Raw genomic sequence first — 284,940 nt, 5'->3', positions numbered from 1 at the left:
CAGATTTCTGCGTCTGAGCAGCTCTAGCTCCTCCTGTTCTCTCTGATTCCAGAACACGCTAGGACAGTCGGACCAGCTCTGTACCCGGCTCTCGCCGCTTGCTTCTCAGAGCTTTCCCTGACCTACTTCCCTGCCAGCTAGACAGTCTCCTCAAACCCGAGGGGAGGGGGTTGCTGGGAATCCCTCCTAATATTTTGATCACACAACATAGTGAGCTGAGAGCTGCACGCACGGACTCAAAACCCGCCAGCTCGTGGCGCCTGGCTAACGTCCCCCCAAGCCCTGATCTCGGCTTTTATTTATTTATTTATTTTTAATTTTAATTTTTCCTGATCTCAGCTTTTAGACCTCCGAATAACCTATATGCACTGGACTGCCTCTCAGAGGCCACACCTCACTTAAAGGAACATGTTTCTGAGAGGCCCCTAATATCTGATCCACTTCTCTGTGTCTCTCAGGTCAACATAGAGGAAAAGATATTGCCCCAAAGGCGAGCCAGGTGACATCTGACTCCCCTAGATAGCAGTGTGACCTTGGGCGTGGTAACTCCCTTTGGTGGGTCTCAGGTGTCTGGGGAGATCAGGCCAGCTGGCCCTCAGCCGTACCCAGCTCCTGCCTTCTTGAATAGGCAAAAAAAAAAAAAAAAAAAAAAAGGCACTAAACAGCTGCCAGTTCTCATTCTTTCTGTTCTTTCCTGCCTGGCTGAGCGTGGGCCAGCTAATGCTAAGGCTTTGCAGGGATCACCCAGGAGGTAGCTTCTAACATCAGCCTCTTTTATCAGTGAAGAAACAGCCCAAAAGAGGTGGGCGCCTTGCCTAAGGCCACTGCGAATGAGCCTGGAAGGGCCCAGCAGTCTGACCAGGCACAACCTTGCTGCTTTACCAGGAGGACCGCAGGCAGGAGCTACTGTTCTCAGGTGCCTGGCTTGACAGTAGAGACGTGGAAGGCTGGGGAACGGAAGTAGAGGTGGTATTGGCTTATGTGGGTGACCCAGGGCCAGAATTTTCATGCCAGGGTCCAATTCTCTTAGGAGCTGATTGCAGGACCTGGGGCGTGAGGGTGGGGGAGTATAGAGTCAGTCCTGGAACTTTTTTTTTTGTAAAGATTTTATTTATTTATTCTTAAGGGACATAGAAAGAGGGAGAAGCAGCTCCATGCAGGGAGCCTGATGTGGGACTTGATCCCAAGATTCCAGGATCACACCCTGGGCCCAAGGTAGGCTCTAAACCGCTGAGCCACCCCGGGATCCCCAGCCCTGGAACTTTTTAATTGCGTGACAATTCCCTTGGTTTAGGGTGGGTGGGCGAGGGGAAGCCAATCTAATCTTCCCCACAGGGATCCTCCTGCTGAGGGGCTGGGGTGGCGCCCAGGGATTGCAGTTTTACAAGCACCCCAAGTGTGTTTGGTGGAGGTGGCTCAAGTCCCCACGGGAGACACACTGGGGTCGAGTCTACAGTAGACAAGATCAGGGGCTTCCTTTCCCTGACACCCTGGTCCGAAGGAAATGAGTGCGTGTGTGTTGGGGTGGGAATTGCTAAAAGGGTCTCAACAGAGAGCTGTCCTTCACAGGAGCTAAGCCCGGTGGTTCTCACCTAGGGGCAGCTCTGCTCCCCAGGAGACATTTGGCAACATTGGAAGACATACTTTAAAGTCAATCGGCAAAGGGGGGGGGGGGGGGGTTGCTGGCATTAAGTGAGTAGAGGCCAGAGAGGCTGCTAAGCATCCTACAAAGCACAGCTCAGCTTCCCCTCCCCCTCGGCGCCCTCCCGTCCAACAAAGAATTATCCTGCCCCAGATTTGAAACGCGTAGAGGTTGACAACTATTGGTTGCTGAGCCCATTCCCCATCTCTATCCCCTTCCTAGGAGTCTTGAACAAGGACTTGCTCTGCATCACATCTGCGCTATAACCACGTTACGTTGGGAAATGCGAAAATCAGTCGTTCGGATCCTGTGAAAAGCTAAGCACCGCCAGGTGGGCCTTTGCAGTTCTTTCCACGCCCACCCCATCCTCCTCCGTGGGGTCGGGGCCGGCGGAGGCGGAGGCGGCTGCGGCGCGCTTCACGGGAGAATGGTGCCCCCTAGCGGTAGCAGAGCTAACTGCATCGGCAGGAACCGCTCCCCGACCTGGTGAGCGGGCTTAGCCGTGAAGAAACTTTGGGGGGGGGAGGGGTGGTGATAAAAAAGGGAGACCATCCAAATGAGAACAAATAGAGGTTATTTATTCAGAGATTTTAAAAAAGATTATTTATTTATTCATGAGAGACATACAGAGAGAGGCAGAGAAACAGGCAGAGGGAGAAGCAGGCTCCCTGCAGGGGAGCCCGATGCGGGACTCGATCCCCCAGATCCCCCAGATCCCCCAGACTCGGGGGTCACACCCTGAGCCGAAAGCACTCGCTCAACGCAGAGCCACCCAGGCGTCCCGGATTCAGAGATTTCTATAGCAGGGAAGGCAGCCACCATCACCTGCACGCGGCAGAGACTCAAATACAAGTGGAGACTCAAAAAAAAACAAAAACAAACAAACAAACTAACAAACAAAAAACAAAAAAACAAATGGAGACTCAAATGTTAGTGGGACAGGGTTTTTTTTTTTTTTTTTTTTTTTAAGATTTTATTTATTTATTGACAGAGAGGCAGAGACACAGGCAGAGGAAGAGGGAGAGAAGCAGGCTCCATGCACCGGGAGCCCCACGTGGGACTCAATCCCGGGTCTACCAGGATCACACCCCAGGGTGCAGGCAGCGCCAAACTGCTGCGCCACTGGGGCTGCCCCTTGGACAAGTTTATAGAAGACAAAAAGGCTTCAGCTGTGCCCTAGTTGGAGGTTGCTGGCACAGCGTAGCTGAGGCCTGGGCATCTTCTGTGATCAGGTTTTTTTTTTTTTTCTTCATGTGATCAGTTTGGAGAGGATATTTGGCTTTCCCTGTTTGGTCCTGAGATGGACGTTGGGGATGAAAATTAGAAAAGCTCGCAGGCATTGACCAAGCCCTGACTGTCCAGGGCCCTTTACTGCCGAGGCTGCGGGTTAGAGTTCTAATGTCACCTACCTGGCCAGGGTCTGTTTGTAGATTTAGTCTCTTAATTCAGTAATCATCCCAAATACATTTCCTGCTGTTACTAATCCTGAACCAGATTACATAAAATGATCTATGTGTGAGAAGCTGCTTGCTTACAAATCAACATAAGCGATTTTTATTTTTTAATTTTTTTTTTAAGATTTTATTTATTTATTCATGAGAGACACACAGAGAGAGAGGCAGAGACACAGGCAGAGGGAGAAGCAGGCTCCCTGCAGGGAGCTGTTCGTGGGATTCAATACAGGGTCTCCAGGATCACCCCCTGGGCTGAAGTCAGCGCTAAACCACCGCTGGGCCACCCGGGCTGCCCCAACATCTGTGATTTTTAAAGGCTGCCCTCACAAATTCTGATTTAGAGTTCATATTTGATAGAATTGTGTGATTTGGGGGCCCATGAGCCTTAATATGGATGACATCATAGAATTGTGTGATTTGGGGGCCCATGAGCCTTAATATGGATGACATCATTCTCCTCATTGACATTCACATGGGCCCCAGGAATCCCTCAACTTCATCTGCTTGGGTGACTGTAGCTCCTTGAGAAATTGCACCTTCACCACCACCATCAGTACCCCCTCTACCTCCACCACTACCTCTAGCACCATCACCACCATCACCTCTACCATCTCTACCACCACCATCAACAGCACCAGCACCTCTACCTGCATTACTACCTTTAACATCATGACTGCCGCTACCAATACCAACACCACTTCTGCTACCACCAATGCCACCCACCTCTACCTCTACCACCACAACCACCACCACCACTTCTACTACCACCAGTACCACCATCACTGTCACTACCTCTACTTCTACCACCACCACCACTACCAACACCAATACCATCATCACCAGCTCTACCACCATTAGGGACCCCATTACCCCCGCCATCACTGTGTTTCTCTCTACCTTGCTGTCTAGAGCCATATGACCTTCCTTTGCTTCTTCCAGGTTAAACACACCCCTCCCTCAAGTCCTCACACTTAACTCCTTCCTCTTGAGGGCTTTATTCTTTACATGTCTGAACTGTTGTGCCCAAGATTGCGGATCCACCAAGGAGCCGACACCGATGCAAGTGCACTAGGGTTTATTAGCAAGCTCGAACTTGGGTCCAAGTATACCCGACACAGCAGAGCAGGGATTTGGACCCCAAGTGGGTTACAGCTGGGTTTTTTATAGGCTGGTCTAGGGGATTTTCAGAAGGGATGGAAGAATTTCTCAAGTTCTGTTTACATTTTGATATGGGGCTTTTAAGGGCATTGAGCTCTGTTCTCATTCTAATATGGGACTTTCTACCACAGATGTGGGCTCTGTTGTCTTTCTGATACAGGATTCTCTGCCAAGGGCAATTCTGAGCTCTGTTGTCTTTCTGATATGGGATTACCTGCTGAGGACCTTGAGGACATTCTGCAGTTTTTCCTATAAAGTTCAGCTCTTATTCACAGGGGCCTAAGATGGCTGTACTTGTGCTAATGCTAAACTTGAGGTGGAATGGCCTTGATTTTTCTCGGCCTCCACATGAACACCCTCCCACCCTTCCTCTCCAAAGTAGCCACCATCCTTTGGGTTCTCCCAATTCTCCATTTCTTTCATGCTCTTGCCACACTTTGAAGTTGCACATTATGGGTTCCTCTGTCCCTCATCAGCAGTCAGCTGGTAAGGGTAGGATGTGTCTCCATGTCCCGGGGCCTAGCATGATACCTAGCTCAATACATATTATGGAGCCTTGATAATATTAGGTTCTGCTTAAGAAATAACTATTGGGGGAAGCCCGGGTGGCTCAGCGGTTTAGCGCCTGACTTCAGCCCAGGGCGTGATCCTGGAGTCCCCGGATCGAGTCCTACGTCAGGCTCTCGGCATGGAGCCTGCTTCTCCCTCTGCCTGTGTCTCTGCTTCTCTCTCTCTCTCTCATTAATAATAAATAAATAAAATCTTAAAAACAAAGAAATATCTATTGGGCTCAAAAACTATTGGTTGCATGAATAAGCATGGTCTTTCAGGAGCCACTCCTCAAGGTCCAAACACATTCCCCAAATCACTGCAGCCTGGTGCTCTAGGTCCTGGGATGACCTCCCCCCATCCCACCCCCCGTCCTGCTTAGCTGAAACCCCAACCAGTGTGCAGAACGGGCTCTCCAGTCACGGCGCGTCTCGGCGTTTCCACGCTATTTGGAAGGAAAGCTACGAAGACGTCGGTGGAGACACAGGCACGGGGGGGGGAGGGCACACAGGGCGCCTCTGCGTTTTGCGTTAAATCTGCTTATGGAACCCGGGACCTGAGGGCCAGGCGGGCTGCGGGCGTCCCCGCGGCTTCCGCTTTAAGGGGCGGGGCGGGGCGGGCGGGGGGGGCGGGGCGCGGGCGGCGGGGGGGGCGGGGCGCGGGCGGCGGGCGGGGCGGGGCGCGGGCGGCGGGGGGGGCGGGGCGCTCCCGGAAGACGCGGGCGCGGCGTCCTCGGCGCCGGATCCCGGCCTCCGCGTGCCCTCCGCGGCCTCCGGACGGCACCCCTGCCCGCTCCGCTCGCCCCTCCCCGGCCCCTCCCCCGCCCTCCCGTCCCGGTCGCCGGCTCTCCGCGCCCCTCCCCCCGGCCCCGCTCCTCCCCACCCCGTACCCCGCGCGGTCTTGGGCGGTGCGCGCTGCCCCCGGCCCCCCACCCTCTGTCCCGGCTGGGCCTCCCTCCCTCCCTCCCTCCTTTCACCTCCGGCCCCTCCAGCCCCGCCCCTCCCGCTCTGGCCCGGGCGGGTGATCTGCCCTGCAGGTCGCGTCCCCGCCCCGGGCCTGGCCCGGCGTCTGGCTCGGCCCCTCCCGCTCGGCCCCTCCCGCTCCACGGTCGCTGCGGCCCTGAAAGCCCCCGAAGGCGCAGCCGGCCTGGGCCTGGGTGGGGCGAGGTGCCCGGAGGGAGTGGGGTGTGGACCCGGGACGCCGGGCGGGCTGCGCGGCCTCGGGGGCGCACCCTGCAGGGCAGGACTGGGAGCCGACTGCGCGGAGCCTGCACGCGGGTCGGAGCCTGCACGCGGGGTCGGAGGCTGCACGCGGGTCGGAGCCTGCACGCGGGTCGGAGGCTGCACGCGGGGTCGGAGGCTGCACGCGGGTCGGAGCCTGCACGCGGGTTGGAGCCTGCACGCGGGGTCGGAGGCTGCACGCGGGTCGGAGCCTGCACGCGGGGTCGGAGGCTGCACGCGGGTCGGAGCCAGCACGCGGGTCGGAAGCTGCACGCGGGTCGGAAGCTGCACGCAGGTCGGAAGCTGCACGCGGGTCGGAGCCAGCACGCTGGGTCGGAGCCTGAACGCGGGTCGGAGCCTGCACGCGGCGTCGGAGCCTGCACGCTGGGTCGGAGCCAGTGCGCAGGGTCTGAACGCGGCCGGATTCGGCTACGACCGCAGGTGTGGCATCCTCATCAGTGGCCTTCGACTCGGGTCAGCCTTGCCTGACGGGTGAACGTAGATGGGTGCCCATTAAGACGAGAGCAGGCAGCCTAGGCCGGAGACCCCTGGGAGATGATGGTGACTCCCTGGCGCTTGTCCATCAGGGTCTGCTTGTCGCACCTAAGGGGTTTTGAGCTCAGAAAAGAACTCGGCCTTTTAAGATCATCTGGGAGCTCCCGTAATACCAGACTCTGTTGGCTTCTGCTTGGCACTTTACCCAAACTCATCTCAGCCTCTGGGGACACGGGTGAAGGGGCCCCTGAGGGCGGGCGCCATCGAAGAGTTGACTGGAGTGACCTGGCCGAAAATGGGCCACTGCACAGCGTCTCCCAAGAGGGGCGGCTGGGATGCCTCTTTCTGCACCTTCGTATGTGGCTCCGGGCTGGGGCTCTCTTGATGAAATTTTTCCCACTCCTTCTCTTCTACCCCCTCACCTACCTGGCTCCCAGCGTCTCCGGCCTCTGGCTCCACCTGCTTCTGAAAGCCACCGAGACCTCAGGCCCAACATACATCAAACTGGGCCAGTGGGCCAGCACCCGGCGTGATCTCTTCTCTGAGGCCTTCTGTGCCCAGTTCTCCAAGCTGCACGTCCGGGTGACCCCACACTCTTGGACTCACACCGAGCACTTCCTGCGCCAGGCATTTGGGGAGGATTGGGGGAGGGTCCTCCACTTTGAGAAGAAGGAGCCTGTGGGTTCGGGCTGTGTGGCCCAGGTGTATAAAGCGCGTGCCAATCCTGCCTTCCTGGAGGATGACAGCGTCCAGAGACTTGCGAAGGCCTCCTGCCTGCAGCCTTCTTCAGAAGCTGGGGCAGTCGGGAGGCTGGGGGAGCTCTTCGGACACCTGGGGAAGGGGTGGAGGTTTCAAGGAAGTCTTGCCGACCAGTCACTTCTAGAAAGGCTGCTCCTTCCTAAATCTGACCCACTTGGATCAAATGCAGTCATGTCTCAGGCTTCAGTGCCTGCCGACCAACCTAAGCCAGATCACCTCATCCCCGTGGCAGTGAAGGTAAGTGCTCTGATGTCTCAGCTGGCCCTTCCTGTCTCTAGAATGTCACTGACCCCACAGCGCTGTCTCCGCTCAGGAACCCCCATTTGCAGATCACTCCACTTCACCTGGGACTCCAGAATTGCAGCCTGGGCCAAAGGCGGGCACCAAACCGCTGAGCCACCCAGGGATCCCCATGGGCTCCATCATTTTTGTCTCCACACTTGTCCCTCCCCATTCAGCATGATCCCATGACCCCTGAAGCAGGTACCTCTGATGCTCTCTCATACCTCGGAAACAACCCTCAGTTCACACCTACTGAATCATACTTTGCAAGGGAGGAGCCTGAGGCCTGCGTTTTTATAAATGCTTCAAGTGATTCCCATGATCAGGCGTGTTTGGGGAACACTGGACCAAAATATCCTCTGCTCTGTGGAAGGCAAAAGGAGTAAATGCCAGCTGTGTACCAGTCATGGTAGGTGCATTTAGTCTGTACTAGCTGCCTTTGAGGTAGGCATTTGCTTAACTTGTGTCTATTTATTTTTATTTATTTTAAATATTTATTTATTCATGAGAGACCCACACAGAGAGAGGCAGAGACACAGGCAGAGGGAGAAGCAGGCTCCGTGCAGGGAGCCCTACGTGGGACTCGATCCCAGGTCTCCAGGATCAAGCCCTGGACCAAAGGTGGTGCTAATCCGCTGAGCCACCTGGGCTGCCCTATTTTTATTTATTTATATTCCTGAAAGGATGCGCGGGGCAAGGACTATTATCTTCATGGGATTTTTTTGTTGCTCTTGTTTTTAGATTTTATTTATTTGAGAGAGAGAGAGAGCCTGAGGGGTGTGGAGGGGTAAAGGGAGAGGGAGAAGTAGGCTCCCCATAGAGCAGGGAGCCCGATGAGGGGCTGGATCCCAGGACCCCAAGATCATGATTTGAGCTGAAGGCAGACCCTTAACTGGTCGAGCCCCCCAGGCGCCCCTATCTCCATGTTTTAAAAAGTGGAAGAGGAGGCTGAGAAGTTGAGTAGCTTGGCCAGTTTCAGACTGAGAATGAGTTGTAGGAGGAAAAAGCATTTGAAAGCAGACTCTTTCCATCCCACCTCAGTGCATCCTTGCTGGGATGCTGTGACTCTAGATCCTTCTCTGACTCAGGCTTTGGATTACCTGACTCAGTTACCTGGGGTGTTCAGTGAAATGCAGATTCCTGTTTCCAACCCCACAATCAGTGATTCAATAGGTCTTGGTGGAGGCCTGGCCGACCACATCTTCACCAGGCACTCGATGGTCACTTTGATGCACGCTAGTGTTTGGGAACCACTGACCTAAACTCACTGTATTTTTTTTTTTAAGGATTTATTTATTTATTCATGGGAGACACAGGCAGGAGAAGCAGGCTCCATGCCGGGAGCCGGACATGGGACTCGATCCTGGGTCTCCAGGATCACGCCCTGGGCTGAAGGCGGTGCTAAACCGCTGAGCCACCCGGGCTGCCCTAAACTCTGTATTTGAAAGGAAAAGCCCACTTCTTCCCAGCAAAGCTAAGTGCAGCGCAGAGACGCTGGCCCTGGCATTTCCTCAGCAATGAGGGAGCAGGAGCAGAGCATTCTGTTCTGCTGAGGAGCTGGCTTGGGCGGCAGTCCTGTCGGGGTGAACGTGCCCTCCTGATCGCTCCCTGTCTCACTGTGCCTCCTCCTGGCAGGTGCTGCACCCCGGCTTGCTGTCCCAGGTGCAGATGGACCTGCTGCTGATGAAGATGGGCAGCCGAGTCCTTGCGCTTTTGCCAGGAATCAAGTGGCTTAGCTTGCCTGAGATTGTGGAGGAGTTTGAGAAGCTCATGGTCCATCAGGTAAAGTCCTCTTCCTTCAGTTGCAAACTGTGTCTTACATAGTTCTTGCTGTTAGCTGTTTAGCAAATGCCGGACCAAGGAGTAGTTTCCTAGTAGGTCGTGGCTAGTGTGGCATGGTAGTCAGGGTTAGGTGATCTCAGAGGCTGAATGCCATCAGGTTGTTTCTTGCTTATATCAAAGTTCCCTGCAGGTGATCCAAAGAAGAGGGAGGGAGCTCTACTCCATAGTGATTCAGGGACCCAGTTTCCTCCCAAGTTAGGCACTGAAATCTTCAACATGTGTCATCTAGGGTCAGTGTGGCTTGGGGAGGAGACTGTGGACAATCTCCTAAGAGATCTCGAGCCTTCTTAATCTACAGGCCAGAGCTTAACCTACAGGCTCTGGGCTCAATGTAACTGCAGGTGTGCTTGGGAAATTGCCTTCCTTAGTACCTGGCAGGGAAGTGCTGAGACTGTGCTGGGGCCTGCAGCATTACCTGTGCCACACGCAGGAGCCGCCCAACTCCAGAGTCAGGAGAATTAGCGAAGTTGCACACTGTGCCTTTGCTTCGTTTCCAGGGCTTTTTTTTTTTTTTTTTTTTTAAGATTTTATTTATTCATGAGAGAGAGGCAGAGACACAGGCAGAGGGAGAAGCAGGCTCCATGCAGGGAGCCCAATGTGGGACTCGATCCTACGTCCCCAGGATCATGCCCTGGGCTGAAGGCAGGCACTAAACCGCTGAGCCACCCAGGGATCCCCATTTCCAGGGCTTTTGAGTAGACAAGGACCTCCTCCCTGTCCAGGACCCTTGGAACACTTGTCGAAGTAGCCAGACTTGGTGAGCACACTTGGGCCAGTCACAGCTCCAAGAAGACAAACCCCGATGGCTTACTGTGCAGAAATTACACTGTATTGGGACAGGCAGAAATTGGCTGTCTTTCAGAAGCAATGTGCTAAGTTCTCATTTATGTCCTCTGATGTAAGGTTTTAGGTCCCAGAGATGCATTTTAATGTTTAGAAAGTTTTGCTGGATGCTATTCAGTAATGTTTCGATAACAAAGGATTAAAAGTGAGATAAGAGATTCTATTCCCACAACCATCTCTGCATTACTCAAGTCCTACCCATCTGAGCTTCAATTCCCCTTCTAGAAGTCTGATAGACATCATGGGGTGATGAACGAGATTTTCTCATCCATAAGGAAGGTGTAGTGGGCAGAGGGGGACTGACGCGTAAACATTTGCAGTGTATCCTGGAGATACTCCTGGAGGAGTCTCTGCAGGTTCAGTTGGGTTCAGCTGGGGCCCAAGACAGGAAGAGGTCATCTATCCTGAGGGCCAAGGCTCCCCAAGCTCACGCTGAGTCTTGGAAGGTGTGTGGTGTTGGACCAAGTAGGGGAAAAACATTCCCATCAGAGGGAATAAGGAAGGCCAAGGACAGGGGGAGGGTCGGGCAGGCTGGGATGTTCAGCACTATGCAGACTGGGTGAAGCTAGAGTTCTGGGCCATGGAAGATACGGGAGGCACAAGAGATGGATCTGAGAGAGAGCCACCGTGGATGTCACCCCCATGAATTTAGACTTCATGCTGCAGGTAGTAGGGGGGCACCAGCAGATGGCTTAGAGGGAAGATGGGGGTCAGGGAGCCCCAGTCAGGTGCCTCTGGGAGGGTCCGGGGGACTGGTGGTGAGTCACCGTGGGAGTCCAGTGGGGTGGAGTGGGGAAAGGATCTGAGAGTGGGGAGGCTGCAGCCCTGGTGGTCCAGTGTGGAGGCCAAGAGACAAGAAGTAATCTGCAGTGACTCCCAGGGCACTGGCTGCAAGGGTTGGGGGCGGGGTGCATTCTGTTTAGACTCGGAGTTTAGGGGGCTCTGGGCTGCTGTGAAGTGACAGCTTGAAGAGAAGTGTGGAGCTGGTAGCGGGGTCTGGCCATGGTTCTTTCACGAGGTCCTATGATGAGGAGATGCTAGCTGAGGACAGGAGGGCATGGGGGGGAAGCGCAGGCTGGCGAAGGCCAGCAGCATCAGCACGAGTGGGGCACACAGGAGGAAGGCCCAGAGACCAGACCAAGACGGAGTGGTTGGAGGCAGGGGAGGATCATGGGGGGAAGTGAATGGCAGGTGCTGGGAGAAGAGCTGTTGGGGAAGAAGGGGTTCTCCATGGCACCAGTACCAGAGGTCATTAGGATAAAGACGGGAGTGGTCCCTTGAGTCTGGCAAGCAGAGGGCTTGGTGGGTTTATTTTTTTTTTTTTTTTTTTTTTTTTTTTTTTTTTTTTTTTTTTTTTTTTTTTTTTTTTTTAAATTTTTTATTTATTTTTGATAGTCACAGAGAGAGAGAGAGAGAGAGAGAGGCAGAGACACAGGCAGAGGGAGAAGCAGGCTCCATGCACCGGGAGCCCGACGTGGGATTCGATCCCGGGTCTCCAGGATCGCGCCCTGGGCCAAAGGCAGGCGCCAAACCGCTGCGCCACCCAGGGATCCCGGCTTGGTGGGTTTAGAGGGCAGGGGCCACTGCAGAGCACTGGAGCAAAGCCCCTGGGCCGGAGTGGGGGTGAGTGGAGAGGGAATAGGGGGAGGCAGCTCGGCCCAGGTGCCACCAGGGGGTCTGCAGCTGTAGCTTCCAGGAGTTGACTTAGGCAGCACCTCGCCCGGGTCTCCTGAGGCCTTCTGCAGGGAGGCGGGGGGAAGGCGCGTGGACATGGCAGTCCCGATGCTGCCATCCCTGGGCCCCCATCATTACCCGGCATCCTTTCTCCCCACATCCCTCTAGATCGACCTGCGTTATGAAGCTCGGAATCTAGAACACTTCCAGTGCAACTTCCTGAATGTGAATTCCGTCAAATTCCCCACCCCTCTGCGTCCCTTTGTCACCAGGGATGTCTTGGTGGAAACGTACGAGGTGAGTGAGGGCTTCCTCCGGCCGTGCCCTTCGCTCACAGCTGGGCCATCTGCACCTGAAGGCTTCCATCTGAAAAGACAAGAGCCAGGGGAGCATGGGATTACTGTCTATACAGTGGAGGGGAGTTGGGATATGACTCCAGGTGGGCAGGTAGTGTAGGGAGGTGCCCAGCAGCCTGGATGTGGCCTCAGACTTCCTGGACTTGGAAGTCTTTCCATTTTACTTGCTGGCGACTTCAGTTCCCTCATGTACAACAGCGGGCGCCTGTCCCTGTCTCACAGGGTTGTCCCAGGAGTCAGTGACATTGGATGGAAAAATGCCTTCAGTAGAGTTTGCACAGAGAAAGTGTCTGACAAGTGTTGGTGTCACATCACTGGCCTTAGCTGTTGCCTGGTCCGGCCTCTTATAAAACTGGTAATGTGAGATCCAGGGAAGTGACATGAATGACCCAACGTTACTGGCGGTGACCTTGAGCAAGTTATCTAAACTCTCTGGGCTTTAGTTCTTCTATTTGCTGCTGAGGAATAACAAGATCTATTGCAATGGGCGCTCTGCCTAATAACTGACCTGTACGAAATGTTTACTTACTTTCCTCTTTCTCCTTTTTCTCCCCTTTTTTTCCTTTCCATTTTCCTGTTCGAGGTCACAGAGCTCATTCGTGTCCTTGTTGGCTGATTCTTGATCAGAAACTAGCTCTCCTGGGGCCTGCTCCCATTTTCTCTCATGACGTTAGAACATCTCTTACCTGTGGGTGGCAGAGGCACAGGTTTCCTCTGTAATAAACCTATAGGACTTGTTTTCATTCGAGAAGTGTTACAGAAGGGAGAAGCAAATAGGTTAAAAGTAACTTGTGGGTGACAGATTCACAGGGATTATAAGGAAGGAAAACCTCTTTGGGAAGAGTAGGGATGGGAAGGCAGCACCAGTGTGTCACGGGGGGATGAGGAGCAGAGCATTGGGCCGGCCACCCGGGGTAAAGCTGTCTCTTCCCTAACCTTCCTTAAAGGAAAGTGTGCCTGTGTCCAGTTACCAGCAGGCGGGGATTCCTGTTGACTTGAAGAAGAAGATTGCCCGGCTGGGGATCAACATGCTCCTGAAGATGGTGAGCTCATGGGCTTGGAGAGGGTGCTCTGGCCCCGTGTGTGGTTGAATTTGCATGTGGGGAGATGCAGAGATGCTGGTCAGCTGCCATGGGTGGGAGGGTAAGCAAAGCAGCCAGCCACCACGTTGAGAATCTGGTTCAGGGACGCCTGGGTGGCTCAGTGTCTGCCTTTGTTTTTTTGTTTTGTTTTGTTTTAAGATTTTATTTATTTATTCATGAGAGACACAGAGAGAAAGAGAGAGAAAAGCAGAGACACAACAGAGGGAGAAGCAGGATCCATGCAGGGAGCCCGACGTGGGACTGGATCCCAGGACTCCAGGATCACGCCCTGGGCCAAAGGCAGGTGCTCAACCACTGAGCCACCCAGGCGTCCCTGAGTGTCTGCCTTTGGCTGAAGTCGTGATCCTGGGATCCGGGATCGAGTCTCGCATTGGGCTCTCCTCGAGGAGTCTGCTTCTCCCTCTGCCTAGGTCTCTGCCATTCTCTCTCTATGTCTCTCAAGAATAAATAAGTAAAATCTTAAAAGAAAAGAGATTCTGCTCCAGAAATAGCCAAACCTACCAAAACGCCCCTTCATTCTGTAGCTTTCTGTTAAACCCTGTCTTGGTGGCATGCCCTCTGTCACTGTGCCAGGTGCTGTGGGAAGAGTGGGGGGCAAGACTCAGGCCGTGCCCACGTTGCCCAAAGTTTAGACAAAGAGCCAAAGATATCGCATGTTCAGTGGTACTTGATTCATTCATTCAGCAGTGTTTATTGAGTACCTGTTCTGTGCCAGGCACTCTATTAAGTGTTAGATTTGCGGTAGTGAGCAATGAAAATGACACTCGTAAAAGGACATAGTGAGGGGATCCCTGGGTGACTCAGCGGTTTAGTGCTGCCTTCAGCCCAGGGCATGGTCTTGGAGTCCTGGGATCGAGTCCCATGCTTCTCCCTCTGCCTGTGTCTCTGTCTCTCTCTCTCTCTCTCTCTCTCTCTGTGTGTCTCTCATGAATAAATAAATAAAATCTTAAAAAAAAAAAAAGGGGCAGCCCGGATGGCTCAGTGGTTTAGCGCTGCCTTCAGCCCAGGCGTGATCCTGGAGTCCCGGGATCGAGTCCCACATCAGGCTCCCTGCATGGAGCCTGCTTATCCCTCTGCCTGTGTCTCTGCCTCTCTCTCTTCTTTGTCTCTCATGAATAAATAAATAAAATCTTAAAAAAAAATAAACTTTAAATAAAAAAAAAAGGACATAGTGAACTCTTGGCAGTGTTAGCTTTCGCTATCATCACTGGTGGTAATAGTAGCAACCCAGCATTGATAGCAGCTCCCGTGTAGGCGTAAAGAAAGAAGATAGGGAGGTTGTGTGGGGATGGATGGCACATTGTAGGCAGGAGAGAGCATGAGTGTGCAAAATCTGGGTAAGAAGGAACCGGGTGTGTGGTAAGAGTGGGAGGAAAGAACCCACGTGACTGACATGGAGCTGTGGGGGCCGAGGCTGGTGGCCAGAGCGGGGCAGAGGTGAGAGTAGGGGCTCCTGGAGCAGTGGGATTGTCTGAGGAGAGCTGGGTGTTCACTTGGTCAGTACAGTGGGAATTCAGTGGGGAAAAGATTTTGTCCCCAGCCCCAGGGCTCCGAGGGCACCCTGGGCCAGAGAGGAGACTGCAGCCAGGGCAGCTAGTGGAGAAGCAGCATCCAGGACTGAGGAGATGATGACGGTTTCCAGCTCACAGGATCACGGATGAGGGGGCACACAGCCACGTGCCAGGATGTTTGGCCCTGGAGCCAGCGGTCAGCCAGCCTTGCGTACCCACATCCTGCGGGTGTGCCAGCCCTGACTTCTCTAGTTGTCAGCATTTTCACCAGAGCAGCAGCCTCTCTTACCTCCTTCGGAGCCAGAACCTGGACCAGGAGGGTCCCTCTGGCCTGGTCTGCGGCCTGCACCAGTAGGAGGAGTCCCCAGCGAGCCTCCGTTCCAGCAGCTCTCTGCCTTACCCCTGGGGCTCTTCTCCTTCCCCTTTAGAAGGACTGCTGGTGCTTTCTTTAAGATTTTATTTATTTATTCATGAGAGACACAGAGAGAGAGAGAGGCAGAGACACAGGCAGAGGCAGAAGCAGGCTCCATGCAGGGAGCCCCACGTGGGACTCGATCACGGGACTCCAGGATCACGCTCTGGGCTGAAGGCAGGCGCTTAAACCGCTGAGCCACCTGGGCTGCCCTGTAGATAATTATTCTTAATTAGAATATTAATTGCTCAAATCACAGAATAAAAATAAGTCCTTTGTGGGGCACTTGGGTGGCTCAGTTGGTTAAGCATCTAACTCTTGGTTTTGGCTCAGGTCATGGTCTCAGGGTTGTGAGATCAGGCCCCACAATAGGCTCCATACTCAGCACAGAGTCTGCTTGACTCTCTCCCACCCCCTGTGTTTCTCCCCCTACTCACACTCTCTCACTCTCTTTCGCTCTAAAATAAATAAAATCTTTAAAAAAAGTAAGTCCTTTGAAATGCGGTTTGGCCTTCGATTTTTCATGTTCCCTTATAATCGTTTAAAAATGTTCTTTACTTCGAAATTAACTTTTCTCTTAAAAATGTTAACCTGGCCTGTCCCAGTACAAATTCTGAGTGGCTCACATAAGCAGTGAGGCTTTATGAAATGTGCACCTCTCTGCCATAGTACTCAATCACTGGGAACTTACTGTCACCTTGGAAGTTTTTTTGCGTATGGCCTGGTGGTGGCGATGGCCTGGCGAGGGTTGACTCTGCCTTGAATAGCACTGTTCTCCTTCCAGATATTTGTGGACAACTTCGTCCATGCAGACCTCCACCCTGGGAACATCCTGGTCCAGGGTGCTGACGGTCTTTCCAGGAGTCAGGAGGCACAGCTGCAGCAGATGGATGTCTGTGACACGCTGGTGGCAACCATGGCACCTGCCCGCTGCCCACTGCGCCTGGTGCTGCTGGATGCCGGCATCGTGGCTGAGCTGCAGGCCACTGACCTGAGCAACTTCCGGGCCGTTTTCTTGGCTGTGGCAATGGGGCAGGTGAGACCCGCTGGGCCTGCAGGAGTTGGGGATGATCTTTTAGGCCCTTGGAAACCATGGGGCTCCTCGGCCCTTGTCAGCCTTGTAAGTGCCCATGTTTGCCATGGGTGCTCCTGATGGACACGAGTGGGGTGGAGTGAGAGGGGAAGGATTGGGAAGGAGGTGGGGAGAGGAAATGAAGCCACCCAGGGCATCCTCAGTCAGAAGGTGCCGAGATGCCCATGTGTGACACCTGTTCTGAGCAGCTCATGGTTTGGGACTAGGGGAGGAAATGGCTCTACCCTAAATGCTGTTTCCTACTTGTAGCTTCTCTTCCCTCACCAGTAGGTATATGGGTGGACACTGGGAACACTAGTTTCTTGTCTAGATAATGGCTGGCCTGGCCCGTGCCATTTGCTGCAAGACAGCAGGCTAATGAGAAGCAGCAGCCCAGAGGACTTCCTCTCCAAGTATGGGAAGATCCCTTGGAATCTGGAGTGGGTTTTTTGGTTGTTTTTATTTTTACTTTTTTTTATTTTTAAAGATTTTAATTATTTAATCATGAGAGACACACAGAGAAAGAGAGAGGCAGACACACAGGCAGAGGGAGAAGCAGGCTCCACGCAGGGAACCCGACATGGGACCTGATCCCAGGTCTCCAGGATCATGCCCTGGGCTGAAGGCGGTGTTAAACTCCTAAGCCACCCAGGCTGCCTTATTTTTATTTTTGTAAGATTATATTTATTTATTCATGAGAGACACAGAGAGAGAGGCAGAGACACAGGCAGAAGGAGAAGCAGGCTCCTCCCAGGGAGCCCGATGTAGGACTCGATCCTGGGACCACAGGATCATGCCCTGAGCCAAAGGCAGACGCCCAACTGCTGAGCCACTCAGGTGTCCCTGTGGAGTGGTTTTTAACTCCTGACCCTGTGGCTACGAGGGGCTCAAGTGGTTAGGAATTACTACTTACGGAAAGGGGTGGAGCCCAATCTGTACCAGGTCAACTTAAAGTACTATATCTAGAGTGACAATGAAGAAACCCTCTCACCAACCGGTGTGGAAATTTCCAGCAAGAAAGACCCTGGCAAGGGGAGAACTTTTTTTTTTTTTTTTAAAGGCAGAATTCAAAAAATAAAAAATAAAAATAAAGGCAGAATTCAGGGGAGCCCTTGTTTATCTGGGAGCCTTCTGAGGGGACAAACCAAAGGCTTGAGCCTGAGACAGTATGAAAGTGTCCTGTGAGCTGAGGTTAAACACGGAGGCGCAGTGGAGGGTGGGGGGATGTTCCCCTGTGCAGGGTTGGGTGAAGGAAGGTCACAGCCAGAGAGAAAGAGCTTGGCTTCTGGGGTAGCGCTGCAGGAGGTGAAAGGCTCTGGCAGGGACCGCTTGGGTGTTTGGGGGCATTGGGAGGATCTGGTCAGAGGGCACCCTGGGGGGGAAGGGTTGGAGGGTAGGGGCACAGAAACTGGGTCATCTCAGCCAGAAAGAGAGCCCACAAGGAGAGTGGCTGGTCCAGTCCAGTGGCAGGTCCTGGTGACTCTGGGGACAGGCTGGTCAGCAGTGCCTCGTGGAGCATGTGCGGCAGGACACCAGCTTTGCCACCATGCCCTGTGTGGCCGTTTAAGGTGAAGATGAGCACAGCTCTTTGTCCTGGTGCATTAGCACAGGTAGGCTCCCATCCACCAACAGAAACTTTTTTTTTTTTTTTTTTTTTTTTTTTTTTTTATGATAGTCACAGAGAGAGAGAGAGAGAGAGGCAGAGACACAGGCAGAGGGAGAAGCAGGCTCCATGCATCGGGAGCCCGACATGGGATTCAATCCTGGGTCTCCAGGATCATGCCCTGGGCCAAAGGCAGGCGCCAAACTGCTGCGCCACCCAGGGATCCCCCAACAGAGACTTTGAAAGTCCTTTTGAAAGGCTCCAGCTGTTCTGGAGGGGGACAATTAAGCAAGGACGGGTGGTCAAATGCAGGATGGTAGAAAACTTGGGTGGAAGCAACTAGGATACGAAGAAATCCAGGCAGAGCGTCTAGGTTTTGGGCTTCTTGACTCTACCAAGTTCCTTTCTCTCACATCTTGTAGGGCCAGAGAGTGGCTGAGCTCATCCTGCATCATGCCCGGGCCAGCGAGTGCAGGGACGTGGAGGGCTTCAAGGCTGAGATGGCCACGCTGGTGACCCAGGCCAGGAAGGACACCATCACCCTGGAAAAGGTGAGCAGGCCGCTCGAGGGGCAGAGGCTGCGGGGTGTCCACTGCCCTGGCCCTTGGACAGAGTGACAGTCGAAGGGAGACCTCTTGACGGGGAGAGGTCTCGAGGGGGGTTGAGTTTTAAGGCAGATAAAGAGCAAACCTTTCCTCTGCCGGCATCTTCCAGGTGTGAGGCACCTCCCTGGAATCCCTGGCTCCTGGGCCTGGTTCTCCTGGGTGGCTGCCGGGGCAGTGACATTTATAGTGCCAGAGCCCCTCTCTGTCTGGGGTGTAGCCATTCTGCTGCTTCACCTGTATCTGGAGCTCAACTGAGCATGGAGGGAGGGAGGATTAAGGCCCCTGAGCAGCCAAAGGACACAGCTAATGTCCATGTCCTTTATTTACACCTGAGCCAAAGCCAGCTTTGTGTTTTATTTTTTTAAAGATTTTATTTATTTATTTATTCATGAGAGAGAGAGAGACAGGCTCCATGCAGGGAGCATGATGTGGGACTTGATCTCAGGTCTCCAGGATCACACGCTGGGTCGAAGGCAGGCGCTAAACCGCTGAGCCACCCAGGGATCCCCTTCTTTGTGTTTTAGACACAGTGCTAACTTGTTTTCTCAACGAGTTCATGGTCTACACTAGCAGGAGTGAGTCAGAAAGAGGAATAGCCCCCTGGTAGTGAGGAGCGGCAGCTGGCACCCCGCCCTCCCCATCCGATGGATTCAGATGTGATTGCTGTGTGGACTGGGAGTAGACAAGCCTCGAGGCTTGACTCCGGCAGGGGTCTCTGAACTCACTTGTGCGATGGGAGTCGCGCTTGTGTGTATGCGGTCCTTTCTGGAATTTGTCTGACAGCCCCCTTTCCTGACAGCGTGTGTGTGTGTGTGTGTGTGTGTGTGTGGCGATGGTATGGTGGTGGAGAGTGTGGATGTGAGTGTATGTTGGGGGAGGGTGGGTGTGGGCAGTAGGCCAGGCCGGCCTGGAGGCCTGGGAGGGAGGGGGGCGGTTGAGGGGGCTCTGCAGTCGGTTTTCTTCTGTTTTCCAGCTTCAAGTTGCCAGCCTCCTGTCGAATGTCTTTAAGTTACTGATGACTCACAAGGTGAGGCCCCTGGTGGAGCGGAGCCTCTGCTGGGCCAGGCGGGTCGGGCGGCATCTGGGAAGCGGGTAGGCGGCCACCGGGCGCAGAGAGGTACTTCTACACGGGATCTCAGGCTTGCAAACATTTTCGTCCCAGTCTGTTTGTGTGAGGAGTGGTGCTTCCGTGTCCTGACACAGTCGTGGGGGGATCTCTTCCTCACCAGGGCCAGTCTGAGAGTCTGTCCGTCCAGCATTCTACTACTTAGTCTCTCTCGCTCTTTTTTTTTTTTTTTTAAGATTTTATTTATTCATTCATGAGGGACACACAGAGAGGCAGAGACATAGGCAGAGGGAGAAGCAGACTCCCTGCAGGAAGCCCGATGTGGGACTCGATCCTGGGACCCCGGGATCACGCCCTGAGCCAAAGGTAGATGTTCAACCACTGAGCCACCCAGGCATCCCTTTATTTTTTATTTTCATTTTTAAAGATTTTATTTATTTATGGGTCTGGTGTTCTTGACCTTTTTTTTAACCTCCAACATCCCTTTGTCTAGATGTTGGGATTTAATCTTTGTACCTGCTTATTGATAGGGCTCAAGGTGCTGGCGCTGGCTGAACTGTTTTGATTTTAAGGACCACTCAGCTGTTTATGTCTAGGAGTGTCCTTAACAGTAATCCCTTCTCAATGGCCATCCCACAGAGGGGCATCCGTTTGTACACCCTCCCACCATGTCTGAGGGTACCTGTTTGTTCACTCTCTCACACTATTTATAAAATGTACTCATTAATAATTGATTAGTTCATGAAGTAAGCTCTGCACCCAGTGTGGGGCTTGAACTCATGACCTTGAAATCCCCGGGACCCCGGGATCATGACCTGAGCTAAAGCCAGATGCTCAACCATGGAGCCATCCAGACGTCCCTAATGATGCTTAGTCTTCATGGAAGTCATACTTAGTTCTTTCCTGGGGCCAGAGGCGGCCCAGGAGGAGGTGCTTCTTGTCCCGGTGTGTTTGGAGGCCCCAGCAGGGCTGTCCTGGCCTTCGCTGCCTGCCCTGGCTCCAAGGCGGGAGGGGGCTTCACGGCTCTTCACTTTGGCCTTTCCCTTGGGCTTCATTGCCATGTGATGGAGTGTGGTCTTGGGCCAGTCTTCAGAGTCAAGCTGCCAGCCAGGGGTGTCAGGTGTTGAGGGCAGCGACGGGAAGGTTCTCCTTTGAGGATGGCCTTTCCCATTGTTTTTCTTGAGTTCTGCAATCTGGATAATGAAACACACCATGGGAAAGGCAGCTATTTGACGAGGATCGTTAACACAACTGAGAGTCAGAAAGTTGTCTGGCCTAGCGCCTTCGTCTTACAGACGGTGCCATGACACAGGGTGGCCTCCTTGGGCCTCATGGGCAGAGCACGAGACATGCATGGAAAGGTTAGGTGACTCCCCACGTCCCGTCCGTCGGCTTTGCGTGGGCAGAGCCACTGTCTGCATCCGTCTTGGACTCTATAGAGTTGGCTCTGTTGGTGAGGTTTTGGGGAAAAGCTTTATGCTTTCCAGAATTCTTGACAAGTTCTGTTTAAAAAACAACTTAAATATCATCGTGGGATTGGGCAAAGCTTTAATCTTTGCTAGGGAGTTGGGCTGGAGAGGAGCAGGAATGAACATAGACTCCTGGGGGCTCAGGTGCACACATTGTGGAGCAGGTCTCCGAGGCTCACAGTCTGCAACCCTGATCTGCTAATGCCTGAGCCCACAGGGCCACCGCAAGGACCGGCTGGGCGGTCAGGGCAGTGTCCGGGGAGCGTGGCCTCTGCACCCTGTAGCACCTCATTTCGCTGTGTCAGCGAAATGTTTTCAGTATCCCACTTAGACCACTCAACATTCCTCAAGGCCAGGCACCTATGCCAAGAGGCCTGGCAACAGACCCACGGCCACATGGCCTGTGGCAGTGCCAGGACCCTGCTGCCGGCAGTCTGACCACAGAGCCCGACTCTCATTGCTTCGTCCTCCTGCCTCCTGTGTTCTGCCTGGAGAGATGGCCTTCCATACCCCCTGCATGGGACACAGTGGGCTAAAGCTCCTGAGATGTTTGCTGTTAGGGCTACCATTCCCAGGATGGAAGGGCAGAGAGTGTCTAGTACAAGTACTGCATTCTAGGTTCTTCTCTAAGTATTTAATTTTTATTTATTTATTTATTTTAAAGATTTTATTTATTCATGAGAGACACACAGAGAGAGGCAGAGACACAGGCAGAGGGAGAAGCAGGCTTCCCGCTGGGAAGCAGATGCTCAACCACTGAGCCACCTAGGTATCCCTAAGTGTTTAATTAAAAAAAAACACCTCAAAGCTTAAAAATGTTTAATTATAGTTAAAAATACACATATGAAATATACCCTAACCATTTCCAGTGGATAGTTCTGCACTGTCAACCATATTCATGTTGTTGTGTAACAAATCTCTAGAACTTTCTCAAATTGGAAAACGGAAACTATATCCATTGAACAGCTCCCAATTAATTTCCCCCTCCTCTCAGCCCCTGGCAACCACCATATTCCACTTTCTATTTCCATGATTTGGGAATAGTTATCTCATATAAGTGGAATTGTGCAGTATTTGCCCTTTTGTGACTGGCTAATTTCACTCAACACACTGCCCTCGGGTTCATCCATATTATAGCATGTCATAGGATTTCTTTTTCAAGACTGAGTAATATTCCATTTTGGTATATACCATATTTTCTCTATTTGTTCATCCATCAGTGGACATTTGGGCTGGGTCCACTAGGCTCTTAGGAATAATGATGCTGCAGTGAACATGGATGTGCAAATATTTCTTTGAGGTCCTACTTTCAGTTCTTTTGTATATTTACCCTTAGGTGGGACTGTGAAATCAGATGGTATTTTTTTTTCATTTTTGAGGAAGCACAATACCACTTTCCCACACATGACTTTACGTTCGTTCCCACCACCAGTATACAGAGGATCCAGTTTTCTTTCTTTTCTTAAGATTTTATTTATTTATTCATGAGAGACACAGACACAGGCAGAGGATCATGCCCTGGGTTGAAGGCGGTGCTAAACTGCTGAGCCACCTGGGCTGCCCAAGGATTCAGTTTTCCACAGCCTCACCAACACTTGTTATTCTGTTTTTTGATCATGGCCATCCCTAATGGGTGTGAGGTGGTATCTTATATGGTTTTGGTTGCATTTTTCTAATGATTGGTGATGTTCAGCATCTACTCATATACTTGTTAGCCACTTGGATGTCTTCTGTGGAGAAATGTCTATTCATGTGGCACTTAATTTTTTAATAAAATATTTGCCAGAAACATAGAGGTAGAAAGAATACAATAAATACTGAAGAATTCACCACACAGCTTCCAAATGAAAGCATTCTTGGCGATGTTAAAGCACCATCTGACTCCCCAGACTACTTTCAGGGCTTAACTGAGACACACACCCTTTACTTTTAACAAAGATTATATCCCCCAAGTCAGCCTTCAATTTCCTGACTTTTCTGTCCACTTGAGAAACAGATTTTTGTTCTTCTAGGTTTAAATCCTGGCTCTACTCTACCTTACACAGTGGCCTTGAGCAAGTCACTTGACCACCCTGTGCCTGAGCTTCCTTTCTCTACAACAAGGATAATAGTACTTTGGAGGATTAGTGGAGTAATTCACTTAAATTGCTATTACTATTAACCTGGCTCCAAAGGGGAAGAAGCTCTGCTATGTTTGAGCAGAAGCCTCTTGTGTGTGGTCTCAGAAAGCCTACTGCAGATCTTAAAGAATGACTTTTGTGTAGATTTAGTTTGTGGTAAAGCCATGGAATATTCAGTGTATTATTTTTTTAAAAAGATTTTATTTACTTATTCATAAGAGACACAGAAAGAGAGAGAGAGAGAGGCAGAGACACAGACAGAGGGAGAAGCAGGCTCCATGCAGGGAGCCCGACATGAGACTCGATCCCGGATCTCCAGGATCACACCCTGGGCTGAAGGCGGCACTAAACCACTGGGCCACCGGGGCTGCCCAGTGTGTTTTATTTTTAAGTCATTCAAACACAGGCACAGGCACACACATACCCTCCCTTAGAGAAGTACATGTGGCATCCCTCAGACTTTCTGTTCATATTTCTAGTAAATGGGAGGTTGGGTGAGTAGATGAGATGGAGGGGAAAATGATGGGGTAGGGGAAAGAGTGTTAGGTAGACGGTAGAAATCCCAGTAGGCCTGAGTGGACAGTTATATGGATACTCTCTAGATCACTGGGCGTTGGAAAGAACCACTGTTTTTCTGTTTCAGGTAAAGCTAGAGAGCAACTTTGCCTCCATTGTGTTTGCCATCATGGTGTTGGAGGGGCTTGGCCGCTCACTGGACCCCAAACTGGACATCCTGGAGGCAGCAAAGCCTTTCCTTCTGAAAGGACCAGGTCTCTCCCGCTGACTGCAGCAGTGGGCATGCAGCGGGTGTTCATCTCAGAACTGAAGGCCAATCCCGACAGCCTCTGCTGTGGCAGCTTGAACATTGTTAAAATTGGGATGCATGGAAGACATACCAATATTTTTCACTCTGACTTGGTTTCAGGCATCTGTTTGAAAAGCTTTGGGTTATTTGGGGAAGTAAAGGGAGGGAAAAGTCCTCTATCCATTCACTTGTGGAAGCTAGACCTAGTGTCGGGGAGACTATTTCAGAGGAAATGTTCTGTGGAGGAGGACAAATAAATTTATTATTTTGTTTTCTCGTTTTTCTCTCCTCTTTTTAACCCTCTCTACTTCCTGATCAGGTGGGTCCTGCCAGGTATTCTAGGACTCTGAGATTTAAGTTGGAAGATGTTACAGAATCCTGTAGACCCACGGCTTCCAAAGGTTTTGATGTATTATATTGATGGAATAGATCTACTTACATATATGCATGCACATGTATAACTTATTTATAGGTTTTATAGAAGGGCTACCACCACTCACAAATCTCTGGAGGCACAACGTATACCTCGGGAAAACTTTGCTGTACTTCTAATTAACTTCTTGGTAATTTTTAATGTTTTTTGATGAACTCCTGCTCAATTTTATTAGAAGGTAACATGATTAATGCAGATGGGAGCAGAATCAACTCTGCCATTTTCTTGATGCTCTCCTCTGCTCATGTTAGCATTCAGACTACACTTTCCTTTTTTTTTTTTTTTTTAGAAAATATTTTTTTTTAAGATTTATTTATTTATTCAGAGAGAGAGAGGCAGAGACACAGGCTGAGGAAGAAGCAGGCTCCATGCAGGGAGCCTGACATGGGACTCGATCCCGGGTCTCCAGGATCACACCCCAGGCTGCAGGCGGCACTAAACCGCTGCGCCACCAAACCACTGCGCCACCAGGGCTGCCGCCTTTTTTTTTATTTTTTCATTTATTTATTTATTTATTTATTTTTTTAATTTTTAATTATTTATTTATTTTTAAATCCATTCTCTTTCTCTCTCTTTTTTTTTAAGATTTTACTTATTGGGATGCCTGGGTGGCTCAGTGGTTGAGCGTCTGCCTTTGGCCCAGGGCATGATCCTGGAGTCCAGGGATTGAGTCTCGCATCAGGCTCCCTGCATGGAGCCTGCTTCTTCCTCTGCCTGTGTCTCTGCCTCTCTCTTGGTGTCTCTCATGAATAAATAAATAAAATCTTAAAAAAAAAAAAGTTAAGGATAATTTTTTTTCCCCTCCTGGGGATCCCTGGGTGGCTCAGTGGTTTAGCGCCTGCCTTTGGCCCAGGGTGCAATCCTGGAGACCCCAGATCAAGACCTGTATCGGGCTCCCTGCATGGAGCCTGCTTCTCCCTCTGCCTGTGTCTCTGCCTCTCTCTCTCTCTCTCTCTCTCCCTGTGTCTCATGAATAAATAAAATCTTTTTTTTTTTTTAATAAATAAAATCTTAAAAAAAAATTCCTCCTTTATTTATTTATTTTAAAGACTCTTTATTCGAGAAAGAGCACAAGCAGGGGGGAACAGCAGAGGGAGAAGTGGACTCCCCACTGAGCAGGGAGCCCGATGCAGACTCTGCAGACTCGATCCCAGGACCCCAGGATCATGACCTGAGGCGAAGGCAGACACTTCATTGATGGAGCCACCCAGGTGCCCCGCCTTTCTGTCTTTTGGTAAGGCATTAAGGTTTAGTCGGACAGAGGTTCATTGGGGACAGTTTTTTCTAAGAGAGAGATGTTATTTCTACTTACCAAGTCCTGAGGGGAGGCCGTTCTAGTCCGGCACTGAGGGGCTGGGGTGGCTCTAGGTAGCTGGGAAGGGGTGGTGGCACCGTTGGCTCTCCTCACGGGCACTCCGGCCAGACACAGGGCTGTCGTGTCAGGTGCACACACACTAAGGTAAGGGAGGTACAAGCACAGAGCAGGGGCTGCCCTGAGCCCACACCAGCACTACTGACCTTTGCCTGCAAGCCCATTGGTTGAATCTAACCATTTGTGGAATGTATTAGTGATGAACCCAAAACAACAAAACTTAGTAGCTCACAGTGTCTGCAAGTCAGAAATCTGGGTGCTGCTTCCCAGGGTTCCCTGCTCAGGGTTTTGCAAGGGCTGTAGGCATCTTGAAGCTCCATAGGGTGGGTCTGATCCCAAGCTCATTCACATGGTGGTTGGCACGATTCAGTTCTTCATGGACTGCTGGACTGAGGGCCTCGGGTCCTCAGGAAATTTTACAGCAGCAACAGAAAATGAACACTATTGAAGAGGAGAAAAATGGCAACAGATACACTTTACTATGGGTTGTTTGCTGATTTTTTTTTTTAATTTTTATTTATTTATGATAGTCACACAGAGAGAGAGAGTGGCAGAGACACAGGCAGAGGGAGAAGCAGGCTCCATGCACTGGGAGCCCGATGTGGGATTCGATCCCGGGTCTCCAGGATCGTGCCCTGGGCCAAAGGCAGGCGCCAAACCGCTGCGCCACCCAGGGATCCCGTTTGCTGATTTTTAAATTAAGCATCTTAAAAAGGTGAAACTGGATTTATAAAGTCATTTTCTTAAGTAGAAAAGGCTATGGCTACTTATTTGGATATAAGTTAAAGATTTTGTTTATTTATTCATGACAGAGAGAGAGGCAAAGACAGGCAGAGGGAGAGGCAGGCTCCATGCTGGGAGCCTAGTGTGGGACTCAATCCCGGGTCTCTGGGATCACACCCTGGATCGAAGGTGGCACTAAATCGCTGAGCCACCAGGGCTGCCCTCTTAATTCCTTTTGAAGTAGAAAGTACAAGTTCACTTCTGTGTCACTACAACTACTGGAGAAATGAATTCCTTTCTTCTTTCTAAGACTCATAGAGAAAGGGAGAGCAAGCAAGCCCTGAAAAGTAGGAAATTAAATGAACATGAAGTAAACAAAAGTTGTCCTCCTGCCCCTCACCTCCTTGCTTTGTTTTCTATTTCCAGCTGTGGAATAGGTGTTTGATTTGGGGTTAGATGCTATATGTAAAATCATGTAAAGTCTGTTCACAATTTGTTAACACTTGACTGGGAATTTATCATGTAGCAGCTGAGAGCTCAGGGTCAGGGCTTGGCATCCTTCCTCTCACCTTCTAAAATGCATTCTCTCAAGGGACACCTGGGTGGCTCAGCGGTTGGGCGTCTGCCTTTGGCTCAGGTCGTGATCCCAGGATCCAGGATTGAGTCCTGCATCAGGCTCCCTGCGAGAAGCCTGCTTCTCCCTCTGCCCGTGTCTCTGCCTCTCTCTGTCTCCTGAATAAGTAAATAAAATCTTTTTTAAAAAATGAAATGGATCATTTGCTAAACCCTGAACACTTGACACTCAAAGTCATAAGCATGAAAATTTATAGGATACTTAATGGACAGAAACGTAGACCTAGGGTGCCTGGGTAGCTCAGTCGGTTAAGCGTCTGCCTTCAGGTCCGTGGTGATCCTGGAATTCTGGGATCCAGCCCCACATCAGGCTCTCTGCTCAGTGGGGAGGCTGCTTCTCCCTCTCCCTTTGCTCCTCCCCCTGCTCTCAACTAAATGAATCTTAAAAAAAGAAGAAAAGAAATGTAGACCTAAATACAGGGATTTGAGTGCCTTGAGTATAGCTGACACCCATCCTTCTGTGCCAAGATATATGGTTCTCCATGTGCCCTGTAGCCTTTTTTTTTTTTTAAAGATTTTATTTATTTACTTATTTTATTCATAAGAGAGAGGCAGAGACACAGGGAGCCCGACGTGGAACTCGATCCCAGGACCCCGGGTTCATGCCCTGGGCTGAAAGCGGTGCTAAACCGCTGAGCCACCCGGGCTGCCCATCCCTGTACCTTCTGAATAGCCTATATCTCGAGTTGAAACCTCAGTACTGCCAGTTAATAACTCTATGAACTTGGACAAGTCACTTTACTTCTCTTGAGCATCAGTGGCCCCATCTGAGTGGGAGTCCTCCAAAAGAATACCTGGCCCACAGCACATGCTCAGGAAATATTTACTGTAATTCCTTTCCTTCCTAGCAGCAAAAACCTGTTCCGGTGAATTACAATTCATCCACTCTCCCCATGTTTCTTGCTGAATTACAAAACAAGTTTTAACTTCAGTGCTTTCTTGTACTTAAGCAGTATTGTTTTTATTTTTTATTTATTTATTTATTTTTAGTATTGTTTTTATAGACCATTTGTCAGGTCCTTAGCTTTGTCTTGCACGATAAATTGAATTTTTTTTTTTTTTTACTATAGAAAATTTAGGGTCCCAATCAGTAAACTATTTTGACTGTGTAGCAGTGATATGTATTTTTTTGGCAGACATGCTTTAGGAATTCCAAGGGCAAACATCCCTTACTGCTTTTTGCAGGTTGCATGTTGGCACTGAAGGGCTGGGATAACTCCTTTTGGGTTCCGAGATGAGTGCCCTATTTGAGAGGATGCATTTTACTTTTTTTAAATATATATATTTTTAATTTATTCACGAGACACACACGGGGAGGGGGGGGGGCAGAGACTCAGGCAGAGGGAGAAGCAGGCTCCATGTACGGGGCCCAATGCAGGACTCGATCCCCGGTCTCTAGGGTCATGCCCTGAGCTGAAGGCGGCGCTAAACCGTTGGGCCACTGGGGCTGCCCCAAATGATCCATTTCAAACCGAAATCTCCAAGGTGTGAGGCTGGCAGGCTAACTCTATAATTTAACCAAACAGAGAACTTTTTAGGAAAACTCTAAAGCCCTAAGTGAAGACGCTAAGAATCTGCGGGAGTGGGGCTTGCGAGGGTGTCCAGAGCAGCTCCGGGCCCATCCGGGATCTCGCAGGAGGGAATACTACGAGACAAAAGCCGAGGAGCCAGCGCTTGGCTCAGGACCAGGGGATGGCAGCGCCGCAGAACCCGGAGGCCACGCCAACAGGCAGCTTCCCGGGCTCCACCTCGGCCTGAAGAGCCTGGGGCTCGGGTCCTCGGGTGGGTGTGCCGCCCCCAGCCCACCTACTGATACTCGGGAACCACTGGCGCAGGCTCGTGTTCGAGTTTGCAGAACAACAAACAACGAAGACCTGAAAGAAGCCGTCGGGAGGTTGTCGCAGGAGCGGAGGGAGGCGGCAGGCGAGGCGGGAGAACACCGCCCCCATACGTCACCGGCGGGGCGACGCCGTGACGTCACGGGCCGGGGCGCCGGCGGAAGTGACGCGGAAGGCGGGGCGGCCTGAGAGGGGCTCTCCGGACGCCGGCTGGCATGTCGGCTCTGACGCGCTTGGCGCCTTTCGTTCGCGTTGGAGGCCAGCTGTTCAGAGGCCCCGGCCCGCGGGCGGCTGGAGGCGGTGGAGTCCGTCAGTGAGTGTTGGCCGGGGGGAGGGGCCTCGCCTGCGTCTAACGGGAAACGCCGGTCTTCGGGACGCCCTCACCTTGACGCCGGGCACCCGGGCCGGCCCGGCAGCGACCTCCGCCCCGCGGCATGCTGGGACTTGGAGTCCGGCTCCGCGACGCGGGGGCGGGGGCGGGGCGGGGGCGCCGGGGCGGAGTTGTCTTGGCGGGTGTTAAACCGTGTGTCGGGCCGCTCCGGCCGCAGGGGAGCCTGCCCTCGGGAAATTCCGTTGAACGTGGAGGCTAGCTGGAGCTAATCCGGGAGCGAGAGCGGAAGTCGGGGAGGAGAGGGCGTGCTCGACGGAGGAAACCACCTGTACCGTGTGTCTCCAAGCGCCGGCTGGGAGGCAAGGAGAGGCACAGAGCTGCCCCGGAAGACCTAGGTGTTATTTTTTATTTTGTTTATTTTTTTAAAGATTTTATTTTTTTATTCATGAGAGAAACAAAGAGAGGGGCAGAGACCTAGGCAGACAGAGAAGCAGGCTCCCTGCGGGGGGCCTGATGGGGGACTCGATCCCGGGACCCCGGGGTCACGACCTGAGCCGAAGGCAGACGCCCAACCGCAGAGCCACCCAGGTGCCCCCGGCCTAGATGTTATTTTTTAGAGCAGTGTTAGGTTCACAGCACAATTGACCGGAAGGTACAGAGATTTCCCACAAGTGCATAGCCTTCCCCATAATCACATTCCCCGTGAGAGTGTTCCATTTGGTAGAAGTGATGGACACGTTGTCACCCAAATGCCATAACTTGTATCAGGGTTCACGTTCGCGTGAACAAGAACTGAGAGTGAGCAAAAGAGGAGTGACCTGTGAAGTAGCCCAAAAATTCTACTGGAGAGCATAGCGCTGGGATGCCAAGGGTCAAATCTGCCAAAACCAAATTGGTAGTGCAGAGAGAGTCAGTAAGAGCAGGATAGAAAATAGAACATTTGATTTTTACAGGTGATGTTGCAGCCCCTTAGATCAGGATCTACGTATTCCCCAAGAGGCAGTGCAAGGTAGTGGTTAAAAGCAGGATTCTGGCCCCAAACTGCCTCATTTCAAGTCTCACCTTTGCTACAGTTGAGCTATTTGCCCTTGAAACAGTTTCTTTCTCACTTTCTTTTTTTTAAAGATTTAATTTATTTATTCATGAGAAACAGAGAGAGAGGCAGAGACACGGGCAAAAGGAGAAGCAGGCACCAAGCAGGGAGCCTGACGTGGGACTTAATCCGGTGTCTCCAGGGCCACAACCTGGGCGGAAGGTGGCACTAAGCCACCCAGCTGCCCCCCACCCTTTTTTTTTTGAAGATTCCGTTTCTTGGGGCAGCCCCAGTGTCGCAGCGGTTTAGCATGGCCTGCGGCCTGATCCTGGAGACCCGGGATCGAGTCCCACGTCGGGCTCGAGCCCGCTTCTCCCTCTGCCTATGTCTCTGTCTCTCTCTGTGTCTCTATGAATAAATAAATTTTAAAAATCTTAAAAAAAAAGATTCTGTTTCTTGATTGCCTTCATTTTCTCACTCATATGATGGAGATCATAATTTCAGTTTCCAGGGAACTGAGTGAATAACAATTCTGTGAAGTACCTTAAGACAGTTGCTGCTGCCTAGTAAGGACTTTATGAGTATTGCTTAACTGTTACCAGACGACTGGGATTTGGGGAAATTAGAGTGACTTGCCTAAAGTTACATATCTGTTAAGCCTATGGAGCTGGGACAGGTGTGGGGTGAAAAGAAGGAAAAGGCCTGAGTGACCCAAACAAGGACAGTGATGGAGAGCCTCCAGCTGTTGCCCTTGACCCTGCATGGGAAAACTGGGAGCACTGCTCTTCACCAGGGCTTTAGAACTTCTGTAACACTTTTTATCTCACAGACTATGTGATAATAAAGTGAATAAGTATGGAGACTCTTCCAGATGCCAGGATACTTTCTAGGTTGTAGGGATAGAGCAGAATACAAGAAAGATAAGGGAGCTTACGTCGAGAGGACACAAGTAGGAGAGAGCATGTTTAGATACTGCTAAGTTAAATGAAGAATTAGAGCAGGGGATTAATCTAGAGAGCACCTGGGCTGGGGCTAGATGGGATGTTGTGCATAGGATGATGTGGCAATGCAGGCCTGATGGTGCTTTGAACTAGGAGCTGAGTGATAAGTCAGGCAAGCAAAGATGCCCGACAGGGCCTCTGATGAGATAGCAAGTGTCGAGGCTCTGAGTGCTGATGATGGACAAGCAAGCCCAGGACGCTGGAATGGGCTGAGCGGAGGGGAGAGTGGTAGAGGTGAGGTCAGGGAGGGGTGGGGGCAGGCTAGTGATGGCCCTGTTAGGATTTTACTTTAAGAATCATGGGATGTGGGATCCCTGGGTGGCACAGCGGTTTAGCGCCTGCCTTTGGCCCAGGGCGCGATCCTGGAGACCCGGGATCGAATCCCACGTCGGGCTCCCAGTGCATGGAGCCTGCTTCTCCCTCTGCCTATGTCTTTGCCTCTCTCTCTCTCTCTCTGTGTGACTATCATAAATAAATAAAAATTAAAAAAAAAAAAGAATCATGGGATGCCATTGGAGACTTTGAAGCAGGAAAGTGGTATGATCTGGTTTCATTTTTTTTTTAAGTTTATGAAATTTTTTTAGTAATCTCTGTACCCAGCGTGGGGCTTGAACCCATGACTCAGAGATCAAGAGTCACATGCTTTTTTTTTTTTTTTTAAGATTTTATTTATTTATTCATGAGAGAGAGAGAGAGAGAGACACAGGCAGAGAAGCAGGCTCCGACGCGGGACTAGACACAGGCAAAGGGAGAAGCAGGCCCCATGCAGGGAGCCTGACGTGGGACTCGATAACCCGGTCTCCAGGATCATGCCCTGGACTGAAGGCGGCGCTAAATTCCTGAGCCACCAGGGCTGCCCTGGTTTATGTTTTAAAAGTGTAACTTTCATAGAGAGTTATAATGCATTTTTGTGTTTAAACTTGACACTTGTGAATCCTGGGTTGGAATAGCCATTATTTCTTGGGATATTGTTTCTTCCCCATTCTATTTTCTTCTTCTGGCACATGAATTGGGCATATGTCAGGTTTTCTCATGTTCCTAACCTCAACTGCATTTTTTATTTCTAGAAATTGTTTGCTTTTTTTTTTTTAAGATTTTATTTATTTATTCATGAGACACACACAGAGAGAGAGAGAGAGAGGCAGAGACACAGGCAGAGGGAGAAGCAGGCATCATACAGAGAGCCTGACTTGGGACTCGAGGATCCAGGGTCTCCAGGATCACGCCCTGGGCTGCAGGTGGTGCTAAACCGCTGTGCCACCGGGGCTGCCCTCCAAGATCATTTTAAATTAAATTGTTGGCTTGAGGGTGTTTTGAACCTTAGAGGTCCAGCTCAGGTAGTGTGAATTTGGGTGCAAACCCACCTGAGGATTAGCTCCTGGTAACAAATGTCTGCCTGTTCCTTTCTTCGTAACGGGTTTATCTCTCATTCTCTGTAATACTGTGGGGCTGCAGCTTTATTCAGGGGTCTCATAATTAATAGATTCCTTATCTTGCATGGGCCTGAGGCTTCTTCCCCTGCTTCTTACACCCATGTAGTTGTCCCATGTAGAGGTTCAAGGACCCCAGGAATAGCAGAAATTGGGGGATCCCTGGGTGGCTCAGCGGTTTAGCATAGTTTTCCAGGCTGTGTGTTTACTTGGATTTTACCCTTGATAGATTCTTTCTTTACTTTTGTGCCTGGTCAGTTACGTATTAAAAAGGTTTTTTTTTTTTTTTTTTTTAATTCCATCTAACATTGTAGTTGTTTCAATTTGGTGGGTTGTTCAGTATATTTAGTTTGCCATTGTGCTGTAGTAACCTAGTTAGGAACATGACATAGTCAATTAGATACTTGTGGAATCTTTATATTCCTTAATCATGGCAATTCTTATGTCATCCATTCCTTTCTATAACTGCAGCATTTCAAATCTTTGTTAAAAAATTAAGGTTTCCACCTTGGGGTGCCTGGGTGGCTCAGTTGGTTAAGGGTCGACTCTTGATTTCAACTCAGGTCATGATCTCCTCAGGGTCCTGGGATTGAGCATTGTTGGGCCCCCTGCTCTATGGGCTTAGGATTGCTTAGGATTCCCTTCCCCCTTCTCCTCCTGCTTGTGTGCTCCCTGTCTCTAAAATAAATAAAATCTTAAAAAGATTCTCTCTCTGCTCCTCCCCTTTCTAAAAAGATTTTATTTTTATTTTTTTTTTAAGATTTTATTTTGTTTATTCATAAGAGACACACAGGGAGAGAGGCAGAGACACAGACAGAGGGAGATGCAGGCTCCATGTGGGGACTGGATCCCAGGACCCTGGATCATGACCTGAGCAGAAGGCAGATGCTCAACCACGGAGCCACCCAGGTGCCCCTCTAAAAATCTTTTTAAAAATAATCTACCTTGCAGTCAATGACCCACTTCTTTCTTTTCTTTATTTAGAGAGAGAAAGAGTACAGGAGGAGGGGCAGAGGAAGAGAGGGAGAGAGACTCTCAGGTGGACTCCATGTTGAGTGTGGAGCCCGATGTGGTGCTCTGTGCTACAATCCGGAGATCATGACCTGAGCCAAAATCAAGAGTCAGTTGTTTAACCTATTGAGCCACCCAGGTGTCCCTCTTTTTTTTTTTTTTTTTTTTTAAGATTTTATTTATTTATTTATTTATTTATTTATTTATTTATTTATTTATTTTTAATACAATTCAACTTTTTTTTTCTTTTTTTTTTTTTTAAATTTTTATTTATTTATGATAGTCACACAGAGAGAGAGAGAGAGGGGCAGAGACACAGGCAGAAGGAGAAACAGGCTCCATGCACCAGGAGCCTGACATGGGATTCGATCCAGGGTCTCCCAGATCGCGCCCTGGGCCAAAGGCAGGCGCCAAACCACTGCGCCACCCAGGGATCCCAGATTTTATTTATTTATTCATGAGAGACACACAGAGCGAGAGAGAGGCAGAGACACAGGCAGAGGGAGAAGCCGGCTCCATGCAGGGAGCCTGATGCGGGACTCAGTCCTGGGGCTCCAGGATCACACCTTGAGCCAAAGGCAGGCACCAAACTGCTGAGCCACCCAGGGATGCCTCCCCCCCCCCCCCTTTTAAAGTAATTTATCTACCCAACATGGGGCTGGAACTCAAAACCTGGAGACCAAGAGTTGCATGCTCTACCAACTGAGCCAGCCAGGTGTCCAATGACCCATTTGTTTCAAGGAATAGTTAATACAACATGTCACTCTAACAATAATGAGATGTGTAGAGTTCCTGGTAGTGGGTTTGAACTAGAATTCTCAAATATTATTTTAATGAATTTAACTGATAGGCCCTTATAATTAGATTATACTAAAACCTACTAAAGAGGAGGAAGCCTCTTGTTACAGTGTATTGAATTACCATCCCCATGGTTTGTTTGTATAATGCAATATCTATATGCACAGATAGATCCTGAATAAATACTGTTAAATAAAATTGGCATATGATGGCATTACAGAAACAGTGTGATATATTCTTCAGGTTGTAAAGCAATAATTCTTGAGGGAGCCTTTTAAAGTAATACATGGCCAGGGACACCTGGGTGGTTCACTTGGTTAAGCATCTGACTTTGGCTCAGGTCATGACCTCAAGGTCCTGGGATTGAGCCCCACATTGGGCTCTCCACTCAGCGGGGAGTCTGCTTGTCCCTCTGCCCTCCCCTTCACCATGCTTAAAGAAAGATACATAATACTCAGCTATAAAAAAGAATCAGGGGATCCCTGGGTGGCTCAGCGGTTTGGCACCTGCCTTTGGCCCAGGGCGCGATCCTGGAGTCCCGGGATCGAGTCCCGTGTCAGGCTCCCAGCATGAAGTCTGCTTTTCCCTCCTCCTGTGTCTCTGCCTCTCTCTCTCTCGGTCTATCATGAATGAATGAATGAATGAATGAATGAATGAAGAAAGAAAGAAAGAAAGAAAGAAAGAAAGAAAGAAAGAAAGAAAGAATCAAATCTTGCAACCACATGGATGGAGCTAGACAGTATTATGCTAAACAAAGTAAGCCAGAGGAAAACATGATTTCACTTATATGTGGAATTTAAGAAAACAAACGAATAAAGGGGGAAAAAAGGCAAATGAAGAAACAGACTTCTAGCTACAAAGAACAAACTGATGGTCACCAGAGGGGAGGTGTGGGGGAATGGAGGAAATAGATGATTGGCATTAAGGAGGGCATTTGCTGTGATGAGCACTGGGTGTGTATGTAAGTGATGAATCACTAAATTCTACTACTGGAACTAATATTACACTGTATTGTAACTAACTGGAATTTATATAAAAACTTAAAAAAATACATAGAGAAAACCCCACGTTCATACCTATGGAAAAATAAAAACCATCTCATACCACTCATAGCTAATTATCAATATTTCATGTAGAGTTTTCCAGATAAAAGTGTTAATATATTGGATAAATACTTACATAAAAATGAAACTATCACTTCAATATGGTATCATGCTGATGGGAATTCTAGTTAACTGTGTCTTCAGTTCATAAAATGAGAAAATTATTAATATTGTTTGTTTATAGGCAGCATATAAGAACTTAGGCTTTGCCTTCAAATACCCCAGTGTTTTCATTTGCAAACATTAATAACCATACAATCTATCTCATAGGGTTATGAAAATAAATGATTGCATTTAAAATGGTTCAGGCGGTGTCTGGCACATGGAAGACAGTAAATGATAACTGTTAATAACCTTTTTTTTTTTTTTTAAAGATTTTATTTATTTATTCCTGAGAGACAGAGAGAGAGAGGCAGAGAAACAGGCTCCATGCAGGGAGCCCGATGCGGGACTCGATCCCGGGTCTCCAGGATCAGGCCCTGGGCTGAAGGCGGCGCTAAACCGCTGAACTACCAGGGCTGCCTGTTAATAACCTTTAAGAACGGGACAGGATACTACAAAGGGGAGTAGGTAATACGTATTAGGGACCCATAGATTTTTTAATGTTCACAAATCTACAGCGCATTTTGAAGAAAGTGCAGTTTTGGTAGTTTTTGCTGGATTGAAGAGCATGTTGTTTTCTTTCTTTTTTTTTTTTTTTTTAAAGATTTTATTTATTTATTTGTGAGAGAGACAGAGAGAGGGAGGCAGAGACACAGGCAGAGGGAGAAGCAGGCTCCACACAGGGAGCCCGACGCGGGACTCGATCCCAGGTCCCCAGGATCACGCCCCTGGACGAAGACAGTGCTAAACTGCTGAGCCACCCGGGCTGCCTGAGCATGTTGTTTTCCAAGCTGGTTCTTACCTGAAATGAAATTTGTGAATACATTTTATATAGAAATTCTCTTTAAATTCTATATCCCATTTTTGTATAGTAGAATATGTATAGCTGCTAAATGGAACTTGACAGTAACATCATGAAGTACAAATTTTATTATTTGAGTTAGATTCAGGGATCCCTGGGTGGCTCAGCGGTTGAGTTGTCTGCCTTTGGCTCAGGGCATGATCCCGGGGTCTAGGGACTGGGGATTGAGTCCCACATTGGGGTCCCCCCAGGGAGCCTGCTTCTCCCCCTGTCTATGTCTCTGCTTCTCTGTGTCTCTCATGAATAAATAAATAAATCTTTAAACAAACAAAGTTAGATTCAACCAATAATAATTATAATCTAAGTGAACAAAATGCCTGCAGACCTTATGGATTGTGTCCCACAATTTGTCAACAGAATCTAAATGAAAAAAAAAAAATCCCAAAAGTTGTTCATACTTACTGTTTGAGGCTCTTTGCTTTGTTCAGAACTATTAGCTTTTTTTTTTTTTTTTTTTTTTTTCAGAACTATTAGCTTATTAAAAAGGATTTGCTGATGTGCATGGCTGGCTCAGTCCATAGAGCATGTGACTCTTGATCTCAGGGTCATGAGTTTGAGCCCCACATTGGGTGTAGAGATAACTGAAAAAAAAATAAAAATAAAAATAAAAAAATAAAAAAAAAGATTTGCTGAGTCCTTTTTCCCATATAGTGTTCTTTATTAGCAAAGACTGTAATAGAGCAGAAGGCATAATTTGCCTTGGAAATAGATGGCTAAACAGAACAAGATTACTTTGCTGATGTGTTTTTTCGGATAAGCTAAGTGACCTACTACTGTAGGTTCACATTTCTTGACTAAAACTTTGGGGCCAGCACCCTGTTATTAACACGTTCCTATTTCTGCTGTAAAATCCCTGTATAATCAGTAAAGGGAAACAGTCTTTCATCAGTGCAGGCCAGTTTTTGTTGCCAAACAAGTTTAAAAGCAAGCTTATGAAAAATGAGTTTTGAGGCATTATGGAGCTCTGTCAACCTGTATTTCATGGAGGAGATGAGAACTGTTAGATTTTGTTTCTAGATGTAACTCAAAGTTTTAGATGACTTCATGCTTTGAAGGGGTACCAAGTTGCATGACATTTTGTTTCGTCCTGTAGTGCTGGTGGCGATGTGCATATTGAGCCCCGGTATAGACAGTTTCCCCAGCTGACCAGGTCCCAGGTGATCCAGGCCGAGTTCTTCAGTGGCACTATGTGGTTCTGGATTCTCTGGCGTTTTTGGCATGATTCAGATGCTGTGCTGGTAAGTGCAGGAGAATAATTCTAATATATTAATAGAATATTATAATTTAATTAGATTATTATTACTAATATATTAATAGCTCTGCTTTTTTTTTTTTCCTCCCTCCTTCCTGTATGTAGACCGTTTTCCTACCTGGTTATATCCCTTTACCATGTTGTCTTTGTGTATGCAGGAATCCTGTTATTTACAGAAATACATTCTCTCTGACCTTTCCTCCTCACAGGTGTACATGTGGGTAGTCCATCTCTTACGGTTTCTGTTAGGTTGTCATATTTGGAAGGAAGACTTGAAACTAATTCTGAACCAGGGTTCCTAAGTGGGGTTAAGTTTCACACCAAATGTCTTTAAATGCTGACTCATCTCGTCTGTCTAGAGGCCCCGGGCAGCCAGATCGGGGTGGGAGAGATGTGGGCTAATTTGTCTTAAGGGAAGAAGTTAGATCATGGTAACTTTCTGACATGCCATTAGCCTTGGCTAAGCTTTTATCACTTTTACACAGACCCTGTTCCCTGGGAAATTATACCTTGAAGCCATTGAAATCTGCGCTCGGTGATCCAAACAGGATGGGAAAAAAATCTTCAGTGTACAAAGTCTCAGGCGCTTCAGATTGATTCATGTCCTATTCTCTTTGAGTTTATCTGTGCCCGTGTCACCCAGGAGGGAGCTGCTTAGTGTCTGAGTTGGCAGCACAGAGTCACCCCTAACTCACTGTAGGTCAGCTGTCAGGAGTCTGTGTGGCTGCTTGGCCTGATCCAACGATGCCACCACAGACTAGGACTGAAGACGCATGAGGCTCCCAGGTTTCTCCCAGGTCGGCAGTAATGACAGGACACTTTGAGATGTTACGTTTCACCGCAGCTTCAACACATTGTCAAGATGCAGGATATCTTTGCAATCTGTTGTCTCCCTTCTGCCTACCGTCCATCACAGACACACTGAAATGCTGGCTCAGACTGTGGCTCCAGAATGGGTCGGCTTTTACAGTTCGGGCCATAGCCCATCTTGAACAGATTGAAGAACAGTTGGATCATCAGATAGTTAAAGTAGTAATTTGTTCATGTGGCTTTTCAAGGGCTGTGCATATGACAGCCTTACCATATTTGTTTATCTTTTGAATTTAATTCATCATATGGAATATAGAGTCTTTACTTTTTTTTTTTTTTTAATGGTTGTCACCAGGGTCACTTTCCATATCCGGATCCTTCCCAGTGGACAGATGAGGAACTAGGTATCCTTCCTGATGATGAAGACTGAAAATAAAAGATTGAACTCTTTGCAAGCAGGTATGCCCCTGGTTCCTTTTTAAAGTTGTTTATAGGGCAGCCCCGGTGGCTTAGCAGTTTAGCCCTGCCTTCAGCCTGGGGCATGGTCCTGGAGTCCCCAGATTGAGTCCCACGTCAGGCTCCCTGCATGGAGCCTGCTTCTCCCTCTGCCTGTGTCTTTGCCTCTCTCTCTCTCTCTCTCATGAATAAATAAATAAAATCTTTAAAAATAAATAAATAAATTCATGAGATACACACAGGGAGAGAGAGAGGCGGAGACACAGGCAGACAGAGAAGCAGGCTCCATGCAGGAAGCCTGATGGGGGACTCGATCCCGGGACTCCAGGACCACGCCCTGGGCCAAGCAGCCTCTAAATGGCTGAGCCACCAGGAATCCCCCTGAGACTTTTTTTTTTAAAGTACCAACTGTGCACAGAGATTGCAGTGCTAGATAAGATAGGTACGGAGCTTACAGTTAGGTTGTAGGAATACTGTGTTCCACCCTGAGTGATTGAATGGAAAGTACCAGCATATGGGAATGTTATGATATGGACTTATGTGGAAATTAACCCTAAAAAGTAAAAGGTAATGGCCCTTTCATTTTTCCAAATTATGAATCAGAGTTTTTCTTCTTTCAAAAGGAAAGGTACACTGGGAGTAGGTACTAGGAAGAGGAGTCTTTTCTCCCACAGACCCATTAGGAGTTAAGACATTCTCAAAAAAAAAAAAAAAAAAAATCTCATGTAATGTGTTTTTAAATTAGTCCTTGCACATAAATAATTGCCATCACTCAAAATGCCTTGAAAATTATTTATTTTTGTGAATTGTTTGAAAGGCTAGGAAGCATTAAAATGAAAAAAATGGGGAATCCCTGGGTGGTGCAGTGGTTTAGTGCCGCCTGCAGCGCAGGGTGTGATCCTGGAGACCCGGGATTCAGTCTCGCATCGGGCTCCCTGCATGGAGCCTGCTTCTTCCTCTGCCTGTGTCTCTGCCTCTCTCTCTCTGTCTCATGAATAAATAAAATCTTAAAAAAAAAAGTAGCTTATTAACATGAAAATTACAGTTTTGGGGTATGTAAGGGAGAAAGGGAATAGGAAAACCTGTCACCAAAGGGCAGGCAGGTCAGCTGTCTCACAGCCGTGTCCTGTGTCTGGATTTACTCTGGGTAAGTCAGAGGTCCTAGTCCTTACCAGCATCCTGCTTCCCTGTGGTAATGTGCCTGCCAGCACTAACCTCCTCTTCTTTTCTGTGGATTTATTAAGATTTTATTTATTCATGAGACACAGAGAGAGACAGAGGCAGAGACTCAGGCAGAGGGAGAAGTGGGCTCCCTGCGCGGAGCCCGATGTGGGACTCGATCCCAGGACCCCAGGATCATGCCCTGGGCCGAAGGCAGATGCTCAACTGCTGAACCACCCAGGCGTCCTAACATTTTATTTTATTTTTTAATATTTTATTTATTTATTCATGAGAGACACAGAGAGAGAGAGAGGCAGAGACACAGGCAGAGAGAGAAGCAGGCTCCATGCAGGGAACCGGATGTGGGACTCGATCCTGGGACTCCAGGATCACGCCCTGGGCCAAAGGCAGGCGCTAAACTGCTGAGCCACCCAGGGATCCCATGTCCCAACATTTTAAAGATGAGACTGTAAACCTCTGAGAAAGCAAGGTGACTTTGCTTCTCTATAAGACTAACTACTCACGTAATTGATGTTCAGTGAATGCTTGAATAATTGAATGAGTCAAAATTATGAATTTGAATTATTGAAAATAAAAGTACTTAAAGCTTTCTACTTTTGTTTCCCTGCAGGAGCCAGGTGAGAATTTCAAGCAATTACGGACTTCATATTGTACATGAAAGTTGTAAAATTAAAGTGTTTTGGTCAACAGTGAGGAACTGGGTCATGGATGTTTCTGATAATGACAACTACCCCTCTGGATTATTTCCTGTGTTCCCAGCTGCTGTCCTGACAGGTTCCAGGCCCTTTCAGTGGATCCTCTGGGGTACCCCACGGTGTAGACAGACATTAGCTCCACTTCTCAGGCAGTTCAGGCTCAAGGAGATGAAGTAGCTTTGCCTGAGGGTCACACGTTGATGGGCAGCGACGTTAGGAGTTGTTACCAGCACTTACCTGCAGTGCCGTGCAGCCTTCTCCCGGTGGATGTCTTAGTCACATGTATGTGGACAGCATGAAAACTCTTGCTGTTTCTCTGCTGCTGGTGTTGTCTTGCCCTGATACACAGAGGTTAAGAGGTCCGTGTGGTCCATTTCTTGTATTTATGTATCTCTTGTGGGCTGGGTGTTGTGCTCCATGGCCATTTGTGGACCTAAGACACGTGTCCAACTAGTAATTCTTAGGGCTGGAGGAATGGGAGATATGGGGGAAATAGGATATTCCACTTTCTCTAAAATGTCTTTCAAAGTACTTTTGAACTTTCTGTAGCGTAGCAGTTCTGAGTAGGTAGGACGGAATTTTCTGTTATCCATAGATAAAAATCTGCAGTGTAGAGTGGCTTAAGGACTTGCCCAGAAGAACTATTCATATTTTTATTTTTTTATTTTATTTATTTTTTATTCATATTTTTAATTTAGGTTTTTGACCACTGAAGTGTTGGGAATATAATGCTAAATATGGCAGATGAGAGGATTCAGTTATTTTTTTAAAGATATTATTCACAAGAGACCAAGAGAGAGGCAGAGACACAGGCAGAGGGAGAAGCAGACTCCGTGCAGGGAGCCAGATGTGGGACTCGATTCTGGACCCCCAGTATCACACCCTGGGCCAAAAGCAGACGCTCAACCACTGAGCCACCCAGGAGTCCCAAGGATTCAGTTCTTAAGGAACCTAGAGTTTAGGAAGGGGAGACAGACAGTAAGATTTACTAAGTGCCCTGAAGGAAGTAACGGGTGATGTGCTAGAGAGAGGCGGGTACTGATCTTTTGGGTGGGTGGGACCTGAACAAGTGGGAGGAACCAGTTGTGTGAGAGTCTAAGGGGAAGGGAGAGTGCTTCGGGGACAGGGAACAGTGAGAACCAAGGTCTAGGTTGGGACCAGGGTCACTGAGGAACACAAAGTCCAGTGGGGTTCTAGCAGGTGAGGCGATGGGGACTAGATGAGGTTGGTAGGTCATAGCCACAGGTTTAGGTTTTATGTCAAGTGAGAAGCCTCTGGCAGGCTCTGAACAGGGCTTCCTGATCCTTGGGTTCCCAGGCCCCCACTGGTTCTCCTCAGGTGTCAATGGACACAGTGACAGCAAGGTTGATGCACCGTGAACAGGTCCTCCCACTCCACTGCCAGCTCAGCAGTCGGGCCCCGTGCAGCGGTGCGGAGACACTTCTCTGTTTTGTGTTCACTCACGTGGGTAAGAGTAAGCGCGCTCAGCTCAGCTGAAAATAGGGCAGATCTTTAAAAGGCCATCTCTTTCCTGTACTTTTTAGGTCTAAGTTTTGTTGTCTCCTTCCCGCCAACAAAGCGTTTTACTCATGTGTACTCACTGCAACTGTGAACTCAGGTAGGATAATCCCGCTAGCTCTTTTCCTTAGAAACCTTTCAGAGTTGCTTGATTTGAATTAAAGGTAACTTTAAAAACCGCAGTCTTTTTTAAACTCAGCCAGTGTGGTCTCCACATACTGGATCCTCCTTTTCATATTTGAGCTGATGCGGGAGTCGTCTCCAGCCTTCTCTCCAGGTGACGACCTCCATCCTGTCACATTTGACTTGAAGCACCAGAGTTTGGGGTGCCAGCCCCGAGCAGTCGCAAGTCCAGATACCACTTTTGGCTCCCCCCCAAAACCTTACAGCTTACTGCTGACTGGAAGCCTTATTGAGAACATACACAGAGACTCAACCTGTTTTGTACATTATATGTATTATATACTTAGTTCTCTTAAAGCCAGAGAACAATTCGTAAGGAACAGGAAATACATCTACAGGACTGTACTACATTTATCAAAAACAGTCATGTATAAGTGGACCGGCACAGCTCAAACCCATGGTCGAGGGTCCGCTGTACAGCTTATGGGAAAATAAAGTGGGAGAGGGCCCCAAAAAGATGTTAAGTATATTTGATTGACGGTTATATATAGTCGAATAGAGAAAACTCTGGGCTTACATGGGCCTGGTACTGTGGTAAACACTTTGCATGTGTTAATTCTAATTAAGTGTACATTCTTCCCACTTTTTTATTTTAAAGATTGTATTTGACAGCACAAGCAGAGGGAGAGGGAGAAGCAGGCTCCCTGCTCTGCAGGGAGCCTGATTTGGGGCTTGATCCCAGGACCCCGGGATCATGACCTGAGCTGAAGGCAGGTGCTTAACCAACTGAGCCCCCCAGGCGCCCCTCTTCCCCTTCGATAGATAAGGATGCTGAGCTGTAGATGGATGCCTTGCCCAACCAAGTCATACAGGTAGGGTTGAGGTTCAGAGCTGATCTGGTTGGCTGGCTCTGGGCAAGTCAGATTATCCGAGTCCGTACAGCGTATGTAAACCTCTGATCATGACCTACTCACAAATAATTTTACATTTTGACCTAGAGTCCATGCCTTTGTGTATGTATATAATCCAAAAGTTTCATGAAACAGTATTTAGCTGTGATACACACTGATACTTTCTCTTACTCTGGTCTACTTACAAAATGCCTGAGACGGATTCTACTACCCACTAATAGGACTCAACCTGCAGTTTGAAAATCTGGCACAGTGCTTAAAGAATCCAGGCTCTGGAGTCTGACTTGCTGGATCTGACTCATTGCTTTACCATTTACTTGGTGGGACTTCTCGGGCAGATTACTTACTTGATCTCTTCAACTTCCTGATTTGTAAAAGGGATTAGATTAAATGCTTTATTAGCCTGTAAAGCCCTCAGAACCACACCTGCTACGAAGGAAATACTCTAAATGGAAGCAACCGTTACTTCGTTGCTAGACCACTTAAAAGCTAAGTTTATAGTGACCCTTGAATCTGTGGCTGATTTTTACGGAAAAGCCCCAGACTAAGCACGTGAACATACTCCAGCAGATGCAGTGCTGCCCGTCTCCACTGCCAAACAACACACTTAGAATGTCTCGTGCTCCAGTAAATAAATGCTAGGTGTGGCCTGACAGATGGCGAGCAGAGCCCTACCCTCTCAAATGGAAAGGCAGGTGGTGAAGAAATTACCCATGGCAACAGAGCTCAAACCTCACATTTTAACACTTAAAACTTTGTTTCCTATGGAACCTTGAGTGCAAATAACAGGGGAGGCACGATATAAGGAACACCTGGTTGTGTGCGTGTTCCAGGAAGGTACAGAAGTCATCGTGGCTCTGCTTGCCCCCAGGACTGTTCTGTGGAAGAGGGTGACCTGGTTGCCCACTGCCACCACCTCGGAAGCGTCAGTGGGACCAGTGTAGGTAGCGGAGGACACCAGAGCAGCCTGGGCTGGAACGCACCTGCCTCAGCAGCTAGGCCCTTGCCTTTTGTCACTTACCTGCGCAGGGGCGAGTGGAGAATGCCTGGCACCACATTCGTTTCCAGCTATGGACTCAGTGCCATGGAGTCAACTCATTTCTATCCATATTTTGTTATAGCCACTACAACCATAACAATTATAAATAGGTATATTTCATATACACTTTGCTTATGTATGGTAAATCCATAGCGCATACAACTGATGTTGAAAACAGCAGTCCTGAGTCTTGGCTACATGAGCTAGGAAGTCATCCCTGGGGATTCCCAGTCAGTGACTGACAGTGAGGGGACTTGGACCAGAATGTCCTTAAGGATTCCTTCTGCACACACATTTTATGAGCCTAGGACTGTAGAACCCAGGGAGCAGATTTTATCACAGCTCCTGACAAAATTTCAGAATAAATAATGTGCTGTCCTGAAGACTTTTCTGTCCTTCCTGTTCTTGGACGTATGGTTTCCAGATGAAGTTTTAAAATGATTTACTCCTGGGGCGCCTGGGTGGCTCAGTGGTTGAGCATCTGCCTTTGGTTCAGGGTATGATCCCGGAGTCCCGGGATCGAGTCCCACATCAGGCTCCCTGGAGGGAGCCTGCTTCTCCCTCTGCCTGTGTCTGCCTGTCTCTCATGAATGAAAATAAATAAAATAGGGGTTTACTCCTCTTCTAGAAACTGCCCGGTTATCTGACATAGCTTGAAGTTATTCTAGGGCTCTTTCAAACTTCAGAAATCACACAGACACAACTCATTGGGATAACTAGCATTTTTAAAAAAGTGTAAAATACAAGTGCACAGTTTCAAATATTTACGTCTGTGAACATTCTGTGTTCCTACAGCAAATGTATTAGAAATTGTGTCAAAAAAGCGTGGAAAGATACAATTTTAAGGGTAACTTCAGACAAGACTCCTTCAGTGACTCAATTAGGGCAAACACTTGAGCTGAGCCCCCTGCAGGGGTGCAGTCAGGTCACAGCAGGAGAGAGAATTTGAAGGGCGTCACCAACACTGGAAAGAAGGCTGTCCCCACCACAGGAGTGCATACAACATAGCAGGCTCTCATCTCGACAACTTCAAAGAATATTTAAAAAAAAAAATTTTTTTTTTCCATACAAGTAACTTCTACCCAAAAAGCAGTAAGTGACATATATGAAACAGATTTCTCGTCTCCACGTTGCCTGGAAGAACTGTCAGGATCCTGACTACTGACACTGTTGAATGTGATGGTGCTAGAAGAAGAATCTTAATAAAGCCTTCTCCATGCAGTCAATCTTTATTATAGCAGTATTCGCATATTCACATCAAGTACATAGAACTTTTTGCCTTTTATATAATACAGAGTTTTTAAATAACTTTACACAGAAATAAATCTCTTCAATCTGAATTTCAGCTATCTTTTTTTAATTCTCCATGCTTTCTATCCAAACTGAACAATATTTTCCATTGTACAAATTTACATGAGAAAAACTCCAAAGTACAAATGAAGGGACCTGAGCAGGAAAGAACCAAAGTATCAAGAAGTGGGTAGGGGGAGGAATTAAGGGGAAAAAAAAAAAAGATTCAAGCAAACATTGAGGGTTAAGAAAGGGACAACAGGGAGACATCATCCATTTGACTGAAAATAAATGTCTTTTTTTTATGAATTGAAAAATAAGCTTTAAAAATAGTTACTCCATTGTAATTTTTGCAAAGCAGGTATAAAGAGGTCTGTGGACAATTTAAAAGTCCCCATTTTTTTTTCACTGGGCACACCCCAGACTCCATGAGAATCTTTTCAATGCTCGAGTGGAACTGAAGTGAACTAAACCCAAACCTTTGGCAGCGAGAGAGAGAGAGGAATGTATATATGTGAATTGCCATTAGGTTTGGAGTGGGAAACCAGGAGACATTAATTCACTGTGGTTAAAACATGAAGGATTTCCCTTTCCTCTCCCTTACAGAAGAATTGTCCTCAAACCAAGAAGTAAATGAAAATGGGGGGAGGGTGTTTTCCTTTTTTCTTGGTTTAAACCAAAGAGCAATCCTAAGTACTGAACTAGAATTCAAAGGGACCTATATTGAGGAATGGTCAGAGTTGAGCCCCTGATCAGCTGTGGGCTCCTAAGGCGGCAACCGCTGAGTGAGGAAGGGTCCGAGTGTACAACCAACAGAGGAGATCACCACAAAAACGTATCACTGTGATAAGAGTCCTTGAAATCAGGCAGGATCATGAAGGCCAAGTCAAGACCATAATCTGTGGCACGGCCAAAGGAAGAACAAGAGGACCCATTGAATTCATTTCCAGATGAAGGAGGGAAAGGGTACAGCGCACGCGCGCACACACACACACACGTGGACAGACATGCACGCACGCACACTCCCGTATGTAAACTAATGTAACATGAAGATAAATAAGACATAAAGTTTAGCCACTCATGTTGGTAATTAACAAGAATAAAAAGGGATTCTATGTTTACATAGCTGGTTTTAATCAGCTATGGAACATACACAAATGTATTAGGAAGGAATGTTCGTTTTTTAAACTGTTCACAGCTTAGAATAAAAAGCACACTTATTGCACTCTTACATTTATTTCAGGTAATTATAGTTTATTTCCCACCATCACATCAGTTCTTCCCTAGCCCCAGACTTACTCCCACACCCCCCACCCCAGCCCATTTTGGTCCACTTTCTCTACATTTGTGCCTACTCTGTAAGCTTTGCTGTTTATGCTAATCTGAAGTTTATTCCACCAAGATACATGTGGGTTAAAAAAGGCTTAACACACAAATGCAACACAGAATAATTTTCAACACAAAGCTGGTACTAATAAGCAACTTAGAACCCCCATCCACAACGCACCCCTGTAAATGAAGCCCTTCCCCTGCTGCATCTCTTCAGCCAACTTCCTGCCCAATTCCCTACAGCCTGTGACGAGAGCCAGCTGCTCGGGAGTGCTGGACAAGACGCTCAGCCTGCCGGAGAGGCAGATGGTTTGCACAAATCTTGTTTTTGATACTAACACAAATAAACATTTCAGTTGTTTGCCAAGAGTACTTCAATCTACAAAATTCTTAGAAAACAAACTCATCACACACACACACACACACACACACACACACACACACCCCAGATACATTGGCTGTGTCCTCATGCATAACTGGTTACATCACTGTAATTAGTCAAAACAGAATTTTGTTAAATAAAATTATACATTTTAATAAAATTAAACATTTTAATAAAACTAATTTAGTAATTACTAAAACTAAACAGTTGGGTAAAGGGAGTCAAAGGGTAAAAAAAATTTAAATAAAAAAGGATTAAAATATTAACAGCTTGAGAGTTGTGGATGTTGAAATAAAAGATCTACTTAATCACTTTGAGGTGAGGATGAACCATCCCTGTGCACGTTGAGGCAGTGTTATCTTAAATATTTTAAGACTTCATGTTTCTGTCCTCGTCTACCTTAAAAATCCCGATAGAAACTGTTAATTACCCTTTCTGCCACTGGCAAAATTTAGGACTAAATTTCAGTTTCAATGTCTTTGCTTGAAGAGAAGTGAAAATAAGTTATCTGAAAAGATATGAGCCTAGGAGAACTAAGACAAAACAAAGCTTACTCTCTAGTGTGCTGATGAAACAAAAACCTTACCAGTATTTTCAATTTTACCAGACCTAGCAATACTGGCCACTTCATTCTCCCCTGGCCAATATACAAATCAGGCAGAGATGCTACTGCACTCCTTGGGTGCTCAACAACCTATGGCCATCAGTAATACAACTTAGTAAAACATCCGGGAACTTGCTGGACAGTGCACTACCTTTACCTGGGGGTGGCAAGAAATGCAAGGTACAAAAAGCACACCATGATGTGTGTCTAATTCACGCCCACCAGCCATGTCATTAACTATTCCAATGCCCCCCTGAAAAGGGGTCCCCCCACCCACCTGGTTCCTACAGCACCCTGAACACCAGCAGGACAGTTCCACATAATTTGCAAACATGTCCTGGGAGGCAAGTTTACATTTTAAAATCTGAAAAATCACTGTTTGGGTTGGCAGCAGTACTCTGGAAACTGATAAATTCAATTCCTGTCCTCTATGTTAGCTTCCTCCTTCTTACGCTTGAGAAGTGTTTGCTGCCCAGCATATAGCACTTCTGACGCCCAAACTACACCAATTCCTTAAAATGTCTGTCCAACATTTCTGTTATATAAAAGTTCCATGCTTTGAAGAACCTATGGAGTAGAAAAAGTTTCTCTAGAAATGTCACTGAACTATAATTTTCAACCTAGTTGCTCTATGTGATAAATATATCTGACTCTACTAGGGATTATGTGCTTTAAAAAAATAATTTTGTTCACTGAAAATTTACCTGTGTTTTCTCATTTTTTAAATGATTTTGGCTATAAACCCTTTAGTGCATGTCTCTGCAGTCTAAATTGCGCTCTAAAAAATATTAACACAGCTGAGTTGGACTAGAGTGGCTGCTCTCTTCACAAATCACTGATTTCTGCTAAAATTTTAGCTTTTTTTAAAAAATTTTTTATTGCATCGTGAAGGCACAGTAAAGATCATTTGGCAAATTGTCAAGGTATTTTTCTAGAGCCTCACCTACACCATGTCAACGTATGACCTGTAAGCTATTTGCTGTTTATACTCAGTAAACTTTCCATGTATGGTTACTTTTTTTTTTTTTTTTAATAGCCTATTGGTTGAAATCTGCTAGTCCCAAGGTACTGATTTTCTAGTGCTAAAACTGCCAACCTTAGACAAAGAAGAGAATCATGGGGAATCATCTATCTTTTTAGCTGGGCAGTCTCTCAATAGAAGTATCTGTACATGTGATGAAGTTGTGGCTAACTCATCATGAAGATGTATTATCTTGCCAAGCCTACTGAAAATTAAAATTGTACCACTGTTAGTGAACTGTTACTGTAACTACTTAATTTCATGCAACTGACTTAAGGTGAAGATTCTGAAACATACCCCGAAACAGATGCTGGCACCACTTGCAACAACATTCAGAAACTCAGAGCTCCATTTTTCAGTTATTACTGCCGAAACGCACAATGCCCTTTAGGACCGAATGAGAGTGCTCAAATAACAAGGACACGCCAAAGTTAAAATCTTAAATCATCTTCATGTTCTAGAGCTCCTGACTTTTCATATTTTAAAATAAATAACTATTCATTACCTCATCCTGAGGAGGTAGTTTTTTGAAGAGGTCACCCGAACCCTGCAGTGTGCTTCAAGCTGACGCCAGATGGGGTGGACCCTAGGCTGGGGAGAGGTGCCTGGGGGGTCCTGTGCAGCACTCCCAGCTGACTGGAGGAGAGCCTTGTGTGCTCAGAGAGCTGGAACTGCACCAAAGGAGAATTGAGGAAATATTTACAGTTTCCAGTGGACACTGCTCAAGTCTCCATCACCTCTTTATAACTATGTCATGCTCTTTCTCTTCTAACAGCAACAAAAATATAATATTTATGTATCATACGGCATTTTATCTCCTAGGATGCCCCAGCATATCCTACAAGATCGTAAGTGCAACCAGGGACTGGATGTTCAGGAACCAGAATTTGACAGATAGAATCTTCTTTAAAGGTGCAGTGAAGTACAGATGATCACACCAGATTTTCTATTCACAAATCCCTTTTATAAACTACTTTTTGGTCAATGTTATTTCAGCGGCAAAAGTCTAGACCCTAGACTCTAGTTTGATGACAAAAAAGTCCATCAGGGGGATCCCTGGGTGGCGCAGCGGTTTGGCGCCTGCCTTTGGCCCAGGGCGCGATCCTGGAGACCCGGGATCGAATCCCACGTCGGGCTCCTGGTGCATGGAGCCTGCTTCTCCCTCTGCCTGTGTCTCTGCCTCTCTCTCTCTCTCTCTCTGTGACTATCATAAATAAATAAAAATTTATAAAAAAAAAAAAAAAAAAGTCCATCAGGAATACTACATATTCTGAAACAATCTTCTGTGTTTGCTCTCAAATTCTTCAGAAGGCTTCACCTCTTCTTACCCAAAATAAAATACACCATAGAAGGCACTGCAGCCACTTTACGGAAAAGACAGGCAACTACAATCTTTCAGGACAGTCAGTGATCCAGCCACACTCTATCTATACAAATGACTCATAAAGTGCTTTGCACAAACAAGGAGTTCTTCCTTGTATCTTCTTAGGAGCTCAACAAGTCTATCTGTAGTCTAAACATCAAAAAAATAAGAGGAAACCCCTTTATCATGTCATTTGTAAACTAGAGAAAAAACTACTTGATGGAAAAAAGGGGATAAGAAATACTAAAATTTTATTTTTATTTTTTAAGGGCTCTATAAAAATCTCCCAAGAATACCCTGAGCCTGGCTTCTGGCTGGACACAGCTTCATTTGAGACCAAGTCTGTTCCCTGCTTTCAAGGGAGAGCAATCTCTTCTAAAGAGGATGGAAGAAAACAACGTGTCACCTTTCCAATGCTATGCTCCCCTCCGTCATCCTCTACCCCTGCCTGTGCTGGCCTCTGCCCCTTGGGTGGGGGTGGAGGTGTCCTGCAGCCAAGCGGCCAGCTGCTCCCCAGGACACGCTGCTTTTCAAACCGAGCTCTCTCCAATCTTGGTAAAGGGAACAAAACCACCAGTTTAAAAGCATGTATGGGGACATATGTAAAAAGATGCTTTTAAAAGAGAAGCAGCATTATGCACACAAGATGCTCTTCCAATCAGCATGAATCTTTGCAATTTCTGAATTGTCTCTGCTCATGTAGGACTTAAGAACACACTGCTTTTCAAACTCTAACAACTTTAGGATGTTTTCCATTTTACTAGGATAATCTTTCACAAGCCTGTAGAATTTTCAGTAGGCTTTCCTCTGGATACAGTTATTTTAGCAAAAAGCATCAAACAGCAGTGAGCTTAATGGCTAAAAGATAGTGGGGTCAGTTACAATTTGAGATTTTTAAAAAACAACTTCTAATTCCCTGATTTATTTTATAGGTTCTGTCTAGTATCTTTAAGGTCCTTGGCTACATTGCTTGGTTGGGGTAAGTACATTTGATTTGATTTACATTCCTAAATCCTGGCAAGAGATTCTATAGACTCATGATGAGGGAGGTATTTGTCATTAATTTGCCATTAATACATCCAGAGTCACTTTCTTTGTGACTACTGCAATTTATGCCACCCTTTAGTAAAGGCCAATGAAGCTATAACTGGGTTCTAATTTCCACTTATGCAAAGAAAAAGAATGACGTTTTTAATACCTGCACAGCAGCTCTTTCTATAAAAACAACTGATGTTAGGTTCTAAACACCCTTCCTCAGACCCAATACACTAAAATTGCGCTATTCTAAAAAATAAAAATAAAAATAAAATTGCACTATTCTCTACCCGGGGAACTCAGCTGCCACATTACTCAACCTTTTGAAGACCAGGCTTGGGGGAAAAAGGAAGAAGGAGAATGAATGGAGACACCACCATTTTTATTTTAGGTTGCATATTCTAGATAAAAGACTGGAAAGAGGATGTAGGATGTAGTGTAGGAGTAAGTTGGAGGAAAACATGAGATATTAGCAAAGATGTTAGTGTGGATCCAGCAAGTACCATTAATTTAAAAATTATAAATATCTGTCATTATGCTAAGACTCCCCATATTTAGGTAGAGAAAAGGATAATGATCTTTCTTTAAAAGTTGTTTATATAACAAAAATACAATTTTCCAGGATATATAATTCTGGTGGGAAGTATTATTTTATTCCAATTCAATTAAATCTGAAAATTATTTTCTTTTTAATAAAAATATAATAGAGAAACTCAGAAATTAAAACTTGTACCTTACATTTAAATTACATAAATGTCTCACACATTCAAAACTGTTATCAAGCAGTTTTGTAGGCTTTTAATTGGATACCGCCATGGCATTTTGTGCCCTGGACAAAGTAGCCACATAAGTACTTGATGACTGGAAGAGCTTAGGAGGAAGATATTAACTGTATTTTCCTGAGAACTTGCTACATTGTGGAGGGCAAAAAAAAAATCCCCAACACTTGTCTTCATTGCTGGACCCAGTGAGAAGAGAAGGCAATGTGTGCCAGCACTTTCCAGCCTGCGTGGTTATAGGCAGACACCCTCAGTGAGCAAGGAAACAAAGGCCAGAAACCCAGTGGGTCAGGAAAAAGATGCAGCATTCCCTTTGCCCCTACACCAAAACGTGATCCCCCCCCCTCGCCTCTCATTCTCCATTTAAATACAAGAGCTTCACTTGATAAAAATTTGTCAAAGACCGGACATGCACCACACAGAAAGGCCATGCTGCATTTTTGTTCCATCCCTCAGAAATGAACCGGTGGTGACTAGGGGGAAAGAGCTCCACGACAAAATCCCAGGACAGGAAAGAGAACGATGCTTGGCGATTGCAGCTGCCCTGTCAGGTGACCAGCCACACACTCATCTGGCGGTTAGAAGGGCAGAGCTGACGGGCAGGCTCTCCACAGCCAATCTCCCAAGCTGTAGCAGCAGTTTCTTTCCATCATGCCTGACCATCAAAAGGTCAGAACTCAGGCTCTCCTCTTCCTTCCTGGGAGTGGGCAGACTTGTATGCACGTGGTATTTGTGTTGAAGAAGAAACACTGGCAGCAGAGAATTCTGGTTCCTAAAACATTCTTCCCTCTTTTGTTGGATGGGAAATTCCATTCTGTTCCACACCAGCTTATGCATTGAAAATTCTGTATCTTTAAAAAAAGATTTGAGGAACAGAACTGTGTTTTGATGTTAACAAATTGTACGAACACAAGACTTAAGAAATAAGAGTAGTTGTTGCCATGATGGTGTGGCTACTTGAAGGCTGCAAATTCTCCTGTAGAGGGAGGACAAGAGCTAATTTTAAAAAAGTTATCTCAAATAACCAAGAGATCTAGAAAAGCCTCACTGAAACCTCACTGAAAGGGGACTCGCTAACTATTACAAAGCTAGCAACATCATCACTGATTTAAAAGCAAAAATGGCCGAAATCCATAAAAGAAGGTAATTTATAGTATATAGACTATGCTTCAGTTTTGCCAATTAAATATTGAGTCTACAGGTAATTTCCCATTTGGATTTGACATGCTATGGTTCTAATCAAGCTGAAAAACCATTCCAATGAACAAAATTTCTCAGATATGGATTGTAAAATAGTAAGGTTGATTTGTTGAAGACTTTCCCCCAATTATCAACTCATTTCCATTATTATAATGATGCAAGTCCAAGCAGTCACTGACACCAACACAGGATTTCATCTAGGAGTGACCTGTCCACTCTCTGACTGCCAACTGGCTACTACAGGACACTGGTATGTCCTCCCCCAACAACAACAGATTGCTAATGACTGGCTGACTGAACCCCCAGATCACAGGCTGATAATATTAGCAACCATCTGAGTACCTGTTATACGCCAGGTGCCTCACTGAATGCTTTATATATATTTGCATCTAAGCCTCATAATCACTATAAGGCAAGTGCTATTACTTCTCTAAACTTACAAAGGAGCAAGCGTGGGTTTAGAATGGTGGAGTAATTTGCCTGATATCTCACAGCTAGAAAATGGCACTGTTACGATGCAAGTCTGGGGGTGGGGGTGGTCTTAACAATGAATATACCCTGAAATAATTTTCAATAATAATTTATTTTCCCACTCTGAGTATTAATACTAATTGGATTGCAGATGGTGATACTATCTCTTTTCTATTTAAGGATTCCTTTCACCAAGCAAGTAACCACAGTATTGTGAGTCAAAAGATCAAGGAAGGATAAAAGAATCATTACCTCATATTTAAAGTTAAGACTAGGGAGGGAGTATGGCATTGATTAAAAAAAAAAAAAAAAAAAAAAAAGCCAAGTCACTAAGACCACAGAGAGCCAAGTATGAAGAATATAACCACAGAAGACTATTTTGTGAACAGAGACTAGAAATCTATAAACATTCACACTACCTTTGCTTATGGTTTAAGTACACTGTGGCTTGAAGGTTGCTATTTTTTCTAGTATTTTCATATATTTCTTTAAGGTAATTTTCAACATTCTAATTAGTAGTCTCTGTATCCTGCAGAATCTGAATCTCATTAAAGGAAGTCAATGTGAAAATAGGATTTACTTGCAAATCTTTATTTTTAAAAAAAAATCTTCCAGTTTTTAAAATATGGCTAGACTTTAATCTATTAAGTGAGAATATCAAAAGTGATAAAATTCTATGTCAGATCTTATATACCACATTAAAAAATAACTTTAAAAAATCATCATGTGCTTCCAATTATGATAATTAGACATCCCACTTTGAACAGTGTTCTACTCTACAAACTTAAAAGGTTAGCCTTTAAAAAAAAAAAATCACAAAACAGTCTCCCAAAGTACAAACTCGTACCAACAAACTCCAAATCAGATACTAATAAAGCAAACACTGAAGACCATCTTACCATTGTCTACTGCTTCTAACGGAATGCAGTTATTATTTCATAAGCAGACTTTAGATCCAGGAATAAAAAAAGACAAAAAGAACTCAAGAGTTTATGGATCAATAAAATAAAACTCTTTCTATATATGTCCTGAAATCACGGAGAAATTTAAGGAAAGATGGGCATAACAGGCAATGGATCTGCTTTTGGGGAAAAAGGCATACTCCTTCTTGCATATCCAGAAATCTCTATCATTCCACTTCCTATCCTATTTTATTTGAGGTAAGAATTACTTGAAGTGAAATATCCAGGATACTACATGACTTTTTGAAAATTTTGGTATGTTAATTATTGCCTGAAAAATCAGAGGCCAAAATGAAAAAAAAAATTTTTTTTAACCTTTCTGGTTGAGAATAACCTAAGTTCTGTTTTCCATTTGACTTTATTTAAGATTAAGGTAGAGAACATTTGGGAAGGCCCTGTGATTTAGAATAACTCAAATATTAAGATTCGTTTATTTGAAATCTAAGGATTTTACTAACTAGTTTTAAGATATTACATAATTACCTTTTATTCCTGAATTGAATGTATTTCAGTGGCTATTATACATGTAATTTGCTATATACTTCTTCAAGATAAAATATGCTGTGAAAAATCAATTTGCACAGAAATCGATCACTGTTTTAGATGTAGGGGGGCATTCATTTGAAACCAGAGTAATTCTCATTCTTTCTTTGTGGTGACCTTTTACGAAGTTTCAAAAATATGACAAACATTCTGGCTCAGACACACTGGACTTCTTAAATTTTAAGAGAAATTACCACAGGAGCGATGAAATATGGAGTAAAATAAAAAGTACTCTAGAAATGCTTAATAATTCTCAATCTAATAGGACTGTAACTGACAGTGTTTTAGTCTGAAGTACCCATTTCATAATATTAAAAAAAAAAAAGCAGCTCATTTCCTTAAATTGAGGGACTCACTTGAGAGAGGCCATTTAAGCTGGTGTGTTAGTCACTATTTAAAGAGAATGATTTTAACTAATGCTTAGAATGTAAATGGCTAATACAACATTTAATACCTGAAAATAACCTAAAGCATTTATGTGCTGTGATCCCTAAACTACTTAAAATCAAGAAGAAAAATCTTAGTTCCCGTCACTGACCAGTAAAACTTCTAAACTATAAAACAAATTTTACAAAAAAGGGTGCCTGCTGAAAAAGGAAATCAACTTTAATAAAAAAAAATCTGTGGGCTGAGGTTTTAGGAATAAAAGCAATCAGTCATAAGAGAATGAACGTCTTTCTGTTTCAATTACGTAGTCAGAAAGGTTAACTCTACATATGGTTAGGAAAATGATATTTTTATTTGGAGAATATATCTAAAATGCAGTATAAAACAAACAACAGAAACGGAGACTACCGTATGTCTAGAATATGCTCCCTACTTCTCTGCATCCATGTTACTTAATGAACATCTTGCCCTACCAGACTGCTCATGTCCTTCCACCAACACTCCTAGTGAGCTCAGTTTGGAAAGAAAACTGCTAGGTGGCATAAAGGAATTTCTGAGCTGTTCTAAGATTCTAAGAGCCCAGCAATGCCTTCTGCAAAGGAGACTGAAAAGAGTCAAATGCAGAGAGTGGGGGGTTGGCAGTGGTCCGTGTGGGGAATTGTAGGGGCAGAAAAAAGGAGTGAGCAAAGAAAGGACAATACGAGTGAAGTATACTGAGGAACTATAGAAAGAGTTCGATCAGTAAAAAGATCCTTTGACTCTTGTGCCTTAGAATGTCCAAACCTTTGTGCATTCCAGTGACCAATGTAAAAACTTTGTTAGCTACATGCTTGCTATTCAATTCGTAATGGACAAAACTCTATTTAGTAATTACTATCATATCTTTAATATCACTAGAGGATTTAGAAATCCTGCACTAATTTAGAATCTTTTTTCCAACAGGTTCCATTCTTTCATGCCTTTCTCTTTCTTATTTTTGAAAACACGAGAGAGGTTCTTTTCCACTATTCTTGCCTAATTGAAAGGCATGAATCAATTTTGAGCAACATGAATGGCATTACTTATTTCAAACTACCCAAATGAGAGGCAAAAGGTATGCCATGCTTCTTCTCACTGACTAGTTTTCCTGTATGAAATCTCATCCATTCAAATTAATAAAGTATTTTAAAAACTTATTTGTGATATTTAAAAACTAAATTATCACTAAAGTCTTCCCAATTTTCTTATTGGCTTCAAAGGATGATATTAAACACAGATGTTGTCTATGTGCCTGTATAGCCCCGAACCACCAGTTATATTTAAAAATCACCACAGTTCTAAATTAAATAAATGAAAATGTATTTAAGTGGCTGGCTTTTGGTGCTGACTCTGAAGTAGACATGATAATTTCTTTGGTAAGATGACAGTGATACTGCTCCTTTCACTTTTGATTCCCAGTAAGATTCTGGCTCATAGTAAGAGTATACTGACTGCCACAGTACAGTCATTTTCTACACAAGAAAAGGTAAATATTAGCACTAATAAATACTTCACACAGTAGGCTACATAGGCTACAGAAAAAAAAAAAAAAGAATAGCATTCATTCATAAGAACCCTGCTGGGCAAAGAATATAAGGAGCACAAGAATTTTATGACACATGGATAAGGTGATTGTTAAAACAGGTATCATGAGAGGTATGTACAATCTAAAGTAATAATAATTTTTAAGAAGTCCACTACTTGGTTGTTTGGTAACTAAAGGTATCTAAACAAACAAACCCCAAACTTCTCACAGAATTCTATGAAGCTTTTCTGGGGGAGGAGGAAACAATGCATCTGTAAAGAAATTCAACTTCTATGTGTATAAGACATCCTTAATGTATGGGAAAATATTATTTAAAAAGAACTCCAATTTTTAACATTCGTCACTAAAAATCCAAAGTTCAACCATATTACTCATGTCAAATATGTCATTCCTAAGCAATATCTTTGGTTACCTGCACTTGTAATTTGTAAAAAGAAATTCAGTCTACTGCTTTGAGGAATAAAGGACATCCATATTTTCCAAATTATAATAAAAAGTTATAGAAAATAATATTAAGAATAAAAATAACTTATTCAACTCTCATAAGTTTTTAATTAGATCTGTTTGGATTGCCTTGCCTAACACAGGCTAATCTACTGTCACCGTCCACCTGCAAATCCATGCACAGGAGTGGTGCTGTTCTTGGGACTCCCTTGGACATGTGATAGCCAACAACAAAAGGTGCATGAGAAAAGTTTAAATGAAGTTTAATAATTAGAATAAGCCCATAAACAGATGTGGAACAGGAAGTAAAGCCTCTGAAAGAGGTACTACAAATGTTCAGCCATGTCTTGTGCATTTTATAAAATGCTTGGATGCTGAAAATCCAATGCTAAATTTACATTTTAGATTTGGAAATAATGATACCTAGTCTTTAAAAACCTATTCATTCTTTGGCTCATCGTTTTTAAAAAAGATCTTATTCAATTTAGCAAATATATAAACAAACATATTTTTATTCCATGGTCCCTATGCCCTATACTCGCACACTCTAATTTGTTTCAGTGGACAGGAAACGCACCGTATCCCCCTGCCTGGATGGGTGTTTTTGGAGAAGCGCAAGCATAGAGACTAAAATCCTCTGTTTGGAAGCCAGCCCGATTCAAGGAGGGTTCTGATGCACTGCGGTGAATTTTTGGCAATGAGCGGGCCAGCAGCTCAATAGAGGCGAGAATCTAAAAAAGGAAAAGGAAAAAAAGAAAAAAGGTAGAATGAAAATCTAGGTGTTATTAATCTTTAAAATCCCCATCATACTTTACAAGAAAGCACCTGAAATCTTACATTGTTTTTGGTTTATCCTAAATGCCTGAAAAAATACTTAAGAAACTGGTATTTTTCCTTACAAAGAAAAGAGAACGACCAAACTCCTATAATTTTAATCTTGTAAAATGAATGGGGAAAATAACCTATAGTTAGCTTTTATTTACATTTTAGATCATTTGCCAGCCTTGGAACAGTAAATAATAATAAGTTTTTTTTTTTTTAATATTTTTTATTTATTTATTCATAGAGACACAGCTAGAGAGAGAGGCAGAGACACAGGCAGAGGGAGCAGCAGGCACCATGCAGGGAGCCCGACGTGGGACTCGATCCTGGGTCTCCAGGATCACGCCCTGGGCTGCAGGCGGCGCTAAACCGCTGCGCCACGGGGGCTGCCCTGAGTTTTAAACCGATTATATACCTATTTCTCCCAGACCGCAGTCCCTTTTGGGAAGAAGATGAAGCATCAATCAGTAAAGCAGTGGGTGACTTCACAAACACAATCATCAGAGCAACTCATTCTTTAAGAAACTTAGTAATGGGGGAATGTCTTCCACAACATAATTAAAAGTAGGACCTGATGACCCACACTGCTAGTGGCATAGGAGTGAGAAGTGACAGGTGACAATCCAAGAGTGGAAAAGACAGGCAAACGACAAATAGACACCAACACACAAAACGTAGAAACTCCACATAGTTTAAGGTACAGAGAAACGGGTTATGACTCTTGAAGGCAGACAGTAAAATGGATGTTCATAATCATGAGACATACGTGTAGGCTTGGCACAATGCCTGGCATATAGTAAGAACTCAATAAAACTTTAGCAGCCATTACTATTATTATGTTTCTGAGCTACCAAAACTTTTTAAAAAGTTAAACTGTAATCTCTATGATTAGTATAAGGCAAAGAAGCAATGTTACAAAACATCTTCAATTACAAGCATAACACACAAATAAAAATTCAAATAATACAGAAAAAGTATAAGTCCTACCTTCCAGGGGTAACCACTGTTAAAGAGTCTATACTTTCTTCTGGACCTTTCCTATGCATAAACATGCACATATGAAAACAGAGCCCATCCCCACCCTCACCACCATCCAAGTGGTATCATACTACACATATTTTTCTGTGTTGCTTTTCTTTCCCCTCGCTAACTTCCATGCCATCTAGAGAGCTACCTTGATCTCTATGTCTTTAATTTTTCCTATTATGGTAAGCATTCTCGTATGTATCTGAGCACTTGTGGAAGCAGGTTCTGTAGTATACGTTTTTAAGAGTGGAATTACCAGAGCAAAATGTATATATATTTGGAGTTTATGAATTGTACCAAGTCCTTTGAAGAGACCAAACCAATTTACAATCCCAACAATACTGTTAAAAAATTTATAAGGAGGGCCCGGCCCTTCTTACTTCCCAACACGGTTCCCAATGCTGGATACTGCCAATCTGAGAGAGAAAATCAAAACGTGTTTCACTGTTACTCTGCATTTTATTGACTGTCTCAGAACTTTTAACATCCTAAGCTCATTCACCGTTTGTATTTCTGTGTGAATCACCAGTTCATATGCTTTGCTCATTTTCTGTTATCTTTTTTACTTATTGATTTGTAGGAGGCCTTTACATAATACCAGTATTTATGCTTTGTTATACATGCTATAATTATTTTTTGTGTTTACTTTTCAATAGTATTTTTATTACACAGAATTTTAAAAACTTTTAAGGTGGTCAGACTTGCTGATCTTTCCTTTATCATTTCTGGATTTTCGCTTCTTGCTTATTATTATTAGGAAAGCCTTTCCTACCTGAAGGTCAATAAAAATGACTTCTTATAGTTATGTTTTTCACATATATAAATCTTTAGCCATCTGAAATTTGTGTTTCTGTGTAGTGTGAAAAGAGATCTTGTAATGAAAAGTTAAAAATAATACTTAAAACGAGCATCCTCAGCAATCTGAAAAATTCAGATATCCATTTCATTTTCAGATACCACACAAAGAATTTATATTTAGAAGTATAAACATTTTGTCCCCTTTAATACCACTTAAAAAGAAGGACTATAAGGGCTGCCTGGCTGGCTCAGTTGATAGGGTGTGCAACTCTTATCTTGGGGTTGTAAGTTTGAGCCCAAATCTGGGTGTAGAGATTACTTAAAAAAATAAAATCTTAAAATAAAAAAGTGGGCCTGTGGATATAATTTACATTATTAATATACATCAAGCATGTTAAACAGGAAACTCTAGTACCTGGACTATGAAAACAGAATGTGATACCAGAGTCCTGCTGATATTGGCCAACAACACTGGTCCTTTTACTTTGATAGTTTTAAACAACCAGCAGTTTTCTGGGTTGAAAAAAAAAAACAAAAAAACAACTCTTCCTCGAAGAAATAGTAACTTAGAATTCTAATATGTAAAACATGTATCTACCCACTCTGAGATAGCCCCTTAGAGACTTGTTAAAACACAAATTCAATCTTTAATGTGTTAGATGGGAATAACAGATTCATGTATTCCTGTAACAGTGACTTTTGTCTTAGGAGATTCAGCTAGGAGTGGGTATTTAAAAGCATAATAAGGTTCAAGAAAGACCAACTCAGTAATTATGGTAGCTAGTAATTACAGAGTCAGTCCTACCCCTCTGAAAATTGTACTGATTTATCAAGACTTGTTTATACAGCGCTATCAGAACTTCCTGAGCATCACAAAAAACTGAATTTATATTACAATATCTTCCATATCGAAACTTTCTCAGCTTCTTCATGTACTTAGTTGCAGTTTGTGAGGCTTATTAAAGATTGTTAACGTAAGGGCTTTAGCCTTATGCCATGAAAAGATAAAAAGCGATGGTAATTTTCCAAGAATCAGAGAAAGGCAGACAGTGCCAATAGGTGGCACTTTTTGCCCTATTTGAAAATGCTCCTCCAACAGACTCAGTGTTTTTTTGTTTTGTTTTTTTTTCAGACTCAGTATTAAAGGGAAGCTGGGAATGTTTTACCACCAGGAGGAACTGAAGCAGCAGTTCTCAAAGTGTAATATGTAGAAAAACTATGTTCATAATAACAGCAAGGTATTATTGCCTTTTTACTGTCATTATTTTGCAAGTGTAAGTGGAGTTTTCAGAGGCTACATCATGCAAAATATTGCAACATCACAAATGCAGAGAATCCAGATGTCTTTTTTTTGCAGAGATTTGCAAAAAAGGTAAAACGATGCCATTCTTTTCATTAATTCTGTTGTCTGGGAAAATACAGTTGTTTTACAAAAGTGTTATTTAACATGTAATGGTTTTATTATGTTTAATTAAACTTATAAATATTTTTAAAACTTAGTTTCAATTTCTAAAATGGCAATTATTACTTATATAAACAAAAGTTCTTTGGGGGTTTTCAATAATTTTTAAGTGTGTAAATGGATTGTGAGACCAAAAAAGTCTGAGAACTGCTAGACAAAATCAAAGTCTTTCTTAATATTTTGTACTGAGATTCCAAATTTCTAGACGTACCACCATTCAAATTCATAAAATCATCTTTATGTGATTACTTATCTGCTGCCTGCACATAATCACATGGAATCCAAATTCACAAAATACAAACTGTATGCTCTAGAAACTATTTAAAAATCTACATCTGAGTATTAGCCTATCCTCTTAGGTAACATAAAGCTTCTTACTTGGGGAAAGAGTGGCCTCTCATCTCTTTTCTTTTTTAGGCACTCTGCCATCAATCTCTTCATGGCTTTTGGACAGTTACTCCGTACCTTACTGAGATCTGGAGAAAGATATCCTCGTCCCACCATAAAAATTATCTGGGCAAGGGAAAAAAAAAACAATAAATCATACAACCTTGTTGATGAACTGAAAAATACATAAACATAGAAAATTCAACAAGCAGCGCATTTTTGTGTACTCTTCTGCATGTACACTGTACTTCAATAAAAAGAAACACAATGCATCCCCTAAATCATATTGTGGGCTGTAAGCTGAAATCTTCAGGACCTCTAGACTACTGTAAAGTTCTTATTGCTCTCCAGGCTTCCAGTCTGTCCTTATCCATTTCCCACTGCCAGGGTAATCAGATTGGACTGTGCCTCTATTCTACTTAAAGTAATTTATTGAGTATTTATTGAGTACTTGTTGGGCATCACAAGTCCTCTCTATATATATGTAGCAAGAACCAAAAAAGCTAAGCTTTTTAGCAGTTGTTTTGGCAACAAATTCGTTTGTTGAGGAAATGTTAGAAATGGGGCATGTAGTAATGTAGGTCTGAGAATCAGAGCCTCCTCCGAAGAAAAAGAAGATAAACCACCTTGGGAATTAAGTTTTCTCTTTAATAAAGTAAAAAGTCTTGTCTTCCCTAGGTGCAGAGATGAACACTGTTTCTGATTTAATTTTCTCATTTTTGCCTGTTTTGAGAACGGACAGAAACAGACATCAGGCGTCTTGGGACTCTGTGAAGAGAGGGGATTTTGATCTTAGAGGGAACAGGTCATACAGGCACAGACTAGAGGGTAGGTGGAGAGAGCCTGTAAGAAATCCTGTTATACACACACACACACACACACACACACACACACACACAAAAGAAATCCTGTTACATACAGGGCAGAGTTTATAAACTTTAGAAACAGTCAAGTCTGATACCCTAACTTTATATTATTTCCTGTTTGGTGCAAACTTTTAACTATAAGCTGATTTGCCCAAGAGCCACTAAAGTGGAGGTATATATCCTCCTTTCCCATCTCCCCTCTATAACTGCCCTTTTCCTACTTTATAAAAGGCACACCTTTTTTACCCAACATAAAATTTAACTATAGTACACATTGTTCCAAGAGGTAAAACTGCTGGGTACCAAGCGGACACTTAACGGATACTGGTATTTTACTAGGCTCTAATGAATGGGTAACAAATCCCTTTGCAAGACAGCCGGTTTCCAATTCTTTGCTTGCAGCAAGATTAATTGAATTGTCAGCTAATTATAAAATTTACTGACAAATTATTATGTAATTTTGGGTACATTGTAGAAGTGAGTTCAAATAACTGAGTGATATACTTTATAGTAAAGAATTAATCTTGCCCAGAGGGAGGGCTGGCTTTTGCCTTTGGCTCCTGGGAAGTAATCCCTATACTTCTGGAATGCCCTGCCTGATAAGAGTCCTTTTGTTTACCTGGAGGCCTTTGGCTATGCTGGATGGTCTATGCCATAAATGTGATTTATAGAAGGGACATTGAGCTTGACCTCCAGAGGGGCTAAAAACTAAGGTCAGCCACAGAGGTGGTCAACCATATTTACCTGACCCCGAGCCCTGGTGATAACTCTGGACTTTCAAGTTTCTGTGTTTGGCAATACTCTACACGTTGTCACACAATGCTGCCAGAAGAATTCAGATGCTGTCCACAATTACGTTGAGAGAAGAACACTAGGACCTACACACATGGAATGTTCTTCAATTCTGTCCTATGTGCCTCTTCCCTTGACTGTTATAATAAACAGTAACTTTAAGTACTAACAACTTGGAGGGAGTTCTGAGACTTACTGAATGGCTGAATCTGAGTATGGTCTTGGGGACCACTGAACTGTGCATGTGGGTACAACAAACGCCTGAATTTCTCATCTTTGTATCTAATTGAACAGGAGTTTTCAGTGCTTACTTCCTTAAAAATAAAACAAGGAAAGGAACTGATGCTAAGTCCTACCTCACTTTAGCAAAACCCTATTTACCCACAAATATATAACTGAACTGATGAGAAAAACCCATGTTGTTCATTAAGAAATATTTTCTTTTTTAAAAAATTTGTAAATGTAACTATTTTTTTTTAAAGATTTTATTTATTTATTCATGAGAGACAGAGAGAGGGAGACAGAGACACAGGCAGAGGGAGAAGCAAGCTCCCTGTTGGGGAGCCCGATGCAGGACTCGATCCTGGGACTTCGCGATCATGCCCTGAGACAAAGGCAGATGCTCAACCACTGAGCCACCTAGGAGTCCCAGGAAATATATATATTTTTTAATTCTAAATTTAAATCCTTATTTTTGTTGCAGAGATATAAATAACTTGAGTGATCAATAAAAGCCTTGAAAGCATAAAAATGTTTCTTCAAAGAGAAAAACTTCCAAAAGTTATCGAATCTGTTTTTTTACACAGATGGTAGGTATCAAGTCAGGATGGCTTTTAGATTTCATTGGATACATTTAAAAGAAGCTTTAACAGCTTTATTTTGAAATGTTAATAAAATATAAAGGAAATCACAATCTTTACAATTACTTAAAGGGAAGACTTACCCTGATAATTCATGTATACTAGACTTAAGTAGCATGGACATGATAAAATCAGCAGCTCAATTTGAAATTCTGGGACTGACTGGCTAATTTCATGCTCAACCCACATTTAGCCCTCTTGGCATCTCTGCACCTTCATTCACTCCTGTCTTACCAGGACACAGTGTCTGCTCATCCTCAATATCGCCCCCTATACTGCCTCAGTAGACTGGTGAATTCCAGTGACAGCACGGCCTGTGTTTTTATTCGTCTTTGTCACCCTCGATATCACATAGTGCTTTAAAAATTTTTTATTAAAATAATTTGCGTGTTGATAAAACACTGGTACTTTCATTTCCTATCGCTTATCTCTTGAGATCTTATGTTTTAGAACCAGCCACCAGGGGAAGAAAAAGAACCCAGCCACCAGCCTGTAACCAAGTCCACGCTTTCTTTGAACAAAATCTCCACAGAAAGGCCCATGTGGAGAACTGAAGCCCCCTGCCCTTGGCCCTGGACAGCTAGCACCACACCTTGTAGAATGTGTGGATGAGCCATTTTGGAAGTGGAGCCTTTAACACCCAATTAATGTATCTTAGGCAATACCATATGACACAGAAAATAAACCTTCCTTACTGACAGCAGCTTGAACTGCAGATTCATAATCTGCTTAAGCCACTATGTTTAGGGTGGTTTATTATACAACAATACTAACTGAAATATACTTAAAATGAGACAGAAGTTTCTGTTATTTTCTTCAAGATGACATAGCACTTCTGCTCTAAGGAAAGAAAATCATGATGATAGAGTGTCAATATACCTAGTTCATATGAATGCATTATTAATCCCAACTTAGCAAAACTGCACTGGAAGAGGGAAGAACAGGGTGATTATTATTATTTTTTTTTTAAATTTTATTTATTTATTCACGAGAGACACAGAGAGGCAGAGACACAGGCAGAGGGAGAAGCAGGCTCCATGCAGGGAGCCCAATGTGGGACTCGATCCCTGGTCTCCAGGATCATGCCCTGGGCTGAAGGCAGCGCTAAATCGCTGAGCCACCTGGGCTGCCCAGAACAGGGTGATTAGAGAGCGAAATGGAAGGATAAAGAGGGGGAAAAAATGACACCAATTTCTTAGACCTCAGCATCGGGTAAGGTAAACAAAAGGCATACTGTTCTGCAAAGTAACAAGGATGTCCATCCCCTGAAGAGCTAAGAGATGTGCTTTAGTAAAGAATATGATCTTTGTAAACACAAGGAATTCTTTAGTCTGATTTGTTTTCTTTTTTTAAGATTTTATTTATTTGAGAAAGAGAGAGCGCGCACACACGCACAAGCTGGGGAAGCAGACTCCTTGCTGAGCCTGGAGCGGGATGTGGGGCTGGATCCCAGGAGGCTAGGATCATGACCTGAGCAGAAGGCAGATGCTTAACTGACTGAACCACCCTGGTGTCCCTCTTTAGTATAATTTCTTATTTTTATAAATGAAAGGGAAGAAAATACAGACACTTGAGGAAGTAAAGTGACCAGGTCATGCAGGTCACAAGTCCAAGGTTGGCCTTTATACCGAGCTGCTTAACCAGAGTCCTGCTTTAAGTTTATAGGCAAAAGCTACCATTTCAGAATATGGGGGTGAGAGCGCACAGGAGTGGTTCCTATAGTGCAGAGTAAAAAAGTAGTCCTATCTCCCATGAATAAGAGTACTCCTAAATTTTCAAACAGAAGTCCAATCTGAGAGCCATGGAGATCAAAGTAAAAGAGGAAAAGAAAAATCAAATCAAGGGGGTAGATGGAGCAAAGCCTGGGATTACTTCATTGAACATAACTAGAGTTACTGATTCCCAAGAGGGAGTTCCGTGGAAAGTGCCATTTGAGGAAAGCAGACTAAGAAGTAATGAATTAGACTAGGGGTGATAGGAAGAGTGTATCATTCTTCTACCTTCTTTTTCTTCATCAAACACAATTCAGATTGGCAAATTCCAGAAGGCTCTCACTATACTACCAGAAATAATTAACTAGTAAAGCCCTTACCCTTCTGTTGGTCACTCACTTATTTCTCTTATGGAGAGAAAGCCCTTGCCACGTTATTTATTATATTCGCATGGAAGATAAAGCACCTAAAATGCTAAGACGTGGATGAGTATAGAACTCTGGGATGTTTTTATCTGTATTTTGGAGATAATAATACCCATTTCCATAACAGAATTTTATTATTTTATTAAAACAAAGATATTCACTGGATTTCATCCAGATCTTTGATTCATATTTATGGTGTCTCTGATAAATCAACTAAAACTATACTAAAATTCTCTTGTAATTCCTATAGAAAAGAAATATGCAGGGTGCCTAAGCAGCTCAGTTGGTTAAGTGTCTGCCCTGATTCTGGCTCAGGTCATGATCTCAGGGTCGTAGGGTCGAACCAAGTGTTGGGCTCCGAACCAAGTGTTGGGCTCCGTGCTGAGCGAGAGTATGCTTGAGACGCTCCCTCTCCCTCCCCTTACCCCCATTCATGCTCTCATTCCCTCTAAAAATAAATTTAAAAATCTTAAAAAAAAAAGTAATATGCAAAGGAAAAGTGAACATGGCACAGAGTATTATGTCATATAGTCTAGTTAATGAGACTATAAAAGGCAGAGTACAGGAAGCTTGCAAATTAGAAACAATCCTGCTCTTCAGACTGCCATCATCAAATCTATCATCTCAGTTACCCAGGATCTGTCACAAGTCCAGTTAATTGCAATGTTTCTACTATGTTCCTTAGTAGTAGCTTGGTCTATCCTGAATCTAAATTTCATGCAGGCTTAAAATATCAGGTAATTAGGAACCAGGTCACAGATTTTTTTTTTTAACACTCAAAAGTAGGATTCAACATTCTAAAGCTGTGTAGTGATTAGGAAGACCAAACAGAAACCAACCAATTAGCTCTGTACTGACTTGGATAGAAGCAGTCTTTTTTTTTTTTTTTTAAGATTTTATTTATTAATGAGAGAGAGAGAGAGAGAGAGAGAGAGAGAGAGAGGCAGAGACACGGGCAGAGGAAGAAGCAGGCTCTGTGGGGAGCTTGATGCGAGACTTGATTCCAGGACCCCAGGAGCAGGACCTGAGCCAAAGGTAGACGCTCAACCCCTGAGCCACTCAGGTGCCCCGAAACACAGTCATTTAGGAAAAATTCTTTAACTACAAAATTAGGACCACTCTGGGTAAGGGACCATATGGTGATTCAGTAAGTATATATGATGTACATGACAACTGAGATTATTTCTCTGAAACCATATGATAGCTGATGTTCTTAGTAAGAAAGATACTTAGAGCTTATTTCCAAAAAGACTGAGATTTGAGCTGATGACCAAAACACACACACTACTTAAATGAAGTAACATATTCATACATTAAAAACTATAATTTCATTAGTTTATGATAAAACACAAAACATTTACAGTTTTTTTAAAGATTTTTATTTATTTACCTCATGAGAGACACAGAGACAGAGAGAGAAGCAGAGACACAGGCAGAGAGAGAAGCAGGCTCCACGTAGGGAGTCTGATGCGGGCCGGGATTCCAGGATCAGGCCCCGGGCCAAAGGCAGGCACTAAACTGACGAGCCACCCAGGGATCCCTACTGTATTTTTTTTTTTTTTAAGATTTTATTTATTAATTCATGAGAGACACACACAGAGAGGCAGAGACACAGGCAGAGGGAGAAGCAGACTCCCTGCAGGGAGCCTGACATTTGAGACTTGATCCCAGGAACCCAGGACCACCACCTGAGCCCAAGGCAGACACTCAACCAATGAGCCACCCAGGTGCCCCATTTATAGTTTTTTTTAATTCCTTGGTGATTTTTAACTTTGGTATATACCAAAATCACCTGGGAAACTTATTAAAAATGTAAATGCTTGGATCTCACTCCATGGAATCAAAATCTACTCTAGGATATATATATATATACACAGACACACACACATATATATATGTATATACACACACACTTATTTATTTATTTATTTATTTATTTATTTATTTATTTATTTATTTGAGAGAGGGAGAGAGATCCTAAGCAGATTCCACTCTCAGCATGGAGCCTGATGTGGGGCTTGATCTCATGACACCGTGATCATGATCTGAGCTGAAATCAAGAGTCAGATGCTTAACAGACTGAGCCACCTAGGCACCTCTCTTTTAGTTTTAGACAAAATCTCCAGTTTTAAGCAAATTCCCCAGGTAAAACTGATGCAAGCCACAGTATAAAATATAAATATTATTTAACCACAGTTTATATGGTTGATCATTGTTTTCTAATATATGAAGAATGGAACTGCTGCAATGTCTCTATAACCCCCACCCCCACCCCACCCTACACTTTTAAAATCTTGAGGTATACAATATAATGTCAGTAAAGACAATTCCTTTTTCTTAGTCAGTGTTAAGGTCCTGGTGAACTCAACGTGGATGGGATAGAAAAGGCAAAATGCTGCATGAGGCTCTGTCAGGAACTTTGGGGAAGGACAGAGAACAGGAATTTAGAAAGAAGGAAGTAAAAAAAATTCCCTCCTATTGAAAGCCTTAGTATAGAAAAGTGAAAGCATGATACAATGGTCTTTCCATTTACCTAGTTTTAAAAATGGAGAAAGCTTACTAATACTTTCCAAAGAAATGGATATAAAGAAGCACATAGCTGAGTGCCTGCTCAGCACAACCTATGACAGAATAAAAGGCACAAAAGCTCAGATGCCATGGCAGCAGAGCTCCTTCTGGTTGTGTGTGGTCAGGAAACATGGGCGCTCTCCACTGTGGCAGCTCTGGTTTCTAGTCAGACCATCAGCAACTGCATTCCGTGACAACACTGACATTTCAAGGAAAGGCCTTACATGCTGCTATCACTGCCAACAGTCCACCAAAGGTTTCCAAAACTGGTAACAAAGATTAAGATATCCATCCTTTATGCCTACTCTGGACTCAATACTTTTCTACAACAAACTGGAGTCTTTATACAAACAGTAAAATAAACCCCAAGAGATGGTAAATATTTACCTGGTCCCTGTTGTTGATGTTTGAATAAGGTAACTGCCCTGTCATCAATTCATATAGAACAATCCCAAATGCGTATACATCTGACTGGAAGCTATATGGGTTTTTGTCTTGCATTCGGATCACTTCTGGTGCCTATTAGAACACAAAAAGAAAAATATTCTTGTTTATTCTTCAACTAAAAAGACTGAAAAGCAAATGATTACAATTCCCAGAACAATGCTTTCGTCATTAAATAATCCATCTAATTAATATGCAATCAATTCTCTTATTAAGGGGCAAAGAAATAAAACTGATTAATAAGAAAAAAAAATGCTCAGTAAGCCCTGAAAGAGGCAGTATTACCTGAGATTCCACATGTATTATGAAGATTTTATAATTTTATCAGCCATCCTCTTTCTGTACAAAATACTGCCATTGCTATTTGAATCCTTCCCAGGATTAGCTCTATCAAGAATCAATTCCAATTTCCATTCCTGATTCAGTAAAGAAATAAAAGACCTGCAGTCCTAAAATGTTTGGAAGTAGCATAACCACTACGCTAATAATTGCCTTAGAGTTTAAGTTTTCCCATTAGTACAATGATTCTCGCCTCAGGGCACCTTAGACAATACTGGTAAAACATCGACACTGACAAACTCAAACCCCTTTCCTGCCTCCAAAAGCATTATCAATATGCCATGGGTGCTTTATTAACAGAACCAAGAGATAGGAGGTCAATTTAGAAGATGGCATAAAGAATGCTGGCTGTTTGCTTCCTGGGCAAAGATACAGACCAAATCATATTTGCTACATTTTTTACACATTTTACTCATTGTACTCTACCACTTAATTTCTTAATTGGCTGTGTTCATGAAATACAATAAATGGTTGGTTAAATATACGCTTAAAAGAGTTCTTTCCCTTGCATCTTCTGTACTGTTTCATTTGGAAGAATTGTTTCTAAAGACACTGCAGAGTGTAAATAAAAGTTCCATGAAAGCATTATTTTGATACCAAAACCTGAACTAACTGCATAAATGGCTGGAGGACCTGGGACAGGATTCCTGGTCACTGGTCTATCTCAAAAAGCAGGCAATGGCACTAAGCCTTACTTGCAAATCACAATCAACTGTGTAGACTTTTTAACCTCTCAATGTCCAGACTACATACCAGGCCAATAATATAACAACAGAATCTGGGGATGGGATCCAAACATTGCTGGTTTTTACAGCTCCCCAGATGATTTTAATGTCCAATTAAGGTTGAGAACCACTGACAGAAGACGTATGGGAGATCCTGATGAAGGATGGGAGGTGAAGGAGAAGATGGGGTCTGCTTACTTTTTTTGTCAAACATTTTATTGCTAGCTGCTTTTAGTAATACAGTACAAAATAAACCACATACAACTGTGATGTGATGAACAAGCTAGAATACTGAGAGGCTGGTTATGATATAGGCATAATTTTAAAAGCCAGAATACAATTTTGCGAGGGACAGAATAATAAATCAGTTGAGGAACTAACCATCTTTTTAAAACTTAGTTTTACCTCTACTGTTGTTGGAGATGGCTTGATGAAATTTATTTGGACAAGAAATGCATGATTGATCCTCAACTAATTTAGTGATTTAATCTGTAAAAATTTTCACAAAGGTTTCTTTCCCCTCTAAGATAAATAGAACAAGGTTGAGAAGAATTCAGAGAATTACATAATCTTAGTTCTGACCAAACTCTTCTCTACTAGTACACAGATGCTCCGCATTTGTTTCTGAAGGCAATTATCAACCCAAAAGGATTTTTTCAACACGTAAGTGTACTACTAGCTAATCTCTTATATGAAAGCTCAGCTTGATAGAATAAAGGATGAACCAATCTACCTATGTATCAACAAAAAATAAATTAGAATATAAAACTTTGGGTATAATAATCTAGGTTTTAGAAAAAGGACAAACCTGGAGTTTAACTGAGCATCTCCCCCACACTAGTTAAAATAGATACACCTTTAAAACATGTATTGTTTCTTTTTAATTTGAGGTTTTACAGTCTCACACTTAGTGTGTGCTAGCCTGCTGCATCCTAGAATCCACTGCTATCTTATAGCAAGGTGTGTGCCTTAAAGGTGCATGAGATCCCAATTACAATGACTAATAAGCCTCCTATTTATAAAATGATTTATTAAAACAATTAAAATATATTAAAGAAACAAACCTAGTTAGCTCTAATTACTGAATCTTAGGAACAAAAAAGGTGTTAGAAATCCACTAGTCCGACCAACATTAAAGATGGAGAGACATGGAGGTTAGGAAATGTGCAGGTTGAGAGTTAAACAGAGGACTATAGAGTACAGATCTCCTAGGTCCATTGTACCCCTTCCACCTTACCACTTGTCTTTACTCCAGTTATTTTTATAAGAAAGCATAGCTGAATTTAACCCTAAGTTTATTTGACTAATTCACATCTATCCTGGAATTCCCCTCTTGGAGGCTCTTACAGATAGTTCAGGGAATTTATGCAAACATGGCTTCAAGAGCCCCTGCAGCTTCTCTGTTTCCAGCAGAGTGTCCCAAAGCCTTAGTGCAGATTCAATTATTTAAAGCTTCAAATTGCACTACTGGTTAGGGACATCCGGCATTCAGCTGAGAGCAGCGGTTCTCAAACTTTTTGATCTCAAAACTCTTTTAGTCTTGAAAATTACTGAAGACCCCAAGGAACTTTTATGTGGATTATATCTATGGGTATTTCTCATATTTAAACATAACTGGGAAACTGTTAAAATATTTAGTAATTTCATAAGTAATAGCCATTAGATGTTAACAAAGATTACCCATTTTTAATGAAAAGTGTATTTTCAAATCCAAAAAAAAGTTCAGTGAGAAGAGTACTGCAATTCTTTTTGACTGGTTTAAGAGCAGCCAGCTATAGTCACATATTTTGGTTCTGGCATTCGATCTGTTGTGATGTGTTGTTCTGGTTCAAGACTATAAAGAAACATCTGGTCTCATACAGGGATGACCTTGGGGACTTCCAAAAGGGTATTAGGGCCCCTTTTGAGAACTGCTAGCTTAGAGGATGATTCCTATACCTGCCCTTTTCACAGCCTGCTGAAAGTAATGGCACAGAAGTTTTCATTCCCTTCTTTTACACAAAGCAGAAATAGGAATAAAGAAAAAGCAACAAAGAGCTATGCAGGGCAGCACATGGCTATGTTAAAATTCTTTTTTTTTTTTTTATGTCTTTTCTTTCCCAGCTGCCCCATAATTATGGGTTCTTTCTAGTCTAAAGGAAGTAACTTTCCAATTTAGGCTTAAATAACATCATGAAACAGCCTCTCTTAAAAGGAGTAGTTCTTTTAGTAAAACCTTAAGAAATACTGCAGATCGTACCTGCTGAAACTGCACACTTGTTTTTTTCTTTTTGAAACCGGGCACACAGAACATTTTGAACACAAAATATTTTAAAGAGACAATTCTGGATAAAATTTCAACAGTTGTTTATAAAATACTATTTTTTTGTTTGAAGTATACTGAAACTGATTTCATAATACTCTTTTTAAGGATAAAGAAAAAAGTTAAATTTTATTTACATAAAAAATAAGATCAACATTGATTTTTGTGAATACTGGGAATTATGAAAATACTAGTCGAAACCTTCAAAGATTTTCTAGTCACTCAGTAGCACCTCAGGGTCCAAAAATTTAATTAATGGAGAAATGGCCTCAATTCTTACCATCCACAAAATGGATCCAGACAACTGTTCAAACTGATGGGACCCACTCCATCGAGATTTCACTGTGGCTAGACCAAAATCACCTATTTTTACTGTGAGGTCTTCATGAAGAAAAATATCTGAGGTGTAGTAAGTAAAGGAAAACAATAGATCTCATTTTCCTAGCAAAGCAAGCATTACAAAAATGTTAGGTAAGAGATCTAATTTCTGTAATTCTATAATATGATTTTTTTGGTAAAATTGATATTTCTTTAAAAAGTATAGTACTTCATATTTCCTCTTAAAGTTAATGAATATGTTTTTAAAAATATGGTTCTATTTGGCATATGTGACCTGCTTCTAAGATTTTGGGGGCTTGAAATATGATGGGATGAGGTGAGATGCTTTCCAACCTATGTTTATGGGAAACCCTGAAATGTTCCCGTTAGATTTTAGTAACATGGACCCAGATATGCTTTAGCATTTAGGAAAGCTACAAAGGTTCTTCATTGGAATGAAGTTGGTTGACGGCTAGGATCTTGATCTGGGTTTATGGAAGAAGAAAAATTTTGTTTTTTCTCACCTCCTTGTTATGCAAGTTAGAACCTTCAGTTACATTTCAACTACTGCAGAGTAGCATCAGAGCACTGAAAGAAATGGGTAGATAGCTACCTGTTTTATGGGTGTTGACAGAATGTAAGCACACAATCATAAAAGAGTCCTACTATTATAAAGACTTGGTGGATTTTTTTTTTTATAACACTCAAATGTTCAGAAACCAAAAGCATGTTGCAGCACCCTGCTTTATACTATGCTCTCATGCAAACCCATTTATTAATTCTCTTTACATTTTTTGAACTTAGCATGAAAACTGTTTTTACATAATGTGAAGACAAAATGCAGAAGAAAAAGTCAGGATGTTTTCAAACTTCGCAGACAAATTTCAGGAAGGATACTATTACTCTTGAGGTCTCTGTGGATGATTGACTTGGCGTGTAAGTAACTGAAAAACAAAACATCATTTCAACCTGAGTAGGGGTAAAGACTCTGGCCTCAAAATCTATAGAACATATTTAGGGATGTAAATAAAGACTTATTCAAAATCATGACACAATTGCAAACTGTACATTGTGATAACCTCTTTATGTAAGAAATCTTAAACTGTAAATGAATTTAGGATTATAGAAACATATTACTATTATGGTAGAGCCCAAATCTTGTATTCTATTAAAAGACTTTGCTTTATACTTTACTATTTACCAATACAAACCTTTCATTCCAGTCAAACCTATTTATCCATGTCCTTTAAATACACCCTGATATTTAATCCCACCTGTGATCAATACTTCCCTTCCAAACCCATCCCCAAATTAACTTTCATTCTATTCTCCACCTATTCATACCTATCCTTTAAGATTGAATATACATTCTATCTTCTGAATAAAGCTTTGCTATGACTAACTCAACCAAAAGTAATCTTTCACTGTTGAGTTATATCGTAATTACTGTAATAGCTTGATTCATGTATTCTTTTTCCTGTGCCTATGGTTCCCTTTTCAGAATGTAAACTCCACTAGAATATAAAATCTGATTGATAATTTTAAAAATTTTTTAAAAGATTTTTATTTATTTATTCATGAGAGACAGAGAGAGAGAGGCAGAGTCACAAGCCGAGGGAGAAGCAGGCTCCATGCAGGGAGCCCGACATGGGACTCGATCCCAGGCCCCCAGGATCAGGCCCCGGGTTGAAGGCGGCGCTAAACCGCTGAGCCATCCGGGCTGCCCCTGATTGTTAATTTTAAAGGTAGTATTATACATTCTTAAAATAACTTCTTAAAAATACGGAGCTTTATCACACATGTTAATCATTTAGTCTTAAAATTAGTTAATAATGGCCACAGTGAATAACTCCATTGTTGATTAGTTTAAAATAGCATATAAGAGAAAATAATGCAGAATAAAATAAAATTTCTAAACAAAAATAGTGAGGAGCAAACCTGCTACATAATATCCACAGTGCATCTATCTTATAGTCAATGGTAAGTTTAAATTACCTATGTGAGCCCTAAAAACTGGTTTAGTTGGGTTCACTGAGGGTAAGGGCTGTGCCTCCTTTATTTCTGTTTCAATCTCCAGTGCCTAGCACAGAGCCTGGCATGTGGTAAGTGTTCAACATGTCTGTTGAATCAACTACAACGAAATGCATATAATATCCTAGTCAAAGCTATTTTTCTTCATTTAAAACTGGAAAGAATAGATATATGAGACTTCTAAAATTTGACAATGACCATTAATTAGGAAGTAAATTTTGCTTTAAAGTGACACTTTCAAAGTCCAAATAGTATATAATCAAAATTATGTAATAAACACTGTTAAAAATTGAAGATTCATAACAATTAAACTTTATTTATGCTTTCTCTTCTTCATTTATACTTCCTCATTCTCCCAGAGATCAAGATTTTGAAGCTTTCTTCTCAGATAAAATTTTCATTTCAAATGATTTATACAAAGGAACCCCTTCTCCTCCAATTACTCTTACTTCTATGTTTATTTCCTCCATAGTATTTACCACACTCTTGTCCCACTACATCACATGGTCTCTCTTACATTGGAAGAAAATGTGATGTCTGTTATAGGTGTCATTTGCTTAAAAATTTTTCTGCAATGACACAGAATGATACAGATGGAGAACAGGAGCCTCAACCACAAGCTTTTTCAAGATAGGGAGACCTTGTCTCCACTAGAGAGGAAGGGTAACAAATGGTGATGCTGTTCAGTGGTGGAGCTTGGTGCTTTGGTCTGAGACCTGGTACTTAGTGCACATAATAGGTGTTAGTCTTTGACAAAAGATTCTGTCTCCTTTGAAATTAAAAACAACAAATAGGTGGTAGATATGAATATGTGGAGGCATGATGAAGTTATAAGGGAAGATAAAGGTGTTCTTGATGGTATCAATCTTTTCAACAAATCTGATACAAAGAAATATATCAAGAATAAGGTAGACAGAAATCAACTAGAGGGTGAGGAGAAAAAATTTCTCACCAGGAAAGTACTAGATAATTAGCAAGATATGAGTACAATTACTGAGCTAGTGATAGAACCCTACTGGAAGGTAGATAGCATAAATTTATTATAGGCTAAAGTTGTATACAGCTGCAACTTGAAATAGCACCACCTTATCCTTGTGTAATCTTATCTTTTATTGTTTACAAGCTGCTTTCTTAACTTCTATCTCATGTAATAATTCTCTTTCTGTAACATCTCTGCCACAAAACCAGTGAAAAGGCAGAAATCCAGGTCTATATAATGGATGGTTTGAAAAAAAAAAAAAAAGGTACTCAAATTCCCCAGATGGAAAAATGGAATGAGTATTATACCCCATATCTCTACATGATATAATGTTCCAGAGTAATTACTACTCTATATAATTCTACATAGGCTGACACTAAAACATAATTTCTAAGCAACAATGAGTTATAATCAAAGATGCCAAAAGACACATAACTGAGGGTATGGAAGGAAGGGAACAATAAGAAATTAACTCATATGATACAGAAGTATACCCATTATTTAAGGAAATTAAATAGGACCCCTTTCTTAACTTTTCTAAGATGTTAAAGAGAACCTTATAGATTTATAAAAGTAGCAGTAAGAAAAAACATGCTATAGGGATGCCTGGGTGGCTCAGCGGTTTGGCACCTGCCTTGGTCCCAAGGCATGACCCCAGAGTCCCGGGATCAAGTCACACGTCGGGCTCTCTGCATGGAGCCTGCTTCTCCCTCTGCCTATGTCTCTGTCTGTCTTTCCTGAATAAATAAATAAAATCTAAAAAAAAAAAAGAGAGAGAAAACATGCTATAAACCAAATGAATATATCCTCTCGATAGGTTTATCTTAGGAGTGTCTTTCCTTGAAAAACAAAAAAAAAAAAGTATCCACCTAGAGAATCATTTAATCTGAAAGCTGGGCAATCATCTAGTAAAATCTGTTCTCTCTGCTTCTTTCAAGGTATTATCCAATATTTAGCTTTCTTTTTTTTTAATATTTTATTTATTCACTTGACAAGGGAGATGGTGTGCGCACAAGCAAATGGAGTGGCAGGCAGAGGGTGCCTCACATGGAGGTTGATCCCAGGACCCTGGGATCATGACCTGAGTGGAAAGCAGAACCGCTTAATCCTCTGAACCAACTAGATGCCCCCAAGATTCAGCTTTTTAACATTCTTTTAAGAGCTTAATATGATGTCCCAAGAGTGAAGATAATACTCTAGATCTGATCTGATCAACATAAACTAGAGTAACTCTCATCTTAATTTTCTCCTTGAACACCTGAAACCATAAAACTCCTAGAAAAAAAAAAAACAGGGGTAGCAAGATCTTTTTTTTTTTTTTAAGATTTTATTTATTCATGAGAGACAGACAGAGAGAGAGAGAGAGAGAGAGAGAGACAGAGACAGAGACAGAGAGAGACAGAGAGAGGCAGTGACATAGGCAGGGGGAAAAGCAGGCTCCCTGTGGGAAGCCTGATGCGGGACTCAAGACCAAGACCCCAAGACCCTGAAGCCAAAGGCACTGAACACCCCAGGTGTCCAGGTAGCAAGCTCTTTGACACTGGTCTTGGTAATGATTTTTTTTTTTTTTTGATACCAAAAGCAAAGGCAACAAAAGAAAAATAAACAAGTAGGATTACATCAAACTAAAAAGCTTCTGCACAGCAAAGGACACGAACCACCAACAAAATGAAAAGGCAACCTATCAAATGGGAGAAAATATTTGCACATCATATATCTAATAAGAGGATATCCAAAAAATATAAAAAACTTGTCCAATTCACTATCAAAACCCCCAAACAATCTGATTAAAAAACAGACATTTTCCCAAGGAACGCATACAGATGGCCAAAAGGTGTCCAGCATCACTCACTACCTATCACAGAAATGCAAATCAAAACCACAATGAGATACTGCTTAACACCTGTTAGCATGGCTCTTATCAAAAAGACAAGAAATAGCAAATGGTGGCAAGAATGTAGAGAAAAGGGAACTCCGTGCACTGTTGAAGGGAACATAAATTAGTACAACCATTATGGAAAATAATTCCTCAAGAAACTTAAAAAACAGGATTACAATATGATCCAGCAATCCCATTCTGGGTATATATCCAAAAGAATTTAAATCAGGATCTAAAGAGACATCTGCGCTTCACATTTATTGCAGCATTATTCACAATAGCAAAGACATGGCAACAACCTAGTGCCCATGAATGAATAAAGAAAATGTCATTCACACACTCACACACACAAATATCAGGCAGCCATAAAATAGGATATTTTGCTACTTGCAACAACACGGATGGACCCTGAGAGCATTATACATAATGAAATAAGCCAGAGAAATGCAAATACCATATGATCACACTTACATGTGGAGTCCAAAAACAAGACAAAAATAAAATTTATCTTCATCTTCCTCATGGTGGGTTAAAAAAATTTTTATCGCCCATTATTGTGATTATCATGGCAGCCACAGTCACTCTACTAACTCCTACTAAAATTACATTCAGTTACAACCCTACTGAGTTGTTCTTGCATTACTCTTACAAAACAGTTTCCCCATCCTCTATTTGTATTTCTCTCTTTTTTGGACTTGGATGTCCTATTTTGTAGACATGGCCTATAGCTCCAGCTTATTAAAAGTTTAGTTCTCACTAAAAAATGTTTTAAAAGACCAGTGTACTAATGAAGCCCTTATCTATTTGTAAATATGCTAGTCTTACTCAAGAGAATGAAACAAAAATCTCCTAGCTTAACAACTTCAGATATGATCAATATACAGTTATAAATCCAGTTGAATTCTCCATGCATGTTGTATCTCTTGATCTTATCCTCACCAATATCATGAGAAGTATCAAATGCCTTGCTATAACTCAAATATTATGGCTACATTTGCCATAGTCAAATGTTTATCAGTCTTGTCTATTTACAACAGTTCCAAGTGTCTCGCACTTAAGTTTACTGTTATTTTCTTGTATTTTCAACTATTTTTAAAAGCAGAGAACTGGTTCACATAGACACTAGTATTTCAGTCCTCTTTCACTAATACTACACAATTTCAAAAAGTTTATCAGACTTCACACAGAAAGTTCAATCTCTCCTCAGACACTACAGAGAATATAACAGCCAACTGGACTGATATGCATGATGGTAGTGACAAGATGATATTTGATCCAAACAGTTTCAATTACAGTCTCCCTTCTACTTTGATGCCCTCCACTCCCCTCATAATCGCAATGTAGAAAGTGAGGAAGATTGAAGGGAATGATATTCTGCTATGCCTCTGCTGTCAATATAATTTAAAATGGTTAAAATCCCTAAGACATGAAGTACACACATTTTCCAGTTGTGTTCCAAAGTGGCCCAAATTCTATTTTTACTTAAAGTTTTCAGTTTCTTTTACTTTAAAAAACAAACTAATTTATTGAGGTATAACATGTATATAACATAAAATGCACCCAATTTTATGTATAGTTTTGAGTTTTGACAAACATACACAGTAATGAGCAGCCACAACCAACAAGAAGAATATCTATCACCCACAAAATTTTTTTCACGTATTTCTGCAATTACTAACACCCTCCTTGGTTCAGGCAACCATGGATAATAAAGTTCTGTTACTATACATTAGTTTTGTCTTTTCTAGAATTTCATATAAACAAAAATCCATGGCTTCTTTTGCTCAGCCTGATGATTCTTTTTTTTTTTTTTTTTTTTTTAATTCATGATAGACATATAGAGAGAGAGACAGAGAGGCAGAGACACAGGCAGAGGGAGAGGCAGCCCACATGTCGGGAGCCTGATGCGGGACTTGATCCAGGGACTCCAGGACTTGGAGTTCAAAGGCAGGCGCGAAACCACTGAGCCACCCACGGATCCCCAGGCCTAATGATTCTAAGATTCACACACTGGCTGCATGTGGTATTACAGGGTATGGATATACCACAATTTAACCACTGACCTGTTGGACATTTGGGTTGTTCCTTGCTTCTGGCAATTATAGTAAGATACCACAAACATTCAAGTATAAGTCTCTTTTGTTGATGTATGTTTTCATTTCTTTTGGGTAAATAAATAAGATTAGAATTGCTCACGTGATAATTTTAACTTTAAAAGAAACTGCCAAAGTGTTTGTCTCATTTAAGATCCTACTAGTAATGTGTAAGAGTTCTTGTCGCCCTGCATCCTTGCCAATACTTGGTATACTTGGTTTTGATTAAAAGCATTCTAGTGGGTGTGTTGTGGTGTCTTGTAGTTTTAATTTGCCTTTCCCTAATGTCTAATGATGGTGAACATCTTTGCATGTGCTCATTTGCCATTCTTATGCCTTTTCAATAAAGTACTCCAATCTTCTGTCCATTTTCTTGTTGGGTAGTTTTTATTACTGAGTTGTACAAGTTCTTATATAGTTCAGATATAAGTCTTTTAAACAGATAATGTATCTTGCAAACATTTTCTTCAAATCTGTGGTTTGTCCTTTATTCTTTTTTTTATTTTTTTTTTAACAGTGTCTTTCAAAAAGCAACTAAATTTTGATGAAGTCCAACTTACCTTACCTTTTGTGTCCTAAGAAATCTTTGCCTTTCTTTAGGGTACAAAGATTTTCTCATATGTTTCTTCTAGAAGTTTTAGATTTTCAGCTTTTAATCTTCAACCCATCTCAAGGTAATACTAATGTCTTGTGTTGGCTAAGGGCAAATTGTTTGCTTATTTATTCTATATGTATGTCCAGTTGTTGTAGTAATATGCGTCAAAAGGACTACCTTTTCTGTGTGAATTGTGCCTTGGTATCTTGTAAAAAAAAAAAAAAAAAAAGAAAAACCAACTGACCGTAGATCTAATGGATATATTTCTAGGCTTTCTATTCTGTTTTTTGATTTATATGCCTATTCTTATGCCAATATCACATGGTCTTGATTACAGTAGCTTCATACAAAGTTTTGAATTCTAAGACTAGAAGTCCTTCAATTTTTAAAAAATTGTCTTGACTACTCTAGCCATTGCATTTCCATATACATTTTATGATCAACTTGTCAATTTCTACAAAAAAGCCTGCTAAAATTTTGACTGGACTCAACAATAAGTCTATAGATCAATTTGGGAAGGATGACATCCTAACAATATTGAATCTTCTAATTAACAAATATGATATTTCTATGTATTTTTTTGTTTCCTAGCTGGGACCTGCATTATAGAGGGTATAATCCCTCTTTGGAAAATTAGACCTTCTAAAGTAAAATAGTGACCTAAAAAAATAAAAGAAAATGTATTTTAAACATGAAATATCAAAAACCATGTAATTAATTTTTAAAAATTCATCTCAAACATTCACAAGTCCAAAACCAGAAGCATAATATTTATTTATTTATAAGAGCAAGATAGCTCTATGGAGGAAAGAATAGTCATTTCAATGAATATCATTGGGATATTCACATGGGGAAAAAATCTTCAGCCCTTACCTCACACCACACACAAAAACCAATCTGAAGTGGATTTAAGATCTTAAACTAAAAGCAAAAATTATGAAACTTCTAAAAGAAAAAAATTTCCACCACCCTCATGTACACATACAGCATTTTAAAGTTTTTAGGATATTTTTGCATTAGTAAGTTTCTTAACTTTCATGTTTCTTTGTGAGGCAAGCAAAAAGGTAATAATGCTACTTATGCTGATGGGAAAACCAGAGCCCAGAAGACTTAAGTGACATAACAAAGAGGCGTAGTGGAAAGGGCATGGGTTTTGAGCACAGGAGACTGGGATTCGAATTCCAACTGTTATCACTTACTAGCCATATGATCTTGGGTACAATATTACATAATCCTTCTTAGCTTTAGATTCCTAACCTAAAAAATGGAGGTAATAATGATCTTGAAGGGATACTTTCTTTTAACACATGTTTAGTGAAAGTCCACTGTGTACTAAGCAACAACTGTTCTAAGTTTTGGAGATAAAGCAGAAAATCCCTACCTCGAGGTCCTTACATTTCAGGATAGAAGAGAGAAAAGAAAAAGATGTATCAGTAGAATATATAGTATTCTGTAAGTAGGGGACAAGAAATACTGAGTTGCAGGGGGCTATAATTTTAGGATAGGGAGGGCCTCTTTTCAAAGGATCTTTTGATTAAAGACAGGAGAGAGGGGAGTCATGCCTATATGGGATAAGACCATAGCAGGCAAAGGAAGTAGCAATGGCAAGGCCCTAAGGCAGGGCCCATATTCTAATAATGGTAAGAGGCCAAACTGGTTTGGAAGAGAGGAAGCAAGAGGGAAAAGAGAAGGAAATGAATTGGGAGAGGTAATAAGAAAGGAGGGAGGGTCGTGGTGGTGGTTACTTTGAGGAAGTGCTATTGTAAGGACTCTTTCTTTCTGAGTGAAATGTGAAACACTGGAAGGGGAGAGGAGTAACATAATGTAAGTCCCCAAACATTCTGGGTGCTATGTAAGGATGGAACCAGGGCACTAATCCAGGCAAGAAATAATGATGGCTTCCATCAGGGTGAATAGCACAATAGGTGATGAAAACTTGTAAGATTCTGATATACTTTAAAAGATGGAGTGGATAGGAGTTGATATTAGATTGGTTGTATGGTATAAGAAAGAGAGGACCCAAAGAAAACTACAAAATGTAGATATAAGCAGCTGACAGAACAGAGTTGCTAGCGACTGAGATAAAAGGAATATACGAAGATCTAGCTTGAGGAAAAGGTCAGGTCCTCAGTAGGAGACATACTAAAATTGAGATATCCATTAGACAATCAAGTAATCTGGAGGAGACAGTTGGATATGACAGCTTGGAGGTCAAAGGAAATGATGTGGCTGGAGATTGGCATATAAATGGCAATTGAATGGTATTTCAAGCCATGAAACTGGATGAGATCACCAAGGCAATGGAGATTCCGGATGTTTCCAACATTTAGAGAGGTTAAAAGCTGAGGAAGAATTAGCCGAGAAAGAGCAGTGAGTAGAAGGAAAATCAGGAGAATACATACTAAAGCAGTGCTTCTCAACTTTTAATATGCATACAAACCATTTAGGGATTTTGTTAAAATATAGTTTCCAATTCAGTAGATCTGGGGTGGTACCTAAAACTCAGCATTTCTAAAAGTATCCCAGGTGGTACAGATGCTATACCAGATTCTGAGTAGCAAAGGATTAAGGATGGGTTTCACTGGAGAAGGATGTGATCAACTGCCATACAAACAGATGGAGGACTGTGAATCCAACCACTGGATCTACTAAGAGGTTTCGGTGGAGTATCGGGGCAAAAGCCTGACTGGAATAGGCTTGTAAAAGGGGAGAGAAGAGAAGAGAAATTAGAGTGAATATCAACAACTATTCTGAAAAGTTTTTTTTTAAGATCTTATTTATCTTATTTATTTATTTATATTTATTATATATTCATTTATATTTATCATTTATTTATATATCCTGGAGCCAAAGTGTCAGGGGCAAGTTATGTGATCTAAACCCTAGTTTCTAAAACAACAACAACAAAACAACAAAAAACAAACAAAAGACAAACAAACAAAAAAACACCCTAGTTTCTTCTTAAGTAAATGGGAATAATAATGGGATGTACCTCATAGGGCTGCTGAGGATTACATAAGGTAGGATACATAAAGGACAATGCCTGGCAAATAGTAAGTACCTGCTACATTCATTACCGCGTTATATTAAAAACACCAGTGTCTTCTGGTGGTATAAAAAACAGAGGAAGAGTGTGTTACTAGTATGTATGTAGCAGAGGTGCGGGATCACAATATATTTATTGACCAATAAAGATATTTAAATAAGAGTGAAAAAGGTAAAACCAATGAATTCCATACTTAAAGCAGTAATAACCCACTGTGAATGTATTAAAATACAGAATTCTGAAAGGATACACACTATGTATCAGAATATTAATGGTGATTCTCTCTGCAGATTACTGGTACTTATTTATGTTTACATTTTGAGTGTTCTATGATGACCATATATTTTTCTATAACAACTTTTATTTTGAAATTAAGAAAAACTGTATCAAAGACAATCACTGTAGCCATCTCTGATATTTCTCACCATAATCAATCCTGTTAAAATTTTTACGCATTGGCCTGTCTTTTTTCAAAATTTATACTTATGAAAAAGTTTTGAAAGTAAAATACAGCTGTGAAGTCTTGTTTATTAAAAGATGGAAACAAACAGAATGTTATAGGTAAAACTAAAGGCCTTCTCTCCTTGATAGCGGACTCCATCCTGACCCCTTCTGCCATTCTGGCAGACAACCACTACTGAATTTGGTGTGTGTCTGCTAACCCTTATTTTGATACCTTTGCATACATATGTATATCACTCCTAAAAAAAAATGCAACCAAATATACAAATTTGTTTTTAAAAATTTAAGTGGTCTCATGTTGTAGCTTGCTTTTCTCACTTGATACCATATTTTAAAGCTGATATTGATACATATGTAATTATTTTTGATATATTTTCTTTCAAGTCCTCTGATGGACATTTAGGTTTCCAATTTTTCACTACTGTATATTTTCCTGTGATACATCTCTTCCTATACACATCATTTTAGAACAAAAGCTGGTGTTTCTTGGGGGTAAGTCAGGTATTTTCCATTTTAACAGATACTTTTTTAAAAAAATATTTTATTTATTTAAGAGAGACACACACAGAGAGAGAGAAAAGCAGGTTCCATGCAGGGAGCCTGACGTGGGACTCGATCCTCGGTCTCCAGGATCACACCCTGGGCTGAAGTTGGCGCTAAACCGCTGAGCCACCCCCGGGGCTGCCCTTTTTTGTTTTTTTTTTAAAGATTTTATTTATTTAGCAGGGAGCCCGACGTGGGACTCAATCCTGGGTCTCCAGGATCACGCCCTGGGCTGAAGATGGCACTGAACCACTAAGCCATCCAGGCTGCCCCTTAACAGATACTTCTGAAATGCCATCAGCATGGTTGTCTGCATCAAGTATGTACCAGTAAACAATTCCCCAATCTTTACCAACACATGATTTTGTCAGAATTTAGGTATTTTGCCCATTTAAGTGGTACTTCTTTTAGTTTGTATTTTTCTGATTATCAGTATCCCCTCTTTTCTGTTACTGTTCTTATCCACTGGAAAATAATGTTCACTATAATTATTCTTTGGTCAATTGAAATTGTTTTCAATCATTAGTACATGTTCACCATCTTTTCAGCTTTAATCTATCCTTTCTTTCAATTAGGTTTATTTTTAATTAAGGAAGGCATACTCTTTCATTATTTAAAAGAAGTAAATCATGAGGACTTATCTCCATTTTTTATTCTCTTTCTTCAGATTATAACCCCTGTCTGTAACAGATCACAACTTTGTCTTGATTTGAGATTTAGTATATTTTCTGACAAAGCTAAATTAAAAATTATACAATATTATACTGAAATTAAAAGTTCTGCAAAAAAAATGGCATGACAAGTTGATCATTACTGAAATATGTTTTTTTGAAATTTCTTTAGTTGATCATTACTGAAATATGTTTTTTTGAAATTTCTTTAGTATTTCTTTATTCTATTCTTAGAATACCTTGGCCCTTAGGCTGAATCAATGACTGTCAGGTAAGAAGATGATAAACATACCATACTGACCCTGATTCCTAAAGAGTGGGGCTCTCATTATCTACCATGAGAATAGTTCTGCTCTCTACAGGGAAACCGAGGAATCAGAAATGATCCTTCATTGAGTAAAGACAACAAAACCACAACGAAAAGATGTCACCCATCTCCCTATATTCTGTAATCCAATATAAAAGACACATTTCAAGTCCTAATGATTCAACTTTCCTAATTACTGAAGGTATTACACCTATGAATGACTGTAACCCCAGCACCTTATACAATGAGTTATATGCTCTTATTCTGACTTCAAAATATAGTTTATTTTTTTCTTTTTTCAAAATATATTTTAGAAAGGAGTCAGAAAAGATCAAGAACATCTGGAAAACATGCAAGGGGCAGGCTATTTTGAATGAGGGCTTCATAAAAAAGTACATTATTAGGAAGCTATTTAGATAGTCTAAGGACTTAGTGGTTAGGTACCTCTCACTTGCTCTGTCTTCTGTGAAATGATGGTGGAGGACAAGGAAGGAGGGATCAGACATTTAGAATTAAATAGCTGCAAAGCACATAATTTGCACTGGATTACAATTTCAACATTTTAACACTGTTGATGTTGTTATTATCCAAATGTTCCTTATAAACCATTTGTTCTTGCTTCATGAATAAAAACTCTTATCTCTGAGCAAACGGACAGGTTTTTGGGGGAGAGGGCATCCCCTCTCCTTGCACTGTTTGTTTATTGCTAGTTACCTTTTTTTTTAAATTTTTATTTATTTATGATAGTCACACAGAGGGGGGGCAGGCAGAGACACAGGCAGAGGGAGAAGCAGGCTCCATGCACCGGGAGCCCGACGTGGGATTCGATCCCGGGTCTCCAGGATCGCGCCCTGGGCCAAAGGCAGGCGCCAAACCGCTGCGCCACCCAGGGATCCCCCTAGTTACCTTTTTAACTCCCATTTGTTTTGGTCTCTGTCACTGGCATTTGAGATTTTACATCTAAGGTTTGATGATCCAGAGACAATTTGTCTTACTCAGACTAAGTGAAGGTTCAACAAAGTGCCTGAAAGGTTTGAGTGTATAGATGGGCTTCTTGTTTTTCAACTTCCCTGTACAGTGATCTAGGTGGAATCCCTGATGTTGCAACCTCTGGGTCTTTCCCCTCGGCTGGTAAATTTCCTCAGAGAAGGCTTTCCCAATCTCCTGCCTGAAAGGGAAGGTCTGACTGCCAGCATTCTGGGAATTATTGAAAAGAGAGTGCTTGAGTAACTCTCCATGCATCCTTTAGGAAGGAGTCACTCAATCCTGTTTCTGGTAAAATATCCATGTCTGTGTCCCCCATTTGGACATAACTGGTTTTCCTCTCTCTAAAAGAGTATCAGTCTACTGCCAGGGAAGGGATGAAGCAGTCATCCAGTCAAAGAGAGCAGCAGACATGATTCAGAGATTTTCAGATATGCTTTCTCACTTATGTACCTTCCCTCTTCTGAAGATACCTGGCACTGCCAATTTCTGAGACTTTTGAGGAATTTGTGGTATAAATCAGGTTGATTTTCATTTCTCCATTGCTAACTAAGAATTTAGCTTTTTTAGGTATATTAAGTTCATTACCACTTCTCCATCTGCTTTCTGGCTTTCAAAATGTTGTTTGTGTCTCCTTCCTCTCTGTTGTCTCTGTCCTTATATGTTCATGCTTAAAAAAATTCCTTGATTATAGTTTTAGTGGAATTTTAAAGATAGCAAAAATCTGTCACCTTAACTGAAAACCCACATCTGCCAAAGCCCTTTGGAAACTAAAAATGTGTTAGTTTATTTAACCACTGCATTGTATGTTATTGTCTTATTATGAACAGAAAGGAAAAGTAGGAACTGTATCTTCTTTGGTTAAGACTGGTAATATAAGAACTCTTGCTAGAAGGCTTAAAATTTACAATTAATACTTTTTTTAGCTATTAAAATCTAGGATAAGCTGATAGGATGATCTGCATTCATAACAAGGTATACTCATTATATAGTCAGTTACCGAAAAATGTGAGCCAAGTTAAAAAAAAAAAGTGAGCCAAGTATTTTGGAATAGATAGACATCAAGGTCATGCTTACAGAATTAACACTGTAAAGCAATAGGAACATACTGCCTCTTAACTGACTATTCCCCAGACTATAGAACTACTCCAATTTGATAATGTTCTCTCTATGGTCACTTCTTGTCTTTATCAATACTGGCACTTCACTGCCTCATCACTGTTTCTTTTTTTAAGATTTTATTTATTTATTTCACGGGGTGGGGGGCACGGAGAGAGAAACACAAGCAGGGGAACAGGAGAGGGAAAGCAGGCTCCCCACTGAGCAGGGAGGCCGGCTAAATCCCAGAACCTTGGGATCATGACCTGAGTGGAAGGCAGATGCTTAACCAACTAAGCCACCCAGTCACCCCTCCATCACTGTTTCTGGTGTTTTTTTTTTTTTTTAAGATTTTATTTATTTATTCATGAGAGACACACAGAGAGAGGCAGAGACACAAGCAGAGGGAGAAGCAGGCTCCCTGTGGGAAGCATGATGTGGCACTGCATCCCAGGACCCCAGGATCATGACCTAAGCCAAAGGCAGACCCTCAACCACTGAGCCACCCAGGTGCTTCCCCCTCCATCACTGTTTCTAAAAACAGTTTTTTTTTTTTAAAGATTTTATTTATTTATTCATGATAGACTTAGAGAGAGAGAGAGAGAGAGAGAGAGAGAGAGAGGCAGAGACACAGGCAGAGGGAGAAGCAGGCTCCATGCCGGGAGCCCAACGCGGGACTTGATCCTGGGACTCCAGGATTGCGTCCTGGGCCAAAGGCAGGCTCTAAACAGCTAAGCCATCCAGGGATCCCCCTAAAAACAATTTCTAATACTGTCTTTTGTTCTTGCCTCTATTTATAGCCAAAGCTTTTCCCCTTTCATTATTCTTTTATTATTCTTTGACTATTTTTCCTTTCCTTACTGTTTGTTTTTGATTTTAAAGATTTTACTTAATTATTTGATATCTGACACACAGAGAGATATAGAGCATTAAGTGGGGGAAGGAGCAAAGGGAGAAAAAGACTTCCCACTGAGCAAGGAGCCCAACATGGGACTTGATCCCAGGACCCTGAGATCATGACCTGAGACAAAAGCAGACGCTTAACCAACTGAGCCACCTAGGTGCCTCAACATTTCAGTTTTTGTTTTTTTTAAAGATTTTATTTATTTATTCATGAGACACAGAGATAGAGAGAGAGAGGGAGAGAGAGAGAGAGAGAGGGAGAGAGAGAGAAGCAGAGACACAGGCAGAGGGAGAAGCAGGCTCCATGCAGGGAGCCTGACATGGGACTTGATCCCAGGTCTCCAGGATCAGGCCCTGAGCCAAAGGTGGCGCTGAACCGCTGAGCCACCCAGGCTACCCATCATTTCAGTTTTGATGAGAAAGATTTGGCTTCTCTCTCTTCCAGAATGTAAACCTACCAATATATATTACTATGTGTAATCATTCTTTCATTTTTTGCATTTAATAGATATGTATTGAGTACCTATTATAGGCCAGGCCCTGTTCTAACCATTAGGGATAAAACAATGAACAAACAAAGCCCCTCATCTCATATAAACTGTATGCCAGTGGGGGTGACAGACAATAAACAACTATATCACAAAGAGCTGGGTCTTAAAAAAAAAAAAAAAAAAAAAAGGAGAGGGATGTGGAAAATGACATAGGTAGGGTAGGAACATTAGTTATATAAGTGATGACAGAAGGCTTCTTTTATTTTTTCAAGCCCCACCGTGGGGCTTGAGTTCATGACTCTGAGGTTAAGACCTGAGCTGAGATCAAAAGCCAGACACTTAACCAACTGAGCCACCCAGATGCCTTGAGAAGGCTTGTTTTAAAATGTGCCATTTGAACAGAGACATAAGGAAGATGCTCTATGGATAGTTCTGAACTAAGTATCTCAAAGAAAAAAAGAACAGTACAAAGGCTATGAGGAGGGAGCAGGCTTGACTTGGTGAAGAAACAGCAAAGAGGGATCCCTGGGTGGCGCAGCGGTTTGGCGCCTGCCTTTGGCCCGGGGCGCGATCCTGGAGATCCGGGATCGAATCCCACGTCAGGCTCCCGGTGCATGGAGCCTGCTTCTCCCTCTGCCTGTGTCTCTGCCTCTCTCTCTCTCTCTGTGTGCCTATCATAAATAAATAAAAATTTAAAAAATAAAAAAAAGAAACAGCAAAGAAACTGGTGGGATGGGAGCAGAATAAGCTTTTTCCCTATTAATGTTTACTATTTTTGCCATAGTTTATTTTCTATAAGAGTTTACTATACCTTTCAGATTTGAACAGATTCAGATTCTAACTTATATTAAAGGCTGAGATTGTTTTAAGTCTAGTGGATAAATGGAAATGTTACTGAATAGGTATCATTTGCTGCAATAAGCATTTTTGGCTGAACACAGGCTTGTAAACAATCTAAATTACACATATACTGTCCTGTTTGGAGACAGAGAGGGTGATAGTTTAGTGGGAAGATACAAGAGCCAGATTTTATTTTGAGTCCTGGTTCTATGCTTACTTGCTTTAACTGATCTTAAGTCAGAGCTCTAGGTGTCAAATACATAGGTATACTTTTACCCTTTTATTCTTTTTATTTTTTAATTCTAATTTTAAAATGTAAGAGTAGCATAGTGAATATGGGGAAAGAATAATGCCTTGGACTCACATTCTGAGTTTGATACTTTTGCTGTGCTTATTAAATGTGCAATCTTAGTCATTTAAAATTCTGTTTCCTTATCTATAAAAGCAAATAAAAATATGTACTTTATAAATGACATAATTATTTATGCATGTAAGCAACGTGTATACTATAAAATGTAAATGTAATATACATTCATATTTTTAAACTACCCATAGAGCTTTCAAACTTGTATTTCACTCACTTAAAATTTTTCATCTAAGTGCTTTCAAAATTTATTAAGTTTTACTTCTTGGTTCATTTCTGCATTTGTACTTAAGAGTTGTATGCAAAATTTATCCTTCCCAATTAGTTCCCTATTTTGACTGACAATAAATTCTACTCAAGTAATCTTTGAGCTTTTTAATTATATAGCAAAATTCAATGGCTATGAAAAACTCAGCTTGAAACCCACCAAAAAGATCAGAATGCAGATTTTCCATTTAACTTTATTTCATTCAGATGACCATTTTGTAATAAAAAATATGGGTACATGGAGAAAATAATCTGAAAGGATAACTTAACAATCATTTTGTACACTTCAGTAACTGTTAATGACTTTTCTTTTTTTTTTTTGTTAATGACTTTTCAATAGGTTTTTTTTTTTTTTGCCTGTTTTGTTTTCTGAACCTTCACTGTTAAATCACTGCATGCTAAAAAAATTTGTAGTCACGCATTTGCAATTAAGTACTTGATATATGTTTTTGAAGACTATACTAGAGAGATATTATTTCCTAATATCATACTGCTAGCCATTAGTTAAAATGTGTCCTTATGTTACTAGACAAGTAATTTTAAAAAGCAACCCAAAAGAATATTAGCTAAAACCTTTAAAATACCATCAGTGGTCTTCAAAAATAATTTATAAGAGATTTAACAGAATGGAACTTACTCCATGCCCTGTGCAGTCTGCCGTGCAATATCTATAAGCTTTATCATCTCAAATTTGGTCTCAATGATGTGGAGATGGTGATATAAGCTGGAGCCCTCACACCACTGGGTAACAATAGCCAGTTGGGGCTTTGTTGAATAGCCCATAAAGAGTAGGATATTCACATGTCGAGTTTTCCTGTAAAAAGAAGAATATCGGTAAATAGTAAAGGTCAATAAACTTCAGCACATCTTTAAAAAGTGGGCCAAAGCTAACTAATTATCAGTAAGACATTGTTAGAAAAAAGTATTTTAAAAAAGACAATGGAGGGGCGCGTGGGTGGCTCAGTTGGTTAAGTGACCTACTCTTGGTTTTAGCTCACATGACCTCAAGGTGTTGAGATGGAGCCTTGTCTCCCACTCTGTGCTCAGTGGGCTCCATGCCCAGCAGGGAGTCTGTTTGAGATTCTCACCCTCTGCCTTTCCTCCCACTCATGTCTGCATGTTTGTGTACTCCCTCTCCCTCTAAAATAAATAAATAAGTAAATCATAAAAAAAAAAAAAGACAATGGAAAGATAAATTTAGAAATGATTTTAGGAATTGTATGGTCTAACATCCTACCCCTTTCAGAAAGGTCTTACATTTTAATACACCTCACAGATAGGCAACTGGAAGTTGCTTAAATACCTTCAATTACACGAAGCTCATCACTGAGATGTAGCTTATTTCCCTCACTCCACCTCCACCCCCCACACTCTTTTTTTTTGTCTCTTAAGTAGTTCTAGTCTTAGAAAGTGCTTTGGGGTTGAGAAAAAAATCATTTCCCCTCCACTTCCACCACTGGCTTTCCTGCTCTGCTTTCTGGAATAAAACAAAGTTTGTATACCCTCTTGAACATAATGGCCTTCAATGGGCCCAAATATCCTCGGTTCTGTTGACTTTTATCCTCCTAAGTTATAGTTCCAGAATTCTCCTCATCTAAGTTGTCCAAGCCTGGATATACTCTAGTTTGTTAATATTCCTCAACTTTCAGGGTGTGATGCAGTCTTTAAATGTGTTCTGGTAAGGTTAGAATTTTGAGAGTATTATTTTACTAAGTGGTGGTATGATTTCCCATGATCAGAATACTATATTTCTATTAATTCATTCTAGGATTAATTTTGCCATCAGTTATACCAATATATATGTGTATATACACTATATATATACACACACACTATATGCACACACACACTACAGTATTGCATACCACTTACAGAATATGGTTAAAGACAAAATATACTCATACAAGCTTTGTTTTATCCATTTTTAGTAAATCTGTAAAGCCACCAGCAGCTATCATTGGGAAAAAGAAGATAATTTCTCTGAAAAACAGTAATTCACACAGGCTCACCTGAGTACTCCTACTTCATTTTTGAAGGCCTGTAACTGCTGAGGTGTGGGTGCTGTCACATTCAACATTTTCACTGCCACGTCACCTAAAAAAAATTGTCATTCCAAATGTCATTTCAATATTTTAAACTTTAAAGTACAAATAAATGATATCTTAACTTCCTAAACTGCATTAATTTTCTAAGGATAAAAACTAAATAATGATACTCCTATACTAGTATTTCAAAACACCAATTCAAAAAAATACCCAGCATTGTTTTTCCTGTGGAAATTTAGTTTAGCCAATTACATTCCCATGGTATTTTCTTGGTTATTTAACAATATTAAACTAGATGATTTTACTAACTGAATGTTAAATTTACCAATGACAGACCCAGTGAAACTTGGCTGAAAGAGAAAACTGCAAAATTTCTTCATCAGAGAAAGAAAAAATATGTTAAGTGAGTACTTAACATATTTTTCAAATCCATGGATCACCTGCTTTTGCTTAGGAAAATTATTATTAATTTTAAAGATTTTATTTATTTATTCATGAGAGACACAGGGAGAGAGAGAGAGGCAGAGACACAGGCAGAGGGAGAAGCAGGCTCCATGCAGGGAGCCTGATGTGGGACTCGATCCCTGGACTCCAGGATCATGCGCTGGGCTGAAGGCAGGCACTAAACTGCTGAGCCACTCAGGGATCCCCTGGAAAATTACTTAAATTATAATTTAAAACCCCCACAATTTTCATGTGAAACAGGCAGAACTCTTCTACATAGCTAGTAGATGTGTAAAATGGTACAACCAGTTGAAACACTTGGCAGCAATTACTAAAACTGAACATATGTAAATCCAGTGGTCCCACAATTCTTTCCCTGACACACACCCAGCAAAAATGAAACATATGTTCACCAAACAACATGTACTAAGAATATTCATAGCAGCAGTATTCATAATAGCTCCAAAGTGGAAACTATTCAAATGCTCATCATACAGTAGAGATCGAAAACTAAATCATATTATAATCACACAATGAATATTACATAGAGAATGACCTACAACCACACACAATAATACAGAAGAATCTCGCACTTTTTTGCAGGTATGTTATACTCTGATATAAATACAGATTTTTCCTGATTATCAAAGTAATAAATACAGAGCTCCTAGTGAAAAACATTTTAAAAGTATAAAGAAAAAAATTAAAATCTCTTATAATCATGTCACTCAGAAATGATCAGTTAACATACTGATACACATCCTATTAGGCTTTTGTATGTATACAATGTGAATACTTACAAATACATATGAAAGATAACCTAAAAGATACATACTAAAATACTGACAGTCATTTTAAATTTTATGTTATATATTTATTTTTAGGTACCATAATATGAAATATTACACATGCTGCTTTGTAAAATTTAAAAACCACGGACACCTTTCTATATCAATAAGTATAGATCTACACTATTTCATGTCTATATAATCATATATGGAGGTTATCAATTTATCCTGCCTTCTGTTAATGAACATTTTTCATTAAGTCTCTAATGAATGTACTTGCATACACGTCTGTTTGCTTCTGTCCCATTAGTTGGTAGTTCTACAAATCGACTTGTTGGCTTAACATACATATTGATAAATTGCCCTCCAGAAAATTTGTAACTATTTTCCTACCAGCAGTATTACAAACACAGCTATAAACACCATCAATTAAAAAAAAAAAATCTGTCCACTTGAGAGACAAATGATTTCTAGTTTTTTATTTTGTAATTCTTTGATATCTAATGAGACTAGACATTGTAAGTTTCCTGGCTATTTCCTCCTTTGGTAAGTACATTTTTAATGTTTACTTGTGGTTTATAATACAAATAAAATCACAAAAAGACTTCTTAGGGAAAAAAATCTTGGAGTATAGCTCGCTTAGAAAATTGTCATCTTTAAAAATTATTACACTAATGATAAGAGTCCTCGTTGCTGTGAATCCAGTTTTTATTTCCCATGATTTTTGTTAGAAACCCTTTGGAAGACTCTTGAATCTGATCAAAATAGCTTAATGATGCAAATAGGGAATATTCCCTTTGATATTTTTTTTTTAATAGAAGTTGTTAAACATGCCCTGGTTTTTTTTTTTTTTTTAAGATTTTATTCATTTATTCATGAGAGAGAGAGAGGCAGAGACACAGGCAGAGGGAGAAGCAGGCTCCATGCAGGGAGCCCAATGTGGGACTCGATCCTGGGACTCCAGGATCACGCCCTGGGCCGAAGGCAGGCGCCAAACCGCTGAGCCACCCAGGGATCCGCTACATAGGGGATCCTGTGTATCACTGTATTACATACATACCATGCCACTTTCCCTTGTAGACTGTCCCAAATGACCCGGATCCAATTCTCTGTCCCACTGTGATCTGCCCATCAGGTATCTCCCAATCATCACTTGAATCCCGTCTACCAAGTGTTTTCTTGAGAATAATTGTGTAAAAGTCAAGCCAAAGCAAAAAAAGAAGAGAGGAAAAAAAAATCAGTATGTGGGAATGTTTTAAGCAAAAAACTATCAGCTCTTATATTTATTTCATTAAGTGAATACTGTGTCACATACTGACAAATTATATATATCATACAATCTAAAAGGTGACATTACATATAGCTATGATATGTAAAACAAAAGAACTCAAGAAGAAAAAAGATATTATATACCCTTACCATTCGATTCCTATCTTCTGAGGATGAAGATGATTTTCTTTCCCGCTGAGGTCCTGGAGATTTCTGTAATGCTTTTACATTAGTGAGTGAGCCAGGCAATGAGGCAGGGGGGGTGGCAGACAAACCTGTGGTTGATCCTAAATTAGTGAAATGAAAAATATATCTTTTAAAGGAGGATCAAGTATATTAATTTATTGGGGCAGAGGGTGGGGAGAAATTTAAGACTTCTTTAAAAATGCAGTGTATGTTTAAATATACAGCGTTTAGAAATGAAAGGCCGAAATCGGCCTCATTTGGTGATTTGCACTATAATTTCTTTTAGTTTTCTGGTCAACTTAATGACTTTTAAAATATCAAGTTACAGATACAAACTTTACTGATTAGTACAGAGTCCAGAATAAAAATAATGCTTCTAAACTAAGAGAGGAATACTGAAACAATACTCCCAAGTTTTTGTTTCTTTGATTAAAAAAAGTGAAATCAATTTAAAAGCTTATATGTATTTAAAAAAAGCGTATAACTATTTTGTGTCACCTAAACAGCCAATCGACATAAAAACAGATGGAAACTCCCAAAAGTAAACATATAATAAAAATGGCCTTAATGTTAAAAATATCTGGCTCTATCATTTTAGCCACTAAAACTTTAAAAATCCTATTACTATTTAACTATATACTATTTAACAAATAGTTAGAAATATTGCTCAGTTCACTGGTTCCTGGTTTCCTATCCCACTAAACAAAAATTATTTATTACTTGTATAACAAAGTTAAAGTAAACAAAGCCAAGCAGGTTTCTCAAGACTTTCTGAAAAACTGCTACTCATATAAAGGAAGAGCAAAGTGCGTGTGCGTGTTATGGCCTCCTGTCAAGTTACTACAAATGGAAATATCCTATCAGCCAAGTGAGCCCATAGGATACACTGAAAGTAGACTCAGCTGGCCGGGCTGCATACTTTTCCAAATGCTGACTAAGCAGAAATCCTAAATTCATTTACCTGATTTAGAGGGGTTCAAGCTAAGGACTCCTAGTATGGCCTGAGTATAGATAGCTAAGTAGAACTGAGATATCCAGTAATATCTGCATATACAACAAAAAGACCTCCAGAGAATCTTTGTTTTTTGGAAAGAAGATTACTATTTGGGGGTAGCTATCACTAATCTTTCAAAGAATAAGGATACAACTGTCTACATTTCAATGTTAAAACTGTATAGAATTGGGATCCCTGGGTGGCGCAGCAGTTTGGCCCCTGCCTTTGGCCCAGGGTGCGATCCTGGAGACCCGGGATCGAATCCCACATCGGGCTCCCGGTGCATGGAGCCTGCTTCTCCCTCTGCCTGTGTCTCTGCCTCTCTCTCTCTCTCTGTGACTATCATAAATTAAAAAAAAAAAAAAAAAACTGTATAGAATTTTATCATTAGTATATTACATGTGTCATCATGTAGAATTTCCATGATCCAACATGCAATTTTCGAAAAGAAAATGGTATCTGGAATGTTTGTAACTAGAGCATAATCCATTTCTGATGATAACTTTCAACATTCTAAAGCCTAAACTGCTTGCTCAGGCTTCATAATCCTCAGGACTGTACTGTACTACTTACTTCAGTTATACTACTCAGCACCATAGGACTTCTAGCCCATTCTATGGATTTTATGAGAAACAGCCTGGCTGAGAGCAAAAATCTGAAACACCACCACTACATTCACTACAGTCACTAGCAAAACCCAGTAAATCCAATTCTTTAAATCTTTAAAAATCAGTTTAACTACTAATTAAAGTAAGGCAAGATAAAACAGGAGGGTGAAATTATACTGTTAGCTTTCCACTTGTATTAGGGCATAATTGAGAGTGTCAACCCTCAAATTTTCTAAAGTGTGCTGAAGGACCCCAAATATATTACAAACCTTTTTTAAGGCTCCCTAATTTTGATATAATATAAAATGTACATGTCCTACATTTAAAAAAACAACACTGCTATTACAGAAAAATAAAGCCAAAAGTCTAGCAAAATCTCATAATTGTGATTTCCATTTTTAGTTTTTTAAAACCACACAAATTGGTAATAAATATTAATAGTCAAGAAGGCTACCACCTAAATGGATTAAAATAAAAGTAATGCAGATTGAAGGACAACTCCCTCCATATATATATATAAAATTTATTGCCACCCACTGAGTTTAAGAAGTTATCAAGACCAAAAAGTAAGTCACATAACAAAAAACAAGATGGGACATCTTAGCTCGGAATTTTCTTGCTTTTAAAAATTTACAACAGGATAGCATACAGAAAGCTTGTGGTAGTATGTGTGAGAAGCACATTCAGAGCATTCCAGCCAGGCCAAGCAGAAATTTAGTACTGAAAACTCTCACACTTACAAACACACACTGTGAGGGTGAGGCACAAACAGTATCTATAGTTTATATTTAGTTTGCTTTGGGTAAAAACAAGAAAGAAGAGCCCAACTACCTCTGAACACTGGGCCAGGCTCAAAATCAAACACTATTTCACTGGGGACAGAATGTAGGAGGGGACTGGGAGTCCGGGATTGGCATTTCCGAAGACAGCGCATCAGGTGGTTCAAAGGGGCTGTTAGAAGAGAAAGAGAGGGGCAGGCAAACACAGGAAGACAGACACACAGAAGAACTGAAAGAAATCATGGGAGTAAATGAGCTGAAGCCTGCTTCACAAAATCATTCTGGATGTCTAAAAAATTCTGCTTGTTTTCATAAAATCCAAATGAGTTTTATAAAGTGACTCATAAAAAGGACAAGAAATGCCATTTGATTTTTGGTACTAAGCAGGCAGTTTTTATGACTAAGTTAACTCTGTGATGCTAACATGACGGCAACATTTAAATGCTGGATGTACTGGGCAAAATCATCAAAAGCCACAGTTATTAAGACATATGAAAGTCAAACTGGCAGCAACATTAATTGGCAGGTTTATGGAATAACAAATGGAAAAAACCCACAACTTTTTAAACTACATGCTACTGTGAATACTAAATCCAATATATAAGGTAGGGTTATCATTCTGGCAGGTTCACAAGTATACAGAAACATAACAAAAGACAGTTTTTACAATGTTTTTCAATATAAAATATCTTTAAGTCTGGGCTTAGATATTTTGAAGATAAAGCAGGTCACAGTGAAGAGACTAACTCTCAATAAGATAAATGGGTTTTGCAGGTCTTCCTTATTAGAAGACAGCTTAAAAAGTAAGCATGGAAGACCATCTGGACGGAATATTCAAGATAGATTCAAATATCATTTCTGGGAAAACATTATATAGGGGTAATCTTACTTTAAAAGTACTTTCTTAAGCAATGCTTTATGTCCCCAATTTTCACAGAGTGCTAGAGTGAATATCTGATAAAAATTCTGTAAGAAATTTCAACCCAATTTTTCATTTACTTATTTAATTTACTGGACTATTAAGAGGACATAAAAGCTTTCTATTAGGGTCCATTCCAAATCCTTCTAGAAAGCCAATTCTAACAAACTGAAAATTTGTGACAGGCAATCTAAGGGATTCTCCCTAAGAATGATTTAGGAAAATCAGGATTTAACTGATTCTAAGCACAATCGTTAAATATTACTGGTACTGTGAAGACTCCTGGATTTAGCGTCTTGAGTTATGAAGACAGGAATCCATAAAGCATGTAAAATAATTCAGGCTCTCTCTTTGATGATAACAGCATTTTAAAATTATATAGTACAGGTAAGACTCCCTTTTATATCCTTTTTCTCTATTCATCTTATAAATCAGTTAAAATTATATTAGACATAAATGATAAATAATAAGAAAACCAAAAAATATTTGGGGCTTTTCTCTACGCATTTTTCTCTGTGTCTGTGTTTCATGAAAGAAGCAAATATAAAGGAGACAAGCAGCAAAGCAAATGCATTTTTCTGAGGTTTTTTTAAAATTGAAATCACTACTTACCTCCATCACTACGAAACCCTTGGTCTCTAATCAAGTCCTACAAACAAACAGGAATGGATGTTTATTCAAAGCATATGGTAAGAAAGTAATAACAACACTCAACTTTTCACTAGACATTAACAGAAAGGTTAATTCAAAATACCTATCTAGGGCAGCCAGGGTGGTTCAGCGGTTTAGTGCTGCCTTCAGCCCAGGGCCTGATTCTGGAGACCCGGGATCTAGTCCCACACTGGGCTCCCTGCATGGAGCCTGCTTCTCCCTCTGCCTGTGTCTCTGCCTCTCTCTCTGTCTCTCATGAATAAATAAAAAAAATCTTAAAACAAAAAACAAAATACCTGTCTAATGATGATTTCACAAAACAGAAAGAATGTGAAGTTAGCTGGTAAACATGATAAAATAAACATTTTGAAGCACTTGCCAACCTAATCCTATATTGAAGAGATTATTAGTCCTGATCAAATATTGAAATTCCTATCAGCCCATTCAAAACCAATGGCTGCACCAATTCTTAAAAAAAAAATTCTGGCACATATTAAGAGCCATAAAATGTTCATACCCTTCGATCCTATAATTCCACTTCTGGGAATTATTCCTAAGGAAATAATTCAGAAGAAAAAATGATATGCACAAAGATGTCCAGTGCAGCATTATCCATCATACTAACAATTATTTCCCTATTATAGACCTATTGACATTTGGGTTAAGTAAATTATGGTGCATCAATATAATAAGTATTGTTCAGCTACTGAAATAGCTAGGAAGCTTGTATTGGGAAACATATTTACAGTATGATAAAAAATAAAATTAAATGTACATTGATTGCAATTATAAAAATACAGATGTATAAGGAATCACTAGAAGCAAAATCAAAATGGCTCAAACAAGAGTTTTGTTAAAATCTACCTTTATGATTCTTTTTACAATAGATAATATTGGGGAGTGGGGAGGGAAAAGTCTACTGGCAATAAGGCAATTTGGACCTTAATAGGTAGAACTTAGGTTTTTATCCAGTTTAACTTAAATATAAGGGACTGAATGGCCACAAATGTCTCTAAACAGACTCAAAGGCTCTTTCTAAATATGTAACTTTTCTTTTATAGGCTAAGACCCAGAGTAAATTTTTTACAGATGATTTCTATCATGTTTAATGTATTATATAAAGCCTTCAACAGAATAACCAATAAATACTCTTAATATCTAGCAAACAACGTGCTAGGTATTAGGGGTTGTGTGACTACCAATAAATATAAAATCCTGGTGGTATCACTAACTTTCTGTATTCTTGAGAGTTTTTTTTTTTTTTTTTTTAAGATTTTATTTATTTATTCATGAGAAACACACACAGAGAGAGAGGCAGAAACACAGACAGAGGGAGAAGCAGGCTCCATGCAGGGAGCCTGACGCAGAACTAAATCCCGGGTCTCTAGAACCACGCCCTGGGCAGAAGGCAGTGCCAAACCACTGAGCCACCGGGGCTGCCCAAAAGCTTTTAATCTAAGTGGAAGAGATGCACATACGGAAATAAATGATACAAGAAAAATAGCTTAAGAAAACAATAAAAGAGGTACCAAAGATGCTTAGTTAACTGCCAAATAAATAGTATGTGTGAAAAGATTCTTAGTGCTACACAAGTTCAAAGGATAAATAACTTTAAGACCTGATCATAGGTAAAGCATTTCAAGAGATGAGCTATGAGTTGGGGCTTAAGGGATAGATAGGAATGCAGGGGGAAGAGGGAAGCAAAGGACCTTTTGAACAGAAAGAACAAGACAAAGGCAGAAAGGCCACATCCCTTTCCTTTTTGCTGCACCAAACTTGTGACTCCCCATAACCAGGGATCAGCCAATTTTGGCTTTCTCCACTCTTATTTGGCTTTCTCCACTCTTACTGCACCACATACTTCCAGTTTTGAATCTGTTCTTTTTTTTTTTTTTTTTTTAAGATTTTTTATTTATTCATGAGAGACATAGAGAGAGAGGCAGAGACACAGGCAGAGGAAGAAGCAGGATCCATGCAGGAAGCCTGATGTGAGACTCGATCCCAGAACTCAAGGATCACGCCCTGAGCCGAAGGCAGATGCTCAACCACTGAGTCACCCAGGCGTCCCTCAATCCATTCTTAAAGCTCTTTGACATTCTTCTTATTTATTCTAGGTTAAAGAAGATCTTCTATTATTCTAATACTAGCTACTTCAAACTCTTCCTCATCTCCTGTAGTTCCTTTCTTACTTGTATCTCTTCCATTTAGCATGAAAGAGAAAACAGAAGCCATCAAAAAAATTCTGTTCTGTCCTTATACCTATATTTGCACAGTCATGTTAACTATAAATTCTAAATTCTTACTATGTGCAAGGCATAATAATCATTCTTAATCCACTGTAAGAGGTAGACACTACTAGCTTCAAGGTTAAGTTATGTGTCCTAGATTATAGAGCCTGTAAAGAGCTGCAGAGCTCTAGCTATGTCCACTTTTAATATAGCCTCTGAGGAACATTGTTTCCACGATAAGGGAACTTTACTATATCACTTATTGCCTATCTTGCCTATTTTCAACCTCTCTCTTCAACTTGTTTTTTTCCCTCAAGTTACAAATATGCTGAAGACTCTCACATTAAAAACTGTCCCTCAACTCTGCTTTAATCTACAGCACCTTCATTATTCCTTTACAGCCAAGCTTCTCAAAACTGACACTTAACCCACATCTTCACCTGCCTTGCTCTCCTCCACCAGCCCTCTAAAACAGGTCTTAATGAAGTTACAATGACAAAATGACATAGTCCAATAGTCATTTTCAGTCCTTATCATTGGAATCTCACTGGCAACTGACATCAACTACTTGAGCATTCCTGAAGTCCCTTTTCTCCTGTTGGCTTCTGCAACACTACTTTCTCTTACTTAGCTGAAATTAGACTTAGGAAGAGGAGACCACAAAAGAGACAGAACAACAGTCTCTGTCTCAATATTAATAATATTCAATGGGGCTGCATATTCTACCCTCTCAGCAATTTACACAAACTCTTTGAGTAGTATCATTTACATTCATATTTTAACTGACAAATATGATAATTACTCCAAAAGCTGTATGTCTATTCAAGGTTATATAAGATATTCAACTGCTACTGGACCTCTAAACCAGTAAAGTCCCTCAGATATCTTAATGTCAGTATCGTCAAAATAATAGTTACCAGTTTCATTTTTATAAGTACTGTTCTTCCATCGGTACTTCCTATCCTAACGACTGGAATGGATACTATCTATACATCCAAGCCAGAGAAATCTGGGCATTATATTCTACCCCTCATCTCTTTCACCTCTTTCATCTATGACTCTACAGAACATAGAAGAAATAAGCAAGAAAGGGCGGATTTTACACCCCGTTTCAATCATTTATCAGTAGTGTGATCTCGGAAAGTTTCTTAACCTCCTCAAAATCTAATTTTTTCAATAGTAAAATAAGAATAAAAATAGTACTAACCCATGACTGTTTATGGGGACAGAGTAAGAAAATTTATGTAAAGCTCTTAGTACAGTACTTCTCATAGAGTAAGCATTCATAAACAGTAGCCATTTTCGGTATCATTCCTAACAGTCTTGCCTACAAATATCTCATTAATTCAAAAGATTCTTCCAGAACATAGAGCTGACCACTTTATCTACCACTTAAAAATTTTCAAACTCCCGACTACCAGGTCCTACAGAGACCTTAAAGCAGATACAGGTAGGGTGTATGCGGGCAGAGTATGGACTCTACCCATCTAGTTTTGTCTTCTACCATTTCCTACCCTTCTCCTGAGCCCTAAACTCCTACAATATCAACTATTAATTACATCCAATGTAAAGGTACTTCCATACTTCTGCATATACTATTTCCTTAACAAATGTCTTTTCTTCCTAAAACCCTCACCAAGTGTGCTCAATCAACTCCTACACATTCATCTTTTACAATATGACTTAAATATTGTCCTTTCTCTATTAAGTATTCCTATATAGAACAAGGTAAAAGTTTTTTACCCTCTTTTATAAATTACCACTATATATTTTTGTGTCTATTTATTTATATGTCTGATTCATCCATTAAACTCTGACCTCTTTTAGGCCAAAGATCATATACTAATTTACCCTTAATTTCCAATTATGTCATAATGCCTATTCCAGTGTCAATATTGTCATGTCAAAAAAAAAAAAAGTAAAAAAAAAATCTTGTTTACTAAAATAATAAATGATAAGTAATTATTGGAGGGAGCTGAATGAAATGACTGAAATTGAATGAATATGCTGAAGAATTTATATATTATCTTATAATCAGTGGGAAGTCCATGAAATTTTTGGAACAAGGAACAGATGATGACAGAGGACAGTACCATAAAGAATGGAAATGGAGGGCAGCCCCGGTGGCGCAGCGGTTTAGCGCCGCCTGCAGCCCAGGGCGTGATCCTGGAGTCCCGGGATCGAGTCCCACGTCAGGCTCCCTGCATGGAGCCTGCTTCTCCCTCTGCCTGTGTCTCTGCCTCTCCCCCCCTCCCCTGCATCTCTATGAATAAATAAAATCTTAAAAAAAAAAAAGAATGGATAGAAATGGATAGAGAAACCAATGGCAGGAAATCTATTTAGGAAATTAATGTAATAAGTAATTCAAGGGAAGAAATATGGGCCCAGAGGGTAGAAATAATAAGGACAAATTGGAGATGAGTTATCAAAAGGAAGAACTGATACCCTTTGACTATCTGGTTAAAAAACGAGGACAAAAAGGCAAAATATAAAAATGACACCGGGATCCCTGGGTGGCGCAGCGGTTTGGCGCCTGTCTTTGGCCCAGGGCGCGATCCTGGAGACCCGGGATCGAATCCCACATCGGGCTCCCGGTGCATGGAGCCTGCTTCTCCCTCTGCCTGTGTCTCTGCCTCTCTCTCTCTGTGACTATCATAAATAAATAAATAATTAAAAAAATAAATAAATAAAAATGACACCGACATATTCAAGCCTCATAAAACAAGAGAACATTGGTAACACTGAGAGGAAAAGTCTAGAGGGAAATAGTCTAACAGGATGTTAATATTGAAAGTAACACAGCTATAATTTTGAACATAATGAGAATAGATCTAACTCAGAAGTAAGATTTGATTTCTTATTTCACAATCTCATTATTCCCATATTTCCCTCTTCTACTTTTTTCTTCCTTTGTATTCAGATCTGTTAGCTAGAGGAAAAACTAGTTTCAAGCCCCTCAGCAGAGTTTCCCTCTGTCTCTGCCCAGTTCCCTGCCCATCCTCTCCCCCTTTCTCTAAAATAAATAAATAAATAAATAAATAAATCTATCTTTATAAAAATTTTAGAGGGCTTCATCAGTTCCCTGAAGGTACTCTATCAATCCTTTAATACTCAAGTTATTTTCATTTGGAGAGCCTATTATATTGTCATCTCTGTGGATCTTTTCTATTGTTAATTAGACTAATTTAATTCTGTATTCCTTTTTTTCAATGGCTTTTTACAATTTTAGTAGTTCTCCAAAGTCCCTTTTCGTCTTCATAAAACCCTTAAAATCTCTTCTTTCTTTCTTCTTTTTGCCAGACTTGCAATCAATCTGCATTGTTTTCATTGAAATGTTGGATAATGATGTATGGAGATTGGAATGCAAACTGGCATTAGATGGGGAAGAATGTTTGTATGGGGACTAACATTAGTCTGTTAATAAGTGAACATTTTCCTTTTAGTACAATTTTTGCTTCTCTAACTCAACCTTATAACTATGAGGACTCACATAAGGAATGCTCATATAATGAGAAGAATTCCTATCTTCTAACACACAAAAAACCACCTCACTAATTCTAGTACCCTGCTTATTTGGGGAAACAGTTCGAACTTCCATTTTATTTTTACTTTATTTTAATTAATTAATTGATTGATTTTAACTCCTTCTTAATATAATTACTTTCCAAGGCAAACAAGCTTGGTGAGTTTCCTGTTTTGTTGCTTATTACAGAGATTAAAGATAACCTATACTCTTTATTTGAAAGCACAAATTCTGGGAGTAGGACACCTAATTCTAGATAGGGATTCCTAGCCCACCACAGCTCAGGTAGCAGAGCACATTATTCTCTTCTGTAGTTCAATTACCAGATTATTTTGTAAATAAAGTTTTACGGGAAAAAAAAAAAAAAGTTTTACGGAAATAAAGCCACATCCATTTGTTTATACTGTGTTCTCTCTGGCTGCCTTCACACTACAATGACAAAATTCAATAGCTGTCATTAGAGGTCATATGACCCATAAGTCTAAAATATCCTATCTGGCCCTTCAAGTTTGTGATCTTTGGTCTATAATATGGGAAATTTCCTGTTTCTTCTTCTAACCTGTTTACTGAAACAAATATTTTTTGATGACCAACTATGTATTTCATTCTAAGATAGGTATCAAGTGAACTAATGTTAGGAATGGTTTCTGCTGGGGATCCCTGGGTGGTTCAGTTTAGTGCCTGCCTTTGGCCAAGGCCGTGATCTTAGAGTCCCGGGATTGAGTCCCACATCAGGCTCCCTGCATGGAGCCTGCTTCTCCCTCTGCCTGTGTCTCTGCCTCTCTCTGTCTCTCATGAATAAATAAATAAAATCTTAAAAAAAAAAAAAAAAAGGAATGGTTTCTGCTGCCAAGAAGATCTAATTGAAGAAGCAACACTAAGGTACATAATTAAGTTACAGTGTGCAAAATAAACTGAAAAAGTAAAAACATCAAGAGTGACCAGCCAGGAGGTGCCTAAATTAATTGAAGAGATGAGATTACAATACAGGATGATTATATTATATAAGATACATTTTTTTAAATGAATAAAACTTAATGAGAAACTTTACAAAAAAGAATATACAAAAATTCACGATATGTAGAAAGATGGAATACAGTGTTATAGTCGAAAAAGTAAGGAAGGTAAAAGGTAGTTTTGCATGTCTTGTACATAAAGTAATGGCTGGTTGTTAAGAGTTATTTAGCTCAAAGTTCTACTTTTAGAAATCTAGATAAAGATTGAAAATCTTCTACTTTTTGAAATCTAGATAAAGACTTAAAATCTTTAAAGATAAAGATTGAAAACCTGCAACTGTATTCTTATTTACTATAAAATGGCCAAGGGATTATCTGTTAAATAAATGAACATAAGACTTTTGCAGAAAAAATGTAAGGAAAAATATCAGAACAACTTCACAATTTGGCACCAGTTAAGTATTTAATACCAGAAGAGAAGATGACCAGGCTTTTCTGATCAGTAATTCAGGAAAAGTCTATCACTAATAATAGCTACGATACACAATTCTCATCTGTATTACAGATGTAGCAGAAAAATAAATACACCCAATTTTTTTTTTTTTAGTTCTAATAATGCTGGATGCTTACATCAATGTTGACGGGTTCTATTGTGTTTATATGCACATTTGGAGCTGATGAGGACCGGTCTCGTTGTCCAAACTGATTTCGATGATCTTCATCTGCTGGTCGGAAAGGCTGTGGAATTGGAATGGATTTTGAAGGAGACGGACTGGTCAGAATTGGGGGCCTGGAAAAATCAAGTCATTGAAAGATAAGATTCAGGGCAACTTTATATAGATAATAACATTTTAAAAAGGATGATATAAAGATTTCCTTATAAAACATTAAAAACCCAGGAGTAACTGCGCTTAACAAATACTTAGTTTTTTAAGCGTTCCAAAAAATCTTTATAGTGTCAATCTCTCATATTCAAAAATGTTTACCATGTCCAATAACTAAGCAACACAAGACAATCATATATTAAGCATTAAAGTAAATCTTTTAAAAGATTGCTTTTTGAGGGATGCCTGGGTAGCTCAGCAGTTGAGTGTCTGCCTTCGGCTTAGGTCATGATCCCAGAGTCCTGGGATCAAGTCCTGCATCAGGCACCCTGCAGGGAGCCTGCTTCTCCCTCTGCCTATGTCTCTGCCTCTCTGTGTGTCTCTCATGAATAAATAAATAAATAAAAATTAAAAAAATATATATTGCTTTTTGATAAGATCATCAAAATAGGTGACAGAATGATCTATTTTGGTACTGTAGGTAAATAACAAATTCTATGATGTCTCGCTGCACTGAAATAAACCGAGAACTCACAGAATACAATAAAGTTCTGTGAAAAGATTGTAAACCTCTGTGAGGAGTCTAATGCCCTCAGAAAGGATATCCAAGGGAAGTGGGAAGGGAGTATCACGTAATAGAGGAAGTATGGTTGTCTTGGTGAGCTCCATCAAGACCAATGAATGACACAGTGCTAACAGCCTCTCTAAAGAGATAGGTTATCATTCTATTCCATTTTATGCAAACTCTGTAATAATCTGTATTATTTAGTGGCTATTAAGACACACCCAGAAAGACAATTGTGGAGGGAGTAAAAAGATATTTTGGGAGGGGACAGAGTTTAGAAAGGAATGGGAAGTAAATATAGTACAAAAAGGAATAGAAGGAGGTTTGAAGAGCCAAAGAAGCCAAATAGTGACAAAAGGCTTTTTTTTTTTTTTTTTTTAAAGGTTCTGCATAAAGCATGTTAACAAAATCTGAACCAGACCGGTTTATAGTTTTACTCTTTGAAGCATGCTCTAAACGGTAGGGAAAGAAATTTTGAGCTCATTTGTTCATATTAATGGAGTCCACTTAGAACTGAAATAAAAATAATACTATGTACTTTAAATACTTAGTATCATACAATGAGAATTACAGGCTAAAACTGATGGACCTGGCCTTTAGAAAAATTACCACACTCCACTTGTTCTTTTTATTCTATTAATTATTGAAAAAATTTTAGTTTGTGAAAGAGCTATCTTTATTTTTGCTTTAGGCAGCCAACATATGCCTTTTGCTAAGGGATTTTGGGAACAGGTAAAAGAATGAAAAAATTACCAAAAAAAATTGTTTTAAAGATTTTATTTATTCATGAGAGAAACAGAGAAGGGGGGGCAGAGACACAGAAAGAGGGAAAAGCAGGCTCCATGCAGGAAGCCCGATGTGGGACTCGATCCCGGGTCTCCAGAATCACGCCCTGGGCTGAAGACAGGTTGTAAACCACTGAGCCACCTGGGCTGCCTGACAAAATTGGTTTTTAAAAAAAGTTTTGGAAAATACATCTACTTTTAAAAAACTATAGGCTGATTTAAAGTCTCAAGTCAATAGCGTGATTTGAGTTAGGACTTAGAAGTGGAAAAAGCTTGAATTAACTACAGTTGTATAGGGCAGTCTAATAAACATAATCGGTCTAGTACAGGCATAAGAGAGAGCAAGTCATTTTTGAAAGTTACTGAATTGGACTATGATCGCAAAATGTAGTTTATAACAAAGCAGAACGTATATTCAAAGAGCATTGGTCTAGAAGGAGGAAAAACAAAAACTGGGATTTGATATGATAAATTTTATTACCTAAAGAAATGAATGGATATTTAAGAAGTGAGGTTACACAAAATCAGAAAGACTATATTTGGCAGTTGGTATCTACCATTACCCAGTAGAAGGCATCTGTTGGCCCATAAAGTCAATTTACCTAGACTTGACAGCAAGTATGTAACTTTGGAGAAAACTTTAAGTAATTATATCCTGGTGTCATAAAACATCTGAGTAATGTCCTAATCCCATGCTTAACAAAAGCAATCTTTAGATTATAATTTGGTTTCTCATAAATATCTTCTACAAGTAGACTGAGTGCTGGCCCATCCAACATAAGAACTTTGGTCTACAATAACAGCTCTATTTCTCTTGGAAATTAATTACCTGGAGTTCTGATTCAGTCTTTTCTAATTCTGGTCACTGTAAATCAGTGTATTTCTAATAACTCATCATTTCTAGGGATTGATAAAATTCAGTTTCCATACTGGGATGTATTTACCTGGACCAAGGCAGTTTATACCCTGTGAAGTATGTTGGTAGCCAGCAAACTGGGTTTCTCCTGATGATACCTTTACTTATCTTGCTGCAAACCTCTTTAAAACAGTATTAGATTAAAAATAAAAAGAATTTTACCTCTAAAACCCTTTGGCAAATTACTAGTTAGTTTAGATCTAATTTTTAACTAGAATACTAAAAGGTTTTTTTTTTTTTTCTAATTTATTCATGAGAGACACATAGAGAGAGGCAGAGACATAGGCAGAGAAAGAAATAGGCTCTCTGCAGGGAGCCTGATGTGGGACTTGATCCCAGGACCCTGGGATCACGCCCTGGGCCAAAGGCACATGCTCAATCATTGAGACATCCAGGTGCCTCTAGAATATTAAAAGTTTTTTTTAAAGAATATTGAGTTTGAAGCCAAGTGACTACTTCTGTTCAGCAGTATGGAAATTTTAAAATGTTGACTTTTCAGACATTCATACATTCCACAGCATTTTTAAAAAGCAGAAAAGGAGGTACCTCTAACTTTTGTTTGAAAATTAGTCAATGTATCACTTCCCCAATATGTCTTGGTTACATTCATTATTATATGCATTTTATGACCACTGTAATTGTCATAAGGACTATTAACAAAATGCAAAGAAACAGCAGTATAGAATAAGACTGGCTTCTATCTTTTCATAGGCACATATAGACACATGACATAAAAGCATAAGGAAAACAAAAGTTTGAACATCTTTCTTAACATTTGCTCAAGACCAGAATGTACACTTCAGTTTAGTTATAAATAAAATACTCATGGCATAGGCAAATGGTTTTGTAATTTTAAGACAGCATCCCTTCAGTGGAAGGTAACTGTCCTGGATCATTACCATTATAAACCTTCAGAGAGACCAAGTTAATTTCATTGTGGTGTTCTGTAACTCTGCTCACAGAATTGGGACCTGCCATTAGAAAGGCATCATGGTCTTACAGAACCTGTCAGGAGTAAATGCCATAGCCAAAAGATTAATTAAAAATCAAAACAAACAATTACAAGACTTTGAGCGCCTGCCTAAGAACGACCTAGGTGCATAAAACTAACAATAAAGACAGCAGGAATAAAAGGATTCCACCAGAGCAGATAACTATTACAACCTGACCACTGCAGCCCCCACCCCAAATTTAATGGTTCCATTTTCTAGTGTTCCAAAGTAGATAGAAACATCTAGTCCTTAATACAAATCTTTTCTAGATTTTGTAGCCTATGAGACCTCTAGAAAGGTTGGTTTTGTAAAATTCGACGTCTTGGAATTATCCATTTTTTTTTTGTCTCTAGGTGGAAAAGATAACATTACATTGTGAAGAGAGGAAGGAAGTAGAGTTCAAACTGACAATAAATATTTCTGATCTTAACTAATTATCTCTGGAATATTATAGAACAGAATGCCATGTGAGGACTTTTTTTAAACCACATGCTTCCAAATACAGCTTAATTTATTCTGCCTCAAATCCAAAAGGGAAAGAGTATGTAGACCTATGTAAGAAATTCTCCACAACACTAATATCTGTTAAATTCATCATCTTTTTTTCCCTACTATGAAGCTTGAATATATGATGCCTTTGGATCATCTTTTTTTTTTTTTTAATTTTTATTTTTTATTTTTTAAATTTATTTATGATAGTCACACGGAGAGAGAGAGAGAGGCAGAGACACAGGCAGAGGGAGAAGCAGGCTCCATGCACCGGGAGCCCGACATGGGATTCGATCCCGGGTCTCCAGGATCGCGCCCTGGGCCAAAGGCAGGCGCTAAACCGCTGCACCACCCAGGGATCCCTGGATCATCTTTAAAGTCAGTTTTCTCCTTTATCCTCCACAACTAATAAACACTATAAATATTTTCTTTACACTTTATATATACCCATCCCTTCTCCACACTGCTACCATCCCAGTTCAAGTCTTTATTGCCTCTCATGGTCTTCACTGTGAACAACATCTGAATTAGCCTTCTTCACTCTAGATATTTGTCCATTAATCTATCTGTATATCACCGGTAGTGCTTCTTTCTTCAAAACCATTTTCACCAGATTAGTCCTCTGCTCAAAAACTTTTACTCCCCCCACCTCTATTAAGTCTAAATTCCAACTTGAAACCCAACACTTTTCATAATCTGGTCTCATACATGCTACGTCTCAACTTAAGATTAGCCTCTGTTCACCACCTCTCAACTCTACCATTCCATTCCCTTTGTTTATGCTATTTCCCCCCTACCATCCCATCATTCATCACCATGCTTTTTATTCCCTGGGCTCATTAAAATTCTGAATTCTTGAAGGTCCAGTTCAAATCTTCATTAAATGTTATTAACTACTCTCACTATTCCCCGTCTATAGTATACATGATACTATTTATGTCCTCACATTGTTTAAAATACCATGTCAGAATTTGCAAACTAATTATACACTATTTTTAAAATGTTTGCCATTGTCTCATGGGTCAATGCTACTTTTCTAAATAGGAATCATAAACTTTTATATTTGATATTACCTAATACAGTGATGAGCACAAGCCAGGGACTCTAAATGATATTACTTGATTTTTTTAAGACTGGTCCAGAAGCAGTCTATGTTAGTTTTAATCTTAGGTATCTTACCAAATGGATGTACATATTTGCCTATGGGATAAGTTACCCAAAGAAAAATCCTTAATTCAATAATCCAAGTGTTGGAAAGGTTTATAATTAACCAACAAATCCAAAAGAAACCAGCTCAAATAGCATTGTCATTGAACAGCAGGAGTCAAATCATACCCAGGAGAATCGGAGGGGGGAGCAGAAGGGGATGATCCAGACGTAAGGGCAGTCTCTGCTATGGAGGCCTCCTCCTGTGGTATTGGGTGGTGTTCAAAGAACTTGGAGACAAACAGCAAACTGTGAGGCAAAAACAAAAACAAAACAAAACAAACCTAACTTGTGCAAAACCCAGAAGCTGCATACACCAGAATACATATAGAGTTAAAAGAAATATTTGAGATCAAATTCCACTTTCAGAAATGATTGTTAAATTCAATTAGTTGTATTTTTGCCTAAAGGCTTATTTTTTAAAAATTACATTGTACTTTTAGAGGCAAGCTCATAATCTAAAACTAATTCTCTATACAGCAAATTTCTACATATTAGAGGGGGTAAATCATGCTTTATGGTTACGGAATTAGAAGAAAATTTATCTACCATCTCAGTTAGATGATGTCATTATAATATACTTCATAGAGTTAAATTCTCTTTGCTCAAGTGATTAAGAAAAGTTTTAAGACCTTAATAGCAGCAGCAGCAGCAGCAACAACAAAAGATTACAACAGACTCAGTCTTAACTCTTAGAGAAACTCTGGCATAAAGCAAATAGAAATTTTAGAAAGAGATACATTGGGCACAAAGATTTTATATCTTACTTTTAAATAAACTGGGCAGGGAAGGTTGAAGGAGAGAGAAAGAGAGAGAGAATATATATAATTTATAAAATAGTGACAGAACCAGAATCCCTGATCTGTGATCCAAAAATATAACGGTTAACTTAATTAAAATCACACCCATTCTCCTCCCAAAACCATCTAAAAATGATGTCTATGGGCAAGGGATCTTTATTAATTAAAAGAAGATATAAGACATAAATGAAATGTATAGCTGAATCAGAATTACAGTTTGGGAGAGTAGTACTGGCTATACTACACAGTATTCTCTAGCCATCCTTTCTAAATTCTCTGTAATTCTACTGCACAGAAAATTCCCACACCCTAAGATAAGTTAGTTTTACATCAAGAAAAGTAAAATGTAGACAGAAAAGAGATTTTTTTTTTGATTACTTACTCAAGTTGGTCATAATTAACACACATCAGTGGAACCTCTGTACTACAACGCTGGTGAAATTTATAACCACATGTTTGACAGCGAAAACCCTGGAAAAGCAGCTTTCGACAAAAGTCACAAAATGCTAAGGTGAAAAAAGTTTTCCGTACCTGCAAAGTAGAAAACATCATAGAGAATTTCAAAAACTTGTAAGAATCTTTTTAGAAATCAACTTATTTACTCTCCTGGTTAAAATAACAAATCTTTAATTATGTTCATATCACAAGAACCGTTTTACACACTAAGATACTAATATGAAAACCAGGGGGTTCAAGACAATAGACTATATGTTTTTACCTCCCACCTAATATACGATTTAAAAAGAAGCAAAAAAGATGGGAAGTTAATAAAAAACTAGAAACTATTTTCAAGCTTGACTCCATGAAAGTTAAAGAGATGATAAACAGAAGGAGGGAGTAGGAGTGAACGGAAGGTAAGGGCACACTTTAACAACTGCACAAGGAAAGGAGTTAAGAAATGCTTACTGGTGTTGACAGAATAAGAAACAATGGTATATTATTTAAAGTTACAAAGGTATCCAATACAGGAACCTGCCCAAAAAACAAACCAACAACAACAACAACAACAACAAAAAAACCCAAAAATCACCTGAAGGAGGGGAAGGAGGAAGAAGAAAGATTGTAAAGCTACAAATGAGCTAATTTCCTTTGGTAACAGAAGTTACCAAATGGTAAATGGTAACAGCAGTTGATAAAGTAAGGAACTGTAGCTTAAAGTTACCATTTGGTAATAATGAGATAATCACCAAAGAGCTTTAAAACAGAAATTAACTAGGATAAGGGACAGGAAAATCAATATGAACACCTTTTACAAATTATCAGTTTGTTAGAGGATCCAAACATCTAAATTTGTGAACATTGCTCTACAAGAAACTTAAAAGGCACCATGAAAGAACCCTAGGTCAGAAGGCAAATGATCTACTCAGGGGTTACACTGGGGAAAAAAAAAAACCAAAAACATGTTAGGGAGGCTCCATCCTGGTAACTACTGAAGCCAGAAATTATTTTTAGAGTATTTGTTTTGAATAAGCAGAAAACATAAGAAAAATACCAAAATGTTAACAGTGGCTATTTCAGAGTGGTTAGGGCACAGGTGACTCTATTTTGTCCTTTGTCTTTGTTGTGTATATTCTCAATTCATTTCTGTTTCCCAGACAGTTTAAATCATGAACAATAGTAAGAAATACACGTTATATTATGACCGAGAACATACCTATATTCATTTAACAGTACCCCGACTATAATGTACACCAGGACTTTCTATTATATGTCTTTGCTCTCATGATTCGTTAGGTTGATTTCAATAGCCACAACTTACCAAACTCTTTACAATAAACATGCATTTAACAGGATAAAAAGTTATTTAAAAATAATGTCTCATCAAGAAAATGGTATCTTGGCAATTCATGCTTTCTAGCTTTTTGAGAACATTCAGGTAATTTTTAAAAGTGGCTCTTGTTTTCTTCACCTTTTGGTTTATGTATCACTTTCTAGAGGACATAAAAGCCAAATTCCTTGTTTTTTTAGCTTTGTGGCTTTTCCGTTTGTCTTTGGACATACAAGATAGTAGAGTAATTTAACATTTATGTGGCTGGTATTTGCCAAAGCAAGCGTTTTTTACATTTCTCAGAGAATCTCAGAAAATAGAGCACAGAAAAATACAAAACATGTTCACAAGAATCAGCATTTATCATCACTTGATTCTCTTTGCTAACTAACCCTTTCTCACTCACCTAATAATCTGCTGAGTTTCATGAAGCTCTAATTTCTCTTTTCATTCATCTACTCATTTGCAGTCTTTCTTCCTGCTACTGACTTCTAAAACTCTACGTACCAGACTGTTTGTGTATGTAAAGGAGGAAAAAAACAAACAAATAAAACCCAGACAGTGCAGGAGGGGAAGAGAGAAGAAAACAGAGAGGAGTGGAAATGAGGAGAAGCAAATGTGGGAATGTATTTGAGAATAAATTGTGACATATAATTGTTTCTGGGAATATATCTTTGTCAATACAAGTGAGTACAGGAAGGTATACTTTCTTATTTTTCTGCTTTTCCTGCTGCCTTCACCCTGCCAGTTCCCAGGGACTCCTGGAATGTAGGCAAATATCTAAGGAACTGCTTTTAATAATGGACTCTAGGAAACTGGGAGACATAAGCAGCATTTCTGAAGTAGCCACCAAACCCAGCACAGAGAAAGAGAGAAGTTCTCTCCCTTTCTTAAGCAGAACACATGCATTTACTCTTGCCTCAACATGACACTCAGAGCAACTGTTCTAAGACACAAATCCAATCACGTCTCTCCTGCTTACAATTAATTTCCAATTTTTTAAAGAGAAGTCCAAATCTTTAACAAGCCTTACAAGGACTTCTAGGAGCTGGATTCTTCTTATTCTAACCATAATTCTTGCTACACTATAACAATCTCCTCTACAACTTTATACCATCCCCCCTGACATTCTTTCAAAACTGAAAAGTAGTCTGTGCTTTCTGTTTCCTCTCTTCTCTTCACTCCATCTGCTATTCCCTCATCCATCAGGCCTTAGCTTAGAGAGTTCTTCCTTTGGGAAAACTTCCTGACTCCTCCAAGCCCAGGTTAGGAGTTTCTACTCTGTGCATCTACTGTACTTTATCCATACACAGTAATTAAGAGTGTTTATGAAATGTTCTTATCAAAACATCTCTCTCTCTACTCTAAGGCAGGGATATTGTTTTTCTTATTCATTGTTATAGTCCCAGATCAGACACAGTGTTGGCAAATGGAAAGTTCTTAATAAATATTTACTGGCAGGTCTCCAACTGTGTTGTGAGGATTTCCATACTCTGGAACTAGGCTGCAGCTTGTTTTCATTATCCTCTTGTGGCAAGGACCTTCCTGAGGCACTACTCTAACACCATTTTATGGTTAACAACTTAGGTTTTCTTACCTCCTTTTAACTACTTTTTAGCCAAGAAAAATAGTAATCTTCATGAAATGTAAGCTCTACCATTTTTGGATTTCTAAAAACTTAAAATTATCTTCAGATTTATCCACTTGAAATTCTACAAATTAAAAAATCTATAGTAATGAACTTGCTGGGTCATTATTTCAAAACTATCTGCTACATAGTAAATCTGATTGACAACACTCACTGAAAAGATGCCTTACTGAAGCACAAATTATTCACCATTATTCACCACTAATGGAGCACTGAAAGCACAAACCCCCAAGGAAATCAGCTCATTATTCATCTGCTTTAGGAGTCCAGCTGTACTGATCACCAAAACACACGGGAGAGCACCTGATACCAAAGGGGTAGCAATAACTATCCATCTAGAAAAAATAAACTATGCTCAAAATTCCATATATGATAGAAAGTAAGAAATGCATTCCTGTCTTCTAGATCATTCTACTCCTGGCTTCTGCAGGTTCTCAAGCTCTGGGCACTATACTCTCATCACTGAGGTAAAGATGACCCTTGTTCCAGTTATCATGCTGGTGACACTTAGCCTAGGCTAGGTTCCAGCAAATGCAAAAACCAGATGAAGGGAGAGGTCCTCGTGGAGAGTTATTTCACTTCCATTAACTCATCCTTCAGAAACACACAAGTGTATTATGATGAATGCAAGATTCTGTATAGTCCTTCGTACAAGAGAGATTTTTTAAAAACTTAGATGTCTATATTAGTAGAGGATGGTTAAGTATATTGAATTTATGTTCTTATGGACTATTATGCAATCTCTGTAAATATGAAACCAGGTGTACTGATGTGGAAAGATGTCCATGATACACTGTTCATTTTTTTTCTTTTTTAAAAGATGAAGACTATCACACAGAACAGGAATGTTCTTTTTTGGTTTAAGGAAAGAAATGGAAATTAAAGGAAGGGAGGAAAAAGAGAATGGAGAGAGCTCTTGGCTCCCGGGTATAAGCACACATTTGTATAAGTAGAAGGAGTTTGGAAGACTACACTTGATATACTTTTGTACTATTCAGATTATCTTTTCAGTTCCTTTTATTGAAAAACATATATTGTTTTTTCCAAATTAAGAAGAAAATAAAACTCTTTATTTAAATATAAGCTTTTTTTTTTTTTTTTTTTAATTTATGATAGTCACACACACACACAGAGAGAGAGAGAGAGAGAGAGAGGCAGAGGCACAGGCAGAGGGAGAAGCAGGCTCCATGCACTGGGAGCCCGACATGGGATTCGATCCTGGGTCTCCAGGATCACGCCCTGGGCCAAAGGCAGGCGCTAAACCGCTACACCACCCAGGGATCCCTAAATATAAGCTTTTTAAAGAACAGAATGGATTTTCAACTTAGGTAAAATACCAACCCCAAAATTATTCATCCATATTTCATATTCCCTAAGTAAAAATTCATGTGCAAGAACTTGTACATTTTTGACATTTGGAAAAAATGTAAAAGTACATACAAAGTTGTGTGTGGTAAGCGGAACATTTTCCAACACTTCTACATGCAATTCCTCTCCAGTGAGCCAGGAAATATCAGTGTCCCAGCCAATCGGTTTCTTCTCTCTGAAAAGTGTAGACACAGCCTTTCTTGGTTATCACACCTAAAAATCTTCATATACCTCATGCTGAAGACATGAAAATTGGTTATTGAGGGGCTAGTAATGGTGAGGGAGGTTTGGCTCCCTAGTCTTCCATCGTTAGAAATTTAAATGGCAATAAATTAATTTTTAAGTTTACCCCAAATAAATGTATCACTCTTGGACAAACAGCAGGGTAAAGAGATGTACTCTTTTCTTCAAGCCAGCTCCAGAAAAGACCTACAACAGCAGAAAATTGATTGTTCCTAAGGTCCCCCCTCCAAAAAAAAAAAAAAAAAAAAGAATCACAGCTACGGATTTATCTATCCATTAAAAAAAAAAAAAAAAAAAAAGAGTACTCAAGGGACAACAATATCCAAAAGGATATTTTTTTTAAAAACAGGATTCAAAATTTGGGGGGTCCTGGCACAATTTTAGATACTTTTCTGAAAGAAAAATAGCTTAAAATATTAATTTTGATAAGCCTTTTGTGAAACTATGAGTTTATATTAAAAATATGGGCATGGGGGAAGAGTCCATTATTCAAATAAGCCACATTTTAAATGGTTCAAAAATTATAAGAATCTCAGACTCCAAATAGTCATTTCATCAGAATAACACTATCATCACACAAAATACCTAATGTTCACTCCTCAAAGGGCCTACAAGGTTTTCTTTAGGCTAACTTAATATATTTTTCTAAAGTTAAATTTCAATACCTTGGGTTTGGGTAAAGATGCTACAGAAAACCCAAAGTTTAAGGTCTGAGGGTTTTTTTTTTCCTTTTTAAACAAAATTTCACATCACATACAAACCATACCCATCCTGAATTCTGTAAACAGCACAGCACTCTGGGATTAGACCTCTCATCATCAGAGCTTTCTTTAGACTGTCCCGGACTGTAACTCCACATCTTGCGGGTACCTATGGTATCATATATATATATATCCATATATATATATATATATATATATAATATGAGATAAAGGGAATAAATTATATATTTTTCCACAACATTTAAAAAAGGTCAATACTTTACAATACCTTTAAAATGTCATATGATCACTCTGTCAGATAATAACATCATTTGTAAAGCTAACTTGATACTAAAGGAAAATTATGACTGAAGTATCTATTATTCACCAACTTAAAGCAAAATTGATTTTGCTTATTAAAATTATGAAATATTTTAACATATAAAAAGACAACCGGTTCCTATATACCCACCATTAAGAATTAGCATGTCAACATTTAAAGCAAAATCAATTTAAAAATTTTTTTAAATTTGAATATAGTTGACACACATCGTATCAGTTTCAGGTATACCACATGATACAACTTCTCTATACAATACTCTATGCTCACAAGTATAGCTAGTATCTGTCACCATATAACATTATAATAATATCACTGATTACACTCCCTTTGCCTTTCATCCTTATGACTTATTAATTCCAAAACTGGAAGCCCACGTCTACTACTTCCCTTCATCCATTTTGCCTATCCCTCTATTCTCTTCCCTTCTGGGGAATAGAATATCCCTAGTTTGATCTCTGTAGCTGTAGGTCGGATTCTGTTTTTTGTTTGTTTTTCTATTTTTATTTTTCTGAGGAAGTTCCATACTGTTTTCCAGTGACTGTGCCAATTTGTAGTCTCATCAATAGCATATGGTAACTCTTTTTTCTCTACATTCTACATCCTCGCTGACACTTTTGATTTTAGCAATTCTGACCAGCATAGGTGTTATCTCATTGTTTTTCTTTTTTTTTTTAATAGGTTTTATTTTTAAGTTACAATCCCAAGATCAAGAGTTGCATACCCAGGGCACCTGGGTGGCTCAGTGGTTGAGCATTTACTTTCAGCTCAGGTCATGATCCCAGGGTCCTGGGACCGAGCCTCGCACTGGGCTCCCCACGGGGAGTCCTGCTTCTCCCTCTGCCTGTGTCTCTGCCTCTCTGTGTCTCCCATGAATAAATGAATTTTAAAAATCTTAAAAAAAAAAAAAAAAGTCACATACTCTACTGACTGAGCCAGCCAGGCAACCCTCACTGTGGTTTTGATTTGCATTTTCCTAACGATTAGCAATGTTGAACATCTTTTCCTGTGTCTGTTGGCCATCTGTAGGTCTACTTTGGAAAAATATCTATTCAGGTCCTCTGCCTAATTTTTAATTAGATTATTTGGAATTTTTGGTGTTGAGCTGTATGTTCTTTATGTATTGTGAATATTAACCCCTTATCAGACATAGCATTTGCAAATATCTTCTCTTACTTCAGTAGGTTGCCTTGTTCCTTTTGTTGTGTAAAAGCCTTTTATTTTGGTATAGTCCCAATAATTTTTGCTTTTGTTTTTCTTGAGGAGGAAGAACTAGATCAGCTAAGGAGATATCAAATATGTTTGATGAAATGATGATATGAAAACTATGTTTCTTCTAGGAGTTTTATGGTTTCAGGCATTATACTTAGGTCTTTAATCCATTTTGAATTTATTTTTGTATATGGTATAAGAAAGTGGTCCAGTTTCATTGTTTTGCATATAGCTGTTCAGTTTTCCCAACACCATTTATTAAAGAGACTATCTTTTCCCCATTGTTCGTGCTTGCATCCTTTGTCATAGGTTAATTTACCATATAAACATGGGCTTATAGCTAGGCTCTCTATTCTGTTCCATTGATCTACATGTCTATTTTTTTTTTTAAAGATTTCATTTATTTATTCATGAGACACATGGAGACAGAGAGAGAGAGAGAGAGAGAGGCAGAGACACAGGCAGAGGGAGAAGCAGGCTCTATGCAGGGAGTCCGATGTGGGACTCAATCCCGGGTCTCCAGGATCACACCCTGGGCTGAAGGTGTTGCTAATCCACTAAGCCACCGGGGCTGCCCTACGTGTCTATTTTTGTGCCAGTACTACATACATGGTATGATTACTATAGCTTTACAGTACATCTTGAATTCTAGAATTTGATATCTTCAGCTTTGTTCTTCCTTCTCAAGATTCCTTTAGCTATTTGGGGATCTTCCATGGTTTCATACAAATTTTAGGATTATTTGTTCCACTTCTGTCAAAAATGTTGTTTGTATTTTGATAGGCTCTGCTACTTATATTTTGCATACTTTATGCAAAAACTTCTTGATTAGCAACCCTATATTTATTTATTTTTTTAAAGATTTTATTTATTTATGATAGTCACAGAGAGAGAGAGAGAGAGAGAGAGAGGCAGAGACACAGGCAGAGGGAGAAGCAGGCTCCATGCAGGGAGCCCGACGTGGGACTCGATCCCGGGTCTCCAAGATCGCGCCCTGGGCCAAAGGCAGGCGCCAAACCGCTGCGCCACCCAGGGATCCCAGCAACCCTATCTTTAGTTTTAAACCCTATTCCATGTAACCAGAGGAATCTTTCTAAAAAAGGTATTTTTAACTTGTGTGTGTATGTCAAAGACTTCTGAGAATTTGGAGTGCCTGGGAGGGCTCAGTCAGTTAAGCTTCTGACTCTTTTGACTCAGGTCATGATCTCAAGGTCGTAAGACTGAGCCCTGAACACTGGGCTCCACACTGGGCATGGAGCCTGCTTAAAAGTCTCTCCTGACATGATACTCTATGTGGAAAACCCAAAAGACTCTACCCTAAAATTGCTAGAACTTGCACAGGAATTCAGCAAAGTGGCAGGATATAAAGCCAATGCCCAGAAGTTACCTGCATTTCTATACACTAACAATGAGATGGAAAAAAAGAAAATAAGCAATCAATCCCATTTACAATTGCACCAAAACCCATTAGATACCTGGGAATAAACCTAACCAAAGAGGCAAATGAATTGTACTGAAAACTATAGGACACCTAGAAATAGAGGATTGCACAAAGAAACAGAAAAACGTTCCATGCTCATGGACGTCGGGGTGGCTCAGCGGTTGAGTGTCTGTCTGCCTTTGGCTCAGGGAATGATCCCGGTGTCCCAAGATTGAGTCCCACAGCAGGCTCTATGCATGAAGCCTGCTTCTTCTTCTGCCTGTGTCTCTGCTTCTCTCTCTGCATGTGTCTCTCATGAATAAATAAAATCTTTCAAAAAAGTTAATTTCATTTAAATAAAAAAATTTAAAAAGATTCTCTCTCCTCCCTCTGCCCCTCCCCCACCTAAAAAAAGACTTCTGAGATTCTGGTCTTAGATGCTCTGACACATAAAATTTCAGGGGTCCATAGAACCTGAAGCTCATGTATAGACTGTTGAGAAGCCCACTGAATTCAGATTTAGAACTTCATTCTAAAATGTAATTTTAGGGGATCCCCGGGTGGCTCAGCAGTTTAACGCCTGCCTTCAGCCCAGGGTGTGATCCTGGAGTTCCAGGATCGAGTCCCACATCAGGCTCCCTGCATGGAGCCTGCTTCCTCCTCTGCCTATGTCTCTGCCTCTCTCTCTCTCTCATGAATAAATAAAATCTTTAAAAAAAATGTAATTTTATATTTCATTAGTCTGCTCCAATTTTTCATAATTTATGGGGCAAAATTCAAGTTCCTACAATTTTCCAGTTCTTATAGGGGAAATTTCAAATACCATAACAAGGCATATAAGGTTACAAGTGAACCATGGCTATCTACTACCCCTTAGTTCCTTTGGTAACTTCCCTTATGCAATCCTATTTTAGTATATGTGCTGCCGAAGCGAGCACTCCCTTATGCAATCCTGTCATGTATCTTCTAATTACGCTTAATTCCAAAGTATATGTCTATTTCATCAGCAGGCAAAAATATGCCTTTCCACTCTTAGCAATAAGGGAAAGTGATAAGTCTTTCATTTCACTACTGTAGGCTGATTTTTTGTAACTATTTGCTCCTTAATTGATAGAGCCAGTTCAACAGGCTGACAGACTAATGGAACAGAATAAAAAGACAAAAACAGACTCTAATACATAAAGGAAATTAGAATAAAATTAAGGCAGCATCTGAAATAGGGTAAAGATGTCCATACTGAGACAACTGGAACCAATCTAGTTAAAAAGTTCATCCGTATTTCATACTGTAGACTAGGGAAAACTCCAAATAAGTAAAAAATTTAAATGTTGAAAAAAAGGAAGGAAAAGACAAACCATAAAATACTGGAAGAAAACATGGCAAAATCCTTTATAACCTCTAGTTAAGAAGGCCTTTATAACTATGATGCAAAATCTGCCATAAAAGAAACTGCAAAAAACTAAAAATCTTTTAGATGGCAAAACAAATTATAAGCAGTCTAAAGACATATACAAACTATGAAAAATATATTTGTAACTTATGAGCATAGTCAAAAGACAAAAGCAAACTGATAAAAAATATCTGCAACTCCTATAACATGCATGTAATCTTCCTAATATATAAAGAGCTAAAAATATGAGATAAAGACCAACAACCCAATAGAAAAATGGGAAAGGACGTGAAAGTTCAAACATGAAAAGATGTTCAGTATCACTAGGAGTAAACTCAAACTTGCCAAAATATTTTTGTTTAATTATCAGACTGGCAAAAACCCAAAAGCTTGACAACATGTTCTATCATATTAGGCTATGGTAAACAGGTATCTCATATATTGCAGGTAGCAATGCAAAATTAAGCAAGACCTATAAAGCAAAAAAAAAATTTTTTTAAGATTTATTTATTCATGAGAAAGACACACACACACACACACACACACACACACAGAGAGAGAGAGGCAGAGACATAGGCAGAGGAAGAAGCAGGCTTCCCACAGGGAGACTGATGTGGAATTTGATCCTGGATCCCAGGACTACGCCCTGAGCCAGCCAAAGGCAGATGCTCAACTGCAGAGCCACCCAGGCATCCCTCAAAATTTCAAAGTATCTATTATCAAAATTACATATATAAATTTCCTTTTGATCCAGGCAAGCACACTTTTTGGTATAACTATAGTATTCTGATAAACATCTATACACTGAAATCTATAGCTGTAAAAAAAAATAATACTTAAAATTTCTCTGTATATGGCAACGGAGCATTTCCAGGGTCTATGTAAATATTAAAAACAAAATACAGAATGATATATATAATATGATAGCTTGTGTATACAAAGAGAAGTGGAAAAATAAGAATACATCTTTGTATTTGCTTGTAGCTACATTAAAAAGCAACCGCAAAGGGACGCCTGGGTGGCTCAGCTGTTGAGTGTCTGCCTTTGGCTCAGGCGTGATCCAGACAGGAGTACCAGGATCGAGTCCCACATCAGGCTCCCACATGGAGCCTGCTTCTCTCTCTGCCTGTGTCTCTGCCTCTCTCTCTCCATGTCTCTCATGAATAAATAAATTCTTTAAAGAAAAACAAAAACCCATAACATCCCAGAAAATACACATATACCTCCCAAATAAAAATAGTTACCTAAAAGTTTCAGAGGAAACTGGATGTATAGAAAGATTATAGAAACATGGGAGGGCACAAGATTTCTTTATATAATTACCACAGGAAAGAATTATATGATCGAAAATGGGAGGAGTGATTTGTCTCATATTTAAAGGCTGACAGGACTGAAAAGATACTTTCAAAAGAATCAGGTTTATGCATGGAATTCTTCAAATTCCAAAATTAAATGTCCTTGATTAGGCTATCAAAGGAGAAATAATTTTTTTCTACAATAATTTTTAAAACAAGCATCCCATCTTAATAAAGAGCTAGAGTCAATGTAACTGCCTGAATATTTTTGCAAAGGATAATTTGGACCAGAACAAAATGTATTAGTCTAAACTTTCACATATTAGTTTTTATTTTATTTTATTTTATTTATTTAATTTATGATAGGCACACAGTGAGAGAGAGAGAGAGAGAGAGAGAGGCAGAGACATAGGCAGAGGGAGAAGCAGGCTCCATGCACCGGGAGCCCGACGTGGGATTCGATCCCGGGTCTCCAGGATTGCGCCCTGGGCCAAAGGCAGGTGCTAAACCACTGCGCCACCCAGGGATCCCCACATATTAGTTTTTAAAGTGAATATAAACCATCTTTTATCAATGGGTTCATGATGGCTCACTACACTACTCCTTTTGTGTACACTTAAAAATTTCCATAATGAAATGTTTTCTTAAAACTTAAAAGACCTTCCTAAAGTAATGGCCATCAAATTGTAACATATTATTTGAGCTAGCAGATTAATTTGGTAGTTTAAATTCTTTGCAATGCAGTCTTCACTATATACTTTAAATAAACTGCATGATACCCTGAGATCTCCTTGCATAAACTGGCACAAAATATACATGCCAATGTATGGGTTTTGAATATAAATCTAAATTTGTGGCTTCCTGATTTTATGATAATGTATCCTGATGTCAAGTCCTTTTTCAGGACTGTTATAATGATTAGGTTTTGAAAGAAAAACTTCATGTAATCTGCTTACAACATGGTCTTACTAAAGTAAAAAGAGGCTGACTACGCTACAAAAACTTCATAATGTAAAAGCAATTTTAGAATTAAGTAGTATGTCTTTAGGTCAAGATAGACAGATATATAGATATAGGTATTTTTTAAAGTAGGTCTCACGCCCAGTGTGGAGCCCAACTCAGGGCTTGAACTCATGACCCTGAAATCGAGACCTGAGCTGAGATCGAGAGTCAGACACTTAACTGACTGAGCCACCCAGACATCCTGGTCAAATTGTATTTAACAAAGAACCAGTGGTCACAGGACTTACAAACATCCTAAGTTTTTACCAGTAAAATGCTATAAAAGTAAATCAAATCAAAGATCAAAACTAAAGTTAATCAGTTACTTCATTAATTAGTACTGCACAGGGAGGTACTTAACTAGTAACAGAAAAAGAAGTCCTTTCACTGTTGGTGAAAGCTAACAGAATTTACCAGGATTCAAGAATGTCCTAGGTTCCACAGCCACATAATATTATTAATATCAAACTGTAACTGAAATATCAACATAATCTAATACTGCTCTCTACAGTATTTTGCTTCACAAACCGTGAGAGGATGTGAGTGCATTTTCACAAACTGTAAACCACTATGCCATGGGTACTATTATTCCTTCTGTCTATAAAGAAATAGAACCTAACACCCTCCCCACTCTCTTTCCTCACTTGTGTAGATCTTAGGTTTCTGCTTTTGCTAAAAATAGAGGGATGGGTATTCTGTGGGGGTACTACCACTTACTCCTATCTAGTGATGACCCTTGACTCAATCTATTTCATTAAAACTACTTATTTGTGCTATTAAGAAAGTTAAAAGTTTTGCTGTTGTTTTTTTCTTTTTCATTTTTCTTAAAGTGTTTTTATGTATTCTTCATGTTTCCTCCCAAACTGGCTAAAGCAAGAACATAGCTTCTCCTTATCCCTTCCATTCCACAAATATTTCCTGCTTTAATTACAGCACAATGAAGGAATACTTTTGAAACATCCAGTGTCTGCTTTCAGCCCAGGTCATTATCCTAGGGTCCTGGGATCGAGTCCAGCTTCGGCTCGTGGTTCCCTGATCAACGGGGAGTCTGCTTTTCCCTTTGCCCCTCCCCCTGCTCATGCTTTGCTCTCTTTCTCTGAAATAAATAAAATCTTTAAACACCCCCCCCAAAGACTCATCCCTTCTAAAATATTTACAGACCACCTACTAAATGTTAGTCACTGATAAGCTGCTCTCAGAACTTCCATTCCACAGATGCTAAAATTAACTTAGTAGCTTTAGATATTTTTCCAGATTCCTTGTTCTTTTACAACCTTTGAATCAAATCTGCCTATCCCGTGCCCCAGGAATCTACTTCCACTTTTACAACTTAGAAATACCTTGTTACTTGTATACAAAGAATCCTGTATAAGATGTTCGTATTTTAGGCTTTAATAATAACAAAAAAAATTAAACATAATCTACATGTCCATCATAGGGAAATGGATAAACTGTGGTATATTCAGAAGCTGGAAGTCTCCATAGTAGTTAAATTCGAAGAATAAGACCTATATGTATCAACATATACATACGTATACCTTGAAATTATAATTTTAAATCTAAAAGGCAAGGTACTGAATATTGTATATAGTATCATACTATCATAAATTTAAAAAATACTTATAGATACATATATTTAGTAAAGTATAAAATTTTGGAATTAATTTTATTTATCAGAGTGGCTGCTTCTTGGGAAACAGTGGGACAGCAGATTTTCAGGAGAGTAATGGGACGGGTAAAGGGAACCACATTTGGGGCAGCCTGGGTGGCTCAGCGGTTTAGCGCCACCTTCAGCTCAGGGCATGATCCTGGAGACCTGGGATCGAGTCCTGTGTCAGGCTCCTTGCATGGAGCCTGTTTCTCCTTCTGCCTGTGTCTCTGCCTCTCTCCCTCTCTGATCTCTTATGAATAAATAAATAAAATCTTATAAAAAAAAAAAAAAGGGAACCACATTTGCATATGTGTGTAGTATAAAGGAAAAATGACAAAAATTCCTATTTGTTCATTGGAAGTGACTAAACAAACAGATTTTAATATACTGTCCATTATAATTTTCTATATAAACACATTTTCTAAATAAAAAGGTTTTAAAAAACCTTATGAACATTCTTTTCTAAATGCTAAATTGGTAAAAAAAAAATAAATAAAAATAAATAAATGCTAAATTGGTGACTCAAAGTCATCAATTAAATACCTTGCTTTGCAAAATGATATAAAATTTTCAAGCATGGTTTTTTGTTTAGTACTGGTTTTAGAGTCATAAAAAAACACTTCTAGGGGCTAGCTACTATCATATTCCTAGAATTATAATGCTTTCATTTAGTCTACCTTACTTTTACTTTCTAATCTCAGGCTTATTCGTCTTCTACAATTCTTTTTGGATCTAAAACACATTAAGTTTTATTCCTATAATCTCTATTCTTTCTCCTTCTGAAATATATATAGTCTTAGAACTTGTACCTTTTGCCATCTGTAGAAGAAATAATCCTAGCCATTTACATCCCATTTCTATTATTAGAGCAGTGCTCATCAGTTCTTATAATTTTTCTTATCTCAGACCTATGGTATTTTATTTTTGTCTATGCATGCCATAGAAAACTATTTATATAAAAGGAAATTCTTTCTCCAAAACAGATATATGAAAGCCAATAAGCACATGAAAGGATGCTTAATATCATCAGCCTATCAGGGAAATGCAAATCAAAGCCATAATGAAACACCACTTCAAACACACTAGGATGGCTGTAATCAAAAAGACAATAAATACCCTGGCGAGGAGATGGAAAAACTAAAACCCTCACACAGTACTGGTGAGAAAGTAAAATGCTACAGCTGTTTTGGAATACATTCTGGCTGTTCCTCAAAAGATTACTAGAGACATTTATCCAATAAAAAACGAAAACATATGTCCACACAAAAAAACTTGTACATGGAATGCTCATAGCAGCATTATTCACAATAGCCAAAAAGTGGAAACAACACTCAGGATGGATAAATACAATGGAGTATATACAAACAATAGGATATGAGTCAACCATAAAATAAGGCATGAAGGACTGAATCACACTGTAACATGGAAGAACACTGGAAACTCACTAAATCAAAGAAGCCAGTCACAAAAGACCACACACTCCAAGATTCCATTTATATGGTATGTCCAGGAATAGGCAAATCTATAGAGATAAAAGGAAGTAAGTAGTTGCCTAGGGCTGGGAAGGTTGGGGAGAAATGATAAGTGACTACTAATGCATATAGGGTTTCTTTTTTGGAATACTGAGAAAGTTTTTTTTTTTTTTTTAAAGATTTTATTTATTTATTCATGAGAGAGAGAGGGAAGGAGAGAGAGAGAGGGAGGGAGGGGGGGAGAGAGAGAGAGAGTGTGAGAGAGATAGAGAGAGGCAGAGACACAGGCAGAAGGAGAAGCAGGCTCCATGCAAGGAGCCTGACGTGGGACTTGATCCCAGGCCTCTGGGATCAGGCCCTGGGCTGAAGGCGGCGCTAAACCACTGAGCCACCGGGGCTGCCCTGGAATGTTGAGAAAATTCTTAAATTGATTGTGGTAACATCTGTATAACTGTGAACAGACTAAAAATCACTGGAGTGCACCCTTTGAGTGAACTGTACGTGAGTTAAGTCTTAATCTATAAAAAATTCTTTTAAATTATGAATTCAAAAAGACAGGCTTAGGACAAGTTGTGTTTCGGGATACTTGGATGAGTCTAATACTTTCCTTAACTTTTTGTTGTTGTATGACTTATGTATTGAAAAGTATACATGAATGAGTGTATCTTAGGCCTGAAATACTTTAAATTTTAGTAGATCAATAATATCTTCTAAATTTTAACATTCCGTATTGGCCAGGGTCTCACGGTAAAAGTAAGCCTCATACACTATTAAGAGTGTATACCTTACCCAGTAATTATTTGTAGATATCTAACATAAAAATATTCCCACAATGTTTCAGGATATATGTATTTAAATGTATATTATAATATTACTTAACTATCCATCATGAAAAATAGCTAAATAAAATAGATATAATCACTCTAAGCAATAATTTTAAGCATCACAAAGAAACAGCTCTGTGGAAGAAGGGTTTAAGTATAAAGTAAAAGGTAATCCTTTTCTCCTGCCAGAGCATGACCCTCATCCTTAACACTTCTTTCTCTTCTTAAAGTATATTTCATGTAATAGATAAATAACACTACCAATTTTCTTTTCATTACTAACAACTCGTCATTACTTTTTATTCTTTTTAAGTTTTATTTAAGTAATCTCTATACCCAACATGGGGCTCAAACTCATAACCCTGAGTCACATATTCTTCCAACTAAAGCCAGGTAGATGTCCCTTTTCATTCCTTTTTTTAAAAAAACAGATTTGAGGTTTAACTGATCTACAATAAACTACATTAATTTAGGTATATTGTCTGATACATTTTGACATTATGTATATACTAATGAATTATCACCACATTCAAGATAATTAATGTACTCTATTACACCTCAAAGTTTCCTTGAGCTCCTATGTAATTCCTCCCCCTCCAGTCCAGGCCCACACAAATACGGATCTAAAACTGTCACTAGGCGTGTCTGAGTGGCTCAGTCAGTGAAGTGTCTACTTTTAGCTCAGGTCATGATCCCAGGATCCTGGGATGGAGCCCTGCCTTGGGCTCCCTGCTTGGCAGAGGGCCTGCTTCTCCTTCTCCCTCTGTTGCTCCCCGTGCTTTTACACTTGCTCGATCAGATAAACACAATCTTAAAAAAACAAAAACCTGTCAGTAGAGAACAGTTTGCATGTTCTAGAATTTTATATAACTAGAGGTGTAAAATACATTTTCATTTTTGTCTGGCTACTTTCACTTAGCATGATTATTTTGAGATTGACTATGTTGTTGTGTCTACCAGTAATGCACTCTTTGTCCACATGGTATTCCATTTTATGGATATACCACAGCCTGCTTAACCATCTGTTGATGAACATTTGGCTTGTACTCAGCTTGAGGGTATTACAAATAAAGCAACTAAGAACAATTGTGTATAAATCTTTGTATGGACATATGCTTTCTCTTTGGTAAATATCTAGAAGTAGAATGAATGGCTGGATCATATACTAGGTGTATGCTTAACTTTTTACAAAATTGCCAAACTATTTTTTTTTAATTGTGGCAAAATACATATAACATAAAATTTAACATCTTAAGTGCTTTAAAGTATACAGTTAGCTATGTTAAATACATGGACACTGTTTCATAACCAGTCTCCATGACAGTTTTCATTTTGAAAAAAATGAAACTCTATAACCATTAAAGAACAATTCTCCACCCCCTTATAACCACTATCCTATTTTCTGTTTTTATGAAATTGACTATTCTAGGTACCTCATATATGTGGAATAATACAGTATGTCTTCCTGTGACTGGCTCGAGATTCATCAATGCTGTAGAATGTGTCAGAATTTCCTTTTGAGGGTTGAATAATATTCCACTGTATGCATATATCACATTTCGTTTATTCATGCATCTGTCGATGGACACTTGGGTTGACTACACATTTTTGGTTATTGTGAATAATGCTGCTATAATTATGGGTGTATAAATAACCTCTTTGAAGCCCTTTCAATTCATTTGTGTATATATCCAGAAGCAGAAATGCAGGATAATATAATTCTTTTCTTAGTTTTTGAGGAATCCTCAAACATTTTCTATAGTGGTCACACCATTGTATATCCCCACTAGCAATGCACAAGGGTTCCAATTTCTCCATATCCTTGCCAACATGCTATTCATTCTTTTTTTAAAAAATATTTTATTTACTTATTCATGAGAGAGACAGACAGAGACAGAGAGAGAGAGAGAGAGAGAGAGAGGCAAAGACACAGGCAGAGGGAGAAGCAGGCTCCATGCAGGGAGCCTGACGTGGGAATTGATCCTGGGTCTCCAGGATCTTGCCCTGGGCTGAAGGCGGCGCTAAACCACCGAGCCACCAGGGCTGGTTCATTTTTTTTTTTTTTTCTTTTTGATAGTAGCCATTCTAATGGGTGTGAGGTGGTAGCTCATTGTGGCTTTGATTTGCATATTCCTAATGATTACTCTTGAGCATCTTTTCATGTGTTTGTTGGCCATTTGTAAATCTCTTTGGAGAAATGTCTACTCACCTCCCCTCTCCTTTCTTAATTGGGTTGTTTAAGGTGTTCTTTTTTTATTGAGTTGTAGGAGTTTTCAAAAATACATTCTGAGTATTAACCCTTTATCACATATATCATTTGCAAATATTTATTCTGCATTGTCTTTTCACTCAGATGATTGTGTTCTTTGATTCAGTGTTTCTAATTTTGTGAGGTATAACAAAATACTTCTCTATTTTTACCTATGTTGCCTGTGCTTTGGTGTCAGAGCTAAGAAACTACTGCCAAATCCAGCGTTGTGAGGCTTTTCCTCTATGTTTCATTCTAAGGGTTTTATAGTTTCAGCTCTTACATTTATGTCTTTGATCCATTCTGAGAGGACTTTGTATGTGGTGTAAGGCAAGGGTCCAACTTCATTGTTTTGCATGTGCACATCCAGTTTTGCCAGCATCATTTGTGGAAGAGACTGTCCTTTCCCCACTGAGGGGTTGTGATACCTTTGTCAAATATCCTTTGACCATATACATAATAATATATTTCTGGACTCTTTATTTCATTGATCTTTATGTCTGTATATCTATGCCATTCTGTAGGTTTGTAGTAAGTTTTGAGATCAGGAAGTGTGAGACCTCCAACTTTACTCTTTTCCAAGATTGCTTGGTTCTTCAGGATTCCTTAAGCTTCCACATTAATTACAGGATAGATTTTTCCTTTTCTGCAAAAAACACTGTTGGGATTTTAAAAGGAATTGTATTAAATAAAACTATCAAATTGTTTTAAAAAGTGTATATGTACCATATACCAGCAGTGAATGAAAATTCCAGTTATTCCACATCCTTGCCACTAGTTGGCATTGCCACTCTTTCATTTTAGCCATTCTTGTAGGTGTGTAGTGTTATCTTGTGCCTTTAAATTTGCATTTCTCCAGTGACTAATGACATCTGGCATCTTCTCATTTATTTATTCACTATCTATATATTTTCCTTGGTGAAATATCTGTTCAAAACTTTTATCTATTTTTTTGAGGTGTTTGTGTTTTCATTATTGAGTTCTAAGAGCTCTTTGTATGCTCTGGATACACGTCCTTAATCACATATGTGTTTTTGCAAAGACTAGTCCATGGTTTGTCTTTGTACTCTTAGCACTGTCTTTTCAAAAAGCATAGTTTTTGGGGTGCCTGAGTGGCTCAGTTGGTTAGGTGCCTGCCTTTGGTTCAGGTCACGATCCTGGGCCCCAGGATCAAGGCCCTCATTGGGCTCCCTGCTCTGAGGGGAGCCTGCTTCTCTCTCTCCCTCTTCCGTTCCCCATCCCCTGCTTGTGTTCTCTCTCTTCTCTCTCAAATAAATAAAATCTTAAAAAAAAAAGCATAAATTTTATATTTCAATGAAATCCAATTTATGAATATGTTCATTATGTATTGTACTTTTGTCATATTTACAAAATCATTGCCCAATTCCAGGTTACTAAGATTAATTCTTACTTTTCATTCCTTTCTCTGTATTCAACTTTATTTATTATATTTAAATTCAATTAGCCAACATAGAGTACATCATTAGTTTCTGACGTAGTTTTGAATAATTCATCAGTTGCATAAAACATCTGTGCTCACCACACCATGTGCCCTCCTTAATGTATTCAACTGTTTTTCTAAAGTAATTTTTGGGTAGGTCCATCAAGCAGAGCCTGGCAAAGGTAAATTCTCATCTGGAAAGGCCTCTATTATACCTTCAACTCATATTTTAGCTAAGCAAATTATAGGCATTTCTCAGCATTCTGATTACTCTATTGTCTTCTGGCTTCTACAGCTGCTATGATGAAAAATTTTTGATAATCTAATTGTGATTTTTTTAAAGATAATTTTTTTTCCTCAATGGTTTGAAAAAACTATTCTTTCATTTTGTTATATCTAATAATTATGGACTGAAATTTATTTATACACTTCAGGGCCTTTGTTTCCCAAATCTTTAGATTCATCTTTCACAAATGTTAGCCATCATTTCTTTGAATTTTGCTCTACTTTATTTCTCTTCTTTCTGGAACTCCTCTGAGGCATATAATGAAACTGTTCATTCCATCTTTCATATCTCTTATCCTCTCTTTTATAGTTTGAGTCTCTTTTCTTGCTTTCTAGAGTTTAATAATTCTTTTAACCTACTTTTTACTTCATCCACTTAGTTTTTTAAAAATATCCTTTTTTACTTAGCATTTTGATACTTCTTCTGTAATATGCTGTAATTACTTGACATACTGAAAGTTTATTTAAAGTTACCTTGCTACTTCCTCAAATCAGTATCAATTTATGTTCATTAGTTTTTTTCTCTAGTGACAAATGCTTCCTTTGAACCTTCTGTTTCTCCTTTCGTCTAAGTTGTTTGAATTTTTCCATCTCTATTGTAAAAAATTTCACTCACAGAAAATTAGAAGGAGTAATATAATTAACATCCAAATTCTCTCTGCTTAGATTCTAAATGTTTTTTCATATTTATTTTCTCTAACATTTTGTTTTCTATCTTACCATTTGAAATGAAGTTCCAAATTGATTGACTGAGATAGAAGTAAGAATAGTGATTACTCTTGGAGGTGATTACTGAGTTGGAGGGGGCATGGGAGAACCCTTCTCAAGTTGCACTAGAAATGTTCTATATCTTCACCTGCGTGGCAGTTACACATGTATAAGGTCACTCTGTTGTACATTTGAGATTTGTATATTCTACTCTGTGTAAGTTTTATTTCAAAAAAGAAGGTGGAAAAAGTTGTAGGTGTCATGACAATTTACCCCTAAATTAAAAAAAAAAAGTATTTTCTAAGAATAAAGATATTCCACTACATAATTACATTCCTGTTATCATTTTCAGGAAAATTATCAATTCCATAACATAGTTAATCAACATTTGCCATTTCCCATAAAAAAATGCCTTTTATAGCTCATCCCTATCCTAGTCCCAAGCTAGGATCACATATTGCATTTGTTTACATCTCTTTAGTCTTATTTAGTGTAGAATAATCCCCAATTTGTTTTTTGTTCTCTGTGACAGTGACTCAGGCCATCTGTATTACAGAATGTCCAAATTCTGAATTTGTCCATTTCCTCATGGTACTTAACTTTTTCTTTTATCCCGTGTTTCTTGTAAAATGCAAAGTTCAGAAGCTTAACAACACAAATCATCTTTAGCAAGGATACTTTATAGATACTGTCATCCACTGAGTTTAAAATTTTAGGACCACCTAGCAGTTCTATTTGGTTCCTTCTAGGAGTCTTGTTGTTCTTAAGTCTTCTAATGCACATAAGCTCTTTCCTTGCTTATTTTGTAACATGGGATTTTGAGTTTATCAATAGGCATTATCTCTGTGGATTCCACGAGACCTAGACAGGCCAAAGAGGTTTTACATTTGCTCCTGCCTAGTGCCTCTCCAGGACCAGTTGTTGGATTGAAAGATCCTGGACACCACCCACACCATGATGAGAACAGGTCTATAATGAAGAATTCAAGGGAAACTTTAACCTTTATCTGGACAGCTGAGGAAAACAGGTAAGTTTTATTGTTATTTATGTATGCTGAGTAAATAGATTTTTCTTCTAGTTCACCCTTTTTCTGAGGGTAAATCTCTTCAAAGGCTCAGCTTTATGTGAGGATCTGAGATCCAACTACCTTGTGACACAGGCTCAAGACCTAATCTTACATCCCCACACACTGACACTTACATCCCTTTGTTTTAAAGGTACAAACTGACCTTGCTGGAGGCCACTGCAGCACAGGTCAAACTTATTCCATGAAAATCCAGCATTACTACTAATGCTGTGTGAGGGAAAAAAAATTAAAACTATTTTGACTTCACTTGAATTTGGAAAAGGCTTTTTATTAATTTCAAAAATAACCACATACATTTTTTAAAGTAGTGATGTAGACAGGTGCATTATTATTAAATCCAATGACAGTACTTGTTGCACTCAAGGCTTATAGACCACCCATAAAATTGTGCAGATTTCCCTGCTTTAAATGTTACTTACAGAGTACTCTGTTCCAGTGTTAACACTAATGATCAACAAAAGTTATATATAGAGAGAAAAAAAAAATCAAACACGCTAAAAATCCAACATTTGATAGTAAGTCCAAATAGGGGTTTCTCCAGGGCAAAAAATAAACTTACCTGACATATGATAGACAACAAACAAGCTCAAATCTTGAAATTCTTTTTGATTCTAAACTAGAACCACACTCCAGTCTAAGTACAAGTTTGGAAGATAGTTAAAATGTCAAATCTGACACTAAACAAAATGTAATTTGTTCCACTTAAGAAATACAGACATTGGCACCAAATAATTATGTCTTTTCCACTCCTGGTTGAAATGGATGCTTCCATTTACATGACCACAGAGAGTGGAGTGGTATCATATTTCAGTTTCAACAACTACTCTTTCTGAAAAACACAACGAAAAAGCAATGATGATATTAAAAGTTGACTCACCACCGTCCTCTGTTTATTGGGCAGGAAGACTCTAACGATAGGTTTTTGTGGTGACTTGGGATTGCTCCGTGATATATCTGTGGGATTTTGAAAAACTGAAAGAGATGAAGGTAGCACTGAAAGGCTAGAAGAGGAAGAAGATGTAACGGTGTCCGTTGATGCAGAGCTAGAAACAGAAAAATCAGTTCCATTCCCCAGGGATTCCAATAACTGTTGTTCTCGCTGTTGGAGGGCATCTAGTTTGCTGGTGTATTCTTCATAGGCCTATAAAATAAAGTAGACTTACGTTAAATCTGGATTTTTTTCCTGACAGTAACAAAAGGAAATAAGAAATTTAAGTCTGATTATAATCTCTTTATAATCTAGCTAACAAGGTTTTAAATTAGAAATTATAAAATAAATGCTACAAGTATTGTAAATTAACTTCTACTCTTAATATGATAAATCTTTCGGATGCCTGGGTAGCTCAGTGGTTGAATGCCTGCCTTTGGCTCAGGGCATGATCCTGGAGTCCCGGGATCAAGTTCCACATCAGGCTTCCTGCATGAAGCCTGCTTCTCCCTCTGCCTATGTCTCTGCCTCTCTCTCTCTCTGTGTCTCTCATGAATAAATAAATAAAAGCTTTTTAAAAAATTGATAAATCTTGTGTGATAAGATACTACACTGCACTGAGAAACTGACAAAACATAAATGTCCAGAATATCCATGAATGTTAATTTAAAATTGCAATATTTAGAATGTTCTGGTCATATTGCAAATTACCTTCTAAACTGCATATCTTACATAAGATAAAAATACTATAGACTACATCAAGGGACGTACAATATTAAAATTTTATTTTTTTCAGAAAACTTACAGGCATGTAAAGTTTCATACCTTTCTCCCCTCCAAAGAACAACAGAAAGACAGGCTGAAAAGGAGATGAGGTCTTAAAAAAGAGATTTGTCAAAAAATAAGACTCAGGTACTGTGTCAGATCTCACCATTACTAACAAAATCTTAATAGAACTTAAAAGATGTATAATCTCCATCTTCTTTCTGAAATAGCTATTAGTTAAAATACTTTATTCTCTTCACTATGGATCGCTGATGATCCTATCAAATACTGCTTAGAAAATAAAATTTTATCTGATAAAGTGGTTTATACCCTATAGTCAAGAAATTTGGGGGCCATTATCCCATCAGTTTTTTTTTCTACAAGTTTCATTTGACTAAAGCTACGAAGTCAAATGACCACATAAGATATCCTATTCTAGAAGTAAAGAATTTTGAAAATAGAGTGATACTGAAAGTAAAGAAATGGAATGAACTGGAATATATATGCTCATGGTTCTTTAAGGCAGTGGTAATCACTCTCCCCCACACCCCAGTTCACCATTTCTGTCTACCACCATACATAGATGCAATAACTACAAACATTTATAAAAGGCTACAAGAGAGAATCAAAGATTTTAAAATGGCACTTCCCATCACTCAGAACTTACTATTGGGCTGCAGAGAAGCAGGTAGATGTATTTTTATTTAAGTGTTATACATGAGAAACAGACAAAGAACATTCTTGATACAAGGTGACAATGAGGAAGGAAAGGGCCTTAAAATGTTAGCATTTAGATAGATGGAGTTAAGTGGGGGAGAAGAGAGTACTGTGTACAGGAAAATTCTGCCCCAAAATAAAGAGGTAGGAAATTTCAAGGCACAGAAGGAAAACGACAGACTAATATAATTGAATCCCATTCAATATTTGGGACATAGCAAGGGATCAATATATGCTTGTGGAATTTAAATGAAAAATCGCAATACAAGGAAACAATAAGACTGGTAAGGTACGTGAGAGACTAGCTTGTAGAAGGTGTAAATATTATGCTATGAAGTCTGAACTCCATTCCACAAGCAAGGGAGAATTATGAAAGGTTGAGGAGAATGAAGGAGAAATTTTATTTTAATAAAGACCACTGCACTTGCTATGCTAGATCTTAGAAAAAATACTAAACTGAGCAACTGAGGTAAATATGAGCCTAAAGTATATCAAAATTGCCTCTCCTTTATAGCCTACTAGCTGCCCTCCTGATCCCAGAAACATTTCATAGCATCAGGGCATTACAACCAAGTCAATCCAAAATTTTCTAAGCTGTATTTTGATTTAGCTTTCAGTTCCAAGATCTAAGGCCATCTCTTTCAATATGATCCACTTTTTGAGCCTTTAAAAATCTGTCAATTAAGGGATGCCCAGGTGGCTCAGTCAATTAAGTATCCACTCTTGATTTCTGTTCAAGTCATGATCTCAGAGTCTTGAGATTAAACCCTACCTTTGGCTCTGCCGAGCATGGAGCTTGCTTAAGATTTCCTCTCTTCCTGTCCTCTCCCCCTGCACTCATACTCTCGTTCTCAAAAAAAAATCAGTAAATTAATATACACTGAAAACACACGTGCCTGGCACTGTTTGGGGCTCAAACTACAAAAATAAAGACTGACACTTGGTAGAACATAAACATGCAGTCTACAAGATAAAAATTACCTCCTGCATAGATCAAATCTTACTATCATCTAGGCTAGTACATTTACAATACAAAGTTAGCCTTAGGAAAAGTAATACATGTAAACAAATTCACAGAAAGTTATCAAAATGTTAGTTAATTTGAATTTTTGAAAATATACTGTTAATTTTTGAAAATATACTATTTCCTCCATTGTGGATTACAAGTTATTTTACTGCATTTATCAATAGCTCTTCTTTTCCCCAAGTACAAAGCATTTACTTAATTCCACCTTCCTCCATCCTCACAGCCACAATCAAGTCACTTGTCTGCCTTCTGTACATGGCTGGGCTCATTTCTTTCCATTATCTTTACTGCATTCAATGTGGATTTTAACATTCCTGCCTTGAAGTTCTCTAAATCTCTTATGTCTTACAGTATTTATTTTTCACTCTACCTTCCAGATCCAGGAGTTCCAAATGATGAGAAGATCTCAATTTGGAATTTCTCCTGTCCCTGAGCACATCTTCTTCTTCTTTTTTTTTTTTTAAGATTTACTTATCTATTCATGATAGACACAGAGAGAGAGAGGCAGAGACACAGGCAGACGGAGAAGCAGGCTCCATGGCGGGAGCCCGATGTGGGACTCAATCCCAGGACCCCAGGACCGTGCTCTGGGCCAAAGGCAGAAGCCAAACTGCTGAGCCACCCAGGGATCCCCGTGAGCACATCTTCTTAAGTTTCCATCTCACTACATTAATCTGTGCATGAACAACATTAATCCTTTCAAGTTTCTTAGAACTGAGCCTTCACTGTCTTAACTCCCCTACTTTGTGGCTCACCATTTCAATGCCACCAATAACATCTCTGATTCTCTGGCTCATTCTTATTCTTTTACCAAATTGCTTGTCAAATCCTAACATTCAATTACTCCATTCTTTCTTTCAGGTTAGTAAGAAATTAGTAAGACAAAGCCAATTAATTCCATCATCAATTCATGGAAATTAGTCCTTCACGCTACTACCTGAAAAATTTTACTTATTTTTCAGTATCATGATATTACATTTTTCACTATAATTACTCTAACCTCTTCTGTGCTTCTTTGGCTCCCTTCCTTCATCCTCCAATTTTTACTTTACTAACGAAAGAGCAATAAATAGCATAATAGCTTTATTTGTGATAGCCAAAAAAGAGGGAACTCAAACATCCAACAATTGATAAATGGATAAGCGAAATTTGTATATGCATACAATGGAACAAAAAAGAATGAATGCTACATGCTACAACATGGATGAATTTTGAAAACATGTTAAATGAAAACAGCCTGTCACAAAATGCCACATCATGTATGATTCCATTACATAAACTGTCCGAAAAGGCAAATCTACAGAAATATAAAGCAGATTAGTGGTTGCCAGGGGCTGAAAGGAATGACTGCTAATGGGTAAAGGGTCTCTTTTTGGGGTAATAAAAATATTTTGGGGGCAACTGGGTGGCTCAGTGGTTGAGCATTTGCCTTTGGCTCAGGTTGTGATCCCGGGGTCCTGGGATTGAGTCCTGCATCAGGCTTCCTGCGGGGAGCCTGCTTCTCCTTCCACTATGTCTCTGTCTCTGTGTCTCTCATGAATAAATAAATAAATCTTTTTTAAAAAAGAAAATATTTTGGAATTAGTGATGGAATTGGTGATGACTGCACAACTCTGTGCACATATTAAAAAACTGGGATGCCTGAGTGGCTCAGCAGTTGAGTGTCTGCCTTTGACTCAGGGCCTGATCCCGGGGTCCCTGGATCAAGTCCCACATTGGGCTTGCTGCACAGAGCCTGCTTCTCCCTCTGCCTGTGTTTCTCTCTGTATCTCTCATGAATAAATAAAATCTTAAAAAATAAATAAATAAATAAAACCACTGAATGGTATACTTCAAAAAAGTGAATCTTATGGTATGTGAAGCATTTCTCAATAAAAATGGGAGGAAAGGGGATCCCTGGGTGGCACAGCGGTTTGGCGCCTGCCTTTGCCCCAGGGCGCGATCCTGGAGACCCGGGATCGAATCCCACATCGGGCTCCCGGTGCATGGAGCCTGCTTCTCCCTCTGCCTGTGTCTCTGCGCCTCTCTCTCTCTCTGTGACTATCATAAATAAATAAAAATAAAAAAAAAATAAAGATCAGAAACGGAGCCGCCCCTCCCAAAATGAGTGGCCCTGCCACCACCATTTGGAAAAAAAAAAAAAAAAAGGGAGGAAAACTAAGGATCTACTTTAAACAAATAGGAAAAAGAAGTAAAATAAAAAAAAATTTTATCATTAGTTCATTAAATTTATTCTTACTAACCTTCATCTCACAAGATACAATGAAATCTTGCAGACTACCCAAAAATGCTATTTAATGAACTGCTCTGCATTCCACAGGAAGCACCTTGCTTCTAGGATTCTTTCATTTTAATAAAATTTCTCTGCATTATCCTGGATTCTACACAGATTAAAGATCAAAAAGGCTGTCAGCATCATAATGATATAGAAGTTAAGAGCAGACTCTGAATTCAGAATGTCTAGATTCAGAGTTTGGCTATATACTAATTGTGTAGCCTTAGCCAGTTATTGAACTGCTATGCGCCTGAGTTTCCTCATCTTTATAAAATGAAAATAAGAAGTGTAACTCTTAGGGTAGGTTAAAGACTAAAGAATCTACTATATGCTTGGAACAGTCCCGGTATATAGCAGGAATTCCATAAATGTTAGGAGTTACTACTGTTTTCATCTATCTGTCTGCAGGGAACCCTGGTAGGTTGGTAGGTAGGTAAGGTAGATAGATTGATTGATTTCTGTGGAAGCTAAGACTCAGTATGTAACACTAGATAAGCAGGGTGACTCCCAAAAACACTATTACTTTACTTCTGGAATTCAATATATATCAGGTCCAAATAAAGAATTTACTACTAGAAGAGCATCTAACATTGTATCTTATAAACAGAAGGGATTCAAATAATTTGTTGGATAAGTGAAGAGACAACAATTGGGAGAAAAACAAAAAATTCTGGGAAATGACTTATCTTTTCCTCATGATAATTTAAAAAGGGAACCAAATATTAAAAAGACAAATTTGAAATTCTTTTTTTTTTTAATTTGAAATTCTTTAGAGCACTATAGCTCATTTCACTATAGTTATCATCAAGGGAATCAACAGAATTTTAATTATTATTCATGTCGGTAGGAGAAAATCTAGAACAACTTAAAAGCTTAAATAAACTTAAAAGTTTTTAAATTAAATTAGTACAAGGAGAAAAAGAAAAGAGGATTTCTGATCGTGATGTAGCTCAATTCACTCTGTTCTGTTACAAGGAAGAGATGCTGGGATAGGTTAAGATTTATCCTCCTGTGGAAACATCAAACATATAGGAAACACTATTTCTCATGTTAAAATGGTATGGAATGAAATAACTAGCATAACTTCTACTTGCCAGTGCTCAAACTAATCTGAAGCCAAATTGTGAACACTGGAAAAACTTCCACTTTTTAGCCTCTTATTTCAAGAAATGTACACAGTACTGGTGTAGGGATGTATGGGACTCCATTCCAGCTGATGAGATGTAAAGGAAAAGGCTTACAGGGGATTTGGAGGGAAAAACTTCCTCCTTGAAAGAGCTCCGAACACAAGAGAGCCTCTCTGATCCCGGGTTGCTGCTCTGAGGTGTCCTATGAAAGCATACAGATCTGCTGCAGTCATGACAGAAAAGCCAAAAGGATTGCAGAGCTCCCCCCAGCATATGACACCTTTGAGCTGTAGGACCAATGTTAAAATAATTTACTCCATGCTTCTTGTTATAGGAGAGGAAAATAAAATTCCTACTTGTTTGGGCAACTTGTGATTAGGTGTTCTTTTCTTTTCTTTTCTTTCCTTCCTTCCTTTTTTTTTTTTTTTTTAAGATTTTACCCATTTATTCATGAGAGACACAGAGAGAGAAGCAGAGACATAGGCAGAGAGAAAAGCAGGCTCCCTACAGGGAGCCTGATGCGGTACTCAATCCCGGGTCCCTAGGATCATGTCCTGATGCCCTGGGCCAAAGGCAGGCGCTCAACAGCTGAGCCACCCAGGTGTCCTTTTTTTTTTTTTTTTTTTCCCCTCCTTTGGTATTTTGTTTTTTTGTAGCTAAAAACAGCTGTAATTCTTATAGATCTCCTAGATTTATTCTCTAATTTTTCTCATCTTCCTCTTATATTTTCCATCTTTGTTCTTATTTGCCTTTCTAGAGATTTCTTCATCTTACAACACTTACTTATATGTAGAGACAAACATACACATATATATTTACATTTTCTACTTACTATTTTACTATTTTAATTATTTTAATACCAAAAGCTCTATCTTGTGCTCGATTAAGACTTTTGTACAGTCGTGAAACAAAAATGGACTGTCTTATCTCTGTAAATTATAGTCATTTTCAGGTTTTCATCTGTTCTCTGCACTGCTTCTGAGTTCCTTTTGGCCATTTTTACTATTCCTATTAGAAGCTTTCTTCCAATACTTGGTTATTCTTTATCTATCTATCTATCTATCTATCTATCTATCTATCTATCTATCTGATTTTACTTATTCATGAGAGACATAGAGAGAGGCAGAGACACAGGCAGAGGGAGAAGCAGGATCTGTAAAGGGAGTGTGATGCGGGACTCTATCCCAGGACCCCAGGACCATGACCTGTGCCAAAGGCAGATGCTCAACCATGGAGCCACTCAGGTGTCCCTTAGCTATCCATTTATATTTAAGACTTAAGAACTCCTAAGATGTCAAATACTATCCAAAGCAATCTATGAATTCAATCTCCATCAAAATCCCAAAGTGTTTCAGAAATAGAAAAATGTACCCTGAAATTAATATGAAATCTCAAGGGATACTGAATAGCCAAAACAATCCTAAAAAGGAAAACAAAGGGGATCCCTGGGTGGCTCAGCAGTTTGGCGTCTGCCTTTAGCCCAAGGCATGATCCTGGAGTCCCAGAATCGAGTCCTGTGTCGGGCTCCCTGCATGGAGCCTGGTTCTCCCTCTGCCTGTGTGTCTCTGCCTCTCTCTCTCTCTGTCTCTCATGAATAAATAAAATCTTTAAAAAAAAAAAAAAGTAAAACAAAGTTAGAGGTCTCACACTTCCTGATTCCAAAACTTATTACAAAGCTACAGTAATCAAATCAGTATAGTATAAATTGGCATAAAGTTGGACATAAATACCAGTGGAAAAGAAAAGAGCCCAGAAACAAATTCTCACATACATGGTCAAATGATTTTTGACAAGGGCACATATCAAAAGTTTCTATACAATGGGAAAGGACGGTCTTTTCAGCAAATGGGGCTGGGAAAACTGGATATATACATGCAAAAGAATGAAGCTGAACCTTTACCTTATACCATACAGAGAAATTAACTCAAAATGGATCAGAAACCTCAATATAAGGGCTAATTATAATTATGAATCTTAGAGGGCAACAGAAAAAAAGTTTCATGACACTAGATCTGGTAATGATTTCTGGGATATGATACCAAAAGCACAGGCAACAAGACGAAAAAATAAGTAAGCTAGACATCATCAAAATAAAAACTTTTGCACAAAGGATATAATCAACAGAGTGAAAAGGGAACCCGTAGAATAGAAAAAAATATCTGCAAATCATGTAATCATGTATCTAATTAGGACTGATACTTGAAGTACATAAAGAACTCCCACAACTCAACAACAAAACAAACAACCCAATTAAAAAATGGGTAAGACTTAGACATTTCTCCACAGAATAGGAATGGCCAATAAGCACATGAAAAGATGCTCAACATTAGTCATGGGGAAATGCAAATCAAAACCATGAAATACCATTTCACACTCATTAGGATAGCTATTATATAAACACACACAGAAAGTGTCAGCAAGGATGAGGAGTAAAGGGAGCTCCTGTGTACTGCTAATAGGAATGTAAAAGACTGCTGATATGGAAAACAGTATGGCAATTGTTTAAAAAATGAAATACAGAATTACCACATGATTTAGTAAGTCCACTTCTGGGTTTATAGTCAAAAGGAGTAATATCAGCATTAATCATGATAACAGAAAGGTAGAAACGATCAACCACTAGTATCCACTGATAGATGAACAGATAACAAAATGTGCAATATTATTTAGCCTTATTTAGCAAGGAAATTTTGACCTATACTACAACATGGATGGACCTTGAAGACATTATGCTAAATAAGCTTGTCACAAAAGGACAAATGTTGTATAATTCCATATATTTGAGGTTCCTAGCGCAATCAGACTCCTAGAGAAAGAAAGCAGAATGGTGGGTTTCAGTGGATAATGAGGAGACTTGGTTTCTCACTGAAGGGCCTTTAAGTATCAGTACCCAAAGGTCTTTCCTCTGGTCAACTTTCCCCAGGGAAAAATACTGTCATCTCCAGGCAGGCTCCTCTTCATAGTGTATCAAATGGTGTAAGTTCAATGTTTATTGCCTGTAATGTCATCCCCTGATAAAAATACAACCTGCTTAAAGACAAAGTGGTTTTTCTGCTATATTCCTAAAGCCTAGAAAAGCATAAATATAAACAAGTACTCAATAAATATTTGAATGAATGAATCAAAAAATTATGGAGCACAATATGTCAAGAAGATGTTATTTTGCAATTATAAACTTAAGTAAACCCTAAATTACTACATGTATGACAGTACTCCAATTTTACCAATGAGGTGAGGTACAGGAAGGTTAGGTAACCTATCTGTATAAACTAAGGCACAGCTAGGATTCAAACAAAGGGCCTGTGTAACTCCAAGGTCACTTATATATTATAGCACCTTCTACAGAGAAATTGTGTAGTGTTTGTCACTGAGAATAAGGCTCTACATGCTCATGATATAATCTATGAGGTATGGTTTGCTGTATGTTGTCCTCACCAAATGTAATTTCAAGAGTAAAAAGCCTGAAAGAGTGAGTTTGGAGGGGGAAGTGAATCTTTGCTATACTCAAAACACAGGTACTGATGTAAATGTATTACAACTAAGCAGGAGGAAAATCTCCCAAGACAAAGAAATGGCTGGCAGAAAAACAGCTGGTTAAGTTGTCTAATTCTAATTAACAAAGAATTACTATTTTCACCAGGACTCTGCCTCTTTATGACTCCTGTACTTACGCTCCTCAGACATAAAAGTAAATCAGCAAGGAATATTAGAAAGTACACTAACTAGTCTTTAGAGGTATGAATTCGAGTCCTAGTACTGATATCTGGCAGTATGCTCTGGGATAAGCCATATGAAGAAGACAATAGTTTATTAATGGTTATTATCAAACTTCCAAATTTATTTTAGAAATGCAAACTTAACTTTTAAGATTTAATGTACCCTTTAAAAGCAAGTAGATTACGAATTTAGAAATTTAGTTTAGGAGTCTATCAAAATACATGCCTAAAAAACTGGCATTTGGAAGCAAATGGTAACCTGCCCATTTGTAATTTAGGGCTAGATTCCTGTATGATTAGTGATTACAGCTGAAGCTAGCTTTTACAGAGACAGGCACTATATGCAGTGGTGAGCAGCATAGGCTGTGAAGCCCGACTACTAGATTTCCTACTGGCATGTTCATCATGGAACCTGAGTGACTTACATGAGGAAACTGATGCCAGTAGTAACTACTACGTCATAGTATTAAGAACAATTACTAACTACTCTCTAAATTTTACAATGATGCTCAAGGCTTGATACAAAAGCCTAAAGGCACTATTAAAACAGTACAGCTAAGCAACTTTGAACTATTTATTTATTAAAGATTTTATTTATTTATTCATGAGAGACACAGAGAAAGAGGCAGAGACATAGCAGAGGGAGAAGAAGGCTCCCCACCGGGGTGGGGGGAGGTGCGATGGGGGATTCAATCCCAGGGCCCTGGGATCACTGCCCTGAGCCAAAGGCAGATGCTCAACCACTGAGCCACCCAGACTTCCCTGAGCTATTTAAGTATTATAAATTATTATTAAGAAAGCAAAAACCAATCTGGGGGGTGGGGGTTGTTCTGGAAAAAAGATATTTATAAATTTCACCCCATATCCTAATATGGTAACTAGTTTCCTAACCTCCACAACTAAATGTTTTCCCTCTCTCTCTTTTTAAAATAAGTTTTTTATCAGAGTAGTATTTTTAAGTTTATACACCTCTTTTCCTTTATTCTGGATATTTTCCAACTTACAAAATACCACATATTACTGTAACAAGTGAAACAAAATTAAGAAGTATAATAAAGACAAATGTAATTCACCTTCCCCTTTCTCATCTCATCCTCTAAGAGAAACAATATTACCAGTACAAATGCTCATGATACATTCATGTTTTTATTCTCAAAATTATAACAGATATGATACTCAAAAGCTTACCTCCAGATATATTGATGGTGGATTATGCTCCCCACCAAACTTGTCCAATAGGGCTTCTATATGTTCCTGTGTCAACTTAATCATTTGTTTGATATTCCACACCTGAAAAATATTTTAAAAGAATATTTTAAAAAATCATTTAGGATATGAATTAGAATATTTTTATTAAAATATTACAGTAACTGCCAATGTTCCTTGAAATTTAGGGCTTAGAGACCTGTGAGATCATTTAATATAGTAATTTTTCCTGTTTATTATTAAACATCTTAAAACTCTTTTCTATACTAGAAATACAATAAATTCTCAACTGTAAAAATTCAAATAATACATAAGTATTCAGAATAAATGATGAAAATCTCTTTTTACCTACCCCATGTTCCTGGGCCCCTTGCCAAAAACTTAAGTGCTATTTCTTTTTTAGTGCTATTTTTTTTTTTAATTAGGATGTTTGTTATGCATCTTTTCCACATTTTATTTCCTTTTTATTTAAGTAAATATCATAATTCACACATATATAAAATCTACAAATACATATATATACAAATTTATTATATGTAAAAAATATTTTTAACATTTGCTTTTTTCACTGAACAACATGCCTCAAAAATTCTTTCAATGTCAATACATACATATTTTACTTCTTTAAAATGACTGTTAAAGGAAAAAATAATAAAGTGGTTAAGTACAGATACATTCATTTGGTAATATTACGACACTGCTTATTTTGATGATCTTCAAACTTCAACAGCAATCTAATAGTGGGTGGACATAGATGATTTTAGGAGAAACAATTTCCAGATTCTCAAAGTCTTTATATATTCTTCCTAACTGATCTGTTTGAAAATTAGTTCTCTTTTTCTCCTTTCCCTTTAAAATCACATTATAATTCTCCACTCTATATAAGAAAGGCAAAATTCTTAACCATCTCAAATCCTACTAAGGTGCATTGTTCTGAGACGTATAAACTTCAAAGTAACTGACAAACAAGAGGGAAAAATCGTTTGAGAGAAAAGAAGAGGGGAGGGGTAGGTAGTAATTAAAATCAAGACTTTATCAATGAAACAAATTCTTGGCAGGATTCCAAGCCTCATCCATTTACTTATCCAGCCAGCCAGCCTAGAATTCAGAAGTTGAATGGTTATAGAGTATAGGCACATATTACATGTTTCTTTTATAAGTCAGGTTTTTTTTCCTTTGGTGAAGAATGAGTCCCAATTTATCTGAGTGGTTAGAGAACATGTTTTCCAATTACACTACACGCTAGATACTCTATGAGCTGCATAGAGTATGCGTTTAGATTCCAAATCTAAATCTGGAATCCTAAGGTATGACCAAAAATGAACAGCATAAATATAATATATACTAGAAATTATGGCCTTTTAAACTACTGCTATAATTTAAAAATGTACGAGAGAGTAGATAGGTGAACAAGGGGGCTTCAAGACGTTTGGTTTAATAATTCTCTTACTAGAGGAGATTTAGTTTATTCCATTTTTCTCCACTTCCAACAATGTTTCAATGAATAGTCCTGAGCTGCCTTTCTGGGCAAGGGTACAAGTTTCTCTTTTAGATATCAAGGCACAGGATTCCTGAACTCAAAGTTACGTGCCCTAAAATATTTAATAAATGTGTCAAATCGTCTTTCAAAAGAAGAAAAGTGGGCAGCCCCAGTGGCGCAGCGGTTTAGCGCCGCCTGCAGCCCAGGGCGTGATCCTGAAGACCCTGGATCGAGTCCCACGTCAGGCTCTCTGTATGATGCCTGCTTCTCCCTCTGCCTGTGTCTCTGACTCTCTCTCTGTCTCTATGAATAAATAAAATCTTTAAAAAAAAAAAAAAAACAAAAGAAGAAAAGTACTAAGCCACACTCCCATTAAGAGGGTGTAAGTCATCCTTATGCCCTTTTCCTCATAATTCCACCAACACTGCATAATACCAAAAGTTGAAACTTTTGCCAATCTGAAGGGGAAAAGGTGATCTTGTTGTTTACATTTCTATTTTCCAGAAAACTGAACATTTTTCATTTTCATTGGACATTTACATTTCTCTTTGGAAAATTCCCTATCCATATTTTTTATTCTATTTTTTTCTTGCTAATTCATAGGTACCCTTTTACTCTAGATATTTTAGATTATTAATCTTTATTCTCCTCTAAATGTTACAATCTTTTATTGCTTTTCACTTTATGTCTCATTTGTCATACAAAATCTAGCTACTCAAAGTTTGGTCTATAGACGATTAGCAGCATAATCTTCGGGAAGAATGTTAGAAGCCCCATTTCAGACATACTAAACTTCGACAAAATGATTCATATTAAAATCTGAGAAGCAATGATAGAAATTTTCCTTTTCTTTCTATGGTCAGAGATCACAACATTTTCCTTTATGACTCCATGGCTAACTTTTCATATTCCCCCAAAAGTGTTAGATGCCTTCTTTTCTGTAGCCATGCTTATTCCCCAGGTGATCTTATTCTATCTTGTGGTTTCATATGTCAAATATGAACTGATGAAGCCCAAATTTTTAAAGCCAGCTCTGTCCTCTCAACTCCAGATTCTTTTTGTCCAAATGCCTACTGAACATCTCTACTAAGAAAACGAAAAGACATCTCAAACTTAACATGTTCAAAGACTAACTTCTGATCTAACCCGCAATACCCCATTTTTTTCCTGTAGTCTCTTTATCTCAGAAAATGATAAACTCTTTTTTTTTAATGATAAACTCTTCATGATGAGTTCATTGCCTACCTAGGCAGAACTGCTTTTGATATCCTAAAATTGATTATGTTTTTTCATGTCTATTAGCTGCTTTAAGATCAGAAACATGCTCTATTCATCTTTTGTTTCCTTGTCATCACTTATCTTGGGTCTTACTCATAAAAAGTATTCAATTAGTGTTGAAGCTAAGATTCAAGCTGTCTCTTTAGGGTAAGAGAGAAAAAACTAATCCTAGTTTAGTGATTCTTTCCAGGCCAGCAAATTGAAGACTTTATAATCCATAGCTCTGCCCCCCCCCCCTTTTAAAGTTCCATAGATAAAACTCATGTGCAGTTAGTGTAAAGAATCACTCCCTCAAGGGATGGAAGAGAAAAAGGAAAAAAAAATTGGATTAGAGAAAGAGAATGAGCATGAGAGAAATGAGGGAATGGAGTTGACTAAAACTGATGAAAATAATTTTTTTTTGCATGGGAATAGAAAATGATAGGTTTAGTGAGAAGGCAAGGTGAGATCATTAACATCCAGAAATAAGATTTCTTACCTCTTCAAACAAAAGTAATTTAATATCCAAAAAACGAAGAAAAATCACTATTAGGTCTGGTTGAAATTAGAGAAGATGAGTCTGGGAGAAAAAATTATTTCAGATTTCCCCAGAAGATTAAGAGAAAGAACTCTGATGATACTTATAAAATAGAAATACATTAAAAAGTAGAATAAGGGGCACCTAAGTGGTTCAGTCGGTTCAGCATCCAATTCTTGATTTTGGCTCAGGTCACAATCTCAAGGTACTGAGACTGAGTCCTGCAACGGGCGCTGTGCTCAGAGGGTGTCTGCTTGGGATTCTCTCTCTCCCTCTCTTTTGCCCCCCTCCCCTCACTGTACTCGTGTGTGTATACCCATGTGTTCACTCTCTAAAAATAAATTTTTTAAAAAGGTAGCATAAGATATTGTAAAACTAAGAGGAGATCCATAGTTTTGGCTTTAAAATGTTTTCTTGGAAAAAACTGAAGAAAATCTGTTTCAACAAATTAAAAACAAAAACAATTCAAGAAACGTACTAGAAGGGACGCCTGGGTGGCTCAGTGGTTTGGCGCCTGCCTTCAGCTCAGGGCATGATCCTGGAGTCCTGGGATCGAGTCCCACATTAGGCTCCCTGCATGGAACCTGCTTCTCCCTCTGCCTGTGTCTCTGCCTCTCTCTCTCTGCGTCTCCCATGAATAAACAAATAAAATCTTTAAAAAAGGAGGGAGGGATACTAGAAGATCTCCTGTCCTATTTCATCTCTTTAGTGGACCACAGCAATTAAAACCATGTAATCGGGCAGCTCGGGTGGCCCAGCGGTTTATCACTGCCTGCAGCCCGGGGTATGATCCTGGAGACCCGGGATCAAGTTCCATGTCGAGCTCCCCACAGGGGGCCTGCTTCTCCCTCTGCCTGTGTCTCTGCCTCTCTCTCTTTCTCTATGAATAAATAAATAAATAAATCGTTAAAAAAAAATAAAACCACATAATCTTAGTAAACAATTGACCATTTCTAGGGACTTTTATTATCATTTTATTATTATTATTTTATTATTATCAACAGGTGATAGCATATAAAAAAGGAAAGTCTCCCAAATTCATTTTATGAAACTAGAATCTAGATGTCCAAACTTGACATAGAAAATATACAAAGAAAAAAAAGAACACAATAATCCAACCTGTGAGGATAGAAAAAACTTTTTTTTTTTTAAGAGAGGGAGAGAGACAGAGAAAGAGGCAGAGGGAGAGAGAGGGGCAGGGCAAGGGGAGAGGAAGACAGAGAATATTAAGCAGGTTCTATGCCCAGCACAGAGCCCAATGCCAGGCCTGATCTCACAACCCTGAGATCATGACCTGAGCTGAAATCAAGAGTCGAACCCTTAAAAAAAAAAAAAAAAAAAAGAATCAGACGCTTAAGTAACTGAGCCTCCCAGGCGGCCTGGATAGAAAAACTCTTGTTTTTTCCTTTTCCTATCCCTCCCTGTCTCCCTCTTGCTCTTTCTCTCAAATTAATGCTAGTCATTCATCAGGAATCCAGTAAAATAATACTTTTAACAAATCAAAGGAGAAAATTACAGGACTAGTCTAATAGATGCCAAAAAAACAAATGACTATTATCAAAGATAAATAATTCAATAATTGAAAATTAATAATTCAAACAGAGAAAAATGGGGATGCCTAGGTACCTCAGTGGTTGAGCGTTTGCCTTTGGCCCAGGGCATGATATTAGAATCCTGGTATTGAGTCCCATATCAGGCTTCCTGCATGGAGCCTGCTTCTCCCTCTGCCTATGTCTCTGCTTCTCTCTCTCTCTCTCTCTCTCACGAATAAAATCTTTAAAAAAAGAGAGAGAGACATGGTTCTAAAGTTTCAGAAAAATTGCTACAAGAATCATCGTACTAGAAGCAAGAAGGCTACAACATCATTTAGTGGAAAAGATTTGGAGTAATTCCTCTAAAATAAAAAACAAATACACCATCAGCTTGAGAAAGAAATCAAAGCTAATAAATCGTAGACCAAAATACAAAAAGAAGTTTCTATTGAGATGAGTCTAGAATATCTCAAAGCTTTAAGACAACACATAAAAAAGGAAGCATAAAAATGATAAAGATCTGAATTTTTAATCATATAGTCATTAAAATAAAACTTCAGTTGAAATAAACAGATTAGAGCTGAAGAAAGAATTAAAGAACTAGAAGAAAATTTAAGAGAAAATTAGCCAAAAGGTAGAGAAAAGTGAATGGAAAACATGAAAGACAACAGAATTAGTAAGTTCAGAAGGTAAATAGACAATGGGAGAGATGTCTGAAGAGAAGATGGCTGTAATTTCCCAAAACAACTGAAAATAAAAAATACTCAAGAACAGCACAACAAGTCCTATGTCCTGGCTATGACAGATAAAACTAAATCCACAACCATGCGGGTTGAAGTCAAAGCGCATAAAAGTTCTTAAAGTCAACCAGAGAGAAAAGAAAAATAAATTGGATAGCATATTTCATAACTTCTGGCTACTTAAAGAAGCCAGAGAATAATGAAATGACGTCAAGATGCAAATGAAAATAGCTGACAACCTAGAAAAAGGAAATTGAATCCAGAATAATGTAAAAGAAAGAATGGCATGGCAGCCTGATCAACAACTCCCCAAATATGTACATTCTAAACCTCAAAACCCATACACATTACCTTATATACAAAAATAATTTTGCAGATGTAATTAAGTATCTCTTTATTTTTTTCCAATTAAGTATCTTGAGTTAGGGAGACTATCTTGGATGGGCCCTAAATGTTATTACAAGCATCCTTATAAAATGGAATTGGAGAAAGATTTTATTACAGAGGGTTAGGTAATGTGAAGCTCTACCAGAGAGATTCGAAGATGCTACACTGCTAGCCCTGAAGTTGATTCCATGAATCAAGGAATCCAAGGAATGCAATTCTAGAAGCTGGAAAAGGCTAGGAAATGTACTGTAGAGGGAGAACACTGTTTCTGACACCCTGATTTTGGTCCAGTGAAACCCACTTTGGACCTCAGACCTTCAGAATCATTAAGAAAATACAGTTGCAGTATTATAAAACACCAGGTTTGTGATCATTTGATACAGCAGCCACAGGAAATTAACATAAATGGGGAACCTAGAAACTAATAAACACAAGGGTAAATCTAAATAAGCACAGACTATTAACAACAAAAACAATGGTAACAACTACTGAGGGTAAATGGCCTACACTAAAGCATTCTAAGACCCACCTATTATTCAAGAAGAGGGATCCTGGAACATCATGTGCCAGACAGATGTCAAAATAACACAGGAGTCAGCTTAAAAGGCCTCCTATTGGCTAAATTTGGAAGATTATCAGCAAAAATAGTAAAAACTATAATTAGCTACACTAGATTGCATGCATAAAATCTCACTAGTCCATAAATGTAAGAAGTGTGTATTGGGTGACATTTGCTACCACTGTACGTGACTGTTACATCTTTAGAAAATTAAAAAACAAAAGAATGAAAGAAAAAGAAAATTAAACATTAATGGAAAAGAATTATGTACTTATTTTTTTTCAGGAAAAATTCTACTTATTCCTATTTGGGAAGCTCTTTTTGCAAAAAAAAATCCCAGCTAATAGAAAATCAGGAAAGGATCACAGGAGGCTATTAGTTGAGAAGTTGATGAAGAAGAGGATATTCATATAGTGTCAAAGCATTTCCACAGATTAAAGACAAAGGGAAACACACACCTTTACAAGGAGATGTGGCTTAGAATCATTAGTAGAGGGACAACCCAAAAAGTCCTCTTAATGTGATGCGACATAAATGACACATTATCTATCACTCATGAAGTATACAAAAAAAAAATGCAAAACATTTATATAGAATTAAACCAAACTTTTATACTTAGCTTCTAGTTTAGAATAAATAACTAGGATAAAAAAAATATGCTAAAAGCACCACATTCAAATAATCAGGGAATTAGAATATGGGACATTCTAGAGAACATTAACCTTTCTCTCAGAAAGTCAAAGCCATAACATTCAAAGAAATTCAAAATGTGGGACATTGCAGGACAAGGGTCCTGGTATCTTTAATAAATCATGTCACGGGAAACAAAACTGTCAGTTGAAGACTCTAAGATAACTAAAAGATAACAACTAATTCAACACATGTTCAGGGATGGAGGATAAAAGTCATTCTGAGGAAAAGTGTGGAAATTTAAATATGTACTACATGTGATTATGGAATTGTCAATCTCCCTAAATATAATATTTTAGACAGGCGAAATAATTTTCCAGGACCTATAAATGTAGCAAAATGTTAATAACTGTCAAAACTAGTTAGTGTAGGTATTATCCATGTAAATGTTTATTGTACTGTTATTTCCACTTTTCTGTAGGTTTGAGTTTTTCCCTACTTTTTTTCCCCTTTAATTCTCCCCAACAATGCTTTTTCTTTTAAAGTCTATTTTATTTTTTATTTTTTTTAAAGATTTATTTATTTATTTATGATGGGGGGGTGGAGCAGAGACACAGGAGGAGGGAGAAGCAGGCTCCATGCTGGGAGCCCGACGTGGGACTCGATCCCGGGACTCCAGGATCACGCCCTGGGCCAAAGGCAGGCGCTAAACCACTGAGCCATCCAGGGATCCCCTAAAGTCTATTTTATGATACAAACCTACCTACACCAGCATTTTATCACTATTTGCCTTTTTACCTTTCTTTTTCTTTTTTTTTTTTTTTAATTAAGTAGACTCCACACCTAGCATGGAGCCCAAAATGGGGCTTGAACTTACAAAACTGAGCTTGAGACCTGAGCCAAAATCAAGTCAGACACTTAATTGACTGAGCCACCCACGTACCCCTCATCCTTTAACTTTCAACCATGGGTATCTACTATAAATGAATTATGTATCTTTTTTTTTTTTTGCTAGCTTGTTCTGTTTAAACATATTTATCTGTATTTTAATTAGAGAATTTAGCACATTGATATTTTCATACCTGATTTATTTCTACCATCTTATGTGCTTTCCTGCTTTTTCTTGATTTTCTGACTTCTATGGAACTGATCAAGTTTTGTTATTCTTTCTTTTTATCTCTATGTAACAGTTATATTCTAGGCCATAACATACCTCATAAATACAGAAAACTATTACCAGACAAACCATATTTCTTTATCATGATGCAATTAATTTAGAAATTAGTATCAAAATTTGAATATTTTGAAAAGCTCAACATTCACTTATTCTTAAAATCTCAGAATAATAGAAATAGGGATCTTTTAACTTAATAAAGTATATCTACAGGAAACCTGCAGCAAAATATCACGTGAAAGGTCACGTGTAAGACAAGGGTACCTATATCACTGATATTATATACAGGAGGTTAAATAGTATGAAGATAAGAAAAAGGACATAAAAACTGGAACAGTAGAGATAAAAATTATTTGTAGGAAACATGGTATCTATAGAAAAACCCAAGAGAACCTAGAAAATATCAGGGCTAAAAACTAGTATCTATAAAGACTAATAATGTAAGAGTTTAGCAGGAGAGCTGGATATAAGATCAAGGATACAAACCCTATATAGTATTCCATTGCCAGACCCAATTAAAAAAAATGATGCCCTTCGGGGTGTCTGGGTGGACCAGTTAGTGTCTGACTCTTGACATTGGCCAAGGTCATGATCTCAGGGTTCTGAGATCAAGCCCCGAGTTGGGCTCTGCACTGGGCATGGAGCCTGCTTATGATTCTCTCTTTCCTCGCCTCCCTCCCTAAATAAACAAACAAACATATAAACAATAAAATAAATAAATAAATAAATAAATAAATAAATAAATAAATAAATAAATAAGAAAAACATGCCCCTCATAACAGCAACAAAAACTGTTAGGAATCTAGGAATAAATTCTTTTTAAAAATTACTTATTTCAAAGTAATCTCTACATCCAATGTGGGGGCTCAAACTCACAACCCCAAGATCAAGAGTCGCATGCTCTAACAACTGAGCCAACCAGGTGTCCCTGAGAATCAATCTAATAAAAGATCTGCAAGACCTCTGTGGAAGGAGCAACAAAATAATATGAAGTGTATAAAAGATGATGGAGAAGAGAAACTCAGATGATTCCAGAGGTTTATTTCTTCCTCTTGGTAGCCTATCAATAAGCTGACTCAGCAGGTCTGGGTTTACTCAATCCAAGAAAAGACTGATGAGAGACAGAGAGCTCCCCTTTCTATTTTTTTTTTTAAGATTTTTATTTATTTATTCATTCATGAGAGACACAGAGAGAGAGAGAGGCAGAAACACGGCAAAGGGAGAAGTAGGCTCCCTGCAGGGAGCCTGATGTGGGACTCCATCCTGGGACTCCAGAATCACACCCTGGGCCAAAGGCAGGCACTAAACTGCTGAGCCACCCAGGGATCCCCAGAACTCCCCTTTCTAATAAAACCATTTCATCAACCTCCAATTATTACTTAGGAGTCCTTTCCCTGGCATATTTTTTTAAATTTTTTTTCCCCTGGCATATTAATTCTAGTTATGTCTACCCTAAGTACACATCTATGTAAAGATACTAGAATTCAGGGGATTGTGGATGCTCTGGCATGTACTTACTGTTTCCCACTAAATCCTACTTCAAATTTATACCATGTAATATGTGTACGTAAATGCCCTAACCCTTCACTTGATAAAGACTAACATAAATGCTCTTTAATGTGAAGACATGATATCGTAATAATCTCCATTTTCCCCAAATTAATTCAGTGCAAGACAATGAACAAATTCCTGAGATTTTTTCATGGAATTCAGCAAACTGATTCTAAAAAAAATCTTTTTTATTTTAAAGGTTTTTTTTTTTAATTTATTTATTCATGAGAGACACACAGAGAGAGGCAGAGACATAGGCAGAGTGAGATGCAAGCTCCTTGTAGAGAGCCCAATGCGGGACTTGATCCCAGAACCTTGGGATCATGTCCTGAGCTGAAGGCAGATGTACGACCGCTGAGCCACCCAGGTGTCCCTGATTCTAAAATTCTTAACAAAGTACTGTAAAATGATATTAGCCTTTTAACTGTTTTAAATAATAAAGAGAGTAAGACTGTACTATATATACAATAAGACTGCCCATGTATTATGGATCATATAATAAATAATGCTGGGGTAACTGGTTATCCTTATGGAAAATGTCAATTAATCCAAAAGAAAAATGGGCAAAAGATATATGAACAGGTAGTTGAACTAAAGAGAATTCAGACTATCCAAAAGACACATGATAAAATAAATGACTTCATGGAGTGCGTGGGTGGCTCAGTCAGTTAAATGGCCGCTTTCAGCTCAGGTTGGGATGGAGCCCCATGTACGGCTCCCTGTTCAATAGGAAGACTGCTTCTTTTTCTCCCTCTGTCCCTCCTCCTGTTTGTGTTCGCTCTCTCTCCTCATTTCAAATACATAAAATCTTAAAAATAAATAAATAAATAATCTCATTAAGTAATCAAAGAAATGCAAATAATAAATCATTTCACAAGCATGAGACTGGCAAAAAAATTTAGGTCTAACCATATAAAGCAATAGGTGCTTTTCTATTCTACATGTGGATAGAATATAAATGCATGAGAGCAAACTGGAAATATCCAGTACAACTGATAATTGGCATTATACTATCATCTATTACAATATTAACATGTATAAGAAGTATTCACTGCAGCCATTTTATAATAGCAAAATACCAGAATCAACTAAAATACTCCCTAAGAGACTGACAAATCACTGACCTCCACCTTAAACTAGTAATACATGTTAAATAACTGAATTTAAACAAATAAATAGTAAATAAACAAATCAAAACTACTAAACTCTGATTTTTTTAAATATTTTTGGTGAGAAAAAAATAAACAAAACACTAAGAAAAACAGACCAAAAAAGGGGAAATACTATATATAAGTCAAAATGAAGAACAAGAGCTAAATATATCAACTTGGATACATCTCAAAAACATAATATTGAATTAAAAAACCAAATTCCAAGATAAATGCAGCTTTAAAACATGTAATTAATAGTTTAAAGATATACACCCATGGTGAAAATTTAGAAGCAAGGGGAGGTGCATGGAAGAATGGGGTAATTGGGTATTGGGCAGAAGGAGGACACTTGATATAATGAGGACTGGGTGTTATATACAAGTAATGAATCACTAAATCTACCCTGAAATTAATACTACACTATATGTTAACTAAGTTGAATTTATTTATTTAAAGATTTTATTTATTTACTCTAGAGTACGAAGAGGGGGCTATGTGGAGCAGAGACAGAGGAACAAACAGATCCTGCACTAAGCACAGAGCTGGGTGTCAGGCCAGATCCCACAATCCTAAAATCATGACCTGAGCTGAAATCAAGAGTCAGACACTGAACCAACTGAGCCACCCAGGCACCCCTTAACTAAACTGAATTTAAATTTAAAAAAATTTTTTTTAAATTTAGAAGCATGCATGGGTATGATAAACACTAAATTCAAGATAATGGGTATCACTGAAGATGAAGAAAACGGAATAGGGTCAAAGGATAAGCTTTATCTTTGATGATCTATAAAGTGCTTTATCTGTGCCTAATTCTTGTTTAAAAAAATCTGAAGTAAATATGATAATAGACATGATTCAACAAAATTGGGTTATTAAGTACATGGATGATCAATTTTATTATTCTCTATACTTTTCTTAGATGCTTGAAAAAGGAAAGAAGAGAATGAAGGAAATTGAGGTGGTAAGTTGGTTAACTCCTTCTATACTAGAAGCTGTCCTTACATTTATAATTAGGGTAGCCCAAAACCTGTCGACTTCAATCCCTGTGCTCTAGAGAAAAAAAAAAAACAACAACAAATAAAAACACAAAACTTAGAGAACTCACAGACTTCCCATTTAGAAGTCTAGACCTGTGTAATTACAAAACTCTTTACTGTAATCAACTTAGTCCTTTGTTCATGAATATGAATACAGTCAAGAATCACAAGATATGAATAGCATGGTGAGTAATAGTTAATGATATTGTACTATATATTTGAAAATTTCTTTCTTTTTTTAAAGATTTTATTTATTTATTCATGAGACACAGAGAGGCAGAGGCAGAGACAGAGGGTAAAGCAGGTTCCTTGCATGGAGCCCGATGCAGAACTCGATCCCGGACCCAGGATCATGCCCTAAGCTGAAGGCAGACAGATGCTCAACTGCTGAGCCACCCAGGCATCCCTCAAAATTTCTAAGAGAGTAAATCTTAAGAGTTCTCATCTCAAGAAAAAAAATTATGACCATGTGTGGTGACAGATGTTACCTAAACTTATTGTGGTGATGATTTCTCAAAATATACAAATAGCAGATCATGTTACATACCTAAAACTAATATAGTATCTCCATTTTATCTCAATTTAAAAAAGAAGGGGCATCTGGCTGGCTCAGTTGGTAAAAGCATGTGACTCTTAATCTCGGGATCCTGAGTTTAAGCCCCACATTGAGTACAGAGCCAACTTAAAAAATAAATGAAAGAAAAAAGAGAAGAAAGAAAGAAGAAGGAAGGAAGGAAGGAAGGAAGGAAGGAAGGAAGGAAGGAAGGAAGGAAAGAAGGAAGACAATCTCTGTCTTTAAAAAAGAGAAAGAGAGAGAGAGAGAAAATAACAAGACACCATGAAAATCCAATAGAAGCAAAGTGAAAGTTCACAACAAACAACAATGACTAGACAAGGAGAAAGTAGAAATATGTTATCAGGAAAACATTTAAGAAAGGGTTAAATAGCAGAATAAGCATTGGTAAACACCATGGTAGTGATCTGCAATATAAAGAAAAAATAGTTAAAGAAAATTCCCAGAGACTAGAACAAAACAAAAAACAGAGATGGATAATGTAGGTAAAAAATTGATATGTTAAAGAACATTATCTGGGAGGATCAAAATTCATTTAATAAGAGTTCTAGGGGGATCCCTGGGTGGCACAGTGGTTTGGCGCCTGCCTTTGGCCCAGGGCGCGATCCTGGAGTCCTGGGATCGAATCCCATGTCGGGCTCCCGGTGCATGGAGCCTGCTTCTCCCTCTGCCTGTGTCTCTGCCTCTCTCTCTCTCTCTCTGTGTGACTATCATAAATAAATAAAGAAAAAGAAAAAAAAAAAAGAGTTCTAAATACCTAGGAGGGTGTTGTGCTAAGTGAAACAAGTCAGAGAATGACAAATACCATAATTTCACTTCTATGAACAATCTAAAAACAAAACAAATGAACAAACAAAAAAGCAGAAACCGGGACACCTGGGTGGCTCAGCAGTTAAGCATCTGTCTTCAGCCCAGGGTGTGATACTGGAGTCCCCAGATTGAGTCCCACATCGGGCTCCCTGCATGGAGGCTGCTTCTCCCTCTGCCTATGTCTCTGGCTCTCTCTCTCTGTGACTCTCATGAATAAATAAAATCTTTAAAAAAAAAAAAAAAAAGGGCAGAAACAGACACATAAGTACAGAGAACTGGTGGTTGTCAGAGGGGAGGGGGTGGGTAGATGGGCAAAATGGGTGGAGAGGAGTAAGAGGTTTGGGCTTCCAGTTTTGGAATAAATAAGTCATTGGGATAAAAGATACAGCACAGGGCATACAGTCAATAGAACGGCAATGTCTGTATGTTGACAGACGGTAGCTATACCTGTGGTGAGCAAATATAACACACACAGTTGTGAGTCACTATGTTGCACACCTGAAACTAATGTAATGAAGTGTGTTAACTACACTTCAATAAAAAAAAGTTTTTAGGGATCCCTGGGTGGCGCAGCGGTTTGGCGCCTGCCTTTGGCCCAGGGCGCGATCCTGGAGACCCGGGATCGAATCCCATGTCGGGCTCCCGGTGCATGGAGCCTGCTTCTCCCTCTGCCTGTGTCTCTGCCTCTCTCTCTCTCTCTCTGATGACTATCATAAATAAATAAAAATTAAAAAAAAAAAAGTTTTTAATTAAAAATAAATTATTCTGAATCTGGAATTTTATATACAGCCAAAACTACAAGTATGAGGGTAAAACGTAAATCTTTCTGGATATGTAAAGTCTCAAAAACTTACTTCAATAGAAATCATAGGTTTAAAAACATTTCTATCATTTCACTTAGCAATTCCACTTCAAAAAATTTTACAAATCTCCCACAAAATTGGAAAAATGTAGTAGGTCCCTGGTCCTAGCACTTAAAATGATAAGTTACCAGTTTAAAAAACACCAACTAATTTTTTTAAATGGCACTATCTTTACGTACAACAAACAAACACAAAACAAGAACATGAATAAACTGGTCTTAAAAAAAAAAAAAAAGGAAAATATATCCCATCAAAAGTTGTGTTTCAGAGTAAAGGGTTAAAAGCCCTGAATAATAAGTGTGGTAAGTATGGTAAACAAGAGACACTTAAAAACAAAAGGTGGTCAGAAAAATTATGCAAGAAGCCAGATTATGAAGAGTCCTGACAGCCACGGTAAGTAGTTTGGTTTTACTCTAAATGCAATAAGAATCCAAACCAGGTGTGTGTGTGTGTGAGATATAATCTGATTGATATCTCATTATTACTGACAATTATCATTCCGTTTTCTAGATGAGAATATTGTGGCACAGAGGTATTAAGTATTCTGCTCAAATCCACAGAGCTGGTAAACAAGAAAGAGCCAGAATTTAATTCTACATAATGTAAATCTAGAGCAGTTAATATTATAATGCCTCTAAGTACCACTCCAGTGAAGAATGGATGATAGGGAGGCAAGAGTGCATGCAGAGAAGACCAATTGAGACTATGGTTATAGGCTCAGCAAGAGAGAGTCGACTTTTTGGACTAAGGTAGAAGCAGCAGTAGGGATGGAGATAAATTGGTGAATCTGGGATATATTTTAGAAGTAGAGAAAATAAGACTTGTTAATGGATTAGACATGGGGAAGAGGTGAGACAAAAATAAGAGTTAATAGCCAAAACTTCAGTAGAAGCAACAGGACGGACAGTGATGCCATTTACTCAAGTGGGAGAATCAAGCAGGAGAGAAAGCAAGCATTATGCCATCAACAAGAGAGGTGAATAAAATGATCAAGGAGGCAAGCTGGCCACACGTTTTAGAACTCAGGAAGAGAGAGAAAGCAGCAGATATATTTAGGTGTCACAGCATACTAATAAGCACACTTCTAAGAGTGTGTAGGCAAAGACTCAACCCTAAGGCCTACCAATATTTAGAGGACTAGTAAAAAAGAGACCACAAAGAGAGTTGGGAAGAAACAGGCACTGAGGTAGGAGAAAAACTATTCAGAGAAGAAAATTTATTGGATAAAAACTGGAACAAGAATAGTGGACAGAAGACACTAAAGAAGGATAGAATTTTATATATCTGGTCATCACATTTACACACGTTTGCATATATTCCAGGGCTGGGAGATTACACAGCATATTTGTAGACTTAAAGGAAAATCTAACAGGGAGAAATTGATGATGTGAAAGAGATACTCACTACAGGAAAGAAGCCCCAGAGACCTTAAGACTTAAGAGATGGACCTTAGTCACAAAAAAGGAAACAAACTGTCAGGGAAGGTGTGTGATAACAAATGAAAGGAAGACAGAAAACACACACAGCCTAATGCAGATAGATTTGTAGATATTTGGTGGTGAGATGTGAGCTGCATCTTACTTCTCAATAAAGTTCGAGGTGAAGTCTACAGATGAAGAGTGGGAGCTGAGAGAGGTTTGCAATGAGTGGAAATGAAGTCTTAATAGGGAAAGTGAAGCAGCAGCAGCACTGCCAGCAAACACTGGTGAAGGCCTGTTGAGGTTTATGGCATAAATTTATAGTGGTACATTCAACTGCCTGAATGTGGGCAGAGAGATGATGCACAGTTGGTATTTTGTTAGGCCTCTAAAATGAAAGGGGAGAGAGTCAAGGATATTAGTAATTGTTATAGTCATTCCTCAGTCCTAAAGTCAGTGGGCTGTGAAGACAATTTCACTTAAGAAGGCTGAAGAAGAAAAAAAAAAGAAGGCTGAAGAAGTGCGATAATCGGGCCAGACAGGTGTCCGGAATCTTTTTTTTTTTTTTAATTTTTTTTTAATAATTTATTTATGATAGTCACACACACACACACACACACACACACACACACAGAGAGGCAGAGACACAGGCAGAGGGAGAAGCAGGCTCCATCCACTGGGAGCCCGACATGGGATTCGATCCCGGGTCTCCAGGATTGCGCCCTGGGCCAAAGGCAGGCGCCAAACCGCTGCGCCACCCAGGGATCCCATCCGGAATCTTTTTAAGATTAAAAAAGAGGTTGAGGATTTAAAAGTTTATTGATCATAGTTCCACAATAACTTTGGGCAGGTAGAGTGAGAAATACAAATAGGGAAATGGTATTCATGAAATCAATAAGCAGAAAATATCTGGACTTTTGAGTTAAACTTGGAAATTAATCTAAAATTATCCCAAATGGAATAAAAGGAGGGGAGATTTTTTTCTGCAAATTTACATCAGGTAGATCTTATCGTTTCAGGGATCCTGGAAAAACAAAACAACACAACACAAAAATAAACTTTTATTATCATTATTTTTAAAAGATTTTATTTTTAAGTAGTCTCTACACCCAACATGGGGCTCAACTCACAACCCTAAGATCAAGAGTTGCATGCTCCACTGACTAAGCCAGCCAGGTGCCCCCCAAAATGAACTATTTAAAACTGTCCATAAGACCATGCACTAAATTTATGTAACTATAAAAAGTCACTCTCAGTTCTCCAAAATCCTAGAACACCATTCCAGAACACTATGCCTTACAATTCTACAATAAAAGGTGTGTGGGTAAACATAAATAAGTAACTAGGGCATAATGACGTATTAGGACTGTAAGCTCAGTGAAGGTAAGATCTATACCATATTGAACACTATTTTATTCTTAGCACCAAAGAGAACTAGCATGAAGCAGGTAGTTTACAGATCAGAGAAGTAGCGCCACCTTAGTCAAGATATTTTCCTTTTTTCTCAAGTGGAGGTCCAGGAGAGAATTAAGTCCTCATGCACCAATGTGAGTCCAATGTATCAAGGATGATGCTTATACAACTCTCAAAAGACAGAGTTAAAATATATGTTCACTAATTTTAGGTATTTTTTAGTAAATCCTAAAATAACCAACAATATTTTGTGAAGAGCACTTGATGGTATGTGAATGTTTTCAGATACAATGTTACCACACACATCTTGGAAAAATATCACCTATTTCTTTTACTTCCTGGGCTTTTCCTCTTCCAAAAAAAAATACTGTCCAGTTTTCAACAATCTTGTAATTTCTCCTCAGTATAAGATCTCTCCAGCTTCTAGTTCCATTTTCCCTGTGCCATGTACTTTAATAACAAGTGAGCTATAGATATATTATGCCAGAATTATACTTTTCTAGCACTTACTTTGAACCAGACCCTGTTTACATACTTTGCATTCATCAAACTGGTTCAAATCCTCTCAACAACTCAAGTAGTTTGGAACTATTATTATCCTTACTTTATACAAGAGGAAACAGGTGAAAAAAATAAACCTGGTCCTGGTCAGAGAGCTAATGAGTGGTAGAACAATTCTGATGTACTATATGTCTATGAGAAGGACAGTGCCTCCCTCCACCCCACCCTACCCCCCCCCCCCCGCCGATCTGCCAGGTCACTTCCCCCAGTTTCAGTTACCTACGGTTGACCATGGCCTGCAAAGAGCTGATCCTCTCCTCCTGATAGAATGTCAGAAGGTCATTAGTGGCCTAATGCTACATAATAGTGCCTATGTCATTCACTTCATCTCACCATATTGGCATTTTATCATCTCACATCATCACCATGATAAATACAGTAGAATAAGATACTGTGAGAGAGAGAGAGAGAGAAAGACAACACATAATTTTTATTACAGTATTTTGTTATAATTAACAACTTAACTAATAAAACCATCTCTTCCTGCACCTAATTTATAAATTTAACTTTATCACAGGCATGTAGGTACAGGAAAAAACAGAGTTAATATAGGGTTCAGCACTATTCACAGTTCCAGGCATCCACTAGGGGTCTTAGAATATATCCTATCCCCCCATGGATAAGGGGAAGTGTACTACTAGAAGAAAAATTCCATCATCAGATAATTAGACCAAAATCCTTGACCTCATAGAGCATACACTGTAGTTGAGAAAAGACAAGCATAAAACAAACATAATATGTCAGATCGTGATAAAAAAGTTATAAAGAAAAATGTATCTGGAAAGCATGGGGGGTGGCTATTAATTCTATATAATAGTCAGAGTTGAGGGACTCACTGATAAGTTAATACATGAAGACCTGTGGAAGTGAGGGAGCAAACTTACCATGCAGGTATAGAAAAACAAGACAACATGGAAAACAAATGCAAGGCATTAAGATAGGAGAAAAACTGGTGACAGGCTGACTGTATTCATGACCCCAATTAATGGCTTCCCTGTAGGCATACCTTCTCTCCAATAATTTACAATCCCTTTCCACTCTAATCCTAGGCTTCTCCAAGTGACTTGCTTTAGGCAACAGGATATTAGGAAACGCGACCCAAGCAGAAGCTTAAAATGCAAACCCAAGCTTCTAGTTTTCCTGCACAATTGAACTTGCTTGCTCATATATCTGTGCCTCGCTATGAAACATGTTTGGGCTAGCCTCCTAGAACCAACTTGTGTCATTCAAGGTCATCCTAGACCAGGTAGCATACCTAGAACCACCAGTTTGGTCAGAGACATAAGAAAGCCTAGCCAAGGTTAAATTAGTTAGTTTGGCCCAGAATAGCCTGTTCACAGACACATAATGGTTGTTTGAAGCACTAAGATTTGCAGTGGCTTGTTACACCACAAAGAATTAATACCCTGTGCTACAAGAATAGCATAACATATAATAGAACATACAAAAATGTGTACATTAATCTTTAGAGATGCATTATGCACAATAACCAAAAAAGGGGAAACAACCACAACCACTCATCAACTAATGAATAAATAAAATGTGGTATACCCATTCAATGGAATATTACTTGGCAATAAAAATAAAATACTGATACATGCTATAATAGGAACCTTGAAAATGTACTTTGTGAAAGACGACAATCACAAAGGATCACATATTGAGTAATTCCATTTATATGAAATGTCCAGATTAGGGAAATCATAGAGACAGAAATTAGTGATTGCCTAGGACTGAGGAGAAAAAAGAGATTGAGGGATGATGGTTACAGGGTATGCTGTTTCTTCTTTGGAGTGATAACAATATTCTAAAACTGATTTTGGTGATGGCTGTTGCACAACTTTATGAACATTGAATTGCACATAAATGGGTGATTTGTATGATACATGCACTCTATCTCAATAAAGATTTTTTTTTTAAAGAAAGTAACATGATCACTTGGATATTTTAAAATAGCTGCTTTAATTAAAATGAACCATAGTGGGATCAAGAGTTGATGCCTCGAAACCAGATGGGAAATGAGTGTCAAATGAAAGAAGATGGTGTCTTCTACTAAACTAATACAGGCAGAGGTGGTAAGATGTGTCACAGCCTGGATCTATTATACAGTCAATAGGTTTGCTGATGAAATGAAAGCAGGATATGATAGAGGGTGTCACCTTTAACTCTACAGTTTTTAAACTATATAAACCAACAAACATAAGAGCTTCAAATCCAAAGACTCCAGAAGGAAGACGAGAGGTGGGACTGGGAGACAGCATAACGAATAAAAAATTTTCTTTAAAACAACCTGAGACACCTGTTAAACAATAAGAGTGGAGAACTTAAATAGTAGTGAGATATCTACATCTGGAACTAAATTAAAAGGTCTGGGCTGGGGCAGCCCGGGTGGCTCAGTGGTTTAGCGCCACCTTCAGCCTAGGGTGTGATCCTGGAGACCCAGGATCGAGTCTCACATAAGGCACCCTGCATGGAGCCTGCTTCTCTCTCTGCCTTTGTCTCTGCCTCTCTCTCTCTCTCTCTCTGCATCTCTCACGAATAAGTAAAATCTTAAAAAAAGAAAAAGAAAGAGAGAGAGAGAAAGAGAGAAAGAGAGAGAGAGAGAGAGAGAGAGAGAAAGAAAGAAAGAAAGAAAGAAAGAAAGAAAGAAAGAAAGAAAGAGAAAGAAAGAAAGAAAGAAAGAAAGAAAGAAAGAAAGAAAGAGAAAGAAAGAAGAAAGAAAGAAAGAAAGAAAGAAGAAAGAAAGAAAGAAAGAAAGAAAGAAAGAAAGAAAGAAAGAAAAAAGAAAAAGGTCTGGGCTGGAGATACAGATTTTGAAGTTGAGAAGCAACATGTTTTTCACTCATTCTCAAAGACACTTTTTCTTTTACATTATAACAGAAATCAGAATGCACCTTACAATCGATGACATCTTAAAATTGCTGTTGTCCAGATGGTGAGCATGATGTAGTTCTCACTGCCTGCACATGCAGAACTTGATGCATTTTATTCAGACTATTGTTAGTAAACTAACTTATGAACATCCTTGGCATTACATATGTTGACATTAACTGCCACTGTAAAATACATTCAGAAAGATTATGTTTCTCCATTGAAACAAAAGTTATTATGTATGAAGAAAGACATAAAACAAGAGATGGCTGAGCATAAATTTAATGTGGGTGGAGAAAGTAAGTCTAAAAAGTGAAAATACGCACTGAAATAGTTAAATTATTTTTGGGTGGTACATAAAACAACACTGCATCTTAAAATGAACTGTATTTTTGATTCAGTGAAAAAAGAGAGATGATATTTAAAACCTTAAGATGAATAAAAACACCCAGGGAATGAAAGCAGATAGAGAAAAGAAAAGATAGAAAAGATAGTGCAGGATCCTACCTCATCATAGCTCTTCCCTCATAGGAGAAATGCAATAATTTAGTGAGATATTTATAAAGCATTATGCAGACTCCCTAAGACACGATTAAAAACTCAACTATTGGGGTCCCTGGGTGGCGCAGCGGTTTAGTGCCTGCCTTTGGCCCAGGGCGCGATCCTGGAGACCCAGGATCGAATCCCACGTCGGGCTCCCGGTGCATGGAGCCTGCTTCTCCCTCTGCCTATGTCTCTGCCTCTCTCTCTGTGTGTGTGTGTGTGTGACTATCATAAATAAATAAATAAATAAATAAATAAATAAACAAACAAACAAATAAAATAAACAAACAAACTCAACTATTAGGGCGGCCCCAGTGGTGCAGCGGTTTAGCGCCACCTGCAGCCCAGGGTGTGATCCTGGAGACCCGGGATCAAGTCCCACGTGGGGCTCCCTGCATGGAGCCTGCTTCTCCCTCTGCCTGTGTCTCTGCCTCTCTCTCTCTCTCTCTCTCTCTCTCTCTGTGTCTCTCATGAATAAATAAAATCTTTAAAAAAATAACTTAAAAAAGAAACTCAACTATTAGGTACTGATAACAGCATTAAATGTTCAAAGGCCCACAACAAAAGTTCTATCAAATAGGCAGTTTCCAAAGAAAGTGTACTAGCTAGGTAGGCTACATTATATTGTGTTAAGAATCCCTAATATCTGTGGCTTAAAACAAAAAAAATATTTCTCATTCATGCTACTGTCCATTTCAGAGAAGCAGGGAAGCCCTGATTACTGTATCTGATTACTACAGTCATTCAGGGATTCAAACTGAAACAGCAGCCACCATTTTGAATAATGCCAATCACCAGGCTGGAAAGAAGGGGAAGGAATGCGGGAAACTCTGGAGGATCTAACACTGGTAATTAGACATAAGACATGAGGTGATGCAAGACGTTGCTGTTCATAACATACTGAACAAAACTAGTCACATGGCCTTCTGTGTGATCTAAGTAGGAAAACTGGATACGTGTAAGAAGCACAAATAACTACCACAGAAGATTAATTTATCTAAAAATCTATATACAAGAAAACTATAGAAAGACAACCTGATACTTTGGCTTAAACAGAATGATTACTAGATGCCATGGAAGAAAGAAGGAAGTATATTAAATCTACTAACCAACATCTGTATTTAATGGCCTTTGCCCCTTCTGCCAGAATTTTTTCTCTTAACTTTAAAAATTTTTAGTATAGTTAACAGTGTTGTACGGGTTTTGGATGTACAACATTATGATTCCACAATTCTATAAATTACTCAGTGCTCATCATAATGAGTGTACAATTAATCCCCTTCATCTTTTCACCCATTCACCCACCCAATTCCCCTCTGGTCACCTTCAGGTTGCTCCCTATAGAGGAGTCTGTTTTTTTGGTTTGTCTCTCATTTTTTTTGTTTGGTTTCTTAAATTTCACACACGAGTGAAATCACATGGTATTTGTCTTTCTCTGACGTATTTCACTTAGATTATGCTCTCTGGATCCATCCATGTTGTTGCAAATGGCAAGATTTCATTCCTTTTATAACTACCCATTCATCTATCGTTGGCCACTTGGGCTGCTTCCATAATTTGGCTACTGTAAAAAATGCCGCAATAAACAGAGATGCAAATATTTTCATGTGTTTTCATATTCTTTGGGTAAATACCTAGTACTGGAATTAGTGGATCACATGGTAATTCTTTAAAAAATTTTAAGGAACCTCCATTGTCTTTTCCACAGTGGCTGTACTAGTTTGCATGCTCACCAATGGTGTACAATGATTCTTTTTTCTCTAGATCCTTGTCAACACTTGTTTCTTGTATTTTTTATTTTAGTCATTCTGACAGGTGTGAGGTATTTATATCTCACTGTGGTTTTGATTTGCATTTTCCTGATGATCAGTGATGTTGACCAACTTTCTATATGTCTGTTGTCCATCTCTATGTCTTTTTTTTTTTAAGATTTTATTTATTTATTCATGAGAGACACAAAGAGAGAGAGAGGTAGAGACACAGGCAGAGGGAGAAGCAGGCTCCATGCAGAGAGCCCGACATGGGACTCGATCCTGGGTCTCCAGGATCAGGCCCTGGGCTGAAGATGGCGCTAAACCGCTGAGTCACCCGGGCTGCCCCATCTCTATGTCTTCTCTGAAGAAATGCCTATTCATGTCTTCCACTCACTTAACTGGATTTTTTTTTTTTTTTTTTTTTTTTGCTGTTGACTAGTATAAATTCCTTATATATTTTGGATATTAAACTGTTTTCTCATATATCATTTGCAAATATCTTCCCCCATTTGGCAGGTTGTCTTTTAGTTTTGATGACTGTTTCCTTCACTGTGCAGAGCTGTGTGTATGTGTGTATGTGCATTCAGAGCTTTTTATCTTGATATAGTCTCCACAATTTATTTTCACTTTTGTTTCCCTACCCTCAGGACACATATCTAGAAAAATGTTGCTATGGCCACCATTAGAGAAACTGCTGCCTGTGCTCTTTTTGAGGATTTATATGGTTTAAAGTTTCACATTTACATCTTTGATCCGTGTTGAGTTTGTATATGGCATAAAAAAGTGGTCCAGTTTCATTCTTTTGCATGTAGCTGTGCAGTTTTCCCCATACCATTTTTTGAAGAGAATGTCTTTTTCCTATTGTCTATTTTTGCCTCTTCTGTCAAAGGTTAATTGACCATTATTCCTGGGCTCTCTATTCGGTTCCATTGATCTGTGTCTATTTTTGTGCTAATACCATACCATTTTGATTAATACAGCTTTGTAGTATACCTTGAAATCAGTGATAGTGATACTTCCAATTTTGTCATTCTTTTTCAAGACTGCTTTGGCTATGATATGATAGGGTCTTTTGTAGTTCCATACTAATTTTAAAATTATTTGTTCTGGTTCTGTGTTTAAGGATACCAATACCAAATGCTGTTGGTATTTTGATAGGGATTGTGTTCAATTTGTAGACTGCTTTGGTAGCGTGGAAAACTGAACAATATTTGTTCTTCTAATACACAAGCATGATAGAACAAATGAGTATCTTTCCATTTGTTCGTGTTATCTTCAATTTCTTTCATCAGTATTGTATACTTTTCAGAGTACAGGTCTGAACATCCTTGGCTAAGTTTATTCCCAGGAATTTTATTATTTTTGGTGCAATTATAAATGGGATTGTTTTCTTAATTTCTCTTTATGCTACTTCACTATTAGTGTGTAGAAATGGAATGGACTTGTGTATACTGATTTTGTATTATGCAACCTTAATGAATTCATTTATCAGTTCTAGTAGTCTTCTGGTGGAGTCTTTAGGGTTTTCTATGTATAGTATTGTGTCATCTGCAAATAGTGAAAGCTTTACTTCCTACTAATTCAGATTCCTTTTATTTCTTTTTCTTCTCTGTTGTGGCTAGGTAGGACTTCCAGTACTATCTGAATAAAAGTGGTAAGAGCGGACATCCTTGTCTTATTCCTGACCTTAGGAGAAAAGCTCAGTAGTTTTTCTCCGAGTATGATCTTAGATGTGAGTTTTTCACATGTGGTCTTTATTATGTTGAGGTACGTTCCTTATAAGCCTACTTTGTTGAGGATTTCTATTATGAATGGATGTTTTACTTTGTCAAATACTTTTTCTGCAGCTTTTGAAATTATCATGAGGTTTTATTGTCTCTTGTTAATGTGATGTATCACACTGGCTGATTTGTGAATACTGAACCATACAGCATTCCGGAAATAAATTCCACTTGATAGGTGGTGAATGATTTTTTCAATGTGTTGTTGGATTCAGTTTGCATATGTTTTGTTGAGAATTTTTGCATCTATGTTCGTAAGAGATATCAGCCTGTAGCAGCACCCTTTTTATGAGGTCTTGAACTGGTTTTGGTATCAGGATAATGCTAGCTATATAGAATGAATTTGGAAGCTTCCTTTCTCTTCTATTTTTTGGAAAAGTTTGAGAATGGGTATCGACTCTTCATTAAATGTTGGGTAGGATTCCCCTGTGAAGCTGTCTAGTCCCAGACATTTGTTAATTGGGAACTTTTTGATTATTGATTCAATTTTATGCTGTTCTGTTTTTGCAGAAAAAATTGTTTCTGTTTAAATTTTCTATTTCTGCTTCAGTTTGGGGAAGTTATTTGTTTCTAGGAACTTACCCATTTCTTCGAGGTAACCCATTTGCTGCCATGTAATTTTTCATAATATTCTCTTACAATCCATTCTGTTTCCATGGAATTGGTTATGATTTCTTCTCTTTCATTTGTGATTTTGAGTTCTTTCTCTCTCTCCTTTTTTTATGAGTCTGGCTAGAGGTTCATAAATTTGGTTGATTTCAAAGAACCAGTTCCTGCTATTACTGATCTTAGTTTCTATAACATTTATTTCTGCTCTGATCTTTGTTATTGACTTCCTTCTTCTGGATTTTGGGTTTTTTTTTCCTAGCTTCTTGAGGTAGGCCTGTGTTGCTATAAACTTCCCTCCTTTAAAAAAAAAAAGACTTATTCATGAGAGACACAGAGAAAGCAGCAGAGACACAGGCAGAAAAAGGCTCCCTAAGGGAGCCTGCAGGGGCCTGATGCAGGACTCGACCCAAGGACCCCGACCAGAGCCAAAGGCAGATGCCTAACCACTGAGCCACCTAAGTGCCCCTATAAAATTCCCTCTTAGAACTACTTTTGCTTCATCCCAAGCATTTTGGACTCTCCTGTTTTCATTTTATTTCTCTACACACGATTTTTAAATTTCTTCTTTGATTTCTTGGTTGATCCATTCATTGTTTTGTACTATGGTATCTGACCTCCATGTATTTCTGGTCTTTCCAAACTTTTTTTCTTGTGGTTGATTTCTAGTTACATAGCATTGTGGTCAGAAAAGATGATGACTTTGAGTGGCTAAAGTCATCATCTTTTTAATTTGTTGAGACTTGTTTTGTAGCCTAATATTCTGTGCTTGATTGAAAAGAACGTGTATTCTGCTGTTTTAGGATGGAATGTTCTGAGTACATCTGTTAAATCCATCTGGTCCAGTGTGTCATTCAAAGCCTCTGTCTTCTTGTTGACTTTCTGTTTGGATAATGTGTCCATTGATGTAAGGGGTGTAAAAGTCCCCTACTATTATTGTATTACTACTGATTACTTCCTTTATGTTATTAGCTACTCTATGTATTTGGGTGCTCTCACGTTGTTGCACAAATATTTACAATTGTTTTATCTTCTTTTTAGACTACTTCCTTTACTTATTATGTAGTACTCTTCTTTGTCTTTTGTTACATCTTGTGTTTTTTTAAGATTTTATTTATTTGAGAGAGAGACTGTGAGCAAGAAAGAGCATAAGCCAGGAGGAGAGGCAGAGGGAAGGCAGAAGCAGATTCCCCACTGAGCATGGGGATCAATCCCAGGATCCAGGGATCATGACCTGAGCCAAAGGCAGACACTGAACCAACTAAGCCACCAAGTCATCTTATAGTCTTTGTTTTATTTATTTTTTAAAGATTTTATTTATTTATTCATGAGAGGCAGAGACACAGGGAGAGGGAGAAGCAGCCTCCATGCAGGAAGCCCGATGTGGGACTCAATTCCAGGACCCCAGGATCACACCCTGAGCCAAAGGCAGATGCTCAACCACTGAGCTACCCAGGTGTCCATAGTCTTTGTTTTAATGTCCATTTTGTCCAAATATAAGTACTGCCACCCTGGCTTTCTTTTGACATTTATTTATACAATAAATGTTTTTCCGCCCTCTCAATCTGTATGTCTTAGGTCACAAATGAGTGTCTTATAGGCAGCATACAGATAGGTCTTGTTCTTTTTTCTTTTAATCCATTCCTATGTCTTTTGATTGGAGCCTTTAGTCCATTTACATTCAAAATAATTATTGATAGGGGTGTGACTGAGCATGTGACTCTTGATTTCAGCTTGGGTCGTGATTTCAGGGTTCTGGAACTGGGCTCCAGGATGGCCTCTGCACTCAGCAAGGGGTCTGCTCTCCCTCTCCCCACTTTCCACATACAGACATGCAGTTAGATATATAAACCTTTAAAAATATATATATTCAAAGAAATCATCACCATTTTTATAGTTGTTTTGTGTTTTTGTAGTTCTTCTCTAATCCTTTCTGCTCTTGCTCTTTTTCATGATTTGCTAGCTTTCTATAGAGTTATCTTTGGATTCCTTTCTCTTTATTTTTTGCATATTTGTTACTGGTTTTTGATTTGTGGTTACCATTAGGTTTATATATAACATCTTCTGCATATAAGACTGTATTAAGTTGATGTTCACTTAAGTCTGAATAAATGGAACTCTTCATCCCCCACCCCCCGACCTTTTAGGTATATGGTGTCTTATTTTACATCATTTTATTTTGTGAATCCCTTGCCTGATTTTTTTTTTTAAACAGATATACTTATTTTACTGCTTTTGTGTTTCCTATTTTTCTTACTCTTGCTTATCATATTTCCTTTCCACTCAGAGTCCCTTTTATCATTTCTTGTAAGGCTGGTTAAGTGGCCATGAACTCCTTTAGCTTTTGCAGTCTGAGAAACTCTCTCTTCTTCTGTTCTAAGTGATAGCCTTGCTGAATAAAGTATTCATGGCTTTTTAAAAATTGTTCAACATTTTGAGTCAATCAGGCCACTGCCTTCTGGCCTTCAAGTTTCTGCTGAAAAATCCACCCATAGCCTTCTGGGTTTTCCTATGTATGTAACATTCTTCTCTTGCACTTTTAAAATTCTCTCACTACTTTTTGCCATTTTAATTACTATGCATCTTGGTATGGACCTCCTTGGGTTGACTTTGTTGGAGGAATCTCTGCCTCCTGATCTGGATATGTTTTCTTCCCCAGTTTAGAGAGCAGTTTTCAGCTATTATTTCTTCAAGTAAATTTTCTGCCCCTTTTCTCTTTCTTCTTCTTCTGGGATCCCTATAATGTGAATATTATTACAACTGATGGAGTCACTTAGTTCCCTAATATTCATTTTCATTTTGTGTTTTTTTTCCTCTCACCTGCACGGCCTCTACTTTCCATTATACAGTCTTCTAGATTGTTAATGTGCTCCTCTTTCCTCTAGCTTCTATTTATTCCATCCAGTGTATTTTTTATTTCACTGTGTTTTTCATCTCTGATTGTTTCTTTTTTTTTTTTTTTTTTTATCTCTTTAAGGGTCTCATGTCCTCTACTCTTTTCTCAAGTCTAATATCAGATATATTACTTATAACCATTTGGTTTAGCTCTTGTTCTGTGATTCTGTCCTGTTTATTTGGGAAATATTCCTGGGTCTCCTCACTTTGTCTAACTCTTTGTGTATCTGTTTCTGTGTGTTAGAAGTCAGCTTTGCCTCCTGCTCTTGGAAGTAATGGCCTTATGATGAAGAGGTCCTACAGTGCTGTTCAGTGCAATGTCTCCTGTCCACCAAAAACTGACACTTTAGGGGGTGTCTCCTATGTATGTTGCCCATGCCCTGCTCTTTTGTCCCGGTCACTTTTTTCCTTCAGTCCAGTCATCTGCAGAGGTTCTCTTTGCCTGCTGTGGGCAGTGTTTAATCCCCAGCTGAGGTAGTACACAGTTTTAACAAGTTGTACATTGGTCTGCTTGCAAAATGAGACCTGCTACAGCTGCCACCCCCACCCAGGATGAGGCGCTGGTCTGGGCAGATATGCAAAGTGGATAAGGATGCAATTTTAACAATGTGCACCTAGGGCTTCAGTAAGGCGTCCCACACTGCCTACCAAGACCAAGGCCCTACAAAACTTCTAGGTTAGGAGATGCAGAGTTTGCAAGGTTTGCACTGGTCTCCTGGGGGAAGGGACCCATAGTGCTAGGACTGAAGTGAGGGAGCTGAGGTAAGTGTGATTGGAAAGGCAAATCCACTGAACTATGGGGGATGGGGACCGTGTAAGCAGGTTAGAAAGTGAATGTTGGGAGCAGTGCTGATTCACACAGGTGGCAGTATGTTTATGCTGGGGAGGGAGATGGTGCCTGCCAGCTCCTTTGTTCCTAGAAAGAACCCTTAGCAATCACTGTGTCTCAGGAACACTCTACAAAATAAGTAAAGTACTCTACCTCCCAATATATCCCATGTGTTTTTCAAACTGTTGCTTCTACACTGTAACTCTTAAAGTCCTGCTATCTCTTTAAGGGTAGGGATTCAGCTTCCTATCACCCTCCAGGCTCTCTCGGAGTCAAGCTCACTGATTTTTAACATTCCAGGCTTTAATTCCTACTGGTTGCATGAACTTATACAGTTTGGCTCCTTTCTTTCAACACCCAATGTTAAAGGGATTTGTCTTTACCCATGTGATATTCTACTTTTCCCCATTCTCTTAGCTGTTGGCTCCCTGCCCCTATGGATGGCCACACTCCATTTAGCTTCCCACTGCCTCTCTCCCCTTCTACCCTCTTCATTGTAGCCTCTTCTCTACCTTTAATTGTGGAGTTTGTTCTACCATTTTCAACTCATTTTCTGGGTTATTTATGCTGGTGTGAGAGTTATTTTGTTGTATTAGTAGAATGAGCTTAGGGTTCTCTTACATGTTCTCAGCCTCTCCTGCATACCACAAACTATTTGGTTGTTTTTAGTTTTTATTTGAATTCCAGTTAGTTAAAGAACAATGTGATATTAGTCTCAGGTGTACAATATAGCAGTTTAACATACTTTTAAGATAATGTTCTTCAATCAAAAAATGAAGTTAATTATTCCTTCCTCTATGGGCACCTGGGTGGTTCAGTCAGTTGAGCATCCAACTCCTGGTGTCAGCTCAGGTCATAATCTCAGGGTTGTTAGATTGAGTTCCATGTCAGGCTGTGCTCAACAAAGAATCTGCCTGAGATTCTCTTTCTCCTTCTTTGCCCCTCCCCCATGTATAAAGTAAATAAATCTTTTTAAAAAGCAATAATTCTTTCCTGTATATATCTAAAGTAATCTATTGTGATAACCAAAAAACAGTATGCCCTGTGCCTGCTTCCGCAGCACATACACACACACAAACAAATATGCTCTTTTCTATGAGCTATTATATGGAGATGTACATCCTTATTTTATATTAACTTTTAAGAAGTTTAAAATAGAAACATTTCAAAAATGCTAGTACAAACTATATTTTAAAATATGCTAAAACTTTAAAGAAAAGTCATTTCTGCACTATTTTATTAATTTTAGCTTATTTCTGAGAGTTAATTCTTCATAGTATTTTCTTAATACTAAAAAGCCCTACCTGAAGAGTTTGCATAGTTACAAGGTTCCGGGGGGGGGGGGGGTATTTTAAAGATTCATTTATTTATTTATTCATGAGAGACACAGAGGCAGAGACATAGACAGAGGGAGAAGCAGGTTCCCTGTGGTAAGCCTGATATGGGACTCATTATCAGGACCCTGAGCCAAAGACAGATGCCCAAACACTGAGCCACACAGGCCTCCCGGTTCCAGAAAAATCTTAGTATCGTTAAGTCCTTACAGACAGTTCTCTTTATATCCAAATCTCTGGTGAGTTCATCCTTCTGACTCAAGTAAGGTTTTAACCTATTTTCCAACTAGCCCACTCTAAGTTTTTGCTTTCCTGAACAAAAAGGAGGAGGAGGAGGAGGAGAAGGAGAAGGAGAAGAAGAAGAAGAAAACTGCAATGAACATTTCTACATCTCAGTGTGAACCTTAATGACTGTCATTTCCTAGTCATTTTAATTCTCTTAACAACATTCAAAATGTCCAGGAAACAATTCAAAATTATTCAACAAAAAAACAGGAAAATCTCCAACTCGCATGGAAAAGACAACTAAATGATACTAACTAGCCCCAAGATGACCCAGATGTTCAAGTTATCAAACAAAAATTTTATTATTTTTTTTAAGAATTTATGTATTTATTGAACAGAGAAAGAGAGCACAGGCCCAAGCACAAGCAGAGGACTGGCTGAAGGAGAGGGAGAAGTAGGCTCCCCAGCAAACAGGGAGCCTGACTCAGAGCTTGATCTCAGGGATCATGACGTGGGCTGAAGGCACCTGCTTAACTGATTAAGCCACCCAAGTGTCCCTCTGTTAGCAATTCTTATACAGCAGTTCTATTACCTAGTTGCTGAAAGCTATTTTCACTTTCACTGGATGTAGAATTCTAGGTTGTCAGGTTTTTTCTTTCAGATCTTGAATATATGCTACTGTCTTCTAGTCTTCATGATTGATGATGAGAAGTCTGCCCCTCCCCCCACTCTTTGCACTCTAAAATATTTTTAAAAATCTGAAGAAATAATGGTTGAAACCTTCTCAAATTGGACAAAATATGTAAAACTAAAGATTCCTCTCTCTGCTCATGCATGCACACACACTCTTTCTCTCTCAAATAAATATTTTTAAAAAGAATTGCTAAGATAGAAATAGTATAGATAGAAATTATATAGATAGAAATCTATACAGGGGTAACATTTCCAATAATCCACTTAAGAGGATAAAAAACTTATTCCAGGGATCCCTGGGTGGCGCAGCGGTTTGGTGCCTGCCTTTGGCCCAGGGCGCGATCCTGGAGACCCGGGATCGAATCCCACGTCGGGCTCCCGGTGCATGGAGCCTGCTTCTCCCTCTGCCTGTGTCTCTGCCTCTCTCTCTCTCTGTGTGACTATCATAAATAAATAAAAATTTAAAAAAAAAAAAAAAAAAAAACTTATTCCAAATAAACTGTATAGATTTCTATCTTCCTGCCTCCCTTTTTGTTATTGTTGACTTGGATGTTACATTTCTCTTCATCAAAGCACCATTAGGCAATGTTATATTTTCACTTTAATATGTATCTTATACTCTCGTGAGCAATCACTGAAGAAACTATACAGACACAAGATTACCATACTAAGGAATTTTAAAGTGGTATACTAAACAATGTATAAATAACCCCAAAGACAGAAAAGGGGAAAGAGAATAATGAAAAACAGAAAACTAACACAAAACAAATTACTGAACTAGTAAACCTAAATCCAAATATATCAATAATGACAATAAATGTAAATGGTCTATAGATACTAATGAAGAGATAGACTGTCTGAAAAGATTTTAAAAATCCAATTATATGGTGTCTACAAATAACTCACTTTAAATATAATGACATGGGTAGCATAAAAGGATAAGAAAATATCTATCAAAAAAAAAAAAAAGAAAATATCTATCATGCAAACTAATAAAAAAAGCTTTGCTGACTATGTTAATATCAGATAAAGTAGACTTTAAGGGAAAAAAGAGAGAGAGACAAAGTGATATTACACTATGATAAAAGGGTCAATTTACTAAGACACAAGTATCCCAATGTGCACCTACTAACAGAGCTTAAAAAAACATGTAATGAAAATTCACAGAACATGAAAGGAAAACAGACAAATTACAATTATACTTGATGACTTCAACACTCTTCTTTAAGTAACAGAACTAGTAGAAGGACTAGTAAGGATATAGAAGAAACAGACATCTTCAACCCACTGGATCAAATTATATTTACACAACACTCTACTTAACAGTAGAATACAAATCCTTGTCAAATGAACACAGAACATTTACAAAAATAGGTCATATACTAAATCATAAAACAAACCTTGACAAATTTAAAAGAACACAAACTATGTTCTCTGACCATAACAGAATTATTATTATTTTTTAAGATTTATTTATTAATGAGAGACAGAGAGAGAAAGAGGAAGAGACACAGACAGAGGGAGAAGCAGGATCCATGCAGGGAGCCTGACATGGGACTCGATCCTGGGCCTCCAGGATCATACCCCGGGCTGAAGACAGAGCCAAACCGCTGGGCCATCAGGGCTGCCCTAACCATAACAGAATTAAACTAGAAATGAAGATTACTGGAAAATCTCCAAATACCTAGAAATTAAACAATATACCTGTAAGCAGGGAGGAAAATATACTTTAAAAATTAAACTGTCAAAAAAAAAAAAAAAAAACCAACATGGGGTGCCTAGGTGGCTCAGTTGGTTAAGCATCTGCCTTCAGCTCAGGTCATGATCCCAAGGTCCTAAGACTGAGCCCCACATCAGGCTCCCTGCTCAGTGGGGAGCCAGCTTCTCCCTCTCCCTCTGCCACTCCTCCTGCTGCTTCCCCTACTTGTGCATATGCACTCTGCCTCTCTCTCAAATAAATAAAATCTTAAAAAAAAAAAAAAAAGACAACAGGCTCAAAGTGGAATCACTTGTGCTAAACCCACATCACCAAACCAAGACTTAATACCAGTCTAGCTGCAGTTTGGGTTTTCCCCCAGGAATATAACCTTAACCAGTCAGCCTCGATTACCTAGTCAGTAATTTGCCTGATAGACCCCTGCTGTTCCCCTCCCACCCCATCCCTGCCGTTGCTGCCAAAGAAAGGTAACCTTGCCTGCAAAAAACCCAGCTCTTAGCTAGGATAACTTCCTTGTCCTATCTCCTTCTGCCAGTAAAAGTCTTCCCTTTTGCACAGCCATTTGTAGCTCCTTTCTATTAGATACAATACTGCCCAATTCATGAATTGTTGAATAAAGCTAATAAAATCTTTAAAATTTACCAGTTGAATTTTGTTTTTTTAACAAACCAAAGCTAGGTTTTTGAAAACATAAATAAAACTTATAAATCTCTAGTGAGAATGACAAAGAAAAAAGGGAAGACACAAATTGCCAACATTAGTAATCAAAGAATAAACTACAGCCCCTCAAAGACATTTAGAAGTTGATAATAAGATAATATTATGAAAAACTCAAAAGGTACATAAATTCAAAAATTGAGAGGAAATAAACCAATTCCTCAAAAATCACACACACACACACACACACACACACACACTCACAAAATATCTCCCACAAGGTGAAAGAGACAATCTCAATGTTCCTAAAACCATCAAGGAAATAGAATATTTTTAAAACTGTCCTAAAAAGATATCTCTACATCCAAATTATTTCAGTGACAAATTCTACAACATGTTTAAAGATGTAAGAAATGAAAACCAACTCTACACAATGTCCTCCAAAAACAATAGGAGGGAATACTTTCCAACTCACTTTATGGAGCTAGCATTACCCTTATAAGACTATCATGAAAGAGGGGATCCCTGGGTGGTGCAGCGGTTTGGCGCCTGCCTTTGGCCCAGGGCGCGATCCTGGAGACCGGGGATCGAATCCCACATCCGGCTCCCTGTGCATGGAGCCTGCTTCTCCCTCTGCCTATGTCTCTGCCTCTCTCTGTGACTATCATAAATAAAAATAAAAATTAAAAAAAAAAAAAGACTATCATGAAAGACCAAACAAAAAGAAAACCGCACCCCAATATCCTTTTTTTTCTTTTTCCAATATCCTTTTTGAATATAGATGAAAGTCAAAGAAGAAATAACAAGGGACATTAGAAAATACTTTTAGAGAAATGAAAATGAAAACACAACATTAGAACTTATGGGATATAGCAAAAGCAGTGCTCAATAGGAAATTTTCACTGTGAATGCCCCCTCCACCTCACACCATATATACAAATTAACTCAAAATGTATAAATGACCTAAACAAAAGAGCTAAAACTATAAACTCTTAGAAGAAAACAAGGTAAATCTTAATGACTTTGGATTTGACAATGGATTCGTAGTTATGACACCAAAAGCACAAAAGAAAAAAACTGGATTTCAACAAAATCAAAAACATTTATGCAAAGAACGTTATCAAGAAAGTAAAACAACAACAACAACAACAACAACAACAAAAAGAAAGTAAAACAACTACAGAAGGGAAGAAAGTATATGCAAATCCTGTAACTGATAAAGGTCTGGTATCCAGAAGATATAAAGAACTGTTGCAATTCAACAACAAAGATCACCCAATTAAAAAAATGGGGAAAGAACTTTAACAGACATTTCTTCAAAGATATATAAAGAAAAAGCCAATAAGCACATAAAAAGATGCTCATAAACATTAGTCATTAGGAAAATAAAAATCACAATGAGTTACCTCCCACCTACTGGGAGGGCTATTATTTATTTATTATTTTTTTAGGAGGGCTATTATTAAACACACACACAGAAAATAACAAGTGTTGGGGAGAATATGAAGACACTCTCATGCATTGCTGGTGAGAATGTAAAATGATGCAGCTGCTGTACCAAGTTTGCTAGTTCTTTAAAAGAATAAACAACTACAAAGAATTATCATATGACCTGACAATTCCACTCCTAGGTATACGCACAAAAGAAATGAAAACAGGTACCCGAACACTTGTACACCAATATTCCGAGCAGCACTATTTACAATAGCCAAAAGTTACAAGTAACCCCCAAATGTCCATCAATGGATGAATGGATAAATAAATTGCGGTATACAAAGGCAATGTAAAAGACAACAGATACAGCGATCCCTGGGTGGCGCAGCAGTTTGGCGCCTGCCTTTGGCCCAGGGCGCGATCCTGGAGACCCGGGATCAAATCCCACGTCGGGCTCCCGGTTCATGGAGCCTGCTTCTCCCTCTGCCTGTGTCTCTGCCTCTCCCTCTCTCTCTCTGTGACTATCATAAATAATAAAATAAAAATTTTTTAAAATATATTTAAAAAAAAAAGACAACAGATACAAAACAGGGATTTAAGTCTAGAGTTTGGGTGCAAAACTGCCTGAATGTATGTGCAAGATTTTTTACTGAAGTTAGAGAACTCCAGCCATGTGGCATCTGTAGACATTGGATGAAGTTAAGATGGCATCTGTTTTCCCTCATCCCTTTAAAAAGAAAAGGGATATTAAAACCTTAGGCTTTGGGCTATGGGGGTGGCTCAGTGGTTTAGTGCCTGCCTTTGTTGTGATCCCGGGATCCTGGGATCGAGTCCTGCATCAGGCTCCCCAGAGCGAGCCTGCTTCTCCCTCTGCCTAGGTCTCTATGTCTCTCACGAATAAATAAATAAAATCTTAAAAAACAAAACAAAACAAAACCTCAGGCCTTTATATTATTTTGATATACCTTTGACAAACTTTTAGTTTCTTTACAGGATTGTTACTGATTAGGGTTTCCAAGTTTTCTTGAGTTGATTTTGGCAACTTAGATTTTCATATAATTGTCTATTGCAACTAAATTTTCAAATCCCCCTTTTGACTAAAGGAGTTAACAAAATACCTGTATTCATATACTTCCTATCCTACATACACAAAACACAGAAAAGAATCAACAAATGAACAGATTGAAATGGCACATTAATGGACTGAAAAATGTCCAATTTTCTTTCTACCTTCACAGAAGAGGATAAATGTCAATTTCCCTAATAAATCAAAATATTTAAAGGAAAGCAGAATTTTTGCTTTTTCTATTATTATTTTTCATTTATTTGAGAGAACTCCTGTGCATATTCTCTCTTGGAAAGAAGTAAAATCTCTTTTAAAAAATTAAAAAATAGGGATGCCTGGGTGGCTAGTGGTTTAGCGCCTGCCTTTGGCCCAGGACGTGATTCTGGAGTCCCAGGATAGAGTCCCATATCGGGCTGCCTGCATGGAGCCTGCCTCTCCCTCTGGTTGTGTCTCTGCCTCTCTTCTCTCTGTGTCTCTCATGAACAAATAAATTTTTTTAAAAAAAATTAAAAAATAAAAAACAAAACCCAAAAGGTTCTCTATATCAAAAATATTCTGGGCACTGATTAAATGTTCTTTATTTTTTCCCAATATAAAGAATATAGCCAATACAACTTACATATCAATACAGCAAAAATTTATATAATTTTTAAAAATGACAGCAAAAGAACTCAACAGCTCAAATGGCCAGATTCACTTTTCTGCTTATCTTTGATTATTTCCAGCCTCAACTTATTTAATGGGCATTAAATACAGCTGGAGAGAAATAAAATGGAAGACAGTGTCAGCAGCATGACAACTCTGTGAACAAATTAAACTCTACTATCATACACTTTTTTTTTTAAGATTTTATTTATTTATTCATGAGAGACAGAGAGAGAGAGAGAGGCAGAGACACAGGCAGAGGGAGAAGCAGGCTCCATGCAAGGAGCCTGATGTGGGACTCGATCCTGGGTCTCCAGAATCACACCCTGGGCTGAAGGTGGCGCTAAACCACTGATCCACCAGGGCTGCCCTATCATACACTTTAAAATGACTTTTTATATTAGTCATTTTAAAGTCCACCAATAGTTGGCTAACATGAACAAATTCAGAAATAATACACAGAATCTATTGATAGTGGTTACAAATGAGAAACAAGGTCTGTCAGAATGGAAGTTAAAATTACCCTTCCTTGTACATGATTTTGTATTTTTTAAGACTTTGGGCAGTTTTCAATAAAAAAACTAGTTATAAATTTTTAAAATTATATTATGAAGTTAAAATAATGATAAATAAATAAATAAATAAATAAATAAATAAATAAATAAATAAATAAATAAATAAAGTGTGATGAGTCCATGTAGTCACTCTACTAAGTTTTGTGGTGGAGTTTTTGTTTTTTTGGTTTTTTTTTTTGCATAACAAGACCAAGTTTTAACCAGGTAAAGAATTTATCTCATTAAAGCTAACTTTATATGATTAAAGCTATATTCAGGGATGCCTGGGTGGCTCAGCAGTTGAGTGGCTGCCTTTGGCTCAGGGCATGGTCCTAGAGCCCAGGGATCGAGTCCCACATCGGGCTTCCTGCATGGAGCCTGCTTCTCCCTCTGCCTATGTCTCTGCCTCTCTCTCTCTCTCTCTGTCTCTCATGAATAAATAAAATTATTTTTAAAAGCTATATTCAAATATAAAGGTTAAAGATAAAATCTGCTTACTGAAGTTTTATTTAAGTAAGACTTTAAGAAAGTAATATTTCTAAAGAAATAGTCACATATCAGATAAATCTGATTCTTCTAGAATATTTTGTAAGTTATTCTTGGTGGATCCAGTTTATGTCATCCTGCTTTAAAATTTAAGGAAAATTTTCAATACTAATACACCCTTCCGTGTATTTTATGATCTTATGCATATTTTAGAAATAAACCAGGTAACTATGGATCGCCCAACAAAAAAACAGCCCCAAATGAAGATGTTTTGACATTTATAAGGATCCACCCATCACTCTACATCTAACATTCTAAACTTAAGTTTTCTATTTTGCAAGCAAAATACTGGTACTAAACCAATCCAGCCCGATTTCATCCACAGAATTCACACACACACACACACGAGTCAAATATAGACATAAAAAAAAAAAAATCAGTTTGCTACTTTCCCTTCCTCCTTTCCCCAATATGATTACTCCCAAGTAATCAATGTTAACACTTTGAGTCACGTTCTTCCGTATTTTTCTCTCTGCCTTTCTTATGTTCTTTTTAAAAACAAAACCGGTATTATATTTGATATAATTTACTTGGCAACTATCATTGTTTTGGTAATTTTGTGTTCAAGTTTGCTCAACCATGTATTAAGACATTTATATTCTGGTTGTTGGCACATTTTGCTCAACAATGCAGCAGTACACAATAGTTATACACTTACACATTTACCGGGGCTTTTATTTTTGTGGGATTGATTCCCTGAAGGGCAATTGCTGAATCAAAAATGTGGACACAGACACACAGTTTTTAGAATTTCAGACTTTATTTATTCATTCATGAGAGACATACAAAGAGAGGCAGAGACAAAGGCAAAGGGAAAAAGCAGGCTTCTCAATCCCTGGACCCGGGATCATGTCCTGAGCTGAAGGCAGATGCTCAAATGCTGAGCCACCCAGGCATCCTTAAAATTTCTAATAAATATTAACATATACTTTTACAAAAAGGCTTTAGAAATTCTCAATCTTCTCTCTCTCTCTCTCTTTTTTTTTTTTTTTTTAAGTAGCCTCCAGGTCCAACATTTGGGGCTTGAACTCCACATCCTAAGATGAAGACCTGGGTGGAGATTAATAGTTGGAGGCATAACTAACTGAGCCAGCCATTGAGCATTCCTAGAAATTCTCAATCTTTAATCAGTACCTGTATCTCAGTCCTACCAGTAACTCAGTCTTATTCCCAAACAGGTGTTGATAGCATACTGATTTTCTTATATTTTAGCTAGCACATGTTTTTTTTTTTTTTTTTTTTTTTGCTATCACACCAATGGAAAAACAATAATCTTGCTGTCAATACTAACTTTCTAATGAGATTATCTACTCAGATATTATGAATCTGCAATGTCTCCTTTTATGAATTATAGGTTTATATCATTTGTCCATTTTTATTTTTTATGTTTTTACAAAATATTTTATTTATTTATTCACGAGAGACACAGAGACAGAGGCAGGAGAAGCAGGCTCCCTGCAGGGAGCCCCATGTGGAACTTGATCCCAAGACCCCCAGGATCATAACTTGAACCAAAGGCAGACGCTCAATCACTGAGTCACCCAGGTGCCCCATCTTTAGTCCATTTTCAATGTAGTGTCATTTTCTTATCAATTTGTGAGAGCTCTCTGTATATTAGAATTGTTAATCCTTTGTTAAGTGTCAGTTTCTCCATTGCATATCACATTTTTTCCTTTTATGTGCACTGTTTTCTTACAAAAATCCTTAATTTTTATATATTCAACTGTGTCAATCTTTTCCTTTACACTTTTTGGATTTCCTAACTTGCTTATTAGTTCTACTCCATCTCCCAAATTGAGAAAAGCACTAGAGCTTCCTAGTGGCAAAAAGAGCATGGACTTTGTGGTCATAATACTTTGGATTAAATCTTATTTCACCACTAACTAGTTGTGAATACACGGGCAAGTTTCTTTTTTTTTTTTTTTTTTTAATTTTTATTTATTTATGATAGTTACAGAGAGAGAGAGAGGCAGAGACACAGGCAGAGGGAGAAGCAGGCTCCATGCACCGGGAGCCCGATGTGGGATTCGATCCCGGGTCTCCAGGATCGCACCCTGGGCCAAAGGCAGGCGCCAAACCGCTGCGCCACCCAGGGATCCCCACGGGCAAGTTTCTAATTTGTTTCCTCAACTACAGAATGGGAATGATGACAGAACCTACTTAAAAAGGTGAGTTAGGTGAGAGATTAATAGATGTCAAAACATTAGAACATATAGAATTACTCAAAATGGTTGGAATTACTATTTTAATTTGGATCTAGAATTAACAATTGTCCTCAAACTTTAACATGCACAGAATCACTAAAACAGCTTGGTAAAATATAGATCGGAGAGCCTCATGCTCAGAGTTTCTAATTAAGTCTGTAGTAGGGTCCGCATTTTTAAAATAGGGTTCCAGGCAATGCTGATGCTGCTGGTTGTGGCCACCTCACTTTCAGAACCACTTATTTAGAATTAAAAGAATGTTTCTTAATCTCTAAAAAGTTAATATTACAGCATATGGGCTTAGTTTCCTATAGATGTTGATTTCCAATTTTATATAATTACATCTCCTTTATGTACAGATAATGTACATGGGATATACATCTATTTTGGTTCATGTCTGAAAATACCTTGGCCTGGTATGGGATTCTTAAACACATATTTTCCTCCATGTTGCTATGCTAATGTTGACTTATCTTTCCTTTCTATTCTGTTTATAAGTTTCTGTCATCTGTATCCCTGATATTTAAAAATCTCATGAGGAAATGTATCTTTTGCTTGTTATTAGGTCTTTCTTCCACTCAGAGATATAGTTACCTATTAACTTTTTACTTTTCTATCTGCTTTCTTCCTTCTAGAAATCCCTTAATTCATGTATTAGATTTCTTGAGTATATTCTAACTCACATTTTTACTGATGAATTCCATATCTGTGTATTTTTCCTCTTTTCATTGTCAAATACTGGTTCATCACTATGTACCCACCACTATTCTAGGCTCTAGCCACATAGCAGTGAAAAAAATCCCTGCCCTCGCAGAGTATATACATTCCGCAGAGTAGATACATTCCGATAGGGAACAAATAGGAAAACAAATATACCACTTAATTTCCAACAGTAAGTGCTTTGAAGAAAATTCAATCTAGATAAGGGAGAGAGGGTAGGGGAGAGGCTCTTTTGGAAAAAGCAGTTTGTGGTCAAGAAAGGTCTCAGTGGTGACATTTTAACAGATAAGAGAATGACTTCAGGAAGCTTGGGAGAATACCCCTCAGGCAGAGAAAAAAATAGCAACTACTGAGAAAAGTCCTAGGTCAGAAGTACACTTGGAGATCACAAAAAAAAAAAACAAAACAAAACAAAAAAAAAAACAGGAAAGCCAATGTAGCTGGTGTTAAGAAAATGCACTTAGTGCAAAACAACAGTTCGCAAACTTTCTGGAATCGCTTTACACTCTTAAAAATTCTTGACGATCTCTCTAAAAGCTTTTGGTTATGTAGGTTATATCTATGGATATTTGCCATATTAGAAAATAACATGCAGAAACTATCAAAATTTAACAAATCCATTATGTAATATTTTTAAAGTACATTGTCCAAAACAAACAAAAAAATGTAGTGAGAAGAATGACACTGTTTTACATCTTTACAATTATTTTTAATGACTAGCTTAATAGAAGATAGTTGGACTCTCCTATTTCTGCATTAATCTGTAGCAATAACACACATCAATGAACAACTGGAAACTCCTTTTTACAGTGATTAAAATTCAACTGAAAAACAACATCTTGGTATATTTATAAAAATAGTTTTGGCCTTGTGGATCCTCTGAAAGAGCCTGGGGGGCCTTTAGCTATCCCCACATTTTGAGAATCACTGCTTTAGAAGATAAAGGACAGAGGCTGCAAGGACCAGATTTATACAGGCCTTGAAAACGATAGTTAAGTCTAAGTTCCATTTTAAATGTGCTTCTTTCTTTTTTTTTTTTTTTTTTTAAGATTTTATTTGTTTGAGAGAGAGAGAGCACACGTGGGGGTGTGTACGGGGCAGAAGGAGAGGGAGAAGCTGACATGGCTCGATCCCAGGACCCTGGGATCATGATCTGAGCTGAAGGCAGATGTTTAACCAACTTGACCCAGCCACCCAGGCATCCCTTAGATGTGGTTTTCTAAGCAAAGAAGTAACATAAATTACATCTTAAATGATCACTCCCATTACTATGTAGAAAACAGAATGTAAGGAAGTTATTACAATAACCAGGGAGATGAAGTAGCTAAGACTGATGTGGTGGCAATGGAGTAGTGAGAAGTGGTACAGTTGAAGATGTATTTTAAAGGTAGTGCCAATGGAACTCATTCGAAGATTAGATTTTGGATATGAAGAAAAAAGATCTTATTTGATCTTGTACAACACAAAATCTGTTCTTAGCATTGATTTTTCAGTTTGTCTCTGAAATTTATACATTTGAGAATTAGTTCAAGAGAAAATTCTCCTGGCTCTATGTTTGAAATAGATCCTGTATCATCACCTCTTACCACTTGCCCTACTATCACCTTAGTTCAAGGGACCATCATCTCTCCTCTAGAATCTCCAATGATTTGTTCAATGAACTCACAGATGATTCGTGTAAAAAGGAAACTGGATAATGCATTTTAAGTATGGTTGACACATGCAAAAACATATGGAACTCCATTAACACTCCATGTTAATCTGACAAAAAAGGCGTTGGTCCTATATCATAATAAAGGCATGGGAAAATATATTTTTGTTTTATTTTTTTTATTTTTTTTAATTCAGCAATTTTTTAAAAAGATTTTATTTATTTACTTATGAGAGACAGAGAGAGAGAGAGAGAGAGGCAGGCAGAGACATAGGCAGAGGGAGAAGCAGACTCCATGCAGGGAGCCCGATGTGGGACTTGATCCTGGGACCCCCAGGATCATGCCCTGGGCGGAAGGCAGATGCTTAACTGCTGAGCCACCCAGGCATCCCTATTTTTTGTTTTAAATTAAAATATGATATTTATATTTAATTTCCTTAAAAATTTTTCCACATTAACCACCTTCAATTCACAACCAACTGCTGGGGTAGCCCTGGTGGCGCAGCAGTTTAGCGCCGCCTGCAGCCCAGGGCATGATCCTGGAGACCCTGGATCGAGTCCCATGTCAGGCTCTCTGCATGGAGCCTGCTTCTCCCTCTGCCTGTGTCTCTGCCTCTCTCTCTCTGTCGCTATGAATAAATAAATAAAATCTTTAAAAAAAAGAAAAAAAAAACAACTGCTGGTACTGATTGTATAATACAAGTGCATCTATTTAAATAGCAAATGCAAATAGCACCATATTTTTCATTTGTTCTTAATACAAACAACATCTCAAGTTCAAAGATCACAGTTGTGGAGGTAATACACATTAATAATCTATGAAAATCCAAATAAACCTTAAACTGATAAAAATATTCAAACAAGAAAGATATGAGATAATTATACATGTAATTCCCATAAAGCTTTCTAGTTGTAAAAAGAACAGAATGTCTACAGCCTTTTCTATTTCAAATAGAAGCAAGTTCTAGATCCAAACCTCTGTGTTTAGTCGACTCTGTTGATTTTTATCTCAAATAAAGAACAGCAGTATTACTTGTTCTTTAATTTTTTTCAGTATATTTGACACACTATGTTACATTAGTTGCAGGTATAAAACATAGCAATTTGACAAGTTTATACATTATGCTATGTTCACAAATATAACTACCATCTGTCACCATACTGTTTTTTTCTTTCTTTTAAGCACAATGGAACTACCTGCCTCAAAAAAGAACACATAAAAGGATAATTTTCCTATAGCTCTCTCCTATGAAAAGCAAAGCAGTCACTTGATCTTATTTTGTTGCCATCTCCTTGGCAAACTTTCTGCACTCTGATTTTAAGGAGTTAAGATTTTAACCACTAAATTTGGAATCCACCACAATATGCCCTCTGTCCTATCTTATTAGATCCTGTTTAGTCACACCTTATAACACCACATGTTATCCCCCCAGGGCAATTCTGTTTTTCCTCCAGGTTCCTTTATTTACTTCTCCTCCACGTGAGATATTTAAGACCTGACCTTTAAACTATAGTACATTTTTTTTCAAGGCTTCTAAAAATGTTTTTAGGTATTTCTAGCTATTTAACATTGTTTAAATATTCAGTAAATCTGAGGCACTGTTGGGAGTGCCAGACATATAAAACTCTATTCCTATCCTTACAATGTACTGGAGTTACTTTTATTTAAACTATACTAAGCCCACATTTTGTTTCAGTTCCCTTTTCTAAAGATGAATAATCACACAATGCATTATTTCGGTTTTCTCCCTTCCTGATAAACTATTACATATACTTAAATGATGATTATTTAATTATATACTGATTTATCCACAGATCTCTTTGCCCACTAACTAGAACTAAGCCAAATATGCTATGTATGTAAAATAAAAAGTTAACCATTTTATTACATGTCCTGTGCCAGTCAGGTTATATACAGTGGCTCATTTAATCATTACTGCATAGTAAAATAATATGTATTCCACTTTATAGATGAGTGGTAAGGTTCATCAAAGTTAAATAACTTGCCTAAATTCACACCAAGCGGGATTTGAGTCCAGATCCATCTTGCACAGTAATAAGAAATAAAGATAGTATCTTCAATAAAGGCTTCAAACAAATCACAAATCCAGTGACCATCCACAGTAGAGCCTGGCAATAAAATATGATTTAACCTATCCATTATGTGCAAATAACTATAGGCTTTGGAGATACCTAAAAATTAGAGCCTGGTTATGTCCATAACAGTTTATTTATTTATTTTTTTTTTAATTTTATTTATTTATGATAGTCACATAGAGAGAGAGAGAGAGAGAGGCAGAGACACAGGCAGAGGGAGAAGCAGGCTCCATGCACCAGGAGCCTGACGTGGGATTCGATCCCGGGTCTCCAGGATCGCGCCCTGGGCCAAAGGCAGGCGCCAAACCGCTGCGCCACCCAGGGATCCCATGTCCATAACAGTTTAAAAGGAGACAGAAGCTATCTTCTACTTCTCTAGAACACCCCAATTTAAGTCAGGTCCCTATCACAGAAATTCGTAAACTTCCTAGTTTGTTTTTCTCTCTTTAAGATTTTATTTTTCAGGGCAGCCCTGGTGGCCCAGCGGTTTGGCGCCACCTTTGGCCAGGGTGTGATCCTGGAGACCCAGGATCGAGTCCCACATCAGGCTCCCTGCATGGAGCCTGCTTCTCCCTCTGCCTGTGTCTCTGCCTCTCCTTCTCTGTGTGTCTCTCATGAATAGATAAATAAAATCTTTATAAATAAATAAAATCTTTATAAATAAATAAATAAATAAATAAATAAGTGTGCGTGTGTGTGTGTGTGTGTGTGTATATATATATATATATATATATATATATATATATATTATTTTTCAGTAATCTCTACACCCAACAGGTGGTTCCATACTACAATTACAAGATCAAGCTGCATGCTCTACTGATTGGGCCAGCCAGAAGCCCCCTTAAACTTCCTGGTTTCAGGAAGTTTAAAGATTACTGAGGACCTCTCTCAGAGCTTTTATTCACATAGGTTATAGTTTTTAATGTTTATATATTAAAAATTATAACCAAGAAATTTTTATATTTATTTAAAAATTACACACAAACCCATTGAGTTAATGATCTATTTTTAATGAAAAAAATAACATTTTCCAAAACAAAATAATGAAGAGAAAATGGTATTTCTTACATTTTTTACAATAATTAATATGTCTTAATAGAAGACATTTGGATTCTCATACCTTCTGCATTCAATCTATTGCACTATTACACATTATATCACTGGATCCTTGTGTGAGAATGAGAGTGAAAAGGCAAACAATGTCTTAGTATTGTTATGAAACAGTTTTGACTCAAGGACCCTGCAAGGCATCCTTTACTATTCCTTCATAGCACTTTTTGAAATTTATAATTAATTTGTGGGCACAGATTTTGTTCAAGGTCTGTGTTATCTCTAGACTACAGGTTCCATAGTGACTATCTACTGTTGTACATGATTATGTCCACAATGTCTACACATTGTGCCCAACACACAGTTGTCACACAAGTGTCTACTGAATTAACATACAATAATAATATAAAGAAACCACTGTGGTTTAAAGAGGGTAAACGGACACAATATGTCTGGAGGCAAATTTGGACGGCTTCCTAGTTGACCTGGATCCTAAAGGATAATTAGAATTTCGTTAAATATGTAGGTGTAAGAGTATTCCAGCCGCAGTAAATACTCGTCAGTGGCATCTAGTACAAGTTATGTTCATAATAACTACTATAATAGTATGGTTTGGCTACAGCATTGGTAAGTAAGAGTTTAGGAGGAGACAGAGGTAATAAAAGTAAGCCGAAAAGTCTTCAGTGAAGTTTGGCTTTTGTATTACCGACAAAAAGTCAAATGGTCAACATCTGTGGTTTAAACTCCTTATATCACTATTTAGTAGATGGGCTTAAGATATGTTTATTCCAAATCTTATTCTGCTCATACTTCACAGGGCTATTGTAATGGTATTATGAGATCATAATTTTATGTGTTACTTTGTTTACTGTCATTACTCTAAACTATTATCCTTTCTCCCTGAACTACTACTTTACAAAGGCATCTATAAAAAAAAAAAAAAAAAAGAAGAAGATTTATCTGAGAGAGAAAGAATGCAGGGGTGGGGGTGAAGGAGGGAGAAGCAGAGAGAGAGAGGGATAAGGAGACTCCATGCCACGCTTAGACTCAGATGCAGAGCTCAATTTTATGACCTCAGAATCATGAACTGAGCCAAAAATCAAGAATTAGAGCTTAACCGTCTGAGCCACCCAGGCACCTCTATTTACAAAGGTATCTTAACTAGCTTCCCCATTTGTTTTGTCCTACTTCCATTCTCTCCTTCATTCTCCATAGTTAAGAGTAAAATCCCTAAAACACAAATCTGATCACATCACTCCCCCTTTAATGACTCCCTAGCGAGCCATTAAACTTCTTACCACAGATTAGAAGATCCTAAATGACGCTGCCCTGCCTACCTCCTGCCTTATCAGGCACTATTCTCCCTAACCCTTACTCAATAAACTAAACCACATTGACCTTCCAGCAGGAAAGTCTTTACACAAGCTATTTTTTCTTCTTGGAAAACTCTGCCCAGCACTTTTCCAAATAAGCACAGCTTCTCCAGATAGAAGAGATCTTCAGATCTCACTTCCTCAGAGAGGCCTTTCCTGATTACTCTTCCCCAGTCTATACTAGATACACATTAAACTCCAAAGTATTGGTATTTTTTCCTCTGGGCACATAATCGCAACTCAGAATTTGTATATTTGTGTGTGTGTGTGTGTGTGTGTGTGTTTAAAAAATAATTTATTTAATGGACATCTCCTGATTATAAAGACCACATCTAAGCTAGCACATATAGTAATTAAAAAAAAAAAACCTGCAGTTTTTATTGTTATAAATGGCTTTTGATCTGATTAGACATATATTTTAGATGTTTACTCTGGCAACAATGTTTAGGTTAACTAACAAGCCAGAGAAGCACTGGAGGCCAAGAGTACCATTAAAAGCATGCCACAATTATAGGCAAGAAGTAATGAGAGTCTGAATTACTGTTGATAGATTTAATATCCTCACAATAATCCTGTAAGTAGCAAGAAGCAAGCTAAGGTTGTTCTGAGAAAGTAAATGGTCATTCCATCAGGCAAAGTTTTAAAACTTTTTGTATAATTATATAGCCATGACTTTAGATGACCAGAAAAGTAGGATGCTGAAACTGTAATCCCAGCTTCACAAACTAAATCATCACAATTTTAATACTGAAGTGGGTGCAAAAGAAACTCTTTTATTCAGTGTAATAAAGTCTGGTGGTCGGTTAACTGAAAAGGTTCGTTAGTTAAATCAGAGAATCATAACCAATGGTAAAATCTTAAACATTTTATTTTACTTAAAATTGTATAATGAACACTCATTTTCCAATCCTTGATATAGAGCAGAGGATCTTCTTTTAAATATAACCCACACTGGGACACCTGGGTGGCTCAGCGGTTTGAGAGTCTTCCTTTGGCTTGGGTCGTGATCCCAGGGTCTGGGGATTGAGTCCTGCATGGGGCTCCCCTGAGAAGAGCCTGCTTCTCCCTCTGTCTATGCCTATGTCTCTGCCTTTCTCTGTGTCTCTCATGAAGAAATAAATAAAATATTTTAAATAAATAAATAAATAAATAAATAAATAAATAAATAAATAAATCCCACACCTAATCTGATGGCAAATATTTTTTTTAAATGGGAACTATCTATTAATCTGATGAGTTGGTTAAGTGTAAGTCAGTTAAGAGAACTTAAACTAGTTCCCCCTTTTGAGTACTACAGTTGAAATGATGTAAACTGAATAGTAGTTTACAATGTGATGGCCACATGCATGACTTAGACCTATGAGGGCATGCAAGAGACTCTATTAGGGTTGTAGGCAGACAACATTATTTAGTAATAAATTTATCAAGAAAATTAATAAAAATTCAGACTTTTCATATTTAATATTTACAGAGCCACCCTCAGTTAGGGGTAACAGATATATCACATACAGTTAAGAGGTATGTGGAAGAACTGGCACTCCACACTGCAGAGTGCTTGACAGTGGAATTCTCGCTCTTCTTTGCACATCTGTAATATTGTGACACACTACAGCTTACGGTTATTATCTAGTTGTTAACCAAAGTAAACCTTACGAATTAGACAGGAGGCTTGAAAGGAATTCCTACCAAAAAATCTCAAACCTCCTATTGAAGTTAACACTAGTGCTGGCTAGAGGAAAAGGCAAAGCTGGCACGTTGTGTGCTCCTACTACAAGCTATTTGGCAGCCACAATACAAGATTAAAACAATGATCTAATCCAGTGGTTTTCAACAAGCAGTGACTCGACTCTTAGCAGTGTCTGAAGATATTTTGATTGTTAAAATTGAGGGGAGGGTACTACTGGCACCTACTAGTAGGCAGAGACCAGGGATGCTGCTTAACATGATACAATCAAAGAACAGCCCCCCAAGCCAAGAATTATCCAGATCAAAACGTCAACAGTGCCCAGTTTGAGAAATCCTGACCTTATCATATCTGACAAGAAACTAGCCAACTGGGACACCTGGGTGGCTCAGTGGTTGAGTGTCTGTCTTTGGGTCAGGGTGTGATCCTGGAGTCCCGGGATGGAGTCCCACTCAGGCTCTCTGCGGGGAGCCTGCCTCTCCCTCTGCCTATGTCTCTGCGTCTCTCATGAATAAGTAAAATCTTAAGAGAAAAAGAAAATGGCCAATTTTTAAAAATTACCCAGGTTATTCAAACTATGGATTGTATCCACTATTGTAAATAATGAACCTTGCTGTAAGGGTGTAATGTCCTGAGATATTAGCTAGAGACAAAATCATCAAAATTCCTTCCATGTGTAGCTTAGCTTTTAAAAATTTATTTTTGTACAGTAAAACACATGTGATTTAAGAGTATGATGGACATGCAGTGGGGATAATAAACTCAAATTTTACTGACATTACAAAATTTTTTAAAATCTGAAGATTCAAACAATGAAAGCTAATAAAAGAGCTTATCAATACATTGACATATGTAGAGTTTATCAAAATTCTAATTTAAATTCCTAGCTAAAAGGAAAGAATCTGGTAAAGAAATGTTTTATTCTCAAGCACAATCCAGTTATTAAACAGATTCAAGATAATCTAGATTGAAAAGCATCAGTTGGAAACCAGGCAAGGGACCAAAAGTATAAAGAGAACAACACGAGCTGTCAATTGTGGTTAACTCACAAGAAAATTAACTGTACATGATACAGTAGTAAGTAGGGAGGATCCAAAAACACGATGGTTACAAGCATGTCCTCTGTAAACACAGTGCCTTGGTCTAAATCCCAGATCTTCCACTTAAGCAATTTGCATTACTTTTCTAAACCTCTTCTTCACCTATAAAATGAGAATTACAATATTTAATTCTTATGGCTCTTATGAAAATGTATGGTATATAGCATAATAGTTTATTTAGAGCACCAACCTTAAAATCAGAATTTCAGCTGACACATTACCTCTATAATTTTGGACAGAGTACTTAACTCCCAAGCACCAGTTTCTTCATCTATCAAACATATTTAAATTAAAATATGATAAATTTTATTATATAATTATGTACAGAAGAGTTTACAAACCTTACCTATAGTTTTTTTTTTTTTTTAAGATTTTATTTATTTATTCATGAAAGACAGAGAGAGAGGCAAAGACACAGGCAGAGGGAGAAGCAGGCTCCATGCAGGGAGCCTGATGTGGGACTTGATCCCAGGTCTCCAGGATCGTACCCTGGGCCAAAGACAGACACTAAACCGCTGAGCCACCCGGGTATTCCCCCTTATCTATAGTTTAAAGAATAACTGTAAAGTTAAGAAACAGCACTGCTGGGCAGCTGGAGTGGCTCCGCAGTTTGGTACCCGCCTTTGGCTCAGAGTGTCATCATGGAGACCCAGGATTGAGTTCCACATTGGGCTCCCTGCACAGAGCCTGCTTCTTCCTCTGCCTGTGTCTCTGCCTCTCTGTCTCTCTCATGAATAAATAAATAAAACCTTAAAAAAAAAAAAAAAAGAAAAAAGAAACAGCACTGCCAGTACCTTAAAATCTTCCCACATATCCCTCCTCAATTGCATCCACTGTTTGCCCTTCCTGGGGTATTACTCTTTACTTTTGTGATAATTATTCTCTTGATTTTCCTTGTAATTCTGTATCTCTACTTTCATTCTTGAACAATACAGTTAATTCCATGTCTTGGAACTTTTTATAAATAGAACCATGTTGCATTTAATTTTTTGTGACTTCTAATTTTTTGACTAATATTATGTTTGTGGGATCATACATATTAGTGCCAGAGCTGTTTTTTTCCCCTGGTCTACTTGAACTAAGTTTTTATTAAACTAATAAGAACAGATATTATACTTGATCTTAGCCAAAAGACCAAGAAGCTATGAACCAAGTTTTTATTCTGTAAGTGAATACACCATAATTTACCTATATAATCTGCTGCTATGGATATTTGAATTTTTTCTTTGTATTTTGGAGTTAAAATGAATAATGCTACTATGAATAGTCATATTCATACACCTCCTCATCCACATATTCATATATTTCTCAAGGGCAATGGTTGGTTCTCAAATTATGATTCCTAGACCAGCAGCACCAGCATCACCTGGGAACTTGTTAGATATATGAACTGTCAGGCTCCACCCCATTCTTACTGAATCAGAAATTCTGGAGGTGGGGCCCAGCAGTATGTTTTAACAATCCCTCCAGGGGATTTTGATGCACACTCAAGTTTGACAGCCACTGGTCTAGGTTAAATGCTCAGGAGTGGTATTGCTGGTTGTAAAATACCCTATTATTTTCCAAAGTGATTCTTCTAATTCATACTCCCACCAGTAGTAGAAGACCTCCCACTGCTCCATATCCTCACCAATGCTTGATACTATTTAAATGTTTAATTTCTGCCAATTTAGTCTGTATAAAATGGTTTCTCATGGTTTTAATTTCCATTTCCCTAATTGTTAATGAGATTTAATGATCTTTTACTTACTGGTCATCTAAAAATTTTTTTGACTCAAATGCCTGCTCAGGTTTTTTGCCCTTTTTTCTATTTGGTGTTGTCTTTGTCTTAGTGCTTTGTACTTCTTTAGGTATATACTTCATACCAGTTGCCCATTTGCTATATGTTGTAATAGGTAACAAGATTAAGTTATTTGTGCTGGAAAGTCTCTCACTCTCTTTTGGATTTTTTACTCTGGAAAAAAAACAGCTGCCACTCTGTGAGGTGACCCTATTTAGAGGCTCATGTGAGTGAATTTGGAAGTGGATCTTTTGAAGCCCTGCCACAACCACATGAGGGAGCAGAGAGATTCTCCCTCAGTCCAGCCTTGAGACAACTACTGACCTGACACCTTCACTTAAACCTCTTGAGAGACCATGAGCCAGAACCACCCAGCTAAGCTGCTCTCAGATTCCTGACCCACAGAAACTGTAATATAAATGTTTACTGTTTTCAGCTGCTAAGTTTTGGGATCACTTATTACACAGCCATAGGTAATTAATACATGTATATTACAAGTACCTTCTATTCTGTACCTTAGTCTTTTCAACCTCTTAAGGGGATCTTAATAAACAGAAGTTTCTATTTCATTTTTTTTAAGATTTTATTTATTTATTCATGAGAGAGACAGAGAGCAGCAACATGGACAGAGAAGCAGGCTCCCTGTGGGGAGCCTGATATGGGACTGGATTCCTAGATTGGGATCATGCCCTGAGCTAAAGGCAGATGCTCAACTGCTGAGCCACCTAGGCATCCCAGAAGTTTCTATCTCAATGTAGTCAAATTAATAAATTTTTATGCTTTTCAGGGTTTTAAAAAAGGTTTGTTTATTTGAGAGAGAGCACACACACACATGGATAGAGGAGGAGCAGGGGGAGAGAAAGAAACCAAGAGTTGTATGTTCAACCAACTGAGCACCCAAGCTCCCCTGGTGTTTTCAATCTTAAGAAAGCCTTCCATGCTTTGAGCTCATAAAAGTACGCTCCTTTATTTAAAAATAATAATAATAAATAATAAAAGAAAAAGCTTTCTGGGGGCACGTGGGTGGCTCAGTTAAATGTCCAACTCTTGGTTTCAGCTCAGGTTATGATATTTTGGGGTCTTGGAATCAAGCCCCCCATTGGGCTCCTTACTCAATGGGGAGTCTGCTTGTCTCCCTCTGTCTCTGCTACTCCCTCCCTCTCTCTCTAATAAATATATAAATTTTTTAAAAATTAAAATACAAATTAAAAAAACGCTTTCTGAGTTTGTCTTTTTGTATTTAACCTTCATTCTACGAGGAATTGATTTCTGTGCACAGTAAGAGAGGGTTCAGTTTCATTTAAGTGTTCCAAACAAGTATATCCTTTCGCAACTAATTCACCAGCTCATATTCACCCACGTACCTCCACATAAGCATATAAAATTCATTAGCAATCCCTACCTATTTCAGTTCACCTGTCATTTTGTTATTCATCTTCCCTTTTCCTTTTGTAGGCTCCTCAGACACTTGACACCTAGGCTAGGCTTCAAAACCCAGGCCTATGGAACCCTCAAAGTCACCTTCCCTTATTCACTCTCAGGTCATATCATTGCTCCAGACATCATTCAAAAGCAGATCCTCCCTCCCTTTCTAACAAGTCTGTAATCCAATTGACATTCTTAAGGATCTATTTAAAGTAAAACCTCCTACTTCTAAGCTCCTATTGTTAAAAGAAATTAAAACGAATAAAAGAAAATGTAAAGAAAAAACATACACAACTGGGATTTTTTTTTTTTTTTTTTTTTTTGAGTAGGCTCCATGCCCAGCATGGAGCCCAATGAGGGGCTTGAACTCACAACCTTGCAATCAAGAGTCAGACATTTAACCAACTGAGCCATTGAGGCACCCCATATCCAGGAAAGATTTTAAATATAAAAAGCAGATAATAAAATTACCTTTCTAAGTTTGTTGGTAATCCTGGAACTCACCTTATATTCTACGAAGTGGTTTATTTAAAATCTTAGATATCACTAGAAATGGATTTGAATGTGATCTTTGGTTAAGTCATGTCTTGTGTTCACTATGGTAATAAGGGGCCCAGTAGTGCCTCACATGTAGCAAGCATTCAAATTTCTTGACCAAAAAAACGGATTAAGGAAGTCTTATCTTATTGTTCTTTAATAATAACTTGTCAATTCTTGCCTCTTTTCACTTCCACAGAAACTGTTAATCAAGTTGTCAAGTTCCACAGAAGAACTTACAGGCATTTGGATTTCAATTCAGCTACTAATCAATTTGCTAAAAACTGACATTTTTACCATATTTAGTCTTCCTAATTCATTCTTAGTACACAATATGTACCCTCCATTTATTTAGGTCTTCCTTTATGTCTCTGAATAAAGTATAATTACCCTTTCTTATAAAGGCTTGCACATCTTAAATATTTAAAATTCACTTTAAGTACCTCTCTTCCTAGGAAATCTTTGTTCTCCATGCCTTAAACCCATTTTGAATTATGTGCTCCTTTTCTGTGATTTCTCTGTACCTGGGGCACACTTAATTCTTGACTTATTTGCTCCTACCACTAGATGTAACCTCTTTGAGGACAGAGATGATACATTTCTGTGTCACAGCACCTAGCACACAACCAGCACAAAGGAGCTCAGTATTTATTTTTAAACTTTAAGCAAATGAATAAATGTCATCAATGAATGTAAAGTACAAACTGTCTTACAAAGAAAAGGACTACCATTTATTGAGTACCTTCTATGTGTTGGGCACAATACTACACTGAATGCTTACATGCATTATCATCTAATTCTAAAAGTAAATCGCCTTTTCGACATATATTTTGTAAAAGCCTAATAATACTGTGACATGATGTAAATGGGCATCAGGAATCCTGTAGTGATAGACCTTACTGACCTTGAGGTCAGAATCTCATAAGCCTCAATAAGAATAGCAGTAGAATAGCAGTGGTCTTCATTCATTTGGGCTGTTATAAAAATAATACCATGAATTGAGTGGCTTACAAACAAATGTCACAGTTCTGGAGACTGGGAAGTCCAAGATCAAGGTGCCGGCAGATCTGGTGTCTGGTGAGGACCCATTTTGTGGTTCATAGATGGTGCTTTCTAGATGTAATCTTATAGGTAGGAAAGGATGAGCTAGCACTTTGAGGTCTCTTATAGAAACAGGAATCCCAATCATGAGGGCTCTGGTGACTGCACAGGAAAAGTAAAAAGGAGAAATGAAAGATGCTCTGGGGTTTCAAGTATAAATTATGATAAGAGGAGAAGATTATAAGATGGCAAGAAGTAATTTAGATGGAAAAATAACATTCAGTTCAGGACTAGCTGTCTTTGTGATGTCAGTAAGACATTAAGGTAAAATACTCAAGAGACCCTTGGAAATACGGAACAGACTAGCTCAGAGGTTAGCTTGACTATTAAGGGTGCATAGGGGCCTCTGAAAGAACAGATTCAGTTGTGCAGTAAAAAAAATGGAAGACTGACTTTCAAGAAGTAAGGTCTGAATGCCTAAGGTGGGCAGTCAATGACTAGAAAGGAAAAACAAAAACTCAAGGGGGTACCAGAGTTGAAGAAGGTATTTTTGGTTTTAGATAGGATGACCTGGATACATTTGAAGGTATACATCAAGTAACCAGTGTTAAAGAAATGTCTAAGGGGGTATGTGTGTGCATGCCAAATACTGAGAAGGTGGGGATATGAGATAAAAGGAAGAGACAGATTGTCCTGTGCTGTTCCAAAGGACTAAACTAGGATGATGTTGGAACCTAGAGACAAAAGTTCAAGAATGTATATCTGAACTTCACATTATGAGTATCGTCATTAATAATATATTTCAGGGTGTCTGGGTGGCTCAGTTGACTTAGCATCTGCCTTTGGCTCAGGTTATGATCCCAGGGTCCTGAGACGGAGCCCCGCATCAGGCTCCCTGCTCAATGGGCAGTCTGCTTCTACCTCTGCCCCTCCCCCATGCTTGTGCTCTCTCACGCACATGCTTGCTTGCTCTTAAATAAAATCTTTAAAAATGATAATAATAATAATAAAGACATCTGGGGCATTTGGGTGGTTCAGATGATCATAAGCATCTGCCTTCAGTTTAGGTCACAATCCCAGTGTCCTGGGATTGAGCCTTGCGGCAGGCTTCCTGCTCAGCGGGGAGTCTGCTTCTCCTTCTCCCTCTGCCCGCCCCCACCCTGCTCGTGCTCTCTATGGCATGCTCTCTCACTCAAATAAATAAAATCTTTAATAATAATAATAATAATAATAAAGATATTTACCAAAGGAACAAACTGCCTTACGACTAAGAATAATCAAGGAATGCTTAATCTTTTGTCAGAGATGCTACAGAAGAAATTTTGTACCATGTGAGAGTTAAGACTAGGTTCCTTTGACTATAAATTCTGGCCTTTCTCATATTAAGCAGTAATTTCCATTCCCCCTCCTCCCAGCCCCTGGTAACTTCTCTTCTACTTTCTGCCTCTATGAATTTGCCTATTCAAGATATTTTATGTAAGTGTAATTATACAATAGTTGTCCTTTTGTGTCTGGCTTTTTTCATTTACCATGTTTTCAAGGTTTTCCCGTCTTATACCATGTATCAGAACTTTTTTTTTCTTGTTTTGTCTTTAAGTATTAGGCTCCATGCCCAACATGGGGCTTGAAAACACAACCCTGAGATCAAGAATCACATGCCCTACTGACTGAGCCAGCCAGGCACCCCAAAACTTCTTTTCTTTGTATGACCAATAATCCATTGTATGTATATACTACATTTTATCTATTCATCTATTGATGGACACTTGGGTTGTTTCCACCATTTCTCTATTATAAATAATGCTGCTGCTATTACCACCTCCCTTCCTCCCTCCCTCCCTCTCTCTCTCTCTCTCTCTCTCTCTCTCTATATATATATATATATATATATACATATATATATAATTTTCACAAAGCTGGTATTAAACACTGGCATCTCAGTCCAGTGTTTTCACCTCAACTCCTTCTACTCATTCAAATCTCACAACTTTGCTAACCACCAAGCAGCAGCAAAGACAAGTTTCCCTGTCCTCTTTGCCTTCCAAATTGTGGGAATTCATCTAGTAGAGAGAACCTAAGATGTATCCACACTTGACAGAAAGTAGTTCAGGAAATGCACTGTGTTTCATCACTTGCAAGATGTTAAAGTATTTAAAAAGTAAAAATTGGGTGCAGGGGGATCCCTGGGTGGCTTGGTGGTTTAGCGCCTGCCTTTGGCCCAGGGCGTGGTCCTGGAGTCCCTGGATCGAGTCCCACATCGGGCTCCTGGCATAGAGCCTGCTTCTCTCTCTGCCTCTCTCTCTCTATCTCTCTATGTCCATTATGAATAAATAAATAAAATCTTTAAAAAAAATAAAATAAAAATTGGGTGCATTTATTTTACAATCAATAGCATATCATGGTTAACCGGCAATATTTTATTTTAGAAATACAAAATAATGGTGAATCTTAGAATTTGTGCCATCATAAATTTAACAAAAAATGTTAATTTTAGTCTTCTAATTAAAAAACTCTAAAAGCTTTCTAAATAGGGGCACCTGACTGGCTCAGTCAGTGAAACATGGAACTTGATCTCAGGGCTATAGGTCTGAGCCCCATGTTGGGTGTAGAGATTACTTAAAAATAAAATCTTAGAGGTGCCTGGGTGCTCAGCTGGTTGGGCCACTGACTCTTGATTGTGGCTCAGGTCATCTCAGAGTTGTGAGATCGAGCCCTCAGATGGGATCCACACTCTGTGCATAGTCCACTTGAGATTTCTCTCTCTCCCTCTGCCCCCCTCCCATCATGCTTATTCTCTATAAAATAAATAAAATCTTTAAAATAAAATAAATCTCTAAAAGAAACCCTCTAAATAAAAACATGTTCTCCTCTTATCTTCTAAAAGCTTTATATTTTTTGCATTTCATATCCAGGCATTTAATGTACCCAGAATTTGTGATCATTTTGACATTAAAGTTCCAATTATTTTTCCCAGCACCATTTATTGAAAGGGGCATTCTTTTCTCACTAATTACTGACATATTTGTCATATATTAAGTAACCTGTATCTGTCATTCATCAAGTAACCTATAGTTATAGATTTTCTTCTGTTTTGTTTCACTGGTCTATCACTAGACTACTCATGACCGTGTCTTAATTACTATACTTTATAATAAGTCTCAATAACTGGTAAAATAAGTCCTCCCATATTGTCCTCTTTGAGAGCATCTGAGCTACTTTGGCCCTTTATTGATTTTCCAGAGAATTTTAGAATCTGTTTTAGTTTCACCTGAACAACAACAAAACAAAACAAACAAAAAACAAAACCAACCAACCAAAATAAAATGCCTTGATTGGAATTATATTAACATATAACTCCATTTGGAGAATAATGCCTTAGAATATGGAGTCTATCAATCCATGTACATGGTATTTTGCCCCACTAGGTCTTCTCTGATTTATTTCAATAGGCTCTTTACTCTTCATTCCATCTTTATCTGGAATCTCTCCACCTAAAGTACATCCTTCATAATTTCCTTTAGAAAGGGTTGATGGAGTTTGTTAAACTAAACTTTTACCTTCATCTTTGAGGAATATTTTTGCTAAGTAAGTATATATCGGCAATTATTTTGAAAATATGTATACTTTTCTGTTGAGAAGTTAGTTGTCAGTCCATAGCTCCTCCTTTAAAAGACCTCTTTTCTTCCTCAGGCTGCTTTTAAGATTTTTTTCTTTGTGTTTGGGTTTATGCCATTTCACTGATTTGTCTGGGCACAGATTTTTTTACTTATACTATTAGAAATTCATTGAGCTTCCTAAATCTATCAACTGGTTTCTCATCAGAACTAGAAATTTTTCAGCCAGAAAAATCACTTTAAATACTACCTCTGTATCATTCTCTTTCCTGTCTTTATGAAGCTTTGATTAAATATGTTAGATCTCACTCTTTCTCATCATGCAACCTCTCTTCAATATTTTCCATTGTTTTGACTCTCATTAGTGCAGTTGGGAAAGTTTCTCCTGCCTTATCTTCCAGGTAACTAATTCTTTTTCAGTTAGAAATAATCTGCTCAATCTTTCCCTTAGGTATACTAGGCGTTTCATTTCTGCATTTTCTATTTGGATTTTTCAAGTCTACTAAGTAAGTTTATAACAGTTATATAGTCTCTTGTTCTCTGCTTGTCTTCAAATTTGTGTTTCATTCTCTAAACATAACACATAGCAATTGTTTTAAACCCATCTTATATTTGAGAATTTTTTTGGATCTGTTTCGTATTCACAGTGCCATTTCCATGTGTGTTATTATGTTCTTTTTTTTTATGTTTTTCTTTTTAAAAAACTTATTTTGAGGTACATGTACATAAACCAAACTATAGTTATATGTCATTTACATCCCAATAACAAAAACTAAGCAAATCTTATAGTACTTGAATTTTATTTACATATATCATGTAATTTTAACTTGTGTTTTTTCACTATACTTGGTTACTTGTGACAGTGTAATTATTACTGTCCTTGAAAAATTATTAGTGACAATCCCCTTCAAGATGAAGGGCCTTTCTCCAAATAATTTGCCTTTCCTTCTAACAGGCTTTGTGAGTACTACCAGTCTAAAACCAGGAACTATGACAAATGGTTTGAGGGTCCCTAGACTACCCAGGCAGGACAAATCTAAGCTGCTAATCAGTGTGAAAGCTAAAACTGTGTTCACAACTTGAAGGATTTTTCTTAATTTCCCTTTTCTTCCCTCGCTCCAAATCTATAATCCCCTACATATGAGAGTAGCTAGACAGTTTAGTTCTGTTTCATTCTTAACCTAATGATGGAGTCCTTGGAATATCATCTTAAAACAGAGTCATTCTCCGTTTTGACTCACTTTGGACAAACTGTAGGCCTTGACTCTCTTCATCCTATAAAGTACACCAAAACCAAAGCCTAAATCTAAACAGATTGGCAACTACTCTTAAACCAAAAGCTACTTCATCCTCTACTTATTGCTCCAAGTCCTGTCTTTTTCCTAGAATTTGGCCTCGCAGCTGTCTACTTACTACCTCTTCAGTTTTTTAATTTCCTTAAAATATTTTAAAATAACGTTTCCAAGATTTTTAGTTGTTTTCATCAAAATGGTTAATCTGAAATAACCCAACCTGCCATTACTGAAAACAGAAATCAATTTCCCCTTTTTGTGACAACTATTTTGTAACACCTCCTTTACTATCCTAAAATTAAATTCAGAGTTAGCCTGCCTAAGTGAAAATTTAAAGTCAGTAACACCCTAACTGTACTTTCAATCATATGAAATAAATTAGCAATAAAATATTTTTTCAAAATGTGCAGGCAATATTAAAACAAACATAATAAGGGTATCAGATGCTTATATCTACATGGAGAATCACTACAACTGTAGTGGTCACAACTATAGACTGAGAGGCAAAATATCGGAGTCACCCAATAGTGTGCAGGGGGCCCTGCCATCAATTATGTGATTTTCTAAAGTGGTGAAGAACTCCTGATAAAGTTCTGATAAAATTTTTAATATTCTTCCAAAATATGTGATCATTAAATTCCTATGACTTTTTGTGTATATTAAAACAATGCCTCATATCTAAAACAAAGTTAGTTTTTTTTTAAATTTTTTTCTAAATTTATTTATGATAGTCATAGAGAGAGAGAGAGAGAGAGAGAGAGAGAGAGAGAGAGAGAGGCAGAGACACAGGCAGAGGGAGAAGCAGGCTCCATGCACCGGGAGCCTGACGTGGGATTCGATCCCAGGTCTCCAGGATCGCGCCCTGGGCCAAAGGCAGGCACCAAACCACTGCGCCACCCAGGGATCCCAACAAAGTTAGTTTCTAAGCTCAGGTCATTATTACCACTTTTTTCACCCACAAAGTCCTACATATCACTCTATGTCATGTGGTTATTCAAGCAATTCTTAAATGTACAGACTGTCCTGAACACTGAAAGAGATATAGGACTTCCCTGGTCCTTGCTCATTAAAGGCTAATGCTAAAAAAATAAAAATAAAAAAAAAAATAAAGGCTAATGCTGCCCTCTTCCCCTATATTCTTTTTTTTTTTTTCTTCCCCTATATTCTTAACAACCAAAATACACTGACCTCTGGGGAAGAACTGACTACAGGCAGACCACTGTCTGTATAAGTCACAGAGATGCATGATCCAGTTCCCCCTTCATGGAAGGAGGGACAGCTATGAGGACAGTCAACAGACAGCTTCCAAATTTTACCTCCTTCAAAGTCCACCTGAACTGCAGCCCACATCCAGTGACCAAGCAAGGAGGGGTAAAAAGGCTCAGCAAGCTGGCTCAATTCCCTCTCAATTCCTCACTTCAGAGCTCTAATTAGTGATCACACTAATAGGCAAAGGTTTTGTGAGGCATGCATCACAATCCAACTTCATCCTGTGTCCAATCCAATATCTTGCCTCTTTCTTTCATAGGTGTTGATTTCTAATAAATATCGTGCACTGCAAACTGTCTCAGTATCTACCATCAAACCCAAGCTTCAACAATGACATAGTACATCTTCCTGCTAAGTCTTTCTCTAAATATTTTTGGTTGTTTGACCTTTTCCCACCTTGAATCTACTCTACAAACCCTTACCAATTCAATTATTCTTAAATACTACTTTTATCATTTATTTTAAACCACTTTCACCCCACTACATATAAAGTTAAATTTTTTTCAGTGTAGGGGCATCTGGGTGGCTGAGTCAGTTAAGCGTGCCTTCAGTTCAGGTCATGATCTCAGTGTCCTCGGATCAATCAACGCATCGGGCTCCCAGTTCAGCAGGGATCCTGCTTCTCCCTCTCCCTGTCTTCTCCCCCCAACCTCATGCTCTCTCACTCCACTCATAAATAAATAAATATATTTTAAAAATTAAAAAAAAAATTCAGTCTACAACTATTATCTAAAGTGCAATCCTGGGCAACCCAGGTGGCTCAGCAGTTTAGTGCCGCCTTCAGCCCAGGGCATGATCCTGGAGACCCAGGATCAAGTCCCACATTAGGCTCCCTGCATGGGGCCTGCTTCTCCCTCTGCCTGTGTCTCTGCCTCTCTCTCTCTCTCTCTCTCTCTCATGAATAAATATTTTTTAATTAAAAAATAAAAAAATAATAAACGTAAAGTGCAATCCTGTCTAACATAGCCAAGTTCTATTTCAGACAAGTCACTCAACTATAAACATGAAAATTCTATTCCTTAAACAAAACTACCATATGTATTACTAACTTCAGTTCTTTGTAAAGTCTATGCCCACTACCTATTACATCTTTTTTCCTTCCTTCTGTCAAGGTTAAACACTAATTTCCATCAAGTCCTCATTAGCTCATAATAACATTCCATTTCTGAACTCCTCCATCATCCACTCTGGCACTTACTCACATACTGCCATGGATGTCTTGCTTCCTACATCAAGAGTATCATCTTAAAAAAAAAAAAGAGTATCATCTTTTAGGGATGCCTTGGGTGGCTCAGTCGATTACCATCCGGCTCAGGTCATGATCTCATGGGTTGTGGGATCAAGGCCCATGCTGGGCTTCACATTCAGTAGGTAGTCTGCTTGAGATTCCCTCCTCCCCATCCCCACATACTAAATAAACAAACAAACAAGTTTAAAAAAACATAGTGTTATCTTTTAGAAGCCTTTTTTCCTTCCATATGAAATCTCAAGCATAATTTCAATAAAGTACTTATGAAGTGGATCTACTTTGGTTGAAGCAGAAATTGCCTCCCTATCCTCCAGGGCCCACTGAGTCTCTTCCTTGCTACTCACAACCCTCAGAAATTCCTTGAGGTAACCTCACAGCACCCAGCTTTTCCAGGCCGAGAGAGAAAAAAAAAAAAAAGAAAAAACAGCAGCAAAAACCCTAGCTTTATAGTACTAAAGAACTTATCACTGCATAAATCGACGTAATCTGAAAACAAACCACAAAGCTATGGTTAAGAACAGAAGTAGAGGAGTAAGCTGCCAGATTCTAGATGAGTGATAACTATTTGGGCTACGACTACTAAGAAAGAACATAGTAATTTAAGTAGCAGTAAGTACTGCTAAGCAATAAAAAATAAGTATGAATTCCACATAAGCCTTGACTTTAAAAAGCTCTAGAGTGGCACTGATCAAAGTAGCCAATAGCCACACAATTTAAAATTTAAAATATTTAAATTATTTAAATTTAATCAGATAAATTTTAAAATCCAACTCTTCAGTCCTATACATATTTTAAGTGCATAGGAGCTATCCATGGATATACTAGACAGCACAGAACATTTCAATCATGACAGAAATTTTGACTGAGTGACATTGGTCTGAAGGGCATGGACAGATACCAATAAAAACTATAATACAGTTAAATGATACCAACTATATGAGATACCATGAAAGCACAAAGTAGACGCCTAGAAAGACTAGGCCTAGTAGACTAGGCCTCAGAAAGAGGTTAAGGAAGGCTTCCTGCAATAAGTGAGCTAAGCCTGAAAGGTTTAGATAGGGTGAGGACAGGGGAAGGAATTTATATTTTGGGGAGTAGGAAAAACCTGAGCAAAAGACAAGTCAGACTTGGAGAGTGTTTGAAAGAAAGTAACAGGACAGCAAGTGCCTTACGGTAGTTTAAAAATTAAACTGCAATGAAGATGCTATTCTATATAGAAAAATATTCAATATGATTTCAACATAGGAAGAATCAAAAAGGGATCCCTGGGTGGCTCAGCAGTTTAGTGCCTGCCTTCAGCCCAGGGCATGATCTTGGAGTCCCAGGATCAAGTCCCACTTTGGGCTCCCTGCATGGAGCCTGCTTCCCTCTGCCTGTGTCTCTGCCTCAATCTCTGTCTCTCTCATGAATAAATAAATAAAATCTTAAAAAAAAAAAAAAAAAAAAAGAAAGAATCAAAGAATTGTTTTTGAAAAGAAAAATTAGTAATCAGACCTCTCCTAATTTACCTTAAATTTATGGTATGATAACGGCAGGTACTTCATGAAGAAGTAATAATTCATGTCCTATTTCCCAACAATTCCATGTCTGTGCGTCAAAATGAGAATGACTCTTACAAATAAATAAATAGTCTTGGCAGTTATTAATAAAATTACATTTAACTTAGATCTGAAGCCCTGCACCAAAAAGTGAGAAGTCAAGTCACACAATACGTGTCTGGATAACTGGTAAAATAACTTAATATTATCAGTTTTACTATTTGTCCCTAGTTCATTCACTCATGTGCTCCTCAACAACTTCAAGACCTTCACCTCTTTCCTTAATGCACAAAACTCTCTGTCAGCTGATAACCTCAAGTCTTAATGAAGCAATCGGAAGAGAACACAGACTCGTAACATCACATCTACCCACCTATCAACATTTGTGTCTACACAGTCTGCCTTACCAACTGTTATCATAAAATATCCATACTCCTATTGAGTCAATCCTTCCACTGTACACTAAATCCCTTTCCCTCTTTCCTCTTTAGAGAGATTACTCCAGCAATATCCCTCTCATGCTTGTCCTTCCCTTCTTCCTCCAGAAACCATTAATGTTTTACTCTCTAAGGATTCATTTCTATCACTATATGCTCTTATATTTTTTATCACTAAAAAAATTCCATGACCCAACTTCCCTCACTGGCTATTTATTGCTCCATTTCTCTGTTCCCCTTTCTAGGAAAATTCTTCACTATCTTCACTTCCCCTTCTATTCTCCCTTAAAATCACTCAATCAGAATATCTCCCCTGGAACCTCATCTCAAGGCTTTATTCTTGTGTAGATCACAATACCTCTACTTTGTTAACTCCAATGATGAATTCTTAGTCTGTATTTTACTACCTCCTATCTTACTGGTTGCTCCTTCTCAGGCTCTTCCTCTTTTTTCCAACCTTGGCTCTCTTTTTTTCCTATCTATGTTCATTCCCTTGATAACTACATCAATTTCACAGCTTCATTTTTTTTTAAGATTTCATTTATTTATTCATGAAAGACACACAGAGAGGCAGAGACACAGGCAGAGGGAGAAGCAGGCTCCATGCAGGAAGCCCAATGTAGGACTCGATCTCAGGACTCCGGGATCACACCCTGAGCCAAAGGCAGACACTAAACCACTAAACCACCAAGGTGTCCCAATTTCACAGCTTTAAATACCATCCAAATTCCAAATTTGGAGTTGGCTAACTACTATAACTGTTATAACAAATATACTCAAGAGGCATAAGGACTCAAATACAATGAAAGTTTATTTCTTATCCATCTAATAATACTAGGTTGTTGAACAGGTTAGCAAGGTGGTCTTTATCCATGCAGTGTTCAGAAACCTAGGCTAATGGCCAATCTACCATTTACAACATAGGGCTTCCAACTTACCCTTGGGATCATCACAGTTCAACCAACTAGAAGGGAAAAACAGGAAGGAAGCTGTTTGTATGGACCAGACCTAGAATTAGTGTTATATCACATGTGCTCATATTACATTAGCCAGAACTTAATCATATGACCACACCTAAATACTAAGAAGTATCTAAGTATATACTCAAGAAGAAAGGAAGACAGATACAGCAACAGTTCTCTGTCACTAGGCCTTGCTCCAAACTCCAGACTCATAATAGCTTATTCAACATCTTTAACATCTAATAGGTATTTCAAACTTAACATACCCCAAACTGAATTCTTAATCTGTGCCCTCTTCTTTCCTCTTGACACCTCTCTTTCTTGCACATCTTGAATTTAATCTATCAACAAATCCTGTTGGCTCTACTTTAAAAACATCCAGAATCTGATCATTTCTCAATACTTCTACTGCTTCTGATCTGGTCTAAACCATTGTCTCGATAATTCCAAAAGCCTCCTCCCTGGTTACCCTACACCTACCCTAACCCCTTTACAGTCTATTCTCTACATAATAATTAGAACATTTCTGTTAAAAAGTAACTCCTGTGACTCCATTCTGACTTCTCAAACTCTGAATGGCTACCCATTTCACTTAAAGCAAAAGTCAATGGCCTTTGGTCATGCTTCAGTTCCCATTCCTACCCCCAACAACTCTCAGATTTCACCTCCTATTACTCCCTCCCCTCTTTAAGCCACTGCAGCAATTTTGACCTCCTTGCTGTTTCTCAAATAGGCAAGGCACATTCCTGACTCAGAACCTGTGAATTTGGTTCTTCTACCTGAAATGCCTTTCCTTTACCTCCTTAAATCTTTGCTCAATACCAACCTTCTCAACTAAAGCCCTATTCAAATCTCTGTATTTTAAATTGCAAATCGTGTCCTGTTCTTTCATTTCCATAGTACTTGTTACTTTCAAACATACTATATATAATTTTTGTGTCTGCCCATCCCCCACTACATACACATACTTCCACCAGCATATAATTGAGATCTTTTTTTTTTTTTTTTAAAGATTTTATTTGTCTATTCATGAGAGACACAGAGAGAAGGCAGAGACATGGGCAGAGGGAGAAGCAGGCTCCTTGCAGGGAGCCCGATGTGGAACTCGATCTCAGAACTCTGGGATCACATCCTGAACCAGGTGTCCCTAATTGGGATCTTGTTTTGTTTCCAAACGTATTCCTAACCACCTAGAGTACTACTTGGTATACTGTAGGCACTCAAATATTTATTGAATACTTGAATACTTTTTGGCCTACAAAATGACTTAATACAAAAGTCATCAATGTAGTTTTAGAAGGATGACAAGGAAAATGGTGGATCATACCTTTAAAAATATCAAAACACATGTCTTCAGGCTTACCATTTTTCCTAAAGCCAGGAGACATAGTCTCTGTACTATCATACTAATACATTTTACCTCTTTCCCATGAAATGCTTAGCAAAAGTATCAATGTTGGCACTTTGTGTTTAAACCACTCAGTAGTGGTTTAAAGATAATACTGAATGTAATCAACATTCCAACAGTTCTATCAACAGCCAATCAACATTCAAGCAGTCCTACCAAACAGTCCACCAACAATCTAATATTAAGAACTGCCGAGGGACACCTGGGTGAAAAAAAAAAGAAAAAAAAAAGAGAGGTGAAGGATCCTATGGGCCCCAATGAAAAAGGCAGAAATATGACCAACAGCCATCATATACTTTATCCTTAGTAAAAACAATTTATTGATGACTCTAAGATTAATAAAATTACTAATTCTGTAAGATCACAGAACAGGACATAGGTGTCAAATGGAAGAATTTTTATAATGAAGATGGAGAATAACAGTATAAACTAGCATCTTCCACAAGCTGACATTTTCAGTTACTATGGTAAATAAACATCTTAATATATTCACTTTCACCCCTAAGTATCTTGATTATAATATTTTTGCAATATGGTAAAAAGGACATTATTGACTTTTTTTTGTGCAACCTACCGAAACATCCCCTTCATTTTTTTTAAAGATTTATTTATTCATAAGAGACACAGAGAGCGAGGAAGAGACATAGACAGAGGGAGAAGCAGGCTCCTCATAGGGAGCCCTATGTGGGACTCAATCCCAGATCCTGGGATTACACCCCAAACTGAAGGCAGATGCTCAATCGCGGAGCCGCCCACGTGTTCCCCCCTTCATTTCTTATAAAGAAATTTTGAATGAAACAAGTTTTCTTTACCTGCCATTTCTCATGAACCTAACCCAAATAATTCAAGATAAGTGTGCACTAATTATATACAGCAGTGAGTCTTAAGCTTTTTAGGGGTAGAAAAGACCTTTGAGATTAAGAAAATTAGGGACCTTTTCCTTCCAAAAGTACAGTTAACACAAGAAATTCAAAAAACAAATTTTAAAGTTCTAAAAATCCTAAGAATTGGATCTACCCAATTTTAAGACTTAACTATAGAGTTACAGTAATCAAGATAGTGTGGTACTAACCAAAGAAGAGAAAAAAAAAAAAAAAAAAAAACAAAGAAGAGACACATAGGTCAATAAAACAGACTACAAAACTCACATAATCAGTTAATTTCAATAAAGGTGCCAAGGTAACCTGGCAGATAGAATAGTTTCTTGGGCAGCCTGGGCGGCTCAGCGATTTAGTGCCGCCTTCAGCCCAGGGAGTGATCCTGGAGGCTCCTCCCATGAAGCCTGCTTCTCCCTCTGCCTGTCTCTCTCTATCTCTCATGAATAAATAAATAAAATCTTAAAAAAAAAAAAAGAAAGAAAAAAGTTTCTTCAACACCTATGAAACTGGATACCCATATGAAAAAGAATGAACTTCAACCACTACCTCACAACATATACAAAAATTAACTTCAAACAGATTACAGACCTAAAAGTAACAGCTAAAATCATAACATTTCTAGCATAAAAACATGGGAGAAAATTTATGATCTTAGGTTAGACAAAGATTTACTGAATAAGACACAAAAAGCAGGAAATTTATAAGAAATGATCAACTGGAATGGATAAAGAAGATGTGGTTTATGTATACAATGGAATATTACTCAGCTATTAGAAATGACAAATACCCACCATTTGCTTCAACGTGGATGGAACTGGAGGGTATTATGCTGAGTGAAGTAAGTCAGTCGGAGAAGGACAAACATTATATGTTCTCATTCATTTGGGGAATATAAATAATAGTGAAAGGGAAAATAAGGGAAGGGAGAAGAAATGTGTGGGAAATATCAGAAAGGGAGACAGAACGTAAAGACTGCTAACTCTGGGAAACGAACTAGGGGTGGTAGAAGGGGAGGAGGGCGGGGGGTGGGAGTGAATGGGTGACGGGCACTGGGTGTTATTCTGTATGTTAGTAAATTGAACACCAATAAAAAATAAAAAATAAAAAATAAAAAAAAAAAAAGAAATGATCAACTGGACTTTATCAAAAATAAAACTTCTACTCTTCAAAAGACAATGAAGAAAACAAAAAAGACAAGTCACAGACTGGGAGGCACGTGCAAAACACATATCTGATATAAATGACTTATATCCAGAATATAAATATGGCACTCTTACAACTCTACAAGAAGATAAATTCTGAATAAAAAGTTTTTTTCTTAGAGAAAGAGAGGTAGAGACATAGGGAGAGGAAGAACCAGGTTCCCTCTGGGGAGCCTGACATGAGACTCAATCCCAGGACCCCAGGATCACTACCTGAGCTGAAGGCAGATATTCAACCACTGAGTCATCCAGGTGCCCTTGAATAAAAAGATTTAAATGAGAATTTTCTTTTCACCTAAGAAAATAAATCGATAGTAAATAAGCATATAAAACATGTCCAACATTGGTCATTAGAAAAATACAAATCACACAATAAGCAACTACTACTTATCTACTAGAACGGTTAGAACTAAGGAGGAGGACAACACCAAATGCTGACAAGAGTAGAGAATAAATGGAACACTCATTCACTGTGGGTAACAATACAAAATGGTATTGCTGGTTTTGCATTTTTTTAATTCCAGTGTAATTAACATGCATTGATATATTAGTATCAAGCATACAATGGAGTGATTCAACAATTTCAAATATTACTTAGTGCTCATCAAGATAAGTGGACTCTTAATTCCCTTCACCTATTTCACCCATCACTCTACTCACCTCCTCCATGGTAACCATGTTTGTTATCTACAGTTAAGAGTCTGGTTTTTCGGGGATCCCTGGGTAGCTCAGCGGTTTAGTGCCTGCCTTTGGCCTGGGGCATGATCCTGGAGTCCCGGGATCGATTCCCACATCGGGCTTAAATCTTAAAAAAATCTTAAATCTTAAATCTTAAAAAAAAAAAAAAAAAAAAAAGAGTATGGTTTTTGGTTTGTCTTTTTCCTTTGTTCATTTATTTCTTAAATACAACACATGAGTGGAATCATATGGTATTTGTCTTTCTCTGATTAACTTCAATTATCGTTATACCCCCTAAATCCATCCATGTTGTTGCAAATGGCAAGATTTCATTCTTTCTTACAGCTAATATTCCTATATATGCACATATAAACAAATATACACATATATACACTTCTTCATTCATCAGTCAATGGATAGTTAGGCTGCTACCATAGCTTGCCTATTTACTGTAAATAATGTTGCAATAAACAAAAGGGTGCATCTATCCCTTCAAATTAGTGTTTCTATATTCTTTGGGTAAATACCCAGTAGTGTGATTAGTGGATCATAGGGTAGTTCTATTTTTTTTATCCATGTCTTCCACCAGCAGCTACACCAGTTTGCATTCCCACAAACAGTGTATGAGGGTTCCTTTTACTCCACATCCTCGCTAACACTTGTTTCTTAGGTTTTTTATTTTAGCCATTCTGACGGGTGTGATGTGATATACCTCATTGTGCTTTTGATTTGCATTTCCCTGATGATGAGTGATGTTAGGCATCTTTTCATGTGTCTGTTGGCCATCTCTTGGTCATCTGCTGAGATATGTTTGTTCATGTCCTCTGCCCATTTTTTTTTTTAAGATTTTATTTATTTATTCATGAGAGACACAGAGACAGAGAGAGAGAGGCAGAAACACAGACAGAGGGAGAAGCAGGATCCAATCACCGAGCCCGATGTGGGACTTGATCCCGGGCCTCCAGGATCACACCCTGGGCTGAAGGCGGCGCTAAACCGCTGAGCTACCTGGGCTGCCCATCTCTGCCCATTTTTTAATTGGATTGGCAATTTCTTATAAAGTTAAATACTTACCACACAACCCATCAATCCAATTCTAGGTCCTTACTCAGAGAAATGAAAGCTCATAACCATACAAAAACCTAAACTGGAAAGTTTATAGCAATCTTTATTATAATTGCTGAAAAGTAAAAAACAAAACAAAACAAAAAAAACACTACTATCCATTAACTGATAACTATATAAATAAATAGGGATGCAGGGCAGCCTGCAATTTATTTTTACCACCACTGAGATCTCATTTATTGCCACAGATGCACAAAATAAATAACCCAACATCACAAAATGTGTTTAATATGGGCCCATTTATACATATGTGGAAAGATGTGAAGCTATATACAAGGATGAATTTGGGGGTCTGGGCCATTCCCAGGTGGAGGAAAGGAGTGGTAGCACCATTTGTTCCTTACTATGAGCATGTGCAGGAGGAGCCCTAACAAGGTCCCAAAGTGGAAAAGACTATGAGCATAGGAAGCAGTCACCATGGAGTAGGGCTGGCCTATCCCCTCCTAGAAGACACAAGCCAGGGCAGAAGCTGGAGCCCTAGAGCTGTGGAGGAGGACCAGGCCCATCTGGAGAGGAGGCAAGGTGGGGGCCGGTAGTAAACTGCTGCGGGTACCCATCCTGTCTACCTGGTGGCCAGGGCTGGTGTGCTGGGTAGGGATCAGGTGGGAAGGAGGGTGGGGACAGGTGGATGTGCTCCCAGGAGGAAGGGGGGCTCCCTGGCACAGGAGGAAGCCTCCCCGTGGTGGGGTGATGGGGTGGTGGGGTGGACTCAGCCTTTGGCTGGCACAATGCAGAGTGTGGCGTGGGCACGGCGGGTGCAGAGCAGCGAGAAAAACGCGCTCCCCCAGGGGGCCCGGCCCCTGGAAGGGGAAGAGTAGGTCTAGGGAGTGGCCATCATAGAAGGCTACGCAGCCCCGCGCCCAGTCAAGGTCTATGCGGATGCACCGTGGCAGGGGCCTGGCACCACCCAGTGGGGTGGGGTCAGGGGCGGTGAGGGCCCACAGGCAGCCCTCAGAGTGGCTCAATATGCAGAAACTAATTGCTGATACACGCAACATGGGTGAATCTCAAAAACATCAAACTAAATGAAAGAAGCCAAATACATAAACCCCATACTGTACAATTTCGTTCATGTAACTTTCTGGAAAAGGTAAAACTAGAGATCAGGCCAGTGTCTGCCAGGAACTGAGGGTCAGAATGCAGTTCTGAATGCAGAAGAATTAGGAACTTTTTGAGATGATGGAAATGTTTTGGGTCGTGATTGTGGCAGTCATTGCAGGACTATGTACATTTGTCAAAACTCATCAAACTGTACAGTTGAAATGGTACATTACAGTACATGTAAATTATAACCAAATAAACCTGATTTTTCTCAAAAAGCAATTATTAACTTTATAGATCTCTAACCCACACCTTAATTTCAAAACTTACAATGATATAATCAGTCTCCCTTAGACCAGAAGTCCGAAAACTGGCCCACAGACTAAATGTAGGCCATCATCTATTTTAAAACAGCCCATAAGACTAGTTTTTACATTTCTAAATGATCGAAAAAAAATCAAGAGTATCTCACAACACATGAAAATTACATGAAATTCAAATTTCAGTGTCCGTGAGTTTTACTGGAATACACTCAGGCTCATTTGCTTACACAGTCTATCAGTTGCTTTTGTGCTACAACACCAACACCACTGTTGGGTCTGTTGAGTTATTTTTAGAGAGTCAAAATAGGCCTATGGTGCCTAAAATTTTACTATTTAACCCTTTACAAAAAAAGTTTGCTGACCACGGTCTTAGACACATGTTAAAATTTTCTACATAGATTATTACAATTAAGAAGATTCATGCCAGTACATATCTTTCATAAGAGGAGCTCTACAATTTTCACAGCCATAAAACCCTTTTCTTTGCAAGGAAACCAACGTGTAAAGCAGATAAATGAAGAACTTCAAGAATTAAGGTGTAGGGGGACTAAATAGAGCCTTTAAGTAACCTCTGAAGGCGGTCCTTGAAACCCTCAAAACAATGTTTTCCAAAATGCTTGTTGCAACCAATTGGTCATCAATCTAGTAAACTGATTTATAAGCAGCATTTAAAAAGAGAATGAAAAGTACAGAAAAACAGAGTATCAAATCACTGTTTTTCTCATTAAATAGCTAAGTACCAATGTACCAGATACTGTTGCAAAAGGTGAAGATTTTTTTTTTAAAAAAATGTACAAAACAGACAAAAACTGTTTCTCCTAGGTATGTATTAGGGTAAATTAAAATTTGAATTTCTTACAGTGATTTTTTTTTTTTTTTTGATTGTCCTAGAGCTCTACAGTAATTTGAAAACTACCATCCTATGGTACATTTGTCCCAAAAGTGCTGTCAATAACTGCAGCCACATTACAAGAATAAAAATGATGTTTCATTTGATGTTACAGAGCTTCCAGAAGACATAAAGTTAATTGAGTTCAGAGCAATTTTTATATTCTATATTGAGGGCATTCCCAAGACCCAGAAAGGAATGTAACGTTAACGGAGATATGGCATCAATTTCCCTCTCTATGCATAGTCTTGATACGGGAAGAAACAAGACTAATAGTTTTAAGCCCAAGAGAAAACATGGAAACCAAAATAATCTCAGAGGGTAGAAAAAAATAATTGCTTAATGTTAGGGTGTAGGCTGTATTAAGAGTTTCTTCTACCATGCTAATTATGTATGATAGTAAATTAGGTTGGTATCCAAAAGAAACTAAAAAATAAAGACTACCTCCCAGAACACGTCAATGCCTCCAGCAAATATTTAACAAAAGAATGGAACAATTGAGACTATCTTTTTGGTTCTTATATTGTGTTATCTATAACATTATGACTATAAAGGCGCTGCTTAACTTGAAAAAACAGAAAAGCTCCTAAACAGGCTCACCTATTTTGAATTCAGTTCTCTACTATTGCTGATCCTCATCTCACAGAAAAACCAACGTAGGAGAAATAAAGAACAGAACACGTAAAGGACTCAATTCAACTTCTGAGGAAGAAAAAAATCCTGTAAGAGCTACTGACAAGAAAGGCTTATTGTAATGACAACTTGAGGCAGAAATATAGGAAGCATAGCAACATACAGCATTTCCTAAAACAAGGTGATTGTGACACAAAATGTTCACTAAGCACTCAGCTAAATTAATATCAAGGTGCCTAAGAAAACAAAATGCATTTTGCAATTCTTAAAGAGAAAATAACTTTATGATTGGGAAAAAGAAAGAAAACTAAGCAGCTGCCTCATTCTTCAACATGTAGGCATCAGGTCTTAGATAATGCTAAAAAACAATGTAGCCTGCTCCTTTCCTTTCTTCTCCACCATTCACAAAACATAGGTTTCCAGTTGTTATAAGAGTTTCCTATTCATCCTTTATCAGGAAAGCAAGGGACAGGGAATTGAGAAAAGTCAAACTTCTCTAGCCAGTTATCCAAATATAATTTTTCTGGCCTATTACCCAGATAAGATTAAATCAAGTTTGCTCTTAGGTTTACTATATTCAAAGATTCAAGCATCCAGTACCAACATTCTTTTCTTATCTGTTTACTGATAAATGATTCCTTTAACAGCCAGCATATGTAAGTGACTGATATCAGATAAATAAAAGTGAGTGGATGCCTAAAGGAGGGAGGGGTACAGAAGGAATATATACAAAGAGACCACTAGAAATACTGAAGACAAACAGCTATTTCAAAGTTATGCCTAACAGGCATGTTTTGTCTACCTTCAAAAATACCTAGACAAATATTAGCAGCAATACAAGAACTATACAAGCACACAGTACCCTAACAGGACTACCTCTTTTTAAGAGTATGAGGTAATTCAACCTGGTTTCACATGGCTCACACAGATGTGTTTTAATACAGTGGGCCACACTGAATCCATCCCAGAATATTGCTTAGTCAATGCATTATTATAATTACACAACTTAGGCTGGTGATAGATCTTGAAAAACAATATAATTTTAATTGTAATGCAATTGTAAGAAGTTCTTTCTACAGAAACACAGAAGAATAAATAAATATCACACCCTGGTATAACACATTTTTTTAAAATAAATGTATTTATTATACCATATGGTCATGTTATCCCATATTATACCATATGGTCACGGAAAGAAACATTGGGGAAATATAAATGGCCAGAAGTAAAGGTTTAACGCCAAAAGTATAAGCACATTCATTTCATAATATATAACAAGCTCCTGTCCTTTACCAGAATATCCTATTTTGACGTCTACAAAGTAATACTTACAAATACAGGACATGAAATTTGTTCAATTCCCAACACAATTTAAAAACTAAAATCTACTTCTATGTTCAAGATGTTTGATAACAAGCAATAAAAAAAAATCTCTAATATCCAAGAAAAACGATCAGTTTTAAAAAAAAAAATCACAGTATTACCTAATGATATGTAAAATATTTTGCTCTATTAAGTTTAAAAATATTATAAAATTACATACATTGTATATACAAACATTAAAAAAGTTTTGGATACACACCAAAATGTTTATATACTAATTATATCCTAGTGGCAAAACTACAGATTTTTTTTTCCTTTTTTGTACTTATAGCTTTCTAATTTTTCAATAATGAATGTGCTTTCCCTCTATAGTCGGAAATTTTAATGCAGCTCAAATTTCCCTCTGAGAAACTTTAAAAACAAAAACAAAAAACTCTGTTTTACTGTCAGGCAAGGGAATTCTTTAGAATAAAATGTATCATTTTACACAAGTAGAACTTTTCCTTTCTTTCCATGCGCTTGGCAATTATACCTCTTGAAGTATACATAAGGAAGACAGTTAAAAGACCAGTACATATTAGCTTCCACTGAATTAACGATATTAACTTCAAATTTTAAATTATTTTTGGAGGAATTTATTCTGCCATCTCTTAACACTAATATCTATATTCAAAAGAGACTCACTCTTAATCATTTATTCCCCACCTCCCCCATGCAAATACCTTTATTATCAGCTCCTACAAGAAATAATAGAGGGAAAACTACTCATCACTAAACATGAAAACCTGAGTGGAGGAGGCAGTGCAAAACACTTCTAATTAAATTTAGTTAGGAGTGTCCTCTCGCAGTTTCAGGAGATACCAATATGCTTTCCAATGATAGGCAATTCAAACTTAAATTCATTAGGTAGTGGTTCTCAAGCATTGTTACATGAGATCTGCCCTGGAAATGTGCCAAATACTGACACTGACAGAAGAACTCTCACCTACTGAATCAGAATCTTCAGAGGGTTGAACTCAAACAATTTGGCCCTTTCAAATAAGATAGGGGAGATTGGACTTAACAAAAGATTATCATTGCAAACTGTCCTACTAAGTCTTAAAGTTCTCTTTTTTAAAAATAATATTATGATTTTTTAAAGATTATTTATTTATTCATGAGACACAGGCAGAGACACAGGCAGAGGGAGAAGCAGGCTCCATGCAGGGAGCCCGACACTGGACTGGATCCCGGGTCTCCAGGATCATGCCCCTGGGCGGAAGGCAGGCGCTCAACTGCTGAGCCACCCAGGGATCCCCAGTCTTATTAAAGTTTTCAATGTAAATAATGTTATAATCAGAGAATTACAAGTTCACGATCCATACCAATTAATTTATCCACTCTTCTACTCTGTAATAGTCTTCAAAGTTACAATTCAACAAAACCACAGCGATACTACAGAGTAAAGCAAGCCTAGAGACACCTGTGCCTGGTAAGACAAAGGCATATCCGATTCATGGAAAAAATAGACAGCAGATGTGACCCCTAGTATTTATCCATCAAAAACAATGTATCCTAAAAATAAATTTCCATGTCAACGGAACAAAGCTGTTTATAAATAAGAAGGAATGTGGAGGTGTGGGGAAGACAAGAGGAAGCTTCAGCGAGTTAAGAACCAAAGGCCAGGAAACAAGACCAAATGAATGGTAACTGGGGACAAGGAAATCAGAATAAACTAGGAAATGGAAGAAGGAAAGGGCTCTAACCTTAGAATCCAAGAAGTTGCGGAAGATGAACAGATGTTAGAGGAAAACTCATCTGAACAGAAATGCAAACTAAAAATTAAATGGAAAGTCATGCAAGTCAAGAAAGAAGATATTAGAATGTTAGATCAAATGATGGTATAGAACACATCATGGGCGTAGATGGAAATGACATAAGAGGCTGAAAAATAATTGCTACTGTGAACTGATACTAGAGCAAGCATATGGGGTGAATTTCCAAAGTAAAGATGATGAAGCAGGAAAAGGAGCATTGCACAGACAGAAGAAAGAATGAGACGTTGAAAATTGGGAAACCAAATGCAGGCAGTAAGAAGGAAAGAGAACTTTGAGCAAAGTCAACAGAATGTCACATTATCTAATCAATCACAAAGCATAGCTATCATACCAAATATTATCTCATTACTTGCAAAGTATAATCAAGTGTTTTGTTTCATAAGGTACAACGCCAAATACTAAATGGAATAAATTTTCCTTAAAAACCGGATGTAAATAATTTAACATGGTGGTAAGAGGCCGAATAATGCAAAAAACAGGCTGAGAGAAGCAGAAGCCAAAGAGGGGGGAAAAAAAGTGAAAGGTAAAAACTGGGACAAAAAGGAGGACAAAAGAAAGAAATCAATCAAATCTATTTAAAAATGGGCAGGAAAAAAATAAAGAGGTGTGAATGCACAATGGAAGAGTAACCAAAAAGTGCCAAAGAGTGCAAGGGAAACCTGATGGAATCCTGACAGCTCCGGAGTTCAGAAAGTAAGGAAGGAGGTCCAAAGCGCCCAGACGAATTGGTGAAAATAACAAGATAACAATGCTATTAGGGAGCAGCAGAATGATCCAGACGGCCTAGAGAGGACTAGGTAAGAGAAGTGCAAAAATGGTCTCGGGTAGAAACTGAGGCTTAGAAAGCTGGCAGGTCCGACAATCGGCCAAAGAACGGGAGCGGCAGATGGGAACAGGATTGGGGGGGTTGGGGGGGGTGATGGTTTACCACTCAGCGACAGAGCATCAGACAGAAGAACTGGGGGACCCGACACCGGGATGGGAAGGAGGACGCAAACAGCGGTATTTAAGGCTGAAAAAAAAAGTAAAGGTTACATCAAAAGCATCTGCTGGGTAAAACAGGTTGAAGAGAAATCCTCAAACAAGTAGAAAAGTGGAGGGAAGGGCAGCGGCCTGAAAAGGGGGGGTGGGGGGGGGACAGTGGCGGGGAACGATGCGCCCCAGCATCCCCAGGGCCATGCAGGCAGCAATCACAGCAGCCACTCGGGCTGGGGTCTAACCTGCATCCATTCACCTGGATGCCGCCACCCTTCTCCCCCCCCCCCCCAAATAATGAAAACACCGAAGCGAGGAGAGCCTGGCTACCCTTCAGGCGGCCGTGACCTTCTCGGACCAACCCTGAGTCTCGCCCCCTGCTGCTAAGCCTCCCGCCCGGCCGACGCCGCCCGAATCCCCCCAGCGGGGCGCGCGTCCGGGAAACCCCCCTGGGCCGCCGTGTGTGTTTACGTAGCGAGGAGCTGCATGACGGAGAGGGACGAGGCGGGGATGCCCAGCTCCCACCCCGCAGTCCCCGAAGACGGGGGTGGCTGACGGCAGCGGGGCCCCCACCGCCACCTCTTTCCCACCTTTCCCACCACCACCCGCCTCCCCCTCCCCCCCCCCAAAAAAACAAAACAAAAACCCACCCCAGCCAGCCGAGCCCAGAGCCCGAGGGGCGCAGGGCGCGCCGGCACTCACCTCCTCGGGAATGGCAGGGTCCGCAGCCGAAGAGGCCGCGGCGCCGGCGCCGGCCTCGGGCTCCATGTCCCCGTTGAACAGAGCCTGGCCCTGCTCCGCGCCGCCGCCGCCGCTCAGCGCCGCCATCTTATAACCGAGCGCCGGGGCCCGAGCGACCGCTGCTGGGCGGGGAGGGGGAAGGGAGGCGGAGGGCGGGGGGGTGGGGAGGCGGAGGCGGAGGGCGGGGGGCGGCGGGGAGGGCCGGCCGGGGCGGCGCCGGCGGCGGGAGGGCGCCTGGGCCACCTCAGGAACCGGCCCGCGGCCCCCGGCGCAGCCGAGCCTGAGGGGACTGGGGGAAGGACGCTAGGCGGGAGGGAGGGGGGGCGGGGGAGGGGGCGGAGACGACTACAAGTCGCCGCGGCAACGGCGTCACCCGCGTGTCACGGCCGTGACGTCACCCGGGTGCGTGACGTCATCCGAGGAGCGCCCTCGCGCCGTCGTCAGGGGAGGGTTCCTTCCCCGGCCCGCGTGCCCGCCCTCGCGCGCGCACGTTTCCTCCGCTCCGCGGTTGCCATGGCTGCGATTTCCGACTCGGTTCTTCTTCGGTCCTAAACGTGCCCTGGAACGTGGGGTTTTACTAGAAGAGCACGGGCGGTGCTGTTCGAGGAGACGTTGGAATCCTAGAGGGAGGAAGGCGGGGAAGCCCCGTACCACCTGCGTGTGTCCCAGGACGGCGAGGGTCTCTCTGTGTCGTAAAAATAAGACTTGAAGCCCCGAGGTGGGAACAGTCCAGCCCAACCTGATAGAAATATATTTAGGGACAGCTAAAATAATCAGAGTGACTTTTGCATCCGTCTCGTTGATGAACCTGGCCTGTGAAAGTGGATCTAAGTGGGAGTCTAAAAAAGCTTCTCCCCATCGTTGAGGAATAAAACCTTTAAGTTTTTCCTTCTCCAGATGCAATCAACAAATGCAAATGGGAGACTTTCCCACACGCGAGGGCCTGCACAAGGCACAGCATTCTAGACATCTGACGCATCAAAACTTTGATTTTTTTATTTTCAAGATAACTTCAAAACCCCTTAAGTGCTTAATTAAACAGAATAGAACGTTCCAAGGCGTTATCTGTGCAAACTAGGCATGGAAACAGGAGAGTTGGATTCCCTTGGTGAGGCCCAATTACAGAACGAAATTAAGGAAACCCAGTTCATTATTTAAAAAATGCATTTATCTTGAAACGGGAATATTCAGGGAGGGAAAAAAAATGTAAGGAACGGAGAAAAAGGAGTGAGAAACATAATGGAAGCTACTGTGGGTTCCTGGTGGTGGAGAGTTCTAATCACCAGAGTAACCTAAACATCAAGTCATGAGAAGCTTTGAGTGAACTACAGTTTTTTACTGCCCATGAGGAGGGAATTCACCAGTTATCTCCTTACAGTATTCACCGTGATTAAAGAAATGGAAGGTGTACTACTGACTTCTGAAGCGGGATGTCTGCATATTGAGTCACTATGAGTCCAGGAGCTGACCCTTACTTGAGGCTGCTTGATTAATCAGAATTCTCCTATTCCTCTTCAATGAAAAATGGGAAGTACCGTCTATCAAGTAGGCATGGTAGTTTTCTTAGCTTCATTGTACTTTCTCCTCCAAGTAAAAAGTCTTCCTTGAACTAAATTTAAATCAAACTTGTAAATCAATCAATCAATCAACCAATCAAAAGTGGTTTGGCAAAAGTAAATGAAAATTATCATAAGGGATAATGTCATCAAGCTATATTAGTCTGAAGCACCCTTCTTTACTGTTAGGACATACTTCCGAAGTGACTAAAATAGCACCATTAGCCAGTCATGGCACCGTTTACCCTTAATTTTATTAAACACACACACACACAACACGCAGCACTTTTTTCCTTTAACAGACCTATTTCGTTTTTTAAAAAATCAGACCCTAAGAAAATTATATCATTATGCTATTTCTTCATAACACTCAAAGTTCTGACATTTGTTTTCTTTGGTTCCATTATAAATTATAGCCTTCTTTATCAGCAGCAATCTGTAAATCAGATCTTACATAGTTATTTCTCCACAGGTTGACTGATCTCATCCATTTAATATTGATTCTTGTTAGCTTCTATTCACTCAATATTTTCTGACCTTGTCTTTAAATTCTGGATATATCTTGCTTGATTTCCCTAGGTTATTCTAAAGCCCCCATAGGATCCAGATGGGAAAATATACAAAGAGCATAAACTTTGGGATACAAAGATCAGAATCAGCATGCCACATCTGGGCTGTATAATCTGAAAGAAGGTAAGTTTGAATCCCTGTTTGTTGTTATTTTAATCTGTAAGAGGAATGTGGTAATAATGCTAGCCCAACCTGCCTAACTGCTTTATTGTAAGGATCACATAGATTTTCCCTTAAAAAAAAAATATATGAAGTACCTTCTCAGTCAATTCAGACAAGGCAGAGCAGAGATGGCTGTCTCTGCTCCATGATGTCTGGGACCCTCAGCTGAGAAGGCTCAGTGCCTGGAGGTGTCCCAATGGGTGGGGACTGGAATAATCTAGAGGAATATTTCCTCCTATGCCTGGTAGTTGAAGCTGGTACCTCAGCTGGGGCAGTCAGCCACAATACCCAAACATACTTTCCTCATGTGGCCTGAGCTTCCTCATAGCATGACTGCTTCAGAATAGTTAGACTTCTTACAAGGTGGCTGAGGGCTCCAGACGCTAGTGTTTCTATAACCAAGGTGAAAGCTGCATTGCATTTTATGACCTTCCCTCCAGAGTCGCACAGTATCATTTCTGTTGCATTTTATTTTATTTTTATTTCTACTGCATTGTATTGGATTAGAGTTAAGTCCTTAGGTCTAGGCTAAATTCAAGGAAAAGGCATATAAATCCTACCTCTCAATAGAAGAAGGGTCAAAGAATTTACAATTGTGTTTAATTTACAGGCAGGTTGTATTTAGATTAATGAACTAGCTATTCTAGAAATAGTCACCTTTACCTTCTCCAGAGGAGGCTCTGCACTCAAATCCTCCCCCTTTTATTACTGGGGACATTACCAAGACATATCTCAGTATACTAATGAAGAAGCCCTTACCTTCTTTCTGTGGCTTCTTACCACTACAGGCAAAAATAAATGCAGGTCCTTGGCCATAGAACACAGCCTGTCGTCTCCTCTTGGGCACTTCTCCCCCAAATCTCAATACTGCCATTGGCAGCATGCTGTGCTGAAACTCACTACCCAAAAGTATGGCTCTGTGTTCTTGGAGCATGTAATGAGCCAAGCCAGTTTGTGATCTGCACAAAACCAGAAAAAACACCTCCACATGTCCTCCTTTTTTTTTTTTTTTTTAAGTTTTTATTTATTTGAGAGAGTGAAAGAGAGAGCATGATTGGGGGGAGGAGCAGAGGGAGAAGAAGAAGCAGACTTCCCACTGAGCAGGGAGCCTGACTCGGGACTTGATCCCAGGATCCCAGGATCATGACCTGAGCCCAAGGTTAAACATCTGTTTAACCAACTGAGGCACCCAGGCACCCTCAAAACACCTCATTCTTGTGCTGTAGTGTGTCATATGGGCATCAAAGAAGTATTATCTTGGGCAGCCCGGGTGGCTCAGCGGTTTAGCGCTGCCTTCAGCCCAGGGCCTGATCCTGGAGACCTGGGATCAAGTCCCATGTCAGGCTCCCTGCATGGAGCCTGCTTCTCCCTCTGCCTGTGTCTCTGCCTCTCTCTCTCTCTCTCTCTCTCTCTCTCTCTCTCTCTCTCTCATGAATAAATAAAAATCTTTTAAAAAAAATATTATCTTGCATTCTAAAGTCTTAACAGTTTAGTCAATGTGGTTCTTTTAGGTTTTATTTACAGTCTCTTTATGCCCTAAGGCATTCATGTATTCACAGGAAACTGGAAAACACATCTAGGTGAGGATCATTCCTCAGATCTTTGCTGTAGTTAATGTCTACAACACTAAGCAATCTTGCTGATATGTCTGACCCTCTCTTCCAGTTTCTTTCCAGCTGGTCTTTCTATCTTGAATCTTGCATTTGAATAGACTTTGGATAGTCCCACTCATCAGCTGGACCTGCCCAACCAGGTCTGATCCACATTAATGTGGGCAACTACTAGAAAACAAATAAGCAGCTTCTAGGAAGCTTCTACAGTTCCAACCACATTCAATGATACATAGCTGATTGTAATTTAGTGTTTTCTTTATGAATCAAGGTCATTATATTGTGAATAACACATCTTGTATTAATAGAAGGCTACTCTCAGAAGCTATTTAGGTATGAATAGAAAATAGAATCATAGAGTTGATTCAGGGCAGCCTTCCTGCTGAGAGATACTTGGAATCTTCTCAGTGGAATTCTAGACTCTATCCAAATGTGAAGGGGACCTCACTGAAATAGTACATTCAATGGTAACTTTTTTTCTCCTGAAATTGTATTGAAACCCTCCTCTTTATGATATCTATATTCTGGTCTGTTTTGCCTTCTAGAGAACACAGGACAAGTCTATTTCTTATCCTGTGTAACTGCTTTCAAATATTTGAAGGGAGTTCTGTTTCTTTAGTTTTTTCCTCAAAGCATTTTCTCAGCTTTCTGTGTACTATTCAATTTTCCTCTTAAAACATCCCATGCGTTGTACATCATTCCAATTGGATCCAACTAACAAAAAAATAGAACCTCTGATTGCATGCTTTTGTTAATATAATAAAAAATCAGGAGATCTCTGGGTGGCTCAGCAGTTTAGCGCCTGCCTTCGGCCCAGGGTGTGATCCTGGAGTCCTGGGATTGAGTCCCACATCGGGCTCCCTGCATGGATCCTGCTTCCCTCTGCCTGTGTCTCTGCTTCTCGCTCTCTCTGTGTCTCTCATGAATAAGTAAATAAAAAAATCTTTAAAAAAAATCATATAAGCAACTGCACCTCATTGTTGATATGTATGAAGCTTGGAGTCAACAAAAAAAAACTTTATTTTTGTTTTAATAAAATGATATTGTATCAAGTCTAGGTTTTCTCTCTGTCCTTCCCTGTTGTCATGTCATGAATTAGGCACTCTTGTCATCCCCTCAACTGAACTTACATTTCTCAAACTTTTTAATTCTTTTTTTTTTTAATTTTTATTTATTTATGATAGGCACACAGTGAGAGAGAGAGAGGCAGAGACACAGGCAGAGGGAGAAGCAGGCTCCATGCACCGGGAGCCCGACGTGGGATTCCATCCAGGGTCTCCAGGATCGCGCCCTGGGCCAAAGGCAGGCGCTAAACTGCTGCGCCACCCAGGGATCCCAAACTTTTTAATTCTTGAAGGAAGACCTTGCTTTTAGATTCATGAAATGTATTAGATATTATATTTCTCTTTTTTTAATTTTTAAATAACAGCTTTATTGAGATATAATCCATATATCATATGGATTTAAAGTAGATAACTCATGGAGTACCTGAATGGCTCAGTCAGTTAAATGCCTGACCCCTGATCTCAGCTCAGGTCTTAATCACAGAGTCGTGAGTTCAAGGCCTGTGGAGCCTACTTAAAAAATAAAGTAGACAATTCACTGATTTTTTTTTCATTTTTTAAAATTTAAATTCAATTAATTAACATATAATGTATTATTAGTTTCAGAGGTAGAGGTGGGCAATTCATCAGTCTTATGTAATATCCAGTGCTCATTACATCACATTCCCTCTTTAATGTCCATCACCCAGTAACCCCACCCCCCAATCCCCTCTCCTCCAACAACCCTGTTTGTTTCCCATGATCAAGAGTCTCTTGTAGTTTGTATCCCTCTCTGATTTCATCTTGTTTTATTTTTTCCTCCCTTCCCCTATGTTTCTCTATTTTGTTTCTTAAATTCTACACATGAGTAAAATTAAATGATAGACAATTCACTGATTTTTAGTATATCCATAGTGTCAGGCAACCATCATCACAATAAGTTTTAGAACATCTTCAGTACTCCAAAAGTACCCTAGATATTATATTTTTAACATTTACCAAAGGATATTTATATCAGTATGTTCTTTCATCTTATAACATCCTGCTTATACTACCTCTTATACTACCTCTCACAAGAAATATTCTTCGTGAATTCGGTAATTTGGAGTGTTAAATTTTCTTAGGTTTGCTTTTATTTCATGGTGCAGTAGACTATATGCAGTATGCTACCTTTTGGCAAGAAGCAAAGAGAAACTGCATATATAATGAAAATGGCACCTGATAAAGGATGAGTAAGAACAGGGTGTAGGAGATAGGAAGAGAATAAGACTTCTCTGAGTATATCTTTTATTTATTTTTTATTTTTAAAGATTTTATTTATTTATTCATGAGAGACACAGAGAGAGAGAGAGGCAGAGACACAGGCAGAGGGAGAAGCAGGCTCCATGCAGGGAGCCCGACGTGGGACTTGATCCTGGGACTCCAGGATCATGCCCTGGGCCAAAGGCAAATGCTTAACTGCTGAGCCACCCAGGGATCCCTCAAGTGGCTTTTGAATATCATTTTCTTCCTACAGACTAAAATGAACTTATGCCATGTTAAATTAGCTAAACTGGAACTATTTGCCAGAATCATTTTCCATCTTGTAAGACCTGCTCACCCACTCCAAAGTATATCCCCTGAGATGGTCCAGAGCAAACTCTCCTCACCAACGCTGTAAGAAATACATTTGTGAGGGTAACTCTTAGAGTTCTCTGCTGGCTCTCATCCATATGCCAGAAATGACAACAATTGCTACCATTTCTGTGGGATGAATGTTTAACTCTGTAATGACAGGCTTCTCCTGCAGGACTCCCATTACAGCCCTGTTATGAAAGCCCAGTGACAGTCTGACTCGTGTTGCAGTCCTTCCTTGAAGCTTCTAGCTCAACATTACCGATTTCGTTTTTATCTTGCTTCTCCCACTTCACCTCCGTTTTTCCTTCCTGCTGTCTGGCTGAGGATTTGGGGATCCAGCAGCAGACCCAGAAACAACAGCCTCACCTCGATGTTTTTTTTTTTTTTTTTTAAGATTTTATTTATTTATTCATGGAAGACACACACAGAGAGAGAGGCAAAGACACAGTCAGAGGGAAAAGCAGACTCTATGCAGGGAGCCTGATGTGGGACTCGATCCCAGGATCCTGGGATCATGCCCTGGGCCGAAGGTGGTGCTAAACTGCTGAGCCACCCAGGCTGCCCACCTAGACTGTTTAAACAGCTCCATGCTTGCCTAAGACTAAATCTCTGTAATACATTCCTATTATTTATGTTCCTAGCGCTTCTGCTTCTGATTAAGTACTGACTGGAATAGATTCAAAGAACAAAATGCACTACTAATGAATCTTGAACTTTATACGGAAGGCTTATTATTGGTAGTGATATTGGTTTTGTAATTCTGAAACATTTGTATTTATTATGGGTAGAGCAAATGATCACATATGATGGTGTTGGGAATCTAGGTTCTTACTGTGAAAAAAGAAACACATTGTGAACAGAAGTTGAAGAACCCTGTGGTGCTGGATTTGAATTGGAATAACTATTAATGTAGGATTTAGAGAAAAATAATGTGTCTGTGAACATGTGTATATGTATAATTTTAGAAGAATGTATACTAGTTATTATACAGAGAAGAAATGATAGAATTAGGAAAGTACATATATTATGTAATACATATAATGTAAGCATATATATTTGTAAATGCTTATATAATGTGTATCTGTATATTTATGCCTGCATATAGTATATATGTGTATTTATATACCCCTGACTATTTATATGTAATGTGTGTATGTATATATGTATATACACACATATATATAAATGTACAGGCATAGGTATAGATTCATATATTCTTAGCTCTGTGCACTGAAAGAGGTACCTGGGAGTATCAATAGGTATACCTAGTACCTAGATCTTGATTTTGAAATGCCATTCTACATTCTACATAATAAGGGCTCCTTTGAGAAATGGCAGATTCCAGATCTGGGGCAGGAAATGTATAAAGTGAGCTTGTGAGTATGCACCTTGGTATACTCCAGAGCAAGGGCATGATAGAATTAGAAAAAAAAAAAATCATTTTGCCACCACCAGTGTAATAATTGCTCCAGGTTAGGACCATAAATAGTTGCTGAAAGTCTTACTGAGTAAGAAACTGTCGGAGATCAGGGCAGTCCTACGGTTTTGTAATGCTACCACACAGACCTCTCACTAATTACAAAGGGGGAAGTATATGTTTGCAATAGCAGTCCCTCCATTAGCCAACCTATTAAACTCAGCATCCCCAATAGGAGGATAATTCAACATTATGTAACAAATCCTGATGTGGTGCATGGTCTATGTAGTATTGGGGCCAAAAAATGTTTAACTTGAACGTACCCATGAGGAAACCATCAAATCCAGAATGTGGGAGATTAGATAAGACAAACAAATCTAACTCTTCAAAAATGTAATTTTATGCAGGTGCTTAATGATTCATTTGGTCAATCATCCAACTCTTGATTTTGGCTCGGGTCATGATCTTGGGGTCATGCGATCAAGCCCCACATCAGTTTCTGCACTGGGTTGTGGAACCCCTTGTTCCTCTTCCTCTGCTCCTCCCTGCCCTCCATCTCTAAAATAAATAAATAAAATCTTTTTTTAAAAAAGATTGTTAAAAATTCAATACTATGAAAAACAAGTCAAGGGCAGAAAGTCAAAGAGACTATCCTACATTAAAAGAGATTACAGAGAAAAGAGATTAAAGAGCTTTAGCAACCAAATGCAATACATGAAATTTAACTGAATACTGGATAAGACAATAAACTATGAGAGACTTTTTTGGGGCAATTGGGGAACTTAAATGTGTGCTATATATTAAATAATAATTTTGAATGAATGTGAATTAATGATAATATCCTTACTGTTATAAGATGAAAGGTGAAGTATTTAAGGCTGAAATAGCATTATATCTGCAATTTACTTTAAAATGATTCAGAAAGAAATGGAGATAAAGAAAAGGCAACAATTTATTAACAGGGAATCTGGATAAAGGATATGGTCATTTGTTTGTAGTACTATTTTGACATTTCTGTATATTTGAGATTAAAAAAAAATATTAAAGAGCATGCCTGGCTGGCTCAGTTAATACAGAATACAGCTCTTGATCTCAGAGTTGTGAGTTTGAGTCCCACATTGGGTATAGAGATTACTTAAAAATAAAATCTTTAGGGGTGCCCAGTGACTGAGTCTATTAAGTGTCTGACTCTTGATTTCGGCTCAGGTTATCTCAGGGTCATTAGATCCAGCCCCATGTCGGGCTCCATGCTCAGTGTGGAGTCTGCTTGAGATTTTCTCTCTCCCCCTTACTCTGCCTGCTTTACGCTTCCCCCATGCTCTCACCCTTCCCCCATGCTCTCACCCTGCCCAAATAAGTTAATAAATCTTAAAAAGATAAAATCTTGGGATCCCTGGGTGGCGCAGCGGTTTGGCGCCTGCCTTTGGCCCAGGGCGTGATCCTGGAGACCCGGGATCGAATCCCATGTCGGGCTCCTGGTGCATGGAGCCTGCATCTCCCTCTGCCTGTGTCTCTGCCTCTCTCTCTCTCTCTGTGTGCCTATCATAAATAAATAAAAAAAAATTAAAAAAAAAAGATAAAATCTTTTTAAATGTTGGAGGAAATTTCTCTTTTATTATATAAAAGCAGTGCATACTTATGATAAAGCATTGTCATAAGTTTCCAAAGGAATGTTTTTTCAGATAATTAAAAACTTGCTAGTCATGTACTACTATTAATATTACATTATGTCTTACCTTCTTCTTACATTTACTGTCTTCTTACATAGGATCAATTCCTGATTAGTCTAGTTTTATAATTCTTTTATTTTCTGATAGTGGGATTAAACCTTTTTTGTGTCATGATTCATAGTAAGAGTCCATGAGATAAAATTTTTGCTGTGTTTCACTCAAGTTTTATTTTTTTTTAAAAGATTCTATTTATTTATTCATAAGAAACACAGAGAGAGGCAGAGATGTAGGCAGAGGGAGAAACAGGCTCCATTCAGGGAGCCTGATGTAGGACTCCATTCTGAGACCGCCGGATCACGCCCTGAGCCAAAGCCAGGTGCTCAATCACTGAGCTACCCAGGTGCCCCTCATTCTAGTTTTAATAAGACCCTGTGATGTACTCTTCATATCAAATAGAGATCTCTTATCGTAAATGCTGTTACATTATTTTAAGTATATATTTGTAATGCACTTTTATTGTAAATACTTATAGCAAAACCTGTTCTGGTAACTTGTTCTTAAGATATATTTATGGTGTCTTATGGTTCATTTCTTCACTTCTTTCATTCATTCAACAAATATTTATTATATAGCTACTGAGTACCAGAAACTGTACTAGGCTTTTATGTAATCTGAACAATACTTAGAGTCTCAGATTTTTTGTTTGTTCTAACACTTACCATTGCTCTGGGAGAGCCTTGTATACAGTAGACTGTTCCTTGTGTTTTGTTGTTGTTGTTGTTGTTTTGTTTTTGTTAAAAGCAAGTTGATTATTTTTTATTTATTTATTTTTTAGAGAGAGAGTGCATGAGAAAGCGGGGGGAGGGGCAGATGGAGAAAGAGAAAGAGAATCCTAAGCAGGCCCGGTGCCCAGCGCAGAGCCCAACACGAGGCTGGATCCTACGACCCTGAGATCATAACCTGAGCCTAAATCAAGAGTCAGTGCTTACATGGACTAAGCCACCAGGCGCCTCCACAGTAGACTGATAAAGAGCAAACATTTAATAGTACTCAACATCACAGATATTACTGGTTCATATTTAATGTCTCTAATAGTGATTTTCAAATTCATCTTTTGCTTTATGCCTTTCTCTGAGACACAGAAACCTTTCTGTGAGATCTTGCTTCCTACATCACAGAGAAAATAGAGGCATAAAGACATGAACTCTAATGCTTCTAATGCCCCCAAGTACAAACTTGCATTGCAAACATGCATTTTTTTAACGAATTCTTATCGCCCTGCTTCATAGTATGAAATGTTGCTCCTCTTTCTGTATTTGATACTGTGAGCTGTTTACTTTTTCTGGAAAATCTCTATTGCCTTAGATTTCATGACTCCACACACTCCCAGTTCTTCTCAAAAAAGGTCAGTTCTTTCTTGGCTTCCTTTTTAGGGTCAATTTTCACAATTGGAAATAACCTGGGGAAAAAGGACTCCATCCTTTCCCATTTTCTTTCCTCACAAAACTCCTTTTACCCTCATATCCATTCCATAGGTTTTATTTAGAATGATGACTTCTAAATGTGTGTATTACAGTCTACATGTCTTTACCTGGACTCAACCTTTAGTATTCAACAACCTACTTCATTTCTGTACCTACTTCATGTCTGTACATAAATATGTCACAGGCGTTGCAAACTCCACAAATCCGAGACTGAGCCCTACATTCCCCACTTTATGCTCTAACAGCTGCTCAACCTGTATTTTTTAAAAATCTCAGTTGGTGCCACCACCTTTTGACTTTCTTATTGAAAGATAAATATGGTGGTGCCTGGGTGACTCGGTTAAGTGTTAACTCTTGCTTTCGACTTAAGATTCTCTGCCCCTCTGACTCTCTCTCTCTTTCTCAAAAAAAAAAAAAAAAAAAAAAAAAAAAAGTTAAAAATAAATAAATACTAGTCCCTCTCCCCTGCCTGCCGAAAGCAAGAGGACAACAAGAAATCTTTTGGAGGTGGTGGATATGTTTATTACCTTGTTTGCAATGATCATATCCCAGGTGTATGCCTATGTCTAAACTCATCAAAATATGCATATTAAATATGTACAACTTTTTCTATATTAAGTTTACCTCAATAAACTTTTTTAAAAATTAAAGAAAAAGGGGGACACCTGGGTGGCTCAGCCATTGAGCGTCTGCCTTTGGCTCAGGGCGTGATCCTGGAGTCCCAGGATAGAGTCCCACTTCGGACCCCCTGCAGCCTGCTTCTCCCTCTGCCTACGTCTCTGCCTCTCTCTCTGTGTCTCTCATGAATAAATGAATAAAATCTTTTTAAAAAAAAATAAAGAAAAAGATAAATACTAATTCCATATTCTGTTACTGATGTAACAAAAATCTTTGAGTTAATCCTTGTAATCTTTTAATATTTGAATCCAGTTACTTTTGAAGTTTTTCAACAACAGATTAGTAAATATATGTCTTTTATCTTCACATCTTTTTCACATTAGATGCCCTCCTCTGAAGGAAAATCTAAAATTTTCCCTTTTAAAACTCTTTTATTTATTACTTGGATACTTTTTTAGCTGTCTTTTTTCTACTGGATCTTAGTTTCTGGTTTTGGCATCTGCCAGGATTACATCCCTGCTTGTTATTATGATGACTCAATATTGGATTTAACCAAATGTTAATTTAACAATTTTATAAATATATTTGATTTAGATTGCTAGTGTACATGTTGATTAGAGTTTATGTATTGTATATATTAAAGTAACAATAGCTTTGAGAGGCAAATATCCTAATTATGCAAATCCTTCGATCTATATATTGACATCTCTTTCACACTAAAATTAGCATGGTTCTCTAGGTGGCACTTTCAAGAAGTTTTCTTGCCTGAATATAAACATATCTTCCCTGATATCATAGAGGACAATAATTCACTCTCTAGGAGGTGTTATTAGTTGTTAAAATTATGGAAGAAAGTTAGATATTTGGAAATTAAGAGGCCAAAAACTCTGTTTTTTAATGAGAAGTTTAAACACTTTATCATGTTTACCTTTCACATTATTTAAAACATTTCAAACATAAGTGCAGTGGATTGTCCTGGATGAGAGTAGGCCCAAGGATTTTTGAAATGCTGAAGAGAAGATGTACCATTTAAAGGTTACAAGCAGAAGCTTGTGGGTGGGAGCAGGGCCATAGTGATGGCAGACAGCCAGGCTGGACTCAATCAGTACGACTCAGCAATTGCACTGCTGGGGATTTACCCCAAAGATACAGATGCAGTGAAACTCCGGGACACCTGCACCCCAATGTTTCTAGCAGCAATGTCCACAATAGCCAAACTGTGGAAGGAGCCTCGGTGTCCATCAAAAGATGAATGGATAAAGAAGATGTGGTCTATGTGTACAATGGAATATTCCTCAGCCATTAGAAACGACAAATACCCACCATTTGCTTCGACGTGGATGGAACTGGAGGGTATTATGCTGAGTGAAATGTCAATCGGAGGACAAACATTATATGGTCTCATTCATTGGGGGAATATAAAAAATAGTGAAAGGGAATAAAGGGGAAAGGAGAAAAAATGAGTGGGAAATATCAGAAAGGGAGACAGAACATGAAAGACTCCTAACTCTGGGAAATGAACTAGGGGTGGTGGAAGGGGAGGTGGGCGGGGGGTGGGGGTGACTGGGTGACAGGCACTGAGGTGGGCACTTGACGGGATGAGCACTGGGTGTTATTCTATATGTTGGCAAATTGAACACAAATAAAAAATAAATTTATATAAAAAAATGAAGTTGAATGTTACTGCTCCTGATTGACAAAAGATTAATAATGCAGGGCAGCCCCCTGGTAGCTCAGCGGTTTAGCGCCGCCTTCAGCCCAGGGTGTGATCCTGGAGACCCCGGATCAAGTCCCACGTCGGGCTCCCTGCATGGAGCCTGCTTCTCCCTCTGCCTGTGTCTCTGCCTCTCTCTGCCTCTCTCTGTGTCTATGAATAAATAAAATAAAATCTTTAAAAAAAAGATTAATAATGCAGACAGCAGCTTCATAATATTACTCCACCTTCAGAAGTTTTTCAATATATAGATCAAGACTGAAACTCCCAACCTGATATGGAAACATGCTTAGAGATGTCTCTAGCTAAAAATGAATAAGCTAAAGGCAAAATGGACACAATAAGGACATTTAAAACCCTTCTGTTTCAAGAACTGATAGCTAAGTATTGAAGTATTCAAGGTGAGGATTACCTGTCATCGTAACTAGCTTATTCTTCCTGGGTCTGAAAGTCTCTACTCCCTTCATGGAATTGACATGCCTGTTACAAGGTTTTTGTGAGCAATAAACGATATTAAAGGTTTCTTCTTAATGTGGAACTGGACCAATTACTTCAAGGCCATTATAATCTCCTCAAGACACTTGTCCTTGTAATTTGACCTTGCTAGATGGAAACTTGAAGTTATGGGAGGTATAAAACCAGTTTTCCTTTCCCTTCCCCTGAAGATTTATTTCACTGGCAAGTTTACAGCCTAGAGTTAATCACACATCTTTGGGTATGATTGATTTAATTATTCTCTGTGGGAATGAAAAATTCAAAGTTACAAAGTTTTATTTCTAGAATGGATCTAGGTATAAAGCAAGTACTCCATTTTTTGCTCTCAATATATTACATTACATACACACATATATACATATATAAAGTCACAATTAAAATAGCCACAAATGTTAAGTATTCTGATTTAGATATATGGTTCCTGGGGATCCCTGGGTGGCTCAGCGGTTTGGTGCCTGCCTTTGGCCCAGGGCGTGATCCTGGAGTCCCGGGATCAGGTCCCATGTCGGGCTCCCTGCATGGAGCCTGCTTCTCCCTCTGCCTGTATTTCTGCCTCGCCCCCATCTCTCACGAATAAATAAATAAAATCTAAAAAAAATAGATATATGCTTCCTTGTCCTTTGGGGTTTTTTTTTAAGATTTTATTTATTTATTCATGAGAGACAAAGAGAGAGAGACAGAGAGAGAGGCAGGGACACAGGCAGAGGGAGAAGCAGGCTCCATGCAGGGAGCCTGACGTGGGACTGGATCCCTGGTCTCCGGGCTGAGCCGCCCGGACTGCCCTTCTTTGTCCTTTTGGATGGAGGTGGGAAAAGATACATGGAGATGTTGGTGCATTATGTATTGAGACAAATTATACCTACTGCTTGCTTATTTCTCTGGCAAAGAAGGATTTAGTTGGTTCGGGATACTGCTGAGAGATGCTTGCAGGAGATGGAGAATGAATGGAGAGAAGAATCTGATGGGACACTTTGGTAAGGGTCTTTGTGTGGTCCTGGGCTGGAGTAACTGGGAAGCAAAGTGCCATGGATGTAGAGAGCAAGCCTTTCTCCCTATATCTGCACAGAACCCAGCTTGTTTTGGCAATGTGCAGGCAGTGACTCTGGAATTACCAGGGGGCTGCATCTTTGGCATGAGTAGTGGAGAGCCTGCAAAGAGCACCCTCAACGTAGCATCAGTGGTTCTCCTTCAGACAATGTCAAGGACAGTGGAACAGAAGAGAGAGAGCATAGTAGAACCTGAGTGGGAATTGGTTTGTAAACCAATGTCATAGGGTCAATGTTACATTATTCCATGGACACCATTCACATGTTATTTAGTGTAAATCTCAGTTGTGCTCCAGGGAGTAACATTCACCCAGGACACAGTATCAATCACGTCCCCTGGAATTGGGCAATGTGGCTGCCTGGTCCTGGGAAGCATTCCTTTTGGAGACTCCCAGAAATAATTACAGCCTGTTTTACGTGGACTGCTGAAGTTCAAACTACCAGTTGATAGTTTAGCTTAAGTCCCTATAAGCCATTGTGATTTTGAGTTTTCAGTAAATATATCTTCATTTCATTCATATGGCCTAATAACATCTGGAAATCTTGGCTTAGTTTTATACTGTTCCTGTCAGATATTGTACTGTTCTCTTAAAGCATGGGCCCAGCTGGAGTCTAAGCAGTGTTCCAGATTCAAATATATTTGTTTTTGTTTTAAAGATTTTATTTATGTATTTATGAGAGACACAGAGAGAAAAAGAGAGAGAGGCAGAGACACAGGCAGAGGGAGAAGCAGGCTCCATGCAGGGAGCCTGATGTGGGACTTGATCCCAGGACTTCAGGATCATACCCTGGGCCGAAGACAGGCGCTAAACTGCTGAGCTACCCAGGGATCCCCTAGAATTCCTATTATTGAACCACCTCAAAAAAAAACTGATTACATTACTATATTAGATATAATTGTTTGGAATCATGTATCTATATTCATAAGCTAGGAAATATGTATCTATACTCATAAATGAGACTGGTCTACAATAAGTAAATTAGTGGCTTTTCTGTCTTTTCATTAATAGCCTGGAATAATTTAAATCACATTGAAATTTTATGCTCTTTAAAGAACAAATAAAAATCATATAGCACCTTGCTGGCTCAGTCAGTAGAGCAATCAGCTCTTGATCTTGGGTTTGTGAGATAGAGCCCCATGTTGAGTATACAGAAGAAAGAGAGAGAGAGAGAGAGAAAAGAAATCAATCAATCAGGTAGGTTTGGTGCATTTTACAATGTTAGAATTGAACACTTCTTCAATTCAATCTATAGTAATTGTTTTGTTTCGTATGCCGTCTTTCATGGGTCAGTTTTGTTTATGCAAAATCATCTATTTATCCTATTTCTCAAATTGGTTGACATAAAACTGTATGTAGTATTCTCTTAGAATTATTTTAATCACTCTGTCTCTGATATGTCTCCTGTCTCATTCCTAATTCTGTATATTTTTATTCTCTTTATTTGTTCCTAATTAGACTAATAAAGGTTTATTATTCTTTATGAAGAAAGTGTTTTATGAAAAAAAAGAAAGTGTTTTACGTTATTAAGAAAGAATAATAGAAATTATAAGACATCATACATTTCTCAATTGTTTTTGATGATGAGAGGTGATGTATTTCTCCAGGAAAAATATTAAAGAAACTTTTTTAAAAAGCCACAAAAATAGGCAAAGCAGACATTTATATGGCAGACAGAAAATAATGGGGAGAAAAGTGAGAAATAAATATGAATTAACTATAATCATCTCCATTGTCATTAATGGACTCAAAGTAAAACTTTAAAAATAAATGCCCTTCCCTTTAACAAATAGATATGTACACTTAGGGATCCCTGGGTGGCGCAGCGGTTTAGCGCCTGCCTTTGGCCCAGGGCGCGATCCTGGAGACCCGGGATCGAATCCCACGTCGGGCTCCCTGCGTGGAGCCTGCTTCTCCCTCTGCCTATGTCTCTGTCTCTCTCTCTCTCTCTGTGTGACTATCATGAATAAATAAATAAAATCTTTAAAAAAAAAAAAAAAAAAGATATGTACACTTAAGCATATGTACCTTGCAAAGACTACTCTGGGGGAGAAGTGCAAACTTCTACTGAAAAAATGTTATCTCATTTATCAAGGTGTCTTTTCTCAGTGTATTACAGGGTATAGTGTTTGGCTCTTCTTATTTTGTTGTCAAAGACAGTTTTTAAATTAAAATACCATCAGCAGGGGCAGCCCGGGTGGCTCAGCAGTTGAGCGCCTGCCTCAGCCCAGGGCCTGATCCTGGAGACCCGGGATCTGATCCCGCATCCGGCTCCCTGCGTGGAGCCTGCTTCTCCCTCTGCCTGTGTCTCTGCCTCTCTCTGTGTGTCTCTCATGAATAAATAAAATTAAAAATAATAATAATAATAAATAAATAAAATACCATCAGCAGGTAAGTAGATTGCCTCGGGATGCCTGGGTGGCTCAGTGGTTGGGCGTCTGCTTTGGGCCCAGGGCATGATCCCAGGATCTAGTATCGAGTGCCACATTGAGCTCCTTGCATTGAGCCTGCTTCTCCCTCGGCCTGTGTCTCTGCCTCTGTCTCTCTGTGTCTCTCATGAATAAATAAATAAAATCTTTCAAAAAAATGTAGATTGCCTCTGTTAACACATTTATTTTATATATTTATTTATTTTAGAATATAAAAATTTAAATAGTTGTATTGGTTCTTTTTTTTTTAATTTAAATTCAATTAGCCAACATTTAGTACATCATTAGTTTCAGATGTAGTTTTCAGTAATTCACCAGTTGCATATAACACACAGTGCTCATCACATCACATGCCCTCCTTAATGCCCATCACCCAGTTACCCCATCCCCCGACCCACCTCCCCTACAGCAACCCTCAGTTTGTTTCACAAGATTTCTCTCTCTCTCTGATTTTTTCCCATTCAGTTTTCCCTCCTTTCCCTTATGGTCCTCTGCATTTCTTATATTCCTCTTATGAGTGAAACCGTATGATAATTGTCTTTCTTCAATTGACTTATTTCATTTAGCATAATATCCTCCAGTTCCATCCATGTTGATGTAAATGGTAGATACTCATCGTTTCTAGTCACTGTGTAAAATTCTGTTGTACCACATCTTCTTCATCCATTCATCTGTCAAAGGACATTTTGGTTCCTTCCACAGTTTGGCTATTGCAGACATTGCTGCTATAAACATTGGGGTTCAGGTTCCCCTTCATTTCACTACATCTGTATCTTTGGGGAAATACCCAGTAGTCCAATTGCTGGGTCGTAGGGCAGATCTATTTTTAATTTCTTGGGGAACCTCCACACTTTTCCAGACTGGCAATACCAGCTTGCATTCCTACAACAGTGTAAAGAGGGTTCCCCTTTCTCCACATGCTTACCAACATTTGTTGTTTCCTGTCTTGTTAATTTTTGCCATTCTGACGGGTATAAAGTGGTATCTCATTGTGGTTTTGATTTGTATTTCCCTCATGTCAAGTAATGTTGAGCATTTTTTCATATGTCTGTTGGCCATTTATTTGTATATCTTCTTTGGAGAAATATCTGTTCTGTCTTATGCCCATTTCTTGACTGGATTATTTTGTTATTTGTTTAATAAGTTCTTTATAGATCTTGGATATTAGCCCTTTATCTGATATGTCATTTGCAAATATCTTCTCCCATTCTGTAGGTTGGTTTTTAGTTTTGTTGACTGTTTCCTTTGCTGTGCTTTTTAAAAAGCTTCTGTACAACACCTTTTATTTTATTTTATTTTATTTTATTTTATTTTATTTTATTTTAAAGATTTTGTTTATTTATTCTTGAGACACAGAGGAAGAGAGGCAGAGACACAGGCAGAGAGAGAAGCAGGCTCCATGCAGGGAGCCTGATGTGGGACTCCATCCCGGGACTCCAGGATCACCCCTGGGCCGAAGGCAGGTGCTAAACCGCTGAGCCACCCAGGGATCCCCAACACTTTTATTTTATTTTATTTTATTTATTTATTTATGTTAACATTTTTATTTTAAACCAAAATAACAAATCTATAAAATTTCTCTTTTTTAAAATATTTTATTTATTTATTCATGAGAAACACAGAGAGAGAGGCAGAGACATAGGCAGAGGAAGAATCAGGCTCCCATGAGGAGCCCAATGTGAGACTCAACCCCAGGTCCTGAGCTGAAGGCAGACGCTCGACCACTGAGCCACCCAGGTCCCCCTATATAAAATTTCTAATAAGGTTGAAAACATTTTTGATCAAAAAAAAAAGAAAGAATGTAGAAGAAATGGAAACCAGGAGTAATTCAAATAAGGCAACCCTTGTTTGGTGTCCTTAGTTTTTTTTTTTACTTTGTTTTTGTTTTTCTTTCATTGATTTAAGAGTATTGAAAAGTACTATGTATGACAGTTTATAAAATAATTATATTTGGGAAATAATAATTTTAAGTATCACTAATTAAAATAATTCCCCTTCAGAGTGCCTGGCTGGCTTAGTCAGTGGAGCATTTGACTCTTGTTCTTGGGGCTGTGAGTTCGAGCTCTAAGTTGGGTGTAGAGATTACTTTTTAAAAAATCTTAAAATAATTCCATTTCACTTAGCTATTTACAGTTTTCTTATAAATAACACAAGCTGCAAGTCTTTAAGGAATCTGGCATTTTTCATTGCTGCAATCTTATGAAACAAAGGTAAAAATGACATACATACAGTAAACTATATGTTTCTGTAGACAGTACCAATTTTGGAGAGAAGCAACTGAGAGAACAGACCTCAGAATAATTAAATGTACCTCCTAACATATTGCTGTTATCAGCATTAATTTATGTTAATGCTGATCTTTTATTTTTGACATTTAATAATTATAATTTATTAATAGATTAACTATATGCCAAACAGTAAAATAAATGATAGTCATCTTATTTAATTTTCCTACCAACACTGTAAATATGTATTCTAAGTATCTTGCCTAACATCTACTTATTCATTGATTAGAATACCTATAATGTTTCTCAGGACCCAGTGGATTAATGAAACAAATTTAGTGCCCGTCACAGTCAAAATATATCATTTGTTCCTGAAGAGTAGCTTGATTATGCTATGTGCCAGTGGGCTTTCACCGTATTCCTAATGCAGAATCGAAAAGTACACAACTCTTTCTACATATACACACATACCATACTCTTCTACCTTTGACACATCCTTCTTGCCCCTCAGCTCCTGCCACTCTCTCCTTGTCCTCCTCCTCTTCTTCTCCCAACCCTATCTCCCATCCTTGAAGTCATCTTTTGTTTAGTTTCTCAGTGTGAGAGTCACATATCTTGTTTATCAACATGCAAGACACATCTGAGCACATTCAACTTAATTACAACTATGATGACTTCTCCTGTGCAGTTCAGGGTCTAGGCCTGTTCTCTACATGAATTTCCAGTAAGCTTACCCAACCCCCCAAACTGGTTCCTCTCCTCTCCTAGTTTTAAACATCTCAGCAAATGAAGGAATGTAATTGAGCAATCTTCTACCCAGTTATTCAAACCATAAACTTAGAAATCATCTTTCTTAAAAAATATTTCATTTATTCATGAGACATACAGAGCAAGAGAGAGAGAGGCAGAGACACAGGCAGAGGGAGAAGCAGGCTCCATGCAGGGAGCCCGATGTGGGACTCAATCCCGGGTCTCCAGGATCACAACCTGGGCCGAAGGCAGGTGCTCAATCGCTGAGCCACTCGGGCGTCCCTAGAAATCATCTTTGATTCCCCTCTTTTTACCTCTCCTCAGCACTCCAACCATTACCTCTACCTCCAAATCTTTACTCCCAAAACATATCCTGAATCTACTTCTCCCCTTTGTCACTTCTGCCACAATTGTCTAAGTGATCATAATCTCCTACTTAGATACTTATAATGCCATTCCAAATATCTCTCTGCTTCTCCTCTTGCCACTTTATGTTCCAGAGTTTACCTGGCATCCAGTTGATCTTCTAAAAATGTAAATTATTTGATCTCACTTTCCTGCTCAAAACTATCCAGTGGCTTTAATTTAATTTAATTTAATTTAATTTAATTTAATTTAATTTAATTTAATTTAAGAGGGAGATTAAAAGAGAGAGAAAGAGAGAGAGAGAAAGCCCAAGAGCAGAGGGTGGGAGAAGTGGACTCCCCCTGGGCAGGGAGCCTGACATGGGGCTTGATCCTAGGACCCTGGGATCATGACCTGAGCCTAAGGCAGATGCCCAACCAACTAAACCACCCAGGTACCTCTATCCAGTGACTTCTTAATGCATTTAGCATAAAACCTAAATGAGAGCATCCCGGGTGGCTCAGCGGTTTAGTGCTGCCTTCAGCCCAGGGCCTGATCCTGTAGACCTGGGATCGAGTCCCACATCAGGCTCCCTGCATGGAGACTGCTTCTCCCTCTGCCTGTGTCTCTTCCCCTCTCTCTGTGTATGTCTGTCATGAATGGATATCCATAAAAATAAATAAATAAATAAATAAATAAATAAATAAATAAATAAATAAATAAATAAATCTCGAATGATATACCTTGGCCTAAAAGGCTATGTATGAACCAGACTTGAATTTATCTCCAATCTCATCTTCTCATCTTCCATCCCATTCTCTAGTGTGTTTTCTTAATAGTTTTTTTTTACTTGATTACTTGTGCTAATATGTGTGTAAGCTTTATGATTTACACACTATCTAATAATCCAGACAAATATGTATCTATTATAGAGGGGAAACCTCTTTGGACAGTTGGCCTATTAAAAACCAACAGGCAACCCACACATCTGTGGTCAATTGATTTTGGACAAAGATGTTAAGACCATGGAATTGGGAAAGAATAATCTTTTCAACAGATGGTGCTGAGACAATTGGATATCTATCTACACACAAAAGAATGAATTTGGACCCCTACCTCACATCATATACAAAAAATATCTCAAAATATATCACAGGCATAAATATAAGTGTTAAACTATGAATCTTGTAGATGGAAACGTAGGAGTGAATATTCATGACTTTAGATTACACAACAGCTTTTAAAACACAAGAAACCAAAAGAAAAAATAGAAAATTGGACTTCATCAACATTAAAAGCTTTAATGTGCCAAAGGACACTACCAAGAAGGTGAAGGACAAGTCACTGAATGGGAAAAATATTTGCAAATCATATATCTAGTAAGAGTCTAGTATACAGAATATGTAGGCAACTTTTACAATTTTTAAAAAATATTTTATTTATTTATTCATGAGAGAGACAGAGAGAGAGGCAGAGACACAGGCAGAGGGAGGAGCAGGCTCCCTGTGGGGAACCCTGATGTGGGACTCGATCCCCAGTCTCCAGGATCATGCCCTGGACTGAAGGCAGCACTAAACCGCTGAGCCACCCAGGCTGCCCAACTTTTACAATTAATAAAAAAGTAACCCAATTAAAAAGTGAGCAAAGAATTTGAATAGCTATTTCCGTCCAGAGTAGATAACCAAATGACCAATGAATTTCCAGTAAGCTGGAACATATGCAAAGATGCTCAACGTTGCTAGCCATTAGGAAAATGTGAATTAAACAGCAGTGACATACTAACTCATACCCACCCTGTGGCTACAATGAAGAAAATAACAGATATTAACAAATTTGGGCAAGAATGTGGAGACAATGGAGCTCTCATATATTGCTGATGAGAATGTAAAATGCTGCAGCCATGGTGGAAAACAATTTGGCCATTCCTAAAAATGTTCAATAGAGTTACCCAACAATTCCACTCCTAGGTATATACCCAGGAGGATTGAAAATATATGTTCAGGAGTGGCTGTGTGGCTTGCTTTTGTTTAAGCATTTATTAGTTTCAGTTCAGGTCATAATCTCAGGGTCTTGAGATCAAGCCCCATGTCAAGACCCACGTCAGGCTCCATACTCAGCAGGGAGTATGCTTAACATTCTCTCTCTTTCCCTCTCCCTCTGCCCTTCCCCTCTCTCTAAAATAAATAGATAAATCTTTTAAAAAATCATATGTTCATACAAAAGCTTGTACATGAATGTTCATAGTGGAACTATTTATAATAGCCAGTGATCTTCTAAAAATGTAAATTATTTTGCATTTATAATATTTATAATAGCCAAAACCATGGGACACCTGGGTGGCTCAGTGGTTAAGCGTGTCTGCCTTTGGCTCAGGGCATGATCCCGGAGTACCAGGATTGAGTCCTGCATCGGGTTTCCCCACATGGAGCCTGCTTCTCTGTATGCCTATGTCTCTGCCTCTCTCTGTGTGTCTCTCATGAATAAATAAATTAAAAAAAAGAAAGAAGTAAATATCAATACAGAAAAAAATGAACCTTAACACCTATCTCATATAATATCCAAACATTAATTCTGGACTGATCATCGACCTAACATAAAAGCTAAATCCATGGGGCACCTGGGTGGTTCAGTGGTTGAGAATCTGCCTTCGGCTCAGGGCATGATCCCAAGGTCTTGAGATCAACTCGCACGTTGGACTCCTGGCAGGGAGCCTGCCTCTCCCTCTCCCTGTGTCTCTGCCCTCTCTCTCTCATGAATAAACAAATAAAATCTTAAAAAAAAAAAAAAAAAAAAAAAAAAAAGCAGGATGCCTGGGTGGCTCAGTGGTTGAGCATCTGCCTTTGGCCCAGGGCGTGATCCTGGAGTCACAGGATTGATTCCCACATCAGGCTCCCTGCATGGGGCTTGCTTCTCTGCCTGTATCTGCCTCTCTCTGTGTGTCTCTCATGAATAAATAAGTAAAATCTTAAAAAAAAAAATAGCTAAATCCCCTCCCCCCCCCAAAAAAAAGCTAAATCTGTGAAGCATCTGAAAAGATTGGAAAATATCTTCATGATTTGTAGATAAGGACAGTTTCTTAGAATACAGGCTCATCCAGCCATAGAAGAATATATTAGAAAAGGAGAGATTGAACACAGGGTACAAACTTTTAGTTATAAAATGAATAAGTTCTGGAGATGTAATTTACAGTACTGTGACCATGTTTAATTATCATGTATAAGTAGAAATTCTGGAAATGAAAAATACACTAACTGAAATTAAAATTCACTCACAGTTCAACATCAGATTTGAGCATACGGAAGAATTATGAACTCTAAAGTTAGCTAAATTGAGATTATTCAGCGTGAGGAATAGAAAGAAAAAAACAAACAAACAAAGACAAACGAATAGAGTACCAGAAGTCTCTCCACTGAACAAGTAGGAATAGATGAAACTGAATTGGAGGTCAATAAACTTGTTTTGTACTTGCAGGTCTGTGCAGTCCTGTGCCCTCAGTATCTAACAGTGCTGGCACATTGCAAGGTGGTTAAGAAGGAGGCCTCTGGGATCCCTGGGTGGCACAGCGGTTTGGCGCCTGCCTTTGGCCCAGGGCGCGATCCTGGAGACCCGGGATCAAATCTCACGTCGGGCTCCCGGTGCATGGAGCCTGCTTGTGTCTCTGCCCCTCTCTCTCTCTCTCTCTCTCTCTCTCTCTCTCTGTATGACTATCATAAATTAAAAAAAAAAGAAGGAGGCCTCTGGAAGTACTCTACTTAGGTCTGCACCATAGCCCCACCACATAGCCTGTGACTCACCTTGGTTTCCTCATTTGTGATATAGTCACTAATAATACTACCTACTGCAAAGTAATGTTGTGAAGGTGCAATGAGATTATTCACACAAAGTTCTGAGCATAGTACCTGGAACATGGCACAAAATAGATGTTAGTTATTACCAGGTTTGTTGACTAAAGACTTGCATCTGAAAATCTTCCCCGGGGTACATTCATGCCCCAGGTACTCTGGGGCCCAAGTAAGTTTAGCATCAAAGGCTTTTCTTCTTCTCTCTGATCTAGCAAATCACAGAAGAAATACATGGGGATAATTAAGTGGACCACAGACAGTGGTTTGTAGCACTTACGCAGCATTTGAACTAACAGCATTTGAAGTCCTATTGTCCTTTTCCCGACCAGTGTGTTTCTCCCCATTTGCCTCCTTGTATCTGTTTTTCTTTTTTAGGTTACCTTGCTCTTGTTCTACTATTTGCCTTGAATTTCTTGATTTACTTTTCTACAAATTCCACCTTTTAAAATTGTGAAATACTACCAACTCAGAGAAAAATAGAATAATAAATCACCAGGGTACCCATCACCAGGTTTTATCAAATATTGCCATTTAACCTATTTACTTCAAATTTGCATTAAAGAAAAAGACACAGTTGAATCCCTGAAACTATTAAGCTGTAATCACTCTCTCCTTCTCCAGAGGTGACCACTTCCTGAATTTCATATTCTCATGCATTTTATTTTTTTAAAGATTTATTTATTTACTTACTTACTTACTTATTTATTCATTTATGTTGGATATAGAGAGAGAGAGAGGCAGAGACACAGGAGGAGGGAGAAGCAGGCCCCATGCCGGGAGCCCAACGCGGAACTCCATCCCAGGACTCCAGGATCGCGCCCTGGGCCAAAGGCAGGTGCCAAACCACTGAGCCACGCAGGGATTCCCTCTCATGCATTTTATATTTGCATTTTATATATATACATATATATACATATATGCACACACTTATGTACACAATATATACATATACACACATGTATATCCATGAGCAAGATATAGATTTATCTGACAGTTTAAAAAATTTTGCACAAATGATATACTGCGGTTATTACTTTGTAACTTGCTTTTTTGGGTCAACATTGTGTTTTTGAGATTTATACATATTGATTTATGAAGCTCTAGTTCATCCATTTTAATTATCATATGAATATAATAACATTTATCTATTTATCCTTTTGTTAATAGGCATTTAAGTCTCCCCTTTCCTTCTTTCTTCTATTACAAACAATGCTGCAATGAATATGGGGGTCCACATCTCCTGTGCACAAGTGCAAGGGACCCTTGGACTCCACAGACCACATATTAAATAGCAAGTGTCAAGGGATTATAACTAGAAGGGAATTGTTATGCCCATCCTCAACTACACTAGCATTTTCCAAGTTGCTTCTCAAAGTGGCTGCACCAATTTACCCTTCAGCAGCGACATATAAAAATACATGTTTTGTGGGCATCTGGGTGGCTCAGTTAAGCCTCCCAACTCTTGATTTCAGCTCAGGTCATGATCTCAGGGTCGTGAGATCGGGCCCCATGTTGGGCTCCGCACTTGAGACTGGTTAGGATTCTCTGTTGGTTGAGCATCCAACTCTTGAATTTTGGCTCAGTATAATCTCAGCGTCATGGGATTGAACCCTGGGTAGGGCTCAATGCCCAATGGGGAGTCTGCTTCTCTCCTCCCTTTCCCTTTCCTTCTGCCCCTCTCCAAGCTCGTGCTCTCTCTCAAAAATAAATAAATAAATAAATAAATAAATAAATAAATAAATAAATAAATAATTTTTTTTTTTTTTTTTAAAAGAAAGTTACCCTCCTTGTACCAGGATAATAGAAAGCAACCTATCATCAGACACGGGGAACTTAGGGCCAAAAAGACTGTAAAAAGAAGCCCTTACTTCTTCCCCATTTTACTATCCTTAGCCAAACTCTTGTCAATTCTTCACAAGTCTATTGTTTCTTTGTCTAAAAAATATATAAGCTTCTTGCTCTGGCTGCTTCTTTGAGTCTCGTATCTGTGGGGCTCCTGTATGTATGTACATAACTCAAGTTTTCTCCTCCTAATCTTTGAGGGGGGTTATCTCAACCAAGAATCTAGAAAAGTGGGCAGCCCAGGTGGCTTAGCGGTTTAGCGCCGCCTTCAGCCCAGGGTGTGATCCTGGAGACCCGGGATTGAGTCCCAGGTCAGGCTCCCAGCATGGAGCCTGCTTCTCTCTCTCTCTCTCTCTGTATTGCAAATAAATAAATAAATAAATAAATAGATAAATATTTTTTAAAAAAGAGTCTAGAAAAGTAAAAGGAAAATTATTTTCCTCCCTGCAATAGTCACCTTAGTATCAAAGATGATCAGAAATAGCTTTCCAGCCTCTATAGTACAGCAGACAAAAGATAAAGGGGTTAGAGGTTGAGACTGGGTCACACTACCTGCATTTGCTACCTCACATCTTTCTGTACACACCCTTCTTACATGGAGAATGTCTGCATCATCTAAGGGTGACAACTGCAAAGTTTTATCCACAAACCAGACAGCTGGACATCCCTGACAGATCTCTGGAAGAGTACCACTCTCTCCTTTAGGTATGCACTTAGGTTTATACTCCTGCAGCCCATAAACTTAAAGATCAAGTTGCTCATGATCACAACACCTAATATACAGTGGTAGGAAAGATGGGTATAACTGCAATGAAAACTCCCAGTCATAGAAGGAGGAAAATGGGAAATTACAGTAGTTGCTGATCTTTAGAAATTATTAAATCCTTCTAGACAATGACTAAATCTTACTATGCAGTGAAGATTCCCTTGCCCTGGTAGGAAAAAAGTTTCTGGATGAGCCAATCTGGCCGCTACCAGTCTTCTCCCTGGGATAAACCCGTGCCCATTATCCCCTCCATCATTGAAGTTTAAACCCTTCTCTTTCTGATAGTCCTATTTGGGGGCCCAGAGATTGCTTTAGTGTTCAACAGCCACAGGCTGTTACCACACTGGTTTTTGTTTGTTTGTTTGTTTTTAATAAACACAGTTCTCTCTTAAACCTAGTAGTTTTATTGGATTATCTTTTCCCAGTTAATTCAGCGTGCAAGTAAACACAGCCAAGATTTTTTTCTAGATAGTCTTTGAGCCTGAGAATTTTTGGCTCTTGGGTGGCATTAGTGCTCTGCCAATCCCCCACTCCCAGAAATTAATGGCCCCAGCCTTGAGGCAATTTTTAAGAATAGGCAGGAAGACAACACCCTTAATCCCATCTTCTTCCACTGGCATTCCTTCTTTGTTGAGCAGAGAATTCTAAAAGTGAAAGTACTGAGTAAAGTTCTGGACATCTATTCTTCTGTTTTGCTGAGCTTGTTGCTTCACAGCTCCATTCCCTGGGCCTCGAGTGAGATTTTGGATCAAAGCAGTTCACTATTAGTCTCACCAGGCTCCTAAGTCCAGGACTGCAAGCTTACTACAGAGAGAACCTCTCCTAGTCCTGCAGTCATCCACATTCCCTTCCCTTTCTGCGTGCATTCTGGCTTGCTTGAGTCTCAGATCACACCTGTTTTGTTGACCTCTGCTCCAAGTGGCAAGACATCTGGCTTCCCAGAACACTCAGAGTAAAAGCCAAGGTTTTTACAGTGCCCCAAAGGCCTGCATGTTCTTGTTCCCCTCCCCACCACACACGTCTGTCACTTTTTACTATCCTCTTCTTTTTGTCTCCTTATTCTTCCACGCACACCCTGAGGATGCTCCTGCTTAGTGTCATCCAGGTAGTCTCATGGTTCCCTCCCTCACTTCCTTTGGGTCCTTGCTCACCTGTCACATTATCAGACTAGCCTTTCTGACTGCCCCATACAAAAGCAAAACACATCCTTGGAAATTCCTGTCTCCCTTACTCGGCTACTTTCCCCCTACAGTCCTTTATAGGTTATAGATTGTATATGTATGTGTTTATTATCTGTTTCCGCCACTAGTGTTGTGCCCAAGATTGCGAATCCAAGATACCACCAAGGAGCCGACACTGATGCAAACACACGAGGGTTTATTTACAAGCTCGAGCTTGGGTCCAAGTATACCCGACACAGCGGAGCAGGGACTTGGACCCCGAAGTGGGTTACAGCTGACTTTTTTATAGGCTGGTCTAGGGGATTTTCAGAAGGGATGGAGGAATTTCTCAAGTTCTGTTTACATTTTGATATGGGGCTTTCAAGGGCATTGAGCTCTGTTCTCATTCTAATATGGGACTTTCTACCACGGGTGTGGGCTCTGTTGTCTTTCTGATATGGGATTCTCTGCCAAGGGCAATTCTGAGCTCTGTTGTCTTTCTGATATGAGGTTACCTGCTGAGGACATTGAGGACATTCTGCAGTTTTTCCCATAAAGTTCAGCTCTTATTCACAGGGGCCTAAGATGGCTGTACTTGCGCTAATGCTAAACTTTAGGTGGGATGGCTTCAATTTTTCTCGGCCTCCACACTAGAATACAAACTCCTTGAGGGCAATGACTTTTTTCACTTTTACTCATGTAAATGAGATACTACTGTATCTCATGTTTTAGAATAATGCCACCCTCTCCTGCACATAGTAGTGGTAGCACATGGTAGAAATTCATACTAACTTAAAAAAAAAAAACACTCTGCATATGTCAGCATTCTAAAAGTTCCTTGTAATTCACCAACAGATAAAAGCCATGGTAAGCATGTAGTATATATACTAAGATATGACAGGTGACATTCTGCCCCAATATTTCATCACTGCACATCATTTCACCACACACAGATTTGACCTGCTTTTCAGTCTAAAATGGTTATTGATTCCTTGGTACCTTCTGGCCACTTCCTCTTAGCTAATTCCATAATTAAGTTTCTTTTTTTTTTTTTAAGATTTTATTTATTTATTCATGAGAGACACACAGAGAGGCAGAGACATAGGCAGAAGGAGAAAGAAGCAGGCTCCCCTCAGGGAAGCCTGATGTGGGACTCAATCCCTGAACTTCAGGATCAGGCCCTGAGCCGAAAGCAGAGCTTAACTGCTGAGCCATCCAGGCGTCCCGAAATATCCAGCATTTTAATTTTTATCTGCGTGGCCAGAACTATGTCACATGGGCATTTCAATATGCAAGGAAATCTGAGAAAGTGAGTGTTTTTAGCTGGAAACATTGCTACCTGAAACAAAATCTGGGGGTCTGTTAATAAGGTAAACCACAGAAAAGTATCACTGTTTTCCTCCTGTGTGAATTGCTGTTTGTACATTTTATCTGTTTTTAATTAGGTTATTTAGCATCATCTCATTAATTTTTAGGGGTCTATTGTATAATTAGGATAATTCTTTGTTGATTTTATACATAACAAATTGTTTCTACCATTCACTTATTCATGCTTTTTAAAAGAAATTGTAGTAAAATAAACATAAAATTTACAATCTTTACTATTTTTTTTTTTTTTACGATAGTCGCACAGAGAGAGAGAGAGAGAGGCAGAGATACAGGAAGAGGGAGAAGCAGGCTCCATGCACCAGGAGCCCGACATGGGATTCGATCCCTGGTCTCCAGGATCATACCCTGGGCCAAATACAGGCGCTAAACCGCTGCGCCACCCAGGGATCCCCAATCTTAACTATTTTTAAGTGTACCATTCAGTAGCATTAGGTACATCCACACTGTTGTTACCACCCATCCTTAGAAGTCTTTTAAACCTGCAAAATGGGGGATCCCTGGGTGGCGCAGCGGTTTGGCGCCTGCCTTTGGCCCAGGGTGTGATCCTGGAGACCCGGGATCGAATCCCACATCGGGCTCCCAGAGCATGGAGCCTGCTTCTCCCTCTGCCTGTGTCTCTGCCTCTCTCTCTCTCTCTCTCTCTGTGTGACTATCATAAATAAATAAAAATTAAAAAAAAATATTAAACCTGCAAAATGGAAACCTGGTGCCTAATGACTAGTAACTCCATAAATTCATCATTCCTTTTTTTTTTTTTTTTATAAGCCATAGGCCAAATATGGGGCTTCAACTCATGACCCTGGGATCAAGACTCACATGCTCTACTGACTGAGCCAGCTAGGCGCCCCCATCATTCATTCATTCTTAAATTCATTCACTGAGATTAGAAAGCTGTTTGTTGCCACAGCATAGCATAGCCTATTCTGACTAACATGGATGGCAAGAGTAAAAGCAAAGAGACAAGATAGAGAGCTGTTTTAATGGTTGAGATGATAGCTGGAAGAAGCTAGAATAATGGGATTCATGATAAGTTCTGAGTTCCTCAGAGATGGAATGTCAAGCTCACTGAGGGTGACTCACAGGCCTTTGGCTTGAACAACTGGCAGTATTATCAGCTGAGAGAGGGCACAGTAACTGTGTAGGAGACTCTTGGTTGCCTAATCCAAAGAGAAAGATCCTCCTTCTCCTTAGTAATTGAATCCTGCATTTTCACCAGACACATTACTGTCCAGAATAAAAGGTTGCAGTTTTCTAGCACTCCTTGCAACTATTTAAGGCCATGTGAAAAATGCTATGTATTTTGCTGAATTTCTAGTTGTCTTTTCTTTCTTTCTCTTTCTTTCTTTCTTTCTTTCTTTCTTTCTTTCTTTCTTTCTTTCTTTCTTTCTTTCTTTTTCTTCTTTCTTTCTAATTTCTAGTTCTTTAAAGGGAGGGGAACATGACCTTCTCCTGTCCTTTCTTCTTCCTGCTCCCTAAATCTTGAGCAGTCATCTTGGACCAAGGGACCATGCATGCAAACAGCAAAACACCAAGAGAGAAGAAGCTGTGGAGCTATCATATGAGTGAAAAATAAACCTCAGTGTTGTTGAAACCATTTGCATAACTGAAAGTTTGTGCCCCTGGACCAACATCTCTCCAGCCCCTGGCAAACACCATTTACTATCCTCCTCCAGCCCCTGGCAACCACCATTTACTTTCTACTTCTATAAACTTGAGTATTTTACATTCCATTCTTCTGCTTTTATGAATGCAATTCCCTCTAGCTGAGGCATTCTTTCACTGCAGCTTCACACGACACAATTTTATTGTTTCTGCCCCACTTAGGTCTGCTGTCACCTTCCTAAACTGCCTATTGGCGGGGGTGGGGGGTGGGGGGTAGGGGGTGCTTTCCTTCTGGGCTCCAGGGCAGTAACCACTGGCAGATACCTCTATATCTCTACCATAAGGCTTGTTGGCTGTTTGCCTCTGTCTCCTAAAGGATTCAGTCCTGTTTTCCAAGCATATTGGAAGTATTCAATAATATTCGCCGAACTTATAGATGAGGTACTGTGGCTAACAGAATATTTTCCCAAGCTTAGTATGTGGAAGAGCCAGGTGTAGGTAGAACTCTGGCCTTTGACTTCCAATCCCAAATTCTTACACAACATTATACTGGAGGTTTCTCTCTCTATCCCCAATGGAAGTCCCCACTGCCAGGCATTTGTGTGATTTTGTTTTGAAGCTGGTGTGTAACTTCATGTGACCAGTACATTGAACAAGCAAACCTTATGGGAATGTAATTGGAGAGTGCATCTTTATTTTTGCCTCCTACTATTCCTCTCCTCCAGCTAAGACCATCTGTACATGGAAAGCTTTCTTCACCTTATGCTTCCACCCTCCATCTTGCTAAGCAAGGTTCCTAGGCTCTCTGACTTTGAAGGTGGTGAAAAAAGAAGGAAAAACTGAGCTGAAAAGCAGGGCTGGCAGGAAGGCACTTGCCTCAAGTGCAAAATTTAAAGGGCCTCAATAATCAAGATAAATATTAATGCAGTATTTTTAAAAGTCTCATGCAAAAAAAAAAAAAAAAAACACAAAAAAACCAGATGGCAACATACCAAAAATGTAAATAATAACAGGCCATCATTTTTTGTTTGTTTTATGACCTTGAGTTATTGTGCAATGAGAACAGTGTTTCTAATCAGCCTGTAGTTCAAGGGCCACCGGGTCATTGTGTCCCTCTATGGGTGTGTTTATGAGTCTTTACAATGGTGTGAGAAACAGATTGGGCAACTCGGGATTTCATATGTAATCATGGTTTTTGATTATAGAGCCTTTATTAGCTTTTCCACTTGGTTCAACATAGGAGAGGATATTTTGGAAAACACATATAGGGGTACAGATTTTTTTCTGCGGCCTCAGGCTCCAATATGGCTTGGCACGGCACTGCAGAAAATTCTTAATTTACTCTTGTGCTTGGAAGGGGGCTTTACAGCTCTGGGTCTGGCGAATGTTTAAAGCTGTTTAAATGTTTATTCTCATGGGACTCTTCTGGAGTTCTTTGGAGGCAGCCCTCTGGGCAATTTTGGCTGCATTTTCTGTGATACAGGAGAAGAGTCTTCCATGGGCTCGCCGGCCCATTTCCCTATTTTTTTTTCCTTCTTGTGGTCCTCTGGGGCAGGATTTTAAAACATTCCAGTCTGGCTCTCCACTGAGAGGGCCACAGTGATCTTTAAAATGCTCAAGCAGGGGTGCCTGGCTGGCTCAGTTGGTGGAGCAGGCAACTCTTGATCTTGGGGTCGTGAGTTCAAGCCCCACATTGGGGATGAAGCCTACTTAAAAAAAAATTAAAAAGGAAAAAGTCCTCAAGAGTCTTTTGCTTTGACACATTCTTGGAGCACAGACCAACCAGAGCAGCTACCCACCTTTTGCTCCCACCCTCTTTATCTAGCTTCTAAATCTAATGCCAGCCCTTGTCTGGCTTTGAGGTTTTCCAGGTGGGAGTCAGGACCAGTCCATCGTGTGCCTTCTTTTCTCACTTGATATAAACTGAGAAGAACTTTCCACACTTGCCCTGATAGGTGGGGAGACTTGCAATACAGTTTTCTGCAAGTAAATTTTGACATAAATTCTTTTCATTTTTCAATGATGTGCTCTGTTGATGCTCAATGTGGGCAAAGGGTTTTAAGAACCATGCCACCAACTTTCAAATACCTACTGAAAAATTCCTTGAGTATGGTCTATCTTGAAACTCCCTTTGGTATCAGGTATCGATATCCTTGGGGTCTCAGCTGAAAATTCCATTTAACATTCTACTATTATAATGAAGGGACATTTTCTCTAAAGATTTGGACATGGTAAGAGAAAAGAGGTGGTAAATTAAGATTCCACAGCTCTATTCTTTTTTCTTTTTAAAAAGACTTTATTTATTCATGAGAGACACAGAGAGAGAAGGGCAGAGACATATGCAGAGGGAGAGGCAAGCTCCCTGGGGGTAGCCCGATACGGGACTCGATCCCAGAACTGTGGGATCATGACCTGAGCCAAAAGCAGACACTCAACTACTGAGCCACCCCGGTGTCCCCAAAGCTCTATTCTTAAAGCCAGAAATCTGCTGGAGTGTCTGAGCAGCTCAGTTGGCTAAGCATCTGACTCTTGATTTTGGCTTAGGTCATGATTTCAGGCTTGTGAGATTGAGCCCTGCAAAGAGCTCTGTGCTAGGTGTGGAGACTGGTTGGGATTCTCTTTCTCCCTCTGCCCAGTGCCCCCCTCTATCTCTTAAAAAAAAAAAAAAGAGACGAGGTTTTTTTTTTTTTTAAGATTTTGTTTTACTTTTTAAGTCATCTCTACACCTAACATGGAGCTTGAACTTACAACACCAAGATAAGAGTTGCATTCTCTACTACTCACTGAGCCAGCCAGGTGCCCCAGGAATCTGCATTAACCACCCCCCCAAAAAAAACATAATATTTCAAACTAGATCGGATGGAGTTCTTGTAAATGGTGTGACAATGGAGTCAATACTTGGGACATCACCTAAAGTTTGCTTGAAGCAAGGCCAAATTACTTGTTTCAGATGGGATAGTCATTCATCAAATCTCATTTCCTCTAATACATCCTACTGAGAATGGCTAAAACTCAACAGGTAGAGAGCCATAAGGTAGAAGTAGCTACAGTGTCATTATCAGATCAGATGTTCTATGTGAAAGACTTATAAACTTTGAAGAGCTATTTAAAGGCTCGTAGTTATTATTAATTTTCTCTGGAAATCTAATTCTCTGTATGCAGCGTCAACGTACAGGCCAGCCAAGTTTCTAAGTGAGTAATTCACAGATTCAAAATTAGCAGAATTCAATTAAATGAGGTTTGACTGTGACTGTCTTTATTCTACAAAATGAATATAATGCCAGTCTTTTTAGATGTTGCTATGGAAGTTAGCAGCCAGGCTCAGGCCAATTTGTCTGTGTTGTCTCTGGTAGCACTCCTTATAAAATTTAGCTTATCTAAGAAAACCCTAATCCTAGTAAGTGTTTGTTCTTGAGTCTATTATAAATTGAAGTGGGACAATCCTGCAGAATAAGAAATTATGTACATTATGTCAGATCGATCTGACATTCATTCATCAGGTTTAATATCATTTCTTCCAAGAAGCTTTTGGAACGTTGAAGTACCTTAATATGATACAAAATTCATGAAGGCAGGGACTGTGTGTATCTTGCCCACTGCTGTGTCTCCACAACCTAGCACAACACTAGAACAGAGCAGATACAGAAATCATTCATTCAATGAATGTACTCATTTATTCAATAAGATGTGATAGGCTCAGTGTTTGGTACTGGGATATAAAGAGGAAAAAATGAGGTTCCTGCCCTCGAACAGCCTATCCCTGGTGGGGAAACTGACAATCACCATATAGTATGGAAACACTTTGGTGGAGTATGTCAAAATTGTGTGGGAGCACAGAGGAGGGATATGTAACCTAGTCTTGGGAAGGGCGGGCGGAAGGTGGGAGAGCTCAGAGAAAGCGTGAAGTGGTATTGTTTGAATTGAGTGTTTGAAGACAAGTAGAACTTAGACAGATCAGAGTCACAAAAAGAAACTGCGTATTCAAAAGGAAAGAAGCCAAAGTGTGTGTGTGTGTATCAGCACTGCACTAAGGCCCTGGTGTGTGTGTTTGTGTGTGTATCTCTGTGTGTGTGTTAATTGTCTGTGAGGCTATGGTGAGAAGGCCAACTGGTCCTCAATTATTTCCCTCCCAGAGTTTCCTCCAAGACCCACAGCTCTATTTCTAAATAATGCATGAGGCTGAAACACTTTTTTTTTTTTTACTTCTGCCTATACTTGGCCTTGCACCCACTTCCATCCTTCTCCCCTAAATTAGTTGGTTGTCCTTGATGCTAGTCTCTACCTAGCCAAGGCTCTTCCTCTTTCTTGCCCTTGTGTGAGTGTAAGTGCCTCATTTCAAAGGTGAGCAGTTCTCAATACAAAGACTGTCTTTGAATCAGCCCCAAGATAGTCATCCCAGAATAATGAGACTCTCCCACATTACAAATGGTGATTGTGCTTCCTGTAGAATTATTCAGTTATTTGTCTTAATTTTCTATTTTTCTTTGCATTCAAAGAAAAAGTCTTGATATTCAAATCTTAGTATTCTATTTGGGAAAATCAGTCAAGGATATCATACTGCTAAAGCAATGGAACCTTAACAATGGAATACAAGTTCAGAGAAGTAGGCTCCAGTAAAACCAGTACCACCTATTCACGTAACACCTCGGAAAAGTGGGTTTCTCGTGTTTACAACAATAGATGAACTAATACTAGACCCATCCTAGGACAATCCCATTTGGATTCTTGTCCAGCAGAAAAAAAATATTTGGCCTTATAAGAAAGACAGGGGGAAGCTACTATTGATATTGTTGATATTGAACAGAAGCAGTAGTAGTTGCAACTTTCTCTCTCTCTCTCTCTCTCTCTCTCTCTCATACACACACACACACACACACACACACGCACACTTGATGGGAACATTTCAGTTAAAGGAAATCAGCTTAACAGAAACCCAGCAGTGGGTGTAAGGTTAGCATTCTCCATAAATGTTTTGATAATTGTACAGCTGTAATTAAGTTCTGCTTGAGAAAATTGGTTCTCACGGTGCAACCTGAGAAGTTCCTTCATTGCTTATTCAACTCCAAAGCTATGGGTCTCTAAAATTCTACCAGCCACTAATGTAGGTGGTTGTCCTAAAGTCCAAAGTACTACGATACCACTGATAGATGGTATCAGCTACCTGACTTCTGACCAATATGTGGTGGAGATTGGTGATCTCTATATATATTTTTTTAAAAAGGACAATGTTTATATTTACATTCTGAAGACTATCTTCCCATCTAAAGGAGAGCTAATTACACTGTTTTTCTTCATGGGGGTAGTTGTTTCTGAATTTCGAGCATTGTGTGTGCATGCATATGTGTGTGTACCTGTCTCAAATAAAGTAACAATTCCAGTTTGGCCACCCCCTAATTGCAAGGATTGCTAAAAAGATTATTATGCATGTTATTGCAGAGAACTCAGCACCCTATAAAGTCATGTGGTAGGAACTAGGGCATTTCTCAACTTACCACATTAACATTGCAATAAACCAGCTCCTCTCTGTAAACATCAAGTCAGGAGCACTACCTGGAGGGTGGAATTGTAGGGTCTTCTCAAAAAACTTTGTTGTTGTGGGAAGGTAGGAAAATCTCAATCATTTTGTTAATTAATCTTGTTCTTTAACTTTTATCCTTTTATTCCTTTTTTTCTTATTAGAAAAGTAATACATGCTGCATGTAGAATGTTTGTAAAATGCATAAAAGGATAAAGCAGCAGAAATAAAATGAACTGAAATCCCACCTCTTAGTTACAACCCTTGTTAACCTTTAGAAATACTCCCCTCCAGTCTTTATACTTATGCATTTAAAAAGTAGTTATGCCTTGCTTTTTAAAAAAAGATTTTATTTATTTATTTATTTGAGAGAGAGAGAGCAGCAGCCATTAGAAATGACAAATACTCACGATTTGCTTTGACGTGGATGGAACTGGAGGGTATTATGCTGAGTGAAATAAGTCAATCGGAGAAGGACAAACATTAGATGGTCTCATTCATTTGGGGAATATAAAAAATAGTGAAAGGGAATAAAGGGGGAAGGAGCAAAAATGAGAGGGAAATATCAGAAAGGGAGACAGAACATGAGAGACTCCTAACTCTGGGAAACGAACAAGGGGTGGTGGAAAGGGAGGTGGGCAGGGGGTGGGGGTGGGGGTAACTGGGTGGCAGGCACTGGGGGGGGCACTTGGTGGGATGAGCACTGGGTGTTATGCTATATGTTGGCAAATTGAACTCCAATTATAAAAAAAAAAAAGTATTGATAACCATCATTTGTAATGGCTACCTAGTATGTCATTTATGGAATTTGCCTTAGCAGAACAGACTTCTATCATTAGATGTTGAGTGCCAGTTTTTTACTTGCATAAAAATGCTGCAAGATCATCTTAATTTCAAAATATTTACACATATTTTGGATTACTTCTTTATTCTAAGTTATTAAAGATGGAATTACAGGGTCAAAAATGAGAGCATTTTAAAGCATCCTTAAATATATTGTGAAATTGCTCTTCAGAAAAGTTGTATTAATTTTTATTCTTACTGTCAACAATATGTGAAAGGACCCACTTCAGCACAACTTTATCAGTTGGGGGGTTCATATTTCAATACATTTTTGTTAAATCAGTAGGTAGGTAAAATATCACATATTTGTAATTTTAATTCTGTTATTTGATATCGATGAAGTCGATCATTTTACTGAATGTTTATCATCCAGTGGATGTGCATTGGAACAAGAACCATTCTTGTTCTTTGTGCATTGTCTACTGAGAATTTAGAGAGGTTTTGTTTTACTTATTTGTATGAGCTCATTTAATCCTTAGCCCATAATGTTGCAGTTTTTCTTTCAAATAATTAGCTTGTATTTCAAGCCTACACATACCTTTTTATTTATTTTATTTTACTTATTTATTCATGAGAGACACAGAGAGAGAGAGGCAGAGTCAGAGGCAGAGGGAGAAGCAGGCTCCCTGAGGGAAGCCCAGTGCAGGACTTGATTCCAGGACCCCGTGACCATGCAGGACCTGAGCCAAAGGCAGATGCTCAACCACTGAGCTACCCAGGTGCCCCTACATAAATGATTTTATTTATTTATTTTACATAAATGATTTTAAAGGCAAAACCCACACCCCAAAGTCTGGGATATCTCCATGAACTGAAGGAGAGCAAAAGTAACAATTCATGAAGGTAAAGCTGGCCTCTCTTGGGCACCCACGACTGTCCCCGAGTAGCTGACCAGGAAGGGTGGAGGTGCGTGGGAGGAGCCTTCTGACTGGAAAGATGGACTTTCATAATGATCTTGAGACCTCTTCATGTTCTCCATTCTCTTCTTTTTCTGAGTTTCTAGAAGCAATGTGTAGCAACTGTGGACTCAAGGAATGAGAGCTTGAGACCTTTCCTATGGCTGACAGATAGGGTTGCAGAATGTACACTTCCTCATTTTCAATGGGAACTGAGAGAAATGGAAGAGTTAGGGAACTGGAGGAGAGCTGAGTGGGAGTGCCCATGAGTTTCCCATAGGGAGGTTATGACAAACAAAAATGGGTAGGCACATGTCGAACTGAAGTCCCAAGGTGCGGAAGGTGAACCCTGTGCAGACGTGAAGTCTCAGTGGAAGTTGGGAGGAATGTCAGAATTAGATTAGCATTCATATGGTTTGAAATTCAGTGTGAGAAGGGCAGATATTTGGACTTCATAAAATTTTAATCGACACTGTAGACCTGCTTATTTTTTCTTACTATTGTGGATTATTTAAATATTTGTATTGGTTAGAAATTCGACAAGCATATTTATTTTTTAGTTGAAATTATAATGTATGTCTTCATAATCATTTTCATTTGCAAAAAGCCTAAGTGACTGGTCCAACAGCTAGTAACTAGAGTATATTCTTTAACGTGTCTGAAGACAGACTAATATTATTCCTTTATGTAATTAATTGCCTAAGCAGTATCTCTAGGCTGTCTCTTTGACTTTATGGTGTTGTTTCTTTTATATTATTTTTATTTTTTCTGTTTTGTCTTCTTAATCTTAGTATATAAGAAATATCTACCATATTCAATTAAGTTCAGAGATTTTAATAAAGACTTAAAACGTCACAAAGTATAAAACCATACTTCTCTCAACACATTAGAACACCTCGCCACAAAATTCTTACTGTTCCAATAACTAGGCAATGACTGAGGCACTACTGTCACCTGGTGGCATATCGTCTAATTACAGGAAAAATATCTAAAGGAAAGTCAATTTTTTGAATGAGTGAAAATTTTTTTAAAAGATTTTATTTTTTATTCATGAGAGTCAGAGAGAGAGAGAGAGAGAGAGAGAGAAAGAGGCAGAGACACAGGTAGAGGGAGAAGCAGGCTCCATGAAGGGAGCCCAATGTGGGACCCCAGGATCAGGACCTGAGCCGAAGGCACATACTCAACCACTGAGCCACCCAGGCATCCCTGAATGAGTGAAATTAAAAGGTAAACAAATATTGTAGTTTTAAACAAGCCTCTGAAATTTATATTTAATAAATAAGGCAACCATGGGGCATCTGGGTGGCTCAGTTGGTTAAGTGTCCAACTCCTGATTTCGGCTTGATCTTGATCTCAGGGTTGTGAGTTCGATCCCTGTGTTGGGTTCCACACTGGGTGTGGAGCCTACTTAAAAAAAAACAAAAACATATGTCTTTAAATAGATAAAGACATTATAATGTACTAGTAACCAGTTGAACCTAAAGTCATACATCATTGACTGTTAAATTTTTGCATCTGTGCCCTAGGGAAGGAAAAATTCACTTTTTTCATGTGTTCCAGCAGCTTTCATTTATTATTCTTTAAACATTTTTAATTAAACATGTATGTTGATTGTAGAAAAATTAGAAAATTCAAAGAAGCAAGATTATGAAAGTCACTTACAATGGAATCACCTCAGAGTAAACACTTAACTTTTAGCTTCTTCTTCTTCCCCTTCTCCTCCTCCTCCTCCTCCTCCTCCTCCATCTTCTTCTTCTTCTTCTTCTTTTTTGTTACACTAGTACAGGTTGATTTGTGAGGTAACTTTTGGCATATTCTTTTTAAAAATATTTTATTTTTAATTTATTAATGAGAGACAGAGAGAGAGAGAGCGCAGCAGAGACACAGGCAGGGGGAGAAGCAGGCTCCATGTAGGGAGCCCAACATGGGACTCGATCCTGGGTCTCCAGGATCAGGCCCTGGGCTGAAGGCAGCGCTAAACCGCTGAGCCACCTGGGCTGCCCCAACTTTTTGCATGTTCTTAAGGTCACTTTTTTCCTACATCTTTTTTTTTTTTCTTATTTATTCACTCATAGAGACAGAGAGAGAGGCAGAGACACAGGCAGAGGGAGAAGCAGGCATCATACAGAGAGACTGATGTGGGACTCGATCCAGGGTCTCCAGGATCACGCCCTGGGCTGCAGGCAGCGATAAACCGCTGCACCATCGGGGCTACCCTTCTACATCGTTTTTAATGGTGGGATAATAATATTAATAACAGCTAACCCCTACAAATAATTTTTAAGGAGGTTCATACTGGAATACTATGATAGTATGTTCTGTTACTTGATTTTAACGGGCTCCCTGCATGGAGCCTGCTTCTCCTTCTGCCTATGTCTCTGCCTCTCTCTCTGTATCTCTCTGTGTCTCTCATGAATAAATAAATACAATCTTAAAAAAACCCTGTATAATATCCAAGGTATGGACTTAATTTATTTAGTAATTTAGTATTGTTGAACATAAAGATTGTTTCCTATTTTTTCTGTAAAAACTTCAGTGAAAGTTTTTATGCATTTGTATCTACATTTCTATGCTCTAGACATGTGGGATCCTCGAGTCAAAGGATATTCATACTTAATCTCTTGATAAATATTGCAAGGGCCACTTTAGAAAACAAAAGCCCACCTAAACAGTGTCTTTTAATTACCACTGCCAGAACCATACATTCAGAATAAATGTGAACCATGACTAAGACCAATTTGTGGGCCATTTGGATGAATCTTATGGACCATGAGCTGCTCGTAGCTGTGCACTGCTGACCAGCACTGAGCAGTGATAATTGCTCATTGTATATTACCAGTGAACATCTCAGGCTGTGTGTTATCTCATGCAGGCTGGTACATGACTACATACAGTCTTTCAAGAGATCATTGTTAACCTGAGGCCTTATGCCAACTCTGTAAGTGCCCCATAATTACCTGCATGTTTTCTGGTGTGTTTAAGAACACAGCTACTAATTATTGGGCCTCTTGGATCACTACTTATTTTCTACCTTATTTTCTAACCTTTTCTGTTTTCTTGTCTTTCACTCACAACTCATCCAGTAATATCAGTTTTATATCTGCAAGAAAATATTGGAGGTATCAAGACAGGCTTTTTTAAAATATATATTTTAAGATTTTATTTATTTATTCATGAGAGACAGACAGACAGACAGACAGAGAGAGGCAGAGACACAGGCAGAGGGAGAAGCAGGCTCCATGGAGGGAGCCCAACGTAGGACTCGATCCTGGGTCTCCAGGATCAGGCCCTGGGTTGAAGGCGGCACTAAACCGCTGAGCCACCCAGGCTGCGCAAGATAGGCTTTTTTTTTTTTTTTTTTTTTTTTATTTATTTGAGAGAGAGAGCACAAGTGTATGAACGGTTGGAAGGGGAAGAGGGAGAGGGAGAGAGAGAATCTTAAGTAGGCTCCATGCTGAATGGGAAGCCAGACACAGGGCTTGATTCCATGACCCTGAGATCACAACCTGAGCCGGAATCGAGAGTTGGACGCTTAATAAAATTCACACCCAGGCGCCCCTCAAGACAAGCTTAATACAAATGAAGAAATACAATAATTCCTTTTATTATACCACATCCTATCCCCCCTAAAAATATCTACTCTATAATTTGGTTTTTCAGCAATGGATATGTTATCTTGTGGGAGAGGAGTGTGTGCAAGGGAAAGGAAGCAGAAATCTATCCCAATGTAAGGTAGGTCCAATGTAAGATTGTTTCTAGGCCAATGGAAATGTTTTTGAATAATCACTGTAAATTAGCTACCAAGGATATAAGAAAGGTTTTTAAAGGACACAAAGTTATAATGTGAAAAATCTTCAAGTGGTGGAGTAAGATTTACTATTATCTGACTAAAACAATGGAAGAAAAGATCAAAAGGTAGTTTTCATGTAATATTTATTGAGCCTCTGTTTCAAGTTCTGGGCTAGGTGCTAGAGAACATAGATGAATAAAATATGTTCTTTTTTTTTAATTTTATTATTTATGATAGTCATACAGAGAGAGAGAGAGAGAGAGAGAGGCAGAGACACAGGCAGAGGGAGAAGCAGGCTCCATGCACCGGGAGCCCGACGTGGGATTCCATCCAGGGTCTCCAGGATCGCGCCCCGGGCCAAAGGCAGGCGCCAAACCGCTGCGCCACCCAGGGATCCCAAAATATGTTCTTTTTCCTGAGTAACTCACATTCTTATAGGGGACACAGACTGAGAGCATATACTTATAATATGGCATGCAGACTCTATAATATTGGTATATATTGGGTGTAATAGATGTAATGTGTCAAGGGAGCACAGAAGGGACGCCTGAGTGGCTCAGCGGTTGAGCGTCTGCCTTTGGTTCAGGGTGTGATACAGGGTCTGGGGATCAAGTCCCATATCAGTCTCCCTGGGAGGAACCTTCTTCTCCCTCTGTGTCTCTGCCTCTCTCTGTGTATCTCATGAATAAATAAATAAAATCTTTTTAAAGGGAGAGTGGAGCACGAATGATTAGTTTTTGTCTTTTTATTTATTTATTTATTTATTTAAGTAGGCTCCACACCCAGCATGGAGCCCAACACAGGGCTTGACCTCAAGACCCTGAGATCAAGACCAGAGCAGAGGGGCATCTGGGTGGCTCAATTGATTATGCATCTGCCTTTGGCTCAGGTCATGATCCCAGGGTTCTGGGGATCAAGCCCATGTTGTAGGGGGGGTGTCCTTTCTCAGTGGGGAGTCTGTTCCTCCCTCTCCCTCTGCTCTCTCTCTCACTCACTCACTCTTTTTCTCACATAAATAAATAAAATCTTAAAAAAAAAAAAAAAAAAAAAAGGCCTGAGCAGAAGCCAAGAGTCAGATGCTTCACCAACTGAGCCACCCAGGTGCTCTGGGGAGTAACTGGTTTTGACTCAGGGTATCAGGAGGGTTTCAGTGAGGATGCAATCTTTGGTCTGGGCCTTGAAGAATGAGTAGGAGTTGGCCAGGTTGATGAGCTACGACGGAAGGGATTTCCAGGCAGAGAGAATGGACTGCATGAGTAAGGGCAGGAAGAGACTATGTTTGGGTCCCCAGTACACCTGTGACCTCTAAAAAAACTGCAGGTTGACACATATCTAAACCAGCGCCTCTCTTCAGGTGCGTGCAAGCCACCTGGGGATCTTGTTAACATGCAGATCCTGACTCCAAAGGTTTGGGGAAGGCCTGAAGTTGTGCATGGCTAATGAGCTCCCAGGGGCGCCTGGCTGCAATCTTTGGGTAAAGAGGCTCCAACACCCTGAACTATGGTCTGCTTCAGCTGAGCCTCCTAGTTGGTGCAACCTAAGAGCAAGATGGTCAGCACTCATTTGCCTTCTACCGGGAACAGTTAATAAAAAGTATTTAGAAGCCTCTTTTGAGACTTTGGCATTTCAGAAACAGATTCCTCTTGTACCTGAACCAGCCTGGGGTGTATGAGGGTGACTCATCCTGTTGAGGTGACAGAGGGGCAGCACTGCAGGAAGGGGAGGGGAGAGGTTCTGGCTGCCCGTGGATCTAGGGAGGCAGCAGGGCAATGGTGACCTCCTTGGTCTGAGGGGCTTTGGTGGGGGATAAAAAAGAAAGCAGGACGTAGAGGATTTGCACAAGTTTTCAACTGATTGGTGCTCCTGAAGAATAACAGCAATTAGAAACACATAACTCAAAATTGCCAGTTTGATGCTTTCTCAGGTGCCTCATTTTTAGTAAGAACATAGCTGCAACGTCAGCATGCTGTACGAGGAATTCGTGACACTACTTTCTAAAAGGTAACTTTTGGGGGAATCATTGGAGTAATACTTGTTCTTTGCAAAACATTTGACAATAAACCAGGTTTTGGGGTGGTCTTAGTTGAGTAGATGATCTGGCCTAATTTTCTTTACTCCTATTTTCTGTACATCGCCCAGTCACCCCGCCCTCCTCAGGGAGCTGGTGCCTGAGTGGTTTTGTGATGTGGCAAACAGAATCCTGGAGAGCCCACACAAGACAGACTGTGATCTGCAAAGGAGATCACTGAGCTTTTCTTCACTTTCATCTTCCCTACTATTTTTGCTGGTTATGAATGCAATAGGAGACTTCATAGGACTAATAAAAGAGGGGGAAAAATCAAGTGATTATTTTTCACAGGAAGAATAATTCTGGTTATGCCTTCCTTTCTGTGATGAAGTTTACAACCTGCACAGATGGTCTGGAACAGCCCACATGCCTGGAATTGAGCATCCAGGGATTGGGATAGCCTCTGTTACCTTGAACATGCCTTCACAAAAACCACTGTGGAGATAAGGTCATTCTAGATCATACTAGAAGGATGAGCAACTATTAATGCTAAGGACTTGCTAGGAATAAAATCAGACAGACATGTGTGCTCGTTGGAGAGAATGATAAAAGCAGAAGCTGAAGGAGGCCAGTGATGAGGAAATTACAGTTTGAGGTTGATTCAAGACATCGTGATTCATTTACAAGCACGAGGTCATTTGGATGCCTCCACCCTGTGGCTCATACATATCTTGGAACCACAGTTTCTCTCTTTAAGTTTTCAGGAGTTCCTTTTTTTTTTTTTTAATTTTTATTTATTTATGATAGTCACACAGAGAGAGAGAGAGAGGCGGAGACATAGGCAGAGAGAGAAGCAGGCTCCATGCACCAGGAGCTCGATATGGGATTCGATCCCAGGTCTCCAGGATCGCGTCCTGGGCCAAAGGCAGGCGCTAAACTGCTGCGCCACCCAGGGATCCCAAGTTTTCAGGAGTTCCATCGGGAATCCCAAAGCAAAGATTCTCATGCTTTCAATTGTATTTTAATCACCTGGAAGGGCTTGTTGGAAATGCAGATGCCTAGGCTGCATCCCAGCCTGCTGATTCAGGAGCTCTGGTGGTGATCCTGCTGCAGGTGCGCTGAGCCATCCTCTGAGCCTTAAGGAATCACACGGATTGACTGGGATAGGTCTTGTGCCACTGGGAAGGACAGACATGCTTTTACTCCTACTGGTCTCCCACCAAAAGCTGAGTGAAGGGCAAAGAAAGATAGAATGCCCAAAGAAAGCAGTGAATAGGCAAATCCCAATTTTTATATTTTATGTGTATTTCTAAAAGGTCATGTACACATCAGATTTATGTGAGTTAATTTTTACTTTCACTTTACTGAATCCTAACATTTTATATCCACATTTGATATTCCTATGGAAGTGACTGTGCCACCCTAACTGTATTTTACAGCTCCAAATAGCCTTTCCACCATGAATTTAACTACCTGTGAATGAAATAAGTGCAATAAGCACTGGTAGTTACCTGCTTTCATAGGCTCCTGCTCCTTGGAGCCCCCTCATCACACTGGTGGCTGCTGCCCGTCCTTCTCTGTCAGGGGGTCACCTTGCTGCTGTTTTCCTGCATCCTGTGTGGGATTTGCACTCTGAGGCCTTGCCTCTATCTGTGCTCTGCCCACCAGCCACCTTGGTGCTCCCTGGCTGACTTAGTTAAGTGGCTAGAGTCCCAGAAGGACCTAGCCCTTCCTACTCCTTCAGGATTTGCCACCTGTCAGACCAGTTGCCCCAGTCAGCAGGTCACCAGGCTGGTTCCATCCTGTTTTAAGCCAGTGATTCTATTTTATTTTATTTTTAAAAAGATTTTTTAATTTTACTTGAGAGAGAGCACATGCATGCACAAGTGGCAGGGAGGGACAGAGGAAGAAGGAGAGAGGGAGATTCCCCTGCTGAACAGGGAGCCTGACATGGGGCTCGATCCCAAGACCCAGAGATCATGACCTGAACTGAAGGTAGATGCTTAGCCAGCTGAGCCACCCAGGTACCTCTAAGCCAGTGATTCTTAACTTCGGCTGCATAAAGAGCTACCCGAGGACCTTTTCAAAAATACCAATACTTGGGGTGCCTGGGTGGCTCAGTCTGTTAAGCATCGACTCTTGATCTCAGCACAGGTCTTGATTTCAGGGTTCTGGGTTCAGACTTCGAGTTGGGCTCCATGCTGGGCATGGAGCCTACTTAAAAACAAGAATAAAAACAATGCTTAAGTAACTTCTCTCCCTGCCCCAACTCGGGTTGGTCTGGAGCAGAACCCAGCAAGAGTTCTAACCTCCCCCAGTGGATTCTAATGCATGGCCACAGCTGGGAAGCACAGCTGTAAACTTCAGTTCACCTATTGAATGGGGAAGAGAATACTCAGTTCACAGAGCTGTTGTAAGAATTAAGTGGTATAACTTACAGACTTACACACAGTTCCTAGCAAATGGGAAAACACTGGGGAAATGGCATTGTCATAATCATCTTCAGACTCCGAAAGATCACTGCTACACTGCCAGGTCATAAAAGGACACTGGGAACTTTAGGGTTCATTAGGTTATGGCTCTGAAGTGGCAAGGCCGTGCTCATTATAGCTCTTGTCAACCAGAGTTCTACAGTTTGTGGGTCTTTGCACATGCAATTTGCTGTAACCCTCTCTGCTTGTGAGGATCCCACCTGTACCAGTGTGGTGATTGGTGGTACAGGCTTTGAAGTCAAGTGACTCCGATTTAAACTTCAGTCTTGGGATCCCTGGGTGGCGCAGCGGTTTGGCGCCTGCCTTTGGCCCAGGGTGTGATCCCGGAGACCCGGGATCGAATCCCACGTCGGGCTCCCGGTGCATGGAGCCTGCTTGTGTCTCTGCCTCTCTCTCTCTCTGTAACTATCATAAATTAAAAAAAAAAAAAACAAACAACTTCAGTCTTACACTTTAGACCTGCATTATCCTGGGCAGAAGACCTAAGCCTCAGTTTTCTCAACTGTAAAATGGGATACTTACCATACAGAAGTTACATGAGGCCTACAAAGTGCAATGCTGGGCATGTGTTAGTGCTCCAAAAATGCTGACATTACTTGCATTCATTGTTTTCACTGCTTGTGAGGTCATTCTTGGTGATTCCATTGCATTGATCTCTACAACTTTATTAAACATTTATATTTAATTTTTTAAAAAATATTATTTATTTATTCATGAGAGACACAGAGAGAGAAAGAGAGAGGCAGAGACACAGGCAGAGAAGTCTATGAAGCAGGCTCCACGAAGGGAGCCCGACGTGGGACTCGATCCCGGGTCTCCAGGATCACTCCCTAGGCCAAAGGTGGCGTTAAACCGCTAAGCCACTCGGGCTGCCCTTATATTTAATTTGTTTGGTGTTTAATGCACTGGTCTGTTCTCATACTAGATATACTCAGACTTTTAGATTTGGCCTGTGTCCTAAGACTTTCAGTTTGTTGAGAATGTTCTTTTTATGCTACATGCCATAGGTCGGTTAGTTTTGTGGCTCTTTTAGGAAGATATTTTGGACTAACCACCAATTTAGATGGTCAATAAGGAGCTCCTGTAATAGACATAGAAAACTCTCCATCAATGAATCTATCCTGTCTCAGAAAACACATGTAGGGCAGCCCGGGTGGCTCAGTGGTTTAGCGCCGCCTTCAGCCCAGGGCGTGATCCTGGAGACCTGGGATTCAGTCCTACGTCAGGCTCCCTGCACGGAGCCTGCTTCTCCCTCTGCCTCTCTCTCTGTCTCTCATGAATAAATAAATAAAATCTTTTAAAAAAAGAAAAAGAAAACGCATGTAAGTAGAATGAGAAAGGTCTTAGGATCTACATTGGTTTAGTTCTGTTGTCTACTTTAACGTGAACTTATAATATTACCAGACCTCCATTTAAGTTAAAAAACTGCATCTGGATAGTTTCTGTGGCCAGTCTTCCCCCCAGTTTCACGATCCTCCTCTCTTGTTGTCTTGCTGTCACTTAAAAAACATTTCAGTTCTGGGCAGCCCCGGTGGCTCAGAGGTTTAGCGCCACCTTTAGCCTGGGTGTGATCCTGGAGACCCGGGATCAAGTCCCACATTGGGCTCCCTGCATGGAGCCTGCTTCTCCCTCTGCCTGTGTCTCTGCCTCTCTCTCTCACTGTGTGCCTATCATAAATAAATAAAAATTAAAAACAAAACAAAACAAAAAAAAAAACATTTCCGTTCTAAGTTCAGCATAAATGTTTTACTGGTTTTCTAGTTCTTAATACCTTGGGCTTTACTGTTTATTTCCTTTTTACTAAGTCTTCTTATGTTTTACTGTTTGTTTTATTGATTCCATCTTTTTTTTTTTAAGAAATGCTTTCTTTTGAACTTATAAATGAGTAGTTAAGAAAAAGGACTATGAAGATGGAGTTGGCAGTTTAAAAGACATTTCCCTCGATCTATTTCCTTTGAAGTTTGTTCCTGCCTCTAAATCTCTAAAATTAGGCACTTAGAAGCTTTGGGGGAAATGTGTGAAGAAAAAAGGAAAGGGTGAAGAGGGTGGAATGTTCAATTCTCAACTTATCCTTTTTCAGAAGGTGCTTTACAAGTAAAAGCATTATGTTTATATGCTTATATGTATTTGTATACACACACACACACACATATATATGATGCTTTTTTTTAAAGACTTTAAAAAATTTATTCATTCATGAGAGACACAGGCAGAGAGAGAAGCAGGTTCCCTGCAGGGAGCCCGATGTGGGACTCAATCCCAGGACTCTAGGATTACGCCATGGGCTGAAGTCAGGTGCTCAACCACTGAGCCACCCAGGCTTCCCTATATGATGCTTTTTAAAAAGTTAGTTTCTGGAACTCATGATTATGTAAATAATAAAATGCCTCTCCCATATACTGCTTTCTGAACCTGTCGTGTTGCTTGTAGATGCAGAGAATTTTATATTTTTTGCATGTATTTGTCAACAGTACCTCAGAAGAATCTACTGGGAAGACATGCTAACTCTTACTTGGTTGCTCTTTTACTATTCCCATGATACTTTTCACAAATCTTAATATTTCGTGAATCTAGTGAAGCATTACTATGATTTTACAGAGACAGAAGGAGATGCAGTGAAGGTTATGTAGCTGAAGGTCACAAGGCCAGTGAGGAGAACTACATCTCAACCTGTGACCTTGGAATTGCAAACCCAGTCTGTTTTACCAGGGCTACATTGAAATCAAGGGCAAAATCCTTCATGCACACCAAACAGCAAACATTCGAGGGAAAACACAAATAGTTTTGGTCTTGACCAGAAAAATCCAGTTAAACATCTGGCTAGCCTACACCTGCAGTGAAAGGTGTATTTTTTCTGATTGCACTCAGTCCTCATCTTAAAGGTCAGTGTCCTGAAACATGTTACTTTTATGGCATCAAGACTTACCTCCTGGGATCCCTGGGTGGCGCAGTGGTTTAGCGCCTGCCTTTGGCCCAGGGCGTGATCCTGGAGACCCGGGATTGAGTCCCATGTTGGGCTCCTGGTGCATGGAGCCTGCCTCTCTCTCTCTCTCTCTCTCTGTCTGTGACTATCATAAATAAATAAAAATTAAAAAAAAAAAAAAGACTTACCTCCTCTTTCTGATCCTCTGTGTTCCATCTGGTCCACCACGTTCAGTACAGGCTATTTTAAGTGAGGTAGCATTTGCTGTGTCAGATGGGTTTCAGGGCACACCTTATATACAAATAAATTTTAGTTATAGTTTCTGATTTTCAGCAGTGGCGTACTAATCTACTGTGAAGTTGTCTACAGACTTCCCTATCGATCAGTGCTAAGGTTCCCTGTGCATTCAGGGGCCGGCAGCAAACTAACACACAGATTCTTTGCTTGTTTTCTGACTCAGGTCATCTATTGGTGTCTGATTCAGTTTCCCTTTAAAATATTCTTCCAATTCTTCCAAGCTCCTTCCATTCAAGCCTTCTCCACAAGTTGGAGATGGTATAACTCAAAACATCCACTGGGTTGTTCTACACTGTGCTCAGGCCGAGAGCCTTTCTCAGCAGGACGTCCTGGGTTAATCTTCCACCCACCTGGCTCAGCTGCACTGGCCAAGAATAACAAAGTGTGCACTTTTGTGAGCAAATCCCTGGGATCTTGCCAATGCCTTAAAACACACAACTGTCCTTCACACAATCTTAGGACAAGTCTACTTGTCTGTGTCCTCTAGAACTAGCATGTGGCAGGCACATGGAAAGTGCTCAGGAAAAAGTTCTCAGTGACCGGATGGATCCTCGGTCCCCTGCTGAAGTTATGTCGGTCAGACACAAAGTACCCAATTTTAAGTAGTTTTTAAGACAATAATATGGGCCCTAGCCATACCATCTGCAGCATGTATCTTTAAAAATAATAATTTATCAAAACATATATAATGGGACTCTTACTAATTCAGGAATTATTGGCAGGGCAATTATTGCCTGTACTTCTAATGTTACAGGAAGAGAAAATCATAGCTTCAGTAGCTGTTTGTCCTCTTGCCTGTGCACTTTGCTCTTTTCCTGAGAGGCAGAAACAGGGTTAAAAAGTACTTTAGCAGGACAACGTGCATGTGGTTAACACTACTGTACTATTTGCTTAAAAGTGCTTAAGATGGTAAATTATACAACAAAAAAGTTTTTTTTTTTTGAAGTTCAATTTGCCAACATATACTATAACACCTAGTGCTCATCCCATCACAGAAAAGTACTTTAAAATAAAAAATGTACTAGACGGGGCTAGATCTTTGGAACTTGAAACAAACAACAACAACAAAAAATCAGAGAAGCCCTCACAACCTCATTGGAAACTGTTAGAATACAGTTAATTGAGGAGCTATATTTGTGTATACAAAAGTCTCTCTCAAAGGAGTAACACCTCACACACTGGCCAAGTTGGTTAAGTCCAGGCTTTTTCACAGAACTTGCAAAGCCCTGAGGGGCCCTGGGTGGCTTAGTCAGTTAGCATCTTTTTTTTTTTTTTTTTTAAGATTTTATTTATTTATTCATGAGAGACACACAGAGAGACAGGCAGAGACACAGGCAGAGGGAGAAGCAGGCTCCATGCTGGGAGCCAGACATGGGACTCGATCCTGGGTTTCCAGGATCACGCCCTGGGCCAAAGGCAGACGCTCATCCACTGAGCCACCCAGGCGTCCCAGCATCTAACTCTTGATATCAGCTCAGGTCATGATCTCAGGGTCATGGGATCAAGTCCTGCATCATGCCCATCAGGCTATGTGCTCAGAACAGAGACTGTTTATCCCTCTCCCTCAGCTCTTTTCGCCACTTGCATTATATGCATGACTGCACTCTTTCTCTCAAATAATAAAATCTTAAAAAAAAAAAAAAAAAGAGGGACACCTGGGTAGCTCAGCAGTTGAGCGTTTGCCTTTGGCCCAGGGCATGATCCTGGAGTCCCAGGATCGAGTCCCACATTGGGCTCCCTTCATGGAGCCTGCTTCTCTCTCTGCCTGTGTCTCTGCCTTTATATCTCATGAATAAATAACATTAAAAAAAAAAAAAAGAACTTGCAAAATCCTTCAGGGTCTGGCCTGTTTCTGGGTGAAACCCGTAGTCAGTGCTCTGTTTCAGTTCCTTGAACAGGATGCTTTCTTGTGCACTTTTCCCATCATTTTTATCTTTAAAATTTTTTAAAAATTATTTAAGATTTTTAATGTCTTTTTTTTCCTTTTTAAAGATTTTATTTATTCATGAGAGACACAGAGAGAGAGAGGGAGGCAGAGACACAGGCAGAGGGAGAAGCAGGCTCCATGCAGGAAGCCCGACATGGGACTCGATCCTGGGTCTCCAGGATCATGCCCTGGACTGAAGGCGGCGCTAAACTGCTGAGCCACCTGGGCTGCCCCATTATTAATTTCTATACCCAGTATGGGGCTTGAACTCAACCCTGAGACCAAGATTTGTATGCTCCTCTGACTAGACCAGCTAGGCACTCCAGTAATTTTGTGTGTGTGTGTGTGTGTGTGTGTGTGTGTGTAAGCCCTATACTCAAAGTTGGGCTTGAACTCACAACCTGGAGATCAAGAGTCACATGTTCTACTACTGAGCCAGGCAGGCACCCCCTCTTGTCTCATTCATCCTTAAGAGCTCAGCTTAAACACCATCTCTTTAGGGAGGCCTTCCTTAAACTTCCCAGGTTTGGGCTTCTTGCTATCTCTGGATTGAGCCATCGCTTGGTCCATGCTCTCACAAAAGTCTAGATTTTTCCTTTGTAGCATTTTTTTTTAAAGATTTTATTTATTTATTCATGAGAGACAGAGAGGGAGACACAGGCAGAGGGAGAAGAGGCTCCATGCAGGGAGCCTGATGTGGGACTTGATCCTGGGACTCCAGGATGACACCCTGGGCCGAAGGCAGGTGCTAAACTGCTGAGCCACCTAGGGATCCTCTGTAGCATTTAAACAATTTTATTTATGTAATGATATTAATCTTTCACACAAGCCTCAAAGTACCATGAAGTAGGGACTGTTTTCTCTTGCTAACCATGGTATTACTAGGGCCCCAGTACCTTATGTACAGCAGGTAGTGTACACTAAGTACTCTCTTAGCAGGTACAGCCTTTCCCCCAAATCTAGCTCAGTAGATACTACTCTCTAAGGAGATGTGGATGGTTCAGAAACTTTGTGAGCTTGGTGGTAGAGACAGTGGTTGAAGGGCCAGAGGGATGGCAGAGGTAAGGGCTGGTGTAATGGGATCCTGGGGAGATGAAACGATGCTCATTTAACGAGTCTCCTCCCATGATCCCAACCTTCCATTCCCACCCCAAATGAGTCTGTCTTCAACCACCTATGCATTCATTTCTCCAGAGAAAGAGGTAAACCTCACAGTATAAAACCAAAGCCAGAATAAGTTTGCAGAATTAGAAAGTGTCCAAGGAACCAGTTACAACTCGACTGAATTGGACTTCAACACAGAAATGATCGTGTTCCTTCAAATACTCTTCAGTCTTGGAAGCTCACACTCCTCCAGCAAGTAGAAAGATAAATACACCTTCTTCTGTGGTCAGCTGCTGAGGAAGAACTTTTCTCTTCTGATGGACCAGCACTATTTCTTTTTTGTGGCTCTTTTCCCTTCTCCTTTCCTAGGTTTTCCTTTGCCACGAAGCTTCTTGAGACGCAGCTGCTCATCCTTGAAGTCCTGATGCTCATCTCTGAGTGGAGAAGGGAAAATAATCAGCTAGTATATCTACCTGATGGAAAAAGCAGACCCGTCTAGCATGGTTCCCTTTAGCTGTTCTGGTTACTGGGCCTTGACTTCTGCAGGCTCAGCCTGGGGAACAGAAAGGACAAGGAGTCCCCAGCATACACAGGGGCTGTGTTCTAAAAGTTCATTTCCAAATCACAGTGTCCCCTCCTAGAAACAATGCCTCACAAGCAACTGACATTCCCAGGCCAGCCCATGTGAGTCTATGCAACTATGACACAACGTTAATCACCCCAAATTTCCCTAGAATGGTTAAGACTGAACATAGGGAAGCAGAAAGTGGATCTCAGCTTCAACAGCTACACAGAGACCCTGAGAGCCCCAGGAATTTGCATCTACCACAAGGGGGAAGAGGTCTGAAGGAAGCTGCCTTCATGGCTGTGGACAATCCACACAAAAAGGCTGCTGGGGAAAGGCTCGGAAGGAAGCCAAATCAAAAGACAGGTGCTCTAGAGATGCCCTCTCTGAACATCCGGATGGGGGTAAGCTGAAGACTGCCTAAGATTAAATACCTAAAACAGTGTAGCATTTAAATATGTAAGGTCTGGAGCCCATTTCAACCTGGGTTCAAATCACAGCTCCATCTCCCATTGAGTGGCTGTGTGTCCTTGGATATGTGACCTGCCCTCTCTGTATCTTAGTTTCCTCACCTGTCAAGTGTGGATAGTAATGGCATACAAATTAAAGAAGAGGGGATGTGCTGGGCCCAACTGTTAACTCCTTAGGTAGTTTTAAAACAGACTGGTTTTGTAGGGTACACTGTTCATTCCATGAACATGATGGATACAGCTGACCTCTTTGGAATTAGCTATGATTGCCCCCAAATCATCCATTCTCAACAGAGCAGCCAGAGTAATGCTTCTAAATTATAAGTGAGATCACATCACCCCTCTGCTCACAGGCCCACAGACGGTTCCCCCATTTCACCCAGAGCCAAGACCTTGTCATGGCCCTCAGAGCCTTTCACGATCTGCCTGTGGCCCTACCACTCTCTTTGCCGCCTATGCTAGTCCTGAATACGTCAGAACTCCCACCTCAGGGCCTTTGCTCTGCTCTTGCCTCTGCCTAAACAGTTCTTCCCCAGATCCCACCTGTCTCACTCACCACCTTCAAGCCTCTGCTTAGACCTCACCTTCTGAAAGAGGCTGACCTTGACTGTCCTGGTCAATACTGTGACCCATCCTCTTCCCACCCACCATGTGCCCTGGGAGTATTCTTCATCCTGCTCAGATGGCTTTCCTATTTTTTCCCCACAGCACACTCAGCTTCATGGCATATCCATCATTTATTCCTCCACTATGTTTGTTCTCTTCTTCACCCCCCTCCTCCATTCCCATCAACCCTCAACCAGGGGGACAGCTCCAAAGCTAGGAGTCTTTGTCTTTGTGATGATAAAACCCAACCACCTGTGTGACTGAGTGTTCAGGAGAACCTGTGCCTCCCTCCCTTATTTGCAGGTCTGAGAGTAATATTTTCTCTACTAAAGACTGTCTAGTTTCATCCTGCCTGATGCCACAGGAGGCCTTCCATTAGAGGCACCATTTACCGTAACTAGTGACTAAATACATGAAAATAATTGTGCTTTTCCATGGAAAACTAAATGCTACCCCATCCCCAAAGATAGTCAAGGTTTTATCTTTCAAACAAATGGAGAGTGGCACCAAACCGGTAAATTAAAATAGCTGAATGTGATTTTGTTATGGGTTATAATTTCTACTCAGGAGATCTGCTTTCTAGTGATATTTTATTCTGGATCATAATAAAATTAATTTATTTTCTGAGCCCAGACTAATAGTGAGAAAGCCCCAGAGCAATTCCAGAAATTCAAAATATGTCATGGATTCTAATCTCGATTATATTAAGAAGATCTATTCTAGGGCAGCCCGGGTGGCTCAGCGGTTTAGTGCCGCCTTCAGCCCAGGGCCTGGTCCTGGAGACCCGGGATTGAGTCCCACGTCAGGCTCCCTGCATGGAGCCTGCCTCTCCCTCTGCCTGTGTCTCTGCCTGCCTCTCTCTCTCTGTCTCCCATGAATAAATAAAATCTTCAAAAAAAAAAAATCTATTCTATTTTGCTCAACTGTTCCCCTAGTGCTCAGATAAGTGTCCATACACAGAAGGTACTTAAGAAATATATCTTAAAAATATATCCACAGAAGGGCACCTGGGTGGCTCAGTTTTAAGTGTCTGCCTTCAGCTCAGGTCATGATCTCAGGGTCCTGGGATGGAGCCCCACATTGGGCTCCCTGTTTAGTAGGGAGCCTGTGTTTCCCCCTTTCCCTCTCCCGGCCCCTCCCCCTGCTAGTTAGTGCATGTTCTGTCACATAAATAAAATCTTTAAATATAAATATATATCCATTGGATAGATGAAAGTACCAATTTTTAGCTACATGGAATGAACTATCAATTTTATTATACTACAGTGAATAGTCCCAAATTAACTTTGGTATTGCTGTCCTAAGACAAGTCCAATTCAGGGATCCCTGGGTGGTGCAGCGGTTTGGCGCCTGCCTTTGGCCCAGGGCGCGATCCTGGAGACCCAGGATCGAATCCCACATTGGGCTCCCGGTGCATGGAGCCTGCTTCTCCCTCTGCCTGTGTCTCTGCCTCTCTCTCTCTCTGTAACTATCATAAATAAATTTAAAAAAATAATAAATCTAAGACAAGTCCAATTCAAACATGTTACATTTTCTCAAAAAGTAGATTTCTATTTTTTATTTTATTTTTAAACATTTTATTTTTATTTTAACCTGAGTCTTTTTTTTTTTTTTTAATTTTTTTTTTTATTTATGATAGGCACACAGTGAGAGAGAGAGAGAGAGGCAGAGACACAGGCAGAGGGAGAAGCAGGCTCCATGCACCAGGAGCCCGACGTGGGATTCGATCCCGGGTCTCCAGGATCGTGCCCTGGGCCAAAGGCAGGCACTAAACCGCTGCGCCACCCAGGGATCCCGATTTCTATTTTTTAAAAGATTTTATTTACTTATTCATTAGAGACACAGAGAGGGGCAGAGACACAAGCAGAGAGAGAAGCAGGCTCCATGCAGGGAGCCTGATGTAGGACTTGATCCTGACACTCCAGGATTATGCCTCTCAACCACTGAGCCACCACCCAGTGGTCTTTTATTTTTAAGTAACCTCTACATCCAATGTGGGGCTCAAACTGATAACCCTGAGATCAAGAGTCATAAGCTCTACCGACTTAGCCAGCCAGGCACCCCAAAAAGTAGATTTATTTTAACTTTACACTATTACGCAGTTTGAATTCTTTTATGATGGGCATGTATTACTATGGTAATTAAGACTTCTTTTAAAGAAAATGACCGTGTAGGTATTTGATCTTTTTTCTTTCTAGAGCAGTAGTCCTGAGCACCATTTCCTATACATACACAAACATATCACATGGTGTGAAGAACCTATGTGATCTATGTATTACTCTTTTTAATTTTTTCTTTTAAGTAGGCACCACACCCAGTGTGGAACCCAAGGCAGGGCTTGAACTCAGGAGCCTGAGGTCAAGACCTGAGCTGAGGTCGAGCCTGGTACTCAATTGACTGAGCTACTCTGGTGCCCGCTCGTATTACTATTAAAGCTGAACTACAACTCGTTTAGACTAAGTTAATATATCAGAAAGGGTACATACTAAATGCCAGAAAAAGGTAGAAGGAAATAGGAACTCCAACAAAACTGCCATTAGGAGAGAAAGGAGTCTCCCAGAAACCGACTAGGAAGGAGATTGGCTTTGGGGCAGGGACTCTCCTCATCTGACCAATGAGGACCTGCTGCTCTGGCAGCCTGTGGGGACAAAGCAGGGATGGGTTGGGTCCAGGTTTTCCTCTGCATCCCTTTAGAGTGCCTTTAAATTAATAAATAAATAAACATATCTGTAGCTCAGTCTCTAGTCAATGTTAGTCCAGTTTTAGACATAATTAAAATATGTCTTCCACTAAGTACAAGTTTCCTTTTTTGTTTCAGTGTGTCCATTATGAGTATTTTAAAAGCCTTTCCCCCTCAAAACTGTGCCTTTGAACCTGAACCAACTGGGCTTGAATATAAGAACCACAAAACTGTAAGGATAAAAAAGGCTTTTTCCTTCTCTAATCTACTGGAAAAAATCTCTTACAGGTTACTATTTGTGTTCTTTGCCATTACCTATAGAGGCCAAGGAAACGTAGTGTCCCCATGAGTGCAAAATAAGTGTTGTGATTTGGATACCAGTCATAAGTCTCCTTCCTCTTGGCCAAAGGCTGCTCACTAAACAGTTTCACCACTTTCATTGATTTGGAGTCAGTAGGCCTGGCAATTTCACCAAACAGCCGGGCACTCAGACGAGTCATGCGCAAGGCATATTCTGAAAGGGAAGACATTTTCTGAGCAGCAAGAGGCCCTACAGGAAATGAGAAGATAAACAGGTTAGTATATGAAATTCCAAGATTATCTAATGAACACTTTAGAAATAAAAACAGCCAGCCACATGTGAATCAGTCTTGTGACGGGCAGGGCATGCCTTGGAATGGAGAAATATCCACAGTCCAAATGGTTGTTTCCTTTACATGCTTTCCATTTCTAATTTTTACATTTGATGTTCCCATCCTATTGCCTTGCTGTGCTGCCCTTTTTACAGCGAACCATTCTATTATTTACTGATAGTCAGTTTACCCATTTGTAGGCTAGATGAGGATGGGCAAATGAGTTATCCAACCACAGCATTATTATACCTTTAGAAAACACCCATCTCAGCAATCTGTAGAATAAAAATGCTGACTGCTTGCCATCTAAAGGTTTAATCATGGCAGAGAAATAATTATCCTGTTGTCTTTATTATCAGCCCTTTGAACACTGTTCTCCTGGAGGGCTCCAGATGGCTCTGAGAACTGCTAATGAGTTATGAGGTCATTTAGCCTCTAGGTTGCTGGATTGAATTCTGCCTAGAGACTGAGAGCCGTTTGGGAAAAACAAAACAGAGATAGCTCAGCAGCTCTTTAAGATTCATTTTATTCCTGAATAGAAGGACTTATAGGTTATAAGGTTATCTTCCATCTTCTATATTGTCTTAATGCATACTAGCTAAGTCATTAGCTAAAAACAGTAACTTTTTCTTTAGAGGCACAGAATGTTGAAATAAGTACAAGAATAATATGTCATATGCAGAAATTACAGCTAATATATATAAAAAATTATATGGGCGATACATGAAAATCAGGAATGCTGTTGGTGAAATAACTGTCTCATTCCATTCCAGACCAGATGTAGAGGTCACCTCTGGCAGGATATGCTAATTTATGTGAAATTTTGTAGTGAGATGAGAACCTTTGAGATGAGAGACCATCTTTGGGGGCAGTTCTGTGGGGATGAAAAGGAACTGATAAACAGAAAAAAAGGCATAGACCTATCTTGAAAGAACAATGGGAGAAATATACAAAAACAAACAAAAAAACTGAAAAACAAAAAAACCGACCCTCTAGGGCACCCGGCTGACTCGGTCAGTAAAGCACGTGATTCTTGATCTTGGGGTCATGAGTTCAAGCCCCATGTTGGGCGCAGAGTTTACTATTAACAACAACAACAACAAAATCTTAAAACCCAAACAAGAATGAGGCCAAGTAAATTTCAAAATAACTCTTGTAAGGAAAAAAAAACAACAACAAACAAACCCAAAACCTGTGTTTAAATTAAGGAATTTTTCATGTCTATTTCTAGATGCATTGAAAGAACAGAGGCTGACCTCCAACTAATCGCAGAATGTCAATCTCAAACCATTTAACAATCTGAACACCAACCAAATGAGCCAATAGTGCCATCTGAAGGCCAGCAATGGGAAAACTGTCGGATCCAGGGTCTCTTCCCTGTCCCTCCAAACTGGAGATCACCTGCAAGCCTTGCTTCCTCCTTTTCCTTTCAGCACTCCCATTCTCAGATTCACTTCCTTCTCAACTCTAGCTCCATTGTGTGGGCAGGAGTGGGCTGGGCTGCCTCCTTAGGGGTAGGGTTATAGTTTCATCAATGAGAAAAAAAGGGCATTAACAGTTTAATGTATAAATAGGAAATAGTAACAAATCAGTGCCTTGCAGATACCTGCAAGTTGCCTTTAGAGGCTACAGTGTCTTTGCATGCTTTACTTTTTCT

General features: G+C 39.5%; 4 protein-coding genes, 3 long non-coding RNA genes and 1 pseudogene across 26 annotated transcripts; 4 read left to right on the top strand and 4 right to left on the bottom strand.

The window, feature by feature from the left end:
* Nucleotides 1-6,355: 6,355 nt before the first annotated feature.
* Nucleotides 6,356-24,314, top strand: ADCK2 (aarF domain containing kinase 2). Of its 2 annotated transcripts, XM_025433860.3 has the most exons (8): nucleotides 6,358-7,514; nucleotides 9,195-9,341; nucleotides 12,087-12,215; nucleotides 13,222-13,317; nucleotides 16,085-16,336; nucleotides 18,398-18,526; nucleotides 19,554-19,607; nucleotides 23,879-24,314. In XM_025433860.3, exons 1-8 carry the CDS (start codon nucleotides 6,579-6,581, stop codon nucleotides 24,017-24,019), a joined length of 1,884 nt encoding a protein of 627 aa, XP_025289645.1. In that variant the 5' UTR covers nucleotides 6,358-6,578; the 3' UTR covers nucleotides 24,020-24,314. The 2 variants fall into 2 exon arrangements, with proteins under 2 accessions (XP_025289646.1, XP_025289645.1); XM_025433861.3 differs by lacking the exon at nucleotides 16,085-16,336 and having other exon boundaries at nucleotides 6,356-7,514.
* A 1,124-nt stretch (nucleotides 24,315-25,438) lies between these two features.
* On the bottom strand, nucleotides 25,439-29,153 carry LOC112650993 (uncharacterized). 4 transcript variants are annotated; one of them, XR_003130541.3, is made up of 5 exons: nucleotides 29,008-29,140; nucleotides 27,138-27,300; nucleotides 26,078-26,286; nucleotides 25,786-25,927; nucleotides 25,439-25,701 (listed from the first exon to the last, which is right to left on the bottom strand). It is a non-coding gene; the product is annotated as an uncharacterized LOC112650993 (long non-coding RNA). The 4 variants fall into 4 exon arrangements; XR_007402805.1 differs by having other exon boundaries at nucleotides 25,439-25,927; nucleotides 29,076-29,153; XR_003130540.3 differs by having other exon boundaries at nucleotides 25,439-25,927.
* Nucleotides 29,154-29,188: 35 nt separating this feature from the next.
* On the top strand, nucleotides 29,189-41,103 carry NDUFB2 (NADH:ubiquinone oxidoreductase subunit B2). 4 transcript variants are annotated; one of them, XM_049095222.1, is made up of 4 exons: nucleotides 29,189-29,352; nucleotides 37,804-37,942; nucleotides 39,128-39,231; nucleotides 41,028-41,103. In XM_049095222.1, the coding sequence occupies exons 1-3, from the start codon at nucleotides 29,255-29,257 to the stop codon at nucleotides 39,200-39,202; spliced, it is 312 nt and encodes a 103-aa protein (XP_048951179.1). In that variant the 5' UTR covers nucleotides 29,189-29,254; the 3' UTR covers nucleotides 39,203-39,231; nucleotides 41,028-41,103. The 4 variants fall into 4 exon arrangements, with proteins under 4 accessions (XP_048951179.1, XP_048951178.1, XP_048951177.1 ...); XM_049095221.1 differs by having other exon boundaries at nucleotides 41,021-41,103; XM_049095220.1 differs by having other exon boundaries at nucleotides 29,218-29,352; nucleotides 37,804-37,948.
* Nucleotides 41,104-45,906: 4,803 nt separating this feature from the next.
* BRAF (B-Raf proto-oncogene, serine/threonine kinase) lies at nucleotides 45,907-225,332 on the bottom strand. 9 transcript variants are annotated; one of them, XM_049095216.1, is made up of 21 exons: nucleotides 225,146-225,326; nucleotides 147,283-147,384; nucleotides 136,417-136,680; nucleotides 119,230-119,333; nucleotides 118,293-118,395; nucleotides 113,819-113,967; nucleotides 112,766-112,885; nucleotides 107,490-107,649; nucleotides 100,114-100,150; nucleotides 98,635-98,754; nucleotides 96,166-96,302; nucleotides 95,807-95,924; nucleotides 93,479-93,563; nucleotides 92,107-92,283; nucleotides 74,814-74,860; nucleotides 73,879-73,997; nucleotides 70,176-70,307; nucleotides 62,557-62,691; nucleotides 59,880-59,930; nucleotides 58,648-58,801; nucleotides 45,907-53,475 (listed from the first exon to the last, which is right to left on the bottom strand). In XM_049095216.1, exons 1-21 carry the CDS (start codon nucleotides 225,269-225,271, stop codon nucleotides 53,453-53,455), a joined length of 2,463 nt encoding a protein of 820 aa, XP_048951173.1. In that variant the 5' UTR covers nucleotides 225,272-225,326; the 3' UTR covers nucleotides 45,907-53,452. The 9 variants fall into 9 exon arrangements, with proteins under 9 accessions (XP_048951173.1, XP_048951174.1, XP_035556120.1 ...); XM_049095217.1 differs by lacking the exon at nucleotides 225,146-225,326 and adding an exon at nucleotides 196,957-197,090; XM_035700227.2 differs by lacking the exon at nucleotides 98,635-98,754 and having other exon boundaries at nucleotides 225,146-225,332.
* LOC112650994 (uncharacterized) lies at nucleotides 53,470-62,728 on the top strand. Its single transcript, XR_003130542.3, has 3 exons — nucleotides 53,470-53,642; nucleotides 61,849-61,954; nucleotides 62,596-62,728. It is a non-coding gene; the product is annotated as an uncharacterized LOC112650994 (long non-coding RNA).
* On the bottom strand, nucleotides 197,999-198,153 carry LOC112651080 (U2 spliceosomal RNA; annotated as a pseudogene).
* Nucleotides 225,333-225,644: 312 nt separating the features above from the next.
* Nucleotides 225,645-284,654, top strand: LOC112650928 (uncharacterized). 5 transcript variants are annotated; one of them, XR_003130525.3, is made up of 6 exons: nucleotides 225,645-226,738; nucleotides 227,320-227,433; nucleotides 267,450-267,521; nucleotides 269,504-269,580; nucleotides 282,940-283,226; nucleotides 284,515-284,654. It is a non-coding gene; the product is annotated as an uncharacterized LOC112650928 (long non-coding RNA). The 5 variants fall into 5 exon arrangements; XR_003130523.3 differs by having other exon boundaries at nucleotides 225,646-226,729; XR_007402807.1 differs by lacking the exon at nucleotides 269,504-269,580 and having other exon boundaries at nucleotides 225,648-226,738.
* On the bottom strand, nucleotides 277,832-283,181 carry MRPS33 (mitochondrial ribosomal protein S33). Its single transcript, XM_025433835.3, has 2 exons — nucleotides 282,967-283,181; nucleotides 277,832-278,764 (listed from the first exon to the last, which is right to left on the bottom strand). Exons 1-2 carry the CDS (start codon nucleotides 283,179-283,181, stop codon nucleotides 278,659-278,661), a joined length of 321 nt encoding a protein of 106 aa, XP_025289620.1. The 3' UTR covers nucleotides 277,832-278,658.
* Nucleotides 284,655-284,940: the final 286 nt, after the last annotated feature.

Source organism: Canis lupus, chromosome 16 (assembly GCF_003254725.2).
Source record: "Canis lupus dingo isolate Sandy chromosome 16, ASM325472v2, whole genome shotgun sequence".
NCBI classification, from domain to species: Eukaryota; Metazoa; Chordata; class Mammalia; order Carnivora; family Canidae; genus Canis; species Canis lupus.
The sequence above is the reverse complement of the archived record's forward strand: the minus strand, read 5'-3'. Positions and strand labels throughout refer to the sequence as shown.

Coding starts and splice junctions, on each gene's coding strand:
- ADCK2 (XM_025433860.3), top strand. CDS start 6,579: ATGATGGTGACTCCCTGGCGCTTGTCCATCAGGGTCTGCTTGTCGCAC. Junction 12,216..13,221: donor TCTTGGTGGAAACGTACGAG/GTGAGTGAGGGC, acceptor CCTTCCTTAAAG/GAAAGTGTGCCTGTGTCCAG. Junction 19,608..23,878: donor AGTTACTGATGACTCACAAG/GTGAGGCCCCTG, acceptor TTTCTGTTTCAG/GTAAAGCTAGAGAGCAACTT.
- NDUFB2 (XM_049095220.1), top strand. CDS start 29,255: ATGTCGGCTCTGACGCGCTTGGCGCCTTTCGTTCGCGTTGGAGGCCAG. Junction 29,353..37,803: donor GGAGGCGGTGGAGTCCGTCA/GTGAGTGTTGGC, acceptor TTCGTCCTGTAG/TGCTGGTGGCGATGTGCATA. Junction 37,949..39,127: donor ATGATTCAGATGCTGTGCTG/GTAAGTGCAGGA, acceptor GGTTGTCACCAG/GGTCACTTTCCATATCCGGA.
- BRAF (XM_049095216.1), bottom strand. CDS start 225,271: ATGGCGGCGCTGAGCGGCGGCGGCGGCGCGGAGCAGGGCCAGGCTCTG. Junction 96,303..98,634: donor GCCTGGCCCAGTGTTCAGAG/GTAGTTGGGCTC, acceptor TCACTAATTTAG/GATCAACCACAGGTTTGTCT. Junction 70,308..73,878: donor CTGGATCCATTTTGTGGATG/GTAAGAATTGAG, acceptor GTGTTCTAATAG/GCACCAGAAGTGATCCGAAT.
- MRPS33 (XM_025433835.3), bottom strand. CDS start 283,181: ATGTCTTCCCTTTCAGAATATGCCTTGCGCATGACTCGTCTGAGTGCC. Junction 278,765..282,966: donor CGTTTCCTTGGCCTCTATAG/GTAATGGCAAAG, acceptor TTCTCCACTCAG/AGATGAGCATCAGGACTTCA.